We start from the raw sequence: 243,793 nt of genomic DNA, 5'->3' as shown, positions 1-243,793 counted from the left end.
GGGAGATCCTCACAGCAGTCTTCTGGGTGGTATAGCTCTGCTCAGAATGATTTCTACCAAACAGGAGGAAGCACACAGCACCCAGCAGTATTGACTACCAGGGGATTCCTCCCAAGCAGATGTATAAGACTGGATGGGGATTAGCCACCTGTACGATATGAGACCAAGGGAGGTACCACAGCATCAAACAGAAGAAGGTCTTCCTTGTGTGCAGCATCTCAACATTGCTGCTTTTTCAGATGATGGAAGGAAACCAGGTGGTGTCAGAGTGTTTGAGATATATTCTCATCAAACCCTTTTAGAGGAAAAGACTTCTGTGAAATGTGGAAAAAATGTTAACACAGTTATTATGCAGCATTATAAGTAAAAAAAAGAAGCAATTAGATTACAAAAGAAATCTACCACATAAAAGCAGCACTCCTTATAGAGCGCCAATCCATTCAATTGGTTTCACTGACACTTCAGTCGAGTGTTGAACGCACTTTTATTGTTTAGGTGTCAAATGTAACAGTGTCACCATTCAGAGAGGGAATAAAGAGTAAATGGTCACATAAAAAAATATAAAATCAACAATGAAAATGGTCACACGGGGAAGAGTCTGGTTCCCGTGGCAACAAAGATGTACAGTTGAGAGACAGTGTCCAGATCCAGACGTGTATGTGTTTGGTTTGCACATTTCCACAGCCTATAGTAATCTCAAACAATGAAAGTCCTTTTTTTTGTTGTTTACTAGCCATGCATACAGTTGACAATTCCACATGTGTTGAGTCAGTGTCTTTGTAGGAGCTGGCACTTTCAATACAAAATATTTACACTACTTTTAGTTATTCTCATTATCATCGCCGTCATTGTTACTATTTGTTACTATGAATTTGAATACTCTGAGCACGAAAAGAATGAGATCAGGATGTTGGAACTCTTGAGCACCCCATTTCATATCAATACCGGAGGAGAAAGAGAGAGAGGAAAAAAAAGTAAAGTATGACAAATGTTGGCATCTTCACTTTAAATGTCACCCATTCCTGCAATAGAGTTTAGGGAGATCGTCTGTAGAGATATTCAAACACTGAAAGATGAACTCTTTGTCCCATCAGGGTGAAGCAGTTAGTTGTATTACTACTCAGCAATCTGCTGTCATAGTCTCCCGGAGAGGAAAACAAAACATCACACGATATGTGAAAGACTCTGCTAGGTTTACTATTATATCTCAAAGTGAGAAAATAGGAAAAGAGATGACTGCACCAATATTTCAAGAAAGACACTGACTTATCCACCATTTTCTCTCCATTTCTTTAAACGACTGGGAAAGAAAAATATATATATACGAAAATGGAGGTGCTTTCAGGTCACCTCTTTGGTTCAGCCCTGTGATGAGTAGAAAAAACCTCCCAACAACTACTGCACAAAATAAGCTCGGAGAAATTTTGTACATAAATCAAATACTCCTCCATGTTTTGAGACAACTGGATCCCAGAAATCTGTTATCAGGTTTGCGTACAGTAGCTACTTGAAACCGAGTAACAAAAAAAAAAAAGCATCTTGGTGTTCTGTGTGAAATACAAACAAAACAGAAGAAAATATTTTGTAAGAACTCATTTGCCATGGCAGAACAATCTAAGCAGTAAGGATCCTGATCTGTAACTCTTTGCTGATGATGAGATTTTTTCCCCCCACAACTGAAAAGATAGAAACAAACAAAAGAAAGTAACATAAGGCGAGGGCATGTTCCTTTTTGTCACTTGTCAAATTTCTCTTGCGGCAAATTCCTGGCGTTCTTCATTCAAAATGTACTCATTACTCACATGTCATAATTATTATGTCACTGCTGATTTTTATGCTTCGTAGAGTTAAAATCCATCGCGTTCAACCATGAATTTATCTTCCATTTAACTGCCATGTGCGTGTGTGTGTATGTGTGTGTGTGTGTGTGTGTGTGAGATTGTGTCTAAGGGTGTATCTCTGTTGCTGCAAGTCGAAGTAACTTCCTCTAAGTAGACTTTTTGCCTGGCCTGTTGCTGGAGGCCCCGGGGGCTATTGTATATTGCAAGAAGAGCAGCAGGGGTCATCCTTGTCTGGCTGGGCAGCGTAGTCCATCTGCCGAACAATCTCAGCGAACAGTTCGTCTACCATGGTTTTGCTCTTAGCCGAGGTCTCCATGAAAGGGCAGCCCCACTCCTCGGCCAGGGCCTGGCCTTCGCTGGACGACACCTCCCTCTCGCTCTCCAGGTCCACCTTGTTCCCCACCAGAATCACAGGAACCTTCTCGTACCTGAGAACAGACACAGACCCACATCAGGTTGTCAGGGGAAGACACGCACACACAGACACACACACGAATAAGAGATACTTAGCAAAAACGTATGCTAAGGAACTGTGTCGAAGCAATCAGTGAACTTACTGTGCAGCTTAAAAAGAAAGGCAATTACCCGTTCAGGACTTGGTGCAAGCCTAATGCCACCAAGGCTTTAATTGCATCATTAAATAAAAATTTCACTCCTCGCACATGAAAATTCTTTACATGAAGTCATTATTTAATTATCTATAATCCCTAAATTTCATCAGGCCATCCAACAGTCTTTCTTTTGGGGGAAACAATGGACAACCCTGCCTCATTTATTCATTTTCTTGACCTGCTTCTTCCTGTTCAGTGTCACGGTGGGTAACAGCCTGACCAGGCAGTAAGGAGCAAAAGGTGGGGAAGCATCCTGAACTTGGGAAAGCAATATAGACAAAATAAATACTGTAACAATTATCCACCATTATCTCCAAGGGTTCAAAATCAGGTAATAAAAAGTCAAATTTTTGTTATCAAATTGATAGACTTTAACATCATTGAAGCATTGTTCATTTACATATCAAAAATATATAAACCCAATTTATTTAATTATTATTATTTTATTTAATTTAATAAACCAAAATTATATGGAGCAATGATAAATGATAAGATTTTTCTTCCAGCCCTTCCATTATCTACATAATTTGTCTGTGTGCGACCAATTACACACTAATGAGAATAAATATGAAATCATGGTTAAAATATTAGACATTTTCTGACCACACTTATTGTTTTCTGATGGTTTTGGCATTCCATACTGAAATGCCAAAAAAAAGAAGAAAAACAAAACAAAACACTATCTTCTTTTTCCCTCTTATAGTCTTACCAACGCAAGGCAATTTAATTTATGTAAACTTAAAGTACTAATTTGTCATCTGTATCTCTCCCTCGAGGTTTATGCTGCTCATTTCCTTACAAGTAAACTGTCATCTCCTCTCTCTGTGACTGATTGCTTTAAAGTCAGTGTTTCACTATAAAAATAAACACAGACACGTCTCTCTGGTTCTGTTTTGAGTGTAAAATAGTGATGTGATTGACAGACAAATGCTGACTGTTAACTGGGGCTTCCAGTAATTCCTCGACTCCAGCTTTGAGGCCTCAACTTTCAAATCACGAGTTTGTACTAGTTCTGTCATCACACATCAGAAACAGAAAATGACTTCAAAGACAACACTGTACAAACATATAAAACAGGAAAACTCTATTTTTGTAAAGACAAAAAAAAAAACCTTTTGGAATTTGAATGATAAAAAAACTGGTATACTCAGATTTAAATATGCAATAATACAAAAATCTTTATAAAAATACAATCAGCAGTTCATTTGTGGTTTCTCATCACCTTCTGGCTTCACTTTCTATTACAGATAATATTTTCTGAGTCGTCATTATAGCCCGACTGATACAGGATTTTTGAGGTTGATACTAATATTGATATACAATATTTGAGAGGTCAAAAAAAAATCAGAAGGTGATACATGGCTGATATTAATTTTCTTTACACAACTCATAACATAAATAAATATTATTGATAAGGTTCCCTTAGATTAGTTTTTTAGCGATAGCAACTGAACAATGTTGCTAAAATAAATTCAGCACTTCTGTGTGGTGGACAAACATATCTTTGGCATTTCTGTTCTTCAATTTCCTGTCTTATTTTTTTGTCTGACATGTACACTGATACCAATAGGAGCTGAGATTGGCAGATACATGGCCTGGCTGATTTATTGGTTAGGCCCTTATCTTATTGTAATTGTACTTTGTTAACATGCAGTTAACAATAGCAGGAATTAAATATTTTTGTAGGCATGAGGACAAAGCATCTGACCAAAAATCAGGTTAAACAGAAATGTTTTAGTAAAAGAATGCAGATGTTTTTCAAGGCAGATCTGTAAAAAACAAAACAAAAATGAGACTTAAGGAAAGGTGATTACAAAAGAGAGTTGGAGCTAGGAATGTTAGCAAAGGTTGACAATCTTTCAGTATGTCAGTTGATTTTAAAGAGCTGGGTTGCCCCCCACTACTCTAGTCTACAAAATAAGCCTTCTCAAGATCACCTACTTGGCCAAGTTGTTTCAAAAAGCTCAGTTGGGTGCAAAATACAGACTCATTGTGGGTGGGAAGCCAAAATAGAAATAAAAAGATATGTTTTTAAAAATGTACTCTGGTTTACTTTTGTATACACATGGTTTTTAACTGTGGGAGGCAGCCAGAAATATGCAAGCTTTTCACATATTGAATCGAGGCAGGACCTTGTTGCTACGAGGCAAAAACCACCAAACCTCCACGCCGCCCACCCTGCCTTGTGTAAGTATCTTACACGTCTAACGCCTGACCCAGAACAGATCAGAAAATGGGCAGTACAGCCTTGACCTCTGAGGGTAGGAAGTGGCCATAATCCTTTGAGCTCTGAACTCAGTGCCATGTTGCTGGAGCACAATATGTCACTGTGGAAGCGGACTACTTAGCAGACAGCCAGAGGAGATGGTCAGTCATATTAAATAGGCTACTGCACAATAATTATTCAAAGGACCAGGTCTGACGCAGTTTCACCAATAATTGCTACATCGGTTTTGATACTGGGGAACACGGTGGGCCTCTGAGGCATTTTGTACACATCAGAAGAAAAACATCAGAGACAACAGAGAGATAGCAGATCATACGTATTCACATCCTTTGGTAAACAACAGGTTATTACTTTCATCTTTATCTGTATGTGAGGATAGCGAGGAAGCGCTTTCCATCTGTTAGACCCATCGTTTAAATGTCACTATTCACGACAGAGTAGCAACATCTAACCAGTATCATGCACCCGAACACCCATCAACATCATTAGGGTCTTCAAATGCTGCCCTCGCTCTATGAAATATACATGCTCCTAAATTATTTACAGAAAGAAAATCATGCTCATCCCTGATCGCTATGGTAACAGGTATACAAGGAAATGACTAACGCTGGAGATACAGAGAGGATGCAGAGGTAGCAGCTGTAATACTTTTCCAAGTCAGGCAGTCTGAGCATCTCTGAGAGGCCAGGGGCTGCAGGTTTCAGCGTTAAATAAGCTTAAACTTGCTCAGAATAGGGAGCCGACTTTGATCTACTCATGAATACATTATCCAGAGTGAACTTTAATCTGAGCTATCCTGTTCCCAGGATCGGCTCGCCAGCGAAGAGGAACTACCAGGATTCAAGAGACAATCTCAGAGGTTGGTCGGTCAGTGTGTAACAGAGAGTGTGATAGTGCTCTACACGCCCGGAGGGAACTTGTATGAGAAAGTGCAGCTTATGCTTCCGAACTTTAACATCCAGTGCCCAGGTCTCACTTGCTGCAGTCCTAGTGTCAATAAAAACAGCAACACTGTTAAATTCCCTCTCTACCTTTAACGAAAAAAAAACAAACCCTAAACATAGTTGTGGGTGTGCAGATTGAAAGACAAAACCTTTACTTTTATGGCTGCACCAATTTAGGAGAAGCCACAAGGGGTGCAGCATTTACTTGGGGTAATGGTGCCATTTGGGTGTTTCTTTTAGGCTCCAGGCTGTGGTTTTAGCTCAAATCCCCACACTCTAAATCTCTCAAGGAGGCCTGTGGCGGACCAACTATCTTACATATTATCTACCATCACATGCTGTTTCATACCTGCTCTCACTTTCTTGCCCTGAATGTTATTTACTCCGGAAAAAAATAATGGATGGTTAGAATAAGCTGTAATGATAAGTGTAAGGATTCAAGCTCCTAAAACGAGAAATAAAAGCAAATGATCACAATTATCAATGAATAACAGTAATTACTGTCATCATTATCATCACTATCAAATTATCCACTCTGATCTTTGCCGTAACACCTGAACAATACTTAAGACATGACGTGAACAACAGTGAATCTAACTGCGTTTATTGTCAGAGCTTCCTGCATATCAAACCTCAGATATCAAGTGAAAGAAACTACATATAATTATCAGTGTAATAGGAATAGTTATAGAAATTCAAGTCAGTCATAACAAACACATGAGCGTGCTGTGTATTTTTCCTCTTAACCATAATAGAGGATTTGGCTTGGTCAGCTGTATGCAAGTTATGTAGCTCTTTTGGGACTCATCATTACAGGAACACAGCACAAAGACATCTGGTACCAAAGAAGAGGGGTCTATATATAGTCATAATAACAGAGGAGGAAACCGGCACTCCCAGGAGGTGTGAGACGGTGGCTGCCACGGATACCGAAGCTCCCTGGGCCTCAGCGTGAAGGGTGTCGGCCGCACTGTGTCTGGCCCCCCCGATAGTGGCTTTTGCAAGGACACGGGGCTTGTCCGTAACACAGACAACATACAGAGTGGTTTACACGGTTTAAGACAAATGAATAACAAAGCCTGATTGTGCTCACGCTATGACACAGGCAGCTCAAACAACATGTCATGCTTTAGCCTTCAGCTTCCGAGCCTGACAGCGCCCCACAATGGAGCACTCGGACTGCAAACACCCATTCCCAGACACACCTTATCTATAATGCATGATGCATCAACTCACATAGGCCTCGCTGACGGATGGTGGAACCCAAGGGCCCAAGAGTCTCAGGATTTGGCTCTGACCATCAACGGTCAAGACGAGGGAGGAAACAGGCTTTTGAGGAGGGTCTTCAATTTAGTCAGTGGAGAGAATTCAGCTGAGTCAGAGTGGCAATAAGCTCATCTCTTTTGGCTCCAACATCAGGGTAAAGACAGATTTAATCAAGAAAAGATTGCTGGATTGTCTTCTGTAACCCCATGACAAGCATAAAAAGATAAAAAGGATGAATGATTAGAAAAAAGACAATATCAGGGATAGTCATACACACTCAAAAAGTCTCTATTGGATTCTCCCAAGGTTGTAAAAACTAATTCTCTTTTCCCATTTCCTTCTAAATCTGATGCTATTCACAGATGATAGAGACGCTGGCCAAGAAATGTCAAACTGTGGAAAATAAATGAGTAGTGAACTTGACAGACTGTAAAGGCTCCTCATCCTTGGATCTGATGTTGTACATCAATGATAAAGCACACTACGAGCTCCCTGGGGGTAATTATTCCGTCTGAGACAGATTCCTCTTCTTACAAGACCGAAGCGCAAAGTGCCACTGAAATGGAAATTTGTTCAGATTGCCTTTCAATAGAATAGTGGTAAGAAAGGAGAGGAATAAGCTTTTAATAGTTCACAGACTCATTCATACGCTTTACAACCACAGAATATAGCCTCAGTGACTCAGACAGCTTCTCCTTTGACGTCTGATGAAATGATTACTCTACATCAATCTCTACATGTTGCTTAAGAAATTACATTAAACTAATATACAGCAATGTTTTAGTTTGTTGTTAATACTTGATAATGGACAACTTACTTCTGCATGTATGGATAAATTTATCGTTTCACTCCTCAGAAGGCGCACGCTCATGCAGTAATTGGCAGCATGTCACGACTGGCTTTGTGTTTGCTTGTTTGTTTGCTTATTTTTATTCACTGAATGCAATGGCCTGAGAGATCAATGCGTGAGAAGTAACAAAAAAACATGGATTTGACAGCTTTGTTTTTACCGTAGACAGTGTTCCACCTCGTGGAAACTCTGAATAAGTTGCCCAACCCAACGTACAACCAATACAGCATAGATTTTCTCCTGCAGTGGAGTAACCTTCGGGTCAGCAACCCTCACTCGGATCTAATCTTCCCCAATCTCGACTGTTCTGCAGATCAATCCAGTGGAAAAGGGGAGCCAAGAAGACCAGGAAGCGAGATAAGCGTGGTGGAGGACAACAAAGACTCAGAAAACAATCTCTCCTGTATTCCCCTGCCTTCCATCATTCTATCAAACATGCAGTCTCTCCGAAATAAAAATGACGAGTTGCAAGCCCATGTACGATTTCAGCATGAATTCAGAGATGCGTGTTTACTGGTGATTGGTGGCGACATGGCTTTCGGACAGATATTTGGACAAAGAAGTGGTCATTGACGAGTTTGGTGTGCCTCGACTGAGATGCAGGTGTGACTGACATGTAACGAGGTGGAGGGGTTGCCTTTACATGAATCAACGATATTGCAAAAAATGTTCTTGTCAGAGAAAGACTGTGCATAAAGATGTTGAATTGTTGTCTGTGTCTCTGTGCAAGTTTCCTCAAATATTTGTTTTACAGATACATGTACACAGTTGTATACATTCACCCAAGAGCAAACTTGGATAAAGCCTTGGAGTCTATACCATAACCCAAAGACTGCAATCTATATCTCCCGGTGCGCCAAATTTAGTCCTTGCCCAGTCCTTAATCACTGTTGTTTGAAAAAGACTTTTAGAGACTTTCATCAATATGTTACCTGCCTGACGAGACACAACAAGATGGTGGACCTGTGTTACCGTTCTGTCAAAGGAGTGTACAAGCTCTACCCCTGCGCCGCTGGGTCGGGCTAACTACAAAAGTGTCCAGCTCATCCTGTCTTATTGCGCTGCCCTGAGGAGGGGAAAAAACCCTCATCAAATGGACTAAGAACTAGACTGATTATTCTATCCTGAGTCTACAGAGCTGTTACGACTGTGCAGACTGTGGTATGTTTAAGGAGTCCTGTTCTGACATTGATAATCTTACTGATTTTGTCAACTGTTACGTTTCCTGCTGTGTGGACAATGTAATCCCTGATAAGATTGTGAAGGTGTACCTAAATAGTAAGCCATGGGTGACAAAATCACTTGACGTCGAAAGAGGTATGCATTTTGGGAGGGCAACCTCTCTGAATGAACAGGTTGAAAAGGGAAGTGAAATTTGAAATAAGGCGTGCAAAGCAGTTACAAAGAAAAGACAGAGAGGGAGCTTAGGAACAACAGTTTAGGTTCTGCCTTGGACGGTATGAAAACTATTGTTGGCACAAGGAGCAAAAGGAACTCTAAGGTTGTACTGAAGGGTTTCAGATGTGAAAAACAGCTTGCACAAGAGTTCAGTGAGTTTTACCTGAGGTAAGACACCTCCAATTTCAGGAAAGTCATTCTAGAGCAGAAAACCAACCTATCCGACAGTGGTGGCATCCCTTTTGATGAAGGTGCTGTGGTCAATATGTTTAAACACTCCAGAGCTAGGAAAAGCCCCGGGCCTGACAATATAGGCAGACACCTGCTCATATCCTGTGCAGAGCAACTACGTCCCAACATTTTCCAGTTGTCCCTCAATCAACAGAGTGCCAAAAATTTGGAAACAGTCTACAGATATCCCAGTAGCCAAACACAATCACCCAAAATTAGTAAATGACTTCAGGCCAGTGACCTCCTTAGTCATGAAGTGTTTTGAAAAACTGCTGAAAAAAGAAGCCTTAGAAAAACAGAGAATCTTTTTGACCTGCTACAGTTTGCTTATAGGGCTAAGCGAGGGGTAGAGGATGCCACTGCTAATCCTGCACCTTGAAGGTAGTAAAACACATGCTAGGATTATATTTGTTGATTTTTCATCCGCTTAATTTAATCCCACATTTTATTAGACAAGCTCTTAAAAAAACTTTGACCTTGATTTTAACATGGTGGGCTGGATTCTTGACTTTTCAACTGACAGAACTCAGGGAGTAAGCTGATGAAAATGATCATGGTCCTGTTGTAGATGATTTTGTACACTGGTGTGATAGGCTGTTCCTGCAACTAAATGTGGCAAAGACGAAGGACATGCTAATTGATTTCAGGTGCAAGCCCTCTTTTCCTCAGAGCACTACCATCAAGGGGCAGGTGGTAGAAGTTGTAGAAACCTACAAGTACCTTGGCAGCCTGACTGACAATAAGCTAAATTTTAACTCCAACACAGAGATGCTTTGCAAAAAGGGCCAGCAACAACTGTCCTGCCTTCATAAACCGTCAAGGTTCCATGTTGATAAGACCCTCATGTCCCTTTTTTACAAATCCTGCATTGAGTCTGTATTAACATTTTCTGTAATCTGCTAGTATGGCATCTCAGCATCAAGGCCAAAACCGCTCTTTCCAAAATAGTGAAAGTCAGCAGTAAAATCCTAGGTATCCAGCAAAGTAACCTCACTGACCTGTATAACAGACAGGTAGTGCGAAGGCTAAGTACATCCTATCAGTCAGTGCTTACCCCCTTCACTTTGAGTTTCAGATCCTACCCTCTGGCTCCCGGTTCAGAGTTCCCCCTGTAAAGAGCAACAGATACAAGCACAAACACTATTCATTCCCACCGCCATTTCCCTTCTGAACTCAGGCCAGGGGGGTAGATAGTAGTGATGGTGACGGTGGTGATGATGATGATGATGAGGGTTGTGACAATGTTTCACGATGCTGCTGACCTTGGCTAACTATGCCAATTTTGTTTTGTTTATGATGACATTGTCAGCTACGTTGTTCACATAAGGTTGTTGAACTGTATTTACATATCCATGTTGTATTTATATTTGTAAAATGTTGATATCGTAATTGATGACCCGAAATTTAGCACTTTATTCATGTATGCAAGTCTATGATTGGGAAGGTCAACTTGTGACCACTGTTGTTTTCTCCGAGTCCACAACATTCACTCAAAAAGGCTTGCTATGTTTAGAGGAGGTGGCTCAATTTTGTGCTACTGGATGATGAACCTGGCTTAGCTGAGTATTTATACTGCTCATTTCACCAAAGTATAACTAACTTGACATAAAATGATGTTAGCTCATCCCATTTCACTCAAAACAGAAGCAGTTTGATTTATTTCCAGAATAACTCCTCATGAAATCGGATAGTAACGTCTAACATTTAGTTTTACCCTGAATTTGATATGGGAGGCTTTATCTGGCAAAACACTCTAATGTGGTAACTCCCAAAACAGCAGAAACAACTTGTTGGTTATTTGAAACTTTTCACTTGTACAACCATCCACTGTGTAAGGCCTTTAACACCGTTAACCGTTGAGTAATCGTCACTCAACTTAAGCACAGTTCTTTTGCCCAGTTTTCACAACAGACAAAGACACAAATGAAAGAGGATCTTTCTGGGAGAACTGGGAGACATGCTGCTCTTCCATTTATTGATCTTGAGCCTTTCAACCAGTTGGCACGACATGAACAAGTCCTGTTATGGTAACTCTACAGTTTGTACCCCTTGGTACAATGTCGAAGTGAGTGAGTAGACATGCAGCTTGAATTACTAGTATTTACACAAAGAGCTACAGTTAGGGTTCGTCTAAGCCATAACTGTTTTCTAAATTAATCCATAGAAACATGCACCTGAAACACCTGCAACTACAAATCACTGCAGTGCAAACAGCACGGTTTATCATGGTACCCTATTTCACCTCCTTCTTCTTCACTATCCTGTGAAGCCACCAATCACAATACATCCCTGGTGTATAGTTAACTGCAGCGGAAGTGAGGAGTGATGAGGTCCCCCACGGACATAGCCAGGCCAGGGTATAATCATGTGCACCCGTGGCCTCTGAGCTAAAGCCTGCCTGTGTCACTAACAGCAGGTACTGATAGATGCTGACAGGGTTCAGAGTGAGAGCGACACACAGCAGCGCCTCTGACCTGAGCGAATGCCGATATGGTCATGACGGGTCGCCAACATTTTGGCAGCATGGAGGGACAGGCAGGCAAGAGAAGCAGTGACAACAGTGTAATATAGAGGACCAGTATGGCTGCGGCAGTTTTATACAACGCAGTCACATTTCCTGAAGACAGAAGTTAATCACAATCGGACACCTATCTTTTGCTTGAGGGTTATAAAGGAAAATTTCACCATTTTTCAACTGTTAACATCACTTTCTTTCATCGGTCTGAGTGGTGAATACAAGGGGTTGTTTGTGATGAACTGTGCTTTTTTGATGTCTCCGATTTTTTCGATTACTCAACCTGTCTTCCATGTCTTCCTCTACTACAGTTATTGATTTTAGTGATTTCCCAAAATGCCTTTCAACTTACCCCAGGGGACATTCCTGAGCCTGTGCATATATCTAATGTTGTGTATCATTCAAAAATGTTCAATAGTGGTGCAAATATGTGTGTGGTGGGATGTTAACTAGTATCTATAGTGTAGAACCTTTTTTTACGTTTAACAAATAAGCCAAAGTTCTTGAATACATACAGTATGTTGACTTACACAAACAACCATACAATGTTGCATTTAAAATACAATATTAAGATTATTATTAAATTATTATTTAAATCAACCAATATCAGATAAAAGAACAAATAAACAAGACAGAGACCAAGACAAAGCATTCAGTGCCAACTTTTGTTAACATTACAGTTGTCAATACATCATTGGTGTTACAGATACAAGTAGGTTGGTATTAGAGCTGCAATGATTAGTCGATTAGCTGTCAACTACTAAATTAATCAGCAACTATTTTGATAATTAATTAATTGTTTAAAGTAATTTTTTTTAAGAAATAATGTCAAAATTCCCTGATTCCAGCTTCTCAAATGTGAATATTTTCTGGTTTCTTTAGTCTTCTATGACAGTAAACTGAATATCTTTGGGTTGTGGACTGTTGGTCAAAACAAGGCATTTGAGGATGTTATCTTGGGCTTTGTGAAACAGTGATCGAAATGTTTCACCATTTTATAGATCAAACTAATCGATTAATCAAGAAAATAATTGACGGATTAATCGATAATGAAAATAATTGTTAGTTGGTACCCAAACACAATTGGAGACCCCATCCTTACATATGTTAAAATTACAAGTATACATTTAACTTAACTTATAATCACATTTGTGTGTTTATTTATTATCATTTGTACTTTTGGCAGCAAAAGAAGCGATGACGATTAAAAAGAACTACATACAGTATGTAGGTTCCGTATTGATCTCTAAGGGGTGTATTAACAAAGTCGCCAAACAGTATGTGCCCAATCCAGTCAGTTCAATTGATTTTCATGTATGCAAGCATATCAACTGAAAAAGGGAAATGCATTTGTATCAATGTAATAGTACAATATGAGTTTATCATATACACTACATTTACAACCTCTCAGGAACAAATACAGTTGTTACCTTATATAACTGCTGTCGACAGAAGCTGTGAATAAGATAAAACTGTGTGTGTAGGTTTAGAAAAGGCTGCGTACAAACAGCTTTATCCTCATCTTTAATACTTCTAGTTGGGTAAAGCAAGCCTTCCCTGATCTTAAACATAATCTTTCAATGAAATGTACTTTATTGCAAGTTTAGTAGCAAGTAAAGTTTGCTGATTTGATGCTGAGGTCTCTAAACCTCAAACAAAAAAAAACAGAAATTCTCTGAATCACCAAAGAAAATATAAACGGATTGCATTTAGCGCTTTACAATTTTGCTTCTCATTCACACGTTCACACACACACACACACACGCACACACACACACACACAAATGAACCCTGTTAAAGGAAAACTGCATACTGAATGTGGGTCACAGCTTAATAACTGAATTTAAAAAACTGTCCGTGACCTGACATTTCCAAAGTAACTCCATTGATTCAAACATAATCTCAACTTTTTTTTTTTTTTTTAACCGCACATGACATATAGACTTTAGAATTAGCTATTGTGTAGGAGTAGCGTGTGAAGTGTGATGTTTTTGCGACAGAAAATAAATTCTGCTGTGACGTTGGAGAACAACAACAGACTGTGTGTAAAGTGCGAAATCACACAACAGCCAGGCCGCATCTGGTGTGTGAGCACACACACGTATATCTTAACATATAAACACACACATATTAACACACTGAACATACTTCTCCCTGTTCTCAACTCATATGGGGGAACATGTTGGCCTCATTATTTCATCTGGAGCCACAGATTTATGAATGTTTATTAAGTGTGTTTGACAAAAGTCTAAATCCAATTAGGTGACAAATACTAAAAAAGCACCTGACAAAAATGAAAATGCAAAATCTGTATGAGGACTAAATGTCATTTTCTGGTGATAGAATGTAACAGCAATCGGCTCTGTCCTCATGCTGAGCTGTTATCTAAAGTAATAAGCTACATTAATAAACAACATGAGCTGCAAGCTGCACTGCTTTAAATATGCTTCCTCATTGGACAGCCTCGTCTCTCTGGAGCTCTACATTGACTGTTACACATTCCCTGACACCTACAATGACTGATGAACTCACACAGCCCAATGCGTGCCGCCTGTAACACACAGAGAACAATCACCAATGATTTAACCAGCAGCATCTGTGACACTGTCTGTTAAAGGTTTTATAACATCATGCCATGTCACCAGGTGAATGTACAGTACAGTATGTCTGTGCAGTACATTGGCCTAGAGCTAAGAAAACACCAATAACATGACGGCACCACCAAACAGCCTCAGCTAACCCCTGCCGTGTATCAATCAGCAGGCTCACGCTGGTGACCTCATATCTGGATCATCTCTGTTACGGCGCTCAGACATCAGACAATCTCACACTTTCAGTTGTGCTGCTCCTCCTAAAGAGCTTGTGCAGCTTGTTAATTAAAAACATGGCTTCTCCTCCGCAGGAGCCGGGTATGCTCCCCCCCCCCCCCCCCACCCCCCCAACCCCTACAGTATTTTTGAAGCTCTCTGCAGAGGACCTCTGTTGCACTGAGTCCTGGGTATCCCCGGCCGGGTGTTTCACAGAGGTTGCAGCATCCGGCACACAGTGGACATACAGAACAGCAGCTTGGCAGATTTACAGACAGTATCTAACCTGTTATGACTGGATGACAGACTGGCCTTCACAGAGATGATGGACAGGACGGATCAGCACTGTTTCCCTGTTAGTATCTGCCATCCCTAAGGTGTAACCGCCTACAACAAAAACACTACAAAGTGTGAAGAAACACTGAAGAGATGAAGTGACTCTTAGAGATGCTGGGACTGCAGTGCAAGGGCATTCGCCTATCTTAAGAGTTCAAAGCATTGAGGGTGAGACTGGCACACCAAAATAGAAACAGGCATGTGGTGTTGTTCTGTAGTCTGTCCTGAAGATGCACAGCAGATCTCCATTCAAGCACAGTTCTCAGACCAGGCCTCGGCCCATCGTGAAACTACAGGGCCTCTTAGGCCAGCTCTATGTCTGAGGAACAATTAACATTCATATTGAACAGTTTTGATATTATTTCTGTGCATCATTTCACCAACCTTTTCACTCTTATGATCTGATCCCTCATCGGCTTTATGTCCTGGAAGCTTTGCTGGTTGACAAGGCTGTAGACCAGTATGAATCCTTGGCCGTTTTTGATGTAAAGGTCCCGCATGGAGGCGAACTGCTCGGTACCAGCGGTGTCAAGGATCTCCAGCACCGAGGGTGAGGAGTCCACCTCGATCTCCTTGCGGTAAAAATCCTCTATGGTGGGGTCGTACTTCTCAATGAACGTCCCGGTAACAAACTGCACAGTGAGGGCGGATTTCCCGACCCCACCGCTGCCCAGGACCACCACTTTATACTCGCGCATCGTGGATTAAATCGAGTCGTAAAGGTATCAATCTCCGCGCGTCATTGAAATGAACTCAAAATGTCACATTCACCATTCGTGTCCCATATTGAACGGGTTGTCAATAATACAGTCTTTGCTCGCCGCTGCTCAGCTATGGCAGAGCACAAAGACTCGCTGCCCCAAGATGGATTTCATTGTAGAAATTCCCCCATGCAGGCCAGACACTGACAGCTAGACGAGCATCCGAGGACTGCAAATGTCCAAAAACGTGCAGAGGGAGGAAGAAAATATCGGCCGATGATGTGGAGCGTGCGGGTTTTCATCTGCTTAGCTCACCCTTCTCTATGCATCATAAAAAAACAAACTTGCTCCATCGAGGGAGGGCAGTGGAAAAACGCTGGGCTGGCCCCGAGAATGAATTGCAGGCGCAGTTTTTTTGAAGCCGGACGCCGCCTCAGAAAAACAGCGCAAACTAAAAGTATTTGGACACTTCATTAAAGAACTTGCGCCTCTTTGTTTCTTTTTCACCATCTCTGGCATGTCTCCGCTTCCCCCTCGCTCTCCAATGCAATCCCCGCCGCCATACTCTCGGGTGGAGACCCAACACAGCCGCTGCGTAACCAGCCGGTCCCCGCTCGGCTGCCGTACCGAGGCAGAAGGCGTGCGGATCCTCCTCCTCCTCCTCCTCTTCCCCCCCACCACCCCCCCGAAGCTCAGATGGATGTGCGAACAGCCCAATGGCTGCCCGCCGCTCTCAGTGAGCCTCGCTTGCGCTTGAATGGGAGCCGCACGCAGGCAGCTAGTGAAATCCAGCGGTTACATTTCCGTTCATGTGTTAAAATTCCCATCATTCGGTTGCCCCAGTGACATCCAAAGAGAGCTCATCCAATCACAGAGGCGGCCGAGGATGTGTATCCAAGAGGAGGAAAATGCGCCGGATGCTGTTGCTATGGTAACGCTGCATTTTGTTGCTGTCCAAAAAATTGAGTGTGCTGTATAAAAAGCTGCTTAACCGTGTAAAGTGGAGACATATAACAATGTTTATTGATCTCTATCAATGACATATTGCAACCCAGTTGACATGTGGGGAATAATATCTAAACTAGCAAAACTACACTACATGAAACTGAGAATTTATTAAATAAAACGATGAAGCAAAATGAAAACGCCTTCTGTCTGTGCTTTATGTGTGGGTAACCACATCCAGCTGTCTCTACAAGAAATTAATACAGATAATAATAATAATAATAATAATAATAATAATAATAATAACTTTATTGATATAGCACATTTAAAAGCAGAGTTTACAAAGTGCTTTGACAGATGAAGCAAAAACAGGATACCCAGAAGGCAATATAACAACAGAAAGCCAAACAGTAAGGTCCAAACAACAGCAAGACAGGTAAAGATTATGTCTATCCACTGAGAGAGAGAAGAGATTATTTTCAGTTGTGAATGGATGAATCAGATTTTTTAGCCTATTCTTACAAGAGAATACACAATCCTACATTTGACTCTGGCATTAAATTGATGAAAATAAATATATAGTGCAAAATGAAACAACAGAGCGCACAGCATGGTATTTACTTGACATTTATTTATTAACAATATTAGATTTTACCCAACTTTTGAATTTACATGAACAAAACTATTCACATGAAATGTATAATTATACATTTAAATAATAATTTCCACAAGTCATTTTGAAAAAAAAAGAAAAAAAAAAAAGGGAAAGTTTGTATTTAGGCCCAGCATACAACACTGCAGATGGAGTCAAACAGCACTGGCACAACAGCTTCATCAGAGGGTGTGATCAATATTAATTTAAGAATTTATAATAGAGAGCTGGCCAGTCCTATCAACATCAAGCCTTTCTCAGGATTGTGTTTGTGTTTGTCTGATGAATATCAAATGACATTTTGGTCTCAATCTAAAAACTGTGCAGCAGTAATTACACAGAACAGCTCCATGAAATGGATCTAATTTACCAAACAGTATGGAATTCACAACTCATTCATAACATTACTGAACAAATGCAAACTTAGGAATAGATCAAGGATAAGGCAAAGTTCACAAAAAGCAAGTCTTCTCAGTCATCTGACTGTTGAGAAAGTGCTTCAGAGAAATGTTTCCATCAGCCAGTCAGACCAAACATTCTTACTGTCCGTATCTTTGTGACCGAGGAGGTGCAGGTGTATCCATAACATTCAATCTTTTTGTCAAAAGGTGAAACAAACATTCAGATTTATGCCTTTTTGTTTGCGGGTAAATAAATTAGGGAAAATGTGTCAAAAAAAAAATCTAATAATCTAAACTTTCAAATCAATCTGACAATTTAGTTTTAAACAGCTGTTGAACCATCAACTGACTTGTGTCTGTAAGAGTTTGACGCTTAACAGACTGGATTCTATTTTTACTGCAAGATGTTATAATGATGCAATGGAAACCATAGAAATACAAAATTCACATTTCCAAATATATTTTTATGCACTGGATTGTGTTTCACCATGGCATAAGAAAAGTCAAATATCTGAAGGTACAATCTAATGTGTTATTGTGAGGAAAAAAAAAACAAAACAAATCACCTACAAAATACAGTTTTTATCACTGCAACTTCAGACTGCCTCAGCAACCAATCGAAACAATTAAATGACAAACTATCATTACACTACTATGAAAGTTACTTTTTTTTTTGTAAAATGTGGCCTGTACAATGCACTTTTGTAGGTCAAAGCATTTCCATGGCCTTGCTCATCATACAAAGGTTTGTTGTCCCTTACAGGTGACAAGGCAGTGACAAGGATGACATGTTTTAAGCTTCTCTGTGCTCCAACATTCGATCCCTGAACACAGACGGCTTTTGTAGGCTATTACAACAGATCAAGGCCTTTTGAGGAACCTAAAGCAGAACTAAAGTCAGTTTAATAAATTACATTCATGATAAGACAGAAGATAATACATTTTAAAAGTGTTCTTAGCTAGTGTTAAACTACTAAAATTTGCAAGTATATTCCTTATATCCCATCCAATGGTGAGTAAAACTTTTTTTACAATGAAAACAAATAGGACATAATGAAAAAAAAAGTAAACAAGCACAAAGTCTCTTTGTGGATTGTCTGAATTAATCACACGCACACATACACACAAAACCCATATCAGCCACTTTAAAAGACATTGGAAACATTAAAAGGAAAAGTGGATATTTGCACACTGTTTGAAAAACTTAAAGTTATATGAAAAATGTTAAAGAGAAGAATAAACATGTGATGCAAACTGTTTTTAACATGAGTTTTGTTTGTCACTTAACCAGATGTACTGTAAGTTTCAAACAAAGACAATTGCATAATGTGATATCAATCATACACAACTAAACTTCACCTACAGTTACGTCCTTAAAATTCTACTTTACTATATTTTTACTGTGCATTGAACTAGTTAAGAAACATTTTTGGAAACTACTTAATCTTCTTAAAAGTGAAACAAAGCTGGATAATAAATCTTATACGGAGTACATACATACAAATTTTAGTGAAATTGAAAGTCTAAATCTAAGTGTACACAAAGTACTAATGCACTGACAAAGCATCGCAAAACAAGTTTATTTCTTTCTAAATGTGACTTAAGTAGATTTAATTGAGTGAAGCCTTTTAAATATGCACTGATGTAATTGTATGCACAATTCTTTTAGGCACTTGTAACATTCAAAGAATACAGTACTGACAACCGACTGTAACATTACGGTTAAATTAACAGTTCACACGATATTCAACCCTCATAGGATCACACTTAAGTTTGAACATACAGGTAACCAGAATAAATCCACACACTCTTTATTGAGTGAATTTTCATGGCTGTGGAGGCTCTTCTCAGAAACATGGCTTTATTTCTAGGTTGAACTAGAAGTGAAAACACTTACAGATACATCAGCACTGTGACCCATAATTATCCAAATATACAGTACCAGTCAAAAGTTTGGACACACTTTCTCATGCAAGGGAATGTGTCCAAACTTTAGACTTGTAATGTATTTATATATATATTTTTAATTTATTTTTTTTATTTGTATTTTTTTCAATAATGAAGAGGGGAATATGTAACTGTGTGAATCGTTGTTGCTTCACTGCCTTCAAGAAAAAGAAGTATGTGCAGCAACTGGTCATTGGATTATATAGTATTTTCTATCAGCACACATTCTGTATATGCAATACAAAGGCACACCAGGAGGTGGAGCACTGATCCTGCAACATAACAGGGTTAACAAAACAAATGAACAACCCTTAGGGACATTTTAAAGGAACTTCCATACACATGCTGTGGAATTAGATATCTAAAATGTGGAGATAAAAGTTAAAATAAGTGCTTTTTTACCAGTTAGTTTAGAATAATTAAATCTGGCACAAGATAAACAATCATAAACTGACAAAAATGACACATTCAAGAAGGAACAAGCATTTCTGTCTCAACGACCTGATGAAAACAATCTTTAAACATTCTCTATTATTTTTTTTCTTTACACCTGTCATTAACATGTATACACATTGAAATGTGATTTCAGATGACATCTGTCAGGCTCATCTCTTCCTCTTGTGATATTTACATCAAAACATGTCAATAAACAACATTTCTGTTTGTTCCAATATCAATTAGTATTAAATGTTTACTATGTATATGTACACTGCCTATTTCTGTTATATTTCAGAAAAGCTAGTTTTCATTTATATAGGTCTGTATATGGATTGGAGACACACTGCATTTCTGTCGCTAAATGCACCTCTGACCTTTTCAGAATTGGTTTGGAAATAAGAATCCAGGATATTATGCACATGACTGAGGATGCATGTTAATTCAGGTACAAAGGCATATAGACGTACAAACAATAATCTTCTGTGACAATTCTCCACCGCAGTATAATCCTCATAATTGAGCTATGTAACTTAATACCACAACTTTTTCATCTGTGATGTTATCAGCATGCAGCTTGTTGACGGTTGTGTGTGATGTTAACATCGTATTTACAGAGTGGCTGTTTGTGGCCTTTAACAGCAGCAACATGGCACTGACTTCTGGTGGTTACTTGAGAATGATCTGTTTCAGGGGCAAAAGACAAATGTGGTTTTGTTACATGACAAAGATCATCAAGTGCTCATCAAGATTTATAAAGTTGATAAAATTGAATGAAATGAATACCTTAACCCCTTAAACTCTTGACATTGGCTATGATTTCACCCTTTTTTAATTTAGAAAAGACATTTCTTCTTGGCTGCACCATTACTTCAAATTGTCTTATGCTTCATTTTATACACTTTTCCACCTTGATGACATGAATTTGTAAAGATGTACCTACCAGTGGGTATGTTAAGTTTAAAAGTTTGCTATACGCGTATGATACTGCACATAATGAACAAATATTTAAGTTAGGAGGATAATTAAAACCAAATATTTACACCAACTCCTCTACAAATCACACACAAATACACAAACACACAGCTTAAAACTCCTGCAAGGTTCCTCAGTACAAATTACCATGTACAAAAATTAAATCTGGATGTGGACAGCATCTTTTCACAGATGATATTAATAAAATTAATGCAAATTATTCACTAATTAATATAACCACTGTGATGGGAACCTAAGCTACCATTTGATTTTAACTACGTTCTCCCTCATTTTATAGAAGATTTGGAACTATAACTATACTGTAAAGAAAAAGACACTGAACAAAGCAAAAAAAGCATGCAATAAAGAAAATATGCAACACTATTTGCAGATGGAAGACCTCTCAATAAGTGTTGTCTGTCATAAGGGAAAAAAGGTTGAGATGAAGCCTACTAGTTCTACTGAAGGTCTACAGGTATGTGAAGCTTAATGATAGGCAATGCAAGCAGGGCAACGCTATGCTGACGAAGCAACTCCCCTGATTTAAAGATGGAGCACTTACTCAGAGCTCAAAGATTTATGACAGAAAGCTTCAAAAAGGAGCAAACCTGATTGGCTGGTGCTGTTGCTGCGTAGGGGACACTTGTGGCGGGAGTAGTTGCTGCAGAGACAGTAGCAGGCGTAGCACTGTACATCATGGGGACTTTTTCAGGAAGGGAACCATGAAAGCAATGAAAAGGTAGGTGGAGCATTATGGTAACCGTAGCAATGTTTTTCTCTCTCTTTTGCCAGGCAAATACAAAAAAAATGACATTAGCAGCAAGCCATCATTGGGTTAGACCAGCAGATGGCGTCACACAGCAAAGCGAGACAGCGGGGGAGAACATAAAAGAAGGGCTGGTAGGAGGTACAATTAGGAAATCTGAAATAATTTCACATCCCAAAAGAGTTGACATGTACAGCAAAGCCACGAGAAAATGTGTTCTTTATAAGATCTGTAGGTATTTTTTAAAAATGTAAGAACATTTAAGAGTAAAAGAAAACATTGAATTGAATCTCTGGGATGCTGATCAAATTTCCTAATGCATAACTCGTGGTAATTCTACAAACTAAATCTACTAAAATGCTTAAAAGTGTATATTGTGTTTGACTACCTGGAGTTAATAATATATCACAAGTAAGTATATATTACAAGGCTTGCTGATCAAAAAACACACAAATATGTAACACGACCAAAAATATTTACAGAAAAAAAGTAAAATTATCCTCTATGATCATTTTAAGATATGTGGTTTAAATGTGCAATCCTGAATTTTGGATTCAGATTCACATTGGTGCTTCCCTACTGTAGGCTTGAATAACAAGAATTATTACTGGATTAATATAAAAGCGTCACCCGTGTTCTCAATTGAATATGAGACATAGTTTATAAAAAATAAGCAGGGAACCTACCAACGTTGTTAGCAGGAGCCATGCACAAGACAGAACCTGTGTGATTACACAATAGAAAGAGAGAAGGTATTTTAGAGTGATTGGCACACATCAGCATAGGAAACAGTAAGGTTTTCAGAAAGATGCAGATTAAATCAGCAGACACAACTCTAGATTTACAGCTAAAATACAGGATACATTTGTTTTTTTCCACTTGTTCTTAAAAGCTGACGGACGTCTTGACAGAAAGAGTTTAGCTGACAAGTTTAATTGATCACATCCATGTACAGTATAACAAACATTTCATTATCCCAGTGCATGGTTTTCACAGCAAACATGTTCGCTTGTCATAGCAACTAAAGCACAGGTGTAATCAATAATATTAATTACAGCTTAAGCCCCATTTGGACTGGATTTATTTCTTAAGGGGAAGTGAGGTGATTTTAACAATACCTGTGATTCAGTGATTTTAATCCTGTCCAGAGCTTGTATGTGGGTCATTTTTCACCCCAGTAATAATTACAGCTGCAATTACCTGCTGTTTTTCTGTGAACTCGCTGGTCCTCTTGTGATTTGAATACTGTATGAAGCAAGATACTTGTATTTTAAACTGTATTTATGTGTTTTGTTTGCAGGCTGAGTTCCTTCTCCATCTACTGAATTTCACCAGCTCAGTGCGAAATTTGACTTTTGTGTGAAAATGAAGGAAATTGAAAATGTTTTTGCTAATCTGATGATCAGAAACCTGCTAACACCAACATATGGACCTATTTAGGAACCAATTCAGAAACAATTTAAAGCTATCAGAAAGATCACCGAATAAACACTGTAATGTCAGTGACATGTTGGTATGTATGTACCTATGTACCTGTTTGGTTGATCCTGCTGAATGTCCATGTCTATTACAGACCACATTCTGTAATTTCACAATGATAAAAAACACCATGCATAACGACGAATTACTGAGGGGCATGGTGAATATTTTATTTCCCACTTCCCCCTGTAATGATAATTCTGTCCAAAATGGGCTTTAGATCAATTTAAATGCCCCGGTTAGAAGACATTTTGATATTTCAGAGTATGAAAATCACATGTGTGAATAATTAAATTGATGATGGCTGAATTCCATTTAGCTGCTTCAGTTTCAGGGTCTTGTTATGATTGTCTGCTCACTGTCATGCTTTCATGGCTTACTGGGACACACATGGATGGAACTGAGCCATCTTTAGTGTCATTAGTAACACCTGTGCTTTTGCTTCTATGACAAGTCAAATTGTCTGCTGTGAAAAAGGCCTCTAGTCAAAATCTTTAGAGTCAGGATTATGATTCATATCATTTTGGGCAGCAAAAGACACATCTAACATATTAAACCTCTCAACCTTTGCCAAGTTCTTATAATAAGTCAGGTGACCACCTTAAGCGTGCGTGATATTTGTGAGCAGTATCTTACCCCCGAGACTTTAGATGCTTACCTGTGGGGTAGAATGCCGCTGTGGGCTGCTGCAGCTGTGTGTTGGCCAGAGCCTGTTGGTAGTGCAAAAAACTGGGGTTGAGGAGAGAGCTGGCCCAGTTGCTCTTCTCCAGAGCTTGTCTCTTTGGTAGGGGTTGCAGGATGCTGTGGGGAAAAGCCTGAAAAGTGACAAGAGGAGACGTGACGCACTGAAACTCCTTCCCAAACACCCCCTCTCTCTGTTCAGCTACGTTGTACACACTCCTAATATTTAGTACTCATTTAAAAACACTGTGAAAAAATGTCAAACACAACTACACAATAAAGATGACTGTTAATCACATAATGGAAAGATCATGCATGGTTTTAGGATACAAATATGAATGGAATAATGTATCAACCAAAAATTTTAAAATATCTGTCTAATTAAGGCCTTTAAGATACTGATGAGACTGACTATGTACACAAAGACTACATGAGACTAGAAGAAGCTCACAATGACAAAAATCAAAAAGCTATCATAGTACAATTATTGGCTACATGCAAAGCAAAAGGTGAAAATACCAGGTCTACAGTTGCCTCGAGGGGTCGCTTCATTGCTTTGGCAGTCGACTGAGTCTTTTAATAGCAGGCAGCGAGCACATGATGGCAGTGGGCCAATGGGATTCAAGCGTATTAACATACAGGTAACAGCAAGCAGAGGTGCATCATGGGGGGACAGCATTGTGGGTAGGTGAGAAGGGGAAAACAAAACAAAATAATCTGAATGTAGTTTACCACATAAAACACAGTATGCATGCACAGTAACCAAAATACCTGATTAAAAGGACTCAATAACTAAAGATTAACCACTGCATTAGTAGGTCAGCAATGCATGTACAGTTTATCAATAACTTCGGCAGCAAAGATTTACAATATACTGTTTTCATTGTATATTGATCACTTAAAATAATATTACTTGATCAAGTTTGTTAATCAAAATCAAAACACTACCGTGTGTATTCAGTGCGACACCATTTCATTCTGGAGTACATACACTGATTTTCAATACAAATCATAGACAAACTCTATATGAAAGATGACTTGATGTTATGAGAGCTTGCCAAAAGCAATATCACACACAAAGAGCTGAAAATAACCACACATCCCACATTATGAAGCACAGAATGAGTTGCTCTGTACTAACAGAAAGACTAACATGAGAGGCACACTCGGCCTTTCGGAGGAATAGCTTGTAAAAACATGAAATGTGTTTGTAAGCAAAAATTACAACCTGAAAGTCATGCAATAAAAATACAATGTAAATGATGGAGGAACCATAAATAAAAAATGATTTACATGAAAAGGAACACAGATGGCCTGTGAAGAGCATGTGAGACGCACATAATCATGAGGAAACACATTTCATTTAAGCACCACGGCTTCAGTATCTCATCAGAGCAAAGTTAAAACACCTGCTGTGCACAACTAATGAAAAGTTATTGAAGATGAAACGCAATGAACGTCTGAATATCAAACTTAGAACTATTACTCTGTGAGGAAGGTGTGTGACGTTTGTGGTAAATTGTGTCAGTTGGGTGACGGGTCGAAGGAGGAGAGAGGGCCGCAAATATTACTGCAAAAATTCAGATATTTTTCATGAAAAATAGTTTTGTATTTGTTTACACCCCAACTACCCCAAATGTACATCTTTCTAATAATAATTTTCCATCTATAACTAATACTTCTAAATCATATGTCAATATACTGTATGCAGTCAAATAAGTTACTGATTTATAACTGAAGGTGGGAAATTAGTTTATGAACTGAGATACTGTAATTGCTGAAATAACATTTTCTGCTCAATTGAACAGTTTAAAATTCAATCGATATTAGACATCAGTTGAATTTTGATGGTATATAATATGCCACTGCATTAAATGTGGCATTACAAATGACAGTATATCATCCTCCATATTCTATGATGTCATCAATAGTCAGATAGATCAATAGTCAGAGGGATAAGGCTCTGTCTTACCACGGCTGCAGCTGCGGCCTGGGCTGCCACGGCTGTCTGATTGACTTGCTGACTGGATTTGATTTTGGCCTGCAAGTGTGCAGGCGGGTGAAAATACTTGCACTTCTCCCTGGTGCAGCGGCTCTTGATGTAGTCCATGCAAACAGTGACGGTGTTATCAATGCTGTCAATCATCGGACTGTCACTGGGGTGAGCAAAGCGGCAATCTGTCTCCCCTCTTGCACAGTTTCCCCGCTGAAACTCACGGCACACCTGAGAGGAGTGATTATTAAGATGTGAGAGAAATGCAGCTTTTATTATGTCTACACACAGAAGTATTAATGTCTTTTTTTTATGTTAAATCACTCCTTGTAGCGCTTCAGTACCTCTAGTTTGTCAGTACGCTGGAGCTTCTGTGAGGGGGAAGAAGAAGACGAAGAAGAAGAAGAAGAAGAAGAGGAGCTCTGGAGCGTGACAGGCGGGCTGCCAGGGACAAGAACCTGGGTATTGGGGAGGATGTCCGTGGGAACGAGGTTCATCCCGTGACTCAAGGGTGTCATGTATGGACTATAACCAAGACCAGTATTTGCGCCAAGTCCCTGTGTGACAGGAAATGTTGGCTATGAAGGGAGAGGTCAAATACCATCACACAAAACTTTAAGGGTGGGATTTCTAATGTTTCAAGTTCCTCCTTAATCACTATTAGGATCTTACCACAGATTGCAGACTGGGTCCAGGGATCATGAGCTGCATCTGTTGGGCAAGCATGGCAGCTGCTGTCTTCTGCTGGATGAGATTGTTGCGCCCATTTATCTCTAACTGGGTTTTTAAGTGTGAAGGTGGATGAAGATACTTGCAGTTCTCTCTGGAGCATCGGCCCTGTATTAAGAGAACATAAAAAAAGCGGAGCAATGCTTAAATTACAGGCTGGTGATCCTTATAACGCTCCAAATGATCTCAATCTTCCATATGAAATTTTACAGCTTTTCTTTGAAACTGGATAGAAAAATCTTTTTTTTGTAAGTAATAGATATGTGAGAGAGTCATAAGATTAAAAGTGGAATAGATTTAATATCTTGCTCGTATCAAAACATCCTATTACATTGTCCAAGACAGTTTTAATATCAAGCATAATTTCTGCAATTTAAGGTTTCTCTGAGCACCAGCTTTCAGGCACAGTTCCACCAACAGTATCAATTATCAAGGACTTTTTTTCTGCACCCCACTCCCACTCAGTCACAGTGGCAGTGGTGTCATCGGTGTGCTAATCTACATAGCACACATAGCTAGTTATGGCTAGAATCAATCAAGAATCCGGGCTTCTTCTTAACATGGTGCTGGGAAATTTCAGGTTATTCCTTGAATCAGGAATTACACTGTGCTTGTAGTGCAGCCAGGCAGAGAGCACTAAAATTACAGTAATAAGGAAGAGGTACCTTAAAATTACTACCATCTCTCAGATCAGACTTAAAACTGACTTCTACTGTAGACTCCATCTGGTCTATGAAAACAATAAAAAAAAAAGGCTTATCTTTTATATTACTTAAATTGATATTTGCTGAGTGTGATGGTTTAACAATCCATGTCAAGACAGAGCCTAACACTTTATGGGTACAGTAACCATTCTTAATCATTTGACCTGATGAAAACATTGTCTATTTAGATAAAATTGTGGTTTGTAGCCAGTGTCACACTTTTTTAACATTCATACAATATAGCTACACACAACTAAAAAAACTATAAACAATGGTTAAGGTATCGTATGATTGGGGTGTGGTTATGGTATGATATATGGTAAACTAAAACACTTGGTTAAGGTTAGGGAAAGAGGCCACCATTAAAGCTGCTGTGTGAAGAATTCTTATATAGAAGATCTAATATAAGATCTTTCAAATTATTCAGATAGCATCAGCTTTTATTTGTAGAAAAATTAGACAATCTGGTAAAATTTGATGCAGTCCATCTGTTGCTTTTAGTCCTCCTTTTTTTTAGTGTCCCTGGGTCCCTGAGGTAAAAGTAAAAAAACAAATTTAAAATTCCAACACACCCATGATACACCCACACAGGTTTTCATTCCATTTTCACTCATTTTGGCCTAATTTCTGATGATTTTGTGGGCATGTACAGGCTGTGCATGATTGACATCCCCTTGACCCCCCATGTAGCTTTGTCGCAGCTTTATTATTCTTATTAGTTCATGAAGTTTCCTGACCTCATGTGATTAACTGCATAGCTCCATCCAACTTCAATCTGAGAAGTTAGTTAGTCCAAACACCTGTTTGGGTGTGCAGAGCCTTTAAATAAAGCGGCTATAATTATGTTAGATGGTATAAAATGGTCTAAAATGACATGCAAACTCCTATGAATGTCGGATTCATTACACAGCTATCCATCACCTCGTCCTCCACAATTGTACTTTTCACCTTGCTACATACAATAAAAGGACACACAGCATTTACGGCACTGGCATTGGATGTTAGCTGTGGCCCTAAATAGTGTTCTGCAGAATTGTGCAATATAAATGTAACAGACTCGGTTGTAAGAAACATGACTGAGATGGAGACCAGTTAGATGTCAATTCACGGTGCTCTTTAACACAAGACTAAAGCTATTATGAGAGACTTAAAGAAAGAGCCGACTGGCTACATAAGAAGTCCCTGAGCTTGCCAGCTGTGGGAATCCAATGGTGATTTCAATAGTCCTCTTATGAAGCATGAGTGTCATTATGTCCCTTTAGACTTTGAAATGAGCTTAACGACATTTCATTTCTTTCGTCAAGCATGTATATTGGCCTAATGAGAAGTTAGTTTCCTATGGCCTACATATTTAGATCCTTCAATCAAGTTACTAATTTTACCTCATTTGCATTTCTCCCAAGAGTTTTATATCAATTATTTTCAGTGAATATAAATGTAGGTTTAACTGTCAGCAATTTTTCATTAGTATTAAAAAATACAGTGTTGTGTTGTTGTACAACTTTCTAGTTTTGAGTTGCTGTGTCTGGCATATTACACTGGTGAAGGGGTTCATGTGCCACAACTATGGAGGCTTCAGTCGATTCCAAAGAACAGGAAAGCTGTTGCCCATTGACAACTGTGTCTTGATAGCATTTAGCTTCTTTCTAGTTTGAAGCGGGCAGTTTTGTGAGGGATGTTTGGCAGCATCTGCCCAAAGCTCTTTCTGAGAGTTGCATAGGAGATGTGGGTCTCATTGAGAGAAATCTCTGTAGCAATGCCTGCTATTGCTAACGTTAATTGCTGGTGTGCACAAAACAGAATGAAGTGTTGAATAAGGTGATGCAGGTCAACACACTTCAGAGCAAAAGACAGGAAACTCGCTCGTTGTTGAAAGAGAGGAGCAGTTGACATCATTTGCTTGTGCGTGCCCTTCTCAACTGCTTTTATGGAAGTCATGAGATACTAGTTACAATACCAAAGCATATGCACATTCAGTGGTATAATAAAGTTAAGTCTGTTGAGAGTACTTGGTGAATAAGTAAAGAACAATGACAGTAATTGTTTTGATTCTTTATCTGAAATTAACAAATCACATGGCAATAAAATGCCAACAGTGGGCAAGCCAATTACCTAACAGCTGAGTAAGAGGAAAACATTTGCTTGAGAAGCACAGTTTAGACGAGTAGCTCTGTTTGTCTCTCAATAAATAAAGACTGAGGATGAGTAACAGCTACTGAGCTAGTAACAGCTGCCAGTAACATTCAACATTAAATAACGCCTTAGACAAAAGTCTATTCATCGGGAAGAGCTGTGACATCATCACATGACTGCAAAGACTGCAGACTGGCCATCTGACCTTCTTTCCATCCTCAGGCTTAGTCTTAATTTCTGTTTTTTCCACTCACGTAGTCCCGAGAGAGAATCAACCTCTCTGCATTGTACAACTGTTCTATCATTTATTGGCAAAACATATGTTTCTTTCTAAAGTTGTAGCTGTATATTTCCAAACAGGGATGCCCTGATCAAATAGTTTGTCTGCAAAATGGATACAGGTCATTAAATAAGGAGAGCCCAACAATACAGATTTATGAACCAGTGTCTTGTCATAAAATTGAAAGAAGTCATTTGCTCAAAACCTTTTCAAGTACATTATGACCTATCCACCAATCTCATGAGTCTTATCAGTTGAGCTACACTTAAGATCAATGTGTGTATGATCCCACTACATAGCAAAACAGTACAGGTTTCTCAACTGAAAGTGTTTTTACTGAAACTCATTGAGGTTACAACTTTAAAGCAATACAAGAAGTGTTCACATTTGTTGTTGCACTTCAGCAAGAGGGCCAAGTTCAACAGATAGTTTCAGTGCAAAGCTGTTTGATTAAATTGCAAAATCACAGATTCTACCATAAAAGGAAATTAAGCATTAGGTACATGATTGAGTGACTCAGCTGTGAGAGGTGCTGAAATTCAAAGCAGTGAGCATTTTGAGAGCTTTAAAACACACTATAATGTAGCTGTCAGCACAATGAGTGTTTATTAATGTATTTCTCATCAATTTTAACTCCTCTTGCAGGCACTCATAGAGGCTGGTACATAAAAACATAATGAATGATAATATAGTAAAAAAACTGTTGTAATAATATAAAATATCTTTGTGGGAGAAGTTGTAATTGTTGACAAATTCTGTACATTAATAAACACTTAAACATGCCCTTATATATACTCATACCCACATTATAGTGTATTGTAAACCATTTATTAAATATTTGTATACAGTTTTCTAAATAGGATGAGGACTTCAAGTGAAGTGTTATCTAGTGGTTTGTTCAGACAAGTGATCAAGAATGGCAATACAGTCGATCAAGCAGTTTATTAATTGCCCCTAGTGAGGCGATAAGACGATGACTCAGCATGAGAATAATCCTGGGGCAAAGCTGTATTGTGTTGTGACAGTGAATGTGTGAGAGTGGATTAAGTCAACCCTGGCCTCATCCTGGGCAACTGAGCTAACTTGAAAATAAACTGGCTGTAATTCAACTAGCTGCCAGAATTATTTTTTTAGTCAACGTTAATTAAGTGATGAAAGTAACATCTACAAGGTACTTTTCTCTCTTTTATGAAAAATGTGGTTATTACCTTTGATTACATAAAACCTGGAGCCATACATAATGGAGAAAAGCACTGAGATTGCAGTGCAGTTTTGCTCTGTGGTTTCACATGTTTCTGCATGAAACTGGATGTCAGAGTGGCTTAATTTAGGGAGGGACTTTATTTGAGATGTATTTCAGACATGTTTGTACACTGCAGTGTAGAAAACTATGAATAATATAATGGATCCAAACTACCACCTAAATACACACCTCTACTGATGCAACTGATGTCAGTGCTTGTAAACTTGTAGACCTGCAGGTTTAACTGTATTTCATGGGACAGACAAGCTAGATGGCCTTAAAATCTACAATCACATCCTATTAGATGGAACCTGCACACCCATGATCTGTTTGACGAATAGCAATCATTTAAAAATGTTTCAAGGGGAGCGAAAGGGTTGTAGAAATAATAATGTGAAAATTAATTTTCTACATACTGTATATTTGGCACATTACAACAGTGAAACCATTCACTCAGAAAATTTCATGGGGTTTTAAATGTTTCCTACTCATCTAAAAAACGGCACAATTTAAGTAAAGATCATTAAGATGTCACCGATAATATAGTGTGTGTAATATTTCTTACCTTCAGCGAGTCAAAGCAGGCAATAACTCTCCCATTTTCAACTTGGCAGCTCTTCGGTGGATGAGCGAATTTGCACTCCTCATCACTACGAGAACAATTTCCTCGCTGAAACTGTCGACAGACTTCCAGGGTTAGCCATTTTGTGTCTCTTACTGAAGAAATGTTCAACGCCATGTCCAAAGGTTTTAATCATAAATTAAAAATTTAAAAACCAATCCTATTGTCCAGTGCCTCACACACCAAAGCTGTACAAAGTCCTCTTTTAAAACAATCTGATGAGTCCTCCATCAGCTGGAGCAGAAAGATCAAATGGCTGGTCAATCACCTAGATAACATCCATCAGTGGGAAACAACTGCAGATCTGTTTTTCTATGTGACACACAAGTGATGGTACCCACTGATATCAGACAAATGAGGGAATTGTATGCAGACCTGTCGCTTTAATCAGATTTTCTAAGGGCATTATCTTCTGTATCCATACTATGGCTCTATTTTGGGATTCTTTTAGGGTGCTGAAGTTGTGCAAAGCAGTGGCTTTCAGTTGAGGTATCAAATGTTAGTGGTAGGGAGAGTCTGGCCTAAAAGAAAGCACAGGCTGGCAATGTACACCAACCAACTTCAAGTCAGGGATATCTTCTCAAAGGCACTTTCTGTTGGTGATCTGAAAGACAAAGAACATGTATATTACTTGCCCATGGGGCCTCTTGAAATTGTGTATACATAAACAACATAATAATTAATGGTATCATTATTCTAAAGTCTGTATAATTAAATCATGGGATTCTGGATATGTCTTCTTGTCTCTTAAGTCATCAGTTCTTTAGCAGTTTACAGCAGAAACCACAGTAGGCCAAAACAATAACAAATGTCATCTTGTGTAATTACATATAGTGTTATATGTCAAGAGACAAGCCCAATCCTGTATGGAAAGCAACCATAATAAAAGCCATAGTAGCTTCAGACCTGCTTGTCCTTGTAAATTATTACTGCCATTAAAACCAGTTATTTGATAGCTGACTAGACAAGACTTAAGTAAAACAGTAATGAACTAGGAACTAGAAACTAGGAATGCCAAAAAGGATAAGAGCTGAATACATTTTAGAGTCTGAATTCTAACTCCAGCTTGATGAACAAGCTACCAAACTAACATTCAGTGTCTTTTAGGCTAAGGCTGCATTCCCTTCCTCTTGGTATATAGAACCATTTCCACTTCTCTGATTTGTAGTTTACTCCACAATGATTACTCGTTATATTGATCTCCCCTTTTTTACTGTCTTCAGGTTTTTTCTCTCCAGAATCTGTCTTTGTGTTTTTCCAGCCTCATGTACCTTATGGTAGCTAGTAGGCAGAAAAAACAGATGCTAATCGTAACAACCGACTAGACTTCATAGTGAGGGTCGCTGGGCAACAAGACATGTAATATTATGTCTGCACATCTCACACAGACATAAAGGATACACAGAGAAGAACACACAGAGCCACAGTTGTTGTGCTTGTTGGGGATGTGTAGCTGTGTGGTGTCATGGAAATTAAACAATCAATAATAGAACATAAACATTTACAAAGCTCAAATCCATCCCACAAGATGCGTGTTATGGTATAAGTAAAAAATGTAATAAATTCTGTAATTTCTCTCATGACATGACATTAGGGCTGAACAATAGGTAAAAAAAAATAAGGATTTAACTGGGAATAGTAATTTCTGCGTTTCATTTTCACTGAAAAAAATAGAAAATTGATGATGATGTGATTTTTGCTGGGGTCTGTGCAAAACAAGCATGTTCCCTTACGTCTGGAGGATATGATTTGTAGGCCGTGGCATCTCTGTAGCACTACAATGCCTAATTTATAATGGTATGTTATGACACATTTTACCTTTATCAAAAAATTGCAGCCCTTGCAATTCGGATACTGCACTTGGCCATATTGCGATTTCGATAATATTTTGATTAATAGTTCAGCCATACATGACATCTGGTTACAAATTGCCACAGTCAGATATGCTGACTCTAGGCCCGACAAAAGCACATAAAGAATACAAGGAAAGCAAGACAAAGCTTCAACACACACCATGTGGGGAGTGAAACACAGGACAGGATAGACTGACCTGTACACTAAGTGGTAAAACACACAGGAAGTTGCTGAGCAAGGAGAAAAGATGGTTAACCCATGAGCTGAATATACCGTATCTGTACAAGAGTTGAGAAGTTACTCCGATGAGAGCAATTAACAGGGTCTGTAAATGTAGACAGACTCAAAAAGCCACATATTTAGAATAAATTATACTATTGTTAACGCAGATCATCTACTGTCACAGCCTCTCAGCCTTCCAGCACGCTATGCCACAGCATACTGCAGCAAATTCCTTTAGGCGCAAGTCAGGAAACGGAGCAAGACAACCTACCTCTCTCACTTCATGCAGCACTAAAGAACTTCTGTCCCTAAGCTGGAATCTAGACTAGTGATATAACTTTTGAGTAGCTTACTTTGTGAAGATAAAGACTGTAAGAACAGCTATCATCCCCCACTCTGTCCCGAGGATTCAGTGACCAAAGATTTCCTCTTCAACAACAGTGAAAACAGACCGTCTACCCAACTCTGGTTGAAACATTTCCAGCCACCCCCTTCCTGCCTGGGTGCCGGCCTCCGGGAAGACCCTCCCAGTCTGAAATTAGCCAATGGGAAACCAGAGGCTGATGTACTGTGTTCAGAGCTGGGAGCACAGCTTGGAGTAAGACAGTGCTGGCAGTTGACCCTTTCTCTATGAATAAAATTTGCTTTCTTAGAGTTAACAGAATTCAACACTAGACGCATGTTTCCTGAATTAATTACTGCAATTATGAGTAAGTGTAGACCTAAGAAATGATATCTATTAACACTACACAAAACTTTCGATCAAATGTGACCATGTACAGCACATGAAGCATATCAACGCGTGCATTAAACATGCTTAACACAGTCTCTAGACTCTTGCAGTTAATGTAAATGTAGGCTTGTCATAAGCTCTTTTTGCATTACTATATTCTGAATATTGATATCTGAGTACATCAGAGCTTTCCTTAATGGATATAACTAATGGTCCTAGACCATCATATTTACTTTTACTATTATTTACTTATGTTGAACCATAATTTCATTTCTGTTCTATTGCAATGATATTAATACACCATACATAATATGGTCATGTTTGATAATACACTTTTCTGGTATGTAACCAATAATTAAGTGGAAAACCCAAAATAATTCAGCGTTACCTCAAGATTTTATGCCTTTTTAATGTGTGATTGTGTGATGTGTGATGTGTGATGCATACATAATACATTAACTTCCCTACATGCCGCTTCTGATGTGTAACATCTCACACAAAGGGGATCATGTGAGTAATTCAGCATGATAACTTCTCAGATGGACCGGATAAACTCTCAAAACTGATCACGAGGGTTGCTGTATGAAATGGAGAAAGGTTTTTTTTTTTTGTAGTAAAATATGATTTATCGCAATGGCAGTATGGTCAACCAGTTAATTTAAAACTCTAAGGATAATGTAACTTCCTCTTGCAGAGCTTACTTTAGGCTTGGGCCACTTTGAGTATCCTCGGTGGGAAATTTTTTCCTGTTTTTGAATATCTTGTTTATTTCAATATATTTTATATTCAGTACAGCAGGAAAGATGAGAAAGTGCACATCTACTGTACTACTATAAATAAGCACATGGCTAAAATCATGCTGTGTAATGATAATTATGTTTACAGCCGATAGAAAATACTTCAGACTGTCTGTAGAGGACGGTTATCCATATTTTCGGGAAGGGTAATTGTGAATTTCGCTTGTACGTCCGATAATGGATGCCGCTCCCCCACCCCGACCCCCCTACAACGTTACTGTGTGTACAGTTTTGTTTCTCAACTACAACATGACACTTACACGCAAAAGAAAACACACGACAAGCAATGGATAACTAACCTGACATTAACTAGCATCACACACCGTCTTCCTTGCATAGTTTGGTAACGTTACTTGAAAGGTAAAACGCTATAGTCTCTGATTTGCATTCTCATCCTGAGCTCCTTTAGCTAGCTAATCACAAACACTTGTTAGCAAGCTAAAGGCAGCACTGTCATGGGACTAACATGAACATAACATTAACATTAACATTTATTAGCTTACGTTAGCTTCACTGTTAGCGGAAAGTGCACCTGCTTACCTCATCACCACGGATGAACCGCTTCCCAGAGGAGACAGCAATCACGCACCAGCTAGGACAGACGACACGGCAGCACCGCTAACTAACGAAAACAAGACGCCAAGTACCCCAGAAACGTCTGCTCAACAACCCATTTTGTTCTTACTGTCTTTGCTGAATTATAGCTTCTTATTTCGTCCACGTATCCGACCTCATTTCTGTATTACTTTGCGGCACCGCACAGATTTAAGCAACAAGCTTTTGACAGCTTACTGTACAATCGTCAATTTCATGTGATGGAGGGGTGTCCAAGGGGTGCGATCTGAAGCCTAAACAACATTAAGAATTTAATATACCGCGTTAAAAAAACTCACAGCACACATTGTGGCATATAAAAATATCACATTCATTATAATGATTTCTACGTAATCAAATAAAAGAGGCCACTCTGTAACTTATACCTCCTAAAACCCCCCTACGAGGGCAAAGTGGTACGGTCCACACGAATGCCAGGAGGCTAAAAGGGCAAGGGTTTGCTTGTTACCAAGGGAACAGCAATAAAACCATGTGAGAGTTTTTTTTTATTAGTTTAATGAGAAAATGCCTTCTCACACAAATATAAGCATCCAATTAACCAAGTATATCAATATAAATGTGACAAAGATAGTGTGACGTCAAATTTATGTCTGCCCATTATCAATGAAATAGCCCATGTGAACTAAATGCTTGTGTATCCTATCTATTTGTGTAAGAAATAATGATAATGTAAGACTTTTTTATAGAGTCCTGATGAAAAGGTGACATTTGACTTGCATAATCTGAATAAGAGGCAGATGCACGGATTACTAGCAGCCTAGTATCACGGGTTTGCTCAAGGTCATATTGGATAGGTTAGATGCTAACCCAGTTATCAGACATGGAGGGTGCAGGGAGGAAGACAGAGAAGGGAGTGAGATTTTTCTGATATGTTTAGCAACGCACATTTGCAACAAAATTAAAAATGAGAGATTAATAAAACTGAGACAGGTCTGCAGACAGTCTCTATTCTCTGGTTTGTACCAGACTTAATAAAGCAGCTACAGTGTTAACGTTATATTCCTGTTTATTTGGTATGTGCTGAGTATGGTGTGTATATTTTAGAAATCAAAAACCTCACAGTGAACAATGTGACATTTTACCCATTGCATTACTTGTCATGACATTACATGGCACTCAAAACACACACAAATGCACAAACAAGTTATGACTAATTGATCGATTCCCTCCTTTTTGCTACTGCAGGCTTCTTGAGATAACAAATGAGCTTTATCGGATCCGTCACACTGACAACGCTCTTCAACAAACTGGAGATATGGCATCAAGTGCCGCTTGGAAAGGTCACCATACTGCTCTCTTTGAAGAAAATGTCACTGTCAGTGAGTCAGACGGAAGAACAAAGAGAATGCAGCAATTCATGCTTTCATCACTTTGACCTTACCCCTGTTTGTTGTATTCATATTTTATCATTTACAGACCATTTGATATTACTTGGCAATGCTTCCCAACTTTGTGGCTTTGGTAAGTGTTGGGTTCTTTTCATTCAGATGTCACATGGATGTCCACAAATCTTCACTTGAACTTAACAGCGGAAGCAAACGTCACTCAGTCAACTTTATTTACTTGAAACGCTCCCTTGGAGGATAGTGAATTATTACCTACTACTACTACTAGTTACTATCAAAAGTATTTCCTGAAAAGATTTGTGTTTCGGGGGAAACTTGAGCAAGCCTCTCAATTTTTTTTTTTTTTGATACAGCCTCCAATGTGATGTGGATTACACGCTCATGATCAATTATTTGTACTTTTCACCATTACACTACACATCAAAAAGATACCCTACATTCACTTAAGCGCCCTATGTGAACAAAGGTCAATCTACTTTTCCTCAAGTTTGAAGTTTGTCTCTTCTAAAATAACACAGATCAGTAATGCACTGAGCTTTTTGAACATTTTCCTAATTTAAATTATAAGAACACTCCATGCTCTTATAATTGAAATTGAGTAAATTTTCTTATAATTACAAAACTCTCTTTTAAGAGGTATTGAAATTCTTCTCTTACACTATTGACACAACACTCCCATCTAATGGTAGATAATTGTAAAAGGAGCAAAGCAGATTTGATTTTTGACTGTGTTTTAAAAGAACACACAGACTTAATTTGGAGACAGGCTAATTGCTACTTCTGTTCATTTTACTGTTGTATAAATGGGGAAGTCTTGTGTGGTAAAAGCCCCTAAAACACTCAGCAGGGACCAGAAAAGCAGCACTTCTCTGTAACGGCCAGGAGATGTCAGGATTCTCTTTATTTTCACCTGGTTTTACAAAACCAGAGGCTCAACATGAGGGAGATGGTGATGGTTCAAAAGCAGTGGGGTGTTAGTTTTGTGATGCAAGCAATCTGTATCACGCTCTTGTGCTCACAGAGGGGGTGCAGTATGGGAGTGTGGGTAAATAATGTTGAGATGAGGATAAATATACTTCAGTATCAAGGGACCTGCGTGTCCTGTTCTCTGATCTGAACATTTCTACTCTGGCAAAAGACTAGTTGCACCATCAGCTCTGTCTGGTTCAGGAGAAAGTAATTTATGAACTGCACACCAAATATTTTTTATTTTGTTTAAAACATCATTTCCAAGGCCTTTGCTTTCAAACCTTGATGCCTTATCAGAGACACAACAATGCATCTTTTATCAAGGTAGTATTTTTCTTATTATTATTTAATTTCTTTTAATCTATCTTACTGGTTTTATTATAACATTTTCATATTTTTTTAATTTCTTGTGTGCATTAGTCTCAAATAGTTTTACTGGTTGCATTTATACTGTTTTATAATCAGCTTGTCAGTCATCTGTGAATTGCACTAAACTGTATGAAAAGTGCTGTATAAATAAAGCTGATTGATTGATTTGTGCCAACAAAACTCTGCTCCAATTTATCAACTCAGATGATAAATTGGAGCTTGTGATTTTTCTTACCAAATTTTTAATTTTTTTTTATTGCATAGTAAACACACAGCAGAATTCTTGTTTTTTCCCCCAACTGAATGAAGTTTAAGCACTGAACATAATCACTGTTGGTAGTGTTGTTCAATCTAAACGTTTTAAGACCAATTTTCCTTTTTCCTTCTGTTTTGTGATATTAACATCTAAATATGCAATATGGTTGTCCAGTATGCAGTATGGTATCAGGCACCAGATTTTGTGCTGACTATACAAACTAGAGCACTGTCTTGGAGCAAAGCTATATATATATATATATATAATTTTTCAATTCATTACACACTTCCTACAGTTAAACTGAAGATACAATCATGCTGTCTGTGTGGAAATGACTTGCTGCAGTCACTGGATGAAATGTTAAGCTAGTTATCCATACTGTAAACCTGAGGGGTTGAAGGTGCTGCATGTCGCTGGATGCAGAGCTGTAGTGTGATGATGAAGAACGAGTGTCGTGGAATACACTGAGTCAAGTACTGAAGCACTGGGGGGTTTTTTTGGCAATATTGTTGCACGTGTTAAAACCAAATCTGTGATCTCATAACCAGGAGATAATACGTTTATTACATTTCCACTCTGCTTTTCAGTGTGTCATTTTTCAAAAACTTACCTCACACAAATAAATACAAGTTCATCTTGCTAATATACAGAAAAAGCATCATGTCACTGTATCTGCAGATATTAGCTTTACTTAATACATTTTTATCTTATCTTATTACAGGTAAATGCTTGCTGTTTACATTTGTTTACTTGAGTTGAAATAAAATTAAATAAGTGGAAATACCAAGACAGTGTCATAAGAAAGACGGTCGATGTGTTTATTTTTGATCAGGCCTGATAAAAGCGGCAGACACCTGTGTACTTTCTTCATACCAGAGAGAAATGAAAGACTGAAAAATATGGCCGAACATCACCATCACTACTTAAATACTGTGCTTTGTGAGCTTTCTGAATCTAAAAAGGAAATTATGTTCTTATAGTATTTTCGAACGTTTTTTTGGATAGAGATACATTATTGCCAAACATCTGTGAACATATTCATCAGTGTTTGTTTGATTGATTACTTAAATTGTCAACATTTTAAGCTGTAGTTACCATGAGATTGTTATATTAAAATTTGTGTATAGGGGCTAATACAATATGTTATATTTTCTCAAATTATTCACCATAAATTGTACTAAGCACATTAAAATATCACAAATAATTTGACTCAAGGTGGATGGACTGTAGTGAATGGATTTATGAGTGGATAAAGAATTGAATGAAAGTCTACACAGTAAATATATCTAAACTGAGAGTATAAAAGCAACACGCATCATAATGTCATGGCCATTCAATGCATTTATTTCGAATATCTTAAGCAGAAGTCACTCATTTTTTTATTCAGGTCTGACAAGAAAAATGGCAGATTAAATATTACACGCCAAAAGGCTTTTAGACTCTTCATTTCATCACAAGACTTTTAACATGTACATAGAAACTCTTACAATGAGAAAGCTCTCCTCCATTATCACTGAGATTTTGGTAAGATTTCCTGGTATTTTCCGACAGGCGAAGCCATTCTTTAGCAACATTTAAAATCATATAAATAAACAAATAGTACAAATAAATACAGATAAACCAGCGTCTCAGAGATCTGCGCTTTCATGGAGTGGCAGTAAAAGTTCATTAAAATGCTCCTTTGATAAAGCGACATGTCATGCATGTCTGGGAATGGCAGTATAATTGATAGTGAAAATCAATGTTGGATTTTTTGAATCACTTTATTTACATAATACTGTGGGAATTTTCACTTGTCCAATTTAAACGTAGGTGGAATGTCTTTTAGGACATCATTTTAATCGATTTTAAACATTATACAATTGTTTTATTTATCATTTTTCAGCACTGGACCTATCTTATATACTTTCTGTGTTCAGACAGGGAATAAGCAGAGAGGGCTGACATAGATTAATTATAGTACAGACTGTGCCAACTGTGGCTGGGAAATAAATCCTGAACTCTGTGAAAGATTTGTTCATGAGTCGACAAGATCTCACCTTTTAAAAGCAAGTTTTCTATCCACACATTGTTGATTATGCCACGGAAATAGCATGTAAGTGACATATTTATTTTGATTTACAATGAAAACGCACACACATACACACTCACACACACACATTCACTCACATATATACATATAACACTACAGGTTTATAGCACATTAACAACAATAGAAGAAGTGTTTCATTAGTGTTTCAATAATAGTGATACGGCACATTTGCTGCTCATGCAGTGCTCATGCCATCTGTCACTGGGAAACATTGCAATTCCTACAGCTTGTCACACAGCAGTGCGGCATGTCGGTTTATTAAAAGAAATTTCTAGAATAAATGTCCCTTTGGCAATTGCCATTTAAAAAAAATATCCTTCTGTGTTCTCAGCTGATGAAACTAGCAGCATAAACGAGCAGAAAATGCAAACACTACCTGTGGTTGAAGAAGTATTCAGAACATTTAATTCAGTATAAGTAGCATTATTTGACCTTTTTCACAGCAGACACTTTGACTTGTCATAGTAGGAAATGGAGTGTTACTAATAACATTAATGATGGCTCTGATCTATTCAAGTGTCCCAGTGAGCCATGACAGTGTGACAGTCAGCCGGCATGCACAATAAACAATGAAATTCAGCCTTAAATCATTTTGTTATTTACGCCTGTGCTTACTATGGCTGTGAAAATGTCTTCTGTGAAAAAAAAAAAAAAAAAAAAAAAAATTCCTAATTTTTTTTACTTAAAAGAAAGTACAGGAGTGTCATTATTATTATATTTAAAGTCCCCCTCCACTCAAAAATTTATTTTTCTTCTTGTTCCTTCAGTTTGATGCTTGAGCTTCGCTGTGCAGAATGATGTATGTGCAGACTTTGGCATTAAAAGACTGTTTTCACATTTATCTGCTGTAGGGAGAAAGTGTCTCTGTGCTCTCTGAAAATGAGATTTTAAGAGGTGGGCCAGCGAGCATGATTTGTGACATCACAAATATTTTGGAAGCTAATCCTGGTCCAATATACAATTTACACAAGTGTGATGTGGAAAGTTGAAGCCTCCAGTGCACAAACACTGAGAATGGCCTTTACAGTGAATTGGGAGAAACTTTTGAGATTAAATATATTTGCATATTCATAGATTATGTAAAAGAAGTAGATGCCATTTTTAAGGTTTTTAAAGTGGTAATCATACTTTTTTGTGGAAAAATCATATCTTACATGTCTGGAGGGGATCTTTAAAATATCAAATGTAAAAATTTTCATTATGCAGAATATGTTGAATATTTTTTTATATATATAATTGGATAATTGTTAATGATTCATTCAACATATAGCAATGTTTCAAAGTTGCATGTGAGGTTTGTAATGTAACTAGCAACTATAGCTGTCAAGTATAATATTTCCCTTTGAAGTGTAGTGGAGTAGATGTATAAAATAACATAAAGCATCAAACATCACTATGAAGCTTTAAATTTCAACAAACTGTTTCATTGCTACATCACAAATGGCATGACTGATCCACAACAGATCCACTTGAACTTTATCCACAGGACTTACCTTCCTCTGAAAAAGTGCCACACAATGAAGATTATTTCCTCCTCACTGTGTGACCTCTGCCCTGACGGACACTGTCAGATGTTTTGGGGGCTGTAGCACCATGTTCACCTACATCCATGCTCTTAAATGATTTCCAGCAATCATATCCTGGGAAAAGGTATTGTTAGCAGGCCTGACTGCAGGTAAAAAGATGCTGGCAACCTCCTCACACACTTATATGTACACAATGACTAAACACTTTTCTTGATGTGAATGTTACAGAGCTCTTAATGGCTAAAATGCATGGTGCAAGTGAGACAACTGTTACACAGTGGGCAGGAGCATATGATAAGGTAAAGGAGCTACTAAAATGAGAGTGATGTCTGTCTTATGTCTCTGTTTGATGCACATATGATGCTGTAGCTTTCAACTTATCCTGAGATCTGCAAACAATATGTTTACAAGTATTGTAAATCCTCTGTATTCTGTGTATAGGTTGTAATTTCCTTGCTCTCCTTTGAGAAAAAAATCCTATTTGATCACAAATGGTACGACTGCATGAATTTAAATTATACACAGAATAATTTAATATTCAGAGCTGTAGCTGCTAGCTTCACTTGAAACACTTGATCGAGTGTTATCAATGTACTTTACACCTCGTCTTTGTTCTACCTCCATCCATCCACACTCTCACTAAACTCATGCACACGCAAGGGCATCCAAACAGACAAGTGCACCCATACAGCTCCAGAAAGCTCAAACAACTTAACCTGTATTCATTAAACACATTCACTGTGCCAGCTGGATGAATGAAATGAATCAAACAAGACAAAAAAAAACAGAGTAGATCATTCTTTAAAAATGAAACAAATCATCTGAGGTATTTGATAATGAACTGCAACCAGAAAGGAAACATGAGAAATTGCTGTTAAAAATAGAAGCAGCCATATGATTTCAGTGTTGACATTTAGTGAACATTTAGTTTCATAAGCGGGAATTTTGAGTGAATATGAGATAAGAAGCATAAAAGCATCACAAACCACTGAAGCCTATTTAACCAGATAAAAACAAGCCGTCTTTCATCTTCATTTATTGCCGCGCTGATTGGATTTGAGGGAGTGGAAACTATCTCGCAGAAGAAATGACAGACATGTTTTATTTCTAAACTGTCTGCTTTGAGGCTAGTCTTTGTAGACTGGCACTCCGCTGGCACCAGAGCTCTCTCTACTGCCCAGAGTGCAGTAGCCGTCAGCTCTACAAACATGTAAAAGCAGCCAGTGTGACGGGGAGAGGCATGAGAACTGAATGCTGATCATCTCATTCACAGTCAGGCCACGCACCAGCCACACTGACACATTTAATCACCTTGACTATTTACCAACTTTTTTTTTTTTTTTTTTTATCTCTGCAACTCACTACTTCAAAAATGAATTACTTACAAAATATGCTTTTTTTCTCATCACAGTACTTAAGTGCTTATTCCCCAAAAAAACAAAGGTAAGGGCCAAGGCTTGTTTTATTTAGCAGGGTATTTCTGACTGTGACTGGGTTTTTGTGTATATAATATTTTGTCTTAGAGAGAGGTGTTAAAAGTCTGCAAGGTATTGCACTTGAGAAAATAATATATAATGCACTGTAACCAAAATTTAAGCACTATAGAGACAGTCTTCTGTAATTTGGTTTAAAACATGGGTACTGCATGCATACAATGTGATCTTTAGAGAGGGTTGCATTGGCATTGAATAAAAATAAAAATCCATACATTGTCTTCTTTATTCACTTTGGTTTTACAGTATATCTTTTGGAAATCACTCTTCCCAATTGTAAGTATAGTGTGGTTATGTGACATGCAACTGTCAGCTCTTCTACAACTACATCTTTCAAATGGAATATGTTTTCTACCAGTCGCAACAGAGACAATGACTTCAATGGCATTCATCAATTTTGCATGAATGTCAAAATTAAAAGCTATGCAGTCTATGGCAGCTTCTTTTGATTGTTGTTTTTTTTTTGTTGTTTTTTTTTGCTTTCACCTCAGTCGACTGTCTTATTCAACACATGATAAATAACCAAGGCAAAAAGTTAAATGACAAAAATATACAAACAGCATTTAAAGATTTAAGACACCGAAGGGCACTCCAAGGCAGAGCTGCTGTGAGACTCACAGACTTGGCAGTTTTCAGAAAGAAACAGCAGAGCACTTGGATCACACTGAAGCTGAGAAACAGATGCAGGAGACAGATTAATGGTGAGACAAAAAGAGAGAGAGACATAGGATGTGTGAGACAGAGTCCAAGTAAATGTTCTAACTGCTCTCTCTCTCTCGCCCTCTCTCGCTATGGGATCATAGCCTCACCAACGGGCCACTTGGCTCGTGTAGTCCTCAGTGGTAGTGGGGAAGTCCCCATCAGTCCCTTTCTCAAACACTCCTCCTCCCCCTCTCCCACCTTTATTTCCTCCTCCTCTGTGTTTGGGCGGCCATGGCCTGCCCTGCTCTCTTTGCTCCCGCAGCCAACGCCTCTCCTCGCGCCTCTTCAAACGCACTTCCTGGTGCTCCTTCTGGCGGGTGAACTGGAAACGCTGGAGGAACAGGTCCTTCGCGTACTCGTACAACTGCACGTCCAAGTAGTTGAGCTCCTCGATGCGTCTGCGCACGGGCTCGCTCAGGTCCACGTTGGCGGCTCGCGTGCTGTTGATCTGCGTGAAAGCGGCGATGAAGCGCAGGCTGAACGTCCGCTCAAACAGGTACTGCGTTTTGCGCTGAAACTCAGTCAGGCCATAGAAAGCCATGTTCTTTAAGTTGCTCATGGCGCTGCTCAAAAGGATGTGGTTGCGCTGGCTCTCGTTCATAGAGGACAGGTTGTAGCAGCCCACCAGGCTCAGGTCAGCCAGCATGCGGACCTGCCGGTTATTTGCAAGGTTGGACGGGCAGTTCATGAACTCTGTCAGGGTGACACCAGACCAGTCATCCCCACTGTAGCAGGTGGGAAGCTCGTCTTGGGTGGGCGAGCGTCCATCACACATATGGAGGGCGGTCTTCCATGTGGCTCCTCGCTGGACATGCTTCCACTCGCTCAGGTAGCGGGAGACTGGGTCGCGCAGCATGGTGATGTAGTAGAAGTTCCTGCAGCCAAAACAAACACATTTAGAGAGCTGTGAGTGCATCATCATCATCACAGAGGGCTGCCCTGCATTGTGCTGACAGATGGTGACTTTTGTCTGTGTATGAAACTTCAAGGTTGAATGCTAATTGGTCAACTGAAAGTCTTACTAATGAGATTATTATAGAGTTGTCAATATATCGCCCTTGAATAGTGAACCCTTGCATCAGAGTAATGATTTTACAAAATTGAGCTCAAAGTATTTCCACAGCTTTCTCTCACCTGCCGACACAGAGAATAATTGAATATCAAGGCATATAGAAATCCTCTGGACGACCCAAAGGTGAGCAAAACTGACCCAACTAAATCCCAAACAGTGTTGCAAAATAATAAGATTTTAGTTTCTGTGCCTCATATCTGTTATCCATTTAACTTGGCATCTTCCCCGTAGTTTTGTGCTTTCTCGTCTTACAGGTGTGGACCTTCGCCTGTTGTCCCTGTGGTCTGGCTTGACGCCCACTGCTACCATTATTATTTTTTGTCATATTTCTATTATTATTGTTGTTGCTGTGCTTCTCTCTGTCTTTCTCCCTCCTCTCTCCCCTCCTTCCCTCTTTCTCTTTCAACCCAACCGGTCAAGGCAGATGGCCGCCTACCTAGAGCTCGGTTCTGCATGAGGTTTCTTCCCATTAAAGGGGAGTTTTTCCTTGCCACTGTTGCCAAGTGCTTGCTCAAGGGGGAATGTTGGGTCTCTGTAAATTAAAGAGTACGGTCTAGACCTGCTCTATGTGAAAAGTGCCCCGAGATCACTTCTGTTGTGATTTGGCACTATATACTGTAAATAAAATTGATTTGACTTGACTTGACTTGGTAAATGCATCATTTGTCACCCCATCACAGCAGGGCATTTTACAGGAGAAAGCACATTGGGCTGGCATTTCAGTGGTTAAGAATTGGAAAATGAGGAGTTTTTTTTTTTTTTTTTTTAACACACCACTGCCTCTCTTCCAGAGAGTGAATATGTCTTCAATCATTGCTAAAGGACAGTCACTGAACATGGAAGATTAATGAGGAAGCTTAACTTCGATTTATCAGTTTTCTGCAGTGTCAATACTGAAATAGAAAAGTTTGACAAAGCTTTCTGGTTGAGGAAGCAAAGCAGCCAGTCTCTAAACTGAACTTTAATCATTTACTTATCACTTACTTATTAAAAAACATATATAACTGCACAGGCACATGCAATACAAGTCATGTCTGACTATGAAGTTGATATTTTGCTTTAAAGCCCACACATAGGAAGTTAACATCTGCCCTTCATGCCCTTCAAGGTTAAAGACCTCCAAGGAGATCTACTCTGCTGAACTGCAGGCATGTCAGAGCGCATTCTGATGGAAAACAAAGATTGGACAGGTGTTGGCCAGGTAAACCTCTCCTAAGGTGATGCCCTGTGATTACCATGTGAATATTTAATGATGGCAACCCCCCTGGAGAAAAGTCTGGACAGATAAAGTGGAGTGCAGTGCAGAGATTCCACACAAAGCCGCTCTCTGCTTCAATTCTTCAACACAACAAACATCCACACAGGCTCACTCAGGAATGGAAATAAAAGAGCCACACAAACTGTCTTTAGCGCTTATACTTGCTTATCCTTGAGGGTTGGATTCAATGCCGACAATAGACTAAAAAGTATTCTGAAATTGTGCATGCAACAAAATATTTTCCCTAGCCTTCATTCTGGCTGTTTTGAAGGTAGATTATACTGTTTGTTCTCTTTCTTGTATTGTCTCTTAACTACTTATTTTTGTCTGGTCCTGTTAAACCAGCTCTGAGTGTAATAACACTGACATTTTATCATGGGCTTCATCAGAGTGTGAGTCAGCTACACAAAAGGCAGTTCTAGAGTTGAAATAATGGGTCAGTCAATCAATCATCAACTATTCTGATAATCAATTCATCATTTTTGTCAATTTTCAAGCAAAAACTGCAAATGTTCTCTAGTTCCAGCTTCTCTAATGTGAGGATTTGCTGCATATTTGTAATTTATATGTTGCAAATTGAATACAGTATCTTTCGGTTTTGGACTATTAGTCAAATAAAAACAAGGCATTTGATAATGTCAACTGGGGATACAGAAAGCTATGATTAGCAATTTTTATTTGACATTTTATAGACTAAATGATTAATGAATCAATCGATCAACAACAAAAAAAATTAAACAACAACAACAAATCAGCAAATTGGTCCACAATGAAAATAATGGTTAGTAACAACCCTCGTCAGTTCCAATACTTCTAGGGGATTATTACTTTATACTATTAAATGCATTTGACAGTTTTTCCCAGTTTTTGGGAGGCCTCTATTAGTCAACTTACAGTTGAGAGATGACAGGAAATTAAATGAGAGAGGAAGATGGGGAATGACATGTAACAAAGGTCCCTGGCCAGATGCGAATTTGGGATGTTTTGGCATGTTTTCATCCATTTCAAAATCATTATGACAATCACTTAAAACCAAGTAGACATGAATAAAATAATCTGTTTTGATTCATATAATGGCTGCTATGAAATCCTGCAGAAGTGTGGTGTAAATGACAAAGAGTGAACCTACTCTCATACCAATCATTTGTAAATTAAGAAACGTGATCTCTGAAAAGTGCATGAAACAGGAGATATTGTGTTGGAGTGGGAAACGTACACTTCCTTTCAATTTTGGCAAACCAAGTTCATTTCTACACAGGTGAGCTGTAGCAGGCTACTATGTTTTAAGGTTTGTTTGTGGCTTAGGTTTTTTTATTTCACCATGATCAAACCATTACCCCAACCTCAATCAAACCTCTTCTAATCACCTGACTTTAGGCAAGAGAAGAGAGAATTCCTGCACACTTTCCTTTTACTCGCAATAAACTTTATTAAAGATACAACTTTTTGGTGAAAATGAGTTTTACCAGATCAAGTAAAACTCATTTACCTGATGAAGTTTTAAGGACAGAAACATTGTATCTTTAATAAATTGCAAATGTGGAAGAAAGGCTTTTCAATATATGAATTTATGTTTATAAAGGAATGTTTTAATAAACTCCACATCATGATGATTTAATCTACGGGGCCTCTCTGGCCTTCAAGGTCTCTCATGCAAGATGTTTTATGTTCAGGGCGCCGGATAGGAGATACGGTGGTAGCCTTGGATGGGTAACAAAAGCTATCCTCATTATTTTGGATTAGAGTTCACTCTGACCGGAGTTGCCCATGTTTCCCTTCTCCCAGGTAGCGTGATCTAAGCTATCACTGCATGCTTTAAGTTTTTGGTGACTGTATCCATGTATATGCTTTACCAAAGGCTTCTCTGATATCAGATACCTGTTTGTAATAAACTTCATATATTCAAGTAAGAATCAACTGGAGCCTGTGGGGTTTCTTTATCTTAATTTATCATCGAAGTGTTGTTAGACAATTATTAGACAAAAGTGTAAGTTTTCTCCATCAGCAAGTAAAAGAACATATGCAGGAATTCTCTCTGCTCTTGCCTATGGACATTTCCTCCTACGCACCTGTCAACAAGAAACTAAAGGTGTGCATGAGCCTTTACAGTTAAGATTAGTCGTGACATTAAAATGTAACAATGGTTTAGTATAGTGATTGAATATCACAAAAATCTGGTTGTACATATGCATGGTATAACTACTTGTAAGATTTTGCACAAACATTTTTCGAGAAGAGTACACACTGAAAGGCTGGAAAGTGGCTGTCTGATTTCAAGTGCACAAAAGCAACAGTATTAACATAACATTGTAACATAACAAAGCACAAGATTGCCAAAAATATGTCTTGTGTGTTGTAGGAATGTCACCTCTGACAAAGTTCCCCATATGAGTCAGGCAAGGAGCTGTGATAAGAGCCCTGGTGGCAGCAGCTGCATCCTGGCACTTGCTCCTGGAGTTGGCTGCAGATACATCCTCATTAGACTGTCTCTGGGATATAAACACATGCAGCAAGTGTTGTTTGAGTGTGCTCGACAGCCCAAAGGTCAGTTGTGTGCACCATCAGTGTCAAAATGCATCAGGATCAATGGGTCTGCAGAGCTGTCTAAGGGGACAGCGGCTTTCCCTGAGTGATACAGATGGCTGTCGAGGGGGGAGGGGGCAAGCTAACAGGCTTCTCTTACCTCTGGCCTGTGTTGTCATGAATATTACCCCCAAAGAAATTTTACACTCTCTATCAAAAGTGACTGTGAAAAGTTTCGACTGTGATGCTGTTCTTATAAAAGCACAGCAAATACTCTAGGAAGCTGCTTTAATTAGACATGTTGGCATGTATGGCAACGCTGTGACAATCCTTTGCCAAGATTTCCTAACCCATTTTACTGTGTTGAAATCAAGATCCCTGCTGAACTCTAGTTAATCATGGATCAATAATGCATAGGAGGCATATTGCAACTCATTCCACCCCAGAATACTCATCTCTAAAGTAGCAGCAGCCTGACTTCAGTGGAGCACAAACTAAATAGAGGCTATTAAAAGGAGATGGAAGAGGAATTCAAACGTACGGATAAAAATGGAAACTAAAGCAAGGAATGATGAAGGGAGCAGAGGAAAGAGCTGGTGCTGACACGAATACTGAGGCACAGTGTGGTTTAAATACATCAAGTCAGTTGTATTTATACAGCCCTAATATCATAAAAAAATGGAGGAAACTTCAGGAAGAGCAACAGAGTTGGGATCCCTCTTCCAGGACAGAAAGACATGCAATAGGTGTCATGTGTACAGAATAGACCAAAAGAGAGGTCCACAATAGGGAAAATCGGGATGATAGAAATAGATATAGTTATATGGAAAAAGTTTTCATAAACACAGTGGACATTAGAAGCCATGTTCGACTGACATCTAGGACCATACCCATACTTAGGAAAAACCTCCTGAGACAACGGCTGATCGAGATAGAGACATCAAATTCATTTAATCTAACAAGTATTTTTTTCTTTAGTCATGACCTGCATACTCTTACCTACATTCTTCAGTTGTCCATCTCACGCACATCTGACAGAACAGATAAGCTTCTATTTCCATAAATCTAGCTGTCTATGGAAAGCCAAAGAGGCCAAAACGAAGGAAATTGACATCTGAAGCCACACATTGTTTGCATGTTGTTAGCATGTTGTTCGCATGTTGTCAAAGCACTGTTTGCATGTTCATTACACATTTACGTGTCAAATTTTAGCATAAAGAAATGTAAAGAACGCGTTTAGCATGTGAACAACATGTGGCCTCAGATGTTAATTTCATGTGTTTTTGGTCTCTTTGGCTTTCCATAGTGTTCTGAGCGCTTTAAGCTAAATGCTAAAGTCAGCATGCTAAAATCGTCACAATGACAATGTTAACATGCTGACGTTTAGCGGGTATAATGGTTATCATGTTCACTAGTGTCACCATGCTAACATTAGCTAATTAGCATTAGCTAATTATTACTGCTGAGGCTTATGGGAATCATTTTGCTGGTATCTGGTCAGTAGAGATAGGTATTGAGAACTGTTACTAAATTGGTACCGGTTCCTGACTGGTCAGTACTGAAATATTGATAAGCTCCTGGACAAATGGTGCTGCTATTGGTATTTATGTAACGTTAATTCATTCTAACATAGCTATCACCTGTAAAGTAGTTAGCATACATTAGCTCAGAGGGCTAACTTGGCTTGTTTATAACATGTGAACGTCTCTTTTTTTCTCCATTGACCAAGTGATTGGTTGAAGAGTAGGAAGAATTTCAGTTGACCAAGATTTTCTTAGGTTGACTACAGCCCTAATCATTAAATAAATAAATAAAATAAATCTGTAACAATATGTATCAATAACTCAGGGCACAGCATTGTTTTAAGTACTTCTAATTTAACTGTTATGTTCATAAATAAATAACTCTTGAATCTTTTCACATCTTTTAATGTCATTTCTTTATTTTTTGCACCAAATTATGGAGAGTGGTATCAATAAGAGTATCGGTAAGTATTGATATCGATAAAATCCTAACAATACCCATCCCTACTGGTCAGTACTGGGCACGTTCAAATTTTGACCTGATGGTGGCACTAGATGAAAAGTTGTCTAAGTCTAATATTGTTGCTTATTCAATATTTTTGTTTTTAGCACCCTGTAACAAACTCTATTGCCCATTGGTGAGAGAAAAGGGTCGTGGTTACTTCAGACATGTCTGTAATAACAGCAGGACAGAGAAGACTGAACAGTGTGGATATTTTTAGACAGCCAAGATTACAGCTAAAGAACTAGAAAACGGACTTTTTGAAGACAAGGAACCTCACTCCTCGAGTGAACCTCACCAAAAACATGATCGTTGTTATTAGTCTTTGGAACTGTTTCTAAACAAACGACTGTGATCATAATCTTTGTGGCAAAGGAACACGTCACCCAGGGAAACAGTGTGGGTCATTGACATGTTTTTGATAGTTTTTGGAAAACAAAGGTCTATGACAGGGGAATAAGATATATCAGGCTTTGGAGACACACACAATACTTGTAAGTAGGATCAATTCATTGTTGGTTGGGCTCCGCACATGAGATTTGTTGACAATGAGACAAAACATAGAAAATCACCAGCCTTATCCTTTAAATGTGCAATGATTTCAACTTGTAAACGGAAGTGGGGAAGTGGAGCCAATTTATCCCAGAATATGGAAAGTAAAGCCCTGGAACAGCCTTTATTGTTTCAGAAAGACAGATGAAAGAAATGGTGAATGCACTGAGTTACAGAAACTAGGGGAACAGAGGCTAGATCAGATGTACACCACGTTTTATTCTCAGCCAATGTCAGTGCAACAGACAACTAGCTTTTAATTGCCCATAATTAGCCCATAATGACGTGATTTCAGCCCACTGCTTCTCCCTGATTACAGCCTGCTAAAAAGGACATTGTACTTTCAGTCTCAGCACATAGTGTTTGGAAGTGGATGAACTGAATTCACTCCAGACATTCATGTGTGGGAGTTGAATGTTGTTGAAGGTGCTTAAGGGTGGGCTAGACAATGGGGAAAAGCAAAACAATATATCTGAGCTGGGTAGAGGGTTGTTCAGAGCAAAGGCTAACACAGTGAGCAGTCAATAAGTAAAGACAGACTATGTCCCTGTACAACAGTGGGACTGACTGATGCTGTTGAGATGTAGTGTGGCAGACATGTGTATGTATGTGTGTGTGGAGTCGCTGTTTGAAGCAGGTGCTTTTGAATTGTGTGATACCTCAACCTGTTTACTGTTCGCTTATTTCTCTGATTTATTATCACAATGTACCAGCCTTGATCTCTCTCCATCTCTGCAGTCCAGGAGCATTATGAAAAACATTTTTTTAAACATCCTTTGAACATCCCTCTCTGGGCATATTTTGCTTTGTACAACAATCACCTTTAAGAGAGACAGGCATAACTGTGGATGACATTTAACATCAAACCCGTGTTGACACATAATCATAATTTGAATCATACCCAAAAGGATTTTTGTGTGCATCTATTCAAACTTGCTCAATGCTTGTTTTTGTCTTTCTTCCTTTAACTTTGTTGAAACGCAGCACTTCTCAACTTCTAAAAGCAAGTAGGCAGTGGAGCCAGCACTCTACATAAAACACTTTACCTAAAACACTTTACCTAAATCACTGTGAGATCTTGTAAGAGCTAAAGTGAGGTGTGAGCCCCACTCACACTGCACCATAGCACCACTGCAACAATCATCCTTATCTTGATTATTTTGCTTTATTTTATTATTATATATGGCTCTTCAGTTATAACAGAAAAACCAAACAGTAAATTAAGTAAATTAAGATGATTGAATCTTGCACCAATAAGAAAGCAGAAGACTGTAAATGAGTGTACTGCATTGAATGTATTTTAAATTATCTTCTGTTGTTGAAATCCAATTTTGACTTTATTTATTTTATTGTATTTATTTGTTTTACTTACTGCTTCCTCTAATGAACCCTATGCATTATGTAAGGCTCTCAGCATTTTCTTCCTTGTTTCTTTATTTTTATTTGTTCGTCATTTGCAGACAAGAAATATGGGAGAGAGCGAGATGACATGTGACAAAGGCCCCTGGTCAGAAAAATGGCAACAGTCATGGATTGATGCATCTGTAGGTTGTTGTAAGTCATCTTACAGAAATAACAACTGTTAAATCAACATATTTGTTTGATCAATGTGAAAAACCTTAACTAGTCCTAGCAACTCCTACCGCAGCTTCAATGTCAATTGAAAATGGCGTCGCTAATCCTAACCCTATAGTTTTGAGAGTTAAACTCGCAATAACTACGTTGTAATAACTAAGAAACACCCCCCGTCCCCCAATAATAAGTATAAATTATTTTTTTTCCTCCAACCCTTAATTTTGTTTGTTGCTTATTTAGTTTTAGTTTATTTATGAATATTAAATATTGTAGAGAAATACTGTCATACCACACTGTTGGTACAGTCCTACTGCAGCTACTACACAATAAACTGAATAAGCAGAATTTCCTCTCAAAACATGCTTATTTAAAGCCAGATGACACATTGTGACACAATATCAATGAATTTTGAAGAGTGTGTAAAATTCACTTAATTCTAACACTCAGTATAAGAGGCAAAATATATCAAACAGTGAGATGAATGTTTCTAGGAGCAATCTCCTGAAGACAGAGTACGGAGTACAGTATGCCATGAGAACAGGGTATTCCTGTAATTTTGCACCTCACTTGACTCCTGCCCTTTTCTCTATTCTGCTTCTCCTCCATGTCCTACACACATTAGTGTTCCCCCAGGATCCATAACCTTTTCTTAAAGGTTGTCACATTAATCACGCTGTTGAGTTCATTCGTCAATCTCCCTCTATATCTCCTGTGTTTATCTCTCACTACGCTGTGCACCGTCTCTCCCCACTGCCCTCCACTTGAGGCACTGCATATAAACAACCATCACTCTCCCTGTTCGCTCTTTGTTTTATGGCCATCTCCGAGAGACTCCTCATTCGGGTAAATCATGGTAATGATAAAAGTTGATGAGCGAGGGAGGCCACATAGTGACAGTCTGACTCTCTCTCTCAGCAAACAATTTCAGGCTGGTATAGGTTTGTATTGTAAGATCTGAAATCAGTGAGTGGAACATAAAAACTATTGCAAGCTGCTCTGGAGGACACCGGTTTTTGCAGTATTAAAAGCCATGGTGACCATGGACCATGGAGTGTATTATAGAACAGGATAACTGAATGCACTCTGTTTATATAACGCTGCACATTCTTTTATGTTTGCTTGTCAGATACATATTTCCAAGCCCAAACAGGTAGCACCTTGTTGTGCTGTCCAACAGCCCTCAGACATGATTTGAGCAGCGCACCTGATCAGAGATCGTGTCAAGTTGTAGCAGTCAACAGCAGGACAGAATGGGGAGATGGGGAAGCCCGTGGCACTGCCCTCAGCTAAACAACCTCAGCTCTCTGTGAGAAGGCCCCAGTGTTCTCCCTTAACCAGTAAACAACTGAGGAGTTGCAACCCAATTGCTGCAAAAATACACAGGTACATGGATGTACACTATGAGGACTCCTCATTCAATATGTATCAAATTACTGAAGTAACTGGCGAGTTGTATAAAGCTTGACGTCAAGCAGAGATTCCGAACACAAAAGATGGAGTGAAGGACACAATGTTCTTAAACATAGATTGAATCACGTGGAAGAAATCACAGCAGCACAGCACGTAGCTGGACTTTGTTTAATAAAAAACTGAGAACGCTGCTAAGGTGCTTTTCACTCTGCCAGCAGTGTGTTCCTGAGTACTGAAGGGTGACATACTGGGTAAAGCACTGTAAATATACTCTCCTGCTCCTATTCAGAACCAACAAGTGTGAATGTTCAAATAATAAGCAGACTGTGAATAATCGTTACACATTCCTTCCAATCTGTGGTTTTGATATTTTTAATGAATTTTTAAGTTAGGTCAAATTACAGTAAAATGGTGCACTGTAAAACATTTTAAACTTAAAAATGTAAGTTTTGCTGCTGCCTTAAACATTTGAGTTTGAGAATTTGTGAAATTTGAGAGACTGAACTTAAGTTAAATAATTATAATCTTATCTTGTGATCTTGTTAAATTATAAGGGTATACAGGTATGAATCTGATACAACCTTCATCGTGGTTTGCATTATTTTCATTATCATAAAAAGAAACAACTATGGCTTATCTTAACATGTATTAAAGACACATAGCAAGTTTGTTTCATGTGTTTTCTTCAAACTACAAAACAAAGGGGTATCGAACTCTGGGAATGCTGTGATGCTGGGAAGTCTGTTAATATGCTGATCATAGTATATCTTATGAAACTTAATTTGATGAGTTGAGCTAACTCTCTGCAGTGTATTCATTCAAATCATCACATGATCACAGGTGAATGATAATGTTTATAAGTCCTGAAGTGGTCTAAAAATGAAAACTAGAAATGTAAAGTTGACTACATTTGAAATTAATAAAATCTATGTATTTACGTTAACTTAATGACACAAGATTAGTTGATTCCACTTAATTGTGTGATGTTTTACAGTGTATGCCCATATAATATACCCAGGGTACTGTGCCCTTTATTCCATACAGAAAAGACAATGAGATCAAAGGAAGTTTCAATTTACAGCCTCTGGGGAAAGAAAGAAATACCATTCAGGAAGAAACACATTTCCTTAAAGAAACTTTAAGAAACTGTGTTACCTACCAGAAGCTGCCATCATTTATTCATCAGTTTTGTACCCACTCTAGTGCCAAGGACAAACAGTGTCATGTTATTCCTTCTAGATTGGAGAATGTCTAGAAAATAACTTCACTTGGGGCTCACCTTTAAAAGAGTTCACAAAACAACATAAACAGATATTTGTTTGCCATGCTTTTAGTGACATTCAAGGTCTTGTGACAAACCTTTTACAAAATACCGTACAATACTATATTTCTCAATCCCAGTCTCACCTATTCTCTACTGAACAATGCAATGCTATCGACTGATTCTGTAATTATGAATAGACAACCAGCACATTTACTCACTCCAATCTTTTCATAAACAAACCCCAATTGAAAATATTACTGAACGGTGACACAGTTCTGTTCTCAGTATCAAATTTATTTCAGAGTTATCTGGTTGTAAATGAAAGATTTCTCCACCTCTTGATTGTTTCCTGTCACTTTCTGTCACATTTTCTTTGCAACACTACAGTGCAGGGCTGTAAATTAATTGAAAAACTATATATAGTAAGTTTTTCAATTAATTTACAGCCCTGCACTGTAGTGTAGTACACACACACACACACACACACACACACACGCACGCACGCACACACACACATTGGATCTTTTACAGAAAAGCAGTCACTTAAATTAAATTACACATAGAGGAGAAAGGAAAACACTTTAAAAGACTTAAATTAATCTTATTTATCTTATCAGATGATATACTAATATCTTATATATCAGTGAAAGCAAAGGAAGGAGGTAGATGTAAGGAATATTGTGAACTGGAGTCCGGAGCACAAAAAGTAGACCCTACATGTTGTTGAGCTATTAAACTAGATGGAGTAATACGCTGTTGCACTATCATAAAGAGATAAAGACATGTACTATCATAAACTCATGAAATCTTTGTCAATATTGATCATAAATCAAATCATCATCGTTCACTTTTTATAGAAGTCAAGAAAAAGACAAGAAACCAAACGCAAAACTTGTGTTTGTTCAATTTTCAGTTTTGTCTCTTTACTTCTGGTTGCTAACGCTGCGTAAAGTAAATGTAAGCTGGTTCACATAGTCTGCTATACATTCCTCAAAGCTGGGAACTCACACCCACATTTTTGAGTCCACTGCATCCTATGCAGATATCAGATTTCAAAAAAAGATGATCTGGGGCATTTTTCACCACATTTGCAACCTGCAAACTGTTACCCAGAACAGGAGATCATTTCCTCCTGCTTTAATTTTATCATACTCAACTAATTAAAAGAAACACTGTGGTGAAACTCCACAGGGTACCTTTAAGTTGTTGATATTATTTGCATTGCTCACAAATGATCACTAAACCAGCTGATATCTGCTCTGTTGGTCTTGGAACTGATTTATCAATATGAATGAGAGCAACTTCCTTGTTGCTGAAACTCATAATGTCAATAAGGGAAAATTTATTTCCACTTTCTTGGCAGAGACAATAAAGCAGAGAGCAGATCTTCAGTGTTAAAGTTCATGCTTGACTTTGGCAAAAGTAGTTTGACAAGATACAACTGATCAAACTTAATTTGCTGATGATCCATTTGCTGTTAAGTGCAGTTAAGCGCATTTTTCCACCATTATTAACCATTCACCACAAGGTGAGAAAATATAGCGCTGTCAGATAAATAGATATCTCCAGTCTCAGCACCGATGTAGCTGTCAAACCACAGAGAGCAGAGAGGTGATTTGGGGATATTTGCTCTTAGAAAATATATTGCGAGTAATAAATAACTGATATTTTTTGCTGTAGCTGTCACAATCCTGGCTCTGTCTGAAGATGTTTCAGATATAACTTGCACCAAAAGAATCATAAGACACCTTCAGCAGTATACCGGAGTCTACTCATTCTTGATCAAAAGGAAGCAACAGTATAAATATTGGGTGTTGCACTAAAGCAATTTTTAGGATACAGTTTTTGTGACATGTGCTGTAATGACACTGCTGCGTTGCTGGTATACATCTGCTTTTTATTCAATACATTTTAAATATTTTCCAGTCGAGACTAGAGTACTGCCTGGCTTCTTCACATGGTCGTCAGTGTGAATCCTAATGCTACAGCCTGGGGCCCACAATGTGCCAAGGAACATTTAGTTGTCTACTTGACATTCATAGTCTGCAAGGCTTTCATTTGCACAAAAATCACTGCGTATGAAGGCAATTTAGCTCTCTCATTAAAAAGACATAAACGCCTCAGAACTTAATGGCATTTCACAGTGAAAGACTGAGCCTTTAGAGTTTTGAGATTACATCTTAAGATTGTCACGCGCATAAAAGCAGAAGGGATGGTATCAGCTCAGTGCTGACTTTCATCACAGTCTGAGTAAAGATGGCCAACAATACAAGTGTGCTGTCATCCAGCTACTCATCTGTGAGGTTCTGCAGCACTCAGACATTATATCAAGTGTTTTGCAATATCTCATATTTCACAACAATTATTTTTAATAATTGCATGTCTATTAGTTGTACTTGTCACTGGATACTTGGATACGTATAAACTACACTATATGAATGTGTCTTAGTAAGTAAGTAAGCTTTTGGCTCTGCAACTGGTGAGTAACAAACAATAGGAGATGAACCTGTATCAATGATTGTGATCTTAATCAACCACAAACCAGCACGTTACCTTTTCTTATCTGCATCTCCGTGAAATAAAATCCATCACAGGGAGATATAAATGTAGTCTAGTGCAAGCTTTGTTTGTGGAAAGAATTTTCTAAAGCAGCTGGGTTCTCATGGTGCATAAGAAGCATTAACAAATGCATTTGATTATAATTTGTTTTGATTAGTGTGATCGTTTACCATTTAAGAGATGTTACAGGAAGTGCTATGTGCTTAACCTTGTGAAAAAAAAACCCTGAGCGATGTACCATACACCGTGTGGATAGACACTCTAGAGTAATGACTTCTCTAGGTAATGACTTCCTCCATCCCTGCAGTCTTTAATTTCAGCAGTCATGAAAAGTGACATTGATATTAGCTGCAGTAAGGCGACTGAGACCGATGAGGACTCTCTCTTATCAGTCCACTTTATGAACTGCAACATTACGTATCCTCCATTACCAAAGCAGAACAACAAAGTCAATCACAGTATGCTATATGGTGAGCAGAGCACATAAATGTGTTATGCTTTGAACATTTTTTGAGCAGAACATTTTTAACAGTTGTTTGTACAGTTTGTTTAATGGCTTTAGATCTGGATTACATAGCGAGCTCGTGCTTGAGTCATCTCTTCACCATCTCTCTGGTGAGGACATGTCCTTGGTCTGTGAGAGCGAGGGCGTTATTCAGCATGCAAGGTCTCTGCGGTGCATCTCTACATCTCTGCGCTGTCCTGTTTCTCTCAGACAAGATGAGAATGAGACTGGAGACATGCATTATTTGTAACTGATACCATTCCTTAATGGTGTCTGCGCTCCCCCTGGCAGCCCATAATGGACCGTTTTTGAGGTTCTCGGCATCTTGTTCAGCTTTTTGATGGTGACGGAATGGGGACAGTGGGTGTCACCTGGGAAGAAACAAGAAGAACGATGGGACCTTTCATTTACTTGTCAGGAAGCTGGCATTGCTAGCACTTGACATGGTGCGCAAACAGAGAGTGCTTGTACTAGGAGTGGCAGATAACAACAAGGGGGGAAATTGTCCTTCAAAGGAGGAACATTTCATTCACTCCTTAACACTAAAAGAACAAAAGAAAGAAGGAAAATGTCACATATCTAAGGAAAGAATTCATGGCCCATTCATCAAATAGTTGTACCTAATCATATACTACACTAATAATCATAAAAGACACTCAAACACTACTATACCATCTATTTCTACAACTTTATGAAGCCGAGATAACCACACAGTGCAATCCCCCCGATCTGAGACACAAGAAACCACTTCATAGATGGTAAGCGGAGCCGTGTACCAGCTGAGCACAGTGAGTGTGGAGTGACGTCTCAGGTAGCCTTACTGCGTTAACAGCATAAAATGTCGTTAGAGGTTAAATCAGCACACGCTGTTCGGATATGAAATACACTGCAAGCTGGGTCATCACAGGCCTCCTGCCTTTATGCTCTTTGTGATGCTGCACCCTGCAGTCTGACACAAAGGTGCCTGATTCCCTAACACAAAATTGCTGCAATGAACAGCAGCATATGAGAGCAGGGGAAAAAAACTTTACCAGGGGCAAGACCTAAATTACAAGCTGTATACTTTGGGAAGGATGAATGCACCTCTAGAGGAATCATTCTGAGAATGCAGCTCAAGGATGGTACCATCTTCACTCAAATCTGATACCTGATAATGAGGTATGTCATCTCATTTCAGCTCCCGGGACAGCACCTGTTTGACCTCCTCTGCTTGTCAAGCAGCAGAGAACAAAGATTTAAGCTCGGCAGTGTTAATACCGCTACATAACTGCATAACAATTACAATAGATCTCATATGCTACTTACTAATGACATGATGTAGATGAAATCTACACATAAATCTCGATATACTGCCATCTAAGGACTTCTAAGTGGGGTGTTATGATACAAATGGCGAGGAACGTTCCTGTAAGAGACAGTTACTAAATAATAACTAAACAAGATGAAAAGTATAGGTTGGACAGGAATTTTGAACGTGCCTTTACGTTGGCAAGCAACTCTCTGCTGTACTAACTGCTTTTCTGTAATTTGAGACCAATTAGACATTGTAATATGACAGCACAGCCTCAATTACCATGATAGTGGAAATCCTCCTGTCTAATTATGCTCTCCTTTTAATCTTTCTCTTTCAAAGATCTCTCAGAGAGACAGTGGAGGAGGAGACAAGGCGTGTACTCGCATGGTGTCTGAATTAATAATACAGCCATAGGAGAGACGCAAGTACACAGGCTGGCAGTGGAAACCACGGTACATGTCACGTCACATAACACAGAGCTGAAGACACTGAGAGCTTTGCATGCTGCCATGAGACCCTGAACATCTCACACAACTTTAGTATTTCATCCTCTTAGTCCATAACTGTACACATTTAGTGTCCCAAGAATATCATTCAAGTTCAGATGGCAGTAATAGTTTTTATCCTCATTGCAGAATTTCATTATCACCATGACCATCATCATCATTATTGGTGCAATACAGAAAAAGCTGATGTATCTATCTTAGAAAAAGGGGAGGGATGGGAACTATTAATGACACCTATCTGCAGGCACTGACATTCAAATACTATCTGGTGATACTACTTCTTAGTATTTACTGTTACTGTACCTCTACAAACACTTTTTGCCACACTAGCTGCATGGCCTCAGGATCTAAGTTAACTATTTGATGAATTGCCAGACATTCATGGTCCCCAGAGGATGAATCCTCTGACTTTTCCTCTAGGTTTTTAGTGAGATGTCTTGACAATTATTGGATGGATTACCATGAAAAATAACTTTGGTAAATCTCTGATCCCATCATCAGGTCAAAAATTTAATTTGTCTCATATGACTAACACCTGCAAAACTAATGACATTCCCTTTAGCCTTAGCTGTACTTGGTGTTGAGTGCTGGCATTGGTAACATGCTAAACTAAGATGGTGAACACGGTTAACATTATACCTTATACATTATACATTAAACATCAGCATAGCATTTAGCTCAAAGTACCACTGTGTCTGAATACAGCACTGAGCTGCTAGCATTGCTTCTGACATAGCTAATATTTTAGTTGTTATAGTATTGGATATTGATAGTATAAGTATTGAGGTAGTGCCACTGGCTGCAAACAAAACATTGAAATATATTCACCTTACAAAGCTATTGTTATGTTAGCAAACAGTTGCTTATTTACACCAGACCAATATTAGCATTCATTTGGAGTTATATATCTGAGCACCTGGGAAATCAATGCCCACATTCACTCTCCTTTTTGTTCTCTTTAATTCCTAAGAAAAATATTTGTCTCTTTAGCTGTAAAATGCTCTACATTGTCTACTAGCTATTCACCAAGTTTGTCTAATCTGTAGTTTCGTGCTGAACAGGTACAGAGTGCAATTGGTCAGAGCTTTTTAATTGAAAACAGCTGCTCACTACAGCTGGAAATTATGTTGATGAGAGCAGTGAGACTGAATCAGATAAGTTACAAGCTGTGAAACTAAAACAATGAATTGAAAGACTGTAAAATGAGGCGTAGAGCTCAGGGAATGTATTTTATTCATTGTTAATTAAAAAAAAAGATTAAAGGAGCTTTTAGACTGGAACCTTAGAGGCATCAGTCTAATAAAGATATGATTGTAGATAACAATAACAGATCACGCCCTGCATACACACTAAGTAACTCAACAATAGACTTGTTTTTGAGTCAACGAGACCATTACAAACTCACTGCTGATATTCCTCAAATCCATAAAGCCGACAGGAACGGTCTCCAGATAATTCATACAATAAACTTCCACAATCTAAAGCGCTTTACTGTTCCTGCTTATGAGCCAGACTAAGTCATAATGAATATATTTAATCAAAAGCAATGGAGCTGGCATTGATTTTATGACCATATGATTATACTCTAAGAGACTGGGTGGTCTGCAGAACTCTGCTGTATTTGAACTGCGCCGGCCAACAGATTATTACCTCTGTGAGAGAGACAGAATATAATAATACTAATAAATATTTTCACATTATTCTCACAGATACCGTAACACTGATCAATAGAACATGCCCTTTCTATAATAGCTTTTATATAGTTCTTCCAAATGATATACTGGCTGTAATCATGATCCATAAAAGTTTTAATTTCCTTTAATGCACATTTCTAATGGACTGACTCATCTGCCAATGTAGCTGTCGGCAATGTTGGGTAAATTGAAGGAAAATGAAATGTGTAAACATTTCCCATCACTAAGAGATCTTAAACTGAATTGGCTCGACTTTTGCTTGATACTTCCATGATATCCGGCAGTGGATATTTGCATATCCCACAAGCTGCTACTTTGGACCCTGGATTTATAAAAATGCTGCTTTTTAGTGTTTGAACTTATTGTCTTAAAGATGAGGTCTCCCTCAAACAGCTAGCCATGCAGGGCTTAAAGTTTTTCAGTGTAATGAAGTGAATGCATCTTAAATATTAGTGTAGCTGAGAGAGAGTCATGTAGATGAGGCCGATTATCTGACTTTCTGAAGCTCAATTTAGTCTCTGCTTGGCACAGAGGATCAAGCCAGAAGCACTGGAAAGGTTTTAACCATGGCGGTAATCCCCACCCTGCTGAGAATCTGCTGAATTGGAGGGGAGTGTGTGTTGTGTGCATATGTGTGTATGGTGTATGCGTGGGTGTGTTATTATAATGCAAGACTGAGAAAAAAGAGAAAAAAAGGAAACAGATAATGACGAGATATAGTTAACATTTATGGTATACAACACATGTTCTATTGTTAATTAAGATAGAGCTAAAAAAAAATTGTCAATTAATTGATTAGTCGATTGACAGAAAATTAATCTAACCCTAACCCTAACTATACTGAGAATTAATTAACCATTAAAGTAATTTTCTAAGCAAAACTACCAAACATTATTTGGTTCCAACTTCTCAAATGAGAATTTGCTGCTTTTGTTTGTAGATAGCTAAATAACTAGATAGATTGTTAGATTGTTAGATAGGTAGGTAGATAGATAGATAGATAGATAGATAGATAGATAGATAGATAGATAGATAGATAGATAGATAGATAGATAGATAGATAGATAGATAGATAGATAGATAGATAGCACAGTTTTCAGAGCCATGGTTTTCTTCAGAGGTTGTCCGCTGTCAGAGCTAAGTGGAACAACACACCGGCTCCGCCTGCTTTCTTCAGCACACATCGATACAGCTACTTATTAGTCTAATGAGTGCTGTGTTCAATGATACAGTGGGGCCAGCTTCTCAGCTGCATGCCCACCACTATATCTCTGCAATTTGAACACAGACTCTCAGGGTTTTGCCTCATGGCCCATGCCTCGGTTTGCTTTTATCACTAATATGATAACTGCAGAGTAAATTATTCATAAACGATAGCTGCCCTCATGTATAAGGAACCATAGCTGTGATCAAAGAGTGATGGTTTCTGTCAGCCGTCTCTGTAAAAGCCTGCCCATGAGGAATGATCAAAGGCCACTCATGTAAACACATTGGTTCCATACAATAAGCCATCATCTCAAAGCCTGGCTTTTTTGTCGCATGAGTGAGGGTCCTCTGTCACTTTGTATGAAGGTACAGTCACAGAAGCAGTTGACTTAAAAGGCATATTTACTGAGTTTTAGTCAAAAATATACTCAAGAAAGAGAGTAACTTGTAGAAAATATGTTGCAAAACATACACACGTTTGCAGCCCCTCATCTGTTAATTCAAATACTGACATGCGCATCTGAAAATCTTCCCTTTGAATTTTCTTTGAGAGAATTTTCTGAGGGTAAATTCCAACAAACAGGATCTCTGTCTAAACCATAGTGGTGGGCAAGTTGCATATAACTCACAGTACTTTTTTTCTTGCCAGATTTCAGTCAAATGTGCATTTAAACGTCTTTTTTTCTATTTTATTTTAGCAGGAAAACACAGCAGAGCAATGTAAAACCATTACCAGCTATGGGCCTGACTCAGTTTAAAAACTGTTTTCAAGCAGGAGTCCTGCTGTCCCACAGTGAGGACAAAAGCAATACAAATATAAAACAGTACAAGCAGATAATAAAAGTGAACAGGTTAGACATGAATATTCTTCATATATACGGGCTAAAACATACCTGTTTTTAAGAGTGGATTGTCAATAAAAGAATACAACATAGTAGAATAATGTACAGAATAACGAGAGTAAACAAATTTTAAATGTATACAAACAAGTTACACAGAATTCAGAGGGAACAATGAGGTTGACTATTGAGATGTTAGTGTTTACAATTTTGATTAAGAAGAAGGAAATATTTGTGTAAATGTTTAAATTTTAAGAAGGAGGTAGAATTTCAGATGTGGTGTGGCGTTTTGTTCCAAATGTTGGTGCATGTACAGAAAAATTATTTTAAATCATAGTTGTTATTAAAAGCGGGTATGGGGTTCATTTCATTTGTAATAGCTCTGGTTATTCTTCCAAGTCTTATGGAGTTATGTCTTGGCAAAATAGAACAAAGTGAATAAGGGAGGAGGTGATAGTATAGTTGATAGTACAAATGAATACAACTAAGTACTGTATAATTATAAAAATTAAACAATTTAGATTGTGAAAGCACTACACAGTGATGTGTCCAAGGAGAACATTTAAGATGAACTTTGTAAGCTCTATAATAGAGTCTGGCTATTGGCTCAATAAGTTCTGAAGTAGTAAGAGACCAAAATGGGAGACAGTAAGACATTTTTGAAATTATGACAGCATGAATATATGTATTAGAAACAGGAAGTGTAAGATATGGCCTGATCTGGCTGTAAACATATATTTTCTTTTTCAGTTATTTTATTAGTCTCTGGATATGCTCTTTAAATGTGAGGTGGGTGTCGAGATAGACACCGAGGTATTTAAAATTCTGCACTATAGTAATGCTCTGGTTAGTCAGAACTATGGGATGAGACATAGACTAACGTTTCCTTGGGGAATGGAAATACATATTTTCAGTTTTATATTAATGGTCAAGTGGTGTTCCTGGAACCAGTTATACAAGGAGGTTTAGTGTTTATCATATCAGTATTTGGGGTTGGAAAAAAAAAATTACAGTATCATCTCCATATAAAAGGCAGTTGGAATGCACACAGACAGTAGGCAAGTTATTCATGTACAGGACAAAGAGTAATGGACCAAGAATAATACCCTGAGGTACCCCAATATCACAGATAGAGGGGGAATAAGTTACTTGACCAATTTTAACTACCAGAGCCCTGTCTGATAAATAGGAAGAGAACACTTTCAAAACAGAAGGAGAAAATTGAAAAGAGTTTAGTTTACTGAGTAATATTTGATGGTTTATAGTGTCAAATGCTTTGTGCAGGTCAATAAATATTGCTCCTCTTCAAAGCCTCATGTCACATCTTCTGTATTTAACACGTGTAGAAACAGAAAAGGAGACATTAGCGAGCAGCCAGCCAATGGTTTGGAGGTATTTACTGACTATCACCAGCTAGCTTAGTACTGATAACTGCACACAGCTCATCAAAAGTCCCATCCTTACAGTGAAGCTGCAGGGTTCACACACCCTCCACACCAAACAAAACCAGCTGATTCTTGAATGTAGACTTACCAGTCACTACTAGCCCACACCTCCCCACACCTCCAGCTGCTGCACCAACCTTCCATTAAACTCCCAGTAAGACAGTAAACGCTGACCCCCACAGTGTCAAAGTAATGCAGCATTATTGTAATTATCTTTGATTTCACTGAATTTCAAGCTGTAATTCCTTAATATAAATATTACTGAAAAAAGTAATCCCATTACTTGAACGTGTCACCGAGTAATGCATTACTGCCCAACATTGGTCTACAAGATCTACAACTCATTTACGCATTTACACATTTGCCAGTCAATCATGAAGTATATTTCTAATTAAAATTATGGGTTTTAGCAACCACCTTAATATTGTTCAAACTCTTCCTGGTGAGGACAGTCTATTCTGCAGATAAACCTAATCATTTTTTTCAGAATTCAACACCAGAAATTAATTGAAGTGGTGATTACTTTATATACTTTAAAAAGTAAACCAAAAACTTAGTGGAGAAAAACACTAAGATGTAAAAGCTTGGTTATGGCATCGTGCCCAGCTGTCCTCTGAGACCTTTCTGGCACTGGGTGAGCAGGATGTGCAAGCTGAGACTCCCATACTGTGCCAAGCGACGACCTAAGGCCTGTATTTACAGGCACCAAACAGAGAACTCCTCCTCAGTCCGTCAGATCAGCAGGTTAATCAAACAGTTATTTGGATCTGGGATAGAGAAGAATTAATTATTCACAACAGTGACAGACCTTCTGAAGAAGGCTGGCAGTGCTGGGGATCAAGGTGGTGGCACTGTATGTGTGTGTGTGTATGTGTGTGTGTGTGTGTGTGTGCGTGTGTGTGTGTGTGTGTGTGTGTGTGTGTGTGTGTCTGCCTGCAAGGCTGAAATAAGCTCAGTTCACTTTTTCTTTGTCAGAAATAGGTAATTTTAATCATTATACTCAATCTACTCTGGAGTCCTCTTGAGTTATCAGCAGAATAGGTTCTAGCAGTTCCAAGTAGTTCCAAGTATTTGTACAAGGTTAAGGCCTTTTGTGAGCTTCACATTTCTTCACATATCTAATATTTACTCTTGTAGCACACTTTACCCCCAAAAGATTTAAAAAACAGACAAGGCCAAAGCAACTTGCAATGATCACAAATATGTGAATACCATTGTTTTTTAACTAAATTCAGATCCTTATAATTGCAAGATTTTTTAAAGCCTGAAGATAGCCGAGGGCTTATATAGTAGTTCTTCCAGCAAAGCACAACATTCTAGTGATGAGAATACTCTTAAGACTACCAGATCATTGCAATATGCAAAGTACTGAATAAAATGAAAGCAGAAGAGGATCCCAAGAGGAACCAGCTGTCTGTTATCTAATGAAATATTCAACAGGTTTATTTCAGAGAGGTCCAAGCTGAATAAGAGTTTCTTGATACTATCAGTGAAATAATAATCAGCATGTCAGCATGACTCACAGAGACAAGCAACTCTTACGTGGTGCACTGAAAGTTTTTTTCACTGTTTTGACCATGTAGGTGATTTGTTCATTATTAAGTGGTGCTGGTAAAGGCAGAAAACACTGATCTTGTCTGGAAGACAGCATGTTTGTCAGGCCTGCTGTTCTGCCACATTAGGCAATTATTCATACAGGCTTTGATGTGTGGTGTCAGACTGACGGCCGGGCAGACTCAAAGCTCCTCTTTGCTCCACTGCCTCCATCAGCCCAAAACCGCTGAGCTTCAGTGGACCATAGCTCTGCATAAGTCCACAGCCCACCTTACAGTCAATCCTCAACAGCAAACAGGTCTGCTTCACTTGCATTAACTTGGGAAACAGTTCGTATGAGTGTAGCTTTTGCTTTTAAGAAACTATTGCATACAAATCCCTTTGAAATGTTTGAGAACACGGACTTATGGTCGATTTGCATGTATGCATACATACACACACCTGAAGCTTTTAAGATGATCATTTCACCATCTACATTAGGTAGTCAGCTTTAGCAGATTGAAAACATACAAATTAAGTATTTTCACAGATTCTTGATGTTCCAGTAATGCCGCAGTGAGCTTATACGCATCTAAAACATTGGCTAAAGAGAAAAATACTTTGGCCTGCAGTCATTTCTGCATCTTTAATGAGGCGTGTCCCCTGCAGAGCTGCTTATTTCATTTATGGTGGGAAGAGTTTGTCATTAGAAATGAAAAGAACAGTTTCAGACAGTTAAAATTGCTCTTAAATAAATTACTGCATTTGTTCCTTGTTTACAGTAATCTGTGACTTTGTACCACATGCTAATGCTTCAGCATTTGAACCGTTTAACTACTATATGTTCTGCCTGCTTCCTGTTTGCTGGTTTTGGTATATAATTGATATTATCAAAATAATTATGGTCATACATTGTAATGATCAGTGTAACTACTACTAGTTTTACACAGAAATATAAAAATCCTGTGTGCAAACTACAGGTCTTCTTTTTTGGGGGGTCATAGGTTGATTTTATTGTGTTGGCTGACAACTCAAGATGGTATTTTCATGATGAAATTACTGAGCCACCAATCTCTTGTTTCATAAATGGGATTCTATTGATTGTAAGTAAAGTGTAGCAGGGTTTTAAATGGCTTCTCTATCTGTTCCTCTGCCCCACAGCTTTTTCAAGACTCTGCAATTGTGAAAAGAAGACTCTGAAATCAATATGTGCCAACGTCAATTTTTACTCATTATCATCAAGATCCCAGGTGTTATTCAGAGTCAATACCAGGAAAATGCCTCTACTAACAAATACAGGAGAAGCACACTGTGTTCTACTAAACATCATAATTAATACATGAGATCTATTCAAATATGAGTGCTCATGGTCAAATGAGGGTAAATGAGATGAATTAATCTCAGTCTGTCATATAGATATTGCCAAAGACAGAATGCATTGAAGAGACTTCATTAGCATTCACGGATCTACTGTATTTTAAAGTTGCAAGTATGTAATTTATATTCCAATAAATGTATGAGAATAATAAAGATGTAAGGGAATAATTTACAACCAAAACCTGAATTGCAAAAAACATATTTTCTCACTTAAAACTCAAAAGCTATGTGTCATTTCTAAAGACAGTTTTCCCCATTACGCTGGCCCACAGAACATGCTGTCAACAGTTTTACCAGGAGTTGTTTCTTCAGGAGAAAATAGCTCCAATAAATATGGAAATTGTCTGAATCTAATTTTTCAATGATGTGAGACAAAAATCCACTTCCCTCCCATTATGTTGGTGTGAAGCCAGAAATCTCTTGGAGAGGAATATCTCAAAACCTGGACAAATAAAACCAAAACTATCAGCATGGCCGGACACCATTTGAGGTAAGTGAGAAAATGTGTGTTTGACATTCGGGTGAACTAACCCTTTAAATGCTGGAAAACTCTGAAATGCAATACACCTCACCACTTTGTTTTCTGTGTGCGTGTGTGTGTGATAACACCTCTGCACTTTTTCCTTGTAGTTAATATTGTTAGTGGTGGTGGTTCATGTTTCAGGCTAGAGAGCACCGCAGGAAACATTGTACCCGGTTTATCTGTTCATCATTCGGTTGACTCTGCTGTCATTACAGTGAAAGCAAAGCCAAGGTCATGACCTTTTTGTTTTTTAGTGCTGTCTGCTCTGATAGGGTGCAGAGCTACGTGGCCAGAGCATGTTCAAATGCCACAGGAGTGGAAAACCGAAAATCAAAGTGTGCTGTCTTTGAGATTTTCAACAACATATCGACACAGTGAACATAATGTACAATATGTCACAGTTACAAAAAGTACTCGAGGTGCTAGAGTTGTGTCTAGACTGCAGCAGTATGTCGGCTCAACTCAAAGACTGGGTGCAATCTAAAGCTGGGTTAAACAGAAACAAAGAATAAGAAATGCTCTTGACGTCAATTCAGCATAAAAATCAACATCATTATCAATAAGCTCAGCTCTTGAATTGACTTTAAAACTTTTGAAATTTTCAAGCATATCACCCAAATATATTACAGCAGGTATGGGAAAATGAGAACAAGTTGGAACAAGTTTTTCCATTACAGCCCAATATCACAGTTAATGAGTGCAATAAGCCTTTGATGACCTGTTTCTAGCTGTTTTATTGATGTTACAAATATAGCTCTGCCATTCTGTCACTTAACAAGCGACCGTGAGCTATCTGTCACAGCACATTTCCCAGAGTTGAATTCAAAAAGCAGAGGCCAGATTGATACAAATAACTACTGTTTCAATTATTAAGGCTAATCGTGGAGAAATGAAGATTGTTCTGTCTTTATCGCAGTGAGATTGATGCGCTAGGGTGAATGACAGAATGCATATTTAATGTCTGTATATAACGTTTTTAATTTCAGTCTTGTACTTTAAGCCATGTTCAAGGATATTTTCCTTCGCTGCGCTGTGAAATACTTTGGGTTATGTCAGGGAACTCATTTTCTCACTTCCCATCTACAGTATATAGAGTCCAGCTACTGTAAATTAACTTGCTCTAGTCTGGTATGGAAGTAGTGAAGCTGAGCACTGACATAGCTGCTGGCTTAATCCTCAAACTCAACAGGAGGCACTAATCCTGCTGTGAACTTGTTTACTGGGTAGTGGCTAGTATTACTTGGCCACCATAAACGCTGAGGCAAAGTACCTTATTTGTACAAAGCAATTTCTCTTCATTGTTCAAATGCATTTTTCTTTTTACTTTGTTCTAGCCCTGCCATTGAAGCAATGCATTGAAAAAAAAAACACATCAAATACGTTTGCTTAAAGTCCCCCTTTGCTCAAAAATATGTTTTTCTTAATTTGTTCCTTCAATTGGATGTTTGAGCTTCACTGTGCAGAATGATGTATGTGCAGAGTTTGACACTCGAAGGCTGTTTTAAATCTTAAGTTTAAGGGGTGAGCGTATGGTCGTGATTTGACCGTTTCCCAGTATACAATTTATAACAGTGTAATATGGAAACAGGAAGCCTGAAGTGAACATTCACTGAGAATTGACTTTTCAGTGAAGTAGGAGACATCTTTCATCCAGTAGTTCAATTTTTGATATTAAAAATATTTGCATATTCATAGATTCTGGGTTTTACACTGAGGGAGAAGGAAGAGAAGTAATTTTATAGACTTTTAACAACGTTATTGAGTTTTTGTGGAGAAACACAATCAGACACAATTTATTACTCTAAGCAGGAGATTTTTTTATGTCTTAAAACATTCCTTGAAGAGATCTTTAACTTTTCTGATTATTTTCACATGCAAATTTCTCTTTGCTTTTCGTAGACCTACCACATCGAAAGTATGGTTTGCAGAGCATTTAGTATGAAGTCACATGTGATGAGACATACCAGGCTGTTTACCTGTGGTACACCAGAAGATTGCAGATTACAGAGAGAGAAGAAATGCAGATGTGATGTAGGGCTGTGTGAATGTAAGGAGGAAAAATCTATGAGGGTAACAGTTGCCAACGTTGTTACAGGGTCATAATGGACAATGTGAGTCTCCATCAGTGGTTTATTTTTGAACATACCAGCCACTCCCCAATCAAAGCTAGGACTTTTTTTTAGCGTGGTGATGGAAAGTTTTGACACTTGAGTTGACATCACTGCAGAGGGATGCAGAGGTTTACTTTGTAGCACAAAGCTTTTCTGTCCAATCAGGGGTCTGACCAGGCAGGATATTACTGTAAAACAGCTATGATGAGGATGAACATCCATGTTCAGATGTAAATTATCTCTATTGTTTGGATAGTTAGAAACAAACGTCTTGAGAATACATAACGCAAACAGCCAAACTGTGTTCTAGTTTGCGAAACAGAAAATGCAAACGCTTCATACAGTTAAAAACAAAAAATCAAATAATGGTGTAAAACATTTTTCTTCTTTAGGAACAACATCATGAGCTTGCCTTACAACATGTTTTTTCTTGATTGGTTTGATGCATTGTTAGAAACAAAAGCCTGGTTTTGAGAATAGCTGACACAAACACCAAACCTCTGTTTCCATTTGCAAACAGTAAATCCTAAAATGTTTTGTGTTCTCAAAACTCTTCATGCAATTGTCAAAATCACAAAGGTGTCTGAAGAGAAAACACAGCAGCGAAAGACTCCTCACTCAGCAACAGCAAAAAGAAAAACGTTCTTCTTTTCTCAACACAGAGTGTTACACCATACAGTAAGTTCGCACATGCAGTCTTTTAGTGGCGATGCACAAAATGGAAAATAAAATCTCCTCCTGTATATTTCCTGGTTAGACAACGTAAATACTATAAAATAGTTTGTGTGATTAATGCAGCGTTGGCATGACTACAGTGTCGTGATCACAGGTTAAGTCAACGACTGCACTAAATGTGACCTAGACATCATGTTTGAGTCCATTTTTCTATGCAAAAATGTGCATTTTAAGTCATTGTTAGAACAGGAATGCATCTGAACAATGAAAAAAAACTCAACCACCTCTAAATTTAGTTTAAAAATTCATTTTGGACCTCAAAAATAGTAGTTTAAGAAAACAATCTTATGTCAAAGTCCTCTCACTAGCTTTTGGAGCAGATTGGAGGTATAAACTCACCATTTTATGCACCATGTCAAAAAGGAAAGTTGTTTCTTCTGTCTGTTGCTTTGAATAAGTTTTTTTTTAGCCATAGAATTTTCTTTGGAGACCATTATGTGATTTTGTTGATTGTATAAAGAATTCTAAGCATGCTGACACAAATTTGGGCAAGCATTTGCCGGTTTGCAAATTGGTAGGCAATTTTGTTGTTTATTTCACCTGACCTCAACTGTCACAGGGCCCTGTGGTTTCTACAGTGTATCTGATCAGTGAGTGCAAGAAAACCTCTTGAAGTGAGAAAAAGCACAATTATGTGGTTTGACAAAACATATTCATGCAAAACAGGATCAACATGATATTTAGAATTCAATACATCAAACCATCTTTAAATCACATATTGTTAGTTTGACTCTTTGTGCTCCACAGAACTGGAGGTGAACTGCTTCATGAGACTTGTCAGCATGTTTGTCTCTCTTTTCACCTACTGTAAGTCTGCCCTGTCATATAGCATCTGGGCTCCTCAGCTGACAACTGTTTGTACTGTGTAGCACTGCAATCTTTGGGAGGGTGTGAGATTCCTGCCAGCCATGGCTCAACATTAGGATGACAAGGCTTTCTTGTGGAGCTGAACATCCAGCTCATCCATCTCATCATATCTCATACCTTCTCCTCAGACTACATGGTGCTCAAAAAGCCAAATGCTAAGTCCCATTGGAGAAGCTCACCCAAGACCAGATGAAAAATGAGACAAATCCAGTTGAATCCTTTTTTGATGCATGTGCTGCACACTGTATCACCGTGTCTTTCCTGGAGAGAGCAGGTGATACATGATTCATGAGAATGCATGTAATTTTTCAAATTAATCTTATAGTATTTCTTTCATTTTCAGTTTTCTGTTTTCAGCCTCAGACGCCATGTCAGCATGTACTTTGGGCTGTTGTGAAAGATGAAAGATGACCTGCTGCGGTGTATCACTCATTTCCTAAGATCCCACATGAAATGGTGTAAATTAATTTTAATTTTAATTTAATTTAATTTAATTTTAATTTTACTTTTAATTAATAGTTAATGTAAAGGTGAATTAGTACAGTCAAGGAAAATGGATTCAGAAAAGTAGACTAGTTGTCAAATTAGTTATATTGTTCATGCAAGGAAGAAAGTATCACCAGTAAAGATCGACGTAGGAAGTCTATCACTGTAATAGTAAACATACACAAAAGCTGTGTCCCAACTCACCCCCCATTTAATATACCGCACTATATTTACCCTATGCCATTTAATTTAAGTGTCCCAATTCTGTGTGTAAATTTGTCCAGTGCAGTTCACCACATTTCATAGAAGTGGAAATTATTGTTGTGAGACTCTACAGCTGACGGTGATGACACAAAATGAAACTATGAAATTGCTGTTCACTATTGAGTAAATGTATCTATTCAATAGTGAGTAGTAAAAAAGTGATCCGTAGAGTGATTTTGGACACAGCCTCAGAGTCCACAAGAGTAAAAGTAAAAAGATTAAAATACTTAACAGTTATCCCAACAGTTCAACAGCTAGCATTACTTAGAATGTTGCATTAACAAACATTAGCTCCAAAGATTGCTAATAAAGTGGCTAACTTGGTTAGAGGTAAGTTGATCATAGAAAAACAAAATTTTACTAGCTTAAGTCACAAAATCAACAATCACAAAACAGCTGTAATGCTCCGACAAGGGCATTTGGGGTGTAGATGAAAGATGCCTGACAAAATGGCGGATGTAACAATGTGAGTTAAGCCGCAACTGCCAGTAGGGGTTGCTACTAGCAACAGAATGTTCAGCTGAAACCATAGAAACCAACTGAAACCTGCTGCTAGTGACAGAACATTCATCCTGAATGTATCTGATAAATGTTCACTGACAATGAATTTAATTTGTTTTCCTAACATTAAGGCATGAAGTATTTATTGTACGGTAATAGTTGTCATTTCAGTAAAGCTTAATCATCATCGTCTTCCATCTGAGTTTAGTGTTTTAGCATGCTAACATTTGCTAATTAGCATGAAATACAGCTGAATTTTGTAGGATTTGGTCAAATAAAATTTTGACCTGATGGTGCTAAATGAAAATTCACCAATATTCACAGAGAATGTCTGCAACAAAATGCATAGTAATCCATCCAATACTTGTTGAGACATTTCACACTGAACCAAAATGGTGGCACCAAGATTCACCCTCTGGGTACCATGAATGTGAATGAATGAATACAAAATTTCTTGGAAATCCATCCAATATTGAGATAATTCAGTCTGGATCAAAGTGGTGAGCTGACTGACTGATAGACTGACATTGCCATCTACAGAGTCATGCCATTAGCATGGCTAAACACTGCCTGGGAAGCAGCAATTATGTTTCCCATCACAACGTAATTGGCAAATCAAATTAGCAGTACAAATACGTAATTTCTAGGCAACAGGGTTGCTTTTGCGAGATCTTGTATTTGACAACCTAACCAGTGAAATTAAAAAAAAATGTATACTGTCATTGACTCCTAACAATTGCTTCATAAAGAAGAAAGAAAACAAGAACAGTTGAAGTGTAAAACCTCTTTGCTCTGACGTACAGCTTCAAGCCCCAGACCACAATAGGATGAGTGGCACAGCAGGCTGGATATCTCTGATTCAGTCTCTCTCTGTATCTGTATCCTATTCCGGCCAATCTGAACCCCCACAGCTTTCCTAAAGCTCCACTTTGCCACGAATTAAGCCTTAATGCGACTCTTCTGTCTATTGATTTGTTACCCATGCATTTCCTGTCCTGCTTTGATGTCATTGTGGTGTCAGTGTATGGAAGATTCCAGATAAAATTATAGAGGGTTTTAGCTTTTAAGCTTGTTATTTCAGGGGATTATTCGGCCGCAGTTGAATTAACATTTTTATTCTTTTTTTGGCCACAAACTGGATTATGTGACTCTGTTCTGCAGAGGCGATATCAAATGCCCATCGCTGATATGCTACTGCCATGAACCCCCTCCACTGCGGAGGAGACCACTGCTGATTGGGTCTGGGGAGAGCTCTGTGTAGAGGATTTCACCAGCTTGGCCTACAAGCTGAGCAGTACAGTAAAAACTGGGCCTTCAAGCCAGGGATCTGAGCAAAAATAAAACACATTTAGCAAATGTAGTACAAAGAGATCATTATGTATTATAGCAGAATATTCAGGGATGCTGCAATTCTGCTGCTCTGTGTGTTCAATATTTCAAAGCTCTGGCATTATTTTTACTTATTGACTGAACTAACCCAAAACGTCCTGTTGTATTGGCTCGCTGTTTGTAATAGTAGTTTCTTTTGAACCGCAGGGACCCTATCACAGCTTGCTAGGAAGGAGTTGAACTTCTCCTGGAAAATAGCCCCCGTCTGTGTTTAACAGACTGGATACAGTCCATTGGTCCCTCTGCAGAGCTCAATACACTCTGCATGGAAACAGAGTCCGCCATGGTGCAAAGCACAAAAGTACAATAGAAACAAAAGGCAGATTAATGGCCAGGATAATCACAATCCAGATTTGTCCCTATTTGTGTTTGTATTTTCTGACACAACAATTTCTACCCAGAATTGAACTTTTCTTAAAACGTCAGATATTCATGTGAGCAGCAGCTGGGCTTCAGCTTCTCATCTCTGTTCTTATGAGATGTAGCGGCAGCAATTTACATTGTCATTAAAGCACCACTGAGCTGCAAAATGACATTCAACACCAAACAGATAAGTAGAAAATTGATTACCTTATGGCAATAAACAACAGATTGCACTTGTTAACTATGGCCTATTTTTAAGGTGGTATAGATAGTGGATTTGACCCTTTTCATTTGAGTCGTTGGTTAGACCTTCATGATACTTTATGTCATAACAGACATAAGGAATTACATGTATGATCAAAATACTGTACTTTACAAAGTCAAGTATCACAATTAATTACTTTATCCTTTGACAGGTTATAAAATTATATGAACAAAAGCTGGAACAATTAGGTCAGGTTGGGCTCTAATATCACTATTCTCTGACCTTTAATAAATTATAATAATGGTTAGTTGCAGCTCTAATATGAATATTATGGTTTAAAGCACCTCATTGTCTGTTTTAAGTATAGTGAAGACCTATATATATCTCAAACAAAATGGTTTTCTGTTGTTTCTTTTTACTAAACAAAGGTCGAAATGCACTACATGAATATTTTCATGAACACATAGGCCTATTCAATTTGTCTTTATAAACTTTGAGCTCAAGGAGGAAGTTAAACTGCAGGGCAGTCATATGAGCTGTATTTTATGAGGCCAGTTATGACACAGATAAAATGTGGTGTCTGGGTCCTGCTGAGCCATTATTCCCACTCAGTTAATTAGAGATGTTCTGTCAACAAGGCTTCAGTTCTTTGCTCTGTGCTGTTACGCTTCCAATCTGAATGTCTGCCATGGTGCCTGAAAGATCACCACATCCTCATAATTAAACAATAGCTTACGTCTAAAATTCAGCCGGCAAAAAACGACATATAGTTACGTTTACGCCATCTAGCGGCTGTAGTAATGCACCCCAGAACGACCCATAGGACCGTAATATGCTTCTTTTTAAAACGGTTACAAATCACTGTTAAAAAATAATGATGTTTTATGGTGTGACAATGCTGCGGTTAAGGTCTGGTTAGATTTAGGCACAAAAAACACTGGTTTAGGGTCAGGCAAAGATCATGGTTTGGGTTAAAATGATCACTTGAAACGCGGTTTATACTTCCTTAAAGTTATGCAGTTTTCATCAACACAGCAATAGTAAGCACCACAATGTTCCATTCTTTCAAAAAATGTCCTGACTTGCAGTTGAAAACATGACACTCATGGTTGGAAACGGGAAGCAAACAGTGGTCTTCTGCAGCAAAGTCCATGTTTTGCCATCTAACTTACTATTTAGCCATAACCTTATAATGACGTTATCTGAACTGCGTCACTTCCCAAGGTCATAATTACTACGGTCACTAGATGGTGTAAACATAACTATAGGTCGTTTTTGCTGGCCTGAAATTTCATGGAAGAGCTCTTATTATACATCCATTTGAAATTTAGACCTATACTGTCATTTTTCTTTTGAGGACAGGCTGGAAGGATTGTAAAGGTGGGATCTGGTGTCAGGATCAACAAATAGTAATTGTGGTATGTCTGAGCTCTACAGTACTGTTTGTTCGCTGGATATCAATAGACCATTACTTCACTTGAAGCAGTCGGTGAACTGCAATTAATGTGTCATGGCAAGTGCACTTTCCCCTCACGGCTTCACCTCTTATGCTAAATGAGTGGAGCGATGTACAACTGAGGTGCTTAACTAAGTAGGATCATGCTATATGACTGTTGAGATAAGACATAATAATGCAGTCATTATAAAAGCTTTCAGCAGAGATATAGACTGAATCAAAAGTGTTAGTTTATTTCTTTGGAACTAATCAATCACATACTCTACTCACTGAATGCATTTTGTGGACGCTGTCTGCAGTTAAAACAATTTCAGCTTGAAGAAACTAAATATAGGATATGTAATGTATGAAGGGGACATTGTTTAAAGTCCCCCTCCACTCAAAAATGTGTTTTTCTTATTGTTGCTTCAGTTGGATGTTTGAGCTTCAATGTGCAGACTGATTTATGTGCAGAGTTTGTTTGTAGCTGTTTTCACATTCATCTGCTGAAAGTTTCTCTGTGCTCACTTAAAATGTGATTTGAAGGGTTGGGCCTATGAACATGACATCATAAATGCTTTGGAAGTCAATCGTAGTTCAGTATGAAACTTACTCAAGTGTGATGTGGAAACTTGAAGCCTCCAGTGCACATAGACAGAGATGCCATTTTAAGGGTTTTGACGTTGTAATTATACTTTTTGTGTAAAAACCACATCAGACACATATTATTCTTCTAAGCAGAGTATTTTTATATGTCTTAACACATGTCTGGAGAGGATCTTTGAGTATTTTGCGTTAGTTGTGTGCCTAGGAGGAATCTCTTTGGCTCCTTTTATGTAGGTTTTGGTTTGGATTGAAATCACATATTTCTTTATTCACATCTATGCAAATTAGATCTATTTCACCATGAGTTGTATGTAAAAAAGGTTAATAAGAAACACAAATGAGTGACAAAGAAATGTAATTGAGTAAGGGAAATGAAAAACACTGACAGATAATCATGATTTCCATGTGGCGGTGGGTAGTTAATTCCATACAAGTGAATGGATTTCCTGCCATCAGGAAAATAGTCTGTGCATCTAACATTGTCAGCAAAGTGGAAGACAATGGGACTGTCAGATTAATTTTGTTTCAAGCAGGTAAACTAATCACAGGTGGCAGATTTAGTAAAGCTACAGTCACATGTGGTCCTGATAAGCCTGCTGCCAAAAAATTACACATTAATTTTGACTGTTCTTTTCATGCTACCAATCTTATTTTTTAAGACATGATGTTTCTTACGGGAGACAAAAAACTTTTAAAGGAATGGAAAGAATGGAAAGAAATGCCCTTCAGTGTTAGTGCATCCTTTATTGTAAAGATTGCACAAGAAACCAGTCGTGACTAACACAACCTGGCTGACTAACAGTGGAAAAAATGTTTGTCCTTTAATGCTGTCACTGCCTCTTTTGCTGAAAAGGGATGAAACAACTTACTTAGAACGGCATTAAAATATACAGTATATCCAGCAGATACATTAATATGTTTGTATAATAACCTTAATATCTGTATGTAGCACAGAACTGTTTACAGAGGAAATAGAGAAATATGAGTGAGCTGTTAAATGGAGTGTGGCTGGCAACTGCAGGACATTACACACCCATCTGATTCCTGCCTTATAGCCCTCTCACATAATGCAGCAACTCAAACACACACTTCCAAGTCTATACTATATTGCAAATACACATACGCAAATACATTCACACTCAGGCATATATAATGTTCTTACTGTACCATCGCTCTATCTCCAAAACATCAACTTTTCATGAGCTATAGCAATGCCTATGACAGCCCTGTTTTCAGCGACATGCATTACAACAATGCATTTTTCTTGTAGTGCAATGACCATGACAATACATGATTTTCACTGGGTAGTGAGGTGATGTAATATAACCTAACCAATATTAGATTTTTGAGGCTGACTCTTTATTTGAGAGCCTGATAAGAAACACATAACATAAAACATTTTTGATCAAGATCCAGTACATTTATTGTGTAAAGAAATGCGACCAAAATATATACTGACATCATGGTATCAACCAAACTATGTAATGGCATCACCTCAAACATGCGCTGCAATTTTGTGATACTCATTGGGTGACATATATACCAATATATCTGCAATAAGCTCATATCAGCCAGTATATCAGCTTGGTCAATTTATTGGTCTAGCTCTATTATGTGACATTGAAAAAAAGGTTGCAGAAACTGTGACACACAAGCCGATATAGTAGAGGGTGTTAATTTTCTTTGCACGAAAAAGTGTAATTAATCAGACACCTGCTTGCTGGGCACCTGTTGTCTTCTTTGTTGTTACAGCTGTGTTAGAGGTACTCAAACCTTCAATTACATCATTAATTTTGTGCATGTTCACATAGACACACACACACACACACAAACACACACACACATAAGACAATAACATCAAGTGTGTGCAGCTATCCTTGTTAGGACATTGCGTTGATTTCCATTCATTGTGGGCAGCCTAACCCAAACCCTAACCCTAACCTTAACCTAACCTAAATTAACACCTTACCCCTAACCTTAACCAGGACATCAGAAATGATGTTTTGCCTCATTAGGACCCTGCTTTGGTCCCCATGAGGACCAAATATGCTATTTTCTGCGTAACAGCTCAGATTGACTGCTCCTAACAAATATGATGTCATCAGTTTATGCCCTTGGTATGAGCTAAAATGTCATTATCTCTTGCCCTTGCTGTGAGAAGATTTGGTCTCCAGCTTGTGCTTCACACTGTGTGAGGGGCATTCAGTGAAAATATGAGACTCAAAATGACCTTTCCCCAGCACTCACAGGGACTCTTCTAATTGGCACTTTTTTATTGTTATCAACTGAAGCACACAAAAGGTTCTCCTGTACACTGCTATATCGCCCATTTCATAAAAAATAAAAAAGCTATTCTGAAATGTCTGTTTAAAGATGAAATATAATATTTGTAAGTTGCTCTTTATTGATCTACTGTAGGTAATGTCTCTCAGATAAAAATCCTCACTGGTTTATTTCACTACTTTGCCTTGAAATGATACAAGATCAATACCAAAGCAAAATAAACTGTGTGCTTTATGAATATAATGTGTACAGCTATAATCAATCTCCTCCTGCAACACTATAAGAAAGGTCATACCACACAAACACTGAGGCTTCTCCTCAACCGTTCAATCAATACTGACACGTTATCTACAAAGAGTTGGGAGACGCTGGGCTTCGACTTTGTAGTTAGGTAGCCAAGCACTTAACCTTCGACTAAATACCTGCCCATATATATATAAAAACATATGAATGTCTAAAGACCCCCACCCAACACATTACAAACTAAAGACACCACAAAACTCAAAAAGGCAAGTAAAGTTCACTTTAAAAAGTTCATTTTCATTTCAAAGATACACAGAGAAACAATTTTATCTGTGAGAAACTAACTCTTAATTATCCTAAAATAATTTCTGTTCCAGCCCATCTTCCAGCTGAACGATTCTGTTGTGAGCTTTTCTTTTTTATCACATGTGAGGTCATGTCGTGTGACATAATCTTGATTTTGGGTTGTGCGTCCACAATTAGACGGCTGTGCTTAGCTTTGCTTTCCCTCCCCATCACACCAGATGGACCCACAGATGGACACAGCGATGTTCTATTAGTCCATCGGCTCAGTCGGCAGCCAGCATGTCATGCTTCAGTCTATCATATCTCTCGGTCCAAATCCCAGAATTAGATTTTTATTTGCCTGTAAATCACAGATTCATCGTCATCTCACATATGACAAACAATAAAACTGAAAGAGGCCGAGTGCGCTGTGACGCTCAGCAGATGTCTGACACCTCCAGCACATTGCACAACAGCCACAAATGGATCCCTCTGTATTTTGTTTTGAGGGCTATGCTTTAGATGCTTGTTAGTGTAGTGGAGCTGTGGAGTATGTCGAGGGCTCTGACAGGGTCAGGCGAATCTCTCTCTCGCAGCTCTTACTGTTTGGAGCGATGCTTGTGTCAGATCCCCCTCTTGCCTCCTGCTCTGCTGTGGACAGTTGGCATCCACCGAGAACGACTGGAGAGATAGGACTCTCTGGCCGTCATTACAAGACAAATGTAGCAAGGGTGCAGTCTTGCGTTGCAGCATTTGATAGCTGCTTTTGCTTAGTGCTTTTGAGCATTTATAGCTATCAGCGTGGGGCATCTCTGAAGAGCGGAGCTGTTCAACTTCCCTGATCACCTAGAGAGCAAAGGAGCTCCAGTGTGCCCTGGATCTTAACTTGATAACATCCATGATTTATCTTCTTTATGTCATGCTGCTATAATACGGTCTAGTGGGAGACAGCAGCCAGGCCCAGAGCTGACAGCCCCACAGCTCCTTCGGCTTTTGTTGCAGCACGATCAGCTCCGATTACAGGATGAGCTTCAAAGAGCATCCCAGACATGTAACCTAAACTACTCTACTGGAAAATGGGGGATAGCATGGAGTTGGGGCAGTCAGATGTAAATCTTGACCTTTACAGTCTAAGCTTCACTCTGCACAGCCAAAGCAAAACAGCAATAATTCTTTGTGGTGCACTCAGAATCACCACTCCCAGGTGGATCCCAGCCGGCTGCCAGCCAGTTCCCAGTTTCCAGTCACTAGGAGTACCCATCCACCCACACCCCCACTCCTCGTGGGTCGTATCTACTTTCCTCTGTAAAATCACCTAATTCATTCAATTGCAGGGTGTCACCATGAGATGGTGTTTCATCTACATAGAAGTACTCAAGGGTACCACGGTAAAAGTAATGGTGTACAACAAGGCTTCATTACAAGTAATAAACTTTAAAAAAAGTAAAAATTGAATGCACTTAAAAAAAAGAAAATAAGACTTTAAAGGTGCAGTATGTAGAATTTAGTGGCATCTAGCAGAATGTTCTTGGCAGAAATGGAATATAATATTCATAAGTATGTTTTAATTAGTGTTTACTCCCATGAAAATAAGAACTGTTGTGTTTTCGTTAACTCAGAATGAGCCCTTTATCTACATAGAGAGTGGGTCCTCTTCCATAGATCCCGCCATGTTGAGCCATCCCATGTTGGTTTGTCCCAGAATGGACTCAATTACAGACTAAAATGACTTGATAAGAAGGAGATTTTGTGGATCCAATTAGGTTAGGTCTACAGGTCTGGAATTTTAGACAGGTGTGGTTGACAAGATGTAGAAGGCATGTCGTGATTTGCACAGTTCTGGCATAAAACATGTCCTAGTTATTCTTATTCAAATATGACTCATTATAGACGAGGACCAAAAACACTTTTTTGAGCCATATTTGAACTGATGTAGTTTTGTTTTTGTGTTTTAGCCACACGCTAAACAAGCACATTTCCAGAAACTAAAAGATGTTACCTCTCAAATGAAGCCTAATACATGGCCTCACAGTTCTTCTGTTATAAGCTTTTCCATTTGGGTATGCCAAATAGGCAAAAATTCAAAAAAAGGATGTTAAAAGGTTAATACTCCTTTATATCTGCCACCTGACTAGTGCTACTCTCTGGCCATTAAACACATATATTATCAATGGTTCAATTAAAGCTCAGGTCAAATATTTGCACTTCTCTACCTGTTCAACACACATCAAACATTTCACAATGAATTTCTCCTGAATAGTTGAAAAGACAGCTGCTGCAAAGGCTTCCCCCGCAGCCTCACTATTATCAGACGGGAGAGCCTAACTGCTGTGTCTGACAGATACGCGGGAGTGCTTTAGCTGGCGCACAGACACAAAGTTTCATTGACAATCTGAGCAGAACAAGTTGCTCAGCTCCGGCAGTGCTGACAAGCTGATCACGGGGCTGCAAGGAGAAGACAAAGACGGCAAGAGACAGAGAAAGAGAGAGAGAGAGAGAAAGAAAGAAGGAGACTGACATGCCTTTATAATATCTTTGTTGCTCACTTGCTTCTGATCCTCTCGCTGGTGCTCTGCAGCTGATGAAACTTTGTCAGCATCCTCATCACAAGTAATGCAAGACTTGCCATCGTCAGAGCAACAGGGGAACACCGACAATCTGATTATAACCATTCTCCATGAGGAAAAGCCTTTCTCACCATCACGCTGCTGTGTCAACGATACTGCATGTCACCTCTTCATTCAGTTCATGTGAAGGCTGATGTGTGCAGAGTCGTAACAGTTCAAGAGTGCTGAACAAACAGCCAGGCTGGCAGATAAAGTACTGTGAAGGGGCCAAGAAATAATCTTTGTTGCTGTCCTTGTGACACTGCACAGCACAGAATTGACTTAGTGGTTGAGTTACTCCAAGATACCATAAGTCACGATCCTCGTCCTCCATATTCCTCCCTTGTTTATCCTTCCTATGGAGACAACTTTTTCCTAAGGTTGATTTAACCTCAGCTTCCAACCCGAATAAAGCCATGGAATACACTCACACTTCATTTACTCTACTGTGGCTGCTCCTTTATAACTCCCATGGGGTAGTGCAAAGTTGTTTTTTTGCAGTTCAGCAGAAACTTCCCAGCATTTTACTGCTCTATTATATGCCTTTAATCTATAGGTACCAGGGCTGTATCAGCAAATGTCAAAGTACTTTATTCACTACAGAAAATGTCCATGAAATCTAATTAGAATAGTCAAAATGACAACATCAAATGCAGTGTGGGATTATAAAGATTGGTGAAATTTATGATTAATGGATAAATTGATCAACCAAAAATGAATCTGCAACTATTTTGCAAAATAATTAATCATTTAAAGATTCCCTCCAGACATGTGGTAAGATGTATAAAAATACTCTGCTTGGAATGATAATAAGTGTCTATATGTTTCCCCTGTTTCCCCACTAGAGCATTGTGTTCCCAGAAAGCAGGCTTACTTATGGTTCCTAGAGTCTCCAAAAGTAGAATGGGAGGCAGAGCCTTCAACTATCAGGCTCCTTTCTTGTGGAACCATCCTCCAGATTTGGTCCAGGAGGCAGACACCCTCTCTATGTTTAAGAGTAGGCTAAAAACTTTTCTTTTTGCTAAAGCTTATAGTTAGCTGGACCAGCCCCTAGTTATGCTGCTATAGGCCTAGACTGCAAGGGGACTTCCCATGATACACTGAGATCCTCTGTCCTCCTCTCCCTCTCAATCTGTATGCATTCATGTACATTAATGCATGTTATTAATGTGGCATCTTCCCTGTAGTTTTGTGCTTTCTTGTCTCTGACCTTTGCCTTTGGACCGCCTGCTGTCCCCGTGGTCCAGCTGCTGCTATTATTGTTGGTCATATTTGCCCACTGCTACCACTATCATATTTCTATTATTATTATTGTTGTTGCTGTGCTTCTCTGTCTTTCTCTCTCTCCCCCCTCCCCCTCCCTCTTTCTCTCTCAACCCAATCCACCTAGAGTCCAGTTTTGCTTGAGGTTTCTTCCCGTTAAAGGGGAGTTTTTTCTTGCCACTGTCGCCAAGTGCTTGCTCTTGGGGGAATGCTGAGTTTCTGTAAATTAAAGAGTACGGTCTAGACCTGCTCTTTGTGAAAAGTGAGATAATGTCTGTTGTGATTTGGCGCTATATAAATAAAATTGACCTGACTTGTTTAAAACTCCGTCTGTTCCTTCTCCCTCATTAGATTTTTTTTTTCATTTCAAAAGTTTAACTACTTGACAAAAGATATTTCCTCCTTCACTGAAAAGTGCATGCTCAGTGTATGTGCACTTGAGTCTTTAAGTTTCCCCATCACATTTGTGTAAGTTGCATACTGGACTACAGACAGGCTCCAAACTAACTAGTTGTGATGTCATAAATCATGCTCATAGGCCCGCCCCTTAAACTCAGATTTTTAATGAGCACAGAGAAACTTTCCCCATTCAGCATATTCATGTGAAAACAGTCATTCTGCACAGTGAAGCTCAAACATCCAACTGAAGCATCAAGAAGAAAAACACATTTTTGAGTGGAGGGGGACTTTAAGTAATTTAATGTGTATAATGTGTCCAATCATCCTCCAGTCCCAGATTCTCCTATATACAGACTCATCATATTAAAATTATCATTGTAAAATCGGTATCTTTAGTTTTTGAACTGTTGATTGGACAAAACACGACATCTGAAGATGTCACATTGTAGTCTGGGAAAGTGTGTGCTTCATTTTTTTTTCTGCCATTTTATATTCCAAACATTGTATAGATCTACAACACAATATAATATAAACATAATTCATAATCGTTTTGTGTTAGAAATGTCAATTGCATCTATAAATGCTCCTGAGCGTGAGGCAAGGGCTGCTATCAAGTCAGCTACGTATTTAGGTTTGGTATTTGGATTGGACTGTATGGGTGGATAAATTGTATGATTTGTTTATAATTTTCTGTCCTTTTTATGTTTTCTTGTATTCATTTTTTTCTCTCTCTCTTCCTCTGCAATTATCTGTCAATCAATTGCATTAATATATGTTTGTGCAGTTCTGCGTGAACAATGTAAAACTAATAAGACAAAAACACCCAAAAAAAGACCTACAACACATGCATAAAAAGTTCAGGAACCGTGTGTGTTTCAAGCATTTCAAGCCCTAACTACAGTAATTTTATAGCTAACAGAAAAGAAAATAATTTCATTGTGATACACATATGTTTCCATGTATTGTAGGTTTTCATTGTGAACTGTATAAAGGTGAGACAAAGTAAACTGATTTGCTACATCACTATTGAACCACAGCATACTGCGGCTACCAACCTATTCTAATCATGGGTATTTATAAGCTAAACCAGTCTGTGACAGAAAGAAAAGAAAATGAAAAAGGCTGTAATATTTCCATAGTGATTCTGCAACTGCTCTGAAACCGGCTTGTGAGCTCTGCCAAAATACCCGAGCCGTGCTGCAGGCACAATATGCCACAAAGAAGCAGAGCCAAATTGTTTGTCTAAACTGTTTCCGGTGAGAAAAGCGGAGGTTAACAGTAAAAAAGGCAGTTATATTTTGACCTCTATTCAATAAAGCACCAAGCTTTTGCCAATTAAGTGGTCTTGGCATATGAGGATTTGAAGACAATGTCTTTACACTTTCTCCCCTCTGGCATTTCACACGAAACACATTTCCAAACACATTGATCTTGCCTCACAGGGGAGACTTTACGGTACCTGCTTCCCAATTACTTGCATAGGCTTATTCCTCTGACACAGTCTCATGGAAAACACACCGGGTTGGCCGCTGGGCACAACAGAAAAGCTTAGTGGAGGTAAATTTGTGGGCAGGGTGGGAGAGCTGCCAGCTCCAACATCATGACTGCACTGCACTGAGAGAGGCAGATTTACTGTCTGCACTCTTCCACCGGCCTCTCTCTGTTTGTCCTGTCTCCAGCTGACTGAAGACCTTGCTCGTCCAACAAAAACACTGTCAAGAGATAGCTCAGCCAGCCATGAAATTGATTTTGTATTAACAAACAAGAGGATCTGTTTCTCCCATACTGTTAATCAAATCATTTCGAGGAATGAGGAGAAGATGAGAGTAAAATCATTAACTTCCAACAGTATATCAGGTTCACTGCCAACCTGTTGTCCTATTAACCCTGAAACCTGTTCAATAGCTAATTAAGGCAATTACTTCAGGCATGACATGCCAGTTAATCATGAATGACTAGCCCATTTATAGTGGTGGCTTCATTACCATTGGCAGCACTCACTGATGGCTCCCCCTCATTCTCCCCACACACACACACGCGCACACACACACACACGCACACACACACACACAAACACACACACACACACACACACACACACACACACACACACACACACACACACACACACACACACACACACACACACACATACCGAGGATAAACGTGACTGTTGGTCTGTACCCAACCCACTCCCCATTTACTGGGCAATTACTGGAATGAATGTAGGTATCAAAAAAAGCTCACGGCAAGTGGTGTGCTCAGATTTATCTACCAGGATGGGTCAAAAAAAGCTTCACAGATTTTACTAAATAGCGTTGGCGCCTTTTGTTTTAGCAACTTATGACTGAACGCCCCTGAAGACTTGGTTTCAAACTCTACATATTCAATATGACTATTTATGTAACAATCAAAGTTTGAGTTTGGGAAAAAAACAGTTTGAAAGTCTAAAAACTCAGCTAATCTGTTCCTGCAGCACTGTGTGGTTTGATTATATTTGATTGTTAGTAGCCTGTGTGCAACATTAGCAAACAATCCACCAGCCATTATCACGTTTGGACTAAAATATTGCTACATCTGGATTGGTTCAAAGAAGTCAGTGACATCAGCTTTTTCCAACCAGAACCCCATTCACTTGAAACCTGTGAGTGGTGATAAAGACAACAAGTCTTTATCACCAACAAGTGGTGACAGATGAATGTATGTTTACACATGACTCCATCACTTATAATAAGTGGCTGATTGAGAACATAGGATTTCAGGGCCTTTAAAACCCATTCTTTACAAAAAAACCAAAAACAATAGGCTTGTGTGAGAGTTTTGGTAAAGTCAATTAAATTCTAAGGTCACAACCTGCTTATACTATTTGGTGAGTAAGTCTGTGGACTTTCTGTTTATGACAGTCACACAGAATTGATGATAATATGACAAAACACCTGCCATACACAGACACCAGTCTCATGCTCCCGGGAATTTAATGAGATTTAAAAGTGTGAGTCTGTCTGGAGCTGTCTGTGGTGCTGAACAAGACTTCACTCGCTCCCTAACAGTGTGATCAGTGTGCTCTGACACCTACCTTGTCAGCAGTTCCCATCCCATCCCGCTTGAGGGACTGACTGTGACAGACAGTGGCGCTGAGGGAGGCCCTTGTAGTGAACTGTCCTGAGTGGGAGTATTGATTTTCCTGTTTGTCTCCCCTGACTGCGGCAAGCTGGAGGCTAGCTGAAATAACTCCCTCATCTCTGTGGCCCAATCTGTGTGATAACCAACTCCCCTCAGTTCCCTATAAAGAGCAGCTATACTGTAGCCCTCTTCTATATGTGCCAGGACGTCTGCTGCAGAGCATTCAAGCCGGTCAGGGGGCCGCTCATCCAGACACTGTTAAATGTCACTCTCTCCCCTCCGCTGCACATCAATAACTGGCGCTGACACTGCAGGACACCCTTCCTGGTTGTTCCATTTCCATTTGCGGCCATGAATATACATTTCTGGACGACCTGCCACTCTTGTCAAGATGAGAGGAATTTCATTCTGCTATTTTTCCACCAGGATTAAGCCTCCACACAGTGGGGGACATGAAAAAAAAAGCTGCAGTGTATATTTCCCTGTAGCTCTCACATTGAAAAAGAAAAAGAGAAAACAAAAAAGCTCACCTTAAATGCACACTGTTGGGACAGCTTTGACTTTGATCTACTTTTCACCAGACAACACAGCCACGGACAAAGTTTATTGCTGTGACTGCAAGTGTGGTGCATTAATTAAAAGTGGCAGTGGTTACCCTCGCTTAGATGTTGTTTGTCTTTTTAACAAAACACGGCCGCTCATGAAAGCCGTGGATAAACAGGCTTCTGTTTGCTCCAACTTATCAAGTATCAGTGCAAAGGTCCTGAGGGACTGCAGTTGTGTGCCATTGCTTTTAAACAATTTGAACAGGAGTCAGACATGTAATCTCGCCTAAGCACGTTGTCCATTTCAATGTAAATGCCAGACTGATACATCTTGTGCTAAGACTCCCTGTGGACAAACCTGTTATCTATAAAGTCGCTTTTCATGTTCCATTCATATCACATGCAACAATGGCAACAGAACACATGCAAAAACAGGCATGAAGTTATGGTAATTAACAGACTAAGGTGAAAGTACAATAAAAGTCTGTATTTATGTAAATCAACTCAAGCCTGTACAGACTCAAAGGTATCTAAAGGGAGTGTGATGGTGGGGAAAAACAATCTCATACTGTATGCAACTTTCCAATTATTTTGACCTTGAACATGCATCTCAATTGAGGGCTTAACATCTCTTCAATGACCGTTACTTCCTGCAGGACAAAAGGCAAGCCCCGCTGAGCAGGGGAACATTATTTCACAGCCTTTAAACACAACCCTGCCTCCCACTGGGAAAACCATTATCATGGCTAATGTCAGAAGTTAGAGGCCGTGAGCGCAGCCTGTATATTTGAATCCTGGGGGCCAATCATTGGGAAGAATGTTATGTGGAGCTGTGGGGGAGAGTTTTAAAACTCTGTGTACAGTCTGGAAATAATGCTCTTTGGTTGACTAATTCAGCTCCATGATTACAACCAAGAAGAAATATGAAGATGAAAAAAACAAAAGTGAAACATTTTGCATGCCTGTGAAAGTTTAAAAAGTATAAGTTGCTTCAGGTAACTGTAACTGGATTCATTTTTGTCCCACAGGAAAACCTGTGAGACAAACCATCTGACTCAGCCATGCATGTGAGCAAATCACAAGCCAGAACACGTTTTTGTGGACAATAACAATGTTTTTTGATCTTTAACTCACGCCTGCAGAGCTGTGCATGCATGCGCTGATTCAACCCAGCAGGACAAACAGCAGCCACCAATAAATAGCTGTTGTACCTTGACCTGCCATACGTGAAGCTAGCGACTCATGGAGTGGCATGTTAAAGGGCTCCGCCTGTGCTTATTAACTAGGGTTAAAATGAGTAACTGTTCTATTTCACACAGGGTTTCGTCTTTAGTAGAGCCAGCACTTCTGGGGCCCTGACTGTCATTCCTTATAGAACATGATTCAAAGCAAATTTTTATGAATTTGACACATTAATTCACATTCTAACCCATCTTGTTTGCATGGAATATGTCCACAAAATATACATCTAGACTAATTAACAAAAAGAAATCCCTTTACTCTCCCAGAGAGATGGGAAAATAAAATTGCCAAGTGGCCAGAGGAGCCATAACATCTCTTCTTAGCTGATTAAATATACAGAAAATGTATATTTCATGTCATTAGTTGTCAACAACCCTCAGAATCAGGTTGATAAGCCCTGGATAGCAGCAGTAGAGATGCCTTTAGCCTGACTGTCCAGGGTTGATTTCTGCACATTATGGGCTAAATTACAGATTTTTATACTGACTGAGAGCTAACATAGCCAGTGTGCTTTCATTATTTCATCATCCTTGTTTTCAGCCACTAACATTGTTGGCTACATCAGCAGACAGCTGGTAAAGAGGCAGGTTTCGATAGTTTCACAAATGGACAGTTCTGTGTTATATGCACAGAAACAAACACATCTGCAATTCACTCTGACTTGTTATGAAGTGTTTTCTTAGACACCTACATCTGTGAGGTGTGGCTTTAGCTATGACATCCATAGTTCAATGGGCTTGATTCAGGCCTATAAGGCTGTTTCTATCATTTATTTATCATAAAAACAAAGCAAACAATGCAGGATTGTCCTGCAAAAAGTTGAAGCTAACTCAACGCAACACAGTGTCATTTGGCAAGGTTAGCCAATTAATTATGTGCAAGCTGACATTCCTGTCAGATTACTTTGAAATGTGAATGCTGTATTTTTACCAGGCAATCACCCAACCATAAATAAAATGATTGTCACTGTGATAACTTTCCACAGATGTATTTCATTGTCTCACAGGTAACTGAATAAGCTAAAAATGTAGCAATTTACATTGTTTTTACACAAGGGTGTTTTATCTCTGAATGCACGCAGGTTAAGCTGGATGCTTTCACTCTCTGCTGTAACATCCACACCAAATAAGGCTGTGACATTGAATCAGGTAAAAATAGGACTTATCTCAAAGTCTCCTCAAACCTCTCCTTTCTTTTCTGTTCTTTGCCTCTTAACTTTTCTCCCGAACATCCCCCTCTCACAGAATAAATGGATGTGGTAGCACTCAACAGCGCTGCTTTCCGTGGACCTGGATGGATTGCATGTAAGCGAGGAGATTGGTTTCAGTGTTCCCTGTGGACTGAAGCCTTTGGTGTTGGGTGATAAATGCCTCCTGTGTGGTAATACAGTGTGATTAACGGACACAGCCCAAAGCCTCCTCCTTTCCCTCCTCACAGCACCTGAATCAATCATCTACATGGAAAGGCCACAGTCTTGTGTTAGAACAGCTGTTCAGAGCTCGGCTCTCTCCTTCCTCACTTTAGGGGAGCAGAAATGGCTGTAGGACTCACTTTGAGACACACTAAATACAAATAGATCAAGCAGACACAAGCGTTTGTTGTGAAACCTGTTTGCTCACACCTACATTGCTGTGTAGGTATGCATTTTCCAAAAAATATTAATCACAAAAAATATATATACATGTTCAGGTGACTCTTTTCTTCTTTGGGAGTTAAAGGATTAGTGGTGTCTATAATTTTCCGCTGGATAACCCTTTTAATTTCAGTCCACACTGTGAGTCCTCAGGAAGTCCTGTGAAACACTAAAGTCACCAGTATGTAAGAGAAAAGAATAAAAGGCTATCAGAAGTCACTGCAAGACATCTCAGTGAGACTTGGAAAATTGCATTCTTTCCTGTCTTTAGATTGAATCTTTTGAAATGCTGCTTTCCTCTCAACTGTGCGGCCACCTGGATACAGTTAAAACCTCGACGATCAAACACCATTGCATCCTCAGCAGATGATCATGTAGCATTTTTTCTAATTTGTTATTTCAGTAAACACAAATGAAACATTTAAACCTGTAAACCTTTGCTACACCCGCCACCAAAACACCCAGAGCATGAATGCATTCATCCGTTCTGATAATGCAGAGGTGACAAGGTAGGTTGAATTTAAAACAGTAAAGCATGGCTCCTCACTGAGCAGCCTACATGATCAGATTTGATATTACGACCGACAAAAAAAAAAAAAGGCTGCTGCAGCAGTTTTACAAATAGCAGTGAAACCATATCATTGGAGGGGAGATTACAGCAGTGGCATAAGCAGTCAAATCAATCCTTAAGTATTTTTGTGTGCAAATCGATAGAGGATCCAGGTTAGGTCCATTAGTCATGTTGGCACCCTACATTGCACTCGCAGGCCTGAAACGACCCCACGACTCCTCTGCACATTGGTGCTGAAAGCTCTCAATGCTCAGATTGGCTTTTGCAAAAATGTGAAAATGTGAATCAATGTTAATTTATGTCATACGGCATTAGTATGTATGGGTGTATTCTTCATTTTAAAATATTTAACAAAGGCATAATCTGCTTCTTGTTGGCATCGAGAAGAAAAAGCCATTTGCTAATAATTCCTATGTACTGCTCAAAAGGAGGCACTCAAAGACACTTAGTATTGTTTGTCCCTCTGTAACTTCTTATGATTCACAGGCATGCCCGGCATTACAAGTGAAATAAATGCCTCCAGTGTTAGGACAATTTCCTCTCCCCACCCTGCAAGAGAAAGTAAACAAATTCAAAGTTGAGAGGAGGAGGCTTACACACAGAATGATGAATGAAGCAAAGTCCACTGCAGAATGCGGACTGATGAGAAGTTAACTGATCCCTGGATTTGTGAGCGGGATTTAGAGCTCTATTTCGCAGCCACTCGTCCGGCACCTCAAGAGGACCGACTCACATTGAGGGACATCGGATTCCTATGATGAGCTTGATGTGCTGTATCGCAACACGTGCTGGGACATAATGCTATTTGTTCCACACCAGCACTCTGTGATGCCGCAAGATGTTACTCTACTCTCTAGTGCCGTGCTGTTGTTAGGACAGATTTTCAATCCATACTTATTACACTGTGGCCTGGGACCCAATTTGTACTGTAATGCTCTAGGTGGGCATGAACAGACATTGATTTAAAGAGGGAGATCCTTTTCCAGTGGGAAATACAGTATTATTCAATTAGCCTAACATACACAACATACAGTATCTGATGCTTTCTACCTTAATTAGCCTGCCTTAGTTTATCATTATTATTAATACCCATCAACAAATATAGAAAATGTTAAAAACAAACAGTTGTATAATAGTCAAGTCATACATAGCTACATATAGATGGGAATTACTACATTTGTTTTGTTTTGTTACGGAATAATCATGGAATACTGATTCATATTATTGTTTTGTTGTTAAATATTATATATTGAACATTAATCCAAAGTGTCTGTCCTTTCTGTACACTGCTAATCACGTAGCTGTAATGATTTTTGCTAAATAAAACAGGAACAAGACCCTATTTATAAATGCAGGAATTTAAGAGGCAATCTGGGCTGCAATCTGCTCAGTGAGATTATTCAAATCTCTCTCACAGCAAGTCTGTCTGATGCTGCTGCACGGAGAAGATGCTGAGGACACCAGCAATAAAGATTTTATCGATTGAGCAAATTTTACCGACGACCATTTCATTGCATATGTACATGCCAAGACTGATATTGGTGGATGTTAAAAGCACACCTCAGCACACCTGTAGTGAGGCCATTCTGAAGCAAAGTGTTTAATTTTTTTTAATCATTTCACACACATCAGCGGCCAGTACAACCTTCAACATCAAAACATCGAGAGTCTTATCCTGCCAGGAGATGTTGTGGTGGCACATTCTTGCAGGGGGGAGATTAGGCTGTGTGAAGGTGACTCTACCTGTGCTTACACTTTTAAGTGTGCCATGTGCTCAGTCAACCACTGAATCCAAATTGGGGAACAGTGTGAGGCAGGCAGCCTCAGCTAGCCTCCCAACAATATAACTTACCTGTCACCAGCTCGCCGCCCCAGATAAGGACAGATGACCTTTCTCCAGGTTGTTATAATAAATTAACTGCAGAGGCGGTTATTCCTGGCACGGCCTTTTCCTCAAGCCTTACAGGTATCAATCGGGAAATAACACAGCCAGGACAGTGTTATTGAATCTGCTGGCATTTTCCATGCCACTGTTTGATATGTCAATCTGTCAACAAAAGATGTGAGTATGAAGAACACACAAGTATAAACAGGCAAAGAAATTAGCCCAGGAATTAAGAAGGAGGCTAACCAGGCCTTTGATTCTTTGAATTATATTAATTATAATGTAAAGCACACATTTTTGCAGTTATATTGAGTCTTGTATTTATAAATTAGTGACACTTCATGCTTAACTGGTTAAGGGGGGCAGTCTAAAGCCAAAAAGTTTTGCAAGACAGCACAAAAAGCTGTAGCAACAGTAAAAGTCAACAACTAGTGTCTTCAAAGCAATATTCATGAACTTGCTGATCAAGCAGCTCCTGATCAGCAAACACTAAAGAATTTATGGTAAAAATCTTCAAGTTTTGCACAATTACTTTTTTTTATGGACTGTTTATAGTACAGAACTAGAATGTTCTTTTCTCAATTAGAGGGAAAACAGAGCCAAAGTTAATTGCCCCTCTGATAATAGGAGCATTTGAGCAGTGCAGCCACCAAACAGGCCTCTTGGGGCCATTAAACACAGAATCTCTGAATCACTGCACCAGCCGACTCATTCTCATCACACTGATGACTACATTTAACTAGATCAGTATGAGGTGCTTTGCATCTCCTCCTTTTACTTCAGTCTAGGGGGGGTTCTCACTCAGATCAAAAGCTAACTGGGATGTAGGAGTTTGGTTTCGTGACAGCACGTCTGGGATCTGAGAGTTCATGATGGCACGCGGTTCAGAATGAGAACAAGGTGTTCATCATATATGATGGCATGGATCAAATTAAGAAAAAAATCTTCTCTGATTCCAGCTAAAACAGCAAAATCCTCATAGTGCCATCGCTTTCAGTGAGGAAACTAACTGTGAAAAAAACATAAAAAATAAAGCAAAAAAAATGTGGTACATTACACTGCGATGTCTGATGCAACAAGGCCATTTCTTACCACAGGCAGTTCTGAAGTCTACTTAACTCTAACAAACTGGCTTCCAGAAAATTGTGACTGGAGCACGAAGGTCCTAGCCAGCCACTCGACCAAGTGCCACCCTTTAATCACACTATAAGAGCTGAATCAGATGATTGGAGATTCATATTTGCCGGACCAGCAAGTATTTGACAGCAGCATCAGAGAAGCTGTGAGCCTGCTCTGGCAAGCTGCTTGGCTTTCATTACCTAGAGTGGCTTTTAGAGAAAGACGGTAAGCTTCATCCATACTACATCTCCAACGGTTCCAAGCCAAATGGACAATGACAAATACCCGTAACAACTCATATACATGCAAAGCTTTTCATTTTCCCCAAATGCTAATAATGCGATGGCCTATGAGGGCTCAGTTATTCAATCAATGTGCACTGAACAATAATGTGTGATGACAACTCAGGGCTCCCTGTTTGGTGCATCATGTATCAAGCAGCAGATTTCCATATAGAACTGGGACACTAATCCCTTTTCCAATAGAAGAGACTTCACACAGCAAAAAAAAAAAAAAAAGTATAATCTTCCTAAAAGTGATTAAAAACTTCTAAAAACTGGCTACAGACTCAAAGTACTACACATCTTTACTAAGATAAACATTGTGTGGACCCCAGATTCTAACAAACATTACTTTAACTTCCATCTTTTTCTCAAGCTGTCCCCAAAGTATGCAATGAAAAAATACATTAATTCATCCTAAAAATCTAACCCATACTATATTTTTTAAGTTGTACAATTCGCCTCTGTATTATTTTACTGTTATTTACTTCAAAGTATTGTATCACTATTTATTAAAACCTGCAATAATTGTTTTTTTTGGCAACTTGGAGGCAGTGCAAATTTTGGTCCAATACTAACTCTCCTTTCACCTTAGGTTTGGTCTCAACTGGCTCTTTAGCTGCTAAATGCCCCACTATGTTACAAGCTAGTCACTAACTGTGGGCAGTGGGTTTGTCAGAGCTTTTTCAGCCAAATGAGAGCAGTCAGAGTGAACTAAAGCTGTAAAGTTGCAGGCCAGACAACCAAAACTTTGAGCTGAAAGACATTATAAATCTCAGTAGAGCTGAGGGAAACTGCAGGGTTGGGTGATCATTATCTGTTGGTTTGTCACTATGAGGCTGCTTTGTTTAGTCCAGTTGACTTGCACTCGGGTTCGTTTTCCTCCTTGATGTGATTAGTTTGGGCAGATCTGAACACTGCAATCATGCTTGGGTGTGGACCAAAACAACCATACTGAGATCCTTTGAGGAAGTGGTCTCAGTCTGGCCTCAAATGAATTCTGGAGCAGTTTATTGGCGTTTGGAAACGTGAACCCAAATAGGCATACTCTGCAAGTTTGAGTTAAATGGCTCCTGTAGCCAGGTGTGCTTTGCAAACTGGAATGCCGATGAGCGAACTCAATAGTTGCTAGCACCTAGCCAGAGAGTGAATCCAGATCCGACTAGTGCAATGTTGCATTCTTGATATTTGGGCAGAAAGGACCTTCCTCAGGACCTTCGCCTTGTTTATATGTTCTTGCTCCCGCCCCTGACACAACTAACCACTGAGCGAAGTGAATGTTATAGTGATATTTTTTTTTAGAATTTTGGTTCACTTGGATCTTTTTCTGTGTGAAGAGAAAAGAAATCAATGGAAAAAATGGACCAAGTTTATCAACTTGGACCAGAGCAAACAAACTATAGGTTTGAAAATGAGTGACCCCTTTGACATTATAATGTATTTTATCATGTTAATAGAAAATTATTGATTAGAGCAGTTTTAACATGTGTATTCAAATGAATAAATAACTAATTAAGAAGTTCACCTGACATGTTTTATCCAACAATTTTCATGTAAAGTTAATTTGTCACTTAAAAGAGGCAGAGATTGTTTCTACTCAAAGGAAAAGAGCCAAAGCATGCAGACACTACACAGCAATCATTTTAGGAATTTCATTTCATGTCTCCTCCCCCACAGACTTCATCAGTTTTATTAGTACCAATCCTCTTATCGAGTATTAATGTCTGAGCCCTAACCAATATGGTTAAGTTAAGCCTCACCTCTACCTCTTACTCTCACCCCTGCACTGTGATATCTCTTGATTGTGTCATTAATATATTGCAAAAATTTGATAGCAAAAAGCAAGTACCATTCAATATGTAAAACATCATATACTGGTCAGTTAACTTTATTTTTTTGAGGTAAATGCTGGCTGCTGTGTAGACTTCACTTGAAAATATTGTTATTATAATATGTTATTAAGTCTTTCTGCAAGGAAACTGTTAAAAGTTTCTTTTGAAAAAAAATAGCACTCCATATTTCATCTGCACATTCTAATTTGAATTGCACTTAATAACTCCCTTGACTGTTTCATTTTCTTTGTCATGACGGTGAACAAGTGCTTGACATATGCTGTTGCGCTCTCTTTAGAGGTAACACTTAATTATCAAACCAACTGGATTACTGCTCAGGCCTGCCAGCAATGACGACTTGAATTAATGACACATGAAAAGCAATCTCCGCTCCCTGGAAGTCCAAGGCCTGCAAGGGCACGCTCAGCTCCACACATAATAAACATCCCATCATTGTGATGAGCACTTTGCCTCCTACATCTAAAGATACGACCAGAACTGTAAATCTGCTCAACTTTCCTCCTTCAGGTTCATCTGTGTCCGGAGGGCATTCATTACTCTGCTGCTTCGATGTGCCTCACTGTGGTCCTGAGGTTTTACTTTTTCACCGAGCAAGGTCCCCAGAGTTCACGGGTGAAAAGTTAAAGCCCATAAAATGCAACAAAATAATTAATCCACTTAATTACGGTTGAACATTTGTGCCATAAATCCCAATACGGCTTAAATATTTACAAAAAAACTGTGTTGTGATTGTCAGCCAATTGTCTAGAGTCAAACTAACACAATTCCCAGCTATGGTTTAATAACATAAGGAAGAATCTAGATCAGTGATGGCTTAATGTAAAATACAACCACTGCATTCAAGTTCCTTTGGGTCAGGTTGGTAATGACTCCTTCCCACATGCTGATTCAGGGAGAAGAACAATGGTAGAAGTCATGGGCAGGTAGTGGATAGAGTGAGACATGCACGGTTCAATGATCAGAGCTATAAGTGGTAACAACCATGCAGTAATTGCAGCCCTCTCTGCATCACTTATTATGAATAAAATATGATGTGGTGTGTTATTCCGCCAAGGATTAGGGCATGTCATTGCTGTGCCATGTAAGTAATAACAGCCTATTAATGCTCCTGCAGGATTGTCGTCAAATGTCAAACATACTGTAAAATATGTAAACTTTATATTTTGCAGTGCCACAGAATCAGTAGGTGAGATACAATTAGCTTCACATGCTTAGAAAATTACGTAATTACAGTCAAGTAACCGGATGAATAAAGTATGTTGCTACCCATAATTCTTTGATTGCTTCTTCAGCTGCAAGCTAGAGTAACCATTAATAATAATACTGGTGATCTACCACATAACACACACAGGACAGGTCTTCTTCCAGAAGATTTGAAAATGTACAGCAGCTAGGTTATACCAAAACTGTTCAAATCAACCACCTTCAAATAGTGATCTCAATAAGAAAGCAAAGAATTCAGAAGGCAAGGTGAAGGCATAGCAAATCATATTACACTAGTTGCCAGTTTCAAATCTTTTCTTCTGTATTTTTCTTCTTGTACAAAATACACACAAATTTTCACACAAATATTCCGAACCACAGCAGAGGACATCCTCTGTCATTGCTATGTGAGCGCATCTCTCTTTCTCTGTGTTTCATCAAAGGAGCAGGAACGCGTCCGTCCTGTACTCGTGTGTTTTGGCCTTGGTCTCTTTGTACTTCTGAAGTAAGCATTCATTATGCATAAGAAACAAGAAAGCTGCTAATGAAGATTTTATAATTGATAAAAAAAAAACTGCGACATCAGCATATGCATAAATTACCACGGTTAAAAGGGAAGGACCTTACATAAAATGAAACTGGGAAAAAAAGCTGTAAATACACTTTAAGAACTTAAAAATGTGTATTAATGTTATTGGTCTGAATAGTGTTTACAAGTCCATGTGAATCATTAAGGCCGTGTGGTTTTTGGTCCTATGGCTGGCACCAAAATTGTAAATAGAGGCTTTAGTGATAGAAAATGTCGAGAATAGTTAAATCGGCGTTAAACACACAGTAATTGTGCACGTTAAACACACAGTAATCATGTGCTGGCGTTTGGAGAATACCTGCATATTAGGGATTTGTAAAAGGATGAGTCATCCACATTTACAGTACAGTAGTAGCATCTGCTCAGTGTATTCAAGAATTATGGAACTTTGTGTATAGTAGACCATGCTTACAAAAAACTTGGCAAGGATATGTAGGAAAAAGTTACTGAATATCAACAATAAGATTAACAACTAATCTTATCCACATCTAATTTGATGAATATGATTGGATGGAGATGTGGTGTAAGTGTTGCTATAAGTGCTGTTTTAGCTTTGTGATGAACTGTATTTTCCCTTATTTGCTGTGTGTGTAGTTGTTAACCTGGGTGATGAGCTGCTGTGTATAACCGTCCTTACAGGAATGAATAAAGTTGCATTGAACTGAACGGCCTTCAGGAATCCAAGAATACCTGACAGTTTAGGAGTTTAGAGACGGGGTTATGATGGCCTTATCTGCACCAGAACTCAATCGTTTCTCCCTTGACCCATGGCTAAACTTTTCACCCTTCTTCAATGAAATCCACCCTGCAGTATTTGCAATATCTTGCCATTAACAGACAGACTAACAAGACTTTGAAGAACTAAAAATAAATGTGAATTTTGGTAGTGAATACTGATTTATGAGTAATGGGCTGGCTGTGGACTGTAAGTGAACTCATCAAAGGTCTGCATAATACATGCTTTGCCTAAGTGATACATTTCTCTAAGTAGAAGTCAGTGTGAGGGCAAAGATGGACAAGACAAATTCAAAAGCTGACCGCTAACTGTCACCAACATCCTACATGTGCAAGCTTCATAAACAAAGAAGAGATGACTGTAAATCAGCGGCAAAATTGTTTCTCTCTTCTCCAGCCCCAAGAGACATTGTCAACAGCAGCATCACATTATACAACAAAGAGGATGGCCCCTGATGATTAATTGTAAATCAACGAACATCCAGTTTCCACCTCAGTGTATCACTGACAAAAAGCTAGGCTTTGATTTGCCATACTTTCAGGGAAGCTGTAAATAATTAAAGCTATGACAAATAATGTGGGATAAATGAGAGGCTGAGGTAGAAACAGTGGTTACTTGTTTGTCTTCCCCTCCAGAATATAACTTTAAAACACACCGAAGCTCACGGTCTGAGCTCTAAGAGGATGACGTGTAATAGTGTGTGTCGTCTGAACTGAACTCAGTCTCTCTTTCTGTTGTATGAATGGTAATTCCTGCATGAATATTTCTGTGTTCTGGTTGAGTGACCTTGTACTTACATGAAAGATGCTTCTCTTCAGTTTCTCTGATGTGTGTCTGCAAGTCTGCAAAATAACATCTTGATTTTTTTTTTTTTTTATCATAATCATGACGGCATGACAGAATTGAATATTCTGCAGCTGTTTCATTGTCATATTCACTGTTTGCATCTGCAGGGGACTTTTAAAATGAATATCACTTGTATTTTCTCATATGCAAAAAATTCAGATGATTAAACTAATATGATAATGCATACATTCATACATGGATAATTGCTCTTGACCACTGATTTATTAAAGGAGTATATTGTATGCATCACTTTAAGGACTTCAGGCTGTATGTTTAATAATCAGATTTCCTGACCTCAGACCTGCAGCAGTAACAATAAAGCTGCGCTGCTGTTGTTGTTGTTGTTTTTTAATCTCAGTGACAGATGTCCTGGCAGCACTAGGATGGAAATTTATGGGATTATATTGCAGTGAAAAACAGCATAAAGTAAGCTACTTCAATGGGAAGCAACCTTAAATGTTATACAATACTGACCTACAATCAACCTACAAGTTTTATGCATTGGTAAAACATACATTTTGAAAACCCGCTCCTTATTTTGTGCCCCAGCGTCACATTGAATATAGCTTCCACACAGCAAACAGTTAGCTAATGAGCATGTAATAATCAGAAATAATTCTAGCAGTTCTCCTCTTTGCAGGTGTCTGAAATCACCTGCGAGGAAAACAACCTACTCAACAAGCCATCTTCATTCAGCAGACAAGGTAACACCGCCGCACTCTCTACAAAGCAACTTAAAAGTCAGCACTTAGAGGTATGTTTCTCCAAAAAAAGCCCCTGAAGAGAGCAGGGCCTGCCTGCCTGCTCCATTTCTCCCCTGACTGACAGCACACTCCAGAGGAGCCGCGCCGCAGGACACGCACACTGATCCAGTGTGACACGCCTGACCTTTCCCGGGCCGCACGGCTGGCTCACCGTGCAGCACGCCCTGCCCTGCTGAAAAGGCCACACAACACCATGCAAGGCAATGCCATCGCCACCCACCTGGGCCCACCTTAACTGCCATCTCAAGAGCTGGCAACGTGAATGACTGGGACTGCAGAGAGACAGCCACTCAATCTGAGAGGCTCTCAGCTGCAAAAAAAAAAAAAAAAAAAAAAGGCACGCCATCTGAATTTGGCAGTGATATATGATTGGTATTCCCCATTGCACCCTTAGGTGGAGAAAAGATATTTGTAACAAGTGGATTATTATGTTGATTTTGCAAATGATGTATTTTACTGTGCAAGGGGCCTTTTTTTTCTCTTCTTTGACCTTATATCATTTAAAATGTTTTAATTAAGGCATTGCTCATACACAAAATGATTATGAAGATGAAATTTACATAATACTATTAGTCATCTCACTTAGTAAATGTGCCATTTGCAGTGTCTGGTTAGTGAGGGAGTCTAACATAATGTGTCTGCCAACAGTCTTGGTTGAGACAGAGGCAGAATAATCTCAGAATAGATGCTGCGGGAGCCCACTAAAGAACAAGGGATGAGAGGACTGTAAGTGCAGAATAGATGCTGCAGCTGTGAAATGAAGAGCTGTCGCGTCCAGTGAGCACTTTTCTGAGTAAAGGAAACACTTGGCACAGCAGAAATAAATCATGTGCTCATGTTCTTGTACTTGGGTGTATGATTGCATCTTTCAAAACAGAGAAGGAGATTCTCCACAGTTCAAAAACGCAGCTTGTGCTTGCTTTTTCTATCTGATACACATGTGCAGCTATGTTTAAGAGTATAAATCTGACTGATAGAGTTTTAATGTGTCTTTTAATGAATAAGCTAATCTCTAATGCAATTTAAAGAAGCAATGACTGCAATAACAATAGTGTAAGTGTGCTGAATAAAGCGCACATCTATTCTGCTGAGTGAAAACACACACACACACACACACACACATATGCAGTGACTCGTTCATTACGATGTTCCAGTTTAGTAATTGTACTGAATCTCTATTACATTAGTACAATTGCAAAAGTCATTTCTACTGCAATTACAGAAGAAAATATTGGGGAGATAATGCATTTTAAATTAACTGCTTCTGCTTTGCTTTTCTTCTCAAGATAATTTCTGAGCAACTACCAAACCAAACATGATCATTTGAACTCAATCCTGAGATAAAATGGCACAGTAGTGCACTAGTTATGTAAACCATTAAGAACACCTCAAATGGACAAAGATACATCACACCGAGACACAAAGGCCAAGGATACAGGGCCAGTTGTGTGTAGTGGTGCATGGGTCGGGGTTCGAGTACAACACACCCAAACTTTAGACATCTTAATGGACATAGATGGACACCCAGAGCAATGAAAAGCCAGTGAAGGAAATCCGTCACTTGCCCTTTAATTTATCCTTATGGATTCAGAGTGTGTGTGCTTCATTAAAACTCTCAGAAAAAAGGTGCGATTGGAGCTTTGATCCAGTGATAATTAAATCACCGCAGGGTGCTGGAACATTTGGACTGTGCACTCACAAACAACATCATTGAAATTGTGAAAAGGGGATCTTGTGAATGGGTTCAGTACAATCGCTTAATGGCACAGATAGGGAGAATAACCTCAATGGTACAGCTGGGCAGGAAGAAGCTCATTGTGAGGGACTGACGTGGACAAAAAAGAACAAAGACAGCCAAGAGGTTTATACGTCGGTGGGACATGCAAAGTATTAAAAAAAAAAACTATGCTAAATGTTTTGGCAGTTTATACCATTCCATTTTCCCATGACCTCACACACTTACGCATACACACCAATCTCCCACAAGTCACTGATTGCTTGCTGATTGGTTGCAATTATTTGCCATTTTATAATCAGTGTCTTTTGCTTGTGGAAGCTCACCATGAAGGTCAAATGTGTGACTATACACTGATTAGAGAAAAGCAGACTAAACTATTCTGCAGGAGGGGAGACCACAGGGGAGGTGGGGGCTGGGGGGGGGAGCACATATCCCACCCTGTGCATATTCCACCACCGTTCAAAGTAGTGGGAAAGATTTATTTATCACATACACATGATACAATGGCAGTGAAATGTTTCCCCACTCTGCCTGCCCGAGCATGCAAAATATAAAAGAAGAGGGGGAAAAAACAGATGATCTGCCAATGCAACTTAGTATAATGCTTAGAAATTATTGTGCAAGTAGGTTATGCATACTTGCACAAGGATAAAATTTAAGTTCTATTTTGAATGAATCATGGGTTTTTTGCATGCCTGTTCATTCACACAAACACACACACACACACACACAAACACACACACACACACACACACACACACATAAAGTCATGTACCTTCTATTCCTCTCGGCCTCCTTCTTATCCATAATGCCAGGTACACAGTTCGTCAGCTCGGTCCAGTCTGCGTGCAGCCCGCAGCTCCATCCAGTAGAGAACCGGGAGAAGAGCCACGATTCTTCCTTCCCTGGCCGGTGACATGTGCATTTCTTCTGCCCTGGCTTACAGTCGCACGGCTGCTCCAAGCGAATATTCCTCACCAAGTGCCTCCCAAAAGTGGTTCCTCCGGTCTTCTGGATGTGCAGAAACACTATCACGTCGTCCCCTTTGATGTTGAACTCCACGTGTCTATCGAGGTCTCTCTCGGTGAAGTTGAATTTGGACGGTAGTTTTGGAGGGCTGTCGTCCTCCAGGTCCTGATCTCTGTAAAAATCATCGCTGTCCTGATACGGAGTGGAAAGTAGGCTTACCCCTCTTAATTTCTCCCCAGTCTTAAAGTGGCACGAATTGCTTCCAGCGGGACATATATACTGGTAACCTATCATAACAAAAAGGACAGCTAAAATAGGAACCAAGATGAGCTTACTGGATTTATCATCCATTATATCAAGATAGTGTCTTCATTTCATTACTCTGAATAATAAGTAGCACCCACGGGGGTTCTTTTAGGAATCAATATCCCTCCATGCCTCAGGTGGACTAAAGGTGTCTATTATTCAGGCTGAGTGCCACATGTTGATCAGATAACACCCTCCACAGACGCATCATCTGGACAGAAGGAAAAGTCCACCTTTCGGTTTCTAAAATGCTGCACCTTCTCGTTTGTGAAATGCTGCACGCCGTCTGCACTGCGCTGGAAATCTCGTCCAAAGTCAAGAGTCATGGCATTAAAAATGTTTTGGCTGTCCAACTTCTAAAACGAGACGCATCCGTGCCGACGTCTCCCATGCTTGGATGTCAAGTTGAAAATGAGGCAGCCGATGAGAGTTTGTAGTTTTTTTTTTTTTTTTTTTTTTTTTTTACCCCCCTCTCTCTTTCTGGTACCGATCCCGGTCTAAATCACAGTGGGGTTCATTTAGGTAATATACTTATTTCAGCAGAAAGCGCTCGACTCGGGCTGCTGGGCTGAATCCTCTGAACCGGCAGCATCCTACAGCATCCTCGGCGGGGTTGAGGCGGTCTGACCGACTGTGCTGAAGCAGTGCTTTTGAGAGGATGCTGCTGCATCCGAGCCGACAAATAGTATGCGTTATGCTCTTGTCGCGGTTGGGCTGGGAAAGCTCTTACATCCCATCCCGTCCATCCCATAATCTTGTTTAACACAGTGCAAAGCCAGAAGCCCACAGGGACACAGAACAGAAACAACATGGAGATTTAACCGCATATAAATACCAAATCTACTGTAACTTTTTGAGGCGCATTCATCAGCTGTGACCTTTGATGATTAAAGAGATAGCACTACCACTCTGCTCCCAGCCTGTAGTTGCAAGTGTAAGGATATAGCTTTTTAAATAGCCCAGTTTAATGCAGAATAAATGTTAAAAAGACAGTGCTCTTAAGGAGAAGCAATTAAAAGTGAAAGCTGCTGTCTCCACTGCAACGTCACACATCTAATATCTATCATTTATGTAGCTTGTGTGTAATTTTAGACTACACACTCATTATTTTCTAATTACTTCTTCCAATTAAACCTATACTTAAGTAACCTTGTGCTGTATAAGTGTTTTTTTTTAAATAACTGATAATTCATTCAAAAAATATCATAAATACTGACCAACTTCCAATACTCCCAGAGTTTTCAATAGGTATGAAATAGAGAAAACCTCGCATGAACCTACCAAACATAGGCTTAAAGGGACAATCCACCAATTTTATAAATGGGGATCAGTTTGCTCTTAATGAGAAATACTACTCTGTGGCTCTGTGGGAGCTTTGTCTTGTCAGAGAAAATAGCTCAGATGATGTCATCGGGGGATTAGACGTCCATGATGTGAGCATTTTACCAGGCATGTATAAAAGTTGCTATATAGTTGAATTATGAAAACTGTAGGATCAAGCGTTGTTGATGCATATACACTCACTGAGCACTTTATTAGGAACACCTGTGTAATCTAATGCAATCCAATACAACAACTCTGCTGTAAGTTCTACTTTTACGAAGCTTATACATTTTCAGTTTTTGTTGACATTGCCAGGTGGTGGTGTACTGGAGTGCATTACATTGAAAAGTGTTTCTAATATTTTGTACACCTCAACGATAATAAACATAAAGTAGAACTATCTCAGAGCCTGCTGTATTCATTTTGACCATCCTTTTTCATTTGTCTCTTGCAAATCAATCAACTTTATGGAAGTCTGATACTAAATTGCTGGACTAGCCCTTTAATTTTGACTAATGGATTGATATACAGATATACAGTACCAGTCAAAAATGTATTTTTAAAATATGTTTGTTTAAAAAAGAAGGACTGGGACAAATATAAAGAATAGATGTATAACTGTTAATTGATAGAATAGGGAAGTAAAATGTGTAGTACTGTAGTACTGTGAATTTAAAAACATGTTCAAAAATAACAGTAAACAAATATTAAAGTGAGATATAAACATAATAGTGAATGAAATGTTTGATATTGTAATTTGGGACTATTGTTTTGTATTGTTTGTTTTTCGTTTGAGGTAAAAAGGGTCTAAAAAAGTTTGTACTCGCTTTCTTATTCTAGGGAATGGGAAGGTGTATCAAAAATCTCATTGTCTAACTATTTTGTGAAAGCACCAATAATCATCCCTACAATATGGTCGCAATATCGATATTGAGATATGTGGTCAAAAATATCGTGATATTTGATTTCGTCCATATTGCCCAGCCCTAACTAGTGCTGTATATAAACATCAACAAAAATAAAAACAATTATTATTACTGTCAATATTGTTGTTATTGTTATCATCATTATTGTTGTTGTTATTATCATTATTTGTTCAGTTATAACACTGCAGTTATAACACTACATAGACAAGTTATATAGGCTACATCTTAACATTGGCTCATCATAAACATATTGAAACAGTGTAATCATTACATATTTTATATAGTGTAACCAGTGTAACCCACGGAGCTGTAAATATCTGCCTACACAGTTTTTTACACTCACTCATTCACTCCAGTGATGTTCAGTGCTCAACTCATAGGTTCAACTCTACTCTGTTTGCTGGTTTGGTGGCAAAATGTTTGAGCTGCAGGGTCAGTCTCTTTAGGTGGCTACCGCTGTGCCAGAATAAATTCACATTATACCAGCATTTTTTTATTTAATTTCACACCAGTGTTTTCCCTTGTTCGTGTATATAATGTGACAGACTGCTCCTAAAAACAATTACATGCGCCACTATTATTTTTACTCTTGCGGTTGTTTCACATATGAATAACGGCCAGCTGGAGCCACCCCGGTCCGGTACGCTGCAACCCCGGCAACCCGCTAGCTGTTAGCAGCTGCCCAAAATAACCAGAAAAATATCTGCCAGAAGCGGTCACCACCAGCAACGGGGTGAGGGACATATTTTTGGCAACACAGCTACCAACAGTACTTGTAAACTTATACTTATAATGCACACTGTTAACGCGCCATGTTTATAACAAGCGACCGTTATCGACTCTGTCTAATGACGGTAACTTACTGTACCGTCTTCATCACGTCACGCTGTTTACTTATATGCTACCGTTAAGTTGACTTTAGTGTGTTTTGTGTGTGACTCTGCTGGTCGTTTGTTAACACGTTCATCTAACAGCTCGACGTGATTTTTCGACACCTTCCGTAACGTCGAATGAGTTGTTTTTCAGACTTGTGTGCGTGCCAGTGTTGTGTTGTGGTCGACAGAGTAACTTAGAGTCACTACGTGGCACTAACTGGCAGCTATCAAAGGCGAAGGTACTGCCACTTCACTTCACTCCAGTTCAGTTCAATATAGTTCAACCGACTAGTATGTATCAAAGGCGGAGGAACTGCGCTGACACTTCACTTGCCTTCACTTGACTTCACTCCACTTGACTTCACTTCACTTCACTGCAGTTCATTTCAATTCACTGCAATTCAGTTCACTGCGCTGAAGTATTCAATTCGACTCCAGTCAGTTCAATTCATTTGGCTTTATTGGCATGGCATTTGACGTGTGTTGCCAAAGCACAGTTACAATTATGAAAGACAATGTTAAGGACTGAAATGAACAAAAACAATGTGAATGCTGCTGTCAGACTTTACAACACCGTCTCCAGAATCTGACAATTCACTCATGTGCAATATCAGTGTATATTAAACTGTGCAATATCAATATTTTCTATGTGCAATAATGAGAATTCAACCATTCAGTCTGTCTACTTATTATATTTTGCTTTTTTACTGTTTACTTATTCATTATATCTTGCTTTTTAACTGATGCTTCTTGTTAGTGCACTGTCACCTTTGCTGCTGTAACAATGCAAATTTCCCCGTTGTGGAACTAATACAGAATGAGCTTATCTTATTTTTTTTTAGAATAAAATAGACAATGAAATAAATAAATGAAATAAAGTAATATATATATATATGTAAGTAATATATAGAATCAAGTTAATATTGGTACAATTTCAATGTGACTTTAACAATGTAAGACAAACAAAAACAATGCAAGTATTATTCTACAGATAATAAAATAAAGAGATGTTAGTAGGGATAATACAAGACAGTCACTATTATATAGATAACAAAATAAAAATTACTGATAATAAAGAGATGTTAATTACATGGATAATATAAAATAGCCTGTACTCTATAAATAACATAAACAAAAACAAAAGGAGATGGTGACATTAAGTAGAATATGGTAAATACCAGTACATTTATAAATGTCGGTATGTCTGTATGTCTGTCCTGCTGGTTGTCTCTTTTGTTGTGGCAGGAAGTGACAGCCAACACTGCACATTCTTTCTTTCCCCCCAGAATGAGGAGTAATTTCTCCCTTTCTGTCAGACTCTCTCTACCTCTGCAGGTTTAATGCTACGTGGAGACGATGAGGAACGCTGTTGTGATGTCACTGCTGCTGCTGAACATACAGCACGTCATATCAGCACCCAAAGGCGTCACTGCCAGTCTTAAAGCCAAGTGGAACATGACGCCTTTCCTCCTGGAGACAAGGTACATACTACTCATCCCCTGGACATGCACATCTGGACACATCTGCTTAAACTGGCCCCCTCAGAAAATCTGGACTTGACATCAAATTTTCATATTTTTTTACTTAGATAATTGTTCAGCTATATTTTTGTAAATTTTATTTTCCAGCATGAAGATCCAAAGGCTGTTGCAAAGCCCTCAGCATAATTCCAGGAATAAAATTATGGCTACTGAATCATTTATTTTCTCATGAGTCTAAAAGTACTGGAATCAGCCCATAAAATACCCACCATGTGTTAGCTTTTAATTTAGAAGGTAAACTCCCCAAAATTCCTAACAAAAAATAAAGAGGACAGTCTCACATTGTAGAGGTCGGAAAAAACTGAAGAGAGTAATTCCCAAAACATCCATTTTTGGGAAAAATGCTTCTTAAATTTACTTGTACCTGTCAAAATTACAGATTCTATCCAAGAAGGCATTGCAGTTCTTTAAATAAGTGCCCTTAAATGATTCACAATTGACTTTAATAGCAGCCAAACTCTCTAGGAGGATGTGTCAGTGCTTTCCTAACTGCGGAAATATCAGTTTTTAAAAAAAGAGATGTTTTGCCACCCATCTATAGGCCTTTGACTTGACATAGTAGGAAACACATGTGTTACTGATTATAATGTTCTATTCAAGTGCTGCAGTAAGCCATGCTTATGTGATAGTAAATATAGGCATGCACCTTCACAGGACCCTGAAACTGAAGCAGCTAAATGTAATTTAGCCATCGTTAATTTAATTATTTACACCTGTGCATTTCGTACTGTTACATGTCTTAATGTCTTCCATAAAAAGGCCTATTGTAACACTATTAATACCTTATGTATAAAGTTTTCCAGTGTTTCCCCTATAATTTTACAGGCCTGGCAGGCCGCCAGACCAACGAGAACCCCCGCCAGACAAAAACAATCTTTTTTTTTGATGCCAGAAATAACCCCAAATATCCATTAATTTACTGCTGACACCCCAAAGCGTTCAACATGAGGGAAACACTGTTTTCTATTTACAGTGTTATGTGAAATTTACATTTGACATTTACATTTACTTTTTAGATGTGATTTTTTGGTTAAAAATATTCATATTGTCATCAACGCATACTGTAAGCCCGTAATGTCTGTGTGATGCTTCAGTTATAATCAGATCATATAGATTTATTATGTGATCTGTAGCTCTTAATGTTTGGCATTGTTACTCACAACACTGTTATTACTGAATAATGTTGTCCGATAATATTTGATTTCACTTTTCTCTGTGCAGCGAGTTTATTGGAGAAGATGGAAATGAGAAATTCTGGCAGTTTGTTGACACTGTGAAAGAGCTGACTGTATACAAGCAAGGAGGTATGTTTGAAACCAAGCCATTACATTGATCGTAGAGGTGTAATTGGTGTATATTATAACACATTTTAAATAATTTCGCACCACTTCAGTTGTCCTTCACTTCTAAAAAGCATCATGTTACTAATGTTGTTGTGTCTCACAGAGTCTGTCCGCTCGTACTACAATTTGATCATTAAGAAGGCGGGCCAGTTCCTCACAGATCTTCAACTTAATCTCCTCAAATTTGCTCTGGCCTCGCGGTCCTACTCACCAGCTGTTCATGCATCCCAGCAGGTATGGTGTGATCAAAAGAGTGTGAAGTGGACTATTGTAATGCTTTCTCACTGGCAGCCTGGACATATGGAGAGCCAGGTCCATTTCCTGTTAAAGGTTCTTACTTTTGCTGTATCTCTAATAATCCCTTGTTTATTCATTCGTTACTTGTGTAAAATGGATGCCTTAAAGTGAGCAGTAAGTTCAGATTTGTTAGCAGAAAAGAGTGTAGATGCCATGGACCTTTGTTGTTTCATGTGGTCTAATTTAGGGCACTATATAGTACATACATTTACACACTCAATGGCGGACAGTACATATAGTGTTTCCGGTAGTGATTGTGGACACAGCCATTGTATGTTTACCCTAATCTTGACCGAGGGTGCTCTGCAGTCTTTACTTACATCTCCGCTGTTTTGGCACAATCCAGTCATTATTCTCAAAACACCGTGTGAAATACTCCACATCAATAACTAATTTTCTCACAACAGTGGTTGTATTTGTCATTCGGTTCTCACAGAATTCAAATGTATAGGACAATTATCTTGAATTGATCCAGCGACAAACAGAGTTGGCGTTGGCGATCAAAATCGATTTAATTGCATTTTATATTACTTTCAGATGCATTTATCAACATGCTCATGGTGTAAAACCTTATATGCAAAAATATTCTACATTCTGTCATAACCTGTCATACATAAATGTTTAATAATTAAAAATGCCAAAAGAGCTGATAACAGATGGATTTTGAGATTCGTTAAGTTCATTCTGAAATTTTTTTTCACATGTTGTCAAATCTAGTTTACATGTGCAACTAGTTGAGTGTCATTTCTTAAGCATAATTATACTGCAAGGGAGTTTTAGGTACCACTGTCCTAGAGTATGGAAATGGCAGACATCAGAGAGGGACAATATCCTGCTCATGCAAGAGGAAGAGGTGTATAGATTCATGATGGTTTGGTAAGGGAAAAGTGGACAGAGAAGACAGGGAAGAGACAGAGAAGCTGAACATGTAATGGATGCTCAATGTGAGAACATTACAGCAGAGGCTGAAAGCATTTTTGCCTACAGTGAGCAAATGTGAGACGGGAGGCAGGTGAAATACTCTGGCTAGAAAGGCAGGAGTGTTTGAATAGAAAGTGATTAACTGTCCAATGCCACAACAGCTTCAGTTTTTGGATTTTATATTTTATTTTACTATTAATTACATCCTGTATATATGTTACATACATGTCGAGAGACCATTTTTATTCAAACTGGTGTTTATATGATGTAAGTTTTAATAGATACTCAGGTGGGCTTTACATGAAATTTGACTTTATTATTAGGTGACTGCAAAGTCTGAATGACAAATGAAATAAAGAAATACATTTTCACTGCGTGCCGTGTTCACAATTCCTTATCATTTTGATTGTCTTGTTTTTAGTAATGATAGGGAGAACTTCATTTTGTTGATAGTGATGCACTGGTTGATGAATTTCTTTCATTTTGAAATGTGCTAAACATTTAGGTGAGTAATGGCCCTTGCAGGGGAAATGAAGTGTTGTGCCGCACAGTGTAAATTGGTGTGGTAATTGCACTTGTTCTTAGCCTCGTAAAAATGTTTGCTTAAACAATATTACAAACAACACAGTTAAAATATTCAGAATAAATGAGTGAAGTGACTGATTAACTTTGGTTAACTTTGGCCCACGCTGAAGAGGAAGGGGGTGATGCCAGATTTTTGTTATTATAGACCTGCCTTGTTGTGTTTTATTAAATCCAGATTGCATTACATTGCCGTGATCACACATATTTTACATTAGTGCATTAGCATTAGTGTTGTAATTGGTGTATAATAAAACATTCCTGTCCTGCCTTCTCTTAACAGATAGCCAGTGATGAACCTCCACCTCAGGCTTGTCCTGCCTTTGTCTCCATCCATGGTCAACATAGCTGCAGTACGAAGGACATTAAGAAGCTCCTGAAGGCAGCTGCAGGCAGGTAACTCAGAATGACATTGTCTTCTCCTCTGTGGATAAACTGGATTTCAAAGTTTTCAAAGTTAATTCACTATTGGAATCTCAGTCTTTAATGCTTTGGCTGACTGCATTTTGCCTGTGAACACATGATTTTAGAAATGTTGTTGATACGAAATATTTTATCTCTGAAATGTCTTTAACAACATTTCCAAATGCTTGCAGGCCAAAACCATATTTATACAAGAATGATCACACATATCCAGGAGTCAATAAAACAGACGTGCCAGTTGTGATCCTTTACGCTGAGATTGGAACCAAGAAGTTTACGTCCTTTCATAAGGTGCTGTCAGAGAAGGCTGAAGAGGGGACTCTCACATATGTACTGCGGCATTTCGTAGCGGTGAGCAACAATGATTAAAATTATGTTCTACTGACCAATTGCCTTTCTAATTAATAATGTTCTGCTGTTCTTGCTGTTCTGCTCTGTTAAGTTTTAAAAGGTTAAAGCTGGCAATACTCTATATATTTCTTATTGTGAACAAAACCCATGAACAAACCAAAACCAACAACAAATGGATCTAACTGACAAGTATTGCCTGTGCAGCCAAAGCTTTATATAACTTATTCCTCTGTGCCATCCCAGTGACATCCATTGTTGTCAGAAAACAAATAAAACACATAACTGAGCCACACTGCTGCACTGAGTGACATGTTCCTCCATTAAAAAGAACATGGGGCACCAGAGTTTATTTTGAGTCAGTCCCATATACACCATCCTATTGCCATAAATACTCACTGGTACACCAAATGTGTATTAATCTGCGACTGAAAAAAGCCCCTAACAAATGTACTGTTCACTTGGTTTCATAACATTTGCTAAAATCCACAGTGCCCAGCTGTTTGAGGAAATTACCAAAAAATGAAGATTTGTGACCTGTTTTTAAAGATTTATGTCTTAAGCAGGATTGAACTGGCTTAGGGCTGAGTGCCACAGACAGGGAAGGAAAATCTTAAAGCATTGAGAGATAGACTAATACTATGTTGGTTTTGGTCTTTTAATGGGATGTTTTGACAATAAGAAAAATACAGAATAACACTAGCACCCTTTAACTCATACCTTTAGCAAGTGACACAATTTCAGCAGGGTATTTCCTTTTCTCATTAGTTAGCTACCCTTTTAACGTATCCTTCCCCAGGTTATTAGGTTTTGAAAACAAAGTAACTCAACAGAGCTGCTGTGTTTATAAAATATAGATTTGGTAGTGCAAATTATTGCTACAGATTTCACTTGACAATTGTAAGTGAAACATAAAAGTTTATGATTTCTGTAACACAGTATCAACTTTCATCTTTACAGAAATGATTATTTAGATGACTATTACAGTGCTTTTTTCATTTTTTATTCAATTGATCTATTAATTGTGTGGTCTATTAAATGACGGAAAATTGTTTAAAAAATGCCCTTCAGTTTCATAGAGCCGAAGGTGACATATTTTAAATTGCTTGTTTTGTGTGACCAACAGTCCCAAAGATATTCAGTTTACTGTCATAGAAGACTATAAAAACAGCAAATGTTAACATTTAAGAAGCTGGAGCCACTGAAGTTTTGTCATTTTTATTGTAATCATCAGAATAATTGACTGAACAGACCGTACTGCGTTACTGAATAATGCTCAAGAGAAGAATTAACACATATCTGTGAAAAACTGAAAATCTGAGATAACAGATGCCTTTGAGGGAATAAAAGGTGCTTTTCTTCAAGACATGTGAGTTGAAGAGAAACAGGGTGTGTGGGTGTGAAAGTCTTCTGATGGTGCCTGTGAAAGGCTGAGGCAGTGCATTGAATCTGGGTGATATCGGGGTCAAGGTTGGATGTCAGTGACTCTGCTGCTGTTTGTGGCAGTTATGTGCTTTTTGTTACCGGTGGAGAAACATTTTACAGTTTCTAGTTTTCACTGAATACAGTATTGCAAAATACTTTCAAAACAAGCAAGTTTTACATCAAACACAGTTCAGAGGTCATATGTAGATATTCACTCAATGGCTAAAATAATGTGATCAGCTGAACATTACACCCCTAATGAACTGATATTGGGCGATAAGGCCTGGCTTGGTGCCGTTCGGACACAATCGAAAGGTTCATCAAGCATTCTTGTTTTCCTTAATTGAAGCAAAGAGGACTACATCATATCATACCCCCCCACCCCACCACCAACACCACCACCAAACTTTACAGTGAACATTCAGATTGGTAGTATTTTCCTGGTATCAGCCAAACCCATCATCCAACAGAAATCAGATAGTGAGACATAGTTCATTGCTCAAGAGTCCAATGGTGGTGTGCTTGACTTCAGCCGATGCTTGACATGCGTATGGTGATCGTAGGCTTGTGTGCTACTGTTCAGTCATGGCAGCTTATGTCTTCGAGCTCCTGACAAACAGGTTTCATGTTGATGTTGCTTCTTGGTGCAGTTGAGAACTCGGTTGTGACTCCTGGAAGCACGGACAATGTTTGTGTTTCAGCAATTGATCTACCACTGTGTGGCTAAGCGATTGTTGCTTATAGACATTTTCACTTCAGGTACAAGACAAAATCTAGCAGGGCAGAATTGATTTATTGGAAAAATGGCATCTAGTACCACATTGTAAGTCACCGAGCTCTTCAGTAAGACCCACTCTACAGCAAATTTTTGTCAGTGGTGATGTGAAATGCTAGCAATGGGTGTGGCTGAGTCAGCTAAACCCACTAATTAGAAGGAATGTCCACATATAATTTGGCCATATAGTAAGGGGTGTATAGGTATAGGAGGAAAGATCCTCCCTGGGACGACTCTTCAATGCAGTGTTGACAATTGTAATCACTATACTTTTGACAGTAATGTGCACATACTGTAGACAAAACTAATTGTTTTAAATCTAAGCCATTATCCTGCTCTGCTTCTCACTGCCGCAGAATCCAAAGCCTCTAAAAATGCTTTTATCTGGGTATGGTGTGGAGTTGGCTATCAAAAGCACAGAATACAAAGCTGTGGATGACACCAAAGTAAAAGGTCAGTTGGTGACTTATGAAATATTCTGTGCCGGACCATGCTGTGTCCGAGGCAATGAAACACTAATCTTTTGCTTTCACTTTGTAGATTCAAAGGCAGTCCCGAATCCTGAGGATGATGATAATGATGACGTCCAAGGATTCTTTTTTGGGAAATTAAAGTAAGTAGCTAAACTGTAACATGTTAATTGCCATACAGATTGTTTTTGATCTCCTGTATTCTCTGTTATTGCTGCTGGGCATCTGGTGCTCTGACTGTGCTTTGTGTGAGTTGATAAAAAGATAAAAAGAAATCAGAGTGGTATAATGTATCTTGCTCTTTTTTTCACCTCTCTTGAGGAAATCTCACCCTGAACTCCTGGAGCAACTCGTTGAGCTTCGTAAACATCTCCAGGAGAGTACCAATGACATGGCCCCTCTCAAAGTGTGGGAACTGCAAGGTATCGCTTTTCAGTCTCAGTATTGTTTTTTTAATGATAGTAAGAAAATAACTTTGATCAATACAGTTGGAATGTTATATGACTGTAATGTGTAATTTTGTTTTTTGTTTTGGCTTTGAAGTTACGGTATATTTGTGGCTGACTGCTTTTATTTTGTACTGTCAGCAAGTAGAAGTGTAAATGAATTTGAATACATTATCCAGATGTGCATAGATAATGTGCTCTGAACATGTATGAAAAACCATCTGAATGTTTGCAGAATGCAGTTGTATCTATTTTAGTTTTATTTATTAAGCTTTATTTAGACTTAGTGTAGACTTGTGTTTTTTGAAGGTGGGATTCAAATACAAGTCTTGCTTTATTATTTGATTAATTCAGGTACATAGTTAAAATATTGTTTCGTATATTTTGCTGGCAGCTAAATTTGTGGATATAAGTGTGAGGAGTGTAAATGACAGTAGAAAACAACTGAATGCAGAAAATTTAGCAACCGTTTTTAAAAACTTCCTGTTATACATCACATCCGCGTCTGGTATAAATCCGAATATAGGTATTTTTGTGATATACACAGATACAGATACAGTTAGTAGCGTTGTGTTACACCCCAATTAGCAACGGCCAGACTGATAATTGAGTGCAGCAGAAGTGAATATTTTTCAGGTTTTTAACAACAGTTAATCATTTTACCACAGGCAATAACACTGTGTCATAGCCAGGTTAATGTAGTCTCCTTTGATTTTCTTGCATGGGTTTGTTTTGTCTAAACACAATGTGCCTTTGTATATGTATACATGTTGATGAATTCATCATTTGATCTCTGCAGATCTCAGCTTCCAAGCAGCTGCCAGAATCTTGTCCGTGCCAAAGTTTGATGCTTTGAAGCTCATGCGAGACCTCAGTCAGAACTTTCCAAGCAAAGCCAGGTTAGAAAATTCATCTTATTTCCTCTTTTTGACTAAGTGACTAACACATCTGGTACCATTCCAAAATTATGCTTTATTTATTTATTTTGGAGCCCTAATCAGTATCACAATGTGTAAACGCATCCACAAAAATGCTTTTATTAAAGTTCACCTCAGATATGCCTTTTTAAACCCATTTGTTTGAGCATGATAGTCTTCCTTGTGACACCTACATATTAGCTCCACAAAAAAATTCACCTTTAATGCACAGTTCTAATCAGTTTTTTTTTTCCTCGATGTCTGCACAGGCAGCTTGTAATAACAGCAAAAAGTGCTGAGTAAGACCTGGATGTTTACAGGGAATTGACTGCAAATGTACCATCTTGTGGGCCCATGGGTTTTTGGAGATTAAAACTGGCATTTTACTGCTGGCTGGGGATGTGGTAAAAGCTGATGGTGACTGTACATGTTTTACTGTTCCCACAGATCACTGACAAGAGTGGCCGTAAAGCAGGAAATGAGAAAAGAAATTGAGGAGAACCAAAAGGTGCGATCATATCATAAGCAGTGTCCCACATGACAGTGCAAAAGGGTTTTGTTTGATAGCACAATTAAGACAGCATTGTACAAGTTTTATTTTAGAGAATGAGTTTCTAATCTGTATCTGAAATAACTTCCGTAACAACATCAATCAAGACATTTTATTCTTACTTTTCTCTTTGTCTCTGTGCATCTCTTCTACTTACTGCTGTAGTGTCTGGGAACCTATTCGTTTTCAAAGATTGGACATTTAAGGTAAAATTTAGGGGGTTTTGGCATTCGACTAACACTTTGAGTTTGTTCTTTCAGCATCTCAGTGAGACAATTGGTGTTCACCCAGGAGACGGGGAGCTCTTCATCAACGGATTGCACATTGATTTGGACATTCACAACCCTTTCAGGTAGGGGCACAGCAGGAGGGAGCAGTAGTTCGCTTATGCTCTCCGCAGGAAGCCTCAGACCCATGCATTGGCTCAGTGATTCTTTTGCAACAAGATCAGAGTTTGCTGCATTTGAAAGCCACTGCCACATAACTATCGCGTGTAAAAAAAACTGTGATTTTGTATTTATAGCATTTTGGACATCCTCAGAGGAGAGGCCAGGGTCTTGGAGGGTCTTCATAACCTAGGCATAAAAGGAGAACATCAGGGCACGCTGCTGAGATTACCTGTAAACCTTGTGGATGACAGCTATGCCCTAGATATTAGACATCCAGCGATCATGGTGAGTCCTGTCCAAAAGCATTATTTTTCTGGCAAGTTATTTTTTTCTTTGTGTACTCTCACCAGGGTGTCAATTAGTGGATCAGACATCAGGCTTTTGCAACAATCTTGAGCGTGCCAAAAACCTCAGTTATTAACTGGGAAGTTAGCCAAGAAAAGCTATCAAATTAAAAACTTGCAAGATTTCATTTTAGCACCTCTGGCTATTTTAATATTCTATGTACTATAAAAAATGCCAAAGAAATGAAGATATTAAGGCTGTCAGAAGGAGAGATAATCATGGTGTGTCAAATGTGAGCAAGACCATTGTTAGTGCCAGATTGGCCACCAATTATGGATAATTTTGCAGCTCTGATTCTGGTCATTCATCATAAAAAACTATGTCATAGCTTTGTCTGATGTTGAACAGTTGAGCTTTATACATCGACTGAACATGTCAAGAAGGAAATGTAGTCCAAATATATGAATCGCCATTCTTCCAGTCAGAATATTGTAATTTTCTCACAAGCTTTATATTTTCATGTGCTTTCTAGTGGATAAATGACATTGAGAATGACCTGATGTACCACAGCTGGCCAACGGGCGTACAGGAGCTCCTGAGAGCCACCTTTCCTGGAGTCATTCGGCAGATCCGACGCAATTTCTTCAACCTGGTGAGTCCCCAAAATGACAAAAATCAGATATATCTTGTCTTTTACGGATCTCAGACTATTAATTCACTCTTTCATTTTCTCCTGTCTACATTATTGTAAGTCCCTCCACACATGCCTCAGTCAAGCTGCTCTGAATTATCTACAGTTAGTTCAAAATGCAGCTACCAGGCTATTAACTAGAACTGGCTGTAGGCCCCATGTTACCCGAGCTCTTGTATCCCTCCATTGGCTTCCTGTAAAATTTAGCATAAACTACAAAATCCTACTGATATAAGGCCCTGCATGACCTTGCCCCCAGTTACATTTCTGATCTCCTCTTTCCTTATTCCACATCTCGATCACTCCGTTCCTCAAATCTCGGCTTTTTATCCATCGATCGCTCCAACTGCAAGACAAAAGGTGACCGTGCCTTTGAAGTTTTAGCCCTAACCCTCTGGAATCATCTTCTCCAATCTATCAGATTTGCTTAATCTTTAGACTGTTTTAATCGGCTTCTAAAAATCCACCTTTATAGGCAAGCCTTTTTATAGATCACCATCCCTCGTCGTATGTTTTGTTCATTTTAGTTTGGTCTCTTTCTCAATGTGCTGTGTCATTTATTTTACTTTGTTTATTCATTTATATTTTTCATGTTTGTGTGTGAATCACTTTTGTAATAGTGTGTGCTATATAAATAAAGCTTTACTTACTTACATGATCAAATGTCTCTCCTGGATGCAATGAATGCTGGATGCCTGAACATATCTGCAGAAGATTGGCAGGGATGCATCAGGCTGTGAAATGATTCTTTCTCAGGTGTATTGGAGGAGAGGACATAAGGTGTGATGTGGATGAGAACTCGTGGCCAAATGCAGAAGACAGGGTTGACTAGCACTGCTTTATATCTGTATCTGTAGCTATCATATACATGTATGTATAGCGAATATATACACTTTTGTTTTGTATCACTGGAAAAGTGAAAATAAGGCATACTGTAGCATTTCTGAATAATTTCTGCAACATATTATACTGAAAGACAATCCATGCAGTAAAGAGGAGCCATTTTTTATTGTAATAGATTCTTGATTTCTGTTTAAAAAAAAAAGCTACTTCAACAGTGATAGAGAATATTGATATATACATATTGGGGCAGTGGTGGCCTAAAAGTTAGAGAACCAAGCTAGTGACCAGAAGGTTGTAGGTTCAGTTCTCAGACCAGCAGGATAAATCTGGGTGGGGAAATCATAACCACTCCTGATATGCCCAGCTGCTCCAGTACAGCTGCTCAGTGGCCGGCAGATCAGACTGTGGTTTTGTAACTGTGTGAATGAATGTGATGAGGGCATTCCTGCAAAAGAGAGGCTTGCTTTCAGAAAGAAACTTCCCTGAATAAAAGAAGGTTAAAACATGTTGTAAGAGTTGATTCTGAAGAGTTTTAATAACATTAGTGCATTTTGGATGTGAGATTAACTGTTGTGATGAGCTGCATGTTAGTAAAGAGAGCTGTGAGAGGAGATCTGAAGTGAACTCTTTATAGAGAAATGCATGAAACCAAACCGTATGAAACCTTTTGGATGCTTTTGACTCTTTTAGTTTTAGCCAAATTGTGCAGTGTTTCCTGTCACAACATTTCAGTAAGTACAGTCAGACTAACTCCCAAAAAGGAGAATACAGAATGCATTTTGAATACTTAATATGCCTTTGATTTGAAACTGACTGGGACTCTTGTTTTATCTTCTTTACTTTATCTAAAAATCTAAGTCAGACAATGTGTTTGTAAATGCTTCTTGACTCAGGTTTGATAATGACACCTTTGTTGTTAGGTGCTGTTCCTTGATCCAGTGCAGGAGGAAAGTGTTGAGCTGGTGAAACTAGCAGAGCTTTTCTACAAGCATAAGATCCCCCTGAGGTTGGTGCAGTTATTTCTCACACTTCTACAGCTGTTTATATCATCCACTTTTGGCATTTATAATCTTTACCAGGTAGTGATTCTCATTTCACCTGCAAATTGAATACTTGTTTTTTGCCCATTTTCTATAGAATTGGATTTGTGTTTGTTGTCAACACCAAAGATGAGATTGATGGCTTCTCAGATGCGGGGGTTGCATTTTACCGACTGCTGAATTACATTGCAGACGAGTACGATGTATCTCAGGCTCTGATGTCCATGGTCTCAGTAAGTATATCACATATCCAGTATAAATCTCTGTTGTTTTAGCGGGCACTTCTTGAAGAATGACTAAAGCACAGTCCTCGCCATCTCATATCTCTTTGTGCCTCAGAAGTCAGTTGTTTTATTGTGTCTTGTGCTATCCCACTGTTTGAGACATTATTGGACTGGATGAGTCAGTGGGATTTTGCCTGTGGTATCAGCTCTTTGAAATAGAGTTGGAAATTATTGACAGTACTAGGGATTTGAAGACAGTGATGGTCAAATCTGATCTGACTTGCCCCTCTCTTGCAGCTGTACAACAAAGTAGATGTAGGGGAGACGCTGTCTGTTGATACAATCTCTGCTTACCTGAAGAGAAAATTCCCTAAAGCCAATGCTGAAAGGATTCTAGGTGTAGAATCCGAGTATGATGATAAAAGAAAGGTAAGGAAATTAAATAGTTCTTTCTATTTTTTTGTTAATTGGAAGTAACTATTTAATAAATAAATAAATGAAACAGCCAAGGATTAAGTCAATTTTTGTATGCTCCAGGACGGCGCACTCTTCTACAAGAAGAGCGGCCTGGGTGCGCTACCTCTGGCTTTATTTAATGGAATCCCTCTGAGCCCAGATGAGATGGATCCAGAGGAGCTGGAGACCATCATCCTGCAGCACATAATGGACACCACCACCACCTTCCAGAGAGCTGTTTTTATGGTATAACATGACCATGGAAGTTTCCTTTTTTGTGCCATGGAGTAGAACATTTAGATTAATATACACGAGTGAAAAGAAGCAAACAAACACTAAAGATTTGAACTAATGGCAGTTTGTTCATGCTTATAGTGTGCATACAAGTAATATTTCACATACTAGCCTGGGGTTACTATATGCTAGATATGAGTTGGTGATTAACATTGATGTTCTTTGATAAGTGAAGTAAGTCCTCATTATCATACATAGCTATTTACTATGAAGTTTTAGATTCAATTTGTATGAAATTTTAAGGTGTTTACACTTCACATCATAGTCATTTGTTCACATATAGGGCATAGCAAAGATCCAGTATCTCCTCATGGATTGATGTACTCAGTGACGTCCCTCTTGTCCCTCATCTACAGGGTCAGTTGACCGAGGGGACAGATGTGGTGGACTATCTAATGGAGCAGGCCAATGTGGTTCCCAGGATGAACCCTCTTATTCTAAGCGCGGACCGAAAGTACCTCGATTTCACTACCAATCCAGGTGACTTGTGAAACTCATGTTAAACTGTTCAATATTAAGTCATTGTCTTTATGCCTGCCATTTAGTAAAACTTGTTTCTTTCTTGCTTTTCAGTTGTAGATGATTGGGAAGACACAACAATGTTTTCATACTTGGACTCCAGAGACAAGACCGCTGTGATGGCGAAGAGAATGAAGTACTTTACAAATAGCGGTGAGACGTTACTTGTTATTTCATGCCTTGCTTTAATAATAAACACCTTTTTAGATGGATTCACACCTTCCCATCCTCAGTACCACAGTGACTTTGTGTGAATGAGTTCATACAACAGTACAAATAACTTATTCCAGCATTTGCATCTTAAGTGGAACAACCATTGTACATTAACTTGTTGAAACTCTGTAAAATGAGCAATGTCTAAACCAAAATGAATCCTACGCTGCTCTGCTGATCTATGAAAGTGTGAAATTGACCTTTGTTAAGGCAGACAGGCTGTGCCTCCAGCAAGGTAATTGCTGGGTCTGCTGACTGGCTTTTGGCCAACAGCCTAAATGGTCGTCAGAGCCAACATTTCACCGCTTAGGTCTTGAGTGTAGCTGTCTCAGTGAGGCTGTGAAGGCTGATTGCCATCCTCCTACTGTGGACTAGCAGACCAGCTGAATGCCTGCTTTTCTGACCGACTGATTGACTGACTGACTGGGGGGAATATAACTATGACAGGTGGCACATTTCTCCACTGATATACTCAGTTCTCTGCCAGATGTCCCAGTCCCTCTCACCTCCCTCACACAAACCGAACATTCACTGAAATGACTGTAGCTCATTTTCCTTCTCACTTCTCATGTCAGTGTATAAATAGGGTGAAGACCCTTTTAAAGGATTAGCAGCTCTTTCTAAATGCCACGTAAGCATCAAGGTTGACATTGTCAGAGGTGATTTGCCCAAAAATACATTTACTTTCCACTGATGCTTTCATCATATACATGTAGTATGAATTTATAGCATAAACATCAGTAAACTGCAGTGGACAGCAGGGCAGTGGCTTTTTTTGACCATCTATTCAATTCAATTCAATTCAATATGCTTTGTTGGAATGAATGTAACAAAGACAATATTGCCAACGTGTCAAATAACAAGTGTGTTATTTGCTTGAGTGTGTGTGTGTGTGTGTGTGTGTGTGTGTGTGTATGTATCAGTACCAGGACAGTGGAGGGTCTGGGTGGTTGTGTATTTAGCTCCTACATTAGACCCTCCATCACACAGTGAGTATCAGTATCATTCGTTCTAAGAGCAAAGCATTATTGAAAATTATCAAATGATTTAAGTCTTTACAGAATTATAATAACAAAATTACATATAGCAACAATATATATAAACAGATTATAAAAGCAAAATGTAATCATTAAATAATTTACAAATCAAATAATGTATATCAGGGTTTAATAAACCAGACAGATTATAGGTCTACCGACCAGGTTGACTGATATATACATAAAAAAAAAAAAAATTAAAAATTAAACAATTAAAAAGAAGTCAATACAGAGTTGTGTTTCTCAGCCTCCACTGGCTGTCCTCAGGTCATGACATGAGGTGATTTTGCTGCAGTTATCTCACATTTGGGCATTTCCCAAAGTAAATATGGGAGTTTCTCTATGTCTGTTATGTTGTCAAATTCAGGGTGTATTTTTATTATATTGGGAAAATGTTCATTTTTCAGAGGCTGGTATTTGGGGCATGAGGTGAGCAAGTGTTGTTCTTACTCTACTTCTTGTCTGTTATACTGGGAGCGGAGTCTCTCCTGCTCTGTCAGCCAACTCTATCAATGCCAATCCTTTTCTATAGCTAGACTGTGCTCGCTGAGTCTGTACATAGTCAAGGCTTTTCTTAATTTAGGATTTTTTACTGTGGTCAGTCAATTTGCTGATGCAAAGTCTGTTTTTAAGGGTCAGATATCATTTTAATTTACTCTGTGGTTTAGTTGTTATAGTTTTATTTTTGTTGGTTGATAATTTGGTTTGGTGTGATTGGGTTGGTGTTGTGGTCCTGAGGCTGTCCGGGGGCATGGTAGGTTGTCTGGACCTGGCCTCGGGACCAGCTGGCTTAGGGGACTCTTCTCTGGCTTTAGCTCTGGGCAGATTAGGGCTGTGTGATGGTACGTCTGAGGGTCAGTAGTTTTTAGGTAATTGTAAAATTTAGTTGATCTTTTTTGCATTTTCAATATCAGGGGGTAGCTATATGAGTTCTGCTCTACAGGAATTGTTTGGTGTCTTTCGCTGGAAATGCAGGTCGTTCTCACAGAACAAAGATTCTATGATGGTTTTGTCCCATTTTTCAAATTCATTGTTTAATTTTGGTCCCCAAATTTCACTGCCATAGAGAATTATTGGTTCTAATACAAATTGGAAAATGTTTAGCCAGATTTTAATTGGAATGTCAAATTTAATATTTCTTCTAAATGCATAGAAAGCTCTCCCTGCTTTGTCTCTCAGATCTTTCACAGCCAAGTTGACGCTTCCTGTGAAGTTTATGTTGAGGCCAAGGTATGTGTAGTTCTTTGTATGGTGTAATTTAGTGGTGTCCATATAGAAATTATGTCCTTACTGCTGGGCTGCTTCTGAAAGATCACAATTTTTGTTTTATTTGGGTTAACTGTCATGGCCCTGGTCTGACAGAATTTATGCAGGAGGTTGAGGTGCTGCTATAGACCTTTTGTTGGTGACAGCAACACCAAGTCACCTGCATATAGGAGACCTTTAATTTCTGTGCCATTCAGGGTGAGGCCAGGTGCAGTGGATTGATCTAATTGACATGCAAATTCATTCATCTATAAATTGAAGAGGATTAGACTAAGATTGCCCCTCTGCCTTACCCCAGGACCCTTGGAGAAGAATGCTGTTTGTTTGTCTCCTATTTTAACTGCACAATTATTTATATCAAATGTTTTCCCCCCAGTGCTACTGTTAAGTAGTCTATAGAAAAGGCCCTCATGCCAGATGGAATTGAAGGCCTTCTTGAAATCAATAAAATATGCACAGGCATGTCCTTTCTTTTTGTCTAATTCTCACTCAATTAGGGTGTGGAGGGTATAGATGTGGTCTGTTGTGCAAAAATTTGGTAAGAATCCAATTTGGCATTTATTCAAAACATTTTGGTTATTGATAAAACTGATGATAAGTATTTTATTCATAATATTACAAAGGGTTTTTCCCACATTACTATTTACACAGATTCCATTGTAATTATTTGGGTTATATTTATGTCCATTTTTATAAATTGGTGTTATTAAACCCTTATTCCATATGTCAGGAAAAGTGCCTACTGCTTTAATTATATTAAAACGTTTGAGGATAGCCAATTTGAATTTATGGTCAGAATATTTAATCATTTCATTTAGGATGCCATCGACTCCACAGGCCTTTTTAGCTTTTAGGGATTGGATGCTTTCCATCAGTTCTTGCTCTGTTACTGAAGCATCGAGAGGGTTTTGGTTATCTTTAATTACTAATTCTAAAGTTTTCCACTTGGTGTGCATTTTGTTTTGGTTAATGTTCTTTATAATATTGCTTTATAATTCAGTGAAATAATTCATCCAAATGCTGCCATTTTGTATTGCCAATTAATCTTGTTGCGTTTTGTTTGCTGTGTTGCAATTCTGCCAGAATCGGTTTGTCTCTAAAGATTTTATTTCAGAGAGCTGGTTCCTGTTGTGTTGTTATTTCTTTGCTCTTAGTGTATATTTGTATTGTTTTAAAGTGTAATAGTGATGAAGGCATATATTTTGATCATTTGGGCCTCTATGTTTTTCATTTGATAACTTTCTTAAAGTTTTCCATATATTTTTGCAATCATTGTCAAACCATTTGTTATTGTTTATTTCTTTTGGTTTTTCATTAGAGGTTTTCAAATTTGATGAGAAGTTATCAAAAATTGCATTCATTTTGTCCACAGCAGAGTTCAAATCATCATTATTAAGGGGAAACATTTTAGAAAGAAAGAAATAGATTGAAAATTGAATTTTGGCATTTTCAAATGCCTTTTGGTAGCACTCCATACTGTCTGATTTCCATCTAAATGTATGGTGTTGTACAGTTTACTGGGTTTAGAGGTCTCATATCTAGTGTGTGCCCTCTTCAAATAGACAGTGATCTTACTGTGATCTGATAGTGGTGTGAGTGGGTTGAAAGCTCTTAGACTCATTTGGGTCCAGATCTGTTATGGCTTAGTCTACCATATTGCTGCCAAGAGCTGAACTAAATATGTAACAGCCCAGAGAGTCTCCTCGTGACCAACCATTGACTATGTACAGACCCAGCATGTGGCAGAGCTGTAGAGGCTGGGCACCACTTGTATTTGTAATTTTATCAAGATTGTGTCCTCCAGGTAGGCCTAAGTGTTTGTCTCCGATGTTTACCCTGTCAGCTTTCTGTCCAATTCTAGTTTTTAGGTAACAAAACTGTGTTTTAACTAGCACGTTTCCCGAAATTTTTAAATTGTTTATTTCCCCCTCTGGAACGGAAAAAACATCTTCATTGTAGTAGGGGGATTCTGAGGGGCGTATGTAAATATCACACAGGTAGACTTGTTGGTCTGCACATATTATTTTTGTTAATTTTTAGCCAAATATAGGTCTTTTACCGCTCTAATAAAATCAAGATTTCTGCTTTTTAATTCAAAAGCAGATGATCTAAGGCCTTGAATGTTCCAACATGTTATTTGAAATAATTTCATCTTTAAATGTGTTCTGTTTTAAAAACAAGATAAACACTGAAACAAGGTCAAGGTAAACTTTATTATCTCAGATAGGGGTATTTGGGTGGTCAAGGTGCAGAAGTACACAAAGCAGTCATAAAAACAGATATATACACATAAATATAAAATATGCAGTCTGCTCTTCCATACCCCTACCACACGCGCTCACACACACATCCGCGTGTGCACACACAGAGAGAGAGAGAGAGTATTTCAAAGCACCCTTGCTCTAGCATACACTGACACACATACTAATGTAGAGACAGATAAATACTTCATATACAGTGGACTACATGGGCTGTGCGAAACTAACTCTACATCAGTATTAGAACCAACTAGTAAGATAAAATAAAATAATAATAAAATATATTGCACCATACAAGTGTTGCACAGGGATTACCATTGCACATAGCTTTGGCCAAAATACCACCAAATCCTATGTTTTGTACTGTCCCTCTCATTTAACAGTAATTGCTGAAGGAACATAAGACTTGCTAAACCTGGTTGCTCTTATTTTCCTTTGCAGAATCCTCCCTTTGCCCTTATAGCTTAGTTGGAACTCATTGTGTAGAGAGTGAGCAGGGTCACTGAGGATGCGCTCAGCCTTACTCAGAATGAGGTCTTTACACAACTGAGCAGCTGACATCTGGTCACACCCAATGACTCTACTCGGCATCTTGATCATATGCTGCAGCCTGTCTTGGTCTTGGCGCATGTTACCAAACACACAAATCAGACCAAAGGATGAGATGCTCTGAACGACAGCCTTGTAAAACAGTTGCATTAAAACTGTACAGTTCTCGTAAGAACATTTGCTGTTGCAGTTTTTTGACCTTCATGGTTTCATCAGGTCATCAGTTTCTGTCTCTAGATATTTATAAGTATTAACTCTTTCAATGGGTACGTTGTTGACATTGATGAGTGGGACTTCTCCTCCACTATGTCTAACACCTAGGACACACTGGATGCGTGAGCAGCATGTGTGTCGCTGAACTGCTGCGTCTCTCACACTTGCAGCGTCCACACTGGAAGCGTGTCTGCTGCGGCGCGTCTGCCACTGGCAGCCCTATCTTTCTCGTTTTCCCTGTCCATTTCTGCTGAGAACCGCGCGCGTCACGTGGAGAAAATAGGCGAGATCTCGAATCTCTAGATGAAGCGACGCAGCAGCCTCACGTGACACACGCATCTCACGCGGGCAGTGTGGCCGCTCTAACCTGTTAACATGGGCGCCGAAATGAAAAGCAAGAGGTTCCGCGACGCACACACGCTGCTCACGCATCCAGTGTGGCCCAGGGGTTAGATTTATGAGTACAGGTGTATATGGTCATACAGACAGTCCAGGTCTAGTGTCGGGTGGTAAGCCAGGAACACATTAGGCTTCAGGGCACAGTCCCTGAAGCCTAAGACCGGCTTGCATTCACCCTGTGTATGGTGTGGTGGTGGAAGTCTTTTCTTTGCAGGAGGGTGGAGATGATGATCCTGCTGGTTGGGAATATAGTGGAGGCTTTTTCAATCATTCTTCTGAGTGAGTCTGCCAATCTCTCCTATTGGGACTTTAGGTTGTTAGTGCCTGTGAATTATAATATGACTGGGTGATCCCAGCTCAGCCACGGTCAAGAGCTTGCGGGGAGGGCACCAGATTTTCTCTACTCTGTCTTGGGGAAGAATGTCTGTTCATCCACCAACTTTGCGTTGGAGTCCATGAGTAGGATAATTTCAGCCCTTCTGCCTCTGCGTGCCTGTGTAGTCTCAGTGGAGTGTGGAGTTGAATCCACTGGTGCTGGGGTCTATACCAGAAAGCAGGTTCAACAGACTCTGAGTCTAACCCTGAACTCTAAGTTGATTAATCCACAGATAGGAAACGATTCACCATGGCAACAGGTAAACAAAAGGCAGATCCTCCATTTTAATCCAGCGGACGTAGAGATATTAATGCATGTGTTTGCGGACGGTGCACATTTATCTTTAAAAAAAAGAGCCTGAGTCAGAGCAGGAGAAAGTTTTAATAAGTTAACACAATAAAGTCTTATTCAGTATTGTATATTAATTCATCATTTAGCAGACTCACATTTCCTTAATGATGATAAAGTGGAATCTGGCTGTGTATCAGACTGTAGCTTCATTACATTTTAAATATATTTGTTCAGTTTAATCTGACGGGGGACAAAACACAGGAGGCAGCAACTGAAGATGAAAAATATAGTTTAAGATTTTAAAAAATATATAGATAGAAGACATAGAGACATTACTGTAAGCTAATACAGTAGATTTTAAAATTTTAGACATCTATTTGTATCTTGGCTCAACAGCATTCGGTGATGCTGCTCGATCCTGCTGACTCAGAAATATCAACATATAATCTCCAATATAAAAGGAATGATGCTCCATCAGTGCAACCAATCACATCATGAATGATAGAGATAATTATTCATTGATCCTACCTACATGTCTAAAGCTTCATACCTATTTTTTAAAATTTAAACTGAGATTACACTTTATGTGCAATTAATGTTTCAGTGCAGGAGCTGCTCTGACAACCTGACAGCAGTCTTGTGAGCACAGATTCAGAGTGTTCTAACAGAAGGACATGGAGAGGTTTTATTCTGAGCTGAAGATGAATTCATGCTATTTAAAAATTGAATGTGAGGGCAAAAACCGCTGATCAAAGAAATGACTGATGCACATAAAAGCGGTAACTTTAGATAGTCCTGGTGTAACTAAACTAATATCTAACAAGGATTTTGATTTGGACAGACAGTAAACTTTCACTACTTCATAAATGCTTGATATGGACTGAATGAATGAGGAAATGAAACAGTGTGGCTCTGTAAGAGGGAGGAGATGGAGAGACACTCAGAGTTTGCTGAAGAAAACTTGCCAGTGAGCAGGTTAGGCTCACAGAGTTAGTTACCATGGTAACTGGCCAAGAGTTTAAGTTACCTCTCTTTCTGGAACTGAAAACCCAGAGTTTCCCTCATCTCAGGATTAACAAACTCAGAGTTTCCACTAAACCACCCCTGGGCTGGTTGCAGGGCTGAGGCTGGAGGCTGGAGCTGGCCGAATGAGATGGGGTGAACTCCCAGGACCATGTGGAGGCTGAGCAGGTGCAGGGTTGATTTGGGTGGTCTATCTCTGAGGGGTGTCTGTGGGAAGAGAAGATTGTGTAGTCAGTCTCTCCTGTAGACTGAGGGGAGTTCCGTCTTTCTCCAGCAGTTCCTTTGTCAGTGCTGCTACCTCATCTAATATATGATTGGTTGCCTGAAAAGGAGTGACAGTGACGACACCAGCGCCTTTCTGAAAAGTTCAGAGATTTTCAACTAGAAGCACTCACACAAAAAATCCTCACAAAAAAGTGCTCTGGTGCTGGGTGCATCTCTTTTTCTCAAGGCAGCCACATACACTCTGTCCTCATTGAGAATGATTGAAAAAAAGATGCAGGCGCTCAGAAAAAAATGTTATATAGACACTCAGCCTTAGGTTGCCGTTGGTCCAGCTGCTCCCTGAGTTGTATCAGCTCTACCTCATCTTCCTCACACTGGTCAGAATGTATTTTAACATGCTGCTTAAACTGCAATGCCATGTTATATGTTTGTATTTTTGAGTAAGAGATTGTGTCTCTTTTATCTTAGATGAGGATGGGATGAGTGCTGTGACCATGTGGATAGCAGGAGATTTCGAGAAAGTCTCAGGAAGAAAACTGTTGCTCAGTGCTCTAAAACATATGGTGAGTATCATCTGTTCTGTCCTGTTCTCTCCTCCCCATCCTTTCATTCCATCATTTAGTTTCTCTGAGCAATGCTTTGGAAAGCATAACTTACAAATTGATACACAGTATATAACAAAACTGAGTACACCCCTGGTCAATATCACTAAAATGTTATTGTATGTAATTACAAATTCTGTCCATTTCATACAATTGTATTCGATTCGAAGAAGAATTAAGACAATTCACTTGAAAAACAGAGTGTGTGACTAATTAAACTATAATGAAAGAAAGAACTGCAACAAAAGTCAGAACAACCTTCATTAGTGAGACTCCATTCTTTTATTTTTTGATATTTTGTATGCCTGCCTTTATTTTTGATGACAGATTTGATCCTCCCGGGCATGGATAATCTGTGGATCTGTGCAGAGATGTTGCCATTCTTCAAAGATAATTCTTTTCAGCTGCTCTTTGCTGGAGGGGCCTTTTGCTCTACCTTCCCCTTTAAAATACTCCAAAGGTGTTCTATTGGATTCAAGTCAGGGGACTTGGCCAGGTCATAGTTTTCACTTTTTCCTTTAAAAACTCTTATGTGATTTTTGCAGTGTGTTTGGGATCACTGTTATTTTGGAAAATTCCTCTCCAGCCAACCCTCTCGAGACTAGAAGTCATCTTTACATTCAAACTTCCATTCATAGTGCCATTTATAAATGTCATCTCCCCTATACCTTTTGCACTCATGCAGCCCCAAATCAACACACTTCCACCTCCATGTTTCAAGGTTGGCACTATGCAGTCACTGTGGTAGTCCTGACCAGGTCCACGCCAAACATGCTGGACCCCATCTGATCCAAACATTTATTTTGGTTTCATCTGACCAAAGAATGTGCCGCCAATATTCATCAGGCTTCTATTCATGGTCTTTGGCAAAGTTTAATCTGGCAGTTTTTTGCTGTATTGCGAGCAATGGTTTTCTCCTTGGACATCGTCCGTAGAGGTTGACTTCATGCAATGTCTCTCACACTGTCTGAGCAGTCTCTGAAACACCAATTTCCACAGATAATCCTTGTGCCGATAAGAAGCACTTGCCAGTCTGTTTTTCAATGCAAGGTTGCGTCAATATCGAATTGTCATTTTTCGAGGACGGCCACTGTGACTACTGTTATTGATACTATGGTTCTTCCTGTACCTCCTTACCACTGCTGCAACTGTGTTTTGACTTCTGTTCAGTAGCTTACTGATGATCTTGTACCATCTCCCATCTTTATGAAGTCTCACAATCTGGTTTCTTATTTGTTCAGGCAGTTCCTTACCATGTGGCGCCATGTTGCATTAGACACAACTCAGGCCAAAACTGAGAAAGTTGTGGTGTTCACAGGTTCTTTTATAACCTTGTTCAGGCAATCAGTCTTAATTGGAAGACACAGGTATACTGACTTTTGTTTCAGTGGTCACAGGTGGACTCAGCTTTGTTGCATTGAGGCTGCACTTTGAAGCCTGTATTTTCAATTTTGTCTATCTGTCTGTTTTTAAAATGTTTTTAACATTTTAGTGATATTGATATTATAGGGGTGTACTCAGTTTTGTGTGAATGTTATGTTTGAATAGTATGTGTACTGTTGTTTATTATGTGTTAGAAACATAACTATTGATCTTATTGTAGTCAGATTAATCAAGCATATAGACATTAATGACAACATTTTTTGATATAGACAGTATTTCACTAGCTTAATATGATCGCGTGGTGACTCATAGAAGGAATACTAACTTCAACGTTTTTTCATTGGCCTGCCTGTGAAAATGAATCTACCTCACACACCAGTAGAAGAGATGAAACACATTGAGATGGTTTGAATACGAAGTTTCAGAGCAGGCCCGTAAGACCAAAAACAAACAGACAAACAAAAAAACTCTGAAAATAAATCTGCTCTCTGCTCTCACAAGAATCATTGATGCAGATGTCACTAAAATGAAATACTCTCTGATGATACACTACAGATAAATTAAGTGTAATACAGCGACCAGGTGTTTTCTATTTGTCAGGAAAACATTTTCCTCACTGGTAGAATAGGCAGAATAGAAGAAACCTTTGCTGTTACACTTAAGCAATCAACGCTCTCTCCTCCCAGCATGCTTCCTCAATGACACCTGCGGTCTGTGGATATATGAGAATGTGTGATATTTGTGTAAATTATATCACTGCTGTGTTTTTGTGTGTGTGTGTGTGTGTGTGTGTGTGTGTGTGCAAGCAGAAGGCCAGCCCTGGAGTGCGTGTGGGGGTGATAGATAACCCCAGTGGAAAGCCCAGCGAAGATAACACTGTGCTGTACAGGGCTATCTGGGCCTCTCTCCTCACCCAGAAGAATAAGGCTGCAGCAGAGTTTGTGCAAAAACTCCTGAAAGAGCAGAGCAGCCAGCTCCTCCAACAGGGGACCAAGATGAAGGACTTACTGATGCAGGTAAAGGAGGGATTAGGGAATGCAAGTCTGTTTGTTGGCAGTTCAGAGATAATCAGATTCCAAACATTTCATTTGCATTTCTTTCACATATCAAGCAAATGGAAGCCTTTTAGATTTTCTGTTTTTGCAATTACATCAAAGTAGAGCTGTGTGTCCTCAATATGTTAAACTACTGTTGATATTGTGATATGAGACTAGATGAAGTCGTGTTTAGTGATTACTGTAAAACTTAAAAAACTGCACTGATGTGCTTTTCCCTAAAGGCTACATTAAGTTTAAGTAAGACTAGATATTAAACCCGAGTGCTTTTTTTGTACCAGCTGAAATGTGTCCATGGCACAGAGTATCAAAAACAGTACCAAAGGCTGGTCGGATTCAAAATCTAGTTTAATCCTTTTTTCAAAGTCAGATAGTCCCTGTTTTTGCCAGTTGTTGACTGTGTCATTAAGGCAAAGTTCTTCTAAGGCTGTTTGGATTTAGACAACATTTAACATTTAAGAACTTAAGCTTCTTTTGTTAAATAAAGAAGGGGTTTTGTTGTCAGAAAAAAGTATAATTTTGGTATCAAAATTCAGGTATTGTGTTGACACTAGTATCAAAAAATGTCAACAATATGCAGCCCTAAATTTAAGTGACATACAGTGATTTTGATGATGATGAAGATGGTCTGTCATCATTGTTACACTCACATTGTCATTTTCATTTTTTTTGACCTAATTAGCAAGTATATTTGGTTTCTTGTATTTGTAAATTGGCTCCTGACTGATAGAAGAGAACAGTTTACATGCTCATCACTACAAGTATGTGCGAATTAGACGCCACAAATCATTGAAGTGTGTCATTGCAAGCAGTAACAAATATTTATTTTGATGCCAGCAGTTTAGGCTGATTAAACAATTAATATGTATTATGTACTGTGTTAAACACATGAATGCCTTTGAGCTGAGGTGGTGAAATCCCCTTTTTCTGTTTCTTCTGACATGACAGGAATACGGCAGAAGACCCACAGCCAGCAAAGTAAATAAGGAAGCATAGGAACAAGTATAGTTTAGCTTAGTTAGTTTATAGACACAAAATGTATCAATTGACCAATGAGATGCCGTCATAGTTATTTATAGATATTAAGGGTGGAAAATATGGCCTTAAAATAATATCACGATATTGCAGGGTATTTTTTGGAAGAGCAAGCAGAGACGAAGCTACGGCTCTGATTTTAAAATAACTGTCTGATCAGAGTCACAGATGTAAACCTGCTGTACTGATGGTAGTCAGCTGAGTCCAGCTGATCTGTACTAGAATTTAACTAACATCAACTCAGTGCAGATTGTATTGGGTAAAATGTGTCCAGCTGATGATTAACAAACTAACTGCTGTTTGACTGGCAGCGCCGTCGGCTCTTCTCTGCTTGTGTGGTGACCGTTTCCTCACACATTCCCACCTGACTGCGACTGACTTGCAAACTGCACTGTTATCCTGAGAATGATTTATTATTTCACAGCATTGCAACGTGCTGCTCTGAATTACAGCAATGTCAATTTTTATAGGTGTTGTGTCAAAGACTGTGTATCTGTCGATGTGTTTGCCCTTACCTCAACCTGAAACCAAACTTACCTGAAACTTAACCGGTAACCTCTGCTACGCATAACCATAACTTAGGAGGAAAACGCTATTTGCAGGGGGAATACACAACACCAGTATTATCATATGGCATATCCCTAGTGGGTGATATGGATAAAATCCTCTGTCATGGTAAATATTATTTTATATTGCAGAATTTAAATGGTGGTATGGTTCATTTTCTGAAAATTCAATTGATAAACCATTTACACATAAAAGTTGACAACTGATACCTTATATCGTCTCATAGTAGAGCATACTAAATAACCTTCGTCCAACCCTACAAGATACACAGGCCCACAGTGTACTATGTTGTAAGTGAGTTGTTGTTGTTTTTGGGCTGGTTATTAAATTGTTGGTTGGCCCCTTGGGATTGTATCAGTGAAATATGTATCTCTGCAAAATATATCTCTGTGAACTGGGAGGGATGTTACTCTACACTGATATAACTGATAACATTTATAGGCAGAATTGAAGAGGATAACGGCAAAAACTAAGAAAACAAAGATTGGATATAACCACTTGCAGAGATTTGTCTGCCACTGCTTCCTTGATTTAAGTGCACAGTGGGGGAAAATAGTGATTGATGAGCCCATCTTCTCATTCCTCTCCTGAACATCAGCTAACAGAATACATTTAGAGCACACATGATGCTCCACAGCCTGTGGATGCCGAGGCAAGCAGCCTACTCACTGTCAGTTCCACTTGATCTGTCACAGGGGCCAGCACATGGCGGGCTCCACACGCTGAATCTTTAACTATAAAATGCTGGTGGACACCTGGCCTCCAGGACCGGATGAATAACTGAGCTCCTGTTCACCGTTCATGCCTGTGTGAGCCACATGTGTTCAGCCAAGCCTGACCATCACTCTGCTACTTTAAACAGTCTACATGCTGTTCTCCATGCTGTAGTGTGCAGCATCCACCCACATAGCATTGCACATACCAAAATAAACTCTCAGACACTAATCAACAAATCAGACTACAGGAGAGCTCCCATCTCTCCCATTAGGAAGAAGTCATACAGCACAGGTTTCATTTGGGACCAACAAAAACAAACTGTCCTTCAGTTATACGTACCTTAAACAATGGAGAGAGAATGGGCTGGAAATAACAACGGAAAGATGGGTAGGAGGTGGCTGTGTGAATTGAGACCCAGAGTCAAGGGATATGAGTTTATTATTGGCTGCTAGACAGACTTGCTGACTGGATTGTGCTGACATTATTGGTATTTCACCTGTTCTCCTGAGGAGAGAATGTTGGAGAAACTAATAACCTGATTCCACAAACCCTCCACTCTCCCATACCTAATTTGTTATAGACAAAAATGGCTGAGGTTTAATTAGGAGTTTGTTATATTAATTACAAATTGATTAATCTCATATTCACACATGTGTATTTCTTGACAGCTTGGTCCTCTGGCTGAAATATTTTATGTTCAAAAACTGCAGTGATTATGCCGATGCAATGCATCAATGATATTGCGAATAACCAAGTAATTCCTGCCTCACATACATCCTTCCTCAAGTCAATGCATCACTCAGATTTTGTTTTGGACAAGCTGGAAAGTGAAAAAGGTCCTTGAGCTGGTCCATTGGATTGTACAGTACATCACAGTTTTCTCAGAAATAACAAGTCAACAGTTCAATCAAACAAACAAACTTTTGTTATTCTGCTTTAGGGCATGGACAAAGATGCCTTTGAAAAAAAGTTCAACACAATGGAAGTGGATTTCATCCGCTCTCATCGGCTCTTCTGTCAAGATGTGCTGAAACTGAGTCCTGGACAGCGGGCAGTGATCAGCAATGGTCGGGTAAGTGGCGTCCAGCTCCAACACAGTTCAGTCAGCATCCTCATTAACGGTGTCTTCAAAATGATCCCTATATTTCTGCATAAAAACTGTGATAAACAACATTATGTTGTCAGAAAGGTAAAGCATTGGTTAAATGTTGCTGCTGTTGTTCAGAACAGTGGAGTAGGATCCTCTTTGGAGTATTTTTCTTCTAGTGTTTTCAGAGTGCTTCCTTAGTGCTGTCAAATCAGCATGACGTCTGTTTCTCAAAGGTCACAGGTGGCATAAACTGCACTCTGCGTGTGTATTTGTTTGAGTGTCTGTGTGTGAGCGGCGTGTGTACAGAGCTGATGACTGATGTCTCAGCAGCAGCGATGCTGACAGTCACGGATGAAGAGGCCAGCCTCTGAGATGGCAGTAACAATTAATATCATTTTACATTCCTCTGCTGCAGTGGCAGGGCTCTACTCCCAAAATAGAAAAGAGGAAAACACAGGCAGCATCACTGAATGCCATGACTTAAAGTGGATAAAACACTGTGTTACGATCACATTATATTTAACACCCCCTTGGCAAGTGGTAAATAATACATGCTGAGATAAGAATTGGACAAGTTGTGTTCTGACTGCATTATTTTCTTCATGTTAGATCCTTGGTCCGTTTGAGGAGCAGGAAGAATTCACTCTGGAGGATTTCCACTTGCTGGAGAAGATTACACTGAGCAGTTCTGCAGAGAAAGTCAAAGCCAAAGTTAAACAGATGGGGATGAAGCCAAAGCAGTATGTTGGTGTAATTTTCTTGGTCTCGTTATTTGACACTTAATGTCTCTTTCTTTGCTCTGTAACTGCCTGTGATGGACATTTAATCCATGAACTCCTTCTTTTATGTGTCGCTTTAGTCTTGAATTTGTCTAAAATTTATTTGTTCTTTTTGTCCACTGTAATTAAAAACTCTTCCAACATGTGTGCTATATCAAAACCAGGTTTTCTGTAGTACAGAAAATATATTTTTTTCATCTTGAAGGTAACCTTCACTGATTTATGAGGCTACCTTGTTAACAGTTTGAGATCACATTATATGAGCACATTTTGACATGTCCCTTAACACCTATCATTAATAAATGATGGACTGACCCCGCTACACCTGTTTTCCGTCCTCAGCGCCAGTGACTTAGTCATGAAAGTTGATGCCCTCCTAACTGCAGCCCCCAAAGGAGAGGTCAGGAGGGATGTCCATTTTATCAAAGATAACCACAGGTGGGAAACGGTTTTTCTCTGTTTACTGTCCTAGTGTTGCCTCTGCAGTCTCACAGGGAAGCGGTCGCTCTCCTTTTGTTATAATGGATCTGAAAATTGCTACACCATCATTTCAAGCAGTGCAGAAAGGCGAATCTTTTGATTTGCAGTTCTGCTGAATAAGGGTTGTATAACCTTGTGTTGCTGAATCCGCTTTGGTGTGCTGTTCTCCTCTTCAGTATACTCCATCTCTCCCCGCGTGAGAACGAAGTGTTCTATGATGTGGTGGCCATCGTTGATCCCCTCACTAGGGAGGCGCAGAAGTTGTCCCCTCTGCTGATTGTAAGTTGTATTCTTCTCTCGTATTCCTCTCCTCTCTTCTCCATTGATTCCTAATACAGCAAGGACACACTAAAATCACTTTTATTGAAAGGAAGGGTACAGAAACACAACACAAAGCTTTGCAAGGTCCCAAAGTTCAGATAGAAATGTTGTTTTTTCCATCCTCATATTGATGATATGATCCAGTGTTTCATGATAAAATCTTTTTTATGCACATTGTTTATTCTGGGAGATACTGTACATTCCTTTCCTGAAAATCATTTGTAGAGTCAGTAAAATTGATCCGAAAAAAAAAAAAAGCAAAGGTCTCTATTTTGTTGTTTAAGTATGGCTTATGCTTTCTTTGTGAGCCAAAACAAGTATGCTCATTTGGCCAGATAAAGTCATTTAGATACATTTTCTTTAGTGGGCTTAGTTTCACTGAGGCCCACCAGCTGTCTGCTGCATCTTGCTGGAGGCTTGTTGTGCTGATGACTTGGGTGAATATGAAATTATGACTCACCATTCCTTTTCAGACAGCCAGTGAAACAGCCACCTGATCAGAAGCTGTTGTTTGCAGTGGGTTTTCAGTGATGTACTGCAGTATGCAGAAGAAATTATGATGCCAGCATATCAACATCACAGCTGGTTGTGATGAAGGCAGCTCACTGCACCCATGACCACTGGCTCATTGTTTTCTTGACCACTGTTATGTCATGAATAATGTCTGTGCTTTTATATTTGAGAACCTTGTCAAATTCAGTACAATGAGATCAGTGGGCAGTGGAACATTCACATGTGTGTCTTGTGCTAGTAGCCTCCCTGCTGGGCTGGCGCTACCTTACTCCTGATTTCTAACTGGGTCTTTTCTTCTGTGACTCCTGCAGGTGCTCAGTCAAGTGGTCAATGTGAGACTGCGGGTGTTTATGAATTGCAGGGCCAAGTTATCTGAGATGCCCCTCAAGAGGTAAGCTCTAGCTCCAACAGTAATTAAATTTTCCTGTTTGGCTTTTTTGTGTATCCTCTGACCATTGTAGGTTGAGCATCTCTGCCTCGCTCCTTCCCTTTGTAAGATTATACTGCACAGATGCAATCTGCGTAATAACACCGCCTTATTGCTCTGGGCCTCCTCTCGAATCTCTGAACAAATTGCTTACAGCTTGCACTGCTGCGGTTCAAGACATGCAGTAACAAACAGAAAAAAAAAAAAATAGGTTGAAATCGTCCATTAATTTTCAGACCACGATGAATGTGAGTCATTATGTAATTTGGGTGGTTTGCTTTTTTACTTGTTCCATAATGGGTTAGGTCTTGTTGTGGTAATCTATTGGAATAGCTCAAATGTTGCTTTTTTTTCCGGTACCAAATAGCAGAAATGTTCCAAGAAATTTACCCTCCCTTTGGGGAGACAATTTACAGTATGACCTTTTAGAGGTCTCTCTTTACGAGACCAGTCAGAATCGAGCTGACAGAAACAGCTCTTCCCCCACAATTCACTTACAAGCCACCCCCATCATACTTTCTGTCCCCCTGAGTGACGATTGCCTGTAACTGACACAAATGGCTACATGATATCTTCACATGAGAGATAAATAAGCTGGATGTCTGCAATCAAGCTGCTACAGAAATGATCCAGTGGTGCAAAAAATCACAATGCAGAAACATTTCATGTCACCAGCCTTTGTAAAAGAAAGGCTTCGCATCACTGGCTGCTTTGTTAAAGCACTTTTCTCACATTCAACCACTAAAAATGTGTGTTCCTGTGCGGAGTGCAGGCTTTTAAAAGCAGGATAATATTTGTTCAGTAATTGTTGTTAATCAATAGTCCCATGAAACTATAAAAACCTTTTTAAACGAAAAAAAACAAACTTATGTCATTCATGAAGTGATGACGTTTAGTTTAGAATTCCTGATTAGTTTTGTAACCACAAAGTTACAACATTCTTGCTTCATGTTGCTTGTAGAGCCATAAGCTTGGTAATCCTATACACGCCCCTGAAGATACTGCTGTCATCGGGTACATATGAATCTTGTTCTGCATCAATGGGTTCATTTTATTCACTGCTATACTTCCCATAGTGGTAAGACCACAACAGAGACCACAGGGTCGCTCATCGTCTTTCTATCACTTTTCTTCTTATGGAGAATTGGTCATCTCACAAATTGCAACCAATCGAATGAATACAGTGTGTTTCCTCTGGTGTGCTGGGTTTTGCCTCCATAACAACAACCTTTCCCTCACCACTTCCTTGTGCTGTGGTACCACATGGATGCTGCAGCGGGAATTAACTTTTGAGAAATCCCCCTTTGAAAAAAAAAAAAAAAGTGACAACACACATTTGAGGGTAAGAAGGCATTCTAAATAAAAAGAATTAGCATCGGTAATGTTTCTCATCTCACATTATCTACGCTCAATATGACTCCTTGATGTCAGAGGGCGTACTGAAGAAAAGCAATTAGCATAAAGATTAGCCTGGAGCTAGCACCTGTGACAGCTATGAGTAATAATGGAGAAAAGGAATATTTCTTGAGTGCAGACTGCACATATTTCTGGTATTGGTTGAGCAGGAACACAGGCAGTAATAATATTAGATTCCTCACTTTGAAGAGATTGTATATACCCAGCTGTCACAACAGAGCCCATCTCTCCTGTCCTAGAAAGGAGACTGCTGCATAACATGTCATCATTTTGGTGCTTGTCGAAGAGAGGAATGCAGTTGTTGGATAGGACTGTTGTAGTCTCAGTCTGGTGGCAAAAGTCCTGCACAATATCCACCATTTTAAGGCTTTCAATTTTCAACTACTGTTAAATTTTATGTTGATTTGATGTTGATGACAAGCACTTAAATTTTGATCATCTCTGTTTGCCTGTCTTTGCAGCTTTTACCGCTTTGTCTTGGAGGCAGACGTGACTTTCTTGGCCAACGACACAGTGTCTCCAGGACCAGTTGCTCGCTTCATGGAGCTCCCTGAATCTCCACTTCTCACCCTTAATATGATCACACCAGAGAGCTGGATGGTGCAGGCTGTGCGCAGCCCACATGACTTAGATAACATCCACCTGCAGGAGGTATCCTGCTCCTTAGTCATTATTTCCTAATCTTATTATCTTATTATCCTCACCCCTTAAGTAGGACGGAGGTGCTTTTTTATTAATCATACCTTTATTGTTTTTGTGCTCTGTAATTTATGATTTCACTCCAGGTGAGCGGAGTTGTGGCAGCTGAGTATGAGCTGGAGCACCTCTTGTTGGAGGGCCACTGCTTTGACCTGTCAACCGGCCAGCCTCCCCGTGGACTGCAGTTTACCCTTGGCATGAGTCAGGACCCGCTCATGTATGACACTATTGTCATGGCTAACCTGGTCAGCAGCTCTCTCAACTCCATACTAGAGTCACCAAGACAGTTTTCTTGTTATGAATAGGATATTACGGTCAATGACCACAGTTTTAAGTTTGGAACAGAAACTGTTTGGGGTCAGGATTGAGGAAATGAGAGTGAATTGTATTCTTACAGTACATAACTCAGACTTGTATTGTGTTAATCACAACAGGGATATTTCCAGCTGAAAGCCAACCCTGGTGCCTGGACCCTGAGATTACGTAAAGGAAGATCAGAGGATATCTATCAGATCCTCACGTGAGTATTCATCATTATCTACAGACTGTTTTCGCCATTTGAAGTCTTTCCCATCTTATCCCTTACAGATATTAATTAATAACATTTTTTAAAGTTAGGTAATGCTAATTAGTCGGCTTCATCAGTAGCTCAGCATCAAGGTTGTTTTCAGCTACCTCTCCATTTCATACCGGTAGCTATGAAACCCATCACTATGGTAACATGGAGAGCTGCTGACACTGTAGCAGCTCAAGGTTTTGATGAGTGCAGGGAGTTGTGCTCTGCACAGAGGGGAGAGAGACAGGTAGGAGGAAAGGGGTGCTATTAAAGAGAAGACAGAGTGGAGGTATGATTCAGCTGGTCACCTGCCATGCCATCCGCATCAGACTGCAGTATATCAGCAGCAGAATGTGTTTAGTTAGGACAGCGTAGGTGTCAAAGGCTGCATATACTAGACAGAGTGCGTTGGCGTTGTCTAATTTCCCCGGACAAATAGAAACGGTATTGTGCTTTGGTTGGTTTGATACATTTTCTACAAAATTCTGTGGCTTGTAGCCTGTTCTTTCACTTTAATTAGACATTTAAAATGTACTCTTGTACTTTCATCTTAAGAATTCTTATTTTTCAAAGGATCTCATGCACATCTTGTCATTTCTTTGTAACATAACAAAGAACCGTAATCCCTCACTGTCAAGGCGATAATGGTTTAAATCCCACTCATGTATGTGAGTCTTCACAGGCAGCCGTAGTGCACCATTCTAGATGTCCCTACAATCACAGATACTTTCCTCTCTGGCCATCCTCACATAAGATTTAGGACACATACAGCCCTCGGTTCCTCTGGAATCATATCAGACAACCCAAGATTTATTCCCCAATCCTCCAGGTGAAGATAAGAGGTGATGTCATTTTTCACCTTGGCAGTGTCATTATTCTTGTGGTTAGCGGCACTCTGCTCTGGTTAGGTGGCCGATCAGAGTCTAGTGGGAGTGTCTGTGCAACTCCGGTCCCAAAGCCTGCGTTTTCCTGCTGCACCCTGTACTGCCACTGCGCCTCGCCCTGACAGCGATGAATGAGATGGCCAGCTCTCCTCTCCTCAGAGCAGGGATAGAGATTGATCTCTGGTGCTTTCTAACACAAACCCTAAAGGCTGAGTTGCACCTGTGACAGCAGAGGGGGCAAAACACAAGCCGCACTTGAGTATAGGGGGAAAATGTACTTTGTGCCCAATAAGGAGGGGGCATTTATCATAGTGATAAGGTTAGTTTTTTGCCTTTAGTAAGCAATGGGGTCGTAATAGTTTGCTGTGCATCATAGCCTATTGCTCATATCTGCCTAAAGTTTTGCACTCTGGTGTTTCACCACCAGACCCTGCAGATCCTGTCTGCCAAAACACATTCTCCACCGGGCAAATCAGTCCTAAAACAATTACAGTGAAAGGCCAGTGTTACGCAATCAATATTGCACAGACTTTCTCATTAAATCTACCAGTATATACAGCATGGCTGGGAAGTAGTGACGGATGAAATAATGGTAAGGTGATTCTTAGGGTAATGAATATGGTCAAGAGTGTGACCCTGGCAGCTGTCCCAGTATCCACTTTTAAGTGTGCGAACGTCTGTCAGTGATCCGTCCATTAGCTGCTGTTGTCTCCTTCATAAAAGCAGACTACGTCGTATTTTTTTTTTTTCTTATGTTGTTGCTGCTAAAACACATGAACCAACTTCAGTCATCGACACACAAAAAAATAATTTCACTTTTTTATTTCAGTTTTAAATAGGCTCAAGCACACTGTTAAAACATAAATCTAAGACACTGGTTGAGTAGTTCTATAAGTACTTTTGTATTGTATATACTTAGCAAGTGATAATATACTGTAGCTACTTGCAGCAATAAAATGATTAGACTGTCGTGATCAGCTTGACTGTAGCTGAAATAATTGGTCAGCTGTATCACATAAATTATAAATCAGCACTTAGGTTCAACCATGGGTCAGTTTTGTTCCACATTATTTATTTGGGGGCATTTTTTTAGGCTTGGTGAAAACAGGCCTGCATGTTTCCAGTATTTATTGCTTGTTTATTTCTTTTACTTCATTGAAAAACAAAATGTATTTATAAAACTGTTATTTTAGGTTTTTGTGTCAAAGGGAAGATGTCATTTCATTTTGACTGTTGATTATTTTTTACCTTTACCTGAAGACTAACTAGCAGCAGATCCATCGTCCAGGTTTAATAATCATTGATTTTCACTCTGTGATTGTAATTACATTCTCACTCTTTATTCACTTTTTACAGGCATGATGGAACCGATTCCCCTGCAGATGCTGGTGATGTTGTAGTTGTGCTTAACAGCTTTCACAGTAAGATCATCAAAGTCAGGGTGAGTATGTTTATACGTGTTGACAGTGCGTTAGAATTCTTTACAGCACTGGATATTATTCAACCTACAGTAAAATGCTATATAGTAGTTTTCCTATGATGTGAACAGCATTCACAAGTCAAAAATTAAGGATTTTGGAGGGATTTTACATAGTCCATGATAAAAAAGCCTGTCAGAAAATATTGTTTGTGTCTACTTTCTCATTATAGGTGCAGAAAAAGGCAGAGAAGATCAACGAAGATCTTTTAAGCGAAACTAGTGAAAGCAAAGGCTTGTGGGACTCCATAGCAAGGTGAGTAATCTATTCTTACATACACCTAAAATTTTTAGTTGGTTTTATACCATCCCCCAGCTGACTGACAGTAACAACTGTGAGTTAATTGATTGGTGGGTGTGCTGATGTGCCTTCTGTTGTCAATTATACATTGTGGTTTCAGGAGATCTTATTCCTCCCCTGGATACAGACTGCAATATTATGCTGTAAGATCTAGTCTTGCAAAAAATATGTGCTTCTGTAGGTATGTGTGTGTGTGCATTTGTGTGTTCCTTCCCCCCCCCAACACTTCTTAACTGTGTGATCCTGTCTCCTCACTTAATGCTTGCTGTTTGAAGTGTTTGGAGCACTTTTGAGAAAAGGTAGGCAGTGTTGCTGCAACCCATTTAACACTTTAAACTTATTTGTCATAACTCATTAGCATGCAGTGTTTATTAGTTGCTTTCAGTTGCTCTTATAATTTCCTACATTTGGTAATGATTTTTTTTACATTTTGTACAGGATATTGTAATACTGTAAAGCTGTGTTAAATGTTATATTTACATGTTCACATTTTCATTTATATATTTATTTATTCATATTCTTAGAATATCAACAACACCACTGGTAGTGCAAACACCTCTCATACATAAATCCTGTATAAATGTACTCTATGTGTCCATGCATATGTTACGTGCATAAACTATGCACACAAACATACAGTGCTAAACACACTTATGTACATACAGCCATACTATACTGTTAAAAGTGTAACATTGATGTATAAAACTCAAGAACTGTGCTCTTGGACTTATCACCAACCGCAAGGTTAGATGTAGGGGTCTGGTGTGCTGCAAATCAGGTGGCAGTTGATGGTGGGGGTCTTAGCATCTTTGGTAAAAGCTGTGTCTGTATTCTCAGCAATAGATCAAGCATGCTCAGGGACGGGTCGAGGAGCTTGGAGTACACGGACCGCTCCTTCATGGTGAAAGGGGCTAACTCAGGTGAATAGGGGGTGTCTGATTAGGATGCTTCCTGGATACTTCCTGTAGAGGTATTCTAGGCTTGTCCAACTAGAAGGAGGCCCCAGGGCAGACTGAGAACACACTGAAGGCATAACAAATCCCTCCCGGCCAGGGAATGTCTTTTCTTGAGGAGTTGGGAGATGTAGTTGGGGAGAAGGAGATTTGGGCTAACCTGATTAGCCTGCTGCTTAAATGATCTAGACGTAATGATGAATGGATTTATAATTGAAGATTATTTCCCGTTGAATGACATTTAATTAATAAAAATACTTGGAACAAAAGGTTACATAAGATTGTTTTAAGAGACATAATTGACCCATTACTGCCTGTGATGAATGAATCTAATATCAGCTTAAATATGGCCACATTTGGAGAGGAGAGTACTTCCTTTTGGCATGATTCCAGCATACCCTCTTTTCAAAACAAGGCCACATAAATCTTAAAACATTTCTTGGGAGATAAAACACTTAGAAGCCACTCATCATGTTGAGCAAAAAGGCCTTAAATATTCTATGTCCAACTGGTCCAATAAAATAAATAAGTAAATAAAGGTGTTTTGAAGAGTCTTACCATAACATCCCACTCAGTCCCCTTCCTCATCCAGTGCAGGCAGCTGGTTAGAAAGGGTGACTAATTAAAAGACGGACAAAAAGAAAACACTGTTGAAAACCACCAAAAAAAGTCTGAGTAATGGATGATACAAAATGTTGAAAGAAACATTTGCTTGTTTGGCAGTTAAGCCCTCACAAAAAAAATATCTGTTTTCTCATTGATAGAACAGAAAGCTTTACACAGACCTCACAAACATTTGAAACAACTGCACACATAATAGCACACATTTCACGAAAATCAAAGATTCTGATTATTTCAGCAAAGGCACTGACTGTGTAGACCTTGACTAGTTGTCTCACATAAAATTTTAAGTCTTTATACCCATTACTTCATTTGTAAACTCAGAGTGCTTTGAGGGATTTATTGTAAAAGGCGGGACTGAAGGCCGTTTATTGATCCAACACCTCTAAAGAATTAGAGGCAGATTCATGCATCAGCAAACATCTGCAAAGTCTTAAGTGACAGATATGTTACAAATTGTCCCATCTTTACAGGAAGCTTTATCTCTATAGAGCAATAATGAGCCTGAATGAAAATATACGTCTTTTCTGTTCTCTCCTTTGAGGGTTTAATGTCCTTAATGCTGCTCTTAAAAGTCTTAACATCAGGACACCACAGGGTGTGAAAGAGCATCAGAGGCTGTATTACCTGAGGGAGTTATTCAGATTTGAAGTGGAGGGTGCTGTAAAATCCTCTTCACTGCAAGTGGTCCCAGGACCTTTAGGAAATAGTTACATTGGCCATTAATATTTTCCCCAGTTGGATCCAGATTTCAGGTTTTTCTTCAACACCCTTGAGTCTCTGTACCATGTATATGTTATGTGTTTACTGCCTGAGATCTGGGATAAGGTTAGAGTGAACGTCTACTTGATAGATTAGCACAACATTTTCTGCTAAGTGTACAAAATACATGCACATCTTTCTTGTCCAAGTGCTGAATTTTAAAAAACTCTAGGTTATTTCTGCTTCCCAACGACTTGCAACACAACTAGAGTTTTGTCCGATTAGTGCTGTCCACCGCTCAGGATTTAACCAGAGCTCTGTGGATCCTTCCAGAGGTCCAGTTTATCTCGAGTGAGTCAGCCAAACGGGCTCTCACCTGACCCGCTAAAGCTGCTTATCTGGGGGGCCCCACTGTAGTGCTGGAGGCCCTTCATAATGGCTGGCTTAGTCATGGCAGACAGTCAGTATCCCCAGCACCCCACAGATGTGTGGTGACTCCCCCAGAAGCCATCTGCTAGCCATCTAGAGAGAGCAACACTTGGATTTCAGAAAAAGATTCGGTGGAGTGCAAGAAGAGAAATGCAGTGAAGGTTTTCAAGAGGACAGACAATGACATGTTTTAAAAAAAAAAAAAAAAAAGTCATGCAGCGTCCTGGCCCGGCATTGGGTTTCTGTTGTATGGATACGACTGAGTCAGACTCTTGTATACTGTACTTGTATGTGTATCTGAGAGTTAGTTTTAGAGGGCATGAAGAGACAAACAGCATGCTCCCTCCCCTCCCTTCACACCTCCCTTTCACTCACTGGTGTCTTCCTGGAGCCTCGGGGCCGAGGCTGTGGTTGTGATTGAGTGTGGGAGAGACACTCCTTCCCTCATCAGCAGTCTGTTACAGACAAGGACACACAGTTTGACTGCAGACACATCTACCCTCCAGCACAAATCCTGATTTCTGTCTGCTAAATGTGCCTTGCATCATGAGCCACTGCTCTTTAACAACGGTTAGGGTTTGTCGAAGCGTTCACAAGTGTTGAGAGTGTCCTTTGGCTTTTTCTGTCATTTGCATTGATATTTCAACATTAAAAAACATTTTAGTCAACTAGTTGTTAACCTACATTTTCAAAACATAAGTCAAATAGTTAGTAATACTTAATTTAACTGAGATAATGGGCTAACCTGATGAGCACTATTTTTGTGTAAAGTGCAGCTTTTTTTCCCTCTAAGGCACAGCGAGTCTTTTTTTTTTTTGCTTGCTAGTTTGGTGTTTAAGTGGCTCTGCGTGCACAACAGTAAGAGGAGAGTCTCCACAACTGGCAACATTTTGCGTCGTCTGCCTCTCATCTGTTTTGACCAGCTCAACAGTGCTCCGTGCGCTCATGTTCTGTGCTATTTTTATCACTTTAATTGATTCATTTCATCCCCACTGTTAGCAGAAATTTAAATCCCATGTCATGTTCTCTCAGTGCAAACTTAGCAGGGTACCTGTGGAGAGCTGTTAAATCTTTTGATGCAAATGAGTCCTATTAGCTATGTGGGACTGAAAGCATACTGCAGTGCGTTTCATTAATAATCTGTTGCATTAATAATCTGTTTCAGTGTTAAAGCTGCCTTCACTGTGTCTGATCTAATGAGTTGATTATCACAGCTCTGTACAGGAGTGCCAGCAAGCAAGCAGAACTGCTGTTAGAATCATGTCCAAATTGTGGCTTTTCAGAACATTGTCGTTCCCTTTATTACATTTAAAACAACGCCTCAGTTTGCTGCACAATATTGCATGGTTTGTTGGAAAGTTTGAAAGGCTTAGTCGTGATTTACAGTCACCGCATGAAAAACATGCATTAATCTGTGTTATCATTTCAATCACAGCATCACAGGTGGAGGCTCCAAGAAGGATGATGGAGAGAAGAAGAAAGAGGATGTTCTGAACATATTTTCTGTGGCCTCAGGTCATCTATATGAGCGCTTTCTGAGGTAAATCACTTTCCATTAACAGATAAACATACATACTTATTCTCCAGCCTCTAAACATTACATCATAACCCTGACCCTGTGACTCACCCTTTACTCTTTCTGTCCCTATTTCAGAATAATGATGTTGTCCGTCCTTCGACATACCAAAACTCCTGTTAAGTTCTGGTTTCTCAAGAATTATCTCTCTCCGTCATTCAAGGTAGCTTCTTCATTTCGTGGTTCTATACAAATACTCAGTTTTTCCTGCCTGTTCACAATTACTCGATCCCTGCTCTTAAGAGAAACCCTTTCAGAGATTTCTTTTCAGTCTACTAAACCTCATATTAACTTCAAACTGTGGATTTTATTGCCCATCTTCTCCATTGGAAGCATGTTAGGAAGGAGTTTTTTTATTGACAGTATAAAAAAGAGGAATAATTACAGCAAGCAAAAACTGTTTCAATGTACTTATGGGCATGTGAGTGTTGTTTTGAGACAGACTTGGACGTCTTTAGTGGATAAAGATGTATGTATAGTTTGTCCAAATGTCTTAAATAAAATACACTGTTAGGTCCAGCCTTGCATTATGATTTGGCATTTTCATATCTCCCAGTACATCAATCCTACTGCATCTCTATAAGAATCACTCTGCCTTAGCTGTCTTCTTATACTTGTTACATAGCAGCCTATCAGTGGCTGGCTCTCACAAACTAACCAGCATCATCTGCTTTCTACCGAGCAAATGATCAATATTTTATCTTTCACTTTATGGAATTGACTTCCATGGTTGAGTTTTTCAGAAAACAAATAGTGGAATCCAAATAAACCTCACTAATTTTGTTAGTGTCATACTGTAGTTGCGTCAACAGCTACTCAAAATTGTCTGTAATGAAACCTTGTACCTATGACCACTGCAAATATCCCACAGTTTAGTACTCTGTTGCCCCTAATCTGTCTTTTCTTTTTTGATGTTTTGGTTAGGAAACCATTCCTCACATGGCAGAGTCGTATGGCTTTCAGTATGAATTAGTGCAGTACAAGTGGCCCCGTTGGCTCCACCAGCAGACCGAGAAGCAGCGCATTATCTGGGGATACAAGATCCTCTTCCTGGATGTTCTGTTCCCCTTAGCTGTGGACAAGATCATCTTTGTGGACGCCGACCAGGTAAGGATCAAATCAGACCGATGTACGTGTAAATGTGAGACTGAAAGGGAAAGACTTGTCTGTATGAGTCTCAGCACTAGTGTGAAGATGTCATCAGTCTTCTCTATTGTACAAACCAACGTCCTCGTTCTCTCTCACAGATAGTTCGGGCCGATCTGAAAGAGTTGAGGGATTTAGACCTGGAGGGAGCTCCTTATGGCTACACACCGTTTTGTGACAGTCGCAGAGAGATGGAAGGCTATCGCTTCTGGAAAACCGGCTACTGGGCGTCACATCTAGGACACAGGAAATACCACATCAGGTATACTTTGATTAAATACTGTGAAATTTATTATAGCAACAACAAACTCTGATATTTTACCTGTTGAACCACATACACTTTTTTTTTTACATTTAAAAATCCACAATAACACTATCATGACTTCCTTCTACCTTTCACTGTTGTGTCGTTTAAGGGAAAATGAAGGAAACCTCTTCTCCCAAGGTGGCAGATATTAGCATTCAGAACATTCTGCCTCTGTAGCCACTGATTTCCTTCTAGGCTATTCATACAGTTTATTCAATCTGGGACATTCATCACTTTTTTATTTACTTTGCAAAGCAGAATGAAGGGAGCTGTGAAAAGTCTAAAATAGTCCACACTGCAAAATACAATGTATCTTAAAAACGAAAATAACATCTTTTTATGTTGTCAGTACATTTTGTCTTGGATTTGATAAACCATCTGGAGGAATTATTCATAATTCTGCAAGAGTGTTTTAAGTTCTTCCAAAGTCCCACATATAACAGAGTGAAGAGGTATTTTTGTGTCCTTGTATTTAAAGGCGTTTGGACAAAGTACTGGAACCCTCGCCGTCATTTTTTATTTTTGTCTTCTCTAAATATCATAAAGTCTGGATCTCAGAAACCTTTCAGATAGTTTTAATATTTCATTCTGCTCGTACAATAGAAATGTATTGATCAGCCTGCAAGTGACTCTGTAAGAACGACTACTCACATTTTTTGATTTGTCACAGAAGGAAAAATTCCTCCTTAGCACAAACTCAAATGTAGTAACACCGTCAGATGTATTTTCATGCTCTGCCATGTGGGATTATCCAACATTTTAAATATTCTGGGGGGAAAAAAAAACTTTTGTAACACCACAATGCTGTGTTCATCCAGTTTCCATGGTGATTGGACCCCACCAATTATAGCTGCAATTCCTGCAGCCATATTTAAATATCTGATATATATAGCCATGGAGCATATTAAATTAAGTATTAGGTATTAAATAAAAGTTGTGGCACTGAGTTGAGTGCAGCCTCTGTCAGAGTAAAGGCTAATCATGTGGCAGCCCAATGGCTGAACAGAGAGAGCAGAGCTTTCCACTAAACACTGGCCGACGGGGAGGAAAAAAGGAAAGTCGGAAAAGCACAGTGATTTGATTTGATGCCAGTGTGCTGCTTAGCTCTGTGGGGCAGGACAAAAGCAAGGGAGAGATGAGAGATGATCCACATCAGTGGGCCCACAGAAAACATAAGGCAGTGAATATCCCCTGGCAGAGTTAAATGTAATAAGTAATAAGTGAAACTACACGTGCAACACCTTTGGGTGTATTAATATACCATATTAGGTAAAATGATCGGAATGTGCTGGATGTGTTTATCGTTATGGAGTCATTATTTTTATTGTTATGAAGTCATTCTTATGGGGCCTCCCTTTCAGGAAATGATTTCTCACACCTGATTTCTATGTCTTCTCTCTCCTTCCATATTTTTAACCAGCGCTCTGTATGTAGTCGATTTAAAGAAGTTCCGTAAGATCGCAGCTGGGGACAGATTACGAGGCCAGTACCAAGCCTTGAGCCAAGACCCCAACAGTCTGTCTAACCTGGACCAGGTAACTCAAAGATAACATGATTGTTTACATGATGCAGAGTCCATTATGTTAGTGCCTGCTATATATATTATTTATAATTCATCATTGTCTTTTTTTGGGATATTTTTAGGACCTTCCTAACAACATGATCCACCAGGTGGCCATCAAGTCTCTTCCTCAAGAATGGCTGTGGTGTGAGACGTGGTGTGACGACACCTCCAAACTCACAGCTAAGACTATTGATCTGGTGAGTCTCAAAACGATTAGATCTAATGTGGAAGACTAATTAGTAACGGGGGGAAACTGACTTGTGATTTTCTAAATAATTCATTATCAAATCAAAGTATTCCTTTTATTTAAATTGTGTTTTTTTTTTTTGTATTCTTAACATGTATCCTCCTTTTGCCTCTTGAAAAATGCTGATAAGAGAGATAATATTGTTATACCACCATTTTATATTCATTTTTTTATAACAGTCAATTGTATCAGCTGCAGCATTCAAAAGCAGCATATTCCCAACCACTAATGTCCATGAGGCACTTGGCATTTAGGAGGAAACTGAGGAGCAATCCTGTAGTCTCCTAAACTAATTTTGAGAATTACTGGACGGGCTCCAGTAGACTGGAATAGGACGCCACTTGGTAATTCAGACACAAGACATGGGGGCTAATGTCCTTTTAACAGAATTGGAAATCAAATTAGGTTCAAATGCCTGCCACAGACAGTGCTGGGAATGACAATCTGACTTGTTGGGAGAAAGTGGCGTTGGTGGCACGACTGATGTGTTTTGTCTGCTTTTCTGCTGCAGTGCAACAACCCAAAGACCAAAGAGCCCAAGCTAACAGCAGCAGCAAGGATTGTACCTGAATGGGTTGAATATGACAATGAGATCAAACAGTTACTGGGACAAATCCAGGAACAGGAAGAAACATCAACACAGAGACAGACTGCCTCTCCCTCACAGCATATAAAAGGTTAACAAACACTATTCTCTATGTCTACAGATATTTGCAACCTTTTTCTTGGTCAACTTTGTGTCTTTCTTACAATTGTGCTCATTTCTTTTCAACATTTTTCCCCCCTGTACCCTGTAGACAACCAGCGGGATGAACTTTAGTGTCAGCCAGCACCACGCTGAAGAGGAAGAAGGCAGCACTTTTTTGCACACAGGTCAACTGTGAAGTTTGAAGACAGATGGTTCCATCGAAACATAGCTGTGGAGTGTTACATCCCCACCCGGGGAAGATATTTTCAGAGTTGCCATATCTGCTTCTGCGGTCAATACGTCTTAAAAAAAATCAACCGGTGATGTAAAGTGTTACCTTCCAACTGTGAACTCATAGTGCGCTACCAGCACTACAGTCGGATCTTTAGTATGTGGTTATCGGAGTATGAAGAGTAAAGAAGTGAGGTCAGTTGAAGTGCTCTTAAACACATGTGTGTTTGAGAACATATTGTTGGCATTGATTGCACTGATAATGTATGCAATGAATCAAAGTGGGAAAGCACATCCCTAAATAACCAATATTAATGTTTTTTTTGTGTGTAAAACTCTTTCAAAAAGCTTATGCATATGTATTCATAATTTGACATTGTAAACATTAAGACACCTTTGACACCTTTGACTGAAATGGCCAAACCAAAGCTGTAACACTAGAATAGTAGTGAGCAAAGACGATTGACAGTTCGCTAAACCCCGCCCTAGAGCAGCAATCGTCCAATCATAGATTAGCAACTGTAACTAGGCACAGCAGGCCTGTGAAACTTGTGAAATTTCTCCACATGCAAAGCCGTGTGCATGGGGTCGTAGTATTAGTACGAACAATACTGTGCATTTAAAGTCCGCCTCCACTCAAAAATTAGTTTTGCTTATTGTTACGTCACCTGGATGTTTGAGCTTCACAGAATGATGTTTGTTTTCACATTTATCTTCCGAAGGGGGAAAAGTTTCTCTGTGCTCACCTTAAATCTGAGTTTAAGGCGTGTACCTACGTACATCACATTATGACATCACTACTAATTTTGTGCCAATCCTGGATGCATGTATGCAACTTACACAAATGTGATGTGGAAACTTGAAACCTCCACAGTGCATAAACACACATCTTACATCCAGCAGTTAAATGTTTTAAATGAACAAAAAATTCATAAATATGCAAAATATTCACAGATTCTGGATTTTAAAGAATTTTAAGGATTTTAATGAGGTAATATTAACTTTTTGGCGGGGGGTCTAAGTGTTTGGGGTGGAGTGTTTTTTTTTGTTTTGTTTTTTCAAAGTCTTTACAAAACCAAAAACAGAAGAGCAAATGTGGAAGGATTGGGTTCAGCTGTGTTTATCTGCTCTACTGTGAGCTGCAATTGTTAGCATGCTCGGCTAACTGGCTTACCTACAATTTCTACATGCAGGGGACATATAATTTCATGTGGTTACAGGTTACTTAAGAAAAATACCTTTTCCATACACTTTTCCATAGTACACAATGTTGGTCCTTCATTTTAATGATCATCAACTAGATCAACTTTTGCCTGGAACATGTAGTATTACTCATTTTATCACATCATGTGCAAATTTAAAAGCTTTTTACTGGGTTCTCAAGAGTTTTAGAATTAGTTTATGTTACAGCTGATCAAAATCTGCCAAGAACAGTTGTGATTTTAGCCAAAAAATCCAGTCGTCGGCTAGTGTTTTGTTTATTTCTGTGTGAAATCAACCCATTGCTCAGCTAAATCTGCCACTGTTTTTGTAAACTGAATATATTTAGTAGCAGGTCGCAACTGTAACTATGGAGGGCGGGGCTTAGCGAACTAATTTGTGTCTGTCCCTGCAAAGTCATGTGACACTACAGTATATTAAATATGACTTTGGCTCAGCAGACAGAAGTTATGCATCGAAGAATCGTCATTTGCACATCAGGTCATGGTTTGTGGGTAGACTATAGGAATTTAACTTATTACAGTATGTTTACATCTTGTGTACATTCACTTTCACTGTATTCAATGTTTAGAATTACTTTTTCAACATTTTGATTCCACAATGAACCAGTATCTCTCAGGAATATGATGGGTGTTGCTGCTTGATTGAAGCAAAGAGTATTTTTTCTGTCTAAAAAGTCAATAGAAAATGGTTACTGAAAGTCTGCTCTCAGGGCACCCATCTCTCACCGTGCTGTGTCAAATAGAAACGTTTATTACTGTGTGGTGGGGGAGGAAATAAATCTTTGCAACAAAACAGTCATCACAAAAGCTGTTTGTGGATTCAGTTGTCCGCTAATGTGGTCAATGAATGTGAGATTCATGCAGTGAGAGCTCTAAATTGAAAGGATTTTCTTGCACTGTATTTATTTCTCACTATAAACCAGTTCATCATGTGTGTTATGAGGAAGAAAATGAGTTAAGATGGTTGCAATTAGGGAAAGGTTAGATGTAATGATGAAAACATACCATTTTAAATGCAATTTCTCAAACTTCATTTTCAAGTCATTCCCCATCCGTGTGTACGCAGCAATATAATATATAAAGATCATTTAAAAAAAGAATATATAATTTCCCCTCAGTTCAATTTAATGTACATAAATAGCTCTTTATTTACAGTACAGAAAAACTCCATTCATATAAAAATAGCACTGTACCTATGTACAAATTGATTCTTTTGAATGGATGTGAATTTTAAGAGTGTACAATACATGGAAAGGAGGTAATGTGGAATTAACCACTTACTCGACAGATAAAAGCTGCTTCACACGTGGCAGATATTTGTTTGCATAGCAACAGACTTTCCAAATGGAATTCAAAGTTGTATCATTCAACAACAAAGATGCATCTTTAATTAAAGGTCACTGAGCTTAAGTCACCATTTGCTCCATAATCTTGTGAGACTATTGGTCTGGACCGACATTCCTGGTGCCAGCGTTCTCCCCTTCAAATAAAGAGGGAAAAGACAAAAAATCCCCATCCAGCTGTTCTGGATGTAAACATCTTCAGTTGAAGTTGAATTTAAAGTTGAAGGGTCCGGAGCCAAATGGATTGAAACCCTGGAAGCTGTGGAAGCCTTCATGGAAGTGCTGATGATGACGGTGACCCTGCTGGCTCTCCGGGTCCATTGGGTCTTCTCCTTGGTCAAACTTGGTTCTCATCTCTAGAAAAACGAGCAGATTGACACATTGAGTACAGAACAGAAGAACAAACAAGACAACGCATACTCATGTATAACTTTTGAATTAGAAATCAAGCCCTCCAGGAACTTTTTAAATTAGTTCTTTTTATGATTGCCAACTGTGAAAAAAAATTAATTTTTCTCATTTTTCCTGTAATTTTTAAAAATGGCAAAGCTGGAGGGCAAAAAAAAAAAAAAAGCGATAAGCGTTAAAAGAACTAAAACATTAACATAATATGTATTGAATTCCAGTAAAATTAAAATAATCTTCATCAGCCTGTGATCAATAAACTCCATACACGAAATCTAAAGTTTAGTTCCAGCTCTTAGGTTATAGATGGTTCAGTGAAGGTATCAAGTTAGAAATGATTTGCTGAGATTTGAATTGGTGGAGTTTATTGGGTTCGATAATACTGCCTGAGAGGACGACTCATACTGAACTTGTAATGAACTTGGATTATTGAGGTCTGACTTTATTTCACCTGGGCTCATAAGATAAGTGCTGAATTTGATCAATTTATGATGGAAAGTGAGGGGATTGTGAAATGTACAAGCATTTTTCTGTTTGCAGAATTACTGTAGAAATTACTGCTCACAAAAGTAATGTTGTAATTGGATGAATTTACACTAATTATTGAAAAGCATGATCACAAATAAATTCATTGATTGGAGGAAATCAGTACATTCACAACTGACAGTAGAAAGGCTGCAACTGAATTATTTTCATTACCGATTAATCTGCAGATTATTTTAAAGATTAATAATTTTTCCCATCACGGTTTCTTAAAGAGGAAGGTGACATCTTCGAATGTGAATCCAGATTGAGTTTTTGCTTCAAGAATTTCATAAACAGTTTATTATTAAAATAGTTGCTGATAAAGTTTCTGGAGATTGAAGAGTTGAAACTCTTGACAGTAGCTTACAAAGCGAATTACTGGCAGTAATTGTGTCAACACTAATGTTTAAGTGTAATATGTGAATGGGACCCACATAATTAAATGTTTAATTTACTCTTATCAGACAACCTGATAGCCCGATAAATAAATACTATAATAGTAAAACAGTTTGGATAAAACAGGTTCACTGATGGACAACGTAAAGTATATTTACTGTGTGTCTCAGGATGAAAGTCCGCTGGACAAAATAACAAGTAGTAGCTGTTGAGAGCAGCTCCTCAGAGGCCTGACATTTACTGGGAGTCTGGCAGTAACTTCCACAGACTCTGCACACCTCACGCTTCTTACCTGGGTCAGTAAGAACCTCTTTAGCCTGAGCGATGTCTATGAACTTCTTCTCAGCCTTCTTCTTCTCAGCTGGATCCTGGAAGTTGTCTGGATGCCACTGCTGTGCCAGTTTCCTGTAGGCTTTGATAATCTCCTTCTTCTGGGCCGTTCTGTGACCATGGGGAGATTATTATCAGCACATTGACTGAAGATAAAAAAAAAAAAAACAGCTTCCCGTTCCCTCTTCTCAACATAAGCTGGACATAATAATACTCAACTAAGTGTCAGGGTTGCCACAGTGGCTCTGGTGTAATATCCCATTACTTTTTATAAGTATGAGTGCTTCTATTGCCTTCAATTTGTATTCTGCTTTGAATTGTCAGGAGTGCCTCTGAACTCATGAATGTACAAAAGTGATAAATAATCTGGTTTCCAGTACAGTAAGTCTTTCCCTGGAGCAGGAGTGGTTCAATGTATAAAAGTAACTGTAAACCGCTATCTGAAAGCTAAAACATAAATTGCTTTCTGATGCAGTCTTGTGAAGCAATCCATTTGTAAAATACCCTAATTTCCCCCCTGATTTCCCCTAGAGAATCTACTACACTCCCAGTCTGTTATACATCTCTTAAAACTCTAATAAAATATCCAAAATCCAGCAATCAACACCCACCTCTTCACTCCCAAGATCTTATAATAATCCCGCTTCTGAGACTGTTTGAGAAGTCGCTGAGCTCTCTCCAGGCCCTCTTTGATCTGGCGATCATTCTCGCTGTGTTGGGCAGCACTTTCGTAGTCCTTAATAGCTGTAAAATAAGAATACAGGATAAAAATCAGTATTGCTTACTTATCCGAAGCAGCTAAAAGGCTTTTAAATCGTTTTTGTGGGAAGCCTTCGCCGTATTAAAATGTTTTTTTTTTCTTTTAGAAAGGCACTGAGTCTTTCCATGTGATGAGGTAATATGTGTATTAGCCTCCACCCAGACGATCAACCAAGCAAAGACAAAAATGGATCAGCCAACAGTAATTTAATCTTAACTGCGTTATTTTTCAATCTTCGCCTTAATTTCCTCAATTTCGCCATTATGATCGCTGTGCTTAAAAACACTAATACTGCTGAGACGTGTCTATATCCAGTTTCCTGCTTCTCCACTGCTCTACATTTGCAGACTTCTCATGAATACAATGAATCATCAACACAATTTAAAAAAAGAAAAGCTGATGACGTTTGTGGCTGATTTTGAATTCATATAAAACTGATTTTATTTTATAGATGTATAACTTCATGTCAAAACACTTTGATGATAAATCTGAACAGCACATCTGAAGCTGCATCCAGTTTTTTAAAAAATACGCCCAAAAAATCAAACAGGTCGTTACATCTGACATTTTGTTAAATTTGTCTAAAGGACAAATAACCACACTTTTAAGTTAATTATTACATTGAAAGGGCATATTTTTTATTATTATTATTAACTGTAGAGGCTTGCTGAGGCTGTTGTGTTTGAGGTGCAATCATCTGTAGCGACATATGTGATTTAATAATGTTTAAGACAATCAACAATCATGACAGTCATGGCAGAAGTGGCCTAAAGATTAGAGAAGCGAGCTTGTGACTGGTAGAACAGTTTGATCCCTGCATCGGCAGGATAAATCTGGGTGGGGAAAAGTGAAAAAGCAGCGCTCCCTGCTCAGTGGCTGGTAGATCAGACTGTGGTCGTACTGGGCAGCTTCCAGGTGTGAGTGTGATCATGGTGTTCCTACAAAAGACAGGCTGCCTCACAGTAACACTTCCATGAATAAATAAAAGGTTTTCCATGAATTTGTTTTTATAATAAATCTGTTTCATTAGTCTATTTTTTTGTTCCTATTTGTTACATCTTGCATCCTTTTGTTATTTTTTTTCCATGTTTTGTGAAGTATATTGCATATTTTTGTATTAAATGTGTTATATCTATAAAGTTGTATTATTATGTTATTATTAGTGTCAGTAATGACATCTCTAAAGAGGCTCCATCTTGTAATGTGGTTAAGAAGTAAACCGCTTTATTCATGCGGTGAATCACCTTCAGATCATGCTGCAGCAGCTTCAGGCTGTTTGTGTGCGCACGTTTGAGTGGCTTTGAGGTTTGTTTACCCTGTTATGTGTATTGAGGTGTATAAAACACCCCGTGGGTTTCTGACAGTTTAAAAGCCCACATGCTGGCATGTTCATGTCATGGTAATGACAACACACGGACTCAGCCAGCATCTCCTGTGGTTGCGGAGCTGATGGGATCTTGGTGAAGGCTGTTATCACTCTGGGACCGACCCGCCTGGAGTGATGGTGACATTAATTGTGTGGGTTTAATCGGACGTGTGTGTATGTTTTCTTTTGAAATATTCCGTGTGTAGACTCTGAACGGTACCATGATGACATCTGAACAGTCGGCAGAGGACCACGAACGAACAGGACGCCGAATACACAATGTAGTTTTGATTAGACTACATGTATTGTGTGTGAATTAACTGAAAAAGTGACGCTCCTAACAAGTTAACAGCATGACCTAAATGCTGACTGACATGACCCTTTAATCGACTCCTTCATCTTTTTTATAGCTGCTTTTTTGTGCGTGCATGCTTTGATATTTTACATCTAACACTTGTGTTTTATGAGCCGTTAGCTGAAATAAAATAAAAATGTAACATCATAACCTCAAGTGGATATTTAATGCTTAGACAGAAAGCTTGTGTCTGTAAAAGATGAAATGTTTGATTACCCAAAATTTCTAATTTTGATTGATTTCCAATTGTGGAAATCACTCCAGCAGGCCAGAAATAACAACATCTGATTGTGACCGGCGTCTCCCATCGGCAGCAGCTGGTCCATGCTGTATGACAGACGCCCATTTTTAGCCAATTAACTGCCTGTACAGTCATCTGAAAGTGTCAGGTATGAGGGACAGTAGGACTGTTTTCCATCTGCAGTCTCCAATCTGAATGACGCACATTATCAAAAGTGTGTTTACGTACCACGGACTCACTGTGGTCACCTCTATTCAGTCTTGTGCAACCAGCAGCAGGCTGCTGAAAAATAACCAGCAGAATATCTGAGCTCTTGTGTGTCACACTGGTTGGTTATATGTATATGTATGTATGTGTGTGTGTGTTAATTTCAGATATAGATAATGATACCACGACGCTGATACCATGTCCACACTAACCAACTAAATTTGAGGAAGAAGAATAAACAATGACAAAAACAACAATGGCGGGCGGCTTCATGAGATTGTTGTTCCCTTTATTGTCTACTTTGATAGCTTGTTTAGAGTTCAACGTAGCTGACTGCCACCTTTCTCTCGCTGACGTTGTAATCTGCTCTTAATAAACAAAATGTCAGGAAGCTGCCACAGAAATAGTATACAGTTTCTTCTTCGCCAGTTTTCTGTGGCTGACTTGCTCGCCCGTTCTCCGTGCGCGCCCAGTGGGAAGAGAATCGCCTGTTTTGGCGTTTTAATGTGGACGGAAGAATTTGCAGAAATGAGCTGAAACACGTTGGTTTTTCTCGAAAAAGGCGTTTTAGAATTTAGTCGGTTTAATGTAGACGTAGTCTGAGTATCTGTCAGTATCGATAAAATACTACATTCTTCTTTTTCTCTTTAAAGTCCAGAATTTGAACATTTTTACACTTTGGGATCATCACATTTTTCTACAAACAAAAACTTTTGCTTTCAATAGTCTCTATTGCCAAGTTTGCTTCCTCTGCGTTATGCTCTTTCAAGTTTCAAGTGTGTGCTATTAAAACGTCCAACTGTGTTTCTACCACTTGACACATGTTTACTTGATGTGTAAAGGTACAAATTTGGTATGATTGTTTTTTTCTTTAATTACATTTTTCCAACAATTAACAGTATTTCTAGATATCAAAAGGTGTGAGTGTTTCAAATTGTAATAGAGTGAGCTGCTGGAGGAGAAATGATGTTTTCCTTTTCTATAGGAAACAGTAGTATGATACTGCATTGGCAATCTGTTCACAGTTGGGTGGTTTACTTTAAATTTCAAACTTAATTGACAGATAAACATAAAATGTAGGCAGCCACTTTGACTAAAATATCCATTGGTTGTCTGCACAGTGGCAGCAGAACATCAGGTGACAGGTAAAATGATGAGTGGGAGATGGACTATTCCTGGAGACTTCACCATCTGCCATCACTGGACTCTCTGCGATTTGACAACAGATAGTGTAAGGGAGACCGCTGTTTCAGCCTAACCCCCTCCCCTCCACCAGGAAAGGCTTTATGGAGATAGTAAGTGTTGAGTGTGTGTGTGTGTGTGTTTTCGCACTACCACCTAAGAATGGCTTTAGGCCTGATAAACAAGAAAACTCTGCATAATTTCCGCCAGTAGCGCAGGGCGGCTCTACACCTCGCAGGCTATACTTACTTCTAGCACACTGCTCCACACCTAATTTTAATTATACTGCGTCGGTTAAGCGCTCTCATAGATGACAGATGAGACATAGCAGTTATATGCTTTAACTAAATTAGCTATGGAAATCCATACTATATCATGTTTATTTCAATTCACAGTCAAAATGGATTTAGTGAAGAACAAACAGATTGTGAATGTAAATGAGGTATAATTTATTTAGAAGCGAGCATCCTCTTAACCCTCACCCTAACCCTGGGTTTGCCAGTATACATGGACACATTTCAACAAATAAAGTGATCAATGGTAAGATGTTTATATGATTATCATTGATATTTTAACTTTGTTTCACTGTGTATTATGGGTAGAGTTACAAGGACCCCTTGTGTTAGACTCCTGCAATGACACCAGTTGGTTTGCCTCTCAAGTGTAGTAGAGTTAGAGCTTTTACAAAATGCAGTAAATTTCAGTAACTTCACTAAGAGGTCATAATGAAACAGGTAAAATAATGTAATAATAATACATTTTGCAAACAGCTGCTATTCATGCATCATCTGTGTCATAATTCAGTCCGTATTCAACAAAAAACACACTGACTGAAATGAATGAACATCCATTGGAAAAGGATTAATAGAACTATTTCTGTATTGATTTTTAAATTCTTTTTTAAAAGCACCTTATAGTCTTGCACCAGCCGACATGCTTGCAATGAATGAACCAGTGCGGAAGTTGGGATTGCTGATATTTTTAATTAAACTTAAGAACACACCTCTTTATAGTCTGGCTGTTTATTAGAATGCTTTATGGACATTATTTGTTTTATTTTAATCACTTATTTTATTGTATTTGTGTTTTTAAATATTTTCCCCTCATATTGGTTTTATTTGTCTTTTTTTCTTTATTGATTTTATCAAGTTTTTATTTGATTTGATTTTATAATTATTATTTATTTATTTTTCAAATCTACTTTTTTGTTTTTTTTATTTCTCGTGTGCATTGTTCTCAAATTGTTTGAGAACTGCACAAATGTGACTCTGGCTCAGAATCTGAAAATTTAACAGACTGACTAAATTGAATCGAAAAACATCTGAATTACATACAGCTACAACTGAGGGACTTACCTTCCTCGTACTGTTCCTCTTGGACGTAGGCCTCGGCTCTGTCCTTCAGCGCATTGACATTCTGCGGGTCCGACTCCAGGACTTCACTACACACTGAGATAGCTCTGCTAGCCTGCTGGCTCTGCTCATAACACAGTGCAAACATGATGGTCAGATGTATTATTCAACACAGACACAGAGTGAGTTAATGCATCTTAAGGCAGCAGTAAGGGGTCTTACCTGCGCCAGCGCGTGGCAGATGCGCTCTTTGGCGAGCAGAGAGAAATGCGGCACGTTGGGCTCAGTCTTCATCACTGCCTCGTATTTGCTCACCGCGTCTTCATACCTAAAAGAGCAGGAAGCAGGTACGTGTTTCAACACTGTGATGCTGGCAATACAGTGGAATGCAACATGGATCTATGCACTTACAAACATCACATCACTCTGTTATTCTCTATTTACTCTTATGAATATGTTATCTTATGTTCGCAAATATGATGTGACAAGTGTTCACATTCAGATGGGATTTGCATGCCTGTTTGTAAGAGCAGAAAGTCGAAGAGCTCGAGGGTGAGGAAGCACTCATTCTACAGCTGATGCAATCCCTGGTGTTAAAAGGGGATATTATTTTATATTTATAAGGATATGCAACTGCCTGAACACACACGCGCACACACATACACACATTGACCTAGGTCACTTTTGGGGACATTAAGGGAGACCTAACCCTAACCACAAATCAGCATTTTACTAATTGGGGGCATGGTTTTTGTCTCCAATTAACTGGTCTTAAGTCTGAAATTTGTCTCCAAAAGTAGCCTATGACAGCCACACACACACACACACACACACACACACACACACACACACACACACACACACACACACACACACACACACACACACACACACACACACACACCTCTGCTCTTGGATGAGTTCCTCTGCAGACTGGATCTGTTTGTTGAGCTTCTTGACCTGCTTGTAATGGCTGTAGCACTGCTTATGATCAGGATCCAGCTTTAGGCACTCACGCACCTCACTGCGGATCAGAGGAGAGGAGGTCAGGAGGTTAGGGTGGTTTAAAACAGTGAGGCCAGGTTTCTGGTGATATTACCTGATGAATTGTCAACTTACAAGGAGCGGACAAAATCATGAGGACATCTTATCGTACACATAACAGTCCTGCAGTAAATACACATTTGGTGAAGCTCATACAATGTTGATTCCAATGCTGAGATCATTTTTGAGGCCAACGAGCTTGTTAGTCAGGAGTTGTACAAATAGAGGGTTGACTCATACTCATTGTTCCTCTTTACAAATGTAGTTTTCTTGAGTTTTGTCCTCATTTCATTCAGTATTTTTACAGTATTTGTGATTGCTTTTGTTGTCATAATTACAAAGGCAGCTTTAACTTTTCAATACAGACAACTGGCAGATGTGCAAAGTAGTAAGATAGTCACTATTTTAATCACTGGCGCATCTATTTCAAAATAGTTTGGTTATCAATACAAAATGGGAATCAAGTTGAATCAAAAAAGTCTCAATAAAAAAACAAACATTTACTGCAGGACTACTGAGTTGTATTATAAGATGTTCTTGTTATTTTGTCCACCTTCTTGTCACAAAAAGACAAATGCAACATATATGCATTTATAAATGACATTACACTGATATAAAGTAGAGATTCAAACAATTGCACAAAAAAAAATTACAGACTGGTAATGTCAATGCGATGTGATGTGATGCTACTTGTCACAGTGTCTGATATCAGTGTGTGAGCTTCGTCAAAGAGAGCAGTCTGAGAGTGGGTCTTACTTGAGGGACATCTCATGGTCTCCAAGGTTATAGTATATAGTGCTGAGTTTGAAGAAAGCCTGGGTATTGTCGTTCTTTAACTTGGAGGCAGCTTTAAGGTCGCTGATGGCCTTCCCCATCTCTCCCATCTGAATAAAACACTCAGCTCGCATCTCACGAGAGGTCACATCCCAAACGCAAGTCTGGAACAGACAGACAATAACACTTAGAAACTGCAGCTAGTAGATATATAACTGCTCTGTAAACCTGCAGTGATGAGAACATTAAAAAAAACTGGTCATGCTTGCAAGAAAATTAGACAATGCTGAAAATGCTGTCTTGCCTCAATGACAGTGTCGAGCTGGGTGGCAGCTGTCAGGTAATCCTTGCTGTTGTAGCTGCTGCGTGCCTGAGCCACCAACCGCTGAATTTCATCTGACTTTGTGAGCTGACTCTGGGCTTCCCTCTCTTCTTTGTCGCTGGGGTTGGATTTGAGCTGGAACATCGCAAGGTAAGACATGACATCTAATGCTTACAGACACGGTTTAAGCAGTCAAAACTGGGAAAAAGCTTGAGTGACCAAAAAAAAAAAGTGTGGAGAAGAATGTGGAGTAAGAGATGCAGATGGTTACCAGAAACCGAGTGTGTGTAAGAAAAAATGATTCTGTCCTTCACTGATGTACTCCAATACAGACCCCCTACATTTCTGAAAAGAGTCTTGCGCCAACTAACTTTGCCTCTTGAAAGCACTGCCTATCACAGCAGTGCTTACCTAAACCCATTACACTATAATTACTTTCATCATAGAGGTCATCATATTCACAAGACCAATCTCGGCTAATGACGCATCCTTTACAAATAGACCTGGCTACCCTTTAAGTGTTCCCTGCTAGCTCAGCTTAGGGACGAGGGTAATGCATAAATGTGATGAATTACGCAAGTCCAATGATCTGGACTGCTGAAGCAGCAGGACAGCCTGCACCTCTGGCCGGATCCCTTGACATTATGCTAGCAAAGTGTAGTCCACGCAAAACTGCACAAGCCCAGATGCCTATTGGCCTCTGCTGGGAATGTGGGCTCTTGCCTTCTTGAAATTGAAACATAATATAAAATCTAAGCCTGTAGCATACTGTGATTATTTCATTCAAGCCACCTGAGGTTTCACATTACAGCCTGATAGAACAGACTAACCGCTGAGCTTCAACCTACACACATAATAAAGTTCAAACACTTACTGGTTTTCAATTAAGGGAAACTAAAAGTCAAGGTAGTAATGATCAAAATAGGTCTATGCACAATGTGACACTATCTGCCATTCCTTTAAGCACACAGGAGGAACAACCAAATGATCCCCCGCACACACACACACACACTCGATAACCTCACCTGAGAATACAGAATGGAAACTAAAACTAGATACAGCAAGGGTATAAACATCCCTTGGCGGAGTTGTGAAACCTTAGTGTAAAATGGTAGTTCTAATGGAAAGTGCATTAGCGAGATTCAGTCTTAATCCTAAACGAGTACCCGAAAATGATCTCAGAAGGCCTGAATGAGAATTCAGTCACTGCCAATTCAATTATTATCTACGTCTCGTCAGATGGCTTAAGGATGCAGGGTTTTCTAAGGTTATCTAAGGTTTTTGGTGGCATGCTTAAGTTATACCTTAGTTAATGCTTTGTTTCAAAGAGCTCTGTGCTAAGTATATTCACCCCATCGATGCAAAAAACATCACATGCTGTCAACCTTTTAGTAAAACAAAGTGTAGTAAAGTAAATGAAGTGTACACATGCATAAAAAAAACACAAATACTCCTCTTAAAAGGCTCATTCTAAACAAAAAAGCTGTTAATAAATTAAAACATGACTGTCATTAGTTTAAAATCATATTGACAAAAAAACTTAAAGCTTAGTTCTAATGATTCAGTTTAGTGTCACTACAACAGCAGACTAAAGAACAACACTGACACCTCCTGGTGAACTCCTACTTTCCTGACAAAGAGGTCAGTTCCTTCTCTTCTTGGTTTTGTTGTAGTTGAGTTAGAACTGCATGTGTCACACTTACCACTTTCTTAAAGTCACTTTCTGCTTCATCCAGTCTCCCCTGCTTCAGAAGGAGATTTCCTCTCTGAAGCCGTGCCTGTTGAGAGACGGAACAAGTTTTGTACAAAGACTGCAAATATAAACTGATCAACACAGCTGAAATAACTGACTACTTTCCCAGAACATTTGTGCCCAAAGGTGACATAAACGATAAAAAGGGCGCACGTACAAACACACATAGACAGAGAGACAGATAGATAGAAGCTTTTTCACATTTTTCTCTCAAACAAATCAGTCAGACCTACAATGTTTTAAGCTGCAACTGACGATTATTTTCATTATTGATTAATCTGTTGATTATTTTCTCGATTAATCAATTAGTTAGGTGTATAAAACGTCTGAAAATGGTAAAAAAAAAAAAAAAAGTTGATCACTATTTCCCAAACCCCAAGATGATCCTCAAATGTCTTCTTTTGTCCCAACAACAGTCCAAAACTCAAAGATACTCAATTTACTATAATAGAAGACTAAAGAAATCTGAAAATATTCAAATTTGCGAAGCTGCAATCAAAGAATCTGGACATTTATTTCTTAAAGAATGACTCCAAACAATGAATCAATTATCAAAATAGTTGGCGATTAATTTAATAGCTGGCAACAAATCGATTCATCAACTGATAGTTGCAGCTCTAAGTTATACTTTTGGTAAGGTCACAGGAAGCATAAAACTGTGTGCAGCGGTGTTTTCAAATCAAGGAAACTCACAGATGTGAAGTCTGGTTTGAGCTCAATGACTCTGCTCAAATCTGGAAGTGCAGATTTTGACTTCCCCATAGCCAGAAACACGGTAGCTCTCCTGTAGAAGGCCATGTAGTTCTTGGGATCTCCGTCTGACAAAAGAAACATTTGAAAACATAACCACACATGTTGAGAGTTATTCACATACATACGTGACGGTAGGTAACCTCTTCTGTCACTTACCCACAGCTGCATGGAAATGAGAGAGTGCATCGGCTAGCTGGCCAGCAGCAAGCAGTTTCTTCCCCATCTCCATATGATTGTCCACACTGCCCTCTCTGCCACATTTCACTCCTGAGAAACATTCACAACACTGACACTTTTGCCACGACACTGACACCAGTTTCACATGCTACAGCTAACAGCACTAGCTAGCTTTTTAATGTGTTCTCGTCATTGACAGGTAAAAAATGACTTAGCGTCACCGTCAATTAGGTCACTAACAAATACATCACGCTCAAAAACTATTAACCGATAAGCTAACAGAGTGATTTGCCTTGCTAAACTGAGGCTAGCTGACGTTAGCTAACACAATGTTATCGATTTAGCTCGAGTTACCGTTACTGTTTAAACGAACCAGCGTCGAAGCTGTAGCTAACTGTAACGGTAACGCTAGGTAGTAGCTAGCATTAGCTTGCCTAGTTAGTATAGTCAGTTTCTTACCTTCATATCTCATGTCAATCAAAACAAGAACATATGGCATGTAGGTCAATATTTTGTGAGCTACATGTTCGATGGAAACCATGGTTAGATTTGGATCAGACAGCCCCTCACTCGTTGCGACTTACAAAACTAACCGATGCGGTTTTTCAACTAATGTTTCGCTTAATTGTCAGCGGTCCCCTGTGTTGACAGCTACTCAGCATTGCCTCTCTTCTCCCAGACTCACAGCGGGGCAGCAAACTCTACCGACCGGGCGTGGGTGACGCTGATTGGCTGCATTGTTTGGAAAACCCCGCCCACCTCTGCTGGCTCAACGGAGAGGAGCCACGGCAGCACAAGCAGGTTATCTGTGTGTGTCTGTGTGTGTCTGTGTGTGTGTGTGCGTGTGTGTGTGTCACAGTGGTGGAAAGTAACCCAGTACATTTACTCAAGTACTGTGCTTAACTACAATTTATGAGGTACTTGTATTTTACTGGAGTATTTCCATTTGAGGCTACTTTATACTTCCACTCCACTATATATTCAGGGGGAAATATTGTACTTTCTACTCCACTACATTTATTTAACAGCTTTAGTTACTTTTCAGATGAAGATTTGACACAATATAACAAACTTTTAAATCAATAGAACGCATTGTTAAAGATGAAACCAGTACAATATTTCCATCTAAAATGTAGTGAAGCTGAAGTATAGATCAACATGAATACTTAGTAAAGTGCAAGTACTTCAGTGTTGTTTATAAGTATGGTGCTTGAATAAATGTACTTTGTTACTGCCATTTAGTAAGAAATGTTGATGATGGTTTAAGTGAAAATATATGTCTGCTTCATAAGTTAGCTAGTTTCAACTTTATGAAATACATCCAATTTTAATGTTTTATTAGTTTATCACATGTTTTGCATGTAAAACTGTAACATGCAAAGTAACTGTAACTTCAGCCATAAGGTTGAGTATAAAGAAACGTGAACTAAAGTAGCCTCTAAAGTGTCAGATTTTCTTGTGACAAATTAAATTTATTGAAATTTGTTAAACGTTTTCAGGTACAAGATACAGATTCTCCACACATTTCACAATTAAAAAAAAACATACAACAATATACTCATTTAAAATACCAATAATTGCACAAATCAACTTTATAATTATATAAAATATCCTTAGTTGACCAGAATTTATCCAGTCTATTTTTAAAAGAGTTTACTGAAGGAGCCACACTACATCCTCTGGAAGCTCCTTCCATGCATTTACAGCACAAAGTGTGAAGACGTTTTTTCTCTTTTTAGAGAGACAGAGGAAGCTGCAGTATGAAGTCTAATAGAATAACTGTTGTAAGACTTAGTACACAATCATAAGGAAGCATTACAGTTACAATGAAACAAGCAAACATCTTTACATTTACTCCTATCATAACTGTGGCGGGAAAAATGTGTTTTTTTGCTGTGATTCATCCATCTCTTTCAAAAACATCAGACAACATCAGGCAGCATTTGATTAAAAGTTTGCAATCTTATATTACCATTTAAGCACATGTGGAAATGAGGAACTTACACACTGAGTCAACATAGTTACTTCTGTGGTCATGTACAGATTGTTAGAGCTACTGTTGTTCAGGTCAGAGCAAGAGGACAGGACATAAAACTATGTTCAGGCACCATCACAGCATTGAAAACATATTCACTGTTACAACAACAAAAACATCTAAATAAATGAACACATTTGTTTTCCTTCTTTATAATTTTTTGCATGATTCCATTTTATCATGCTTGTTATCTTTAATAGTAATGATGTCTTTTGATGTCCCTCAGTAAAGCGAGGGTTAACTGTGGGAGGTTCACACACTGTGCTTTATTGCAAATGATGTGTCTTAGTGACAATCAGTGTACCTAAAAAGGGAAACTTGCACACACACATAGAAGAAAAGAGGCCTTTTTTAATGGAAGACATTCTGACATGTCACAGTAGAAAAAGCACAGGTGCACCTAATAAAATTAATGACGGCTGAATTTCATTTAGCTGCTTCGGTTCCAGGGTTCCTGGTATTGTGCATGCTGGCTCACGTCACACTCTTACGGCTTACTGGCACACTTGAATAGTTCAGAGCCATTGTTAATGTTATTAGTAACACCTGTGCTTTTCCTGCAAGTCAAAATGACCACTGTGAAAAGGGCATATTCTTAATGCAACGGTTAAAGCTAGAGTATGAACTTGCAATATAAAATAACGCCACTAAAATCACACTTGAGGTCACACTTGTGCATTTGAAACTGACGTCTTGGTGCTACTGGTGATCCCAGAGATGCTGCTGTCTCTGCTGCCGCTCGTGGACCTTGATTTTCTGCTCTCACTGATCTCTGTGCGAGCCGAAGACACGAGGCTTTTTTTTGTTGGGACAGCTATGTAGGCATCAGGGAGTTGGTAGGCAAGGCGTCGTTTTGAACTATGAGGATTAAATTCAAGAAATATATTGTTTAATTTTCTCTGTTGGTGGGTGAGGGTGAATAAAAAATGCTGGATATATGATATACACACACACACACACGCAAACAGTCATCACAGCACTGTACCTTGAGTGGCACCCTTCCCTCCCTGCAAAGATACTGTAAATAAGACCTCCAACAACAAGTAAGGTGGAGCCTCCCCAACCAATAAACACTCCAACGCCTATTTCAAACCTGGCAATAAACACAAGAATAAGTCATGAAGGTACGGTACTCCACTCAAAGAATTATGTGATCAATGTTGATGCAATAATAAGGCTAGTTTGTTGTATACTTCATCCATGTCACTTAAAAACGGTACATACTTCTGAGCCCTGAAGTTTGGGTCTTGAAATTCTGCTCTAATTTTGTTGCCATAATAGGAGAAAGCAACCATAGAACACATCCCTGAAACAAAAGGCACATATTTCTCTCACAATATTGCAACATGACCTCTTTCAATTAACTCTCGGTGTGACATCTTACCTCCGATAAGGTAATTCATCCCCCCAGCAAAGGTTACTCTTGCATTAGCGAGTTCTGATCCTCCAATCTTAGTGCACTTCATTCCCACTAAGACCAGAACTGATCCAAAGAATGACAGGATAATAGAGATGATGATGAGAGCGCGGCACATGTGAATGTCCCCTGTCCAAGAGCAGCAAAACAAAATTCAACACACATACTACAAGATTCAGATACTATCATGGCTTGTGCTAAAATACATTTTACTCACAATTAAGTGCAAGCATCGATGGAATTCCTTTGCAGTCAGAGACTCCAGTTGAATCAGATATACAATCCTTCCACAGGTTGGAGAAGTAGTTCGATGTAGTCAGAACTATGCTGTCAACTTCTGACCAAGTCCAGATCTCTGTAGGCATGGTGGAACAAACCAGGATCCATCCAGACACACAAACCACAAAGCAGCCGATCTCCATGTACATCACCACAGTCCTGTAACTCATGTTCGCCTTGAAGTTGAACAGCTAGATGGAGAAAAGGCAAATCACACAGTAGCACTGTCACAAGCTCCTGAACTGTAGGAGGAGAGAAGATTGCTCACCGCAGAGTCTGTAAGTCCCACCTCACATGACGGTAACACACACACAAAAGAGGACAAGTGTGGTTTGTGTACATCATCACATGTTTTGCCTTATTCCTGTGTTATGTGAAGGTCACCTTGATAATGTGTTTGTTGTTAGTATGATACCCAGCAGTGTACCAGCATGGGTTTCAGTTCCATTCATAGTGTGTTGGTGTAGGTTTGGGCCTCTTATTTCAGATGGTGTGTCTGACAAAGTCCAACAATGTTAACAAGGCAATAATAACACACATGAAAGTAAGAAAGGGCAAGTTTTAAAGGATTTGCAATATCATTAGTGGCACTCTTTTGTTGTTACACATTAACGATAATGACAGAAGAATGATACACTTTGTGTGTAAGATCTGAATTGAGGATAAGCTGGTGCAAAATTATGAGGGCAGTCATGAGTTACAGTAATAAGTAATTCAAAATATCACCAATGAAATAATTAATTGGAAAGAGACTCACAATGCTCGTTATAAAATTCATACAAAGTTTTATATATATATATATATTAACATACTTCAGATACATTCTTAATTGTAATACATGCTTTGGTTAAATCACATTTACTGTACACACAAATTTAACAAGTGAAGAGTAAACACAAGACAATATGTTTTATACAGTTTATGAACTGTTATCCTGTTTGCAGTATAAGCTATGTTGATTTTTTTGTATTAAAATAAAATTACATATAAAAAAAGATATTTGAGCTACTACACAAATGCATCTCTTTCTGAGATTTTATCCGGCGTTGTCTGAGAAAGCTTTGAGATCTTGGAGCTGCTGGATCTTCCTGAGTCTATATAATAAGATCCATACTGCCTGGATGGTCTGTAGTATCCGGTGTACAGGGTTCTTCCTCTGGAGCGAGGGGCCATGTATGTGCCTCCTCCATAGTCATATACCACTTTACTGTAAGACCAAACATTGCCAAAGTTAATAATGCATTGACCTCAGCGAACATAGGGAAAGGGATGGAAATACTAGATGAATTAGAATACCTTTCAGGGCAGATTACTCGGTAGACTGTCACAGCATAAAACACCGCTCCTAAAAGGATGAAGAAACATCCCACCAATCCAAGAAATATGGGAGGTCCTAGGTCATACCTGGAATCAGTTAAAATGTGATTTTAAAAAGGCATTATGCATTGTAACACTATACATCAAATACAATACATCAAATTTTGGCATCAGTGGAGCTCTGCAGTGCAGTAAATGTAGTAAATTTGAGTTGGAAATTGATAGAATTTCAACTTAAAGGAGATCTGATTCAGTGTGACAAACTGTACCGTAAGACTCCTGGTCCTACACTGGGAGCAAAGGATGTTCTGGCGATCCTGTTGATGTATAAGCAGTATCCAGAAATATCTGACACACCTGTGTGCAGAGGTTTCGTTGATACCAAGAAATAATGAGGGCAAAACATTTCTGTCATTTACAGAGACAAACACGATGTGTTAGTGTGTGTGTGTGTGTGTGTGTGTGTGTGTTCTATACGCACCGCCAGCAAAATGAAACACTGCTCCTGCAAAAAGCAGTTTGTCTTTGGTTCTATCTGCTCCACCGATGTAAGTGCACTCCATTCCAATAAAGCATAATACCACACCAAAGAATCCCAGAGTTAACCCACACATGAGCAATCCTCGCACTCCCTGGATGAAAGCTGTGAGAAACACAAACAGTTCAAGCAAAAAATGAAAATGGATTTAGAAAAAGTTCAATTTCTCTCAGAATGAAAAGAGGCGGACGTGAGTATGAAACAAATCATATGCTCTTTGGAAAGTCCTTTTATTCACTTGTCCAAAAATGCAGTCCAATTAAAAAGCCCTGCAGTAAATACTATCTTTGCAAAGCTTATAATAATTAGTCTCTATCAAAGAGGTAGTTTGTTGAGGCTGTGGTGATAAAATATTTTTTACAGCTTACAGTATATTCCAATCCAACACAAAAACACAAAGACATTTAACCTTTTAAAGTGTCCATTTAATTGTGTGCACCATCTTTACGAGTACTCTACACCCAGGTTAAGCATTGAACTACAGGATTGCAAATCTTTCTATTCATGCAGAGTGGCAGCACTTAAAACATCATTGCTGAGATATATAAAACATGTACACTGCTGAGCACTTACGGGTGACACTCCAGAGCACCGGGAAGTCTCTACAGTTTGTCACTGCTGTAGAATCGGTGAAACAGTCCTTCCAGAGGTTAGACCAGTACCAGGCCACCTTGATGATGAAGGATCCTCCTTGGCCTCCTAACTGGGTGATCCTCCAGTAGTCCATGGCCATGGTGCACAGCACAAACAGCCATCCCAGTGATGAGATCAAAAAGCCAGATATTTGAATCAAACGTTTCTCCATTTCGGAAATCAGTAAATTAAACCAGATCTGCTCATGTAGTCTAGTGTAGTGGTAGGAGTGCAAAACAGTGAACTAACACTTGGTGTCTACTCAGTGGTCGGCAGGATGATGAGGCGTTTCTTGTGTCATTTCAGAGGGTGGACAGGATGACAGTGTGTGTGTGTGCCATGTGCCATTAGTGTTGATGAGGGCTCTGTGCCATTGTATGAGATGTTTACTGTAAACGTTCAGGAACGTGTCACCCACTTGAGATATTTCACACCACTTCTAGCTACTTTTTCCATGATATGAACTTTTACATCATTTGTGTATCCACTTTACAGCAATAATGCTATCAATGGCATAACATTAATGTTAAATAATTTTTTGACAACTAACTTAATATCAGGAAAATGTTCCAATAAAGTGATAAAGTTGACTTAAAAGTTCTTTACAAGAAAGTATAATAAAAACTGTAAAACTGCTGCCCTCTTCCGACCTGCCACAGGATCAAATATGACATCATCTGCAGACAAAACAAGAAATACAAAAAACAGAATCTTCTTCTTATTTTTATTTGTTTTTATTTCCTCTCATATACTCTACTTCTACTTTTAAAGGAAGTGAGATTACATATCATGTTCTACACGTTGTACTACTCCCAGTGTTCTTCAAGTCTGTATGTTACAAAATCATAGTTAATGGTTATATCATGGAAAACAAGAACATCTGTGTTTGACACAGTTTTAAATATATCGTCATTACAGATTAACAACATGTGCAGGTTACTTACAGTTAAAACTGTACAACCAATATATGTCTTGCAAAATATTACACAATTATTAGTAAAATTTCCACATACAGATACAAAAGGAGAAAATTATGCAAAAAAAAAAACTTCAGAAAAAGACACATTGTGAACCAAATGTTGTTGATTCTGCTGTTTAATATGTAGAACGGAGGAAAGTATAAAATCCCCAAATCAGGAAGTAAACTATATCATTTTGTAAATGTGTACCCCCAGAAGAAACATGTAAAGATTAAACTTAATACATGGTGAGTCAAAAATCAATATCACCAAATTCCCCTGGTGTTAGACAGAAACCACCAAGTTTCATACAGTGTGCTGTATCTTTTAGTTTATAGTATATCTTTTATGACATTTGCACCAGTGGCATCGACTTAAAGTTTTTAATATTCACATCCCTTACACATATACATTCTTATCAAAGTGCTGCACCCTGGAGGAGTTGCTGTAGTCTGGAGGCGGCCTGTGGTTGACAGGCTTTGCATGCCCTCTCGGGTAGGAGGAGATATGAGAATGTGACGCAGCGCCTTTGTAGATATATTTTGCCTGACTGTTGCTGTAAAGAGACAGAATTCACAGATTCATCCTCACAAATCAAACCACCTCTCAACAAAACTGATACATACAGTAGGTCCTCTGTATAACGTAAACATAGTATGTGTTACTCATACAAACCTTTTGCTAAAAGAGTCTGCAATGGAGAGACAGAGCATGCTGCCTCCCAGAATACAGAGGATAGAACCTGCCCAGCCGATGAAGAGCGCGGCTCCCAGCTCATACCTGGAGACAAAGAGCAGTATTTAATGGTATTGTGTTTTAATTGGTTGAGTCACATTAAACAGTTCTGACTCTACAGTTTAAACATGCTTCTTACTTCTGTGCGATATACATCGGATCGAAAAACTCTGATGTTATCCGGTGCGCGTAGAGGGAACATGCTGAAAGCGAGCAGAGGCCTGAAAAAAGCAAGAAAAAGGCCGTCATCAATTTAGAGCAACAGAAAATGCTATTACACAGATGATTCTACAGGCTCACTATACTTACCACTAAGAATGAAATTTACACCAGCAAAGCAGGCAATCCCGGCTTTGTTTTTGTCACTTCCTCCAATTTTGGTGCATTTCATCCCAATAAGGGCACATATAGTGCCAAAAAACCCCAGACAGACAGCTGCAATCATCAATCCCCTGCAAGCTTGGATGTAACCTGGAAAAAACAGAAATCATATAGAGGTCTAATTAAATGTCATCAAAAAAGTGTTTCACTCTCACATCTGCACACTGCAAGGTCAACAAGATTTTGACCTTGTGACAAATTTACACATAAAGCATGAAATACAATTTGTCACAAGTGACCATAATCGTTTTTAGGTTCCTCGTGGCGAGGTAATGACTGCCTTGGTATGAAACTTCTCATTCAGATGTGTTTTTGAGGCAAATATTACCTTGGAAGTTAACCCCTGAGACTAGTCAGCCGTGGTAGAAACTGCCTGAGGTTCCAAGTAAATCTCATTTATAGCCTTCAAGCTCCGACAACTAGGGCTAAACATTGACATATTTGGAGGGTAAATGAGTTGTTCCCTGGAGACTTGCATTAGGCTTTAGGGTATCTATTAGTCCTGACTAGAGATGGCTTTAATTTGTTTTTTCCAACAAATTTAAAATAAGGCACCAGGACGAAGGATGAGGGTGAATCTGTGACAGTGTAAACATAAAAACAAAATAGCCTGAAGAAACATTTATCAAGTCAAGTCAACATGATCAAACAACAGCATTAAAAAGGTCAAGAAACATTCACAGTCAAAGGTAGAGAAAGAAAACAAGCATCCAACAAGAAGGAAAAAGAAGAGCAGACCATCCAATGCCAACAGTGAGGGAAAGTCTTTGCAGTTGGAGACTCCTGTTGAATCTGTCACACAGGTCTTCCACAGGTTGGACCAGTATGTGGCCGTGGTGATGACTGTTCCATCAAGTGAAGACACCTTCCAATAGTCCGTCGGCAAGGTGGAAGATACCAGCACCCATCCCGAAGTGGTTAAAATAAAGGCCAGGATCTCCTGAAACATGCTGTTGTCACTGCTACGGAGAAGACTCCTCCACACTGCTGTGGCTGCTAATTAAGTTGGTGGGGACCTAAATTTGATTAACGCTTCCCTGGCTAGTAAAGCTTGTTGAAAAGGCTCCGCACTAGTAAGTTCAATGGATAGGTTGTGATTGATAGTTAATGTGTTGTGGACTGTTATATTCTGTAGGGAGGAGTTTAGCCCTAAAAATCAGCAAGTGGCCAGTGGTCTATTACAGCGTCTTCCAACCCCTCACCTACTACACGTCACTGTGACTCACAGTCATAGATGATGAGGGGATTGAAGGTCCTGGATGTAGAAAGTGGGCCAATGACGTCAGTAATGACGTTTAGAATTAAAGGAAGCAACTGTGCACACGAATGATATATTTATAGCTGTGAGTGAGTTTGTGTGTGTGTATTTTGTGAGTAACAAATCCATTTGATTAATAAGTAATAATAATGATACCACATTGGAAAAATACTTAATTGAAAGTAAAATTTTTGCATTGAAGACACTTAAAAAAGCACTGCAGTGGTCTTAAAGTGTTAAATTATTAATGTATTAACCTGTAATGAGTTAATGTTGTCACTCCAGGTTAGGTTAAACTGACAATTCATGCATACTGATAGTTACAACCACTTTATCACTGTAAATAAAAAAGGGGTTAAAAAAAACCCTGACAATTCATCATACATTATATTATGTGGCAATGCATTTAGTATGGACAGTCTCAACAAAAAAATGAACATCAAGCTTCACAAAAGCAGCATTTATTGTTTTGGTGGTCATGTCCGTTTCTCTAGTCTGTGTACATTTCTATTTAAATTGTGTCTCAGGATTTATTTGTGAGTCTAGAAACCTGACTCCAGAAACAGATATTTGAGAGAGGATACAGTGAATGTGTCACCTTCTACCTGTCACCTTGCACTGACTCATATGATTAATACAAGTGAGTGTTTGAGCTTCCTTGTGCAAGATGTAGATAACTTATTGACAGCATGTCACCCACCCCGATGTCTCAGGAGGCTACATCGCAAAGAAATATGTTTATTACTTCATGAAAGGAGAAAATAAAAAATATTCTGGATATCACAGCGAGTAGCAAACATCAGGGAAATCACACCTAATTAGGAATTCATCAAGCTTTCATAATCTGAATTAGAGCCCCATCTGGTGGATGTACATGTAGATAAAGACACTACTGCCACCCTCAGATGGAGCACGGAGTCTTAAAGCACTTTGTTACTTGTAACTGTTTAGGTTGAAAACATATAATTTGTGAATGAATATGATAAACAAATAAAGATATAGTCAATACATGGATAAAACAGTATTGCTGGGGAAAAAGAACCTATAGATCCTAAATAGACAAAAAGAACATAAATCTTTCAATACTGAGTAAATACTGTGATTGTAATATAAAATATGGGTGTAAAAGGGTTTTTACTGAATATCATAATTTAATTTTGATTTGTGTATTTTCTCCCCTGCTGGCTCACATGACCTACAATATGTCTTTGCTTTCTCGGCTCTTACAGAGGCTTCTCTGACTCACACATACTTAGTTTGATATTTCCCTCAAAGGATTACACATTTGCCACAGCTAACATGTGTTCCATAATCGGGAGCAGAAACCAATATATCATCAATTGCTTTCATTATTTAGTCATTTCTTTTTTTCAGTGTGAAACTATATTTTTAGTTGTCAGAAATCTGAAACAGGGTAACAAGTGATTTGTCCAGTGTCTCAATTTGTGATTATATCAGCGATGATTTTAGTAAAAGATAACAGATTAGGTGTAATTTGATATGTGAACAGTGATATTGTATAAGACTCCACAATCAGGTTCATTTTAAAAACAGAGATAAACCAAGTCTTTCACTGACAAGTTGACAAATACGCTGAAAGACTTTCCTCTATGAGAGATACTTAATGACAAGCTTTGAGTAAAGATTTCTTTCCAGAACAGATCACTTGAAAATTAGTTCCTTAGTAATATTTTACTTTTTTAATAATTTTCCATAGTAATTTCAAGGACCGCTTAACATAATGAATTTAACACAGTGTGAAGGTGGTAACTTGTAATAAAGTTTCATGTCCATTCATAAGAGTTTATCCTGTTAAGTTTGAGTTTTGATGACAGTTTGGAGCAGCAAACTGATTCTTCTTATATGTCAGTGCATGTTTTCCGAACCATCTGTGTTGATAAATGTTTAAGTTATTCTGTGCTGTTACACATTAAGGACATTTCATAAAGCACCAACAATACCCTGCCATAAGTTAGTACATTCTCTTCATACACTAGATGCAATGCCAATATAATTTACTCAGTATTTCACCATGAAAGACACAAATGCGCCATGCAGTTACAGTGGTAGTAGTGCAAGAGCATGCAGATAGTGTTTCTGGCAGCTGTTAGACACTGAGCTGCTTACCTTCCAGCTTAAGGATAGTATGATGTGGTCTGCAGTGCAGAGCTCCAATGGCATTCCCAGCACAGTTGGTCCACAGACCCTGGAGCACCCAGGTGGCTGTGATGACTGAGGATGCCCGGCTGGTGGTCCGCCATTCGTGGGACACTGTTGCACCGATCGTGGCACCCAGCCCTGCTAGGCCGCTGAGAAAAGCCAAAATCTGCAAGCCTGACATTTGGTGGGTTAAGATATGTATGCAGTCTTTTAGCAGATTTAGGAAAAGGAGACGAAATAAAATTGCCCCAGGCAGGCAAATTACACTGTGACATGTGTTTCACTGAGATGATTTACAGACAGGACATCTTGTTTGCATCTCATGTGCAGAGGGATGGACAGAGGAGTCTGAAAGTGAAATAGTAAAAGGGAGTCTAAGCTGGCAGTTAGTTATTAAAATTTGTCAAACCATGTTTGAAAATATTCCCTTTGTGTGTACTTGTTTTAGTCTAAAAATAAGGCCAAGTATCATATTAACATAAAAAATAATAAAGAGAGTAATCAGTAATCCTTCAAACAAGAGGGAACGTGACAAAGTCCATTTACTAGTTCATCCATTTCTGCACACACATGCTTTCTGCCCCCTGACAGTGTGAAGAGAGTGTCTGTTTCCTTCAAAAATAGAAAAGAAAAGAGATGGTAGAATCAATAATGAATCATCTGACTGACTAACTTTCAAAACTGGCAAAACATTTTGTACTTTAAATCTTGCAGATGAACACGTTAAATGGAAATAATAATGGGAAACAACAAATGTTTACCCTTATGACTTCATGTAGCCACATAAGCTACTCTTTTAACAAAGGTCAAGTCATATATCTCTCCCCAATATCCTCCACCAATGACTGAGGTGATTGTAGGAGGGTCGCTTCAAATTCTGTTCATTGATTGTCATTTTTATCAGCTCTTACCTTCCCATCTGTAATGTGAACCTTTATAAAAGCTCTATTGGAAATCGTTACTGAAACTAAATCAAACAGGGAGCAGAGGTCTAATTTCAAATTTGGTTTGCAATTAGTTGTTGACTTTTTGTTGCATTTTTATGGCGGAATAAGAAAAATACACCAAAACTGTACAATTTGCTTAGTGGTACAAAACAAGTGGAAGTGGGTTTCAGTGTATTTGACCAAAAATGGTGCTGGAACAGGTGTAAATTTCACAATTTACAATTGTGTTTTAATTAGGGTTTCTTCACTTTATTTTAGGCTATACTTTAATTTGAGATACAATATGAGGCAAGCCATGCCAAGCCTTCCTGCAGAAATACAGTATCCAGGTAGATGGTGGGAAAGAGCTCTCCTGTAGGTGTCCCTTTATTCTTTCTTTGAAAAATAAACAGACATGTGTTACATTTTCCTCTGTGGCTTGAATTCTGTTGAATATTAACATGTGTACATATGAAGGTGACATTTAACTAACTGTATGAAGCCCTGAGGAATAAATCTTAAAGATCCCCTCCAGACATATTTGAAGACATATTAACACATTTTTTTTTTTTACAAAAAGTTCAGTTAACTAGTTCAGACTTCTTAGAATGACATCTACTCCTTCTTCCTCGTTGATAAATTCAGACTCTATGAATCAAAAAATACTGCTAGTCACAAGATGTCTCCTGCTGCTCCTGCTGTTTCCACATCACATGCATATTAGACTATGATTGGCTCCTAGTTGTGATGTCACAAATCCTGCTTGTAGGTACACGCCTGTAACTGAGATTTAAGGTGAGCTCAGAGAAACTTTCCCCCTCCAGCAGACGAATGTGAAAACAGCCTTCTTGTGTCAAACTCTGCACACACATCATTCTGTACAGTGAAGCTTGAACATTCAACTGAAGCAAAAAGAAGCAAAACACAATTTTGAGTGGATGGGGACTATAATTGACCATAAATTGTTCACAGGATAAAAAAACAGCCTGTACTGGTAAAGAGATCACTATTGCTCCACAAGTGAAAAGTTTATAAAAGGGAGAAAAATCTCAGACCAGACGGTTATAAAACAAGGTTTGATGGTGAAATTTGTATAATTCTGCTGATGCTTTGTTACATTTTAAAAGGATAGAGCTCTTTTTTTCCAATAAACTTTATTGAAACACATATAATAATTATACAGCAAGTGACCAACAATCATGAGTTGTATATACTAACACATGAGGGGGTGCGGAATGAAAATAATGCAGTCTTTGTTGGTTCATTAAGCTATAAATTAAATGTAGCCTATTGGCTTTAATCCAGTTTTTTTATTGAGAGAATAGATCAAATTTTAACAGTTTGACATCTCACTCTTACATTGGCTGTTATCTCTTTTTCTTTTGTGAACATACAAATAACCAAAGAAAGACATGATGACCCAATTATATGCATATATAATAGGCTGTATAGTTTAGTACAATACATTATCATCATATAAAACACCGTGAAAGAGTCTATTCTGCATAATGAGTGCTTGTACAGTGTGGAATTGTAACTTTTGTAACTGAGTTCACATGACAGTTTCTGGAAATAGTAATTGGTTGGGTGAGAAACTACAAACAACTATGTCGTGAATGAAACAATCATGATTTTTAGGAGTGAGGATGAAGGTTGGGATTATGGAGGTATGGAGCGTCATGATACAGTAGGTGGCGGCATGCACCTTTAATGTTGGCTTGTAGTCCGCCAGTAAAACCAAAGAAGAAGAAGGAGGAGCAGAACTTCTATCAGCCAATCACCAGGCAGTGGGCGGGGTTACGCCACGCTCCGCTCACCTGACAGCCAAACCGGCCGGTTGACGGTCTCCTGTAGTAATCCTGACTGACCTGAATGTCGGAAGGTGTGATATTGACAGACACTTGAGTTTACAGCAGCTGTTCTTTCAGTGAGTCCTGCTCTGTAAGTCTTTTATCGACATCCTTCTGTCACAAAGCCTGCAGAGAAAGTCTTCAGGTTGCTTTTACTGTTGGGGGGTATGGAACCTCTGCGGAAGGAGACGAAGGATAATCCGTCGGCTACAGCTAATCTCCTCTCCAAGATTTTCTTCTGGTAAGAAAACCGACAGCCGTGTTTGACATTAATTGAATAGAGAGCTCTCTTGTGTGACAGTTTGTGGCCACTCAAGACAGACAGTCCCTGGATGTGATAGCAGGTAGCTGCTGAGCACCCATTCATGCATAAACATAAACTTCAGGATGTCACATGGAAGAGAGAGCTGAGGCTTTTTTGGCATACATTTATTATATAGAACAGGGAGCAGAGGTATAGATAGATAGATAGATAGATAGATAGATAGATAGATAGATAGATAGATAGATAGATTGCAAATACACAACTAAAACAACAATATAAAACATATACAAAGCATAAATATAACACAAACACAAGACAAATGACTTGACACAATACAAAGAAATGACAAAACACAAAGAAAACCCCCACAAAGAAAAAGACAGTAAAATAAGTACATTGCATAGGGACAAAGCAGTCACAATTAAGAAAAACAAGACCATTCATTATATAGAACATAATTCAACAGAATCTTAAAATGAGTCCTGAAGCTTATTGCACCTCTGAGGAGCATAATAGGTGAATACAGTTTTTATTCCAGTACTGTAGTGTAGTAATAAAACAGGAAGAGTTGTGCAGAGTAATTAGCAAATGAGATTAGTGCTCGACTACAAGTGAAAGTATCCAAACTTGTACTTAAATGAAATGAAACAATATAAAATGTGCTACAGTAAGAAAGGTAAACAACTCTTCCACAGAATGGCCTATTTCACTTAAATTCTGTGGTACAATTGAAGTATTTAAGTAATACTGATTACTTTCACACTCTTCTGTCTCCCTCAGTAGGGATTTTCATGCTTTCAGATCATCATGTGAAAACACGTTTTTTTGTAGTTTCTGAAAAGTTGTCAATTTGGAAATAGTAGATACTTCCATGGCATTAGCAATATGCTATGATGTTAACTCATTTAATATATTTCAATGTGGTAAACTAAACAATCAAACATTTAGAGCTGCATCAAATAGCCGATTAATCAATTAGTCAATTGACTTGCACATGTTACTCCCCATGTTTGTTTACACCTACTTGTACTTTATCTCTAGTTGGCTAAATCCCTTGTTCAGAATTGGGTACAAGAGGAAGTTGCAAGAAGATGACATGTACAAGGTTCTGCCAGAAGATGCATCTGATAGTCTTGGGGAGGAGCTGCAGTGGTAAGGCGCTGAATTATGTCTTTTATTAACTGAGTTCAATCATTCTTATATTTATTGCCAGTATTTTAGGAACATCAATTTTTCCTTTTCCTAAACTATACTGTAAAATGGATCATTATGGTGATTATTCTTAAGTAGCTTATAGATAGTCTTGAATTCAGATGCCAGAGTTGTCTGTTATATAATTTACAGAAATGTGTATTCATTGTTTATTATCAAAGTTGAGCACTATCAGACTGACAGTCAACTCTGGTCAGGCCTTAAGACCACCTGAGCTTGATTAGTGTTCACAGCTGTTTCTTAGGTGTTTAAACGTGCAGACAAAACCACCTTCTGGGTGGGTCCACCTCCTCTCCATCTATCCAGTGTTTTCTTGGTTCTTACCTGCTGTTTCTTGTATATTTGTATATTGATGCATATAACAACAGTTGGACCTTGCTCTCATAATAGCTTAGTCATATTAAAATTACCTCACTCTCCACTGGGAGAAAATCCAAAATGTTTCATGAGCCAACCAGGGACTCATGAATGTCCCTCCCCCCACCACCTGGCACCTCTCAGCCTGTAAATCCCCTATAAAGTGGCCAAACTGCCCCCCTTGAGGGAGTTTGACATCAGAGTTGGCATTGTGCTTGGAGGTGAGCCCACCTATATATAGAAAGTACTTATGAAAGTCTCATATGAGAGCAGGCTTCTCCCCAACACCGATCCCATTACTAGTTGGGGGTGCCACTTTTAGGAGCCCTTTGACTTGAGAGCTCAAGCCCTGTTCACACCTGACATTGACATGTGTCTTTGGTGATCCAATCACAAGTGGACAGCTCTAAGTATGTCAGTTCACACCTGGCATTAGAATGCATCTCCAAATCATAGATGTATTATAAGAGCTGGATACCTGACCGAAAATAATAAACAATAAGAATTGCTCAGCTGGCGCATACACCAAAAAAAGTTTCTAGCTTCCGGGTTTGCTTCCATGTTGTGTGGTCCATTAAATATGTGCAGTGGTGTTTCCCCACTGGCCCCACCCACGAATTCTTGCTCGGCCCACAGACTTTACATTGTGATGAAATTATGGATTTTTAATTTTCTTGGCCTGGAGAAAGTTTTTAAAATATAAAACATCTATGGATCTAAAATTCATAATAGAAGGTCATAATTAACCTTGTTTACAATTGGAGGTGTCCTGTCAACAGTTTTACAGATGTCCTTTTTATGATGGTGGTCTATGGGAAAAATGCTTTTTGGGCCACTGGGGTATTTTTCACTGCAATACCAAGAGTGACCACTGGGAAAAACTAGCTGGAAGGCTGGGAGGCAGCAATGCACTTTCCATGCCTTGTTTGCCAGCAATTAAAAGAAGAAGTAGAAGTTTGCAAAGACCTTGGTGTGTGGGCAAAATGAAAACTCTTCAGCCCAAATGGAAATCAGGCAGGGTGTTACATTAATAAATTATTCTTATCGGCTTTTTACTTGCGGAGCTTTTATTGCACTTACAGTAGTGTAACAAGTATAGCTGTCACTGTCTCTCTCTCCTCTGCTCTGATCCGTGTGTGTGTAGACGGGCTGAGCCCCGCTCTCGGTGAAACACAGAGAGCAGAGGAGAGGAGAGAAACCTAGCACGACCATAAATGACAGCAAAACGCAGTAGAGACTCTCACACTGAGCTGAAATGATATGATGCACATAAGTGCACATAAATTAGGTAAATAACATAAATAAACAGCCACTACTGTGTTTTGTTGTCATTTATGGTTGCGCTAGGTTTCTCTCCTCTGCTCTCTGTGTTTCACCGAGGGTGGGATTCAGCCCCTACACACACACACAGAGCAGAGCAGAGGAGAGACAGACAGGGACAACTACACAACACTGTCATATGTACCTTGCCGTTGTCGCGCAAATGAGTATGTACTTCCGCTTAAACATAGGACGTCAGTTGAATAAGCGGTCCTTCATTGTGGCCTAGGACCCATTGCATACACATTGCTAAAAGAATGTGGCCATATGCGGCCCAGACCACCTGCAAATGTGGTCTGAGCAATCGGATCTCAATCCGTCCACAATGTGTCTTGGGTGCATTCACACCTGTACTTAGAGCTGTTCACTTGTGATTGGATAACCCAAGATGTATTTTAATGCCAGGTGTGAACAGGGCCTCACAGGTTGCTTTCTTGACATGAAGACATGCTCATTCAATGTCAATACTGGACAGTAACACAGATATACATTAGTCCCACACCGGTTTGTGATTTTTATGAACAACATATTAAGCCATAGCTGGGGTCTGAAGCCTGTATCATCCAGTTGATGACTGATCAATGGCCCAAAATGGAGGAGTATTGTTACTGTAGGTGTTATGAAAGGTAACATGAGGATTGATAACACACACAGACACTTACAATCAACAGCTGCAGTTATGTTGGTTTTGTATTAAACTATTGTGCAGAAGAGAGAGCTAAGCCACAAAGCCAAGCTCTTACTTTATAATTCATATTCAGTAAATGCAAAAGCCAAAAATGGAGAGATCTTTGTGATTAATTTGTCGTTATGATGCAGTGCCTCTGGTATGCTCTCTCTATTTAGTTTCTTAGGAATTCCCAACAGTGTATTATTGTGTGTTGCATTGCTTAATTAGTCACCAGGGGCTTATGAGGCCTTTCCTTTTCACTTCCTTATGCTTTTCAAAGGTACTGGAACCGAGAAGTTCAGCTGGCAGCAAAAGATCTGCGCCAACCCAAACTTACCAAAGTTCTTATACAGTGTTATTGGAGATCATACTTACTCATTGGAATATACATCTTTATAGAGGTACAGTGGAGCCACACTGTGAAATTACACATCTACTGTACATCGAGCAATGCTGCATTTGGGAATTACATTTTTTAAGCACAATTAAGAACACCCACCTCTCTGTTTTACATCCCATTTTCTATCAGGAAGTTATCAAAGTCATTCAGCCATTGCTACTTGGCAAACTAATTGAATACTTCGAGAGTTATGACACCACAAACACAGCTGCAGTCTATGAGGCCTACAGCTGTGCTGCAGGCATCTCCCTGTCAACCATCAGCCTTGCTGTCCTTCATCATCTCTATTTCTACCATGTCCAAAGAGCAGGCATGAAGATTCGTGTGGCCATGTGCCACATGATCTATCGTAAGGTCAGTCATTAGGACACATCTATGTACTGTGTAAACATTCTTGTGGTGTGTATGATATTATTGAGCATATTCCAGTAGACCTTTCGGGTTAACTTGATTTAACTTTGCTTTGCAAAGGCTCTCTGTCTCAACAACACAGCATTGACAAAAACTACCACAGGACAAATTGTGAACCTCTTATCCAATGATGTCAACAGATTTGATGAGGTAATTTTCTGAAAGTAGCTATATATATTTATATTAAATGTATATTTTACATCTCACTTATTCATAAAGCTGACTTTACTAATAGCCTATATTGTTCTTCATCATTTTCTTACAGGTAACGTTATACTTGCACTTTTTGTGGATTGGCCCCTTACAAGCAGCAACTGTGATAATTTTGTTGATGTATGCGATTGGCCCATCATGCCTTGCGGGAATGGCTGTCTTCTTCATCCTGATGCCAATACAGACCATGTTTGGACGCTTGTTCTCTACTCTCAGGTTTGCAGTCATAAGCCAGATTTATCAAATGTAGTCAACAGTTGTGTGAAAAATCTCTGTCCTGCCTTGCACTGATATCATTGCTGCAATGTGTGTCTGCTGTTTTAGGGCTGAAACAGCAATCTTGACTGATGACAGAATACGCACAATGAATGAAGTCATTTCTGGGATCCGTGTTATAAAGATGTATGGTTGGGAGAAGCCTTTCGCTGCACTGGTGGATGAGGTCAGAAGGTAGATCAATTCCTCCTCATATCTACTTATTGTGGGATTGTATGGTCGTCATACAAGAGTGTGATAAAGTTATTCTGTTGTGCCAGATTATTTTCATACAGGTAAATACTGAAGTTAAAGAGAAAGTAGCTAAAATATTCAAAAATGTTTTGTAGTACAGTGCTAAGAAATGTTTTAAAAAATTCTGTATCTGCACCAAAAATTTGCTTTCTTTCTACCAAGTTTCACCAAAATCTGTTAACAAGTTTTAAAATATCCTGCTAATTAACAAACATAAACAAATAAATGGTCCTGTAAATGTATGTGAAACTGCATTTACTGACACCATGTTTTGTTATTGTACAGAATGGAAATCTCCAAGATAATGAAAAGCTCTTACCTGCGTGGCCTGAACATGGCATCTTTCTTTGTGGCCAGCAAGATCATCATCTTCGTCACCGTCTGTGTCTACGTGCTGATGGGGAACAAGTTGACTGCTAGCAGAGTATTTATGGCTATGTCTCTCTACGGGGCAGTCAGACTCACCATCACGCTCTTCTTTCCCTGTGCCATAGAGAAGGTCTCTGAGTCTCTCATCAGCATCCGAAGGATAAAAGTGAATACACCACAGACAGAGGCCGTGTTCAAATACAGTGTGTATCTCAATTACCATCTATGGAAACTGATATTTTTGAGTGTGATTCTTCTTTTTAGAATTTTCTTCTTCTGGATGAAGTTGCTTCGCAGCATCTGGGGCTTCCTGTGGCAGACAAGAGAGACTGTATGGTGAAGATTCAGGATTTAATATGCTACTGGGATAAGGTGAGAATTATTTTGGGAACACGTCTCTCCTTTTATTTTAAGCATGCATAGGTCACATGCAATGGTCCTTATCAGAATCCCTTGAGGCTTTAAGCACAGAGAGTATCATATGCTGTACAGATTGTGAAGCCTCTGGGAAAAAAAACCTTGTGATTTTGAGGTGTATAAATAAACCCGACTTACTGCATATTTGCTACCTGTGGTGTTGCTTCAGTTCATTTACTTTTTCTTTTGCTTACAGATGCTAGAGGCTCCAACTTTGCAGAATGTGTCTTTCACAGTGAGCTCAGAGCAGTTGCTGGCAGTAATCGGACCTGTTGGAGCTGGGAAGGTTAGGTCTATTACTGATGGCATGATAAGTAACTCTAATTAGTTAATAATATATTATAATAAGTTGTTTTTACAACGAGCAGTATTTATAGTTATAGCAGTATAGTGTAGCATCAGTGCTCAGGTTTTACTTTATTACCAGCAGCTGCAAGGATTTAAAATGTCATTGAAAACTGATTGAAGCCATCAATTTAACTGACACAATAGAGAAATATTTTGGCGGGTAGGAAGTACCAAGATTCACCCAAATCATAGCATTAGCAGTGCTAAAAGCCAACAGGCAAAGGAAAGAAAGAAAGAAAGAAAGAAAGAAAGACAGAAATAAAGTTCCCCCATAAATGTTTAACTGTAATAAAGTCATTAGATTCAAAGTTGAAATCTCTCCATAAATGAATACTTGGTCTATTCGCTTTCTTGCTAAGAACGATTAGCCGATTAGCTTAACTTAGCATAAATACTGGAAACAGGGGTGAATTAGCCTGGGTCTTTCCAAAGTTAGAAAATATGCCTATTGTTAAAGGTTACTAAATAACATGTTGTAACTTGTTAGTTTAATCTGTACACAAATAGAAATGATAATTAGTGGTTTTATGAGGAGTTATGGGCTGTAACTACTTCTTGGTGAACAACAGTCTTTATGGTAAGCTAAGCTAATTGCCACCTGGCTCCTGGCTTGGTTCTGTACTTACCTCACAGGCATGAGAGCGATATCTTCTCATCTTACTTTCAGAAAGAAAGCGAATAAGTTCATTTCTCAAAATGTAATTTTTTTTTTCTTTAAATCTTGATTTTTGTTCTGTGTTTGTGCATGTCAGTCCTCACTCCTCAGTGCCATCCTGGGCGAGCTGAGTCAGGAAAGTGGTGTGGTCAAGGTCAAAGGAGAGTTGATCTACACTTCTCAGCAACCCTGGATTTTACCCGGTACGATTCGAAGCAACATCCTTTTTGGCAAAGAGCTCAACCCCCAGAAGTATGATAGAGTTCTGAGAGCCTGCGCCCTCAAGAGAGTGAGAATCTTAATTATCACATGCCCTGCTGCCTAGTATCCTTAGACTGTGTAGTCCAGTTATGAGCAAAGTTTTAGGACATCTAGCTTGTAGTAAGTGCAGTGTAAATGTGAGAGACTGGTAAGGGTTGCATTTTGACCCTGTTCAGGACATGGAGCTGTTGCCAGGTGGTGACCTTGCAATGGTCGGGGACAGAGGGTCCAACCTCAGTGGAGGACAGAAGGCAAGGGTCAGCTTAGCCAGGTGTGTAGAATAACAAAGCCATTCATATTTTTCTTTATGTGTCAGTGCCAGAGATAACCTCCATACTGTATGTGTGTATTTTTTAGAGCAGTGTATCAGGATGCAGACATTTACTTGCTGGACGACCCACTCAGTGCTGTGGATGCTGAAGTGGGCAGACACCTCTTTGAAGAGTAAGTCAGTTATCTATTGTTATTGACTTCTAATATTTATATTGATGGTATTATGTTAGCTCATATTCTTTTTCCACAGGTGTATTTGTGGACTTTTGAGGAAGAAGCCTCGTATCCTGGTTACTCACCAACTACAGTATCTGAAGGCTGCAGATCAAATTGTTGTCTTAAAGCAGGTGTGTATTTATTTTCTGTGTTTAATCATATGCAATACATAATATGGCATCTAATTCTAATAACATCTATTCTTATATGGTGTATAATTACATTTGCATTGTTAGTCACTGCCTTGAACAATAGCATCATGTGTTTTTAATTCCTTTGCATTTTTGGCTCAATAAGTTTTCTTAAAGCAATACCTTCTTGTATTTTTTGAGTACCAATCACTCAATTGCAGACTTAAAGGTTGCTTTAAAAAGTTACCTGAGAATAGCAGCTGTCGCCAATCAGGATTCACTTTGATTCAGAGGATTCGAAACGGTGACCCAGTTACATAGCAAAAAGAAGCATAAAAACAGAGCGCCTGCCTTCTGCTCATCTATTGGTCAGAACTACTCTGTTTTGTATGTAAGACATGCAGAGTCATGCTAACCAGCAGTGAATGACCTACGATTATTGCTGTGATAGAGTAGTTTCCTACCTGGTATTTGTTAAAGCTTTACCAACAAATTACTGAGTGATTTTTAGCCAATTGGTGTCAGAAGGACTCAGGAACAAGCTGACAGTTGGTTGTTATTTCTAATACACAATTTGTGATAGTCCTTACATTTTCAGCTCATTATCATCATATTGGAACAGTATTCACTGGTCTTTTAGTTCTGGTTCAGCCTTCTCTGACTTAATATTAGGGTGTTTGGCTCTCTAGATGTTTGCCTTCCTTCACCTGCTGGTTGCTAACTTTATCTGTCTGCCGTGTGGTGCTGGGCCGGTATTGTTTAAAACCTTTTTACTCAAAAAAACAAACAAACAAACAAAAAACAAAACTCTTGCTGCCATTACAAATGGGGTTAAAGAGAACAGCTCCTCCACCATACCATCTATCTGCAGGTTGTAAAATTTAACAATGAGTAATTGTTTGTCACCATGAGGAATTCTTTTCAAACAACACATTCATTTTATTCAGTGAGATAATAGAACAATTAATGTTATTGAGTTTTACCACAGAAAAGATCAGTAAATAAATAATAATTGACTTGTTTATAATATCCATAAATATGACATCAGTTCATTACTTTAACTTGAATATTTCTTGTGTATGAACAGTGACTGATGATTCCACAATGTTGTCCTCTTCTCCTCAATTAGGGTATCATTCAATGACTTAGAAAACACATTTGAGGGATTTTCCTCTCTGTAACAGTTTAAAAGTTAGAGCTGAAACAACTGTAGAGACCATAACTTATGTCTTTCACATGTGCAATATTGACATGTTTGTCTGTATGTCATCTACAGATGCTGGAATTTTCCATGACTATTTGTATGTGATGTTACTTTATCTCTGTCCTGTCATTGTCAGGGTCAGGTGGTGGCACAGGGGACCTACAGTGAGTTGCAGCGCTCTGGATTAGACCTCACCTCCCTGCTGAAGGAGGACGAGGGTCAGGAGGAGGAGAGGCAGGGCACGACTCCCATCCCTGGGACTGTCTCCCGCTGTCCCCATACACTCTCTGACAACTCCATGTCGTCCATGTCCTCCCTGTCCTCTTCTCGATACTCTTTGATTGAGGGAACCGAGCCACTCGCAGTGGTAGGTGTATTTGAAACATACTCAAATCTCGAATCTAAGTGGTACAAAGCAGTTTTCATCAAGCTTTAAGTAGATGTGCATAGCAATTTCTAAGTGGGTAAAAGCTTGTAGTGTTTTTAGCAGCCACTAGAGGGCAGAAGGTACTCAGCATTTCTGTGCTGCTCATTACAGCCTGATCTGAAGGTGTTGCTGGATGACTGGCATTGACACTAGTGTCTATCTGTAGGTAGTGCAACCTACAGAGGAGGAAAGCCGCTCAGAGGGAAATGTCGGCCTGCATATGTATGTGAGATATTTTAGAGCAGGCGCTAACTTCCTGGTCCTCTTGGTCCTTATTTTACTCAATCTCATAGCACATGTGAGTTAATTTCCTCAATTAATGTGTGTTTTCTATCATATTTGGAAAGATACAAAACATTATAATTGATAGTCAAAATAAATCATTTTGTTATGTGTTTATTCTTAGCTGTCTTTTAATGATTCATTTCTAAAAAATAATAATGGGTTTTTTTTGTCTGCTTGTTTTCATGTTTGTTCAGGTTACATTTGTTCTGCAGGACTGGTGGCTTGCTTGCTGGTGAGATTTTGTTTATTTTACATGCTGTGAAAATAATGAATACTTGTAAGAAAATGAGAATAACATGTTTTTTTTATCCAAACTGACAGACTGAAAATGATGATTTTATAGAAGATGACTGAACCAAACTGTTTTTCTTGGCATTATCTGTCATTTGTTGAAGCTGACCTTGTGCTTCAGGATAGGAGGAATGTGTTTTGTATAGTCCCTTCATCTTGAAGCTTTCTTTCTTTGTTGTGTTTATGTGTCCTTGTGGATTTTTGGTTCTTTTGTGGCTGACTTGCAGGGCCTCTGAACAGAAGCACATCAATGTGACAGAGCACCTCAATGGCAGCTTCCCTCAGCAGCTGGACCTTGACCTGTACCTAGGTGTTTACGCAGGTGAAGCTCACTGAGCGCACATTGCTTTTTGTGTACTGTTGAGGCTCTGAATATGGCAGCCATTCAATGAACAGATCCACAGTTCTTTGGCTGTGGCCCAAGGCCAAGGCCCAGCGTATGTGTACATGGGCCTCAGCTGTACAGAGAGATAGCAGTGCTTTTCTTGTTGTCTGCTGTTGGATTGCTCTGATTGTCTCCTTGTGACTCCAAGCCTCTTGACTCTGTCAGGCTTTGTATTCAGAGTTATAGATCGGCATTCAAGACAAAAAAAAAATACATAATTGAAGGAAAAACTTAAGTGGAATATACTATTTTTTCCCTGTCATACAACATGCTTCATAACCTTAAATGCTGTCCTTGGAATAGGCATGAGAATAGCATTGTAGTGTGCTGATGGATTTTTTTTTCTGTGCTTTTGTCAGGTTTAACAACCACTTCAGTTGTGTTTGGCTTCGTTCGCAGCTTGGTCTTCTTTAATGTCCTGGTGAGCTCAGCTCAGACCTTACACAACCGCATGTTTAATGCCATCCTCAGGACCCCGGTACACTTTTTCGATGTCAATTCAATTGGTAAGTGGCTTACCTCCACATCAAGTTCTTATTTGAATAATAGATAATATTGCAGAAAATATGATAGACAGCATTATAATTGTAAATGTGCAGCTTATTTACAGCATGGTCAAGGTTACACAGGAATAATGAGATGATTATTAGATTTTAAGACCCAGTGGAACTTGCTGCAAAAGTTATTGTTCTAACATCTCACCACTAGAGAGCAGACTGCTACTTACTTGCTTCTATCCACTTTACAAACATCCTTATGCTTGCCCTTAAACTCCATATTTTGTCATTGCTGTCTGGTTTCGTATAATATAAAATTTAAAGTTTTAAAATGTTAAAATGTTTCATATAAAAATTTTAAAATATTTTTTACACATTGTTTTTACATAACAACCATATTGAAATGTTTATTTAATTTGTGCATGAATAGAATGAATAACTTACAAATATTAATTGGAGGATCTAATATGAACTATAATATAAAAAGACTAAATTTAGCTTTGCAAGCTTAAAGATAGCTAAGTTAGTTTATTCAGTTTATGGTGTTCAAGATCAGACTGTAAATGAACCAGTATCTTTAAAGCCGTTGCTGGGAAGCAAATCCTGTGCAACCAATAGGCCAAATGAGTCAAAAAACCCTGTGATATGACCTCATATTTAGCCATAATGTATTTAAAAATGATTAAGGAAGGTGCTATCTTTTTATTGTCAGCCAGAACAAAAAAAGCAAACAATCATCTTGAATAAATTCTGTTTGCACTAGATCCTTGACAGTGTTGTGTTTGGACTGTAGTGTTGTGTCAACACAGAAGTATTTGTCTTGTGCGCTGTATCAGAAATCTTAGATTATTTCATTAGCTTTGTAGGTTGTAGCTGCTGGGTCAATTGGGTGAGCAGATGGAAATGATCTTAAAAGTGAACAAACACTTCAAGTAAGTCTGACTTTACTCAGGGAGGGCTGCTGGCTTTTCTTCAAGCGTGTTTTGCACCTGCGTTTCAAATAGCAACCAATGAAACCGAAAGTGTAATTCAAAATTTGTTTAAATCATTTGCAAAACGTTTTACTCTTGTTGTTATTTTGTCTCCGTGAGTTTATGTCATTAATTATAGACCTCTTTTAATTAGGTAAAGTAATGTCACTGCAATCTGTCATTCATACCCAAAGTCAACTGTCAAGTGGCTCACTTTGATAACTTTAATTTTTCTGGAGCATTGTTCACCTGTCAGCAGATAATTACTCAGCCTAATCTCTTCATAGTGACATGCATGTACAACACAATCAGCTCGGGTGGGAATTCGGAACAAGAGGGAAACTTGTATCTGTATAATGAGTCATAATAAGCTGGTAACACAAGTCTAAATATGATTTGAGGGTGTTCAGGAGCTTGCGGTTTCTCCTGGCATTAGAGGTGGGTGTAGCGACAAAGCTTTCCTTTGCAAAGCTGTGTTTGGAGCAAACACCACAGGTCTTATTTATCTTTGGCTTTTGTTTTTTCTGCTGCTCTTGTGTGGCGTATTGGACGTACCTGACAGCTTATCTGGGTGTGCCTTGCTTGGTAATCTAGGCACAGGAGGAGAACAAACTCTTTGAATAATGTAATAATCTGTTTAATAGCGCAGCAAAGGAGAGGCTTAACAGACACTGCTATCTGATTGCTGTTGTGCTGCTATCAGTAACCATTGTATGACCAGTCCAGTCATTACAGCTCGGCCTTCAGGCTGGCAAACAACACTGTGTGTGTCTGACTGGATTTATAGACAACTGTCCCCGAGAGTGTGTTTTTTTGTCCTTTGTCCAATCAGCAGTAGGTTAAGCATGAACATGACCTTTTTAAATGTATACAATATAAAAAAAAGTTCCACTTATTTACAATTCTTAGGATTTCTCTTCACCTCATCACTTGAGTGAAACAGAAAAGACCAAAACAAAGACAGCTGTTGACAACTCTGCCAGTTTTTCTCTCTTTTTTTTGATGTTTTTCTTCTGTCTAAGAATTTTTTTTTTTTCCCTCCACCGCAATACAATAGCTGCCACTTCTGCCACAGCTGCTTCCACTGCCACCACTGTCTCACCACGAGTATGATTTATGCATTTATAACTGCGTGCTTATGTGTTGTTAAGGATTTGACAACTGTTTACACGTGTAAGTGATAGGTGCGCTTGTTGCTGAACAGGCGCAGGGTTTGATAGCCGTCCTCAGAGTTAAAGGTTACCATTTCAAGCGTCACTGCACAAAGGTCTTATTTGTTACACTGTGAATGTGGTTTGTAACAATGCAGTACAGCAGTGGTGAATTATGATTGATGGAGAGGCATTGTAGCTCCTCTGTATCAGACACTGAATGCTTCCGCGCCATTTGAATCTGTGTCTGTGTTATCTTTTGTACTGTGCGGAGATAGTTGATTTCCAAGTTAGTGCTTTTGCTGATTAAAACCTTTATATTTTGGAACAATAACCGTTTGATACGTTTTAAGATACACAGATGATGTCGATAACAATGCGGGCAGCTTTTTCCTCCATCGCATGAATTTTTATAACTCGGTATATCATGTTGCTCCATTTTAGCAATAAGTGCAGTCTTATTACAGCTGTTCATCCAAATGTGATCCAGTTAGAGCAGCACACACAGTGGTGGATATGTTGAGCTGATGTTGATCCCTGTAATTTAGTGTCATTGAGTGGGTTAATCCCCTCAGAGACTGCAGGCCAGGGCCTCAGCTCATCAGCACAGTCGAGGAGTGGAGTTTCAGTCAACACACACACACACACACACATACACGTGCGTGCCGTCCCCTTTTTTACATCAGCATTGCGGGCCATCTCGGTGCTGGGTGTCACTCAGTTGCTGTTGACGCAAGGAACATAAGATCTTCTGTAGTCAGTGATGTGAGATTCTAATTGTGTCTACAGAAGCAATGTTTTTAATGTCTGTATTTCAGGTCTGGGATGCAAGAGTGTTAAGAGCAAAGTGGAGGAAGTACTGCAGAGAGGATGATGATATCGAAGTGTGTAAATTGAATGTGGAGATGGAGCCGTGTGTGTGTGTGCAGTGTGGCTGATAGAGCTCCCCCTCGCTCTGCACTTCCACTATTTAATTGCATGAAAGGGAAGGAGAGGAGATTGCAGGAGCCTGGCGGTGTGAGCGAAGAGAATGGATTTAGAATGTATTAGTATTGGCAGCAAGGCGCCGGCGGTGGGAGGCTGCCCCAGGCCCCTGGGCCCTTCATGGAAGTGCAGGTGAGCTGTGCCACCTCCAGCCTTGGCAGCCCCCTCCCCAGTATTCCTTCATTATCGCACTTGCCTCTCTGAAAGGCCCCTCCAACTGCACTGGGGCCCACACATGGAGCGGCTCTGAGTCGTCCCCTTATCTTGATGTTTACAGGGAACAGCGATTTGCCACACGCCCTGCTCTAGCCGGACCCCACTGTTCCACTTCTTTAAGTCTGATTGGGGGCCCTGCTCACCTAATATCTCCACCTAAGGGGCCACCTTAGTTGGGAGGGCTTGATATTTCCTGAGCCTGAAAAGTGGTGCAAATCACCCCTGGAGTCTTAAACCATGAGAAATTGTTTGATACTAATGCTGCTGATATCCTGAAACGTCTATACCCTTCTCTACACAATAGGTGATATTGTTGACAACCACCCATAGTGATTGAAGCCATTGTCCCACGGCCGATCTTACCTCATAGGCATTTCCATGCAGTGAATGTCTTTGTGTAACTGCATTAGTGTAATGTATCCTCTCTATAGTCTGCGCGGGATGGAGAAGGGTCTTTACTTCATCCCCTCTGAAACTCTCTGTTAACTGAGCCGCTTGTCAAACAGCTGATAGCTGACTGATGTTCTCTGCTCTAACACCCTCTAACCATGGTATGATGTAACCAGGAGAAACCTATCCTTTTCTTATTGGCATTGTTTGTCAGGTTTTACATGAATTTGGGTCATCTATGGCTTAGACAGTAAAATTACATAAAATATTATTGGATCTTCCACAAACACAGTTTGACAAGTGCTCCCCCTACTCCCAGACTAAAGCAGCGAGATTCTACACTAGCATAGTAGCAGCTCTACCCCCTTGCTTGAACCCTCCCCTCGGGATGTCTGTATGCTAAAGGGGCACTCACACTGTGAATAAGATTAGTCTGCCTCCAAGTGTACAACATGCTTACGCCACTTGACTTTGAATCAGTACTGATTTGGAGCATTGCTGGGTTGTTGCGGGGAATAATGCTCTGGCTGGGTTTATGCAATGGCTGTTATGGGGAGCCCGGCCTCGTCTGCATGCATGTTTTTAGGCGGGAGCGGCATTTTGGATAAAGCTGTAAGCTGCTTACGGCCGTGGAGAGAGGTGATTACAGGGCCCTCCTCCGTAGGACTGACTGGGAGGCAACTTTTAGGTCAGTGGTGCCATAGCTCCACCACGCCTCCAGAGTGGCATACCGCTACATTCTGCCAACGTGCCGCTCAACCGTTCCCTTCCTCGGTCCCTTACCAAGTCCCACCTTGTTTCACGGCCTATTCTGTGAGCCTAGATAAACTCATCTGCATGCTTGAGCAGTTAGTTTCACTTTATCAGGGGTTGAACCCAAAATAGGCGAGCGCTGCTTTATTTATATTCTCCTCAGATATTTTTGTTTGCATAGTGATGTGTCACAGTGAAAGACAATGGGTTGCTTAAGTATCGAATGAAACATTATGACACCATTTTGGAGGCGCGTTGACAGGGGAAAAAAAACACTGTAGACTACACATAGCATATCCACATCTTGTTTGTTTTTTTTTTTTTTTAAACTTTAGCTCAGTTATACCAGTGGCAGTGCTGGCATTGCTCTGGTACTTTTTTGTCTGTCTCTGAGAGGTTGAGGGCTCCCTTCAGGGACAGAGATAGAGAAAGCCTTTCTGTCTTGCCTGCCTTAAGGTAGTGTAGGGATTGGCTATCACTGACCCTGTCGTAAACAGTGTGTGAAAGCAGCTGGAGTGTAATCTTATGTGCTGTGGGATCAGAAAAGGGGAGCAAAGTTACCAAAGGAGTGACAATAAAGGACCGCTACAGCACCTGCAGAGCACCAGACAAAATAATGAAAACCTGAGCAGATTGGAGGCAACTCAATTAACGTCACTGACACTGCCAGTCAGAACATAAAGGCAGGTATGCGGCTTCTGTTGCCCTTTTGTTTCCAAACAAAAGCTTCCCTCACGTATTCAGCCAAGAGTAGGGCAGTCTTTATGAAATGCAAGGCAAATAATGATTCATTGTTTAATCTAGATAGGCCCATGTTTTCCATCTGATATCACACTCAATGTATAAGCTCTGTTCTATTAAATTGGAGGAGACTTTGGTAACAGTTGCTCAACAGTCTAGGGAAACTGAAGGAAATTAAAACAAACAAAATGTGTTTATGGGCGCAGAGTAGCTAACGGACAAAGCATATCTCTATTTGATTTGTTCTTACAAATGTCATACAGGGCTATTTTAAGAGATCTGTGTTGACATTACATAGTGAACTCTATATAGTATAGTGAGATTGTAATCACATTAAACATTATGAATTCTAATAGTACAAATGACTCACATCTTTATAACCAATAACACAAACATTCTGCTGTTGTGATTGTATCATATATATATATATCTACTCTGATCATGTCTAATCTGTTCTTTTGTGTGGTGTTGTTCCCCAGGAAGAATCCTCAACAGGTTTTCAAAGGACATCGGTTACCTGGACTCTGTGCTCCCATGGACGTTTGTGGACTTTATCCAGGTGAGTCTCACCTCGGCAGGTTTGGTCGCTGGCGCTGCAGCATGGGGAGGCCATTTCATGCCTGGCTAAACCTGCTTTGTGGTCCGGGTCCCCTAATCTGGAAACAATTACTGTGGGATTACCCGCCAGCGCGGCCCAGCGCCTGCACAGATTTAATAAAAGTGTGTGCACATAGGCTGAGGGCGTGGCTCCCACAGTGTGACACAACAGAAGTGGCATCTTCAGAGAATGTGTACAGAGACTAAGCAAGTGATTGGGAGAGAGTAAGGTACCAAAGAGGAAATAATGGCCACAGGATGATGGGGTCCGATGTGGAGGAAAACAGTGGGGAGGGGATGACAAGGAGAGTGGCAAAGAGAAGAAGTGTGAGCAGCAGGCGTAAGATGTGTTTGCAGGAGTGGAGCTGGATGCGCGGTAGAGGGGGGAAGGGGACAGGTCAGTTGGAACAGATCCAGAGCGGGACTTGCCTCTCTCAGCACAATTCGCCTAATGCTCCACAGTCTTACAGGCCTGGTAGCCAAGGGCCACCCTGATGCATAACCAGGTTAGGTTACCGAATGCCACCCTGCCAGCGTGACAGCCATCTCCCACGAAAGCCTACGGAGATGAGCCAGCTCATGCACCTAGCGCCACAAAGAAGGGAATGTTCGCTGCACAATTCGAGGTAGAGGAGCAGGCGTGGCTCCTTGGTTAGGGCCAAAGAATAGAACAAAGGCGCGTTGAAAACGAATCCCCCTTCCACAATGCCTGAGTGATGTTTGTGGCAGATACCCATCTCACAGTAGACAAAAGCCATCTTAAATGCTGAAAGCACAAAAGATCATACGCACAAAAGCTTTTTGTCTGCTATAGTTCTCCTCATTTTGATAATAAGGTGAATAATGGCTGGAGTAAAATAATAACTTTGTAGAAGGCACATAGGTCCCACTGAAAACAGTGAAAGTATACTAGGTCATGACCGAAAACAGACTTGGGTCACACAAAAGGACTCACTGTACTTCATATATGACTTATCCATTCCACCATTAGTTATGACCTGTGTCATCAGGAAACACAAGACACAATACCACTTTAACTATGTTTTGTATTGCAGTGAAAAATGGATTTCGGAAAAAAACCTTTAGAGCAAAGAGTGTCAAAATAAAACCAAATAAATCATGTGCGCATCATTATGCCAGCCTTTTTCTGAAGCAGAAAGTGGGAGGTGATTGTGATAGTGGACAAAGGTGGCATCCTTTGGACAAAGCACTTTTGTTTGTGCTGCTTTCTGCTCTTGTTTGCAGGTGTCTTTCATGGAGCAGTCTTTAATGCTTTCAGGAAGGAAGATTTTCACTCTTTTTATTGAAGTATTAGCCGCGCAGAAAAGCTGCTGATCCTGACTATTGTTGTTCTTTCGCAGAGGGACATTTCCCCATAGTCATTGTTTAAATGGTTGTCAGGGGGGAATAAAGTGAAACTTCATAAACAATGCCCTAACTGGTTTATCTCTCTCTATGGTGAGAGGCCGCTTCTGTGCAGGGATTTGCACCAGAGCCTCCCCCATTATGGTGGAGTAAGCACTTCACAGCCCCTCAGCACTGCCCCCATACCCGCCTAACAAGGGGATTCCCTCAACCTGGTTATACCCCGGAGCTCCATTTTTTCACAGGTCTCATTTAGTAGTAATTTAGTATATTGGTGGAAAAAAAAGTCTCTTTCTCTCCCCTCTTTATGGTCAGGCGACAAAGACAGAAATGTCAATTAAAAACACCTCAGGCTTTGGGGACTGTCAGCTTTTGTGTGGACTTGACCTTTAAATCCCAGGTTGCCTCTGTTTTCACAGAGGGGGTAGAGGAGGAGGGCAAGACAATAAGGGGTGAGTACAGGGGTCTTTCAGTGGAGGATTTTGTGTGAAGGCTCTTGACCAAGTCACACTACTAACTGTGGGGTCCATCCATAGCTACATTCATAGGTCTTCTTAACCATCCAAGCAAATTCAGTTTGTCAGGGTGTTTATGCTAAGACACCAGCTGATAGTTACTTTCATATAAACAGGACTTTGCCTGGTCTCACCGATATTAATGGCATATAAATGTTGACTCATAAATCATAAATTACTACAGTTATAGTTTGTGTGTGTGAGAACGAGAGGGATTGCATGTGTTTAATAGTACTACAGACACAAACCCAGCGCAGAATCACCAAAGACACAAAAAACACAGAGCAGAGATGGCTTTTGTTTAAAAACACTGGCGGGTGGATCGGTGTGTGAGTCTGTATATTGTGGCACATTGTGTGTCAGGCCTCTTCAGAGGCTTTGTGGGATATGAGAACTGCTGACGTAACCGTGAGTGCTGTAGGATGGGATTTCACCGGCTTTCTCTGGTTCGTTACCACGCTAGTGACAGAAGAAGTGAAGAATGCACTGGCTTCAGGCATTACACAAGTTAGTCTGAGAAACACAGGAGATGGTCCTGTGTGGAAATGTATAGGCTGTGCTATAAATCCCCATTGAGTATTGTTTATTATGACAATGCCATTGTCTACCTGCACAAGGTAAAAAGTGACACAGAAAGGTGAGAAACCTAACTTCCCTACTTTCTTTTTTATTTGCTTCTTTGGCAAATTAGTGTAAAAATAAAGCAGAACACAAGTGTGTGTGTGTGTGTGTGTGTGTGTGTGTGTGTGTGTGTGTGTGTGTGCACGCTTAGGGGGTGTACGTAACTGGCCATTCAGCAATACCACACATGGTCATTTGATGGCGAGCATCGGCCAGCAAAAGCTTCCAGTGTGTGTATGTGTGGTCTCCCATGATGTTGCGGTCCAGCACCTCAGCTGCTCTGACTCAGACATACAGGCCAGGATCTTTTGAGCCTGGGAACTTGCATAAGAAAGTCTCAGTCTAACCTAAAATCTCACCACATGTCAAATATGATGAAGATAATGAATTCTGTGCTTTCTGTTAGTGATTTTGTATCGGTGACTTGCTGTTTTCTTCCGTATTTGAAAATGTTTTTTGTGTTGTTTTCAAGAGGAAGAGAAAGCGGGGGTGGGGGGGAAGGAGGAATGACTGAATGAATGAATTTGCCGGACACAAGTGATTTATAGTAGAGAGAGAGACCACATTTCAAAGCCTTTCTCTTATTTCCAAAATGGGGTTGGAAATCAGCAGCTTGACTGAGCCCAAATAAGTGACTTCTTTTACCTTTTCACAGCACACAAAGGCCTAATCCTAGGACTACTTGAGCCACCAATGTAGACAGCGACTGAGACCACCACAGTATGTGTCAGACCCTCCTCACCACACACAAAACACATTGACTGCAGCTTTATGAAGTGAAAATGGCCCAGAAAGGGAAAATGTGAAGGAGGTGTCCACAGTCATTTCTCCCAAAGAAAGGCTACGGCATCTGGGCATTTAATGCTAAAATAAAGCCCAAAGACAGAGTAGAATGGATTGGGTCACTTCTATTGTTCCAGAGCCCGAGTGGAACAGCCCTGTTTTGTTTCAGTACCACTGACCCTTGCAGCTTATTGTGCTGCTCTGTCACGTAAAGTGTGGACTCAAAAAAAAAATTCCAGCAATGACAGAAGACTTCTTTTGAGGAATTTTCTTTACCATGCTTTCCCTCCATTTCCTGTTTTGTTTGCACTTTTTTTTTTTTTTTTCCCAGTGGCAAATATTGCACACTGTCAGTAAATAAAGGGAGGATGAAAAGCGGTTGTAAAAAGCGTACTGATTCCTTGTGTCTGGAGGGATGTTTAATTAAAGGGAAGTGTTTATTTTCTGCTGTGGAACAACAGTCGCTATCATCGCAGAACACAAATATAGCAATTAACTTCAATTTTCTACATTTATTTGGACATCAAAGAGCTGATAGAATCATAGAGAAAATAAAGCAATTAGGGTCAGCGGAGATCTGAATGGTCTTTGGACACAGCAGTGCATCCAGTTTGCTTGAATGACTGAATCACATGCGTGCGGTAGCTTTCTTTTCTTGCTAAAGAGCAATTAGCGGTAATTCTTTATTTAAACTGTTTGTATACAAAACCTTTCATCCTTTTATCCACTTTTATGTGCAGCGGGATGTGGCTTTGGGAGTTTTCTGTTCCTGTGTGGTTTCATAGGAGATATGGATGTGGTCTGAGGGGGTGAGGTATACGCTTGTAGGATCACTTATCAGAATCATCTGTGTGTAGTGTGGGTGGGGGTCACGGTGTTCCCGATGCTGACATGATAAGCGCCAGACCACGCAAATGGATCACATCAAACAGGGCCTTGGCGACAGCGGGCCCTAGGGAGCAGGAGGAGGCAAGACTCCTATCTAATGGTTCCTGTTCCTCCTCTGTCCCCTCAGATGACCCCGCTGTCAGATAAGCTGGCCTGGCTCAGACCTTCATAGTCATAGTCTGCAGCGGGCCCAATTAGAATTCAAATTAACTAAGCAGCAACATGAATGAGCAATGTCACCGTGTCACCAATAATCAGCAGAAGAGTGAGAGAACAGTATATATGAGAAGACATTTGTTCAGTTAATATTTGATCCCCTCAAGGGAAGGCTGGATAACATGCAGTAATGGCCCCGTGTGTCACCATCTCACTTTGCAGTCTGGTAGCCTTCCATCAAGGCTAAGAGTGAAACTTATGTACTGTGAAATTCTTAGGATCAGTTGTGCTCAGTAGCTTCCAATCACTGTTTGATTGTGCGGGCTCCACTACAGCAATGGTTAGACTAGTAATACCCTCTTATCTGAACTGCAAATGGAATTGAGTGGCTTTTCGTCATAAAACTACACTGAAAGTGATCATGCTTAAATGTGTGCTTAAGTGGCAGATAACATCCGTAATTAAGGTGCTAAATTAAATTTTCATCTCTCTGGGCTAGTCTGAGACCACTGAAGGTAACAGTATGATCCTAATCTCCCCCCGTCTTAGGATTCATCTCTTAGGTTGTGTCTAATTTCAGGGTGTGAGGTTTCAGTTTTATCATCTGTCAATCGAAATATGAAATATGTAACACAGTATAGCTTTCAGTTAAGAAGAAATGGTCTCACATGTTTATTTCAGCGAGATTTTTTTCATTTTCCGAGATTTGCTGTGCCCAGTTATTGTTGTATTAAATTACCAGTTGTAAAATTATGGAAAGTAAGTATTCAGATACTTTTATTTAAGTAAAAGTATCAATATGAAAGTGTACTTTTACTCTGTTACAAGTAAAAATCCTGCATTCAAAAATGCACTTAAGTATTACCAGCAAAATGTACTTGAAGTGTCAAAAGTAAAAGTAATCATTCAGAGCATTATATTATTATATTAATGACATTATTGATTGTCACAGATGCATCAGTTTGTCAAGGTGGAGTAAATATTTTATATTCTGTTGGACAGTTTAGTCTCTAACAAATCATATTTTAGAGGCTGATCATATATTTTGTGAATCAATTCTGCAAAAAAAAGTAACTATAGCAGTCAGATAAATGTAGTGTAGTGAAAAGTACAGTATTTGCCTCTGAAATGTAGTGAAAGATATTAATAGTTATAGTAATATTAATAGTAATAATTATACTTTATCAGATGCTTTGATGTCATCAGACTTATCGCCCTCCATCCTGTTAGTGCAGCTCTGGTATCTTGGTCTAGATGAATCACATAGCCATTAACACGGGTGATGAGTCACTGTGTTGTTGAGGGCTGTGTGGTTTTGAGTGTGATGTATCAGACACCCACAGTGTGGTTCCCGGAGCTCTCTGCCAGTCACTGTGGCTATGCCTGTTGGCTGGTTGGTCTGCCAGAGAGGCTTACAGGCCAGAAGTGTTGAAGGGAAAGCCCAGGGGATCCAGGGATATGAGCTGCAGTGGCCAAGTGGTAAATTCTCACCTGCTACTAAGTGAGAATTAACGCTGTGATCGTTTTCCTTTCACACTGTGAGTCACATAACCTCAGTCCCACAACCTGCTGCTACCTTACTGTATGGCTGTGATGGCCTCACACAAATACGACTGAAAGAGTTTTTCTTGTTCAGCCTTAAGAAATAGGCCTCACTGGCCCACTGGTAGACCACACAGCAGCAGTGGAGCTTTTGACTGTGTTGCTGTTTGGTTAATATTGTGTTCACATTTCTCCTTCTGTCCCAGGTATTCCTCCAAGTCCTTGGAGTGATTGCAGTAGCTGCCATCATCATCCCCTGGATCCTTATTCCTGTCTTTCCTCTTCTTGTTGTCTTCCTGTTTCTGCGATGCTACTTCCTGCAAACATCCAGGGACATCAAGCGCTTAGAGTCTACCAGTAAATTTTTTTTTTTTTTGGATTGGGGGGTGGGGGGGGGGCATGTCCATTTGTGGTATGAGACAAAAGCAGACCACAGGAATGCTAATAGACCATTGAAGAAAGCCATGGTCATTAGCATAAAGGCTAAAGGTGGCGGTGGCCTATGGCTCGGCCACACGCAGTTTCCTCAAGAGACGGGAGTTCATGACATCACATACAATGGGAAAAATGCCAAGTGGGCATGACTAGGCCATTGCAGGCTTTAGTTCATCTATTTTATTCTGGGCTGAGAGCCCAAATGCACATTGGCCAACAGGTTCCATCATCTTATAGAATAAAGGTTCTGTTAAAAAGCCCACAGGAAACATTTAGGTTTTGTCTTGGGTTTTGTAAGCCTAACAAATAGAAAACAAAAGACCACTCAATTGCAACCTTTCCCTAAATCAAAACTGTATAATATATTTAATGTTTGAACTATGCAGTATTCATAGTAGATATTTGACTGTTTATTACCAAATCATCTTCTCTTTGTCTACACCTTACACCTTTTTTATAAGCTTATTAATCCCGTTCCTATTATTAGCATTAGCAGTAATGCTGTTACCCCAACATACAACAGCATAAAACAAGGCACTGACCACAAAACTCTAATAAAAAACATCTAAAAGCTTCATACAGTCCTTGAATGCCATGTCAGATATGGCAGTTCTGAATAATAGAAGCTCTCAGTAAAAAGTATTTGGCTGACTGAAGTATGTGGAGATATTAAAGTCCTTGATAAAGGTATACTTAAGCTGTTCATAGTTTATATGATCAATACTACCCAAACTACCCATTATGTAGAATACTGAATGCTTGTTTTTTTTTTTTAAATGCTAACAATGGTCTGTTTATATTTGTTGTAGCACGGAGTCCTGTCTTCTCCCACCTTTCTTCCTCTCTCCAAGGCCTGAGCACCATACGTGCCTTCAAGGCTCAGCAGAGGTTTCAGCAGATGTTTGATGAATATCAAGATCTTCACTCAGGTAAAGAGAAATTGTATTTCACTTTAACAGTCTAAATTTCAGGTATTCACTTTTATCATACCCATCCAGAGATATTGAGACTGATGTTAAGTGTTTGGATTTGAGCAAAATTTAGGCTGTACTGACTGCTAGATTATTTTTGTATTATTTAGAGATTGTATTATCTAATCTGTGTATTTGTGTTTGTTAACAGAGGCCTGGTTCTTATTCCTGACAACCTCTCGCTGGTTTGCTGTGCGTCTTGATGGAATTTGTTCAATTTTTGTCACCATCACTGCTTTTGGCTGCCTTTATCTCAGGGATGGTACTGTATGGGCTTTGGATACATGTACACATGTGACACATTATTGACGTGTGAGGCAATATATGAAACTATTATGATGAAATAATGAATCTGTGCCCATGTGTTTACTTTTTAAAAATATTACAGGATTGGAGCCGGGTGCAGTGGGTCTGGCGCTATCCTACGCTGTTACGCTCACAGGCATGTTCCAGTGGGGAGTCAGACAGAGTGCAGAGATTGAGAACATGGTGAGAACCCTTAAATCTGACCACTTACATGCAGTTTATATTATGGTTGAACATCACTAAATACATTCATGATTTCTTCCCTGAAAATATCAATCAATATCAGTCAATTTCAAAGAGTGTTGTAGGATCAGTTCCTCAAATCCTAAAAGGCAAATAGCGGAAAACATAACAGGAGAGAAACATAACTCCGCTGGCTGCTTCTAACAGGGTTGATGATGGCTGGTTAATACAATAATGCACTGGTTCAGTTTGATTCTGGTTCAAATGGTTAAATTAGAAATACCAGTAGGCCATATTTTGGCATGTTTACTGTTTTTTGTTCAAGTAACTTTAAGTTTACCGAAGCTGAAGCTTTTCAAGTCTTTGTCATGTGATCAAAACATAGATATTCATAAATCAGGAATGTGTCTTCACTAAATTAGTATTGCATCCCTCTACATATTCCATCAAATATTTGCTTTTATTATTTGTAGATGACATCAGTGGAGAGAGTTGTTGAGTATGCAGAGCTGGAGAGTGAAGCACCCTGGGAGACGGACAAAAAGCCTCCACATGATTGGCCCAAGACAGGCTTCATCACCTTTGACAGAGTCAACTTCTCTTACAGTGCCAGTACGCCTTTGGTCCTAAAGAACCTGACTGTTGTCTTCACATCCAGAGAAAAGGTTCTTGTCTTTATTCCCACCTGTGAATGCTTACTGGTGTGCACAGCCCGTGACTTAGGTTGATATGCAGCCAGTGTAGAAGGTGTGATGTGATTCTTTTTTATGTGGCATTATTTTCAAATCAATTTTTAAAGGGACATCATATTGTGCTGCTGAATCTTCAGGACTATACCATTTGTGATTCATGGAATACATATCATGTAATTAAGACTGTTCAAGTGGATCCATTTGTTCCCAATTTGCATTTTGAGCTACCTGATGGTGACAACTGTTTATTCACTATAAGAGAGAGGCGAGGCCGAGGTAGAGGAGAGAGAAAAGAGAGAGAGGAAGGCACAGAGAGATGGTTTGGGATGATTGAAATTGTGTTTAATGCAGGGGGTGTATTTTGCATGGCTATGGTTGGCCAGGGCGGCTGATTTCACAATGGATGGGTTGATAAGTGTAGAGGCTCTGGCTCTGACAGCCCATGGGAGGGATCTCTGCTGCATGCCATGGGGGTGCAAAGCTTTGTGCATCCTGTCAGTTCCCCTGACACCCTTTCACAAGGAAACCTGCACCCACAACCTACAGTACAAGATCCATTCACTTTGTCCCTCTCACTTAAGTCGTATACTGTACATAATTGCATAAAAACACACAACTCCCCACAACACGACAACAGGCAGATTTTAAGTGGTGCAACATTCAAACAAACCCCATCCTGTTAGTCCAATAATATTTAGTTAACCCTGAGAGGGGGAAACGAGACTAGGTCAAAACCTAGTATACGGCCGGACCATGTATGAAAGTTTTTATGTAAGTTTATTTATTTGTATAGTATTTGTCATACATTAGTTGTCACTCCAGCTGTTGTACACATAAGAAAAACTTTAAAATACTTCAAATACATTGCACTAGATTTCGGGTGTAGACTTTATGGTGCTGTTGTAAGAAGGGTTAAGTTAAGATTTAGGCTGTTTTCTATACGTTTTATGTATTATTTCACTTACCCACAACCTGAAAAATTGTTTCAATACAGTAACTATCAAGTTAATCATTAATGCTGAGTGTAAATGACCCCAATACAGTGTGTTTCATATGTGATAAGTTTGCATTTGTTAATGTATTCGTTATATTGCTTTTATTTTATTTATGATGAACACAGAAGTACTGTATTTTGAAAAGACAGTAGACGCATTTAACGTGTGGACATTGACAGGAAGTTACACTGGCAATGGCGCACAGATCATTACTTCGAAAATAGGCGTTATTTAGATAAGCTGATCACATTTTGGGGAAAAAATTAAAACTTAATAAAGTGACATATTAACAGTCCTACAGTGAAAATTACAACAGCTTAATCTCCGCCATTGTCGGACCGAAATGCATTCTTGGATACTTAGCTTTGGCTGCCTTCGACCGACCAATGGTGTAACTTCATCACTCAGTCAGTCAGTGACAGACAGACAATCACAGTTATAGTGCTGGCCCTGTTGTAGTGGTCCAGCCAAAAATTTGCATTTTCGCACCCTTTCTGCGTGTTGGCATGTTAAGGGGCACACACAGTAGTTCTTTGTTATGGAGGCAGTGTTGTTGGTAAACCCTTGTAAACAAAGGGTTGCCCATTGGCTATGTAATGGCATATAACAAGCCTATGTGTTGGCAGGCAGCGGCGTGTGGCATCAGCAGCCTGGTTCAGTGGAACAAGTGATGATTTGCCTGGTGGTGCCATTGTTGACACCGTTCCCACTGCGGTCTGTTGTCAGCATTTGGACAAGGAATATTGTGAGCTGTGTGATCTAGACTTGTCATCTTCTGTGTGGGTCCTCTGTGCTCAACACGCAAGAGTCTTACAGTGATCGGCAGGTATTAATAGCACAGTAATGGCAAAGTGCTGCTGCTATTCCTCAGAAAATTAAGTAAATGAGAAGTAGTGTTGATGCTGAAGCTTTTGTTAGGCTGGCCTCCATAAGATTTAATATTTTTTTTATTTAATTTTTATTTTTAATGCACAAATATACTATACAAAGATGGGTATTTAAGCCAATAAATCTTACAGAGCTATGTTGAATAGCGTCAATTGTTATCATAACTTCCAACTAACAGACATTAGCATATGCAATGTGTGAAATTGATGGGCTATGAAAGGTGCACTTTTATAATATATAGCACACTTTAAAACCTGTCTTGAATTATAAACATGCAAAACTATGAAACTTAATTAATAAATACTCAGCAGCAGGCTTAAGACATTCTTTAAAAATCAGGTATTTTCATCTAAAATCTGCCAAAGTCATGTGATGGTGCTGTGAAAAAAAAAAAAAAAAAAAAAAAAAATCAAACAAACAAGCAAAAACATAAAAAGGTGGTTTGTTGTATCTGCTTGTTGTAGAATGTTTTCAGTCAGTCTCTTTTTTTCTTCCTGTCATACAGGTTGCTCCTTTGTAGTTTGACTTATGACATGGTGCCTCTATGACATGACACTTCAAGTATAAGCACCAGTATGATTAATGGTCTGAAGGAGCGTGATAATATTTTGTCGTTCTGTGGAATTTTTACAGGTGTATAAAAATAGTCCTCATCTCTCCCCTGTAGGTTGGCATCGTTGGACGCACTGGTGCTGGTAAAAGCTCCCTGATCTCTGCCTTGTTCCGGCTGGCAGAACCTGAGGGAAGAATAATGATTGATGGTTTTCTGACTTCTGAGATTGGTCTGCACACCCTGCGCCAAAAAATGTCCATCATACCGCAGGTACCCTTTTTAAATTGCTACTCTCTTAGCTCTTAGCACCTTGGCAATTGAAACTGCTTACAGTAACCAATGGATAAATCTGGGTGTAATCGGCTAAAAAGGGAAACATCTTAGATATCATCATATATTAAATAAAGTACAGCAATTACATTTGTCACTAAGATGATACTTTTCACTGAAACTGTTGGACTTTTGCTTTGACAGCGTCTTAAAGGTTCTGTGGTTCCTAATGATTGAGAAATGGCAGAAATGTTAGATGAACACTGGTAACAGAAACCCTCACGCTTTGGCCTTTTTTTTATACGCCTGGCTTTTAAAAAGCTAAAACAAGTGAGGAGAATTACAGTCGTCACTCAGGGGATTTCTGAAAGTGAGACAAACAGATGCCTTGAGACAGTTTAACTTTATTTCCGCTTGTTGAAACTGATACGGCATTAAGAAAATGCCAGCCTGCGGGTGAGTGTCAGCAGAGTGGAGGGAGGGGAGAAGACTCCCACGGCCTGTACTGTGAAGAGAGCAGTTCCCTATCCCTGACAGAGGATTAGCCCTCTACCCCCCAAACATGGGAAAGCTGCTTAGAAGAAGTCTCCCCCATCCTCACAGTCAGAGTCCCCCTTGTACACCGTCACTTTGCCTATGTCTCAAACATTTCCAGGGTGCAGCCAAGATGCCCAAAAACGGTTTCATTAATGCTTCTCTGTGGATTTGATAGGTTTCTGGCATTGCTACCGCTTCAGATAAAGTTTTACTTCCTCGTCCAAACTAGTTTGAGATGGATGTGATGCGTGTTTGATGTGATTTTGTTTACTCTTTCTGTCTCTCCTAAAGGGAGAGACTTGTACAAAGTGGCAGGTTACAAGTCAGAACTTTAACTGCACGCCCATCTGTGTCATTTTCATGATATGAAGTCTTAGCAGTATTCAGAAGAGTGGAGTTTCTCTGTACTGTGCTCTTAGTTTTACAAACTTATATATTTACACACATTCATCTGAAAGCCTTTTTATTCTCCTGCTAGACGTCAGAGATAAAGTGATATTCAGTCAGCCTTTCACACGGAAAAGATCATGATATAAATTGCTCGTTGCCTTACCTTTTCATGTGGAATGTTGAGAGTGTGATATGTATACTATACATTGGCGGTGAGGAGTTTCATTATTTGCCACCCACAGATTTGATTATGATAAGCTTTTATTAGCATATGGCATTAAAAATGGATCCATTTCAGATTCTATTGAATTCTCAGGAATGACTTAGTAAAAAATGAATTCTGTGGCAAACAGAGGGCTTAGAATTGGTGGAGCACATAATCGGTCTATGGAAAGCTGTGCTTGAAAGCAGTTTTTCCGACCGAACATTGAATCCTCAATTAAAGTGTGTCACAAAACTAGTTTGAATTGGGACTTCAGCAGGCTTAATGACAAGGCGGTATTTCGGTGACAGAGGGAAAAGCTCATTGGAAGTAAAGAGGTGGAACATTTTGTAAGGCACAGGTAGCACGGATGAAGTCCTGAAAAAGCTGGATTTTTTTCTTTTTTGGAATCGGATGGAAATTGAGCAGTTAGTCCTGAGTCTTCTGACCTAAATGAGGGTTCCTTGAGACATGATTTTGTATTTGAGGTGTGTGTATGTTTACACTGTATAAATCTGTGTGCCCACACACATGAGTGCATGAGATAAAGATGTGGATAGTGAGTCAGATTCAGACAAGTAGTTCTGTAATCTTAAAAGAGGACACTCAGCCTTTTAGACCCATTGTGTACTTGACTCTCACTCCTGGTCTAATCTCACAGTTGCCAGGTTAACTTTTCCTATCTTGTGAAGAGGTCAGACTCATATTATGAGTAAGCTGGATTTATCAAACTGTCTCGACTGCGATGAGGATACAATGGAGGCCTATCAGTTTGGGTTGCTGCTTCCTGTTTTGCATTAACTCTAGCACTTTTGTGCTTTTGTGATTGACGCATTCACATCTCATTCAACATTTTTTTAAAATGGTCATTATAACCAGCTATATTTGTTCATTGATAAAACAATACGGATATGATACCATATGAATCATCCTTGCAGCTGTTTCATGAGTAGTAAGACTCTTTATGATGGCGTGGGAGAGACCTTCAACAGTGGAACAGGATTTTTTTTTTTAACCTTTATTTATTCAGGGGAGTTTCTCTGAGAGCAATACTCCCCTTTTCAGGAACGCCCTGATCACATTCACACAGTTACGCATTCACACCAGGAAGCTGCCCAGTCTGATCTTCCGGCCACTGAGCAGCACCACTGAAGTAGTTGGGGTTAAGAGCCATGCTCAAGGGTGCCTCAGTGGTTGTAACGAGGCTGCTTAACTGGCGAACCTGCAGTCACAAGCTCGCTTCTCTAACTTTTAGGCCACCAGTTCCCCATTTATGAATAAATATCTGACCAGATGCACGGAGATGCCAGCTTGCTCCTGGTCTCAGGTTTACCACAAACAGAAGGGCATGTTGGAACAGTGCCTGAGATACTTGCGGGCTCTTTTCTCTACACTGTAATAAAGAGCTTTATTTGCTCTCTTAAAGATGGCTGTGCAGCTGAAGCTTCATACAGGTGTGTGGCTCACCATAAATACGTATCTTGGACATCCTAGCTGTCTGAGATCTGAGGCTGTCCTTTCATGAGGGTAGCAAACTGATGCAATAACCTCTCTTGACAGATGCTTGTGCGCTTGGCTGAGTAAAGCTGTAGCAGACATTTTGAGATTATTATTAGTAATATAGCTACTGTATGCAGTGTTTTGTATTGTAAAAGTGACCAGATGGCACTTTTTTCTCTATTCTCCAACAACACCAGCGCACAAGCTCTGGTTTTCCAAGTAAAAAGATCAACTTATTGAAGCATAGTTGGCCAGAGCAATGAATGGGGCTCCTGAGTGTAGCAAGCCCTTTGTGAACATCTTCCCCTCACACATTGCCTAGTGGTGCTCTATAAAGCCTGTCTTAACCCTTTCATACATCTTCCCCCTTGTCATTATCTTAACTGGCCACGGCCTTCTCTTTCTATATCCATCTATCCACAGGACCCAGTTCTCTTCACGGGCACCATGAGGAAGAATCTGGACCCTTTCAGGCAGCACACAGATGAGGACCTGTGGAATGCACTCCAAGAGGTACTCCAGCGTGGCTCTGAATGATTCCCCCTCGCCGGCCCAGGGGGGGATCCCTCTGTCCCCCCGTACAATGCTGCCATTCAGCCTCCCTGCTCGCCACAAGTCATGGGGGGAAATCCCATTAGGGCCATGGGGCCCAGCTCAATGTGCGGCTTGTAACTGGGAACCATTGAAAGTGCTGGGGGAGATGTGTTTGGGCAGTCAGGCCAACCAGGATGAAGGCTCCCCCCACAGTGAAGGGCTTCAGTTCCTGGTCCTGCCTCTGAATGGGTTTGGTGGCCTGGATTAAAGCTAGAGGCTGGCCACAAGAGAGCACTGGCCAAGGTCATCAGTGGACCTGGCCCTGCATTGTGCCAGGCTGTTAATGGGTGTGTTTGGATGGCTCTTTAAAGACATCCCCACAGGAAGCCTTTATTCAGGAGTAATGAAGGGTTGGGGCTCTGCTCTCCCTCTCTGCAGGTGCAGATGAAGGCCGTGGTGGAGGAGCTGCCCAATAAGCTGGAGATGGTGCTGACGGAGTCAGGCTCTAACTTCAGTGTTGGCCAGAGGCAGCTGGTGTGCCTGGCCAGGGCCATCCTCCGGAAAAACCGCATCCTCATTATTGATGAGGCCACAGCCAATGTGGACCCAAGGTCAGGGAACACTTGTGTCTACAATTAAAAACATTTTACAGTAATGTGTGAGCAATTCATTCCAACTTGTTGTTGTACTGTAATCTAATGCTACTCAAGATGGGCACTTTTTGATCTGAGTCTAATAAAACACTAATGAATTGCTCTGCAAAGGAATTAGTATGTAAAATGTTTACACAGCGGACCAATCACAATGAGCTTATCAGTAGTCACTTTCTTACAGTAAACAGCCAAGAAATAATAAAAATAACACCTTCATTAAACAATTACAATATAAGTGTGACTTATACAAAAATGCAAACAATGCTGATGAGTGAAATGAAATCAGAAATACTCAAAATAAGAACCCATCCTTGTAAACCTAAGGACCTCTGATATCCTTTATTTTTATGTCTACTACTGCACATTCCTTGCTGCTGATGAGCTATTGTTCTGTGTTGAGTAAAATCCCTGCCCAAGGGTCTATAGGAAGAGAGGTTTTTTGTGCTCAGGTGTTGTGTTCCCTGCTCCTTTAGAACTGACAGCCTCATCCAGCAGACAATCCGGGACAAGTTTCAAGAGTGTACAGTCCTCACCATTGCTCACAGGCTCAACACTATCATTGACTGTGACAGAATACTGGTAAGTAAGGACACAGTAACTTTCCACTGTCCAAGTCAGCATTTTAAAAGACTACTCTTCTTCAGCAATCAATGTGGTATAATGCAAGGTAGCCTGCAAAAACATGTATTCAGTTACTTCAAACATACTGTACCTGAGATTTAGAGCATACAAACGCCTCCTTTCTTATCAAAGGGCCTGCTACACAATTTTTACAGAGTTTTAATTCACTTGTCCTATTTCACAACAGCTGGGCTGATTTCTCCCTCACAGCATTCCCTCTCATTGAGCCTGCGCTCGTGCCACTTGATCTTTGGCTCTTTCCTGCTACTGCCTGCAGAGGTGCCAATTAGTGCCATTTGTGGCAGCGTTTGTTAAGCGTCTATGGAGGACAGGGCACGACCCGGCTGCTGCTCAGTCACTGAGAGGGCCGCTGAGAAAAGCCAAATATCACACAGCAGGGACTGTTTCACACTTACGCTCGTGTTAAATGCCCCCAGATTGTTACGCACTCCGGGAGAACTAAATTCGTACCCACCTGAGTCGCCCTGACCAAATCTTAAACGGTACCATATTTAGACTCAGAATGTTTTCCAAGATACAAACTCCATCAGCTAGTATCCTGCTCCTGAACTGTCGATTATGACAGCAGTTGCAGAAGTGTCCCTTTCATACTAAGTACTCCTTGAAACTGAGCTTTAGCTATAACAAACTGCTCATTATAGCTATAAGGGGATCGAGCTTGTTAAAATTTGTCTGTGATATAATTGTAGTCTTTTCCAAACTGCTTGAACTGGCACTATTCTTTGTGTGGTTTACATGGCATGTGATGACATAGAAATGATGGTGATTTTCAAGTGTGTCCTAAAGGTGTGATTGTTGGATTTGACTGAGGACCACCCCTGAGCCACTGAAATGCCAGGATAAATACACGGATAAATCACTGATCTTCAGTCTGTCAGCGTCAGCGTACTAGACTTTCACACTGCTAAAAGGCTACGTTCATTGTCCGAGGGCCTGTCGAGCACAAACAGGCACCCGTGTTTGCTGTGGCATGAGTCACATAAAATGGATGGTTCCTAGGTGCAGAGAACTACTGTTTCCCCATTCATCTTGCACCGTCTGCATGCATCACTCAGCAGCGAAACAGCTGAAATGTTAGTTTTCCCCGAAGTAAAGTATACAGGCAGCGGTGCGCACACACACCCAGCATTGTATGTGTGATTGCAGGTTCTAGATGCTGGCAGGATCCAGGAATATGACGAGCCGTACGTGCTGCTCCAGAACCAGGATGGGCTCTTTTACCAGATGGTCCAACAGACAGGCAGAGCTGAGGCCGCCTCACTGCTGCACACAGCCAAACAGGTAACCACACCCACCTTTGTCCCAGGACAGGGCTGCTACTAAATAGAGTCCAGCCTTGACACACTAATCCCAGACTCTCCCCTTTAACTCTAGACTTCATTGCTCACCTCCAAAATAATACAGTTAAGCGACAGAAGATGTGCATTGCCCTGACAATGCAAAGACACTTGATTACCATTTTAATTTAAAGTGCCTACTTGGAGCATTGCAACATCATAACATTAATTTCAAGAGAGAAATTGTCCCTTTGTAGATTTACATCCTCTGATGTTATCAAAGAAACTCTCCATATAATCTTTTTTCTCATAATGTAATTTTGAGATCATTTTGGAGATGATTCTAGAAAAGCAGCTTTCTTTGCGCTGTATCTATTTTGAAATATTGGCTTTAACTTCATCGTGATTCTGGATAAACTTTCTATGGGGATTACTGTAATAGAGAATGTCCATATTTTTTCCCTGTGAAATTCATTTGTGATGTATTTCCCCCTCAGACACTGAACAGATAAGAGCTGGCTATTCATTGTTCAATTCCATTTTATGTGCATCTGTCTGGGACTACAGATACCATATTGCAACTTCAAACAGGTCTTTGTGAAATAAGAAAAAGAAGGCATCGTTTCATTTTCTCTGTCCCTCGCACAAATTTATCAGCGGAACTGTATCTTCTCAGCCAGAGGAGTGAAATGACTAAAATACTGATTTCAAGGACTCAGCACACTGTGGTATTATTTGGTATCGTCTTACCCTGCACACTGGTGGATTGGTAGTGACATTGTTCAAGCCCTTACGTTTTCCTTTCTTTATTGTGGGGGTGCTCTCCTTAGATCAGATTACGGCAGCATCCATAACTGTCTAGCACCACTTATTAAATACTGAGATGGTCCACATGTTGTGTGTCAAGTTTCTATAGTTGTCAGTCAAGGTTTAAATACATTCAATAATCTGATATCAACCTCTAGCTCCTTTGTCCCTGTTGAAAGAGAATGCCAGAGTAGACAGTATATCTCGTGCTGCGGCCGAGCTGTTTTCACCTGTTTCGCCTCTTTTTCACAAACTTTCTGTTATTTAAATTGTCAGTCTGTCAGAGCCTCTTTGTATGAAGAAATCAAGCATTCACACTGATATCTTCTAAGTCTGTTTTTTAAAAAAAATAGTGTCATATCAACTCAACTTAGAAGCCACGGATAGAGAAAATTAACTATACAAATAATTTCAGTGATTATCTCAGATATATTCTCCCTTGAATTTCTCAGTTGTTTATAAGGCTAAATAAGCCACTTTTTCATGCTTCAGTGGGTGACAAATCCCTTCACCCAGCTCCGACTGGATCTGTCATAAATCACACCTTAGCAGATCGTAGCTTAGATTGGACTGTGTGCTTGTATTCTGTGACACTTGCTTCCCTGATACGCTTCCAGGTTTACATGAACAAAAAGCGAGTGACAGACGTGCACTGTGCCAAGGACATCCGTGTCATCTTTGAGACATCTCTTTGACAGTTTGGAGAGTCGCTTTTGGCCCTCGTGTTTGCCATCACTGACCAAATCCTACCAGATTCACTTATTTTCTTTTACTGTACATTAAAATGTCTTTTAGACTCCCAGGAGGCCTAGTGTGGTATGTGCTGCATTTGATTAGCATAGTCCTTTTGGTCTGAAACGGAAAACAGGCAAGTATCTGAGGCAGTCTGTGCCTTTATTGACAGCATATTACTGCCTGGCTGTTTATTGATTACACCCTGCTATGTTTATCTATGTGTGCTCTGGCCTCTTGGGTAGCTTCAATCTTGCACTGGCGCTCAAAGGAGTGCAGATATTGGATATGTTTATCCTGGCGCAATAAATTATTGGTGGCTTAATTGATTATTTTTAAGGCAAACATTGTTTAGCACGTTATCTTTTCATTATTTGGAAAATGCTTCAGAAGACACGGAGAACCTGAGAGGAGACACCAATGTTTTCAGTAATTATTGTGCCTTAATCACACTATTGATTGTTTTATTATTCTTTTAATTGAAGGGTCTTCATGCACTTTGGCCATCATGGTTTAATGTCTACCTCAGCTCTTGTCAGTAAAGAACAGCAAAGTTTAAATGTAACATGTCATGTACACAAAGGAATGTTGGAAAAAAATTTTAAGTTTCATGCCTCTGCAGATTTTTCTTACTTTTGTAAGAAAATCCAGTGTAATATCAACTTTCTCTATTTACTCTTTTGATAAATGTGCTGTTGTTGCTTTAAAAAATTAGCACTTTTTACTTCGGCAATAATATGGAATTTAGTATGACTATTTGTATGTGTATTTATTTGTTTTCCATATCTTTGTTTATGGTTTTGTAACACTAATTGAGTTCTGTTAAAAGTAATATTTCAATGAGTTTGCACTTCATAGTGGTTTAGTTGCAAATGAGTAAATCGCTATATCTTTTACAGTATATTAAATACACATTACATATAATAAAACAGTATTGCTTGACTGTTCCGGTGCTGTCTTCATTTTGTTTTTAAAACATTCTCATATTACACTGACTCACTAATCATTTCCTCCCACTGTTGCTCATCCTATATTCACTTGTCTGAATGGTGTGTTTGCCTCAGGTCGGTGGTTACAACTGGTTGTGACCGCGCTGCTACAAATTGGTAAGTGGTTAAGGAAAACAACCCAGTGATTACTGTGTTGAGTCAAGTGATTTTTAAATTCAGTTTCACTGTGGTAAAGTGGTGTTGCTGTTTGCTTAATTTAACATGTCAGTGGTGCAATGTGACGATTAAGTCCTAATTAAAATGTAATTTTGTCATCACCAGCTCAATTAGAAAAAAAAGCTGCTTTATTCGCCTTCGTACGGGCAGGAGCAGAGCCAGTGATTACACATTCAGAAATGGCTGTCAGTAAACACTTAGCTCAGTATAAAAGGCAGTATTTAACCAGGCCCAGATTTGGGTCGTGAACTGCGGGACACCAGTTCCTTTAAAAGCTGAGTGATTTACACAATTCATTAAAGCCAGTGAATCTTCAGCCAGCGTCATATTAAATGGTTACTTACTCTCAAATAGCCCCTTGGGAGTTGAATTGTTGGCTCGCGAATAGATTAAAGTTTACATTGAAAAGAGAAATTGAATTCAGAGGTAATCAATAGCATAATGGGCCAGTGAGAGGAGCCTGCTGCCTGAAATGAAATTACCATATTTTTAATCTTAATTTTCCACTCTGTTTATCTGACAGTGTGGATGTGCAATCCAAACAGATAATGAGAGAGTGGGATATTGACAGTGGGGTCCTCTGGAGTGCTTGTTTCAGTGATTAAACGCTGTGATCTGTGATTACTTTGTGTCGGGTGTCAGGCTGGCGGCCAGGTCCCGGGGAGACATAGGCGCATAGCAGCTGGAGCATCATGGGTCTCTGAGGTGCTAATGCACCTGACACAGCATTGACAGCATTCGAAACCCTATCAGGGACTGCACCACATGGCAGCTGCCACAATAGCAATACTCGTGGCACTATCTACATCAGAGTCAGCATAATATTCTCTCTGCTCTCCCCTCGATAACAGCCAACACAAGAATGGTGACAACAAAGTTTGCACAATAAGTATTATTAACCAGATACCTTCCTACGTCGCCAAATAATAGTGCCATTTTAAGACATATCTGAATAGGTGTGCAAATAGCAATGCCGTCAACATAGTGCTGATATAGCTTTAATAAATAAATGTCTGAGAAACCTGGCTGTCCACACAATGAAGTTTAATCCCAAAGAAATAAAACACAAAATAAGCGTCAGCACAATGTGGAGGCAGTGAATGAAATGATGAATTCAAACTATAGCAGTTGGCCCATCCTCACTTTAAGAGAGAAGTGATACGTTGGTGCTGATTTAAAGGTGGGATACCGGCTCTATTCAGTTAAAGATGTTGTTATTGTCATTTGAGAGAAGAATAATAAAGTAAAGATAAAGTATAACAACTGAAAGTGCTGTAAATTGTTTAAGGTTGTTTTGTTATGGGCCAGTAAATAAGTAGTCTCAAGCCCATTTTTTGATTGAGGAGACAATGTTTTTTTTTCACAAACTTTCTGTTGTGCCAGCATTTTCTTTTGTGATGGATACTGCTGTTTGACAAATGGAAACAAATTGCATGGTTCAGGCGCCTGAATGGCAGGGAGTTTGGGAGTGTCAAACCCGGTGCTGAAAGACGATGAAGCGAGAGCCTCAGGTTTTTGTGGGCGACTCAGACCTGACTGATCCTAGCATAAAGTACTTGTTGAAGAGAAGGAGAAAAGGAGAACAGGATTTCGACAGGCTGCAGTGAAATTAGGAGAATTGACTATGGCGGCTTTGTTCCTGGCTGGTGACATGGGGTGGGGGAGATGGGGAGACTGGAGCGATTCCCCAGAGACTCTGCGCTCAGTCTTTCTAAAGTGACTACAGACTGAATATCTGACAAGTTCCCAAGGCCTGACATGACTCTGTGTGGTGCTAAGAAAAACAAACAACAAATGGCACGTTTTTTTTTTAAGATACATGTGATGACACTGGATGTAGTGTGTTAGAAAATGGCTTTTTATCTTGTTAAAAATAGGTCCTCACTTAGGAATATGTTGATGCTATATTTTCTAGATTGCCGCAAACACCTAGTTAGACCTAGTTTTTCCTGTGACAGACTTTGTAAAAGTATGAAAATGAGAACTACCAAATGTCAATTTCCAACTTATTAAAGGACGTACAATTAGCAGTTTCTCTTTGATCTTGTATTTCTCACCACAAACAAACAGAAACATTAACTGCGAATAGTTCCTCCCAGCATGCGAGGTTTAATCAGCCGCACTGTATCATGGTGCCTCAGCAGTTTAGTGACCACCCTGGACTGGCCTTATGGATTGGCCGACTAATACCGCTACAAACAGTAATTATAGGTCACACGTGTAATTGATGATTATGCGTCGCAGACTCTCCAGGCTGTGGTTTGTTTCACACTCTGTAGAGTGTGAGTAACATTTTACATTCAGAGGATAATTTCAGTCAAATTTAGTGTCTGCATACATTTCCGCATAAAACAAGAGTAAATATTCATCTGTTTAAAGTTGTTGAAATCATAAAGCGTACTCTTATTTTGTGAAAACAAAACTAAAAGAAACAGAACAAGTGGTCCCTGCCACTTTGAACTAAATTGGCTAATGTGGCTCTTTGAAAGGCCACCAAATAGGAAACCTCTTTTCATGCTTTAGCCTTAAATCCTGGGCATGCTCTGTCACCTTCCAAAAGTGCCGTTTGATTCTTCAACTGCGAGAGAAAGAAGCAAAGTGGAGGGCTAGACAATAGCGGAGGGCTTATCTCATCAGTAAATAAGGCTTATTGCTTAAAGCTATAAAAGGCTATGCTTATTGGTGATGTCATCCCTTTGTGGAAGATTGATGAAGCTTGAGGCAGGGGGCATAATGTGAGTGTGAATGTGTGTGTGCGTGTGTGTGTGTGTGGAGGAGGCCTTGTGCTCCAAACTTTTAGAGTTTCTAACTTTCCCCTGCAGAGTTTGATATAATTTAAAATGTATGACATATATTTTAACTGCTCCTGCACTAAAATTGCAGTCTTTGGTGGTAAACGAACCCAAATGTACTTCAAAGTTCCATCTGGCCAGGGGGCTTTTATCCTTGACCATGAGAGCGGTTGATGTTCTGTGCATGTAAACGTGCAGCTTTGGGTAAAGGTGGAGACAGCTTGTGTCCCCCATTATTGTCTGGTTGCATTTACGTGGGTCCAAGGGCCCACTGTGTCTTTTCGGGTTACTTTCTCATCATTTCTCCTAATGTAGAGACCCACAGGGTTGGTGGCAAGCGCACAATGCGGCTGTTGTATGGTTACTGTCAGCTCTCTCAAATAAGGCTTCCTGTTCATTAGACTTCTTTTCACCTCCGCACAATACGCCGGCTTTGCAGCAATAGTGAGTCTACGCCCATCTCTTCAATGCCATGTGAATAGTTCTAAATAGTGTTTATGCAAGCCATTGTTGTCTATTGTGTGTCCAGTCTTAATGCACAGTGATTTGCCTGCTTTTGTAGCCTGGGATACATTATCTTGCCTATGTGGCTTCAGATGCATGCCTGGCCTTTGAGCCAGTAAACAGTCTAAAAGTTAACTCCCTGCGGACAATGCTGGTGATGCCTGATAAAGTGAGACAGAGTACACTAACTGGCCCATTTCACGTCCCTCTCCGCAATTACTCAAATGGCTTCTTCCTCTGCTTACATATCTGTTTCAAACTTTTCCCTCTCATCTTTATATACATTTATAATTTAATTTTGAGGATATAAAAGCATTTTTTTTTCTGTTTTTGATTTATTTTCTAAAGGAAATGCAGAGAATCACATGAATTGAAACTCTAATTAAAAGAAAGTTTGGAACTTAAGCTGACAGCTGATTATAAGTCAACATGTGTGAAGATCATTCTTTTTCTTTTTTTTCAGTAAATACATATAAAGTTGATGCTGTTGCTCAAACATTAGACTGACACTATCTGCTGCACATCTGGTGAAGAATGTCTATTCAGTGGGTGGATGTATTTAAACCCTGTGTCTTTATTCTTCAAACCGTCAGTGTGAAAATGAAAGGATAATACAGACAGACAGCCAGGTGGATAATCTGACACACATCACAGTCAAAGAATAAAAACTTTTAAATCTACAAGATAATGTCAGAATGATATATCTCGTAATGGAAATTTCATGTCTCATGGCTCCCTTCAGTTACTTTAATATGGATTTCTGTTCTTACTGAAATGTGTTTGTGCCATAACTTCATTTATCAGGGTGATTTTGTTCAGTTTACATACATTTTGCTTTTACTAGCACTGCTGTAGTTTCTGTATGTGTCCCATCTAGGTTTATATTTTATAGCACATACTATTAAAAACAAGCTAGTTACTGTTCTTTGCTGGTAAACTTCTTAATTGTTCAAATATCATGAGTTTGCTGCCTGAGCACTTTGGAAATATGTTTTTATACGGTAAGTGGATCATGGTTTGAAAAAAAAAGCTTGCACATGTTCCTTTTGAGAAAAAAAAATGGTGGCACCTAAAATCCTTTTGCAAAAGACAACAAAATAACCTTGAAAAGTGAGAGAGCAGGAATGGGCAGCATATTATAGCCTTCATCTGTTTGTAGTATTGTTCTAGCGAGCGTATACATCACCTCCAGAGAGTAACTGATAGGCCTAACCATTCACTGCTTGGATAGATGTACAAAAGCAGAAGATATCTGCGGCACAGATTACATTATACTCATTTCAAAAGCATTCACAGTCAAGTATGCAGGGCAGAAAAAAAAGATTCTTTTAATGCCAGCCAATGATTACAGGTGAGAGATGTAACTGATAGTTGGCCCATTATTGTTCGGAGATTTGGTGTGTTTGACCCCCTAAAGCATTCTGCTGCCAAGGGAATTTAAAACAAGCCCTGGACTCTGAGGGAAGGAATGTTGTGATTGCTCTCAGTGACACTGATATAACACCGTCACATAGCAGACTCCAGACTGAGGGAGACTACAGGAGAAGCTTCACTGTGACTGAGACTCGCTACAGGAGCACTTAGCAGCAGGAGTTTCATTAAGCAGTCTGGGAGAGGCTAGATGTTGCTTTGTCTTTGACTGCTACATCCTCTCACGCTGCTGCTTGTACATTTGACCTGCATTAGCCCACCAGGTGTGTTTCACATTTTATTTAATGAACTGCAGTCATGAGGTAATTCATCGCCTGCAACAATACTCCTCGAAGCAAGTTTTTTTCTTTTTACACCAAAGTAGTGCTGTTGACTTGTACTGCTGCTGGCTGATATTTTCATTAAAGGGCTTCTTATCAAATAATTAAATAAAGAATCTGTTTCTTGCCCAATGCTATTACCTCCCACAAATCAAAAGGTTTCCAGTGTAATGTCTTGCCTCCCATGCCAGTTAATTAGGTTGCGGTGTGCTACCTACTAATGCTACTTTCATGAGAATAATCTGAGACAATAAGCCAGTCTCTTTTGTGTCCTTCTGCAAGCCCTCTTAATTAATATCAGCAAATACAAACCAAAGTTAATTGAAATTTGAACATCCCATCTTTATAGTTTACAATAATACAATCACTTGTGTTTTGTTGCTGTTGTTGAATTACTATAATAGCTGGTATCATATTTCTATTTAGTATATCATTGATCGCTCTCAGGGATGCAGCAGAAATATAAAAGAAAGAAATGTCTTAACCATGAGTAAACACAGGAGGCAATATATGCAACCCCAACATTGATTGAGACCGACACATTAATATTCACACTCCTTCAGATAATCATAGCGAGGTGTAAATGATTTGTTTTCATTGATTAAGTGACATTGCACCGGCTTCTCACACCATGGTTATTAATATAGTTTGCATTGATATTATTTCTGCATTAACAACAATTTCACCAAGTGAGAGAGATTACAGGACTGGTGCAAAAGAGTAGCATCTCTGTGTGGCAGATAGCTTTAATCAGAGCCTCTTTTGATACAAAATCTTTACAACTTTAATCAATCTTTATGGACAAGCTTTTCAAACTGTATGCAAGTTTGAATAGCATAGTTTTAAAGAGGCTGTGCCCTCCTGTCAGATATCTGATATGTTTTGCAAATTACACACCCTTCTAGGAATATGAATTAGGTTGTGCAACCTGAGTGTTCCCTCCATTCATGGTGAACGCAGTTCAGATTTCACTTGGTTTACACGAATTCTTCATACCAGCTAATGTAATCAGGCCAACAATTCCCAACTAGCGTGGGATTGTAGTACACAGAATCCACAACAAAGCGTAATCTGGCAAGCTTCTATTCCAGTAGGATTTTTTTTTTGTTATCACACCTCTTTTGTCATATTGGCCCGTGCACAGAAATAGCTAAACAAAATAAATAAATAGATAAACAGTGGGTTGCCTTTATAGCCTTTATGCAGTAATATTTCCGAGCCAAGAACATTTCTGAAGTTCACAGTATTTATGTTCCAGTAGTGTTGGTCACAGTCTGTCATCCGTTATTTGCATCTGCATGTCCGATTAACAAATATGACATATTCCTAAGATCAGGCTCCTAGCACTCTAACCACCCACCATGGCAATTAACTGTCTACTAAGCTAACAAGCGTAACACACATGCCTGACGCAAGCCAGTAGAATATCAAGCTTCTCTCCTGGATGCATCCCTGTTTACTCTGTAAACACACAGCACACATGTGCAGGCTAATTTGTTTCAAATGTTGATTAACTTGCAGCTGTGGACCAAGCAGCTTTACTCTCACTAGTATCGATACAGGGTTTATGTTGGAGTACAACTGCCTTTTATGTGAGGGACTAGTGAGACCTTATAAGGGGGGAAGTGCTCTCAGACAAATTTAATGGGCTTTTCTAAGCTTTTCTCCATGTCTTAAGGACTATTAGGAGTGAATCTGCTGAAATTATCAGCAGTGATAGCCTCTACTGTATACAGCTTACATGCTAAAATGACACTGACCTTCATACTGCTCAGGCTTATTATCACTGCTTAGGAAAGAATTAGACAGATAAAAATAACTTGTCTAAATACCTACAAAAATAGAAAGTAGCAAAGAAAGACTACACGCACGACATTCAGTCATTCTTATCATGAGCCACTGTAGAGCTGAAATTACAAGAGCACACTTATGACAATACACTCTGTGTCACCAGAGAAAATAAAATAAGGTTCTTTACCACTGTTTGCATTGATGGAAATATACAGTAGATCCACAGATGTCATTTCACTGTTGCTATGCCTTAAAGGCTTTTATCCAACGTAAGCATCTGAAGGTAGAAGGGGTTTTGTGATAAATCCAGACAGTTTTTTTAATAGCGCGATTGCCACCAAACTAAACTATCTGTTCTGCTTATTTCTAAAAAAGCGTTGACCGTCGGGGCATAGCCAATATGGAGGTTAATCCATTCTAGTGTCTATACTATGGGATGCTTATGGAAGCATATTTGCTTAGGGCAGCCATGCAAATTATTACTTACTGCCCTGTAAGCTGATAACACAAATTAGATACCCATTAAAGTTGAACAATGTATATAGAATGAGAAAAGATTGCAAGTGATACCTGAAGGGATGCCTAAGTCGTATGGCACTAAAATATGCCTCATGCTTGCAAACTTCAAAAGTGGAGAGATGTTTATCCTTGGGATTGGAAGATGCATAATAGTAATCTCATATGCACAGAGGCAGCTGCCAGGTGGAGGATAGCACACTGCATGTTTATGAATAGAAATCATTACAGGGACTGGGGAGCATACCGGCATGGACCAGTGACACAGAACTTTTTTTTTTATCATCTACTCAGCGTACACTACAGCACCTAAAAGTTCATGTTCCTAAATGTTTAGTATATGGCATTAGTGGTCATAACTGTGCTCATTTTTACACTGTATCTGATTTGTTTTTTTTTTATATATATATATAGTTGTTTGTTGAATGCACACAAGTGTTCAGAAACATTAGTTAAAGTCTCTCTAACTTTTAAGTCCTGACCTGAATGTGGGTTGGAGCTGAGAACAACAAGGCTGTTAATACGATCCTGCCACCTGAGGGGCCTGTGAAATCATGAGCATGCCAGCTTTAACAGCAGAGCCACAACTCCACTGGGCCTCTACCTCCACTAGCCTCTGCTCTTATCAGATGAGCCACTTTAATTCATGTGCCAAAACACCTCTCTGAGGACGAATACAAATAGCTTTCAAGAAGTGGAAGTGCCGTTTGTAGCGCGTTAGATGAGAGAGAGAGGAAGTGCTTCATGTGTGTTTGGGAACCCCGGCTAATTCTACCTTTGACTTGCCTGTTGTTGTCTTTGAGCCCCTTTCCCTTTCTGCTCCTCTGGCTGGCTGATAGTTAGGGATTCATCTTAAAAGCTCCCCTTTGTCTGACGGACCGTGGAGTCAGCAGTTATTCTTCAACTGACGACTTTCAATGCTTGGCGGTGAAAGAGATGAAGCTGAAACACAAAGGCAAATTAAGGGTACAAAAACACTCGCCATTGTCCCATTGTTGAGGGTCACAAATCGTCAAGTAAAAGCAACACAGCGTGGTTGAAATGTATTCGCCTCCATCCCTTTCCCCCCTCCCTCCCTTCTCCTCTCTTTATATTCATTAGATTCATTATAGGCCACAAAGGATTGCCAACAAAACAGCTTGTGATTTTAGTTGAATTCATCCCCCTCTGAGGCCTGCAGGGAAATTAAAGTAGGTGACTATCACTGGAGGGGGAGCAGGCTTGACACATCTGAAGCTTTCAGTGATGCTAATAGCCAAGCGTATCCAAAATACACAGGAGCTGACCTCAAACAGATTGTGGGGGTTTAAAATCATTAGTTTGCAAATGAAGCAAAAGTACATTGGTTCTATGGTAGAATCATCCCACTCTGAACCTTTGATTAGTGTTTGTCAACTCCCCTTTCTCTTCATACTCCCCCGCCCACTTGCAATCCAGAAATTAATAAAGGAGACATAGCGACACTTTAGAGGGAAACGCTTGCATCTCCAGCACCTGTTAAACAAATGCACTTAAGGCAGGAATCAAATTGCAGGCAGGTTTAAATTGGTGTAAAATCTTCATTTAGATGATGTCCCCAGGGCCTGCTTATTACTTGAGATTTATATAGCATTAGTTCTGCCTCGCAAATGTGGTGCACCATTCCACCTCAGTGAAATATGAAGAGGTTTGATAAAAAGCTACAACAGATTCTCTCATTAAAAAAACCTAAACCTTTTAAAGATTCATTAATTTAACTTGTGGCATGCAGCTCTGACATGCACAGAGTTCTGTGCTCGTGCCCTTGAGCGTTGTATGCTATACGGTGTAAGATGTCGCTGTGGCTCATCAGCATAGGTTGCTGAGAAGAAGTGCGCTTACAAATTAGACTACCTGCAATGCTGAGCGCATCTCATTGCATTGCAAATGTTTAATTTTGAAACAGATGCTGATTCTAGAAGAAGCTAAATATAAGGAATCCTTTGAAATTACACCTGTTGTTTTTTTAGTCAAAATTTGAATTAGGTTATACTTTTAGATGTCATGTTGCCGAGAGTGGCACACATCACGATGAAGTCTGGAAGGAAACATCCACAAAGGCATTTCATTTGTAGCAGTGCCCCTATTGAGTATGTCTGTTTCAGTCACCAATGTGTTTTGTTCTCCGTCCCTTTCAATTTGTTTACATTTGGCCCCTACTGGAGAGGGACAGTCTATTGATTTATTGTCCCCACTTCCTGAGAGTGGCGTTAAGAGTGCACAAGGCCCCCCCGTCTTCAGGCCCTGCTCTTACATTGTGTCGCCTGGTTGCTGGCTTCTGTTACAGAGACAAGCCAGGGAAAGGCCCAAACATCACAAGGACCTCACAAGAAAAAAGCCGCACAAGGGCTTGAGAGACAGCACCACGGCACAATGTAGCTCCGTCTGAATAGAAGACGCTGTGGGACGTTTGCCTCCCACAGAGGGCTTTTTTCTTCTGCAGTTCCCAACAAAACCATTTAGATTCTATGTGTATATATATATACATATAATACATACATAGCCTATAGAGTGCTGTCTTTCATATAATACATATATAAGATATATGATTCTATTGTATATATACAGTATTTATATGTGTATATATATATATATACATATATGTGTGTGTGTGTGTGTGCGTAATTATTATATATATATATATATATATATATATATATATATATATATATATATATATATATATAATACACACACACTATCAGGGTGGTTTGTATTCATGTTTTGTGACATCTCCTTTTGCAGATTGATATTTTTTATGAAAAGCACCTGTCTGAAATTCTACAGAACAATTTATAAGAGTGAAAAGAATCATTTCAGATGAAAGTTGAAATGCTGTTGTAAAATGGCCTTTCACTCCTCTCCCTTGAAGATAAACAATTTCCCATGAATATATGGCTGGGCCCCCTATCTATCACAAAAATCAGAATGTGTCCCATACTGAGCCTATTGTAGTCTATTAAAAGAAATCCTTCCCTGTGGCAACCATTTTGCAGGTTTCAAGTAGATAAATGCCTTCCAAGAGGGATAAGAATGCATTTCTACAAAACTGCATTAAAGAGTAATGTTTGTCAACTACTCCGATAAAAACTTCACAGTCACAATTCTTTTTAGAGGCGGCAAATGCATTGGCAATGTGTAAAGCTGATTGGTCTGGGGAGGCTGCCTACAGGTTAGCAGGCCTCATTTCCAATCTCTGACAGCAATATGTGTCACCGTGCGCTTCATCCTGATTGCTCATGTTGAACACAAACCATGGTCACTCTATATATGGAAATCTCTGTCTTCAGGGCGAAAAAAAATTAAAAAGGTGAGATTGGCACTTTAACCTCAATGCCCCCCTGAAAATATGTTTTAGTCTGATACATTATACTATTGCGAATTATTTATCAAGAAGATACAAGCTTGATATTTCAAAAAAATAATGAGATGTTGAGGTGGCAGCTGGAATGTTCTGGTCCAGCGAGCAGCATCTATGAATCGGGGGAAATGAAGTAAATATGGCGGGCTGGGGACACACCATGTGCAGAATGTGAAAGAGTGGAGTGCAGTGCTTTGGTGGCACTGACCAAAATCTTTTTCTTTTTTTTTTTTCTTTCTGTCTGTGTTGGAGTAGTAAAACACCAAATCTAGCCATGTAATGCTGCACCAATTATTAAAACAATTATATATTCATGAATTTTTAGTTTTAAAAAGCACTCTTTGCCTAAAGTGCTTTGAGTGCACATACTGAAGATTAAAAAAAAATGAAAATTGAATATCTGTTTCATGAAAAATGTCACCTATTGCTGGTTATCAAACAACTGAAAAGATGATGAGAGTCCAACCTGGAGCCTGTAATCTATCAAGCAAAAACAAAACAAGTGTTGCGCTAAGTTGAGTTGAAAGAGCCCACCTGTCGACACGCTGCATTCAGAGAACAAATCATCCAGTTGTTGCAGTCATACAAAGCGAGTGAAGAGACGAAAATCCATTCACACACTCTGAATACAGTTGAAGTGTGTCTCTCCACAGATGACTGTTATTTGAGAGAACAAAACAGAGAAAGGCTGTGTATTAATTCACTTCAGAGCCTGTCAGTCACTGCTTTCACTCCACTGTTAGTCCCTCATGCCTTGATGAACGCACAGTAATTAAGGTAAAACCATGACATGTTTGATTCCTTTAAGTCCCCCTAACACTCAGAAATGTGTTTTACTTATTGTTACATCACATGTGCAGAATGATGTATGTGAACACTAGGAGGCTGTTTTCACATTCATCTCCTGACATCTCACCTTTAATCTGAGTTTAAAACATGCGCTATAGTACGAGGATGATTTATGACATCATAACTAGTTAACTAGCAGCCGTATGTGGTCCAGTGTGCAACTTACACAAGTGTGAAAATTTGAAAAACTGCATTACACATACAATGAGAATGGACTTTTCAGTGAGGTAGGAAACATTATCTGTTTATTTATTAAACTTTTAAAATTAAAAAACATTTTCATAGTCCTAAATTGTCGATTTTTCAATAAGGCAGGAGGAAAAGATATAATTTTAAGAATTCTTATATGGGTAAAAAAAAACCCACATCTGACACAAATTATTATTGCTAGCGGATTATTTTTCATGTCATAAAACATGTCTGGAGGGGGTCTTTAAGGCAGTGAGTAACACTCATACATACAGAGTGTCATTTAAAACTAAGGGTCTAATTTTAGGGGAATGATTGTGCTTAAATAAGATACACAGATTTGCTAATGTCAATGTAAAACTAAAAAAAAATACATTTTTTATGTTATGTTTCATCCTCTACAGAAACTTCAAGCTTGTATTGCATATTTCAACTTGTTGACTGAATTAAGCAAATCAAATGAGAAGAAAAGAAACTGGTTTATTTCACAGCAAACCCCCCCCCCCTCCTCCTCCCTCTCCTCCCCTCATCCCAAACTCTTGTCTTTGTTTTGATTTATTTCATCCTCTCAGAACATCCCGTCGCTTTTCAGGGCCCCCTTTGTTCTTGGTGAAGGGGTCTTTTATTTGGGAAAAATCTCCCATCTCAGACTAACGCTTTGCCTTGATGCAGATCTTCATTAATCTCTGGGGCCGCTGTGGGCTCTACAGCAGCCTGCCGTTTTGATGGGAATTGAATTTGATACCGTATTGTGGCTTGTATGGAAGCTAACAATGGCCTGTGTTCCTTCCTGTGTCTGTGCACAATCAGAGAGACCCAATTAAATAATTTGGTACAATAAAGGCGAACAAAAGGATACCCAGGCATAAAGTGAGGGCTCCAACATTTGCATTCTACCTATTTCTGTATCATGTTAATTAATTCGCTTTGAAACCACAGGGGAAAGCACAATGGAAAACAGTGCAGCTCATTTCAAAGTATGTCTGAGGATGCTTTATATTCAGGTGACATACTAAATCAACATTTTACAATAGAAAATTTCACATTTTTCTCTGGAGCATCAGAGACAGTTAAAAGTGAGTTTTCTTTTTTTTTGAACACAACTCCTTTTTATTTAATAAGTTTTAACTTATGTGAAGTAAACTTCATTTTGGAAAGCCATTATTTCCCACTTTTTCATACTGTATTGAGTTAAATTATAAACCGCTCTTCTCTGGCTCAGATAAATAATCCCACCTGCATTTGAATCGCTAGAATCTAAAACGAGTGTGATGATAACCTGCCCTTTATTAACAATGTGTGAATTGTGTGATATATAACTGCTTTTGTTGATGGTAATATGTCATATTCAATGAAGGGTAAATGAATTATCCACGAGTGGCCCGTGATAAGCGGTGATGGGACCCATATGGAGCTGTCAGTGGACCGCTGGTGGGCTCTTCTAGTCCAGCTGCTGTAATTGAAAGAAATGAGCCATGGAGCTGACACATTAGCAGTCTCCCCAGAGATGGACCACACAATGCACACACACACGCACACACACACACACACACACACATATCTTCTCACTTTTTAAACATCATCCACGTGTACAGACTCTATCCCCTGTAAGTATAACCCAGACAATGTCAGCCAGGCTGGCGCAGGACAGCGCCCTACTGTAAGTGAGACAGGGTGTAAGATTGGGTAGGTCTTCGTCTGGGTTAAGGGGATAATGAGAAACTGCCCTGCAGTGAGTTAATCAGCTCATCGCTCTCCCAGCACTGCCATTTATTTGCTGTTTATTCCCCAGCACAGGGCCCCCAGGGGGAGGCCTGTCTGTGAGGCAGCACCTGCAGCTTCCCCGACGCTTGATTTAGTGCTGTAAATGCTGCTTGTGGGCCAGATTACACTGGACAGTGATCAAACCTTATTTGCACTCTGATTAGACAAACTGCTCCCTGCACTGACCGAGCTGAAGCAATTCTCCTTTAGCAATTTTATACTGCTGCCCTGCGTAAAAATGATTAACACTGTCTGGGTGAATGTGGCAGCCATTCACCGGAGCCATATTCCTGCCTAGACCTGATTCTGAGTTGGTATCAGTTCCACTGCTAAAATCACAGCTATGAAAATATATTAAATGTTTAGAAAAACCTTATGGGGGTAATCATAGAAGTTACACTGTTTCTACCATGTTGATTAAAGCAGAGTAAAGCTTGCTGATCCTTTCACCCCCCCAACATCTTGCAACCGGCTTGATCTTTTCACACAGTTTGCCAGCAGAAGTTGAAATATATTTTTACCTAAAACAATCAATGTATGAATTGCTGGTGTTGTGCCCAATATATATTGAATATATCTCATAAAGTACCACATGGCATGTACATTAGAGATGACACACACACATGTACACACACTCATGCACAAATGGGCGTCAGACAAAGTGATGCAAACATTTCCTTCAAAGGTGCTGGAGCTTGGAAGAAATCACAAACATTGCTACAAAGTTGTGTTATATGGAGATAAAAGTTAATTAGCAGAATTTATCGGCTAGAACAGAGGTCTGGCAGGCAACACTTTGATATGTGAGTTTCCAAAGTAACCTGCAGACAACTAACAGAGCTCCTGAAAGACCAAATCTGCTGTCCAGATTATCATTATGAATAATGAATATAAATAAAGATTATCATTATTTAATATATGACAAGAACATGTGTCATACAAGCACACTGATTAAGAGGAACAACAATCAAAAGATGGACATATAGTGTTCAAGGTGAAGGGGGGGGGGGGGGGGGGGGGTTGACAAATAAAGCTGACATTCATGCTAATATGACCCAGCTTTGTATAGGTGTTTATAATGGGGAAAGTTGGTGAAAGTCATGTTTTTACAGTGTTTACATTATTTTGTGTAACCCCCATGTGAAACCCATGCATATACAGGCATATACACAAGCACACAGATACACACTCACACATGCACACACTTCTAAGAGCCAATATATCCTGTAACCTTCAAACATATTGTGTTTATTGTTTAGTCCCCTGTTGCATTCAGAGTGGAAGGCACTCCAGCTCTTTCTTTGTGCCGCAGATTTTCATGCTTTAGTGCTACACAAAGCCTGCTCTTTCCACCAAATGATCAGGCCATCTTAAATTTTTACACAGTGCACCTGAGACTGAATAGGTACGTATGTCGTCCATTGGCAAGGTCTCTTTTCTTTCATCTACTTCTATGCAGAGGCTAGCAAAGTATTAATGAAGCCGTTTTCTGATCTGCTCTCACTGATCTTCTCCCAGAATGCCTCTCCACCATTTCTTCTAGTATTTACTGCATTACCATAACCCTGATGCAAGGCCCATTTAGAATCGTGCTTGAGCGACTGGCAAACATATTAAAGCAAAGGGGAATTATTGTGAAGAAAATGTACAATATAAATAGCTGAAAAGAATAGAGAGCAATGCTCATAATGGAATCTGAAAGCTTTTTTTCCCCCTCATTGTCTCCCCTTCTTTCTCTAAACAACCTTCCTTTTTTCTGCTATCAGAGCAAAGTTCTCAGAGAGAAAATGAAATGCATTCATGCATCCTGAAAGAGGCTTTTAAGGTTGAGTATATCTCAAACAAAAAGGAAGGTGAGCTAAGGCTGGCCTAAGTATGACTCAATGTTTATAACCTTGCCGTACAGAATTTAAGAATGCTGAGGAAATGAATGAAGCCGACTTTAAAGCACATCACGGCCACATTACTGGGAGACTTATTGGTAATCATTAATACGTTTTGTCGTAAAGAGATGTGATGTGTGGTAGATTTTGTACAATGTTTCTGAATAATTAAACTCATTCAGAGCATTCAAAGTTACAACCTATTGCTGTTGAATTTGAGTTGGGGAACTGACACTGGAATTTTTTTTTTAAGAAATAAATTTTTAGAATAATATTATTGTATTTTTATTGATTTAGAGTGCTTAAAAGATATGCATCTTGAAGATGAATGTACGCTTACGATAACGATACAAAGAGCATTTTTCTTAGCTGTCAGGCCCCCTCCCATTGCTCCCGGCCCCTTTCTCTCTTCATTTTGCTAACTGGTGCTCAAAGCTTCTCCTCCGCTGACCAAGCATCAGCTTCCCTGCGCTGATAAATGGGCTTCTTTGAATTGATGGCAGGCTAGAGGAAAAAGAGATAATCCTAGATAATGTGGACACAGTTTTCATTTCTTGTCACCCAATTAAACTGCAATTATCCCAAGTGCAGGAGAGGAGAAAAGTGGAAAGAATGGCCAAAGAATGGGAGAGCGAGGCTCCCTGGGACACTCTCTACCAGACACATTAGCCCAGATTTGCTCCATCCTGATAAAAGAGACCCATTTCTTGCACTTGGCAGTGCACAGTGAGTGGCAGACCAGCTGCAACCTGGGGTTTAGAAAAGAATGCCTGTACAATGTTTGTGCCATGCCTCAAAGTGGCTGGGAAGAAAAAGATCAAAATGTATCTAGGTTGTCGCCCTATTAAAGCAGTGTGGCGTTTATGGCGCTCCATGTGTCTTTAGCTGAGGACATAAAGGTTTTATCCTTTAACAGCCCGTATAGATTTTTTTTATATTATTATTATGCTAATGTCCAAGACGCATTGTCGGAGGGAACAAAAGTGTGTATTTTCAGAAACCTTTGTCATCACTGACTGGTCAATGTAAGAACCCTGGAGTTGACTACACAGGGGTTCAAAAACCTTCAAACAATCCACCAGCATATCCAAAAGTGCTTTGACCGAGAGCTTGTGTGCACCTACTGTTCTCTGAAAGAATCGACCGCTGCTCTTAAAAAAGGGACGCTTCCTCTGTGAATTGTTTGCCTATAGATGAATCAAGACTGACTGAAACTCTCCTGTGGCACAAAATCTAAGAAGTAAATGAATGTCTTTTGTAATTACTGTTCCTCTTAGTAATTATCACACGGGACAATTTATGGATTAACATATTGATTTCACTTGACCCCTTGGCAAGGCTTAATTTGGACGGAGATGATACTTTCGGCTTGTGCTGCCAGATGCAAACTGCCCTTGAGGCCCCCTCTTTGGAGCGTTTGCTCTTTAGGCGTGTCACAGCATCTTTAGCCAACGTCCCATGGGATGATGATCTGACACTCACAAGGTCCTGGCCTTTGGTTTAGCTATCTATTCACGGTGTATCTCTGCATGGATATTGACTTTTGCCAAACATAAAAACTGCACGAGTGAAAACTGAGAGGAGCATTCGTACGAGTAATTCATTAATCTTCACGCAGGCGATTAGCGCTTTGAAGTGTTTGGTTTTTGAAAAAGCCATGTTCCTTGCTTTGCCAGCCCTCCCCTCAGAGGCTGTTTAGATAAACATAGGGAATAAACAGATTACTTAAAATCATTAGACAAACATCTTAACACACAAACACATGGCTGCCTGCTTTGGAATGCTGATAAGTGTAACCCCTCTGCAACGGCATCTAATGATGTTGTCGCGTGTGCTGTGTGCTGCGTCGTGGTGGTAATGCATTGCTGATTATGGAGAGGGGAGAATACTCTGTCAAAATATGATCAATATGTCCTATAAGTGCCTCCGCTGCTCTGCATGAGTAATGGCTTGATTAAGTGAGCAACACGAGAGAGGCTAGTATGAATGCAGCCTCTCCACTGCTGTGTCCATCAAATAATGAGATCACCTGAGACAGCCACTGTCACGCATTCACCCCCCCTCCACCCCCCTCCTGAACAGGATGTGCTGACAGGACACTTGCCCTCCCATTGATCATATTGTCATTCAAGCCAGTGCTTAGGATGTGCACACACACACATTCAGACACACACACACACACACACAAACACCCACATGTTTGGATACAAAACGGTGAAATGCTGTGCCAATATCACTAATGTTTTTTCCCCGCTGGTATAATGAACTCTTACTTCAGTTGTTTGAAAGACCACTTGTTTTGTCCTTGAGGTATGTCAGACAACGCTGCTGTAAAGGGCTCACTTAGATAGATGTGACATTCAGCTGCAACAATGAGCCATCTGCAGGAACTCGGTTATTTTGCTCTTTTGAAAAGTGGGAGTTTTTTCTCTCTCAATGACATGGTTATTATCTTGGTCACTTAATCTCCTCAAATAAGATAGATTTCTCCTTTCAGGCCGTGTTAGAGTGCCTCTGTCAGAACGCGCTCAGACCATGGGAACCATAGAGTTCAGCCGCATCCTCATAATTTTCCCCATTTGATGGAAGTCACAGTCACTCAGGCGATTTCTTTGACATACTGATGAGTAGACACACAAAGGCTCTTTCATTGTTACAAGTGAGAGAAGAGGAGCATGGCTACATGCGTAATACACAGGACAGGAAGAGATGCAGGGTTGTGAGTCTGTCATACATATGCAAACACGCACTTTGAATTGATAGATCATGATATACTTAGATAATAATGATACATAAAATTGCAATTGATAGATAAAAAATTGAATTTGATTTCTATCCTTCTGCATCCTGCAGGAAACAGAGGCAGCAGAGCAGACTTGAAGGTTAACAGTCATTTATTAAAATGCAGGCCTGGAAAAAAAATCGCATCAGGATGAGAGATATGTCACAAAGTTTAAAAAAAAAAAAAATCAGAATGGGCAAGAGATTATACAGTATGTCTATGTCCTGGTCTCACCAATAACATTTCAAATACTGTCTTTCTTTCCTTCATTTGGACAGTTACATGGTTAAAAACTTAGAGGGAAAAACAGGACTTACATTTAAGGCAAGTAGGGGAACCAACGGACAACCAAGGTCAAAAAAAGGGGGGCAATCAGGTGCGTTGATTTCCCCGGAAGAAGGTGCAGCTGTGTGGAGGCCTCCCTTCCACAGTTAGGATAAAGAACGGAGGACAGCGCACAGTGTGGCAATATATCAAGGTATTAAATACACACAGATTGATTATAAGCAAATCACATCAGTCAGTACCCACCACATAGTAAATCATCAACCTTAGCTGAGGGGTAAACAAGCAAAATAAGGCCAAGCAGAAGTCTTCAGCTCAGGCACTTTGTGCTCAGCAGAGGGCCACCACCATGAAGAGGTGACAGGCACTTACAGTATGATGCATGGTGGTCGGGATTCCATCACCTAGAGATGGTAGCAATTAATAACTGAAGTCTTTAATTAATCTCAACATAATCAAGAAGAGAAAAACAGTAACAATACATATTAACACCATTTTACACATTTAATTTAGTGTAATAATTGTAAGGAAGCTTCTGCATTTTTAAGATGCTTAAGATAACTCAATAAGATTTTATATTGTTTTTGTACAAAACTGAGTGTGATTTCAGAACATATTGAGCAGTCTGCCCAACACTCAACAAGTAATGTTCACTCAAAGAAATATTTATTTACAGTATCATTTAGTCCCATTGTTGAGTTTAATATTCTGGTACAAACTTCATTAAATGATCTGCTTTTCATTTTTCTTTGGTGTAATTTTACTTTGTCTCTTCTCATAACTGATTGCGTGCAAGACTGTGAGGTCTAAAAGGCAGCGGACAATGATTTATACAAATAAAAAAAAATCCCTCAAGGTCATCTTTAGTAGAACACCTGTGAATGATTTGAGCAGTTTGGCAATTTCATTTTATCACATTTAACTTTTCCCTTATTTGTTTTGTTTTGTTTTTGCAGACTTGTGCACTGAAAAGGCTGCGAAATTGAATAAATCTTGACCTTTAATCTCAGTTTTTCAGTGTTTAAACCTTCGCTTCATTCAACCCCAGATGAACACAAATCCATAGATTTGGTTCTTCGTTTCCTATTCATAACGTCAGGAAAACTTATAATAAGGGTCAAAGGTGGTTAATAAGCTGGAAGCACTATACTGTCAACTTTTATACAAGTGTCTTTGATGTAGACTACAACGTTGAAGATGAACAAGTCACCCCTTTTCTCTGAAGGACGATGGCACACTATGAAAGCCCAAATAGCATGTTACCGTGCTGCCATGGGTTCAAGGAGATTGGATCACTTTTTGTTTGCGGAGCGGCCTCAATTCAGCTTCCACATAAAGAGAGAGAGACTGCGAGAGGACTGAGAGAGAGCAGTCTTTGTGGGGTTGAAGGGAAGGGGTGGATAAAAAATTGCCTTGGTGCATCAGTTTTCTCTGATCCCAACTGGAACTATAAATGTATCTGAGAGATGAGCTATCTGTGGCGGGCTGTGCCACAAGCAGGCCTTTTCTTCCCTCTGTCCCTATGATGAGTTAGCAGGACCTGGAGTGATAAAGCTGATAGAAGGGCTGCTATCAGGTGGCAGTCTGGGTAATTACAACTCTCTATTTGGGGCTTTGCAGTGATGCTGTGGCGATAAGGGGAATATAATGAGGAAGAAAGGCCAGCGATAATGTATCCGCTAAATGGTTCAAAATAGTCTATCATGGGAAAAGTCATCTCAGAGCCTGGAGGGAAACAAGTATCTGTGGATTTAAACCACAGGGCTCTGCAACAGAGAATATGTGGAAGGTTTAAGCCAAACATACGCCCTGTGGGGGGTAACAGCAATCACAGTTCAAAAATCTGACTTTTCACAAAGGGTAGGATCGGCCGTTTTTTAATGATCCAGGAAGTCGTTTGATTGCCGCTGCTATTTTGTTTGTGCCTCAGGGTGCAGAGATATTCTGCCGTGTGAGATTACATATAATACTTTGACAAGCGGCGGTTTAAAGACGAAGGTCTTATCAATCTTGTGGACTCCGCATCCTTCTGTGTCGCCATTCTACCTTCATAATGTGCTTTCAAAGTTTGTTGTATCTGTCAGCTCAGGTCCTCGAAGATTGAACTGACAATCACTCCTCTTTCCTCCCTCTTTACCATCATTCAAGCATTAACACACACTCACACACACTCACTCACTCCTCAGGGCCATTTGCCTGTTCAAGTCCCAAGTCTTCAATACACACACAGTGTGCAGTGTGTTCTATCTTGTATGGCTGTTTCATTGTGAATTACAGATCCCCTCACTAGGGATCATGACCACTATCAATAGTATTTTCCCTAATGTGATTAAGTTAATACTGTGCTCTATGAGAGGATTATTTCTCAATTCCTCTTGATATGCGTAATATTTAGGTTATGGTTGAGTAAATATTTTGGTTCTTCACCAAAATAATTCCCACTGAGACAAAGACATGAAAATCTGCCCTAAGGAGCAATAAAGACTGTATAATTAGAATGATTAAAGAACTGCACAACTAATTTGGCACTTATTGAATATATTTTGAGAACAACATTCAAAATAGGTCACATATTTAAACCACAAAAAAATATTAACTTTATTCACATTAATTATGTATTTATTCAGACATTCTGTGTGACTCATTTGAAGTGATGCTGAAGTCGGCATTGTCTCTTTACCAATCCGATCATTATATTGCCTTGCACTTAAGCATATTTTCTACATATTGTAAAAGCTTTAAAGGAACCTCATTAGACAAAATGACTTCTAATCTAAATGCAATCATCTTTAAATAGTAATCAATTGGATCCTTTACAACATTAAACTGTTTGTCATTGGCACTTTATCAAAGGCTCACTTAAGATTCTGCAGCTAATGGTGTGTGATAGTGACAAATTGACTTTCAATACATCATACAGACAACACCTTTGTCCTTCAGTGTATGTATGTATGCTTCTCTGGAAAATGTATTTCCGTTTATTTAGATTTTGTTTCCTTGTTTAAAATCCCAGCTTTTCAGCTGGATATCTTTGTCTTAATCTCCCAATTTATTTCACCAAATGATTAACAAAAATAGGCTACATGATGAAAAGAGTTAACGGAAAATATGCAGTAATTATGCTTCAAACAATGCAAGAAAATTATTTATATTTTCCCCTCCTTATAGCTTCAGTGTTGTAACATCAACCATGCTGTTAAATACGTTTTTTTAGCTAAATGAATGATATATTTTTGGTCCAGATTTATTCTGTTTTGCAGTTTAAATCCTTAATCTGGAAATCTAGCGTAAAAAATGGAGCATGTTCATATAAGGATTAATAAAAAAATCATCAGATGAGAATGAGATGACTACCTTTTTTACTGCGAGGAGGTGCATTCACTGCTTCTCTCTTGGCCCGGCCTGCATGGGAGCATAGCTGAGCTGAAAAGGATGGGGAAGATCCAGGCAAGAGCTGTGATCAGACAAGAAGAAAGAAACCACATCAGGTACACAATCAGGACCCCTCCCTCTCCGTTTCTCCGAACCTCCCCGATAATGAGCAAACTTTCATGTTGCAGTAAATACTCTCCACTCTGTGGGGTTTGAAGTGGCAAACACAAGATATTGTTGTTTACCTAACTCACTTTTTTTTTTCCAGTCAAAGAAAAGCCATCTGATAGCAAGAGGTCAACTCGTGTTCCCTTGGAATCAATTTATTTTAAGTAAAAGACTTATTTCTCCTCCCTCCACTTCCAACATCTCCACAGTGGAGAATAACAGTGAACACTTGAAAAGAAAAAGGAGGAAAAGGACACATCCTACAATATTCTTTATAGATGGAGGCTTTTTATGCAAACTGGGATTATCCAGGGATCCTCATCAACTCGCTCTATAATTTGTTGTACTTTCTCCCAGAGTTAGTGGAGTGTTGAGCAGAATAAACTGTTTGGTGCTATCATGAAGATTCTTGCACCTCCGGGGGCTCCTATTTCAGAGTGATGGCTTTAGCACTTTAGAGTGAACTGTGTGAGATCTCTCCGGGTAGGAAAATGGCCCCATGGGCTTGTTGTTGCTGCTGTCTGCCTTCTATTTGCATGATATTTTTCTATTCAGTCTTATCATCAGTGTGCTGTGAGGTGGGAGTGCTGGCTCCGTCTCAGAGGCTGGACCCAGGCTTTATCGGCAGGTAATTCTCCCACTCTCACTAACTCATCTTGAATTATTTAAGTGTCATTTCCAGGACCACAGCAGAGGTAAAGAGGGAAAAAACACAGACTGGAGTGTTGTTGATTTTATTTTATTTTTTTGTATTATCTGATCTTAATTAAAATCACTAAATTTAATAAATTGTTTTCTCAGTCTGCTAAAAAATAATAAGGGATTTCATGAAATAGATACAACAAATCTTGACATTTTGATGAATAGAAAACATGCTGGGTGACTCAACTAGGCCAAGGTATTATTCAAAAAAAAAAAAAAAAAAAAAAAAAAAAAAAAATCCAGTCATACAAAAGAAAGGCCGTGCATGCTTCAGGAGCAGGACAGTGAGGAAAGGTATTTCTCTACAATGTCAAACAATCATAAACAAAATTATGAGATGAAATAAAACTGCAGGGAGAAAAATGAAAAATTATGAAATCCCCAGATAGGCTAGTGAAAAGCACGTGCGCGCGCGCACACACACACACACACATACACACACACACACACACACACACACACTATGAATTGCACTAAAACCTCCCGATAAGAACTTCCCACCGTAACTTATTCATATAATTCATAGCAATTTTTTTGCCCGTTTTGTGTCATGAGAGGCATATGCTCCTGCAGAGTAAGTGGAGCGCTTCATTGCAAGGAATGTTATCGGGGTGAATGACAAGCCGACAAAAAAAGGGCGCACGGTGTTGAGAGATGCTGCGACTCAGTTCAGGCAGCAGGTTTGTCTCTCATCTGGTCCTTTCTGGCGCGGATCATCCCCACCTTGTCAGGTTTCGTACTTGAGACAAAAGAGCGATCTCTCAGTGATGTTTCACCCCCGCTGCAATAAAAACAACTCTAATCCTTGTTAACAGAATTTTTAAAACAAACTCAACATGCAGCAATCAAAGAGGCGCTTGTAAATTGCGCATCACTTTGGGATAGGTTCGCGTCATCACTCAACTTTCACCCTGTCAATAATCGACCACATATTTTATATCAAAAGTAATTTTTAGTTCAAATTATTATTATTATTATTATTGTTATTATTATTATTATTATTATTTTTTGAGGAAACTGTCTAAAGAATAGGAAATAAATAAAAAAGAAAAACAGTATGGTGAATTGAATTTGACATTCATTCATATCCTAATTGAAACGCTCGACCTACAGCCTAATTCCTCATTTATATTATTGTTCAATACAGCCCTTCTCTATTTCTTTGTGTGTGTGTGTGTGTGTGTGTGTGTGTGTGTGTGTGTACATATATAATTATGTACAACGGAGAAGGTGCGAGAACAAACCACTTAAACCTACAATTTACTCAACAAGTCCTGCAGATAACTGTAATTGCTTAGTTGAATATTCGACAACCTCATTTCAGTTGTCGATTCGCTGCCCTTGGGAAAGTCCTTTGAAGTGAAAGTGAAAAGGGGGGATTTCAGGGAAGTAATTAATTTCACCAAGCACGATTAGAAACACTTCAGACCTCCTCGACGTTTGCGTATTTACGACAAAATGCCACAATATCAGAAAATTAAAGAAGACATTCTTCACCTTTCTTGTCGTCTACTTCACGCAATGCTTTTTTCAATGGCAAGTGGCACCCATTTGGGGGAACCGGTGAGGATGAAAGGTGAGGAAGTAAAGAGAAGACACCGGCGAGTACGAGCTGGTTTGATTGTTAAATGAAACAAAAAGTGACACGGAAGACGCGATTAAGCGCGTGGTGATAAATGTTTTTACACAAAAAAAGGACAACGCCTGCGTGTTTTTCAAGTATTTAATGGCTCAGATT

The 243,793-nt window shown here is 39.3% G+C and overlaps 9 protein-coding genes and 2 long non-coding RNA genes across 23 annotated transcripts in view; 2 read left to right on the top strand and 9 right to left on the bottom strand.

The window, feature by feature from the left end:
• Positions 1-465: 465 nt before the first annotated feature.
• Positions 466-16,818, bottom strand: LOC122992599 (ras-related protein Rap-2a). Its single transcript, XM_044366445.1, has 2 exons — positions 15,411-16,818; positions 466-2,269 (listed from the first exon to the last, which is right to left on the bottom strand). Exons 1-2 carry the CDS (start codon positions 15,722-15,724, stop codon positions 2,032-2,034), a joined length of 552 nt encoding a protein of 183 aa, XP_044222380.1. The 5' UTR covers positions 15,725-16,818; the 3' UTR covers positions 466-2,031.
• Positions 16,819-17,283: 465 nt separating this feature from the next.
• On the bottom strand, positions 17,284-36,163 carry LOC122992077 (muscleblind-like protein 2a). Of its 6 annotated transcripts, none has more exons than XM_044365648.1 (10): positions 35,859-36,162; positions 31,656-32,316; positions 26,674-26,838; positions 26,346-26,558; positions 25,981-26,232; positions 24,528-24,581; positions 23,986-24,142; positions 22,535-22,570; positions 21,691-21,743; positions 20,687-20,791 (listed from the first exon to the last, which is right to left on the bottom strand). In XM_044365648.1, the coding sequence occupies exons 2-10, from the start codon at positions 31,827-31,829 to the stop codon at positions 20,777-20,779; spliced, it is 1,119 nt and encodes a 372-aa protein (XP_044221583.1). In that variant the 5' UTR covers positions 31,830-32,316; positions 35,859-36,162; the 3' UTR covers positions 20,687-20,776. The 6 variants fall into 6 exon arrangements, with proteins under 6 accessions (XP_044221580.1, XP_044221581.1, XP_044221584.1 ...); XM_044365647.1 differs by having other exon boundaries at positions 21,691-21,785; positions 35,859-36,159; XM_044365645.1 differs by lacking the exon at positions 21,691-21,743 and having other exon boundaries at positions 17,284-20,791; positions 35,859-36,161.
• Positions 36,164-42,229: 6,066 nt separating this feature from the next.
• hs6st3b (heparan sulfate 6-O-sulfotransferase 3b) lies at positions 42,230-106,105 on the bottom strand. Its single transcript, XM_044366896.1, has 2 exons — positions 104,791-106,105; positions 42,230-45,561 (listed from the first exon to the last, which is right to left on the bottom strand). Exons 1-2 carry the CDS (start codon positions 105,333-105,335, stop codon positions 44,790-44,792), a joined length of 1,317 nt encoding a protein of 438 aa, XP_044222831.1. The 5' UTR covers positions 105,336-106,105; the 3' UTR covers positions 42,230-44,789.
• A 2,060-nt stretch (positions 106,106-108,165) lies between these two features.
• Positions 108,166-154,237, top strand: uggt2 (UDP-glucose glycoprotein glucosyltransferase 2). 2 transcript variants are annotated; one of them, XM_044366108.1, is made up of 41 exons: positions 108,166-108,272; positions 109,731-109,895; positions 111,177-111,259; positions 111,402-111,532; positions 113,382-113,494; positions 113,695-113,872; positions 116,426-116,522; positions 116,610-116,682; positions 116,861-116,961; positions 117,785-117,884; positions 118,350-118,410; positions 118,713-118,804; positions 118,976-119,126; positions 119,659-119,778; positions 121,581-121,666; positions 121,798-121,933; positions 122,222-122,353; positions 122,462-122,626; positions 123,031-123,154; positions 123,248-123,346; positions 131,512-131,606; positions 133,838-134,044; positions 137,343-137,474; positions 138,102-138,232; positions 138,614-138,709; positions 138,928-139,030; positions 139,897-139,976; positions 141,890-142,079; positions 142,214-142,372; positions 142,562-142,647; positions 144,924-145,008; positions 145,218-145,300; positions 145,446-145,526; positions 149,486-149,590; positions 149,705-149,789; positions 150,551-150,733; positions 150,874-151,034; positions 152,500-152,614; positions 152,724-152,840; positions 153,402-153,567; positions 153,688-154,237. In XM_044366108.1, the coding sequence occupies exons 2-41, from the start codon at positions 109,771-109,773 to the stop codon at positions 153,708-153,710; spliced, it is 4,650 nt and encodes a 1,549-aa protein (XP_044222043.1). In that variant the 5' UTR covers positions 108,166-108,272; positions 109,731-109,770; the 3' UTR covers positions 153,711-154,237. The 2 variants fall into 2 exon arrangements, with proteins under 2 accessions (XP_044222043.1, XP_044222042.1); XM_044366107.1 differs by lacking the exon at positions 145,446-145,526.
• Positions 154,238-156,155: 1,918 nt separating this feature from the next.
• dnajc3a (DnaJ (Hsp40) homolog, subfamily C, member 3a) lies at positions 156,156-169,115 on the bottom strand. Its single transcript, XM_044366334.1, has 12 exons — positions 168,777-169,115; positions 168,297-168,407; positions 168,081-168,205; positions 167,338-167,412; positions 165,617-165,769; positions 165,295-165,476; positions 164,399-164,518; positions 163,717-163,822; positions 163,498-163,618; positions 158,643-158,775; positions 157,994-158,142; positions 156,156-156,731 (listed from the first exon to the last, which is right to left on the bottom strand). The coding sequence occupies exons 1-12, from the start codon at positions 168,856-168,858 to the stop codon at positions 156,574-156,576; spliced, it is 1,515 nt and encodes a 504-aa protein (XP_044222269.1). The 5' UTR covers positions 168,859-169,115; the 3' UTR covers positions 156,156-156,573.
• A 743-nt stretch (positions 169,116-169,858) lies between these two features.
• Positions 169,859-172,294, bottom strand: LOC122992531 (claudin-10). Its single transcript, XM_044366361.1, has 5 exons — positions 171,987-172,294; positions 171,737-171,898; positions 171,577-171,658; positions 171,338-171,445; positions 169,859-171,210 (listed from the first exon to the last, which is right to left on the bottom strand). Exons 1-5 carry the CDS (start codon positions 172,216-172,218, stop codon positions 171,018-171,020), a joined length of 777 nt encoding a protein of 258 aa, XP_044222296.1. The 5' UTR covers positions 172,219-172,294; the 3' UTR covers positions 169,859-171,017.
• Positions 172,295-173,026: 732 nt separating this feature from the next.
• LOC122991642 (claudin-10) lies at positions 173,027-174,708 on the bottom strand. Its single transcript, XM_044364802.1, has 5 exons — positions 174,477-174,708; positions 173,847-174,008; positions 173,635-173,722; positions 173,345-173,452; positions 173,027-173,255 (listed from the first exon to the last, which is right to left on the bottom strand). The coding sequence occupies exons 1-5, from the start codon at positions 174,706-174,708 to the stop codon at positions 173,057-173,059; spliced, it is 789 nt and encodes a 262-aa protein (XP_044220737.1). The 3' UTR covers positions 173,027-173,056.
• A 525-nt stretch (positions 174,709-175,233) lies between these two features.
• LOC122991696 (claudin-10-like) lies at positions 175,234-180,361 on the bottom strand. 3 transcript variants are annotated; one of them, XM_044364908.1, is made up of 5 exons: positions 177,350-179,972; positions 176,540-176,701; positions 176,370-176,451; positions 176,171-176,275; positions 175,234-176,051 (listed from the first exon to the last, which is right to left on the bottom strand). In XM_044364908.1, the coding sequence occupies exons 1-5, from the start codon at positions 177,558-177,560 to the stop codon at positions 175,895-175,897; spliced, it is 717 nt and encodes a 238-aa protein (XP_044220843.1). In that variant the 5' UTR covers positions 177,561-179,972; the 3' UTR covers positions 175,234-175,894. The 3 variants fall into 3 exon arrangements, with proteins under 3 accessions (XP_044220843.1, XP_044220844.1, XP_044220842.1); XM_044364907.1 differs by lacking the exon at positions 177,350-179,972 and adding an exon at positions 179,997-180,361 and having other exon boundaries at positions 175,235-176,051; XM_044364909.1 differs by lacking the exons at positions 176,540-176,701; positions 177,350-179,972 and adding an exon at positions 179,997-180,361.
• A 1,798-nt stretch (positions 180,362-182,159) lies between these two features.
• LOC122992343 (ATP-binding cassette sub-family C member 4-like) lies at positions 182,160-219,109 on the top strand. Of its 5 annotated transcripts, XM_044366111.1 has the most exons (31): positions 182,160-183,046; positions 184,112-184,222; positions 186,910-187,030; positions 187,159-187,383; positions 187,501-187,590; positions 187,706-187,869; positions 187,978-188,103; positions 188,449-188,698; positions 188,797-188,904; positions 189,146-189,235; positions 190,050-190,241; positions 190,390-190,484; positions 190,571-190,657; positions 190,737-190,833; positions 192,174-192,404; positions 192,631-192,762; positions 192,944-192,981; positions 193,268-193,362; positions 193,785-193,931; positions 199,608-199,687; positions 205,802-205,952; positions 206,840-206,959; positions 207,153-207,263; positions 207,390-207,490; positions 207,964-208,155; positions 210,733-210,888; positions 213,941-214,030; positions 214,490-214,662; positions 215,178-215,283; positions 216,493-216,627; positions 218,048-219,109. In XM_044366111.1, exons 1-31 carry the CDS (start codon positions 182,973-182,975, stop codon positions 218,123-218,125), a joined length of 3,966 nt encoding a protein of 1,321 aa, XP_044222046.1. In that variant the 5' UTR covers positions 182,160-182,972; the 3' UTR covers positions 218,126-219,109. The 5 variants fall into 5 exon arrangements, with proteins under 5 accessions (XP_044222046.1, XP_044222047.1, XP_044222048.1 ...); XM_044366112.1 differs by lacking the exon at positions 192,631-192,762; XM_044366113.1 differs by lacking the exon at positions 193,785-193,931.
• On the bottom strand, positions 188,555-190,078 carry LOC122992344. Its single transcript, XR_006406026.1, has 4 exons — positions 189,924-190,078; positions 189,088-189,227; positions 188,753-188,842; positions 188,555-188,646 (listed from the first exon to the last, which is right to left on the bottom strand). It is a non-coding gene; the product is annotated as an uncharacterized LOC122992344 (long non-coding RNA).
• An 18,569-nt stretch (positions 219,110-237,678) lies between the features above and the next one.
• Positions 237,679-243,793, bottom strand: part of LOC122992872 — a 6,352-nt gene continuing 237 nt past the window's right edge. The window contains exons 2-3 of the long non-coding RNA XR_006406156.1: positions 241,168-241,267; positions 237,679-238,217 (exon numbers count right to left, since the gene is read on the bottom strand). This is a non-coding gene — a long non-coding RNA (uncharacterized LOC122992872). The remainder of the gene's footprint in view (positions 238,218-241,167; positions 241,268-243,793) is intronic.

Source organism: Thunnus albacares, chromosome 11, assembly GCF_914725855.1.
Source record: "Thunnus albacares chromosome 11, fThuAlb1.1, whole genome shotgun sequence".
Lineage (NCBI taxonomy): Eukaryota > Metazoa > Chordata > Actinopteri > Scombriformes > Scombridae > Thunnus > Thunnus albacares.
The sequence above is the reverse complement of the archived record's forward strand: the minus strand, read 5'-3'. Positions and strand labels throughout refer to the sequence as shown.

Coding starts and splice junctions, on each gene's coding strand:
- LOC122992599 (XM_044366445.1), bottom strand. CDS start 15,724: ATGCGCGAGTATAAAGTGGTGGTCCTGGGCAGCGGTGGGGTCGGGAAA. Junction 2,270..15,410: donor CAGATCATAAGAGTGAAAAG/GTTGGTGAAATG, acceptor GTCTGTTCTCAG/GTACGAGAAGGTTCCTGTGA.
- LOC122992077 (XM_044365645.1), bottom strand. CDS start 31,829: ATGGCGTTGAACATTTCTTCAGTAAGAGACACAAAATGGCTAACCCTG. Junction 26,839..31,655: donor CCTGCTTTGACTCGCTGAAG/GTAAGAAATATT, acceptor CTCTTAATACAG/GGCCGATGCTCCAGAGAGAA. Junction 22,571..23,985: donor AGCGGCATTCTACCCCACAG/GTAAGCATCTAA, acceptor GTAATCACACAG/GTTCTGTCTTGTGCATGGCT.
- hs6st3b (XM_044366896.1), bottom strand. CDS start 105,335: ATGGATGATAAATCCAGTAAGCTCATCTTGGTTCCTATTTTAGCTGTC. Junction 45,562..104,790: donor GAGGCCGAGAGGAATAGAAG/GTACATGACTTT, acceptor TTTTGGCTGCAG/GAACTTCTACTACATCACCA.
- uggt2 (XM_044366108.1), top strand. CDS start 109,771: ATGAGGAACGCTGTTGTGATGTCACTGCTGCTGCTGAACATACAGCAC. Junction 116,523..116,609: donor GGATGACACCAAAGTAAAAG/GTCAGTTGGTGA, acceptor TTCACTTTGTAG/ATTCAAAGGCAGTCCCGAAT. Junction 119,127..119,658: donor TTAGACATCCAGCGATCATG/GTGAGTCCTGTC, acceptor TGTGCTTTCTAG/TGGATAAATGACATTGAGAA.
- dnajc3a (XM_044366334.1), bottom strand. CDS start 168,858: ATGGTTTCCATCGAACATGTAGCTCACAAAATATTGACCTACATGCCA. Junction 158,143..158,642: donor AAGATCTTGGGAGTGAAGAG/GTGGGTGTTGAT, acceptor CCATGGTCACAG/AACGGCCCAGAAGAAGGAGA. Junction 156,732..157,993: donor AGAGGTTCTTACTGACCCAG/GTAAGAAGCGTG, acceptor TCGTTTTTCTAG/AGATGAGAACCAAGTTTGAC.
- LOC122992531 (XM_044366361.1), bottom strand. CDS start 172,218: ATGAGTTACAGGACTGTGGTGATGTACATGGAGATCGGCTGCTTTGTG. Junction 171,659..171,736: donor GATGAATTACCTTATCGGAG/GTAAGATGTCAC, acceptor CTTTTGTTTCAG/GGATGTGTTCTATGGTTGCT. Junction 171,446..171,576: donor CCAAACTTCAGGGCTCAGAA/GTATGTACCGTT, acceptor GTTTATTGCCAG/GTTTGAAATAGGCGTTGGAG.
- LOC122991642 (XM_044364802.1), bottom strand. CDS start 174,708: ATGGAGAAACGTTTGATTCAAATATCTGGCTTTTTGATCTCATCACTG. Junction 174,009..174,476: donor GGTGCTCTGGAGTGTCACCC/GTAAGTGCTCAG, acceptor TGTTTCTCACAG/CTTTCATCCAGGGAGTGCGA. Junction 173,723..173,846: donor AGTGTTTCATTTTGCTGGCG/GTGCGTATAGAA, acceptor CTCTGCACACAG/GTGTGTCAGATATTTCTGGA.
- LOC122991696 (XM_044364907.1), bottom strand. CDS start 180,210: ATGTCAGGCTTGCAGATTTTGGCTTTTCTCAGCGGCCTAGCAGGGCTG. Junction 176,702..179,996: donor TACTATCCTTAAGCTGGAAG/GTAAGCAGCTCA, acceptor TGTTTTTTCCAG/GTTACATCCAAGCTTGCAGG. Junction 176,052..176,170: donor GCAGACTCTTTTAGCAAAAG/GTTTGTATGAGT, acceptor GTCTCTTTACAG/CAACAGTCAGGCAAAATATA.
- LOC122992343 (XM_044366111.1), top strand. CDS start 182,973: ATGGAACCTCTGCGGAAGGAGACGAAGGATAATCCGTCGGCTACAGCT. Junction 192,763..192,943: donor TACTCAATCTCATAGCACAT/GTGAGTTAATTT, acceptor ATGTTTGTTCAG/GTTACATTTGTTCTGCAGGA. Junction 193,363..193,784: donor GTACCTAGGTGTTTACGCAG/GTGAAGCTCACT, acceptor TGCTTTTGTCAG/GTTTAACAACCACTTCAGTT.